At 45.0% G+C, this 268419-nt stretch overlaps 2 protein-coding genes across 2 annotated transcripts; both read left to right on the forward strand.

Annotated features, from left to right (window-relative positions):
- The first annotated feature begins 10362 nt into the window (after positions 1-10362).
- On the forward strand, positions 10363-161179 carry ABLIM3 (actin binding LIM protein family member 3). The gene is made up of 21 exons (XM_060093610.1): positions 10363-10517; positions 10907-11002; positions 53721-53858; positions 84771-84954; positions 86820-86932; positions 94536-94662; positions 98360-98453; positions 106030-106117; positions 118545-118603; positions 120822-120893; positions 128419-128548; positions 130660-130707; positions 133023-133157; positions 134902-134966; positions 148754-148901; positions 150042-150071; positions 150632-150690; positions 152661-152721; positions 153421-153428; positions 153967-154047; positions 159081-161179. Exons 2-21 carry the CDS (start codon positions 10990-10992, stop codon positions 159192-159194), a joined length of 1767 nt encoding a protein of 588 aa, XP_059949593.1. The 5' UTR covers positions 10363-10517; positions 10907-10989; the 3' UTR covers positions 159195-161179.
- A 32405-nt stretch (positions 161180-193584) lies between these two features.
- AFAP1L1 (actin filament associated protein 1 like 1) lies at positions 193585-265361 on the forward strand. The gene is made up of 19 exons (XM_060092046.1): positions 193585-193637; positions 220144-220272; positions 221307-221390; positions 222193-222290; positions 222944-223052; positions 226955-227053; positions 227731-227942; positions 229630-229809; positions 231750-231842; positions 234728-234809; positions 235055-235207; positions 236325-236536; positions 238393-238538; positions 239440-239512; positions 241078-241189; positions 258368-258532; positions 260928-261106; positions 263080-263208; positions 265193-265361. Exons 1-19 carry the CDS (start codon positions 193622-193624, stop codon positions 265214-265216), a joined length of 2295 nt encoding a protein of 764 aa, XP_059948029.1. The 5' UTR covers positions 193585-193621; the 3' UTR covers positions 265217-265361.
- The last annotated feature ends 3058 nt before the right edge of the window (positions 265362-268419 follow it).

The raw sequence follows: 268419 nt of genomic DNA on the forward strand, positions 1-268419 counted from the left end.
TTGTTATAAAGCAGAAACTAATACACCATTGTGAAGCAATTATACTCCAATAAAGTTGTAAAAAAAAAAAAAAAAAAAAGACAGCCAGCAAGGGAGCAGCACAGGCAGGGCATTTGAGCTGCAGAAAAAACAATCACACCTGAGCAAACTATGGTCGTACCACAACCCCAGGCTTCTAAGTCATTCCGAGAATTATTTTAGCTAAATGAGATTTGGGGTCCTAACCTCTGATATGATGTGCATCCCATATATGTAACACTACATTGGCGTGGAGCAACGGAGGGTTTTTTGGTGAGTGTTTTATTTTTCATTACCCAATTCCAGTGTTTCTCAACCAGGGGCAGTTTTGCCTTCAGGGGGACATTTGATAATATTGGGAGACATCTTTGGTTGTCACAGCTGGCCACTTCCTTCCAGTGGGTAGAGGCCAGAGATGCTGCTACACATCCTGCAATGCACAGGACAGCCCCCATAGAAAAGAATTATCCAGCCCAAAATATCAGTGGTGCCACTGTGAAGAAACCCTGCCCTGTTCCATCCACTCATACTGATCCATATCTTTGGCAACTTACCGAATAATTATTTGAATATTTCCACAGATCAGGGGAAAGAGATTATAGGCAGTTATTCAAATTGGACACCTTTGAGTTCTTGCTTTCCTTTGAGCAGGAAATTTAGTAGCTAAGGGGTCCCATGGTTGGGTTTGAATGCCAGTTCTGTCACTGACAAGCTGGATGAAAATGGACATGTTGTGCAAAATGTCTCAACTTTCATTTCCTCAGGTGTCAAATGACTATAAGCCCCATGAGGGCAGGGACTGTCTCTATTTGGGGCAGCAAAGTATACATATTCTCCTGGCACATAGCAAGTGCTTGTGTGTTTATAGAAGGAATGAATGGTATCTTTGTTATAAACATAATCATTTTTTGAAATCATTGCTACTTTTAAAATCTTAATTAGAAACTTGAATGTTAGGGATTATTTTTATTAACTGCACCTTGTCCTAGCAGAGCCAGACCTCACTGCACGATATGTATTAAATCCTGTACTACACATGTACAAGTATCGGTAGGGGGAAAGACTGTAGGTTCTAGCATCAGACAGCCTGGGTTTAAATCTGAGCTCCACTCCCACATGAGCTTAGACACTTGATTTACCCTAAGTCTCAATCTCTCCATCTGAAAAATGGGGTAATAACAATTCCTGCCTCATAGGGCGCTTGGAAAAATTTAAGTTGAGTGGGATAATTTCTGCAAAGCCCTTAGCCCAGTGCTTGGCACACAGCCAGCTCTCAGTAAAAGGAGGCTTTATAATGCGTTTGGCCTCCAGCCTCCAAATCAAGGGCACCTTGCTCAGTTACCTCTCCAATGAGAAGACAAGACACAGTATTGAAGTCAGAATCTGGCCCCAGAGACCAAGCTGACTCAGCTCCTTTCTGCTGCATAGGAATTCAGGGACTCACCCTTCTTACTCCCCACTCCATGTACCTGAACGAGGGGTTTTGGAACAAAAATTCCGTATTCTTCTGTATACCCACTTAGTCATATTCAAAATACGGCCCCAATGACTAGATACACAGAATTTTTATTCTGCTAAAAGGCCAAAGGACACTAATAAAGATGTCAACGCCGAAAATTGTTTGGAGAGCAAAGAAACAAATGAGGAGAGAAAACTGCAGCCTTTGATTCAATAATGAATTTTGCATAAAGAGCTCCATATTACAGTGCACTAGAGACCATGCTGCCACACACTCTGCATTCCATTTTTTATGAGAAAGAGGAAAATGGGAAAAAAAACAACACTAAATTGATATTAAGGGCATATTAAAGAAAGTGTATTCAAGCAGATATCTTGATTTGAGCAGGTGGACCCAAACCATTTATATTTTATAGCATAGTAAAAGCTTGGAGCTGAAAAGAAGCATCTAGTCCAATCCCTTTATCTTCCAGATGAGCAAATTAAAGCATCTGGGCATTAAGTCACAAGCCCCACACCTTCAGCCTTGTGGTGGCCAATTTGGGAAGAGGAGCCATGGGGCTTGTCCCTTTGTCCAATCCGGCCTGACTCAGGGATTCAACTCCAGACTGGAGGGCACTGGAAGGAAACTTGGGTCCTTCTTCTCCAAGTGCACTCTTCTCACTGGGCTTGTAAAGGTTGCACATTCCCATAATCTTTACTGAGCACTTACTATGTGCCAGACACCATTCTTGGTACATGAGCTCCGGAGGAGGACAGGACAGGTGCCCGCTCCTAATGCCCCTAGCTTCCAGTGGACGACACAGTGGGTAAAAGTGCACAAACAAATTGAACAACATAACTTCCAGTGGTGTCCATTCTCTGGGGAAAATAAAACAGCACACTGTGACAGAGAGGGACTGCCAGGGAAGGATGATCTGGAAAGCCTCTCAAGGAGGAAACTTTCACTAGAAATAAGTCCAGAACCACAAGAAGGAGCCAGTCACATAGACATTGGAGGGAAGAAGTTCAGATCAGAAGGAACAGCAGCGTGAACGCCCATGGCAAGGGTGGGAGGCAGGGTGCACAGAAAGGAAGCCTGTGTGGGTAGAACAGGGTGAGTGAGGGGGAGATGCCAGGAGAGAAGGTCAGAGCCTGGCAAGGCAGGCTGCTGGGACTGCAGGCACTGGCCCGACATACCCCTGCAATATGGAAGCAGGGCTGAGATTTGAACTGGAGCCTCCAGGCTCACAGTTTTTATAGTTCTGTGTCCACTGTGATGGGCAGACCTTCCCATCATGTCAAGTCACCAGGTCAGTTACAGGAGGACCCTGTGGCACTGGACTCTGGCCACGCTATGCTCACTCTCAGGACCTGGCGTGGAACAGGCCTCCGAAGGCCAAGGGAGCCCCCAGGAGCAGAGTGACCAGACAGCATGGCGATGGAAAGTGGACCCTCCCTTCCCATTAGTCACCATGACCCATACAAGGTCAGTCAATCATGAATCAGCCCTGCCAACCCAGAGGAAGGGCTCAATAGACCCTGAAGATAATTTTTTAATCATTATTATTAATTTTTAATCACACAGGAACTCGTGAATATGTTTCTTTAAGAAGAAAAAAAAAGAAAAAAAGAAAGAAATGACATAAAACATGGTCCCTAAGGCTCATGTCCCCTAAACTCCTCTCCTCCAATCCTGGTCATCTTGTCAGCCCTGCACCTCTGACCCACCTAGAGCTGATACTCTTATTATCAGTTAAGTGGGAAGCCTTCCAGACCATTTCTTATGCCTTAAAATGCATATGTGTTTACTCCTGGAAAAAGATAGTGGGATTTTTATGGGTTCATCTTAATAAATTGTAGCATACTCTATGTAGTGGCTCTGCAATTTGTTTTTGCCCCCCACCAGAAAATAGGTCTTGAATAGCTATTCAGGTTATATAAACACCCACCTCATTTTTGCTAATTCCTGTGTAATATTCCTTGGTATGATATGCCACAACCTCCCAATGGATTGTAATTTAAACTGTTTCCCGTTCTCTTTGTATTACAAATGAAATAATACTGCAATGGGATTTCCTCTCTGTCCCCTTTGTGGGTATTCCTCTATGACAGAAGGAGGACTTTACTCTTAGATCCAATTCCCAAATGGAAGAAAATCAGTCATGAGAATTTCTAGCAATCTAATGGTCATCTAGACCCCGGAGACCTTTCCTCGCCATTAGTTCACTGCATGATGTTAGCCAATTCCCACCGCCTTTGGGACTCCATAGGAGGAGGAACTTATTTTTGATGAATACTAAGAGCTCTCACAGTAATAGCGATCTAAAACTTGATGATCCCAGGTAGTGAACCTGTAGGATTCTCTCACAAGTAGAGGTTTGATTCCCTTTCAGAGGTTATAAGGTGTTGCAGGAGGCCCGTGGATTGCAATGTGTCACTCCAGGCAGTGGCATGCACTCTAATGGTGTTCCTGGGGAAACTACTAGTGCGCATATACTGCTGAGTTCTGCTTGCCCTTTTCCGTGGCCTTCCTGGATATCAGGAGATATGATGTCACCTTTTGCAAATTCTGAGTACATAACTGAGCTTGAATCGCTAAGTTATAATGAGATGAGGGGAAAATAATCACCACTTACTTTGCATAGACTTTAATTTACAAAGCACACAGTTTCTCATTTCATTCCTGGAACAACTTTGAGATACACACAGGAAAGGGAGAATTATAATACATATAATAATGTTTAATGGACGCTGTTATTCATTATAGCTGAGGAGGCTGAGACAACAAGAATTAATTAGTTGCCCAAGGTCACATAGCTAGGACGTGAGAGCAAACCTGGAACCCAGGTCTTCTGATTCCCAGTCCTTTTCTGGTGCACAGGGCAGCATTGTTCTTCCCAGCTGTGTAGCTGTGAAGACCCATTTGTAATCCTTAATTCTGGGAAAGGCATGCATCCTCAGCAGATTCTAAAGGATTTAGTGGAAGACCATATTCAGAGGTAGAATTTAGTTCTTTTTTAAATTATTTATTTTTTAAATTGAAGTATAGTTGATTTACTATGTAGTGCCAATCTCTGCTGTACAGCAAAGTGACTCAGTTATACACATATAGACATTCTTTTTTTTTTTTTAATAGAATTTAGTTCTTAAAGAGCCAAGTGAATAAAGAGAGAAGAGAACCAAATTTGGGGGAAGAGGACATGGGAGCTAATGTAACTGAACTCTAAGAAGAGGTGAATAAGTCCATGTTGTCTGAGAGGCTTTTACTGCACCCATTAATTAAAGGTACTTTCTGGGATACTTTAGCTAGCCAGTCACAGAAGGCCTCTCTAGGGAAGTGGCAATTAAGCTAAGACCTAGGGGATGAGGAGATTCTAGCTTTGCAAAGAAACAGGAGAAAAGCAAACCAGATATAGGGAACAAACAGCCTGTGTGCAGTTTCCAAGATGGACAAACTCACTGAAAGGCCAAGAAATCCCTCTGTGCTGGGAGCCAAAGGGAGGGAGGGTCTAAGATAAGGGGGCCTCCTTAATGACTGATCTGAGCCCAGAGGATGACTTCCAGGAGAAGATGAGACTTGAGGGAATCTTAAGGAAATGACTGACTTTATCTAAGGGAAGCACAGCAGAAGAGGGCACTACCAGCAGAACCGTAGGCAGAAGAGAAATGATTGGTGAATAATAATTGGGTAAGACAATCTCTTAACCCGTAAAGTGGAAGAGTAGGATAGGTTCACTGAGGTCCCTTTTAGGTTGTACCAACACGGAAACTGAGCCCAGAGAAGGCTGGCCAAGGGAACGGCAGGCCTGAGTCCAGCTCTCATGTCTCCCAGATTCCCATCCGGAGCTGGCTCCACCCCAGCTCCTTGCTTCTGCTGGCAGGGTGGCTATCAGGAAGGAGGTTCAAGCTGCGGTCGGATGTGAGCTTGAGGCCTCAGCAGAACCCTGCAGTGGGACCGTCTGCCCGGAGCCCCCCGCAGCCAGCGCTGCAGCCCCTGACACTCTGATCTCAAAGCCAGTTCCTTTGTTCCCCTCAGAAGCTTCCCAAAGACCTCAGGAACCCCTTTGATTTTTTTTTTTTAACGTTTCTCCACAAAACAATATGAGGAACAAGAGGAAAAGCATGGCCCCCATCACAAATCTGTCTCAACCAGAAAAAACAGGCCTGCGTCCTGCCAATTCCACTTAATTTTGGGAGCTCCCCCAGGAAGAAAAGAGGTGCAGACATGGGGTTAGGAATTACCACACATCTCCTGGGGGGAAGACCACTCTTCACTCAGACCTGGGTCTCATCACAAACCTGGAGGATCAAGGGTCCCTGCACCAGCCTAGAACATGGTCAGACCTTCTGCCAAACTCCAACCACAGGACACTCAAATGCTTAGAACCAATAGCATTAGAGTGAAAGGAACCTCAGAACTCATGTGGTCCAGTCTTCCATTTGTAAATGTAGAAACTCTGGCCCAGAGAGTGTCACCTTACAAGTCAGTCTGGTTGTTCCAAAGCAAATAAGAGCCAGGTGTATGAGCACGTACTGGATGCCTGACACGGTGCTAAGTCGTTATATCTGTCATTGCTGTTGACGCTCACAGGGGGAGGTATTGCTATAATCTCAGCTTTACATGCCAAGACGCTATGGCCTAGAGAGGTTAAGTCACTTCCCTAAGGTCACACAGCTGTGAAGAGCAGAGTCAGGACTCTAATTCAAACCATTTTATTCCACCGCCTCCAGGCTGATTCACATCCTGTTGCGTCAGGACTGTAAGCAGGACCTACAACCTCCCAGCCCAGTGGAGCCACTTCCATTCCAGGTCCATTAATCCTGAACGTGGTCTTGACTATTTGCATTCCACTCAGCTCTTCCACAAAGAAGCCTTGAGACCCATCACTTGTGTCCTGTCCTGCCTCCCCCACGGACCTGTGATTCTCTTCTGCCACTTAATTCTGCACCCTCTCCTTCCCCCAGCCCTACACCAAATCATGATGGTGGTTCCCTCCTCTTTAGCCTCAGCTCAAATGTCACCTGTTAGGGAGACACCCATCCCTTAGTGTCCATGATTGCCCCCTCTTCTCTTACTTTGCAGACTGCAATAATAAGTCTGTGTGTTTATGTATTGTGTCCTCCCCACTGTTCCTGGCCACAGAGTGCTTGGCATGGAATAAACACTCAATCAGAAGTTGTTGAATAAATGAACAAATGAATGAATGAACTAAAAAAAGAAGGCATACCTTAGTTCTTTACATAAATTACTGCCAAAATCTCTCATCTTACACGTGTCCAAATGATTCTGTTAAACCTACATAATCCAAAAGCTAACCTGATCCGAGGGCCTCTGGTAATTAGGAGTGTGCCCTTCCAGGTCTTTCTCTATGCATCATAGATCTATGTATATGTAGGATCCCATTTGTGGAAAAAAATGGTTTAACTATTTTACATGATATATTTTGTATATGCTGTATGTTCTCTATATTATATATGTATTATATCATATGTAATACAATATACCCACATATACACATTATCCTAAAGGACATACTGTATATATTTTTCTGCAATTTTCTTTTCTTACTTAATCACATACAGTGAAAATCTTCCCTCACTACTGCATGTAGATCTGTCTCATGTCATTAAAAACTACATATTATTTTTCAAATAAAAATAAGTATAGTACTCCCTCTTGGAGGGATATTCACATAGTCTAGGGATGGCAAGTAGAAACTATCAGATCACAAGTACCTATGTGTGCCCACTGTTCCCACCCCTCATAGGCCAGAAGGATTTTTGTATTCAAAATGAGGATGGATGAGAGTGTACTCATGAATGGCCCGGAGCAGCACAGGAGTAGGGTGAGGGGGGCAGGCCGATGTGGAGGACAGAAGTATAGGATGGAGCTGGATGGGAACAAGAGAAACGCAACTGGAAAGAAAAGCTGGGGCCTAGGGCCGTGTTAGGCAGTGATAGCCATGTGGGGGCAGAAAGTGGAGAGGAGAGCCAGGGACCATCCCAGTTAGGGACAGGAAGTCAGGAAAGAAGGGGACTCTTTGAGGAGAAGAGAAGCATAATGGGGGCAGCAGCCTGGGTGAAGCCCCCAAGTTTTCCTCTTTCCCAGTGAACAAGGTGGAAAATCTGTCTCCCAATGGTTTTGCCACCTGGCTTTCCAACACCAGGAGCATTTGCCTGAGTGAGACTTGTTTATCTCCGTTCTGGAGTCATAAAGTTCAAAACAAACTTCCAAACAAAGGGACCCTCTGCTCTGCGGTTCTCAGCTCCATTCTCTTGTGAGGGCAGAGCCAAGATTCTGCTTTCCTGATGATTTTCACAGCTGATTCCACCAAGGATCCCACCCCCAGCTTCCTCCTGCGTCCTTCCCGGCTGCCTCTATTGTTGTAGACATCCTCACGGGTACTGATTTTTTAGCCTCTTTTAACCCTTTTCTTCCTATCCTAATAACTGCGCAGGGAAGATAAGATTGTTTCCCCAACAGAAGCTAATTGGAGCTTTTAGACTGGACCGATGGTCTCTCCAAAGAGCTGAATTCATCAGCACCCAGGTGGATGTAGTATTAAAAGAACCCTAGACAAGAAGAACTGGTCAATTAAGCCCCCTGTAATTGGAAAATTCTGAGGCATATTTTCATGGCCACCACTCTATGGAAAAGCCCAAAAGTTCTACCTCAGTAGAAAATGACAGGACTGTCTCTGAGGGTAGGTATAAATGAGGGATGACATTAATAATTAGCATACATCGTCTTCATTTGCCAAGCATTGCACTGAATATTATCACACAACAATCCATGAGGTAGGTACCATATTATAACCATTTTATAGATGAAGAATTTGAGGTTTATAGAGGCTGAGCCTCTTGCTAGTGAACGATGGAGCTAAGACTGAAAATCAGCCAGACTGGAAACTGCTCCTGAGCTCTTAACCAAGCCACCATCTTGTTTACCTAATTCATACTTGGCTTAGTTAGTTACTGTCTATCCTCACTCCTCCCAAAAGATTTATGCTCCAGGAGGCCAAAGTCTTTGTCTGTCTTCTTGTATCCCCAGCTGCCAGCACAGGGCCTAGCACCAAGTAGACACACAATAAATGACTGCTGAATGAATGAAATGCTTTTATTTGACTATATAAACCTGAAATCTGAAAAGTTCTGAACATTGAGGTTTTGAGTGATAGCAAAATATGTTCACTGAAACGTCTTAATTTTACATATTAAATTTACCTGAACTTTCTCCCAGGACGAAAAAAAAAAATAGAACCTAGCAAGTTACATGTAACTTGGGAATTGAATAAAGAATCTCAATCTGGAAATGTAGGGGGTCTCTAAAGAGATCTTTGGGAATCATTTAAATATGTATTAAGCACTACCATGTTTTCAAAGTTATTCTAGGCCTTTTCAGTAGCAAAGAGTGGTCTGTGAATCACCTGGGATGCTTGTTTAAAATGCAGAGCAAGGGAACCGGGAGCCATTTTTGCAGATCTCTCAGGTGATTATTATACAAACAAAATTGTGAGGAGGTTCCCCCTCCACTGGCAACAACTCCTAATAAGCTATCAAAACGTGTTTCAACCACTGACCCTTCAATTTATCTAAAGATCCTTTAATGGCTGTCATATCTTGGGGTCCTGAGCCATAGCAAAGTTTTTCACCCTGTGTAAGACAGAAACATTGTATTTACCTTAAAGATGTTCTTTCCCCAGTTTTAAGAGGGTGGCGACCTACCCTTACCCTGGCATCTCAGTCTCTGATGCAGTGACTCACTCTCACAAGGGACCAACCTAGAAATGAGAAGCTCTAGTCCAGTTCTGCCACCACATGTTGTGTGTCTGAGGGCAGGTGGCTCAGCCTCTCTGACCCACTGTTTCCTTGTCTACAAATTGGGGGTGTGAGTGTTCACAGCTTTTTTATTCTACCTGTGCTCTAACCAGAGACCTGGTATAGACAGGGATTATGTGTCTTTTCAGTCTTGTTCTTCTACACTCCAAAATCATGGTTCTGTGACCATGAACTAGGTTCAGAAGGTGACAGGGCAAGTAGTCAGGGGAATGTAAAAAATCTCACCTCACTGAATTCACCATGGCCAAGAGAATCAGAATTTAGGTCTCTTTAATACACACCTACAAAAACTGATTCCAGGAAAAAGAAAACTTTTGGCCATACAAAACTGGGTGAACCAGTGAGGTTGAGTCGTGAGGGTACACACCTGCTGTTTGCGTCAGACAGGGAGGTGTCTCAAGGCAGGGGTTCCTGGAGCTTCTGCCCTTGAGGGCTGCACGATATTAGATCCAGGAGAGACCTGGGGCATTCTGTCAACAAATATTTATTGATACCCACTATGTGCCAGGTGCTCTTCTAGGTATTGAGGGCCTCGCAGTGATCCCAACTGACAAGACCCATACTTTGATGGAGCTAATATTCTTATGGCCAAGAGGGATGATTAAAAATATTGTAACAAATGAGTCAGTGATAAGGGGTATGAAGGGGGAGGTAAGGACAGAAGTTAGCAGACTGGAGGAACCCCTAATCTCTTACCCACGTGTCCAGTCGCCACCTTCTACACTTGGGGACGAAGAGGCAGAGACAGCAGTCACCTGCTCAAGACCAGACTACACCCAGCTGGTGAGAAGCAGAGTTGGAAGTGAACACTGTCTTCCTGCAAAGCCAATCCTTTCTTCACAGCCCCTCCCGATGAAGGGCCTATTTTCCTATCATGGTCTAGTCCTTAGACCCCAGAATCAAGGGAGGGAAACAGCGCTCAAGCACCTCCTTGTTGGCCGCAGGACACAGGGTCCCATCCGACCCCCTTCACAGCCCAGGACCCAGGGAGAAGCCCGGGCGGGGCGGGGCCTGGACACGCGCCGACGCGTCCAGCAGGTGGCAGCAGCGAGCGGCCGCGCCCCCTGCGCAGCCACCCCGAGAGCCCGCATCATGGATGTCGAGCTCTCCTATTTCGCTTTGCTCGCCTTGGAATTCGAGACCCCAGACGAGGACCAGGATTCATGAACCGGTCGCAGGGGCCCGGGCAGGGGCCTCTGGCTCCCGACGCTGGCCGAGAGGTGGGTCCTGGGGCGGGTTGCTGCTCGCGGCGCCCGGGTGGGGACGCCCTGCCCAGCGGAGCCCGGCGCCCCGCGCGCTGCCCCCGCCCTACCTCCCTGTGGTCCACACCCCCTTTGGGCTCCCGAGCCGCTGGGCTGCAATAGTCGGGGTGCGCGCGAGCAGGCGCTGCCAGCCCTGCTTCTGCCCGGCAGTCGGGTCCCAGGAGCGCGCGGACCCGGCGCCCGTGTCCTCTCTGCCTCCTCCTCCTTCCCGCTCTCACCTGCGCCTATTAGCCCCCTCGCCTTCAAGGCCAGGGGCTACAGCCCAGACTGAGAGGGGGACAGGAGAAAGAGAGAGAGCACCTGAGGAGGATACAGAGCTGACACTGGACTACCCTTCTCACCCCCAGGTGATGAGTGAGGTCGGAAGATCGCAAGATTTAAAAAGCATCTGGAGTCTCCGTATTGAAAGACCCAGTGCAAAGGCATCACCATGAACACGAGCAGTAAGTGGGTCCTCCTCTTCTCTGCCATGGGAACAGGGTGGGGGCGGGAGGTGCAGGAGCCGGCGCTGGGGCTGCCTGGAAGGAGGAAGGAAGCCTGGCACGGGGGGACACATGGCCCCCAGACTCCTCCTTGGTCCTTTCTGTGCTCCCTCCTGGGCACAGGGATATGGCTCCGGCTTTTCATGATGATGTGCTCATGTTTTACTGGCAGCGCCACTTGTCTCTGTGGGGAAGCCTGCTTGGCTCCTTCTAGCAATGCCTGGGAAGGCCTCGGAAGCAGTAGTGTGGCCATTGTCTGACTGGGGGGGCTCTGAGGAGACCCCTGGGCTCACAGCTGGAAAGCCAAGGAAGGCCCTGCTTGTCCTGGAGCCGGGAGGATCAGGGAGGCTGGCTTCGGGCTGGTGGGTGGGTGGGTGGATGTGGGCAGGCAGTGAGCAGTTTGATAAACAAATCATCAGGAAGCCACCTTTGGGTCTGGAGATTGTGAAATATCCTGCTCTTGTGTACAGGCAGCCCCAGGGGCACAGGGCTGATTTTTTCACACACCTGCAGGCTCTTTAGCCATCATGAGAATGAGAGAAAAGAGACAAGCCCTTTGGCCAAGGTCTCTAACATCCCAGAAGCAGCAACTGCTTTGCAGAGCCAGCACCAGACATTTTGCTGCTGGGCTGAGCCTCGGCTGCTGAGAAATGCAGTAAGAAATACGAGGCCCAATCCCTTTCTCCTCATAGTCCCTTTGACCATGGGCACCTGCTGGGGCGGGTGGCATGGGTGCCACCTGGAAGGAGGTTGGGGTTCAAGTCCCCCCTCCTGCCTCCCGGCCAGCTTTGCTTGTCTGGCTTATTTCGCAGCAGTTGGGGTTGTTAAACCAGAGAACCCCTAAGAACATTCACTTCCCTGGGTCTATGAGTTTGCCATCTCCTCTCTGGATTCCCAATTGCTCATCTGTGAAATGAGAAGGGTTGAATTAGAGGTCCTTCTAATCTAAGAATCTGCAAGTTTCTTCTAAAAAAGCTAGAGCTGAGAAGCAAGGCCGTACAAATCAGTACCTTCTGAGGCTGTGCCCAGACCAAACCCAGTTTCCTCACCCTCCCTCCATTTCAAGGCTTATGGCATGGAAGGGGGGAAAACAAAGCGAAAGCCAGGGAGATGGAAATGAAATATATTTATTTACTATGTGTTTGTATGACTCATCTCTCTGCTGTCTTCCTTTGTGTATTACATAGCTATGCTAAGCAAGCGAGTGTAGCCGGACTCCCTCTGCCTCTTACAGCCCAAGAATTTTGCCTCTTGATTTTGACAATTTGGAACAGGGCCGCAGCTTCACACCAGGCTCAGGAAAAGAGCAAAATTAGGTAGAACTGATCACCTAATGGGCCACATATTTGCATCTGTGTGCTCTCAGACAAGTAAGGATGTGAACTGCCTGTCCGCTTCTCACTGTCTCTAGGGGAAAAAATGTTTTTATGGGAGTCCTTTCTCACTAAACGACAGAAGAGAAAGATGGCTCATTTATTTTTCAAGGAACTAAGAAATAAGGTAACAAGCAACAGACCCTGCCCTTTTCTCTCTTTGGAATCATAAGGAACTCTCGTCCCCTTAGCAACACTGAGTATTCCTGAAAGAAGGAAACAGATTTTACTTGTTTTTAATTTTCAAATAACAACCAATAGAATTGAATACTGCAGAAGAGGACTAACAAAAATGCCATTCCAGCCTCATATACTTTTTCTAAGTGGGGAGAGTGTGTTTATTTTATGGGAGTAGTGGAAAATAAACAGTGACTTGGACACTCTTGGGGGCCCCTGAGGTTCCCTAAGAGGAAGTGCTTCTCTAAAGGGCTGCCTGGGGGCACACTGGAGAAACTCCCGCTCAGGCTTTGAGCTGGGCTTCATCATCATTGAGGTTCCTTCCCACCCTGGGAGTCTGCAAAAGGAGAGGGTAGAAATCAGACATTGCAGGAGTGAAGGAGTGACAGGGTCATAAGGTCACAGGGACAGAACTTTGGCATGAGCTCCTTGGGGTGACCTGATGTAAGCAAAAATGCTCTCCCCTTTAGGATGTGAAATTCTCAACTCAATCCTCATGCCTGAAATTGAACCTAAGAGAAACTGTTACTCAGCTTTTCTTTCACTTCCACTTATTGAGTCCTCACTCTTTACCAGCCACTGGGCTATGCATTTCACCTGCACCTTCCTCCCAGCCTCTCACATCCAACCAGTGAGATGAGCATTATTGCTCCAGTTTTACAGGTGAAACCTTTTAGCTAATGTTCAATAACTTCTTCAAGTCATGCAGCTAATTGTTGGATTTTGAAACGTACTTAGATGCATAACATTTTCGACAGTGTGTGCCATGCCTAACCAACAGTTCAGATGTCACCATTGAGGTGGGGGCAAAGCATGCGCTTATTATTATATTGCTAATCACTTCATCTGGAGAAGAGGCGTCTCGGCTACAGTCTTACAGCTCATAAGAGTTGATGTAGCTCGGGCCCTGCAATCAGGTGGGCCCAGGTTCTAGTTCCCTTATTTTCACTTATTAACTGTGTGTTCCTCAGCATGGTTGTCTCATCTGCAAAATGGGAATGATGGGACCTACCTCAGAGTGGAATGGAGATAATTGTTCATGTGTCGTGTGAAGTTCAGAGAGTGGTAACCGGGACATAGCTGGCATCATGTCAGCGATGGTGGCCAGGCTGTCATTGTCACTGCAGTAGTCATTGTGGTTCTTGTCATTGTTGACTTCATGAAATTAGCGAGCAGGTCACTCAACCTCTCGGATGTCACATCTGTGTCATAAATTGAAAGGAATGTGGAAGTGTGATCTTGAGGATTAAACAGGATTATGAGAGATTGCTTTGTAAGTATATGTAATTTTTTTTAAATTATTTATTATTATTATTTTTGGCTGCGCTGGGTCTTTGCTGCCGTGCGCGGGCTCTCTCTAGTTGCGGCGAGCGGGGGCCACTCCTCGTTGTGGTGCACGGGCTTCTCATTGCAGTGGCTTCTCTTGTTGCAGAGCATGGGCTCTAGGTGCGTGGGCTTTCAGTAGTTGTGGCTCGCGGGCTCTAGAGCACAGGCTCAGTAGTTGTGGCACACGGGCTTAGTTGCTCCGTGGCATGTGGGATCTTCCTGGACCAGGGCTCGAACCTGTGTCCCTCGCATTGGCAGGCGGATTCTTAACCACTGCGCCACCAGGGAAGCCCCTGTAAATTTTTTATTATTAATAAGAAACACGTCTCAGATGGCAAAAACAGGGGAGTGCCCAGTCAGTGACTCCTCAGAGTACGTTTTAGTTTCATCAGAATTCTTTCTTCTGAATTCTCGCTGAGCTTTAGCACACCACAAAGCAGGGCTGTGAGAGAAATGGGTAATTTTGGAGATGTAGAGTGGGATGGTGGTCCAGACCTGGCAGAATGCAACAGGTGGGCTCCAGCCCTCTGAGCCAGTAAGGAAAAGGGGAGGAGGGCTCCTTGCAGAGAGAACAACACACCAAAGGCATGAGCAGGACACCCAGGGCTAGTCCTGAGATGGTACCTCCCCTGGGCCAAGGGCTTCAGGGAAAACAGAGTCATCATTTGTACCTTGGCCTCTGTGGGGTGGGTCTACTGTCCAACCTTTCCTTCCCCCTGCACACCCACCCTAATTCCAGGGATCTGTTATTTGACTCCCAACCTGCTGAGGCAGCCTCCTAACTGGTCTCCCTTCACCTACTCCAGCCCCCTTCAGTCTTCTCATCCACCCTCCGCATCACACTTCGCTTAAAATGCAGATCCCATTGCTCTTAAGATGCGAGAGGAAACCCCTCAGCAAGGCCTGGAGGGTCCCCTGTGGCCCAGCCTGCTCACAGCCCAGCCTCATCCACAGGTGCCTCTACATTCTCCATGTTCCTGTCATGTTTGCCTCCTTCCATTCTCTCCTGGAAAGTTCCCTGCCACCAGCACCAGCCCCTCTGCCCACCACCCCTGTTCACCCAGGATGGCCCCTCCTTACCTTCCCAGCCCCAGTCCAGCTAACAGTCCCTGACGATGTTCTCCTCTGTGCACCTTGGCCCTGTTCCTTCAGAGCTTTGTCTGTGTCATCACACACTCACCCCTGGGTCTCATTTTCCTGAACCTACAGAGCAAGAAAAGAGCTGACCCCAGACCCCTCGTTCTCACATAGTCCCCAGAGCCATGAGGGCCTCACCACCCAGTGTGCATTTTCTTAGGCAACTGTAAGTCTTTGGTTATTCCCTGTCGGTGTCTCCCATTCCCTGTTGGCCCCAGGAGTTCCCAAGACCTGGGAATCAAAGCCAGGGGAGACTGAGCTGACCCCAGAGCGTCAGAGGCCCTGAGCACCAGAGTCAACTCTGTGTGTCGTAAAATGCTGTGCTTTGCTTGGGTTGGAACTCCCAGAGCTCCTGAAGGCTGTGGCTTTCCTAGGCACAGAGCCAGCGCTGGCCGATCCTTGAGGTTGGAGAGCATCCTGCATACCATGTACAGTGGTACCAAGAGCCATTCTCCCTCATGTCATTGGCTTCTTCTGATGGCCCCTTCCTCGGTTGTTATCGTGGATTGGCATGCCAACAAGTTACTTTTTTGGAGTAGACTTTGTTTTGTTGAAGAGAGCATTAAAGGGTCATATAACCCTCACAAAGATGTCATGGGATAGCAGACAGCACACTGGGGCAGTAAAAGCCCAAGCTTTGGGGTATGGATTCCTGAGTTCAAATTTAAGATCTGTCATGTAGTCTCTCTATAATCTTGGACAGGATCGATCATGTCTCAACCTGACTTCTTATCATTATAAAATGTTGACAGTAGTGCCAGTTGGGTTGTTGTGAGGATTAAGTGAAATAACATGAGAAGCTCAGTGGTGGTGGGTCTCAGGGAATGAAGTGGAATCTTAAGTTGAGTTGGCCCTTGAGTAGAACAAAGTTCTGAAATGATGATGTCATAAGAGCCAAACCCTCTAGTTGAAAATTAGCCTGTTTTGCTGGTATTGTGGCCAGCGCTGGGTTCTGTATATAAGAGAGCCATGGCTTTCAGGAAGCCTTCAGGAAGATGATTAACCTGGTATTGTATATGGCATGAGTCTAAAAGGGCAAGGCAGGAAGTTAGATCTCATCTAGATGAGAGACAATTAGCCTAGTTCAGAAAAGGTCTGATGGCCAGGATTTGGGTGGCTGTAAGAATAGAAATAAGGGGAAAGATGTTTTAGAAGATAAAGTCTGCATGGCCTTGTACCTGATCGAGTTATAGGGTGAAAGAGAAGAAGAGTCTGTCTTAGGGCCCTGGCAGGGAACAGATGTGCAATTTGAGGGGAGTTCAACAGGAGGAGTCTTTGCAAGTGTGTGAGAAGGGTGCAGAGAAACAGATAAGGAGAAGCCAGGATGGCCCAAGACTGGGAGGCTAGTAACAGCGACCCATTACCACTCTTACCAGACCTGCCCCCAGACCTAAAAAGGAAAAAAAAAAAAAAAAAAAGGAAGCCAGAGACCCAGTAAGCTGTAGGGGAGGGACTGCCTGGTAGGAGCTGTGGCCTCTGGCTCCCGGAAGGTAGCCAGCTCATGGCAACACCCCAAGGAAGGAACCAGGGGAATAAATATCCTGACCTCTCTCTCCTTCCTCCCTTGGATTTCCTACGGTACCCGATCCAACCAGGAGTCAGAGGGCAAGGAGGGCTCTGGCTTGAGGGGCCCAGCGTGGTCAGCCTCCCAGGGTAGAGAGGGAGCAGAGTGGGTCTGGGGAGGCAAGGGATTTCAGCATTGAAGACACCAGCACAAGGAGCACGATGACCTTCCTCTGCTAATGTCATTGCCCAGGTCAGGAACTCTAAGAATTCCTAGAGGAAAGGATCCATTGTAAACACAAACACAGGAGGATACTCTCTAAAGAAATTCTAAATTTGCAAAACGGATGAAATAGAGAGCTGATTGTATACTTCATAAGAATAGAGATTTTTTTTTAAACAGTGCTTCCCAAATGAATGGAGCACTTGTTGACAAATGACCACTTAAGGCTAAGGGATGGTTTTAGAGGCATAATATAAGGAACAATGTTAAAACAGTCCAAAATGAGTATAACACATCTCTGCAAATCACAATGTGATTTCAAGTGTACTTGCATTGCATAAAGGAAGTGATACCAGTTCTGAACGCCAACACTCCTATCTGGCAAAAGCTTTATCTGGAGGAGATAACATCTGGTGTCGTGAATGTCAACAACTGGCTCATACCTGGCATTAGCCAGATACCATTGTAAAGAACAGAAAACAACCAGAAGTGTGTGAGTACCTCTTACTTGTTGGGTGTTTCGCCAGTTAAATTGTTTTTAAAGGGTGCAGCTGGGTTCACCTTCCAGCCCTGCCCTTTCCTTGCTGTGTGTGCTTGGGCAAGTCACTTACCTTCTCTGTACCTCTGATCCTCATCTCGAATGATAATCACAGCGGGTGTAGTAATAGTGCCTCTCTCACAAAGTTCTTATAAATAATAAATAAGTTGAGTTGTGAATTGCTTAAAATGGTGCCTGGCATATAGCAAATGTTTACAAAATGAATAAAAACAGTGTATATTAGTTTGCTAGAGCCGCCGTAACACAAAAGTACTACAAACTGGGTGGCTTAAATGACAGAAATGTATTGTCTCACAGTTCTGGAGCTGAAAGTCCAAAATCAAAGTGTCAGCAGGGTTGGTTCCTTCTGAGGGCCATGAGGAAAGGATCTGCTCCAGGCCCCTCTCCTTGGTTGTGGGTGGCCATCTTCCGTCTGTTGTCTCTTCACACTCGTTTTCTGTCTGTGCATATCTCTGTGTCCAGATTTCCCCTTTCGATAAGGACACCAGTCTTACTGGATGAGGGCCCACCCTAATGACATCATTTTAACTTGATTACCTCTGTAAAGACCACATATCCAAATAAGGTCACATTCTGGAGTGCTAGGGCTTAGGACATCTCTATACAAATTTGAGGGGACACAATTAAATCCCTAACATAGTGTTTGTTAAGTAAATGACTCCTCAAGGAAAATATTTCCCTGTGGATCAGTTTTCCTGAATACCGGCCACTCCCCAGGGCTACTGTAGGATGCTGATAGTTGGTTATCTACCTAGTCTTGATGTTTAAACCCTCATTTTACCAGCTCTGACCAGCAGAGATGGAGCCTGCCCCTGAGAACTTGAAGGGGAGTGTTCACACATAGGAGGTGCCCAGAAAAGAGGACCGTGCTGACTCAGTATTCCACAGTCAGTCTGTCTGCAGAAAACACACTCCCCACCTTACCCCTATTCTGGTCCTTATGCACAACTGTAGCATTTCAACAGTGAAATGGAATTTACAGTCGTGGTAGTGTTTTTCAATCTACCTACTTCCTGGGAACGTCCAACATGGATAATAAGAATTGGATTGTTCATTTGTTCACTCAACAAATATTTACTGACCACCAGCTCTGTGCCAAGCATGTTGCTGGAGACACAGCAGTAAATATATCAGGCATGGTCCTTGCTTTCGTGGATCATACAGGTCCGGCACAATGGGCCAGCTGGTGGCCAGCATGATGAGACGTGTTTTATTTGCCCTACACTAGCTTTTCAGTGAATTATTTGCAAACACTCAGAAGTCAAAATTGGGATTTCTAGCTTCTCTTTAAAAACCGTTGAAAGACCTTGCATCCCTGCCTCTACGTTCCTACATGACAGACCACAGTAAGTAGAATTGCCTGCCTTCAGGGGGGCATGTACTGGTCTCTAGAGAGCCACGGTTGCCACCACTTCCTATTACATTGCACAAGGACAGCTTGATATTTTTCTGTTACCTTGCCACTGTAGGCATTTGAATTTATTTTGAATTGAAGTGTAATTGATTTACAATATTGTGTTAATTTCAGGTATACAGCAAAGTGATTCGTGTATATTTTTTTCTATTTTTTTTCCATTATAAGTTATTATAAGATATTGAGTATGGTTCCCTGTGCTATATAGTAAATCCTTATTGTTTATCTATTTTATATATGGGCATTTGAATTTTTTAACCCTAATCTAGTAGATGATCCATATAACATCAAACACAGATCTGAGGAAACCGCAGCATATCTGTTCATCATAGGAGACAGTCCTGTCTGGAGTTAGCAATTGATTAACAATGCCATGCCGTAAAGTACTCTTGAAGTGAGCAAAATCCTGCTTCGCGTCCTTATTTCCCCAGCTGACCCATTCCCAGAGGGTGAGATCATATCCTGTTGGATATAGTTGGGCAAACAATGTCCTACCCCCATCTCCTAGAGGTCAGTTTCACTTCCAAGGGAATCTGTTAGTAGGGGGTGGGACATAGACCAAAGGAAAGCAGTTCTGGATAACTGGTCCCAGCTCTGGGTACCTTTTCCAGAGCTGGTACCCTGGGAGGCTGGAGTGTTCCAGAGATTGTTGTGACATATGGGACATGCCTGCTCCAGTGGAGGACATCTAGTCAACAGCATGAGCTCTATATCAGTAAGGTCAATTTATACACCCACCCAGCTAAGGGATAATTACTGAAAGGTCACACATTGACCCTAAATGGCTACTCAAGACCTCTCCTCTGTTATGATGGGGGTCTCCTGCGTGAGAAAGAAAGGTGAGAAATTGGATAATGCTAACATAATTTCTTCACTTGAGAGAAGATTTTTCTTCATTTCTTTGGAAGAAATCAGCATAGCAAATCATTTATAGAAGGCAGAGCACAGTGCCTCATACATTGTCAGTGCTCAAAAGATACTTGATGAATCCATTCATTAAAAAAAACCCACTCTTTTTCTTTATGAAGATCTCTCTTAGTTTCATTTTTATGACCATTTGCTAAGTTGCCCACCTGGATATTCCAAGACACTTCAAATTTAAACTAAAATTTAATAAACTTATTCTTTTTAAAAGAAAAAAAAACCTTCTTCTACTCTGTGGTCCCAGTTGATTGCTAGAAACTCCATCTACCCAGGAACATAAGTTAGTCGTCAGAAGGTAGCCCTCATCTGCATTTCCCTTTCCTTCACCCTCCTGTGTGCAGTCTGTGTCCACACCTGGTCATTCCTTCCTCCCAAACATGACCTGAACTCTTCCTTCCTCAACTGCCATCACTTCCCAGTGTCTACGACACCAGCCATTGGAGTAAATGGTTGGGGGCGAGCTGAGTTGCTCTCAGGTTCAGTTGGAGGCATCAGAGCCATGTGGGCTGCCCAACAGTGTGATTCCATGCTGCAGGGGCAGGAGGCGGTCATAGCACTGCTCTGCAGAACCCTGATTAGGCTGTGTCTGAGCAGTGCGTTCAGGGCGGAGCATGCCTAGGAACTGTGGGAGGACTTGAAACACGCTGGGGAGAGGGCCCTGCAGGAGCAGTAGGGAGTTAGCCCCACACTCTGGTTTTGTGTCCCCAAGAGAGTATGGATGATCCTTTGACGATTTCACACAATGCTACTGGGTTGTGCCCTGCACCCCAGAAGTCGTAGCCTCTTTTCTGAGGGCACCGCCATCCAGACAGAAGGTCCAGACAGGCTCCGCTTTGCTGTCCTGTTGCCCCCTGTGCTGTGGTTACTGCTGTGTTGCTCATGCCACAGGCCCACCCCCTCTTTTGGCAGAATTCCACTCTCTACTGCATGTATCATTTCAAAAGCTTTTTCCTCGCATCTGCTTAATTTTGTGCAAAGCACAGGTCTTTCTCCATGGGCTGTTATCTCTTGTCCTCGCCAGCACCAGCAGGGCCAATGAAAGGACTGCTTTGCAATAGTCTAATGATACAGTTGATCTATTTTAAGCACCTGAAGCGCACTCTACCGAGTGCCAATCTTCCCACAGCAAGCTGCTCTCAGCGTGCAGGGGCAGGGCCAGCCCGAGGTCTGTTCCTGCTTTTTGAAATCTGGAGAAAGAGCCCAGGGATCCAGACCCTGCCCATCCAAGGATGATCTAAGGCAACAGTATAATTAGATATTTCCACAGTCAGCATGAGATGTTCTACAAGGAGAATTGCCTGTGATTATAGGGCGTAGGAACCTCAAGTGACCATAAATTCCTCTTTCAAAGGGCAGAGACAGAGCCTGGGTCCTTTACATGTAGGGAGAAGGGACCTGGGAGGCAGCATTTCAGAAACAAAGAGAAGCCCAAGCCCCATCAGAGATGCCTTAGCCTCACACCCATTTTTTTCTCCTCCTCCTAATCAAGAGACATTCTTTTCCAATTACAGCCTATTTGAGTGCAATTGTTTACAAATAGTATTTATTTAATCCTTACAACAATCCTGCATGGCCCTTCCCTGCTCTGTCTCTAAGGATGTTCCCCCTCTGTGTTGCTGGCTTTCACCATCCTTCACAGAACTCACCACAGTCGGTAACTGTTTTAGCCATTAGCTTATTTTCTTCATTTCTGTCTCTTTCCCCTTTTGGACTATAAGCCACATGATGGCTCTGTGACAGGCCTGCTTTGTTCACTGCTGAGTCCTCCAAACTCATTACAGCACTTGGCACAAAGTGATGACTGCCAATGACAGTTCATGTTTGTTGAGCATTAACTGTGTGCCAGGCGCAGTGCTAAGCTCTTCATAGACATGAATGCACTTAACCTTCATGGAAGTTCTGTGAGGTAGATGCTAATAACATCCTCATTTTACAGAGGTGCAAACCGAGGCTCAGAAAAGAGGTCGCTGGCCCTAAATCTCATATTTAATAAGTAAGGAAGCCTTGAATGAATATGTGAATGGATGGATTTCACATGGAATATTTAATACTCCCATTTTGCATAAAAGGGAAATGAGGTTCAAAGTACAGTCTCCTGGCCTTGGTCACACGAGCTGGGAGGTGGTGGGGCAGGTGTTTGAAACCATGTTGAGCTGACTCCGAGGATCTTTTCCCTCCTTCCTGCTTCCTCCTTTTCACCGTCTTTCCCCATTTTACTGTGACGAGAGTCACGGGGGGAATGTATGGGTTAGGGTGGCTGGTCTTGTTTCCTGTTGGATGTCCCAGCACTGCTCCCCTGTTCACTAGGGCAATGACACAAATCCCTGCTCTGTGCATGGCGATGTGCCAGGCGCTGTGGGATCGGAGATGCATAGGACAGAGAGTGTGACCTCAGGCGGCCTCCTTCCAGCATCACCCAGGGGCAGACACGAGCATGTGTGGCTAAAATATGGCGAAACCCTCTTGGGTGCTGAGAGGGAAGGACAGAGTGAAGAGGGACACAGGCCAAATTCCCCGGGAAGACCTGGGGAATACTTTGTGGTGAAGGTAGCACTCATTCTAGACCTTGAGAGGTAGCTTGGAAGCAGACGAAGGGCATTCCTTATGGGCTCATCCATCCGTTCTCCCAGGCAAGCTTTCACAATCGCTTGTTATACAACTTGTGCATCCCCGGCCCCTGGCTTGTTGGGGGGAGGGCGAAATAAAGATACAGAGAGTTTCGGGAAAGGTCAGGAAGTCCGGTTGTCTGTAATCTATGGCGTATGAGGAGGTGGCCAGTGAGGAAATAAGGCTGGGGAGCTGGGGAGGATCAGATCTCTGAGAGTTTTACACGCCAGGCCGGGGAGTATTTGTTACAGTCTGTGGCCAGTGAGGAGCCATGAGAGGTTTTGAGCTGAGCAGTGACACCCCCACCGCCGCCCCCCCTCCCACCGCCACCGAGCTGTGCATTATTTAGGAAGAGCTCCCTGGCAACACGCACCTGATGGATGGGAGAGCCCAGAGGCAGTAGAGGCAGGCTAAGCACGGTGGAGCAGGTGTGAGTGGATGAGAGGGGAAGGCGTGGGGGGCAGAGAGGATGAGCTGGCAGTGGTTCCCCCAGCCACACTCTGCATTGCTGTCAGCGTTACTGCTCTTGTACTCGCAAGTGGACCTGTTATCTGATTCTGATTGCTGGGACTGTGCGAACTGATACTTTGAAAACTGGGTTACTGACCAAATCGAGACGCCTTAGATCGTGTATTTGATAAGCATTTGAGCTGTGGAGTCAGACTGCCTGGGTTCAAATTCCAGCTCAGCCACCGACTAGCTGTGCAGCCTTCAGTGGCTTGCTTTACTCCCTACCCTCACACACAGCTTCAGCTTCCTCTCAAGAAGGGAGTAATAGGGGAGGGCTGAGTAAGGGAATGGGTGTTAGATGCTTAGCACACATGCAATAATGATTAACAGCAGTAAAGTAGTGAAATACATTTGAATGTGTTGGGAAAAAAACCCCTTTCTTCTTTCTTTTTTTTTTTTTTAAATGGTGGTATCTTTTTTTAATATATAAATTTATTTATTTATTTATTTATTTATTTATTTATGGTTGTGTTGGGTCTTCACTGCTGTGCACAGGCTTCTCATTGCGGTGCCTTCTCTTGTTGTGGAGCGCGGGCTCTAGGCGTGCGGGCTTCAGTAGTTGTGGCACGTCACCTCAGCAGTTGTAGTGCATGGGCTCTAGAGCGCAGGCTCAGCAGTTGTGGTGCACGGGCTTAGTTGCTCCTTGGCATGTGGGATCTTCCCAGACAGGGCTCGAACCCGTGTCCTCTGCATTGGCAGGCAGATTCTTAACCACTGCCCAACTAGGGAAGTCCCGGAAAACCCCTTTCAATATACAAATTAATCAACACATGGTATGGTTAGGACCAGTCACCTCTTGATCTTTCCATTGGAAAGGGGAGCAGAGGTATGTACTGATAACCCAGGACTTTTATTTAGCTAACATTTAAGGAGGGCTTTATTATATGTCAAACTATATTCTAAACTTTCCACGAATTGTCTCTTTTGATCCAGGCATGAGTCAGCAGTGAAATTAATGTTGTAGAGGACAGTCCTACTTGAATAGGGAGCATGTATTGGCAGACTTTTTCTGTAAAAGGCCAGGTTGTAAATATTTTGGGCTTTGTGGGCCATACGGTCTCTGAGGCATGAAAGCAGCCCATGACAATATGTGGTCAAATGGATGAGGTGACATCCGATCACAATTTATTTCCAAAAATAAAGGTGGAGGGGGATTTAACCTGTGGGCCAGTTTGCCGACCCTTATGCTAGATGACCTCTAAGACCTCTTCCAACATTAGAATTCCAATCTAAAATGATGAGACAGAAATGCCTAATCTCTTACTTAGTTCATCTTTGTAACTATAAAGGAAGTTTACTTCAAATATGGTAAAGATTACACTGGAAAGATAGACCCAGAAAGGACTGTAGAAGGCCTTCTCCATTCCCTGTGTGCCTTCATTTTCTGCCCAGCCCATAATTCACACTCTGGTATTACATGACTCATGTGACCACTAAATGCCAGTCTGCAGAGGCTGCCCTGAGGTCTGTTGAGTAGACAGCTCTTGATATTTAGGCCAGAGGCTCTCCACTTGGGAAAAGACATAAAAGGCAATATTCCATGCCAGTGCCTCAGTGTCCAAAGCAAAGTCTCCTCCTACTTTGCTCCCCATTCACATTTCCTATTCTAAGCCCACGTTCCCTTTTAATGAAGTATTGATACAATAGCCAAATTGTCTGTCCAACATGTTTTATCATCTCTCCATCTGATTCCTTGCAAGAACTTCCCCCCAACTCCATGTAACAGTGCAAATGAGCTGTCAGTTATGGTGTTCTGCCCCTACGCCAGGGGGCGGCACATGACCTAGATGAGCAAGTCAGAGTATCCCATCTACCTGTGCCTCAAGGATTTGTTCATCAATGGACATTAGACCCAAGAGAGGCCAACCATAGTATCCCCTGGAATTGGATAGGGAGATACTGGGAGGAAGTATTCATTCCATTGACATTGCCGAGCTGAGGAGATGAGGCTCTGGAGGTTCTGGTGGCCATTCCTGTCCAACATGTGGGAAGAAGCTGTCTGAAAAATAGAAGACGTCATAGCTCTGACCATATAGTAAAGCCTCAGAGTCCAACCAGGTCTGAAGGCAGAGGCTACCCACCCCACCCTACCCGTAGACCTCCTAGTTGCAAGAACCAACAGGTTCCCTGTTTTGCTTAACCTAGTTTCAGTGGGTTTCTGTAAATTACAATGGAAAGGATCCTAACTAAGGCACTTGCTGCTGTTGTTATTTTACCCTTTTTCCCATTGGCAATTACCTCGTATAATTACCCTCATTTATCAAAATCCTAGCCATTTTTAGGCCAGAAGCTTCCTCTCATCCACTCCTGAAGTGGTTTTATTCCCTCTTCTGAAGTCCATGGCCCTTGTTTTATTTATTTATTTTTTTAAAAAATAGGATTCTTGTCTGTGTCTCTCTTTTTTTTATTTTTATTTTTTGGCCATGCCATGTGGCATGTGGCATCTTAGTTCCCCGTCCAGGGATTGAACCCGCACCCTCTGCAGTGGAAGCATGGAGTCTTAACCACTGGACCTCCAGTCCTGTTTTAAAACATTCTTATGGTTATGGGTCATTTGCTGTAACTCAGCATGGTTTATTCACGTGCATTTCCTAGCACCCCTCGTAGATTATGAGCTCCTTGAGGACAGGAGCCATGTGTCCACAGGGAATAGTGCATTTGCTCCACAACTGCAAGCAATAGACCACTGGGGAATCAGAGCATTATTGCTGGAGCTTACAAATCCATGTGTGCACCAAGCCACAAATGCATAATATTCTGTCAAATGCACGCGTATAAGAAAAATCAATATGGCAAAATAACTATTACTTTAAAATAATGCTAATGTAGTGAGGCTAACTAATATATACATATATATATATATTTTTTGGCTGCGTCGGGTCTTTTAGTTGCGGCATGCAGGATCTTCCTCGCAACGTGGGGGCTCTTCACTGTGGCACGCAGGCTTCTCTCTAGTTGTGGCGCGTGGGTTTTCTCTCTCTAGTTTAGGTGCACGGGCTCAGTAGTTGCGGCGCGCAGACTTAGTTGCCCCACAGCAGGTGGGATCTTAGTTCCCCGACCAGGGATCGAACCTGCTTCCCCTGCATTGCAGGACGGACTCTTTACCACTGGACCACCAGGGAAGTCCCTAACTAATATTTTTGACAATAAAAAGTCCTCAAATGATCTGAATGTGATTACATGGAGGAAACAAATGTAAAATTCTTGAACTTTACACTTAAGATTTATACACTTTATGCAAGTTATGCCACAATAAAAAGTAAAAAATAGGAATGTCCTCGGCGGCCCAGTGGTTAAGACTTCACCTTCCAATGCAGGGGGTGTGGGTTCGATCCCTGGTCGGGGAGCTAAGATCCCACATGCCTCGCGGCCAAAAAACCAAAACATAAAACAGAAGCAATATTATAGCAAATTCAGTAAAGACTTTTTTAAAAAAGTAAAATATAAAATAAAAATAAAGCCATCCTTATACTTGACAAGCCTGTCCATCACTAGTCAATACACAAAACTTAATTTGAGATAGATCATAGACCTTCATAAACTAAAAGTTAAAACGATACAGCTTCTAGAAGAGAATATAGGAGAATATCTTATGACTTTGAGGTAGGCGGTGACTTCTTAGAACACTAAGAGCAGCAAAAATGGCGAGAAATTGTAGCAGATACTTACAAATGGATGCTCAGCATCACTAGTCATCAGAGAAAAGCAAATTAAAACCACCTCTTTCCACCCACCAAAAGGGCTTAAATTCCTCATACATTATTGGTAGGAATGTAAAATGGTACAACTTCGGAAAACTGTTAGGCAGTTTCAAAAAAACTCAGCACACACCTAATTAAGATCCAGCAACTCCATTCCAAGGTATTTATCCGTGAGAGATGAAAACATAAATCTGCAAAAAGATTTGTGCAGGAATGTTCCTGGAAGCTTAATTCATAATATCCCAAAGCTGGGAACAACCCAAATGTTCATTTATGGACAAATGGATAAGCATTCCACTCAGCAAAAAAAAAACACAAACCAACTATTGATACATGCCACAGCATGAATGAATCTCAAAAGCATGCTGAGTAAAAGAAGCCAGACAAAAAAGAGCACATACTGTATGATTGCATTATCAGAAGTTCAAGAACAGGCAAAACTAATCTATATGGGTGGAAATCATAACAGAGCTTGCCTCTGGTTGGGGGATGGAATGATTGATTGCAAAAGGTTATAGCAGATGATCTCCATATTATGGAAATGTGCCCTGTCTTGGCTGAGATGTTGTTTACATGGGTTTATATATTTGTCAAAACTTTTTGTATTTAAGAGTTATATATTTAATTATTTGTAAATTATACCCAATTATATATATATGAAACCTTTTTAAAGATTCCTAGGCTTAGGTACAGAAGAACTGACTCCTAATCTCAGCTCTCCTACTAGCTCTGTGACATCTGCTAATATCCTCATCAGTTCAGTGGGTCTATCCTATTATCTTTGCTTACCTCAAAGGACTATTTCAACTATTATCACACCTGGGAAAGTGCTTGGTGAACTTCCAGGCATTGTACATTTCAAGAGCTTCCTCTTCAACTGATTTTGTGCAGGTCTCTTCCTGGCCCTGATGTTCCAGCTACACTGGCCTCCTTGAACTCACCAGGTACTTTCCAGCCTTAGGACCCTTGTACATGCTATTTCTCCACCTGCATTGTTCTTGCCCCTGGTCTTCCATGGCTGGATTCCTTGCCTCCTTGCAGTCTCAGCTGAAATAGTTTACCTTCAGATTGTCTCTTCCCAAGCCTTATTCATTTCCTTCTTTCTTGTCACACTTTGGAATTATCTGTTTAGTTGCTTACTGTGTATCTTTCCTGTGGAATTGGAAAGCCCCAAAGGAGAAGAAACATGCCTTTTTTATTCACCAGCATGTCCCCAGTTGTTGGCACATAGAAGTTACCCAGTAAATATTGCCCAATAAATAACTACACCAATGAAGATGGTAGAAGCATTAGCAAATGAACTTTGTAATCTGTTAGTGCTGACTCAGGACTTTCTGCTTGGAGCAAGGTCTTCCTGGGCCTTGGTGGGTGTCAGGGAAGTGACACCAGGATAATGCTAGTATCACTGTAGCATGCTCACTAAGGAAAAGCTTTTTGCGTCAGGGGACTCAAGGAAATCTTAGGACATCTTGTCCTTAGGAAGGCTAGGACACTTTCTATTTATGGGTCTGCTTTGTGGTCCCTCTGCTGGATGGTGACCTGGGGGTTCTGCATTTATCTCCAGGTTGAGAAGAGTCTGAAGCACAAGCAGGCTAACTATCATGTAGCCATTGTCCTCCATCTCCAGGGCCCTACGCATCCCGTGCCCAGCACAGGGCCCAAGAGTAGGTGGAATGAATGCCTGTGTCCACATCCATCCTCCTCTTTGGCACTTTTCAGACCTCTGGCCCATCTTGTGGCCTTTTAGCCCTAATTGCTTTCCTCTCTCTCCTTCTAATAATCAAATCACCTTTTGGGGGTTTCTGGATGTGAAAGCCATTGCCCTCATTGAGGCTGTTTCTTTCCCGAGAGTCAGCCCCAAGTCCAGGGCACCTGGGCATCACCCTCAGCTGATCTGCCCATGAGAGCTCTCTGAAACCCTCTGTTTTACCACTGGAATGTTTGCTGACCTGGATTATTTTGGCTTCTGTGACATCATTCTGTGCTATGGAGAAATGCTTATTAGCCAGTAGCAAAGTCCACTTGAGGGTATGAACTTAGAGAATGCTCTGGTGAAAATCTAAGGGGCTTTGAAATAGGAGAGAAGTCTAACCCTTCCTCCCACCCACTTCCTCCACAGCCAAAATTCTGCCTTGCTGTCCCCCCTGCAATCTGTATTCTTTTCCACAGATAATATCCATAAGCCTTTTATGTGAGTGGGATTTGGGGCTTCTGTGTTTCTCATCTGAAAATCTATCCTGTGCCAGCGAGTTTGGGCCTCTGGCCCACATGTTAATTATTGTACCAGGGTTCCTAGAGTTGACTGGGGACAGAATGCCTCTTTGGCTAGAAGAGAGGTATTTTGGTAGATTTTTTTTTTTTTTGAGGCATTAATCTAGGTTAGAAAGGCTGTGAGAGTGAAAATGCATGTATTCTCCATTGATGTTTGTTCCTTCTTGTTTGAGCTCCACACTTAGCTGGGGTTTGGGAACCAAACGTTGGTGAACCTTTGGGGATTTCTTGAACTTACATTTGGCAATAGTCGTGTTTTTCTGCCATTAGTGTCAAGAAATTTAAAAAAAAAAACAGTATTTTGGGATGCAGAGTGGTGAAAAGGGAGTCCAGTGGTGTGTGTCTGTGCGTGCGTGTGTGCAAGTGTAGAAAAGAAAACTCGCTGAACGAGCTGTCCAAAGGCCTGGGTTGGAGTCTGGGACAGTCTCAATTCCCTGAGCCTCAGTTTGCTCATCTATAAAATAGGTGGAGTGATTTTGCCTCACCTGACTCATGTTTTGTGATAATCAAATAAGGCAGTGAACGAGAAAACCTTTGAATTATCTTCTGTTTTGCTAGTTATTAAATAGATGCCTTCTCCCTTGGCTGTTCTTTGAAAGAGAAGCCAGCCAATATTTGAATTGTTTTTTCTTATAACGTTTGATTGTTGGCTATGTTTGTTTTAGTCATTAAAATTGAATACAGTTGTGCACAGAAATTGAGCAGAAGGCAAATCCAGCTTTATTTGGGTTATAGGTCAATGGGGCAAGGTAAAAAGTGTCCGTTCCTTGTGAGTCTAATGTCCTTGCGTACAACTGTCCTCATTTCAAATATTCCATCCCGTCGTTAGGCCATGCATCCAACCATGCGTTTCCGTATCTCATTCAGAAAGTGTGGTCTCTATAATTAAATGATGATAAAAAGAGACACAGGACAGTGACCATAGGATAGAAGCTTTGCTCTTCTCTTTGTGTCTGGAAGGGCAGTGAGCAAGCCAGACCAGAAAGAAAGAACCCTTTCATCATGCCCATCAGAGCAGGTGACTCGTTTTGGCCGACAGGCCCAGAATGTCATCCTTCAGCTCCTTTTACAATTCCCAGATGAATGGTGCCCATCACAGGATTCGCCCATGCCTAGTTTGGGAAGGACACCCTCGTAAATCTCGGTATGCCTCACTGTTTACTACTCCCCTCACTCAACACTGAAAATCTTTTAACAGTTTTCAGCTGTTTTTTTAAATTGAATTATAGTTGATTTACAATATTGTGTTACTATCAGGTGTACACCCAAGGTATATATATATTTTTTCAGATTATTTTTTTTTTTTTTTTTTTTTTTTTTTTTTTTTTTTTTTTTTTGCGGTATGCGGGCCTCTCACTGTTGTGGCCTCCCCCGTTGCGGAGCACAGGCTCCGGACGCGCAGGCTCAGCGGCCATGGCTCACGGGCCCAGCCGCCCCGCGGCACATGGGATCCTCCCAGACCGGGGCACGAACCCGCATCCCCTGCATCGGCAGGCGGACTCTCAACCACTTGCGCCACCAGGGAGGCCCTCAGATTATTTTTAACTATAGGTTATTACAAGATATTGAATATAGTTCCCTGGGCTATACAGCAAATCCTTGTTGCTTCTGTATAGTCCAGGGAACAGTATTTTATGTACAGTATCTGTTTGTATCTGTTAATCCCATACTCCTAATTTATCCCTCCCACCCACCCCCCATCCCTCTCCCCTTTGGTAACCATAAATTTGTTTTCTATGTCTGTGAGTCTGTTTCTGTTTTGTATATAGATTCATTTGTATTATTTTTTAGATTCCTCCTGTAAGCGATATCATGTAATGTTTGTCTTTCTCTGTCTGACTTCACTTAGTATGATATTCTTTAGGTTCGTCCATGTTGTTGCAAATGGCAATATTTCATTCCTTTTTTGTGGATGAGTAACATTCCATTGTATATATATATACACACACCACATCTTCTTAAGCCAATTTCTGTTGATGGGCACTTGGGTTGTTTCCATGTCTTGGGTATTGTAAATAGTGCTTTTAGGCTGTTCTTTAGACAGTTTCTACCAGTGACCAGCCTGACAGAGGCAGTGGGGCAAGAGCAGTAAGAACTGAAAGCCGTCTGCCTCAAGATGCATCTTTCAGGACCTGTAACACATCTGCACGTGGAAGCACCTCTGTCATGTCTGTTTTGAGTGGGAGTCTCCCAGTGTTGAGAGGGAGCAGGGTGTATTAGAAGGAAAAGAAAGAAAACCAGGTGACTGTCATCTACTGCCGGAGGGGAGGAGGGTCTGAAAAGAGATGGGGGAGGCTGGCAGGGACCAGGCCATGCAGGCCCTTGTCGACCATGGCAAGGAGTCTGGCTTTATCCCAAGGGCAAAGTGAAGCCATTAAATGGTGTTAAATGCCACTGAAGTGGTGAGCACTTCAGCACTTCAGGGGTAAGCATCATCGGATTTGCATTTTGAAAGTATCACTCTGGGGACTGTGTGGAGAAATGAGTGGGGAAAAGAGGCCAGTTAGGACCTGAGGGGATTCTCCAGGCTGGAGATAATAGGGCCCAAACTAGGAGTAGATGGACAGGGTACCTTCTACTCCTGGGGCATTGCATGATCTTGATTCCCTGGCAGCTTTTATACCCTTTGTGCTATTTAAAATAATGATTTGGAGTCTATATTAGTTTTCTCAAGCTGCCATAACAATCTATCACACATGAGTGGCTTAAGCAACAGAAATTTATTTAATGATAGTTCTGGAGACTAGAAGTCTGAGATCTAGGTGTCAGTAGGGTTGGTTTCTTCTGAGACATCTCTCCTTGGCTTGTAGATGGCTGGCTTCTCCCTGTATCTTCACATGGTCTTCCCTCTGTGTGTGTCTGTATCATCTTCTCTTATTTTTTTTCTCTTTTAATGACAACTTTATTGAGATACAATTCACATAACGTAAAAGTCATCCTCTTAAAATACACAATTCAATGGTTTTTAGTATATTCACAGAGTTGTGCAACCTCATCTTCCTGTCTTATGAGGACACTAGTCACATTGGATTAGAGCTCACCCTAATGACCTCATTTTAATTTAATAACCTCTTTAGAGACCCTGCCTCCAAATACAGTCTGATTCCCAACATACATTTTATTCTTGGTTTTCCTATAAAGGGTATTTTAGAGAACCTTTAGCATTTCTGTTTTTTTCCTTTTTTAAAAAAATATTTATTTATTTATTTGGCCATGTTGGGTCTTAGTTGCAGCATGTGGGATCTTTGCTTTGGCGTGCAGGCTTTCTAGTTGTGCTGCGCAGCCTAGTTGTGGAGTGTGGGCTCAGTAGTTGTGGCGCGGGCTTAGTTGCCCCTTGGCATGTGGGATCTTAGTTCCCCAACCAGGGATCGAACCCACATCCCCTGCATTGGGAGGCGGATTCTTAACCTCTGGACCACCAGGGAAGTCCCATTTAGAATTTCTATTATTTGTCATTGTCCACCCCCACTTCACCCCCCCTTAGACACACACACGCCTAGAACTGCAATATGTATAGGAAAAGTTGCATAACCATTTAATGGATTTCATTTGGGTTTTGGTCTTACACCAGAATATTGAACTTGACAGTGTTGTGAATTCTATTACAGCGTGGTTTAGCCACAGGAATTTCCTTTACTGGTTACTGGTTATTTCTTGGGAACAAGTCTGCTGCATTTGTCTTCCTTGTGGGCTCCAGAAATTCCTGTTGTAGGAAACAGCTGTCAGGTTCATCCTAGCCAAAAACTTAACCCCTCAACTCATCCCATGGGTGTGTCTAAATGTTTGTGGCATGCCCACAGTATACTTCAGGGTTTATGAACATCAACAGCATCCCTCCTCAAGTACAATCTGCTAGAGAAATAAGGCAAGCACAAAAGTAACAATATTATAGGGTAGACTGTGCTTTAGGTGAATGGTTCTCAAAATGTCACCAAACCAGCAGCATGAGCATCACTTGGGAACTTGTTGGAGATGCAAATTCTCAGCCCCAACCCTGGCTCTCCTGAATCAGAAACTTTGGTGGTGGGGTCCAGCAATCTGTGTTTTGACAAGACATCCAGGGATTCTGATGCGTGCTCAAGTTTGAGAACCACTGCTTAGTCATAAGAAGTACATGCCATGAGGTTTTAAATAAGAGAGCTCATATTGGGAGGGAGGATGAGGGGAGAATCTGGAAATCTTCCTAAAAGTATGTTGCATATGAGATAGGCCTTGAGGAGTGGGCTGGATTTTGATATTTATATGCAGTTGAACGTATTTACTACAGTTGCCATCTGTGTGTTTATATATTTCTTTTACAAAAGTAATTAACAGCCTGGACTCTAACTTGAAAGATCTGCTAGCTGTCCCTTACGTGCATTTTAACTGGCTCACTATGAATTGAGGCTTCCACCAACATATGTTCAGTTATACAACTGGTAATTATGATTGGAGACATTTTGTTGGAGGAAACTTTCCATTCCAAACATAGCTTGACTTAGAGTCTACCTTTAAATCTTTAAGTCAAACTCAGGCCAAAGCATCCTTGAATCTCATGGTGAGTAGGGATGTTTAAGATCATCTAGTCTAATAACCCAGCCAAATAACCCGTGAGCTGGCCTTGAAATATGGGTGGCATCAGGACATTCAGCATAGACACACACTAATTCTACTAGCCCATTGAATGATCCTGTAGCAGGGGTCGGTAAACTATGGCTCAAAGGTCAATTCTGGCCCACTGCCTATCTTTGTAAATAAAGTTTCATTGGAACACAGCCATGCCCGTTCATTTACATATTGTCTAAGGCTGCTTTTACACTATTGTAGTGCAAAATTTTAATCCCTCCTTAAGACTTTGTATTTGTAAGAAGTCTTAAGATCACAAGTGACTAAAACCCGGGTCAAACTAGCTCCAGTGGCTCCTGGGCCTTTGCAATCAAGGGAAGGTCTGGGTGGAATAGCTGCTCTTGGGATCCAAGTGGACTGTCTTCTCTAGTCCACGCTGCCCTGGTCATGTCTACCGCACAGCTTGCTGCTGAGCTCTCTCCCTGCTCACTCGGCCTAGTTAGCTCTTTCGCCTTCACTGCCCATTTCCATTTCATTCTACCCACTCTGCTGAGTTCAGGTCTTTTTTCTGGTGCAGTGGATCCTGCAGCCATAGCATTGAGCACTAGACTTGGCAGCAGAAGTCCTGTGTTCTGGTCCTGACTGTGCTATTGAATACAAAAACGTGAAATAAGATGTCAAGACACACTGAAAATCAAAAAGCCCTCAATAAATTATACGGGACTTCTTTTATTCTCTTAGTATCAAAGCATTTTTAAGCTGGCAGAAGCACTAAAGTTTATCTTATCCCGGTGGCCTGGGTGACAAAATGATCCATACATGTGTTTTACTTGACTCACTTACTGTTCTTCTTTATTTTTTTTCCCAACATTTGAGCCAAGCTATAAAAACTGAGAGATTTTAGTTTAAAATCTAGATTTCTGGTTCCCCTGAGCTCATGTCCCCACATGGCAGGAGTCAGTCAAAAATGAGTAGGAACCATGCCTCTTTGGCCACCTCTCCCCCTCCCTTCATCTTACTCCGGTCCACTCACTCATTTATATGACCTCCTACCCACTCCCTAATTTAATATGGTTATTCATCTGATTCTCAAAGATCTGATTCCTCTCTGTAAAGCCACAGCCTCAGCCAGCTTCCACATGTAGGAGGCTCACTATCTAGAAAAGCAGCTCATTTCATCTCTGAGCAGCTCTGACTGTTGGGTAAGTTTTCCCTCCTCAGCATCCCAAAATAGGTTGGGATGACTTGCCCTAAGTCTCCCAGTGGAGATTAGAGGATTAGAAGCGAAGGTCTCAGGATGGCTCACTAAGCTAATGGTCTTTTTATCCCACCTCATGGAGGTATGTTCTTTCTCACCTTCCTTACCCACTCACTAACCCCCAGTCCATTTTAGGGGTGGAGTGGTACAAACAAAACTGTCATTCAACATCAAGTTAATTTTTGACTGAAACATTTACCTTTATAAATATTCTAAAGAACAGGAAGTGGCAAACTTTTCCTGGAAAGGGCCAGATAGTGAGTATCTTAGGCTTTGTAGGTCCTTCGGGCTCTATTGTAACTATCAATTCTGCCATCTTAGCGCGAAAGTAGCCATAGACAATACATACATGAATGGACATGGCTGTGTTCGAATAAAACTTTATTTACAAAGACAAGCAGTGGACCAGAATTGATTCTCTAGCCATAGTTTGTCCACTGTAGCTATAGACAGGGCCAGCAGAAGAGGTGTGTGCCTCTGCTGGTGTCCTGATACCTCCCATCTTGTAAGGGCCAATTCAGATGTGCCATTTCCAAGTAGCTTGCCCTGATTCCGCTGCAGGAAGTTATCTCTATAGCATTAGGATACCTACAGTACAGTAGTTTGCAAACATGTTTCAGGGACCCCTGAGAGTCCTGGGGGCCCTCTGAGTGGTCCACAGGATCAACATCATTTTTGTAACAATTCTAAGAAGTGTTTTGCTTTTTTCACTCTCAATCTCTCATGAGGGTACAGTTGAGTTTTCCAGAGGTGATGTATGATGAAGTCACCACTGACAGCTAATGGAATGTATACTTCTGCTTTTTTGTTTTAAAAAATTCTCAGATATGACTCTAATATGATAAATATCAATAGATGTAAATCACCTAAACAAAAGCTCTTTGAGGTTCACAATAATATTTTAGGTGTGTATGGGAGTCCTGACACCAAAAAGTTTCTGACCTGCTGCCATTGTGGTTTTCTTATACTACAAAACAGTTATCTTGAAATATGGATTATTCAGGTAGTCCTTACAAGAATGTAATTTTCTAGTAGGCAGGACCTATACTAACCATTGTGTTTCATGATTGCATATGAATTTGCACAAAGTTCATTTGTTTTAAAGGTGTTTATTGTACAGCTGCTATGTGCCAGATATTGTGCTTGGCATTAGGACTAGAGAAGTGGGCTCAATAAACACCACCCCTGCCTTCATCAAGCTTAGAGTCTAATGGAGGAAACAGAGATTAAGCAAATAATCACAACTAATTATATCAGTACATACTGAAAAAATGCAGTCAAGGGAGAGTACCCAGGACTGTGAGAACCAATAACAGTAGGGTTTGTACTATTAAGGCAATCAGTGAAGGGCTTTGACCTGAGATCTGTGGGATGTAGGGGATCCATCTAAAGCAGGATTTCTCAACCTTGACACTATCTTGAACCAGATAGTTCCTTGTTGGGATGGGGAGGAGCTATATTGTACATTATAAAATACTTAGCAGTATCCCTGGTCTCTACCAACTAGATGCCAGTAATACACACACACACACAAACACACACCCTCAGTTGTGACAAATAAAAATGTCTCCAGGCATTGTCAAATGACCCCTGGCAGGTGTGGATTAGGACTCACAGGGAGCAGGGAGGATTGGAGAATTGTCCCTGGTTGAGAACCGCTGATGTAGAAAAGATGTTTGGTAGGAAGGCCACTGTGGTACCCAGAGGAGAGATACTTGTGGCTGGGCCAGAGCTGGTGGAGATGGAAATGAGGCTGAATGGGAGAGCTACATGATGGGTTCGTCTGCATGGCTCAGTGATGGATAGACCATGAGAGTGGCTGTGTGAAGGCCAACGAAGAGTTTCAGGGCTCATCACACTGAAGGACTGACTTCGGTTTGGGCAAGTGACAGCATCACAAGCCGGCTCTGCGATGTCATGGTTACGGTTACAGTGCTCAGAATACGAGGGAGAGAGGGAGAGAGGGAGAGAGAGAGAGAGAGAGAGAGAGAGAGAGAGAAGGGGGAGAGAAGGGGGAGAGAAGGGGGAGAGAAGGGGGAGAGGGGGAGAGAGAGAAGGGGGAGAGGGGGAGAGGGAGAGAGGGGGAGAGGGGGAGGGGGGAGAGAGGGAGGGGGGAGAGGGGGAGAGGGAGAGAAGGGGGCGAGGGGGAGAGAGGGAGAGGGAGAGGGAGAGAGGGAGAGAAGGGGGAGAGGGGGAGAGGGAGAGAAGGGGGAGAGGGGGAGAGAAGGGGGAGAGGGGGAGAGAAGGGGAGAGGGGGAGGGAGAGAGGGAGAGAAGGAGAGAGGGAGAGAAGGGGAGAGGGGGAGAGAGAGGGAGAGAGGGGGAGGGAGAGAGGGAGAGAGGGAGAGAAGGGGGAGAGGGGGAGAGAAGGAGAGAGGGAGAGAGAGAGAGAGGGAGGGAGAGAAGGGGGAGAGAGGGAGAGAAGGGGGAGAGAGGGAGAGAGGGGGAGAGAGGGAGAGGGAGAGAGGGAGAGAAGGGGGAGGGGGAGAGGGGGAGAGAGAGAGAGGGAGAGAGGGAGAGGGAGAGAAGGGGGAGAGGGGGAGAGAGGGAGAGAGAGAGAGAGGGAGAGGGAGAGAGGGAGAGAAGGGGGAGGGGGGAGAGGGAGAGAGAGAGAGAGGGAGAGAGGGAGAGGGAGAGAGGGAGAGAAGGGGGAGAGAAGGGGGAGAGGGGGAGAGAGAGAGAAGGGGGAGAGGGGGACAGGGAGAGAGGGGGAGAGGGGGAGGGGGAGAGAGGGAGGGGGGAGAGGGAGAGAAGGGGAAGGGGGAGAGAAGGGGGAGAGGGGGAGAGGGAGAGAAGGGGAGAGGGGGAGAGAGGGAGAGAGGGGGAGAGGGGGAGGGAGAGAGGGAGAGAAAGGGGAGAGGGGGAGAGAAGGAGAGAGGGAGAGAGAGAGAGAGGGAGGGAGAGAAGGGGGAGAGAGGGAGAGAAGGGGGAGAGAGGGAGAGGGGAGAGAGAGAGAGGGAGAGGGAGAGAGGGGGAGAGGGGGAGAGAGAGAGAGGGAGAGAGGGAGAGGGAGAGAAGGGGGAGAGGGGGAGAGAGGGAGAGAGAGAGAGAGGGAGGGAGAGAAGGGGGAGAGAGGGAGAGAAGGGGGAGAGAGGGAGAGAGGGGGAGAGAGAGAGGGGGAGAGGGGGAGAGAGAGAGAGGGAGAGAGGGAGAGGGAGAGAAGGGGGAGAGGGGGAGAGAGGGAGAGAGAGAGAGAGGGAGAGGGAGAGAGGGAGAGAAGGGGGAGGGGGGAGAGGGAGAGAGAGAGAGAGGGAGAGAGGGAGAGGGAGAGAGGGAGAGAAGAGGGGGAGGGGGAGAGAGAGAGAGGGAGAGAGGGGGAGGGGGGAGAGAGAGAGGGAGAGAAGGGGGAGAGAGGGAGAGAGAGAGGGAGAGAGGGAGAGAAGGGGGAGAGGGAGAGAGGGAGAGAAGGGGGAGGGGGAGAGGGAGAGAGAGAGAAGGGGGAGGGGGGAGAGAGGGAGAGAGAGAGAGAAACACCTTTGCTCATCTCTCTGTCTGCATGGCCACCTGTGTTATTGATCTCTGCCTGAAGGAGGGTGACTCTAATAACAGACCAGAAACAACTCTTCCTAAAAGAAATGACCATCTGCCAGGGCTAAGTGAATTAAATGTGTGTTTAATCTAGCTGTATTAGGACATTATTTCAATGCCAATTAACTTTTTTAAACATTTGTGAAAGTTGGCAAACACATCAGAGAAAATATATTTTGTATTACTCAGAAGAATATTGGCACATTGTCTATGACAGCACTTTGATACAAGTTAATATATCGGGATTTCTAAAATTCTCATCTCAGTGCCAAAGATTGTGTGAGTCTTCTAGTCCCTGACCCAAGGGTTCTCAGCCTTTAAAGACTCTCCAGAGGAGCTTGTTTAAATTTTAAAGTCTGACTCAGTAGGTCTGTTGTTGGGCCTAGGAATCTGCATTTTGGCAGTCCATGCCCATCTCCCCCAACCCCGCAACCCCAGGGGATTCTGAAGCAGGTGGTTAGCTGGTCACTTTGAGAAACACTCATGCAGCAAAAAGCACCATGAAGGGGCTTCCCTGGTGACACAGTGGTTAAGAATCCGCCTGCCAATGCAGGGGACATGGGTTCTAGCCCTGGTTGGGGAAGATCCCACATGCCGCGGAGCAACTAAGCCCATGCACCACAGCTACTGAGCCCACGTGCCACAACTACTGAAGCCCACGCACCTAGAGCCCGTGCTCCACAACAAGAAAAGCCACTACAATGAGAAGCCCGCGTACCGCAACGAAGAGTAGCTCCTGCTCGCTGCAACTAGAGAAGGCCCGCATGCAGCAACGAAGACCCAACGCAGCCAAAAATAAATAAATAAATTTATTTTTTTTAAAAATGGCGCCATGAAGGAATTTGTCCCAGTTTCACTTCCACCACTGACTTCTGCCGTAAGACCGCTTCGTCTCACCCCATCTCTGCTTGGCTAACTTTGTTCATCTCCAGAGTGGCTCCAGGAGGCTTTCCCTGATGGCCCAGATGACCCCATAGCATAGCCTTGGTTCCATAGAGTGCCTGCAGCAACAAGAGGCAGCCCCCAACTAAAAGTGGCTGAAACAATCTAGACACATCTGTTTTACGGAACAGCACATCCAAAGAGGGGCAGATCCAAGGCAGGTTAATTCAGAGGTTCAACATCATCCTCAAACACCCAGATTCTTTCTATCTTGGGTGGCTCCCCTTAGAGTTCTTCATGGGCACCAGCGCTGCAGTTCCAGCATCCCAAGTAGACAACCTCCAGAGGCCAAGAAGAGTGAAGAAAACCTTCCCAGGACTCCACAACCCCACCTGATCTCTCCTCATGTCTCATTGGCCAGGAGTGTATCACATGCCTTTGCCTAAGTCAATCCATTGGCAAAGGAATGAGAATACTAGAATCAGTTGTCACCAATCAAGATTCCTTCTCTAAGTCCAGGAAAGGTCACAACCATTCCTGAAAGACATGGCTGCTCAGGGGAGGATAAACAAAAATGGGTTTCCCCCAGAAGAGAGAGGTTCTCTTAGCAGATGAAGAGAGGAATAGTTATTGAGAAGGCATCAATCATGTCTGCTACGATCCTCCTCCTCTCTTGAAGCACTTTTGCCACCATTTCACCTGCTGGAGAGTGAGTCATGTGAGGGCAGGGACCAGGTCCACCTGGTCCATCGTGTCCTCAGCAAGATGCTGTGGGCCATGTTTAGCTACATGAGGTCCAGCATGAAGTGGTCCTGGAATGTCTGTTTAATTTAAATTGATAGCAGATTGTGATTTAGATGGAAAACTGAGGACATAAAGTAATTTGTTGCAATTGATGAAACCCCAACTCAAACTGACTCATATTTTTTTAAAGGAACTGAGCTATATAGGTTTGTATAACTGGGAAGTTCAGAAGCACAGTGGCTTCAGGCCCATCTTGATCACAGACTCAACTGATCCATTCAGGGACCTGTTCATTCTCTCTCCATCTGAATGATGCTCTCTCTCGACCTGAGGGCAGGTTGGGGCCAGGTGTCTTAGACTGACTCCTCCTGACTTAGCAAGCCAGACGGCTTCTCCAAAAGCTCCTGTAGAAAAACTCCAGAGAGGACTAGGTCACGTGCCTGCCAATCACATGGAAAGAAGATTGGGGTTGCCTGGGTGGCCAGAGCCGTGCTCCTTTCTAATCTGTGTTGGAATAGGTTCAGCCCACCTAAAACCCACAGATTGGGTTCCCCATGGGAAAGAGAGGTTATATTGCCAGAAGAAGCAGAGAGCAGATGCTGAAGAGGCAAAACAACAGATGTCCACTATATTTATGGATGAAAAAAAGCAGTTTGCAGGGCATGATACATGGGCCAAACAATAATTGAGAACTACTTGCTGATACACACTGAACGTAAGCATTTTCCCCTCCTACCCTGGACTGTACAAATTCAGTTTGAAACTTTGAATGAAGCTTTGTCTCCTAAAGATAAAAAAGCAACTTTTGTTTGTTGATTTTTAGGGAGGATCTTTATTTTTATTAATTTTTTTTTAATCTCAAAGGAAAGTGTATTCTTTGTCTTTCCTCCTATTATCTTTTGGTCTTTTATTTCTCTCTTTTTCTTAGTTACTGTGTATCTTGACTTCTTTGACCCACATATCATATATCAAGAGCCTACTAAAAAATATAGAAATGACATCTTTCCATGGTGCTTTCTCCAAGTTTTTTCTTTCTCTCTCCCCCCCGCAGTCAGAAATAATTCATAAAAATCTTAGCATTTCATGTTTGTATCTCTCTGATTCTTTAACAACTTGTACCTTAGACTGTAGCATTTAGGGATATATTTTATTCATTCATTCATTTGGCAAGTATGAATTGAGTGCCTCCTAGTAGCAAGTGCTGGGTTTAGCATTAGAGATACAGTTTTTTAAAAATCTCCCCTACTCCATCCTGGAATTTCCTTTGGAATAGGAGATTTGTTTACTTTATCTTTACATTTTCACAATATTTAGCTTCATTTTTTAATTTTTACAACTATCATTATTATTATTATAGCAAACTTTGACTTAGCACATAACATACCAGACAATATGCTTGGAATCTTATGTATATTATTTCTCCTTTCAAAAATTCTGAAAGGTAAATACTATTATCCCCATTTTACAGATGGGGAAACTAAGGCCCAGTGACACAGCACCTTGCCCAATATCATACAACCAGGATTTGAACCCAGATCTGACAGGTTCTGGAGCCTCTTCTCTCTCCAGCTCACAGAAACTACTCCATAAATGCCCCATAGAGCAATGAAAATTTGCTTCTGTTTTTCTGCGGAAGTTAAGCTTTTGATACAGCACCTTGCAGGATGGACTCTGAGTTTTGAAGCCTATAATGAGGATAAATCTGAAGGGGGCCCACTCTTCATCCTAATTCTTCTTGTGATCACTGGCAGACATCTTTGAGACTCTGTCCATTTGTCCCCAACCCATATATCCACAATTTCAAATACATCTCTTTGAAGGGTCTTGGTTTCTTCATTGGCAAGACTGTAAGGCTTGTTGTAAATCAGGAATGTCTAATAGAACATTCTACAATGATGAAAACATTATTTTTTCTGTGTCATCCAAAACAGTTCCCACTAGCCACACGTAGCTATTGAGTACTTGAAATGTGGCAAGTGTGGCTAAGGAACTGAATTTTAACTTTCTAAAATTTTAATGAATTTTAATTTGAATAGTTATATATAACTAATGGCTACCATAGTGGACCATGCAAACCTAGAATAATCTTTATCATTCTTTTCACCTCTGATCATATACATATTATTGGGTTGCAAACAACGTTTTTTAATGAAATGGCATAAAGTATTGAAATGGAAGGGAATAGGAAAAGGAAAGAAAATATCAGTACATATTACGTGTACTAAGAATAAGTTTTGTTTGAGAAACATTTGTGTCACATATTTGTGTACTGGGTCATTTTGCTAAATTAATTGTTTCCAGTGGGTCATGGTTAAAAAAAGTTTGAAAACCTCTGTTTGTCCCTGAGTAATGTCACTGAGACCTTGAGAGTAACATGCTTATATGGTGCTCCCTTGTCCAGCCTGAGGCTCTGCAAGACCTCATTTCAGAAATAATTCTGTTCTTCCAGATCCTACAGGCATGTGACTTCTCTCGATGGTAATTGGAAATGACTTTGTGGTCATCTATCTGTCTGGATGCAGAGTTCCCAAACTTGTGGCCCACAGGCAGAATCCAGCTCCCACAGACAGGCCTCTTTGGGACCTTGATGTGTTTTTGCAAGACAATAATCCGCTGAGGCCGGGTAGCAATTTCCCCTTCCGGTGGCCCAGTTTCTCCAGTTTGGTCCCCTTGGGTGGATTTTTCACTGACTTTACCTGCCTGGCCCCTGAAGGTATTTTGTGTTGCAACTCTGTTAATAGGTATAGACTATTGGATCTGAAAGGAAACTCAGAGATCACAGAATGCAGTCCTTTCACTTTATAGTTGGGGAAAACAGTGACCCAGAATTGGGGAGTGCCCTGCCTGAGACCTCACCAAAAGTTAATGGCAGTGGTTCCCTCTGACAGGGAAGAACCAGATATTAAGAGAAATCTTAGGAGGAGAGAAAGAGAGGTGAAGAAAAACAAGAAGGAGAGGTAGGAGGAGAGAAGGGAGAAAAAGAGAGAGAGAGATGAAGAAAAAACAAGGAAGGAAGGTAGGAGGGAGCGAGGGAGGGAGGAAGATAAAGAAAGAAGGAAAAAGAAAGGGTGGGAGGGAGGAGGGTGGAGAGGAAGGAGATGGGATATAGTGGAATGATAGTAAGCCATCCTCTCAGCCCTGGGGAAGAGAGGGCCTGACCAGCAGGTCAGATTTCTGCAAGGGGAGCCCCTCTGGTGGTATCATCATGCTGGAGGGGCTTCTAGTGAGTGGATGACTGCAGAGGCCATGGGGGGGAGCCTGTAGAACTTTGAGCAATGGGTTAAGCACTTTAGACACCAAAATGGGAGCTGGGGGGGAGGTGTCTGGTCTCCAGGAGACCTGCACCTTCTCAGAATTGAGGCTGCGTGGGCTGGCTTTGAGAATTCCCTGACTTATGTCACCTACAGCTCATTTTGACCTGCCCTGCAAGCTGTCATTGATCTGAAACAAGGCATTTTCCTGCTAGTCCTGGTGGGGCCAGCATGATGGGGACCCTGAGCGAGTTTCTCCTTTCTCTGAGCCTCAGGGCTGTATCTGTGAAGGTGGGAATGTGGATGAGATGGGACAGGAGGTGCCCTGGGGACTATCTTGGGGAGAGAGGGGTCACAAGTAGGTGGCACACCAGGCCCTACCCCAGGGTAGTCACAGCACCTCTGGAGCCCTAGGCCCCTAGGTGGGAATCACAACACCATGCCTTCAAGGCCTGGCAGCGCAGGAGAGAAGCTGGCCAGAGGTGAGGCAAAAGGAAGAGTTAGGAACAACGGTGCTCTGGAAGGATTTAAAAACAAACACCAGGCCTCCCAAGTAAAGGTGTCTGGGAGCCACATCCAATGCCAGCAGCCCTGGTGTGAGGGATTTCCCTGAGTGACCACCAGGTCATCATGTGTTTGCATTCCAAGCATGCTTTGCAATGGAATCAGTATAACCTAGAGGCCATCTCATCATTTCAATAAAGGGTTCATAGCTTTGAAAAAAAGAGGAGGGAAACCTCTAGACATACAGATGTTTTCTACATGCTCTCGGCTCTGATACTAAAAATCTGTAAGTTAAGGGGAACCCGGGTGACAGCTGCTATTCCTTGGATTTCCCCACAGCATATCAGAGATTGATGGCCTGCCAGAGTCTCAGGAAGCAAACATTGTATAAGTATTAAAACCTCTGGCCCAGAGGCCAAGGGACTGAGTCACTCAAAGCACAAAGACAATTGCTGGCTTCCTGAAGTTCCTCTATTTCCAACATGGTTTCCAGGGCCCCAGACGAAACCCAAATAGTATTTTTCAGATAAGGAAAATGTGGAAAGGGTGCCACAAGGCCTCAGTGTGGGGCAGCGCTGTTCTCCCTGTTAGGGATGCCTGGCCAGGTCTCCTTTCCCTCAGGAGATGCTGAGCAAAGGATACCCTGCTGGGGATGCCCCGAGGAGAGGAGAGAAAACTGAGCCTCTCCTAGTCCTTCTGATGCCTGTTTAGGCATCTAACATGTACATGTGGTGTGACTTCAGGCAGATTAATTAACCCCTCTATGCCTCAGATTCCCCATATATAAAATACAAAATATATAAAATAGATCATATGGTGTCTGTCTCATGGAGTGTTTGTGAGAATTAAATGAGATGGTAGGTATGAAGCACAGGGTCTGGCACATAGTAATTGCCTAATTCATGTTAGCTGTTAGCTATTTTTACAGCTCTCAGAGTCTCTGACTGGGTGCTTGGTAAAGGTATCGAGGGACAGAGTCAGCAGTGACGAGAATTGGTGTTAATTGACAGAAGCCACTCCAAAGTGGGAAAAATGCCAAGGCTGGCAGACACCTTGGGATTTGTCCCTTTCTCCATCAAATCTCGTCTATTCCTCAGTCATTCTTACACAGCTCTGTATATTATATTCCTAAAGCCCCATGACCAAGTGTAGCAAGATGATAGTTTTGAAATATTAACTGGCATTTCCCTCTCTCAGGCTCCCTCCTGAGCCTTCCCTCTCTTCAGGGAGCGAGGCCTCAGGGCCTGGATGGGCAGCAGAAGGCAGAGACAAAAGGGGTCGCTTCCTGGCTTTTGGATTTCAGACGTCTGTGCGCTTAGAACAGGAAGGATTTATTTCAAAGTTAAATGTTCTAGAGAAACCATAAATTAGGGAGGGCGGAAAGGGCTCCTTTACTCACAGCTAACCAACTTGATTGCCTGGCTCACAGGTGGGGAGGAGAATCTCAAAGAAGTGAGAACACGGGTCTCACTGAGTCCTTAGAAAGAGGCCCTGTGCACCCGCCCTCTGAGCCAAGGCGGGGACGCAGCCCCAGTGAACAGGACGGGGTGCGGGAGCAGAGAGGCAAACTCACCAAAGCTCAGTTTCTGCTTGTCTTGAAATAGGAACCAAGTTGAGTTATAAGAAAGAAATCAGTTTGTTTTTGTTTTATCCTAAAGTGTTTGATTGAATTCAGTTGGAAGTATACAGTTTTGAGCTTTTTACAATGAGATTAATATAGAAAAAAAGTGAAAAGTTAATTCTATGACATTACACCTGGGTCGACTTTCTGAATTTGCAAAATGAGTAACGAGTATGCAGTTCTCATTTTATCAAGGGACTTCACTAACAAGTGAGAAATACATCAATCCCTTTGTGGACCTCAGCTCAGATTTCCTGGCCCATGATGCTCAGCCCGGGGAAGGCCGTCTGGGTCTAGCCCAGGTCCTCTCTGCTGTAGCTGTAGCGTGGCAGCTGGCTGTTAAGCAAGATCAGTCTGTCTGGCCAAGAGCATGCAGTTCTGACACATGTCCTGACAACACGCTGCTGAGGAAGACGGCACGAGCCGTGTTGCCAGCTGCACGCCATGACCATGGTACACGCTGTGGAACCTGGCAGAGGGAGGCTATGGAGGAGTTTCTGTTGCAGAAAGGTTTTACAACATCGTCTTGGGGTGACAGACTGTTTTACTGACCTGCTGACATGGGAAACTGTGGCCAGGCCGGGGCCATCTGTGAGGTTCCCAGAGAGCGCCTGCTTCTGCTCTGCTGCAGCTGCCAGCACCTGCAGAGCCTGCCTGTCTCAGGGCACCCAGATGCCCACCTGTCAGGCTGTCCCTGCCCATGCCAGGGAAGCCGCTCAAGGCTGATATCCCCTGGCCCCGGGGCAGCAATCACAGTTTCCTCATCGTCTGCCAGAGAGGCAGATTTACTGTTCCCAGTTTCCTGGTCTGTATGCTAGTACCCTCCATCATTATTCTTTTTTTTTTTTTACGGTACACGGGCCTCTCACTGTTGTGGCCTCTCCCATTGTGGAGCACAGGCTCTGGACGCGCAGGCTCAGCGGCCATGGCTCACGGGCCCAGCCGCTCTGTGGCACGTGGGATCCTCCCAGACCGGGGCACGAACCCATGTCCCCTGCATCGGCAGGCGGACTCTCAACCACTGCACCACCAGGGAAGCCCCATTATTATTCTTAAATCTTTGTAAAATTCGTGTGTGTGTGTGTGTGTGTGTGTGTGTGTTCAACTGGGCAATGGATGATTACTGTTGAGGGAAAAAAATTAGATACCCTTTTTGCCTCCCCCAGAGCCTACTTCCTCCCCAGAGGTAGCCACTGTTGGCTTTTCTGCATGGCAGGCAGTAGGGCTTAGCAGTGAGAGCACAGGTTCTAGAGTCAGACTTCCTGAGTCCAGATCCTGCCTCTGCCGTTTACTGACCGTGTAACCTTGGACAGATGACCTCAGTTTTCTGGGTCTCCATTTCCTCATCTGAAAAATAAAGATAATAATAATAGCTCCTCCTGAATTATGAAAACTCAGTAAGATGACATATGTAAATTGCTGAGCACAGTTCCTAATGGAATAACCACTCCCTGAATATTATCTGTTATTATCCTCCCAGACTTTCCCTTATGCATTTACCCCTCTAGTTTCTTCATGCATGTCTTCCATTCCAAACTCCCACCTATGCTTCTGCATCTTGGAACACGGACCCCCAGCCCACCTGTTGTAATGTTAAACCTCAGCTCTAAGAGTCTGGTTCCAGGTATTCACATGAGGAACATAGATGTAATGACACAATGAAATGACACATGTGTGACCCTTCGGGGTTACCAAAAGCAGCTCTCACCATCTCCCTATCAGAGTTTTCAGAAAACAAATGACTCACTTACTCAAAGTATGCACAGACAACAAGCACGCTAACACATCCCCCTGGAAACAGCAGATGTGCCCAAAATACACCACCCCAGGAAAACATAGATCATAGCCTCTCATTCCCACTACAGGAAACACCCAATTCACACATTCCTCTGCAGGATATATCAAAAGCATGTCAGCCACCCACCTCTGCAGCTCAAACCTATAAACAGAGAGAGTTTGGAGATGGGGGAGATAAAAGGAGGTTGCTTTTGGTGGAATGGGCTGCAGCCAAGGGCGTTTTTCTTGACAGCAGGGAGGGAAAACCAGAAAACCTTTGCCCAAGCTGGACTGGTCCAAAAACGGATTTGACAATGTTCAAACAAAGCTCAGTGACAAGCTGGTGGGGGTAGTAATTTAGGAAGAACTCTTGCATTGAGTAGGAGGTAGGGGTACATGGCTTTGAAGATTCTTTACTATTAACTATTGCTTATACTTATGGAGCCCAAGTGACATGCCAAGCAGTGTACTAAACACTTTTATGTTGCTTAGGTAATTTAATACTCACAAATGACCGGAGTTATTCCCACTCTAGAGATGAGCAAACTAAGACTGGTCTCACATAACTTGGCCAAGTGGCAGGGCTGGGACACAAATGCAGCCCTCCTGACTCTAGCATCTACACCCTTGACCTCTGTGCCATGAGCTTCTTCGCACCGCTTCCCACACAGGGATCCCACATCTCTGTGGTCTTACACAGGAAACAGGATCAGTGTCGTGTGTTCTGATTCAACTCCAAAATCAAATTGAAGGGCCTGTTTCTGAACTCCCAGATAACTCTTATAGCCAGACCCCACCCTAACCTTTCAGACGATAGCTTTCTACCTGTGAAATGCCTGGATCCTCACTTGAGTCTCCTCCTGGGTCTTTAGCGAATACCTGTGAACACGCTAAGGGTACTCTGGGAGCTGGCGGCATGTGACAGCTACTGTACCCGGTTGTTTTCCTGGGCCACAGGCTGTTGCGAGCTCATTACTGAACCAGTTGATTCTCTGCTTGATGTTTCACTGTTCAGACAGAAGCTCCACTGTTTTTATTACACTTCCAGCCAATTATTCACAGTTGTTATACTGTCTCCACATCAGTTTTGTCACTCTTTTAATTATACCCCAGCCTTGCATAGGTGCTTCTACCTTTTAAAGACTATTTTATAAAGACGACTCAATTAGAATGTGGGCACACTTTTATCTACAAGGTTAAGTGACCCTCAGAAGAGGGAAAAAAATGGTGCAGGCACTACATCAGTAAAGAGAACGTAACTTAGGTCACATTGTTTATGAGAGAGGAATCATGCCATTATCTGCTTTTAAGAGAGACTAATAAATCTGATAAGATACAGCACAGTCTAGTTTAAAAGCTGGAGAAAGTTAATGGAGAAAAGAAAGGGTGGAGGGAAAGAAAGATGTACAGCAAAGGACACACAGAGACAGGACCAGGTTTCAATTGGAGGAAATTTTATAAATCATTTTGTCCAGTCTCCTTGGTGACTAAGGACGGAATTGAGGCCAGAGAAGTTACAGGATTTTCCCAATCCTGTATAAAACTAGGTGACTGCAGAGAGGGAATTGGAACCCACGTTACCCCCAGCACTACCTATCAGAGAGAGAAACACAAGATGAGGAATGACAGAGGGAGAGAGGAACGGCCAGGTAGAGGAACTGGATGCTGAATTTGTTTCCTGCTATTCAACTCTCGTGCTCCTTTTAACTTCAGAGGGGCCAGTCACCCCTCCCCTTCCAATATGTTGTTTTGTTCCAGCAGTTTTAAATTATCTTGGTAACATTTGGGGAAGAGCTTTACTTGCAAATTTAGTTGTGGAATTAAGATGTATTTTCTCATCTTTAGAACACTAAAGATTTGGTAAGCATATAGAAGAATACTTAATGTTTCAGACCCTTAATTTTTAATCTCATAGTCACTGACCAGCTGATTTTCTTTCTTAAAAAATTGTACTGGGGGCTTCCCTGGTGCCGCAGTGGTTAAGAATCTGCCTGCCAATGCAGGGGACATGGGTTCAAGCCCTGGTCCAGGAAGATCCCACATGCCGCGGAGCAACTAAGCCCGTGCGCCACAATTACTGAGCCTGTGCTCTAGAGCCCACGAGCCGCAACTACGGAGCCCACATGCCACAACTACTGAAGCCTGCGTGCCTAGGGCCCACGCTCCACAACAAGAGAAGCCACCGCAATGAGCAGCCTGCGCACTGCAACGAAGAGTAGCCCCCGCTCTCAACAACTAGAGAAAGCCTGTGTGCAGCAGGGAAGACCCAGTGCAGCCAAAAATTAAATAAATGAATAAATAAATAAATTTATTTTAAAGAAGTATACTGATAGCCATTGTCAACTGATTATCTTGCTTTTATTCTCGGAAAGATTAAGATTGTTCAGTCTTACAGTGCCTGAAAAATTGTCCTTTTAAAAAACAATCAATATTTATTTCACTACGCAGAAGCTTTTGTCTCCAGATCAAATGCAGGATGGGTGAATGTGTGTGTAACTGGTGCTTATTGCAAATTATTTTTAAATACAATTTTAAAACTCTTCAGGGGGCTTCCCTGGTGGCGCAGTGGTTGAGAGTCCGCCTGCCGATACAGGGGACATTGGTTCGTGCCCTGGTCCGGGAAGATCCAACATGCCACGGAGCGGCTAGGCCCGTGAGCCATGGCCGCTGAGCCTGCGCGTCCAGAGCCTGTGCTCCGCAATGGTAGAGGCCACAACAGTAAGAGGCCTGCATACTGGAAAAAAAAAAAAAAAAAAAAACTCTTGAGGGATAAGAAGGAATAACTTAAGTCTGAGGTGGTATTCCCAAATTAATTCATACATGTTATTTTTGTATAAATAGGATTCAACCAAGTTTAATTTCTTCAATCTTTTTTTTTTTAGCATTTATAAGTTTTATTATACAGTCTTCCAGAGTTTTTTAAAAATAGAAAGTCCTTGGGAAAAACTTGTTTCTAATTGCCCAGTTGGCCTGGCCCTAAACACTGTGTCCGCCAGGGCCTGATACTGTCTCCCCTCACCCCACCCTGCACCTGGTGTGGGGTGTGCCGCTCGGGTGACAGGGATGCTTCTAAGCACCAGCACACAGGCTGGTTGGGCTTGGCGAGACCGGCCCAGAAGGGCAGATACCAATTTGTGAAACTATAAGGCTATCGTGTCCACTATGGCAACAACTAGTCACATGTGGCTATTGCAATGTAAATTTATGTTAATTAAAATTAAATTAAAAATTCAGTAGCTCAGTCACACTAGCCACATTTCACATGCCCAATAGCCACATTTCACGTGCCCAATAGCCACATTTCACGTGCCCAATAGCCACATATGGCTAGTGATTATTATATTGGCCAGAGTAGATATATATAGAACATTTTCATATCTCAGAAAATTCTATTGGACATCACTGCTTAAGGACTAGTAACTGGGAATGACTCTCCTGGGTACATTTTTTGGCCAACTAACGTGAAACAGAAGCCAGAGTTTCCTTGCATGCGTTTTAGAAATATAGCACATGACCCATATGTCTAAACTTGGTAACTTCATGGATTATTTCACAAGTGAGAAGAGCTAATGTCCTTTGAGGCTTTGAAGAACTAATGTCCTGCTTTCAAACATTGTTCTCAAGGATAGGCAGTTCCTAACACAAAGCAGTCTAAAACTTCATGTATAAGTCAATTTGGAATTCAAAAGACATTTGCCCATAGATAAATATTGTAAATCCACATGACTGAATTTTAGTACTTTGAGATAAAAATTAATGGAAATAATAACCAGCAGAAAATCAACAGTAAAATTTTAGAGTTTCAGAGGGTGTTATAGATTGGAGGGAAGAGAGATCACCGTGTGATGACACACACAATAAGGTTAGATTAAGTTGCTGACTTAACTGAGAATACAAAATCTTATTGAAAATGAGGTGGCTTCCAGGGCAAGAGCAGATGTGGCATATCTCAGTGGAGCTTCCCTTGATCCCCAGAGTTCCTATTGGCACGGTCTGGATAAGGAAAGGTCTTCACATGTCTGTAAGCTCAAATCATGCTACACCGCTGACCTTTTATAGTCACGGCTTGCATCAGCAATCTGGAAGAACTCACACCAATGATGCATGCATTTCTGTTTATGGGACTATTTATAAACATCAGACATTTGTGGACTCTGGTCACAGTCAGCATCACCATAACAGCACCCTCATCCTGAAGGGAGCAGTAGAGTTAGGGCTGGGAGCCCATGGGTACTCTGCCCCAGAAGATCTGTTTTCCCATTCCATCCCCTCACTCTGATTTTATGGCTTTTTATTTGAATGGTTCAAAGATTGAGTTTTGACTGAAAACCATGATCACTAATCTATCGCCCCAGAAAATCAAATTATGAAAAATTTAATTGATCTTGCTGGTTCTTGACCAATAAGGTGGGATCAATTAGAAGAGGTAGATGAAAGTTTGCGTAGTGATTCTGGAGGGACTTTGGATACTTTCAAGAGCTCTCATTATGGATGGTGATGATTATACTATTCCTATTTTATCTTCAGACTCACGGCTTTGTTTCCCTTAGCAGTAGTAGATCATTACACTGCTCATATAAATAGAATCTATATTTTTCTCCAAAATTGGGGGGAGGGGGGAGACAGGAGAGTGAAATATATTCCAGGGGACATTAAGCAGGAATCAGAAAAAGAAGCAAAGGAGACAGGACTAAGGAGAATGTTTGTGGACATTCTGGGGATGGAGAAAGATTGCTCTGAGCTCTGGGGAGGATGTGATGGTCATGATACCAGTGGAGCACTGGATACATTTGTGGAGCACTTCATGCATGTTTTGAAATGCTTTACATGTATTAACCCATTTACTGAGTTAATTAATATTTTAGTTAACTAGCTAACTCATTTAGCGTTTGTCTTAAATTTAAGACAGAAAAAAAAAGAGTTAAATAAGGGGCATGAACTCCTTGAGAGAAAGACTGTAAGAAAGGTATTATTCTCCCACCTCAGATAGCAAAGTTGTCAGCAATAGTAGTTTCAGGGCTAAGCAACCAGCTCTTCGCCCTACCGTGCACTTATGATTCAAGATGTGGGAGGTAGTTGAAAGTCCTGCTTTCCTGTTCCTTGACTTTAAAAGGAGGAGGGTGGATGAGACCAGTTATGGAGATCATCTTTGAGAATCTGAAAAAAGCTGTAGGATAATGTATATAACACCAAATTTTATATTTCATTAGAAATATTAGATATCAGGTGTATCAGTCAGGTATGCTACAGTAACAAAAAAATCTTAGAAGATATGCCATCAAATATTCCTCCTGGCTCATGATAGATGTTCATCCTGGGTTAGCTTAGAGCTCTGCTCCAGGACTTCTCAGCCAGGGATCCAAGCTGATGCATCCTGCACACCATCTGGGGGTATCACTGGCTGCTGGGCTATGGGAAGGCAATATGGCAGATACCATACTGGCTCCTAGGGCTTCCAGTTGGAAGTGACACACAATTTCCATTCACATTTCATTGCCAAGCAAGACACCACGTGCCAAGAATAAAAGATTGAAATTTCAGTGAACAGACCCAACAACTACCACACTAGGTCAAGAACCCTTGAACTAGGTGACCTCTAGGTTCCTTGGCAGTTCAAGGTTTCTGTGAGTCCAGGTTAACTTATATTATGCTTATTCAGAGTTTAGCCAGTAAGTCTACATGTCTAAATGCTAGACACCAATTCCCCTCCAATCAAGTGGTCATCCTTATAGTTAGGACAAAAGTGAGCCGTATCCTAATAGGGTATGAGCAGAAGTTTGTGGACTATTGCTACAGCCTTGAATAAAAATTGAGGAATTGAGTGGTTCTCTCCCTGGGGCCCTAGGGACTTCCTCCAAGAGAGAAGATTGGGTTCCTCACTGGCAAAGTTATCTCAACAGTTTATTTATAATGCGATTGGACCAGACAGCTATTAATATCCCTTCCAACCCTGAAATTTTGTGTTCTAGGCAGGTGCCTACTATTATTAAATGCTAGATGACCAGATTATAGAATGGTCAAGCAAAGTATATTTCAGGGAAAGGAAATCTAGAAAAGTAGCCATGAGAAAATCTAAGCAAGAGATCAGTAGCCTCAAAAGGCAAGTATAGGTCTACAGCATCATCAAATGCTGACCACAGCACTGCAATCCCAGTGACTTCAGCCCCTTCATAGTCTCCACCAGCTCTTTCTTCTTAACTATACACATGTGACATTTTCTCAATGTTATGGAAAGTGCTGTTCAAAGGCAGTTGTAAGGTGAGTCGCCTCATCAACTTCCTTCCAACTAGAGTGCCTCCCTTCATGCCTTTATAGAAAGTCAGCTACCACTGTCCATCCTCATTTTATAAATGTATAAACTGAGGTGCCGAGAGGGGCTGTATCTTGCTCAACAAAAAGGCCATTTGGAGGCAGAGTCAGCCACCCATTTCCTTGAGACCCAGGAGTCAATGGCAAGACCTAAATTCCCTTTGTTTGGGGCCTGGTATTGATCCAGAGATCTCCCAAGAAATAGTATTTCTGGATCATTTACCTTGAAATACTCAACTTCCTCTTTTATTTTTCTTCATTTGTGAATTTGGCCTCCATTATTGCAAGAAAAGGTTATGCTCACTCGTAAGTCTCTGCCTACTTAAGGAGATTTATGGACTCATGTCTTAATGCCACTCACCTTCTAAAGATGTCTTAGCTTGGCATACTCAGCCTGATGATGTATTGAAGGTATTTTGCTAATCATTTTCACCCTTTCTGCTTTTTCTGCCAGTTAAGATTATAATCATTTCTTATGGCAGACTTTTTAAAGAATAAGGACCTTCTGGATGGTGATCTCTTTGTTTCTCTTTACAGTTCCTTATCAGCAGAATCCTTACAATCCCCGGGGCAGCTCCAGTGTCATCCAGTGCTATCGATGTGGAGACACCTGCAAAGGGGAGGTGGTTCGCGTCCACAATAACCATTTCCACATCAGATGCTTCACCTGTCAAGGTAGGAGCCCCAATCTCCCAACACCCTTCTCAGATTCCTCGCCATGCTCTCACCCCAGGACATGCCATGGGGCAGGCGGAACAGACACAGGCAATTGAGATACCTGCAAAGGCCTAAAATGACCTTCCTTGAGCCAGTAATGAGAAGTCTCCCTTCAGCAGCATGGCGTGAAGAGGGAGAGTAGAGTGAGGGAAGCGGTGGGATACGGGGGGAGAAAGGGAGCCTGGTGACCCCAGAGTAGAAGCACTGACCCAGAAGGAAAAAGACAATCCTGCAAGTTTATCTTACACATCTGAGAAGACTACTGGCTTGTGCCTATAAATCAATTTGAAAGCCAATGAAAGAGCAAGCTGTCACGGCTAAAATTTGGCATGGCTCTGACATGAGTGTGACAGTCCTCAGAGGTTAGGTTTAACAAGGGAGAAGTCTTGACTTCAGTAAGGTTTGTAATTTGGGAGCAGATGGACGCTGCGTTACCTGTAATTGTGACAGCTTACCCATGGCTAATTTATAAAACCTTAGCTCAACCCAGATAAGCATTCCCAAAGGAAGAAGGCTCGCTAGCAGCAGGAAAAGAGGGACTCGGCTGAAGGAGCCTGGAGAGCCCTCTGGCCCAAACAGGACAGCACTCTCTCCCCAGTGTCTCTGTCTAATGCCACTCCAGCCTCCACTTCTTGAATCTTTTCTTCCAGGCTTCCTGTTCCACAGAGAATCCATTCTGATGTTGGATTGCTCTGTGAGTTTAGAAAATGTTTGACCTCAAACCTTTAACTTCCACTTGTTGGTTTTAGATTTGTCCTCATGGGGTTTGATGAGCTCTTTGTGGTTGCTTTTTCCGGTGGCTGCCCTTCACATACTTGTAGCCAGGTCTGCCCCACATACACAGTTATATTGCAGGTCCTTAAACTGGGCCTCATCTGAAATGATTCCAACTTGTATAATCATCCTGAAGTCTTCTTCCTTGATCCGTTCTGGTTTGTCACTATCATTCCTAAAGCCTACTGCCCGGGCTTCCCTGGTGGCGCAGTGGTTGAGAGTCCGCCTGCCGATGCAGGGGACACGGGTTCGTGCCCCGGTCCGGGAAGATCCCACATGCCGCGGAGCAGCTGGGCCCGCGGGCCATGGTGGCTGAGCCTGCGGGTCCAGAGCCCGTGCTCCAGAACGGGAGAGGCCACAACAGTGAGAGGCCCGCGTACTGCAAAAACAAAAAAACAAAAAACAAATACTAAAGCCTACTGCCCGAAACAGACCATACTTCTCAAGGTCTGCCAAATACAGCAAGGACTACATTTCTTTGATGTGACTGATATTGAATGAACTTCCCAAGAAGCCACTTCACAACACTGATGTATATTGAACTTAAGGTCAACTGAAACCCCCAGATCTGTTCATTTTAGTATCTGCTACTAAACCTCAGCCTCATGTATCTGAGATTGACTTCCTCTGCCATCATTAAAGTTGCAAATTTCCTTCCCCAGGATCTAACTGAACTCTTCACTGAGCAAATAAATCTCATATTCATATTCCCTAATTTATTTATAGAAGCTTATATGGGGTATATTTTAACTGTGGTTTTTATTTCATTTTATTTTTTTAATTTTTACTTTATATTGGAGTATAGTTGATTTACAATGTTGTGTTACAGCAAAGGTGGATAGCAAAGTGATTCAGTTCTACATATACGTATATCTATTCTTTTCCAAATTCTTTTCCCATTTAAGTTATTACAGAATATATTTTTAATACATCTTTATTGGAGTATAATTGCTTCATAGTACTGTGTTAGTTTCTGTTGTACAACAAAGTGAATCAGCCATATGCATACATATATCTCCATATCTCCGCCCTCTTGAGCCTCCCTCCCACCCTCCCTATCCCACCCCTCTAGGTCGTCGCAAAGCATGGAGCTGATCTCCCTGTGCTATGCAGCTGCTTCCCACTAGCTATCTATTTTACATTTGGTAGTGTATATATGTCCATGCCACTCTCTCACTTCGTCCCAGCTTACCCTTCCCCCTCCCCGTGTCCTCAAGTCCATTCTCTACATCTGCATCTTTATTCCTGTCCTGCCCCTAGGTTCTTCAGAACCATTTTTTTTTTAGATTCCATATATATGTGTTAGCATACGGTATTTGTTTTTCTCTTTCTGACTTACTTCACTCTATATGACAGATTCTAGGTCCATCCACCTCACTACAAATAACTCAATTTCGTTTCTTTTTATGGCTGAATAATATTCCATTGTATATATGTGCCACATCTTCTTTATCCATTCATCTGTCGATGGACATTTAGGTTGCTTCCATGTCTTGGCTATTGTAAATAGAGCTGCAATGAACATTGTGGTACATGTCTCTTTTTGAATTATGGTTTTCTCAGGGTGTATGCCCAATAGTGGGATTGCTGAGTCATGTGGTAGTTCTATTTTTAGTTTTTTAAGGAACCTCCATACTGTTCTCCATAGTGGCTGTATCAATTTATATTCCCACCAACAGTGCAAGAGGGTTCCCTTTTCTCCACACCCTTTCCAGCATTTATTGTTTCTAGATTTTTTGATAATGGCCATTCTGACTGGTGTCAGGTGATACCTCACTGTAGCTTTGATTTGCATTTCTCTAATAATTAGTGATGTTGAGCATCTTTTCCTGTGCCTCTTGGCCATCTGTATGTCTTCTTTGGAGAAATGTCTATTTAGGTCTTCTGCCCATTTTTGGATTGCGTTGTTTGTCTTCTTGCTATTGAGTTCCATGAGCTGTTTGTATATTTTGGAGATTAGTCATTTGTCAGTTGTTTCATGTGCAAATATATTCTCCCATTCTGAGGGTTGTCTTTTCATCTTGTTTATGGTTTCCTTTGCTGTGCAAAAGCTTTTAAGTTTAATTAGGTCCAATTTGTTTATTTTTGTTTTTTATTTTCATTATTCTAGGAGGTGGGTCAAAAAAGATCTTGCTGTGGTTTATGTCAAAGAGTGTTTTTCTTATGTTTTCCTCTAAGAGTTTTATAGTATCTGGTCTTACATTTAAGTCTTTAATCCATTTGGAGTTTATTTTTGTTTATGGTGTTAGATAGTGTTCTAATTTCATTCTTCTACATGTAGCTGTCCAGTTTTCCCAGCACCACTTACTGAAGAGGCTGTCTTTTCTCCATTGTATGTTCTTGCCTCCTTTTTTGTAAACTGGGTGACTATATGTGCGTGGGTTTATCTCTGGGCTTTCTATCCTGTTCCATTGATCTATGTTTCTATTTTTGTGGCAGTACCATACTCTCTTGATTACTATAGCTTTGTGGTATAGTTTGAAGTTGGGGAGCCTGATTCCTCCAGCTCCGTTTTTCTTTCTCAAGATTTCTTCAGCTATTCGGGGTCTTTTGTGTTTCCATATGAATTGTAACATTTTTTTGTTCTAATTCTGTGAAGAATGCCACTGGTAGTTTGATAGGGACTGCACTGAATCTGTAGATTGCTTTGGGCAATATAGTCATTTTCAGTGTTGATTCTTCCAATCCAAGAACATGGTATATTTCTGCATCTGTTTATGTCATCTTTGATTTCTTTCGTCAGTGTTTTATAGTTTTCTGAGTACAAATCTTTTGCCTCCTTAGGTAGGTTTATTCCTAGTTATTTTATTCCTTTTGTTGTGATGGTTAGTGGGATTGTTTCCTTAATTTCTCTTTCTGATTTTTCATTGTGAGTGTATAGGAATGCCAGAGATTTCTGCGCATTAATTTTGTGTCCTGCAACCTTACCAAGTTCACTGATTAGTTCTAGTAGTTTTCTGGTGGCATCTTTAGGATTTTCTATGTATAGTATCTGCAAACAGTGACAGTTTTACTTCTTCCTTTCCAATTTGTATTCCTTTTATTTCTTTTTCTTCTCTGATTGCTGTGGCTAGGGCTTCCAAAACTATGTTGAATAAGAGTGGTGAGAGTGGACATCCTTGCTTTGTTCCTGATCTTAGTGGAAATGCTTTCAGTTTTTCATCACTGAGTATGATGTTTGCTGTGGATTTGTCATATATGGTCTTTATTATGTTGCAGTAGGTTCGCTCTGTGCCTGTTTTCTAGAGAGTTTTTATCATAAATGGGTGTTGAATTTTGTCAAAAGCTTTTTCTGCATCTATTGAGATGATCATGTGGTTTTTATTCCTTAATTTGTTAATATGGTGTATCACATTGATTGATTTGCATATGTTGAAGAATCCTTCCATCTCTGGGATAAATCCCACTTGATCATAGTGTCTGATCCTTTTAATGTGTTGTTGGATTCTGTTTGCTAGTATTTTTTGAGGATTTTTGCATCGATGTTCATCAGTGATATTGGTCCATAATTTTCTTTTTTTGTGATATCTTTGTCTGGTTTTGGTTTCAGGGTGATGGTGGCTTTGTAGAATGAATTTGGTAGTGTTTCTCCCTCTGCAGTTTTTTGGAAGAATTTGAGAAGAATTGGTATCAGATCTTCCGTAAATGTTTGACAGAATTCGCCTGTGAAGCCATCTGGTCCTGGACTTCTGTTTGTTGGAAGATTTTTAATTACAGTTGCAATTTCATTACTTGGGATAGGTCTGTTTATATTTTCTAATTCTTCCAGGTTCAGTCTTGGAAAATCTTACCTTTCCAAGAATTTTTCCATTTCTTCATGGTTGTCCATTTTATTGGCATATAGTTGTTTGTAGTAGTCTCTTATAATCCTTTGTATTTCTGCAATGTCAGTTGTGCTTTCACCTTTTTCATTTCTAATTTTATTGATTTGCATCCTCTCCCTTTTTTTCTTGATGAAGCTGACTAACGGTTTATCAATTTTGTTTGTCTTCTCAAAGAACCAGCTTTTAGTTTTACTGATCTTTGCTGTTGTTTCCTTCGTTTCTATTTCATTTATTTCTGCTCTGATGTTTATGATTTCTTTCCTTCTACTGACTGGGTTTTCTTCGTTCTTCTTTCTCTAGTTGCTTTAGATGTAGGTGTAGATTGTTTATTTGAGATTTTCCTTGTTTCTTGAGGTGAGATTGAATTGCTACAAACTTCCCTCTTGGAACTCCTTTTGCTGCGTCCCATAGGTTTTGGGTCATCATGTTTTCGTCGTCATTTGTTTCTAGGTATTTTTTGATTTCTTCTTTGATTTCTTCAGTGATCTCTTGGTTATTTAGTAGTGCACTGTTTAGCCACCATGTATTTGTGTTTTTTACAGTCTTTTTCCTGTAATTAATTTCCAGTATCTTAGCATTGTGGTCAGAAAATATGCTTGATACCATTTCAATTTTCTTAAATTTTCCGAGGCTTGATTTGTAACCCAAGATGTCATCTATCCTGGAGAATGTTCTGTGTGCACCTAGGAAGAAAATGTATTCTGCCACTTTCGGGTGGAATGTTCTGTAAATATCAATTAAATCTATCTGGTCCATTGTGTCAATTAAAGCTTGTGTTTCCTTATTTATTTTCTGTTTGGATGATCTGTCCATTGGTGTAAGTGGGATGTTAAATCCCCTACTATTATTGTGTTACTGTCGATTTCTTCTTTCATGGTTGTTTGCATTTGCCTTATGTATTGAGGTGCTCCTATGTTGGGTGCATAAACATTTATAGTTGTTACATCTTCTTCTTGGATTGATCCCTTGATCATTATGTAGTGTCCCTCCTTATCTCTTGTAACAGTCTTTATTTTAAAGTCTGTTTTATCTTATATGAGTATTGCTACTCCAGCTTTCTTTTGATTTCCATTTGTATGGAGTATCTTTTTCCATCCCTTCAGTTTCAGTCTTTAGGTGTCCCTAGGTCTGAAGTGGGTCTCTTGTAGACAGCATATATATGGGTCTTGTTTTTGTATCCATTCAGCCAGTCTGTGTATTTTGGTTGGGGATTTAATCCATTTTCATTCAAGATTATTATCGATATGTATTTTCTTAATTGTTTTGGGTTTGTTTTTGTGGGTCTTTTTCTTCTCTTGTGTTTCCTGCCTAAAGAAGTTTCTTTAACATTTGTTGTAAAGCTGGTTTGGTGGTACTGAATTCTCTTAGCTTTTGCTTGCCTGAAAAGCTTTTGATTTCTCCGTCAAATCTGAATGAGATCCTTGCTGGGTAGAGTAATCTTGGTTGTAGCTTTTTCTCTTTCATCACTTTAAGTATATCCTGCCATTCCCTTCTGGCCTTCAGAGTTTCTACTGAAAAATCAGCTGATAACCTTATGGGGATTCCTTTGTATGTTATTTTTTGTTTTTCCCTTGCTGCTTTTAATATTTTTTCTTTGAATTTAATTTTTGTTAGTTTGATCAATATGTGACTTGGTTTGTTTCTCCTAGGGTTTATCCGTATGGGACTCTCTGTGCTTCCTGGACTTGTGTGACTATTTCCTTTCTCATGTTAGGGAAGTTTTCCACTATAATCTCTTCAAATATTTTCTCATACCCGTTCTTTTTCTCTTCTTTTTCTGGGACCCCTGTAATTGGAATGTTGGTGCATTTAGTATTGTCCCAGAGGTCTCTGAGATTGTCTTCAATTCTTTTCATTCTTTTTTTCTTTATTCTGCTCCTTGGCAGTTATTTCCACCATTTTGTCTTCCAGCTCGTTTATTCTTTCTTCTGCCTCAGTTATTTTATTGATTCCTTCTAGTGTATTTTTCGTTTCAGTTATTGTGTTGTTCATCTCTGTTTGTTTGTTCTTTAGTTCTTCTAGATCTTTGATAAACATTTCTTGTATTTTCTCATTCTGTGCCTCCATTCCATTTCTGAGATTCTGGATCATATTTACTATCATTACTGTGAGTTCTTTTTCAGGTACATTGCCTATTTCCTCTTCATTTATTTGGTCTTATAAGTTTTTACCTTGCTCCTTCATCTGTGACATATTTTTTTGCTGTCTCATTTTTTTTTTTTTTTTGAGTGGGATTGTATTCCTGTCTTACTGGTTATTTGGCCTGAGGCTTCCAACACTGGAGTTTGTAGGCTGTTTGGTAGAGGTGGGTCTTGGTGCTGAGATGAGGACCTCCATGAGACCTCACTCTGATGAATATTCCCTGGGGTCTGAGGTTGTCTGTTAGTCCAGTGGTTTGGACTTGGAGGTCCCACTGCAGGAGCTTCGGCCCGACCCCTTGCAAGTGAACCAAGATCCAGCAAGCCATGTGGGGTGGCAAAAAAAAAAGGACAATAACAAAGTAAAAAATAAAATTAAACTAGGAAACTAACAGGTATGTTAGAAAGAATATAAAAATAAAAATATAGATGAATCAATAACCAGAAGGTACAGCAGTATGACAGTAGTGAAAAAGAGGAGGAAGGAAAAGAAAAAGAAAAAAAAGTGGGGAAAAGGCCTTGGCTGTGGAGGGTGGGACCTAAGCAGGGGTGGGGTTTGGGCAGTGGGTGGGGCCTATGCTTAGGACCCACAGGACTGGAAAAGGCCTTGGGGGCTGTTGGGGTGTGGGGCTTAGGCTCAACGGAACAGAAGGGGCCCAGGCGTGCCTTGTGCCTCTGGTCTCAGAGGGCGGGGGACCCCACCTAGGAGCCCAGCAGGCTTCCTGGGCCTGAGTGGATGGGGCAAATGCCCTCTGCTCCTCTCCCACCCCTCCGGTCCTGGAAGGCCCCTCCTGCCTGCCTCTCCTGTTCTCCCCTGGCCTCTGTCCTACGCTCCCAGGACCAACGCGGCCCAGAGGGGGCCTCTGAGGGCAATGGACCAGGCCCAAGAGCTGGGCAGACTTCCCCTGCCCATTGGGCAGGGGAAACGCTGGGCATGTTCCCCCCTTATCCGAGCCCCTGTGGGTCCCTCCAGGCGTGGGAACCCCTCCCATATCTCAGCCACCCCTCAGGGGCACTGGTCCTGTCTGGCCTCCACTTCTCCTCTCCTTTCAGTCCCCCCATGTCCTACCAGTTCGCTTGGGAATTCCTCCCATCTCCTTGCGTACCGAGGTCCCCCACCAGCATCCGGCAGTCACCCTAGTTGTGGGGAGATGCGAACTCCCCATCTTCCCACACCATCATCTTGACTCTGCCCCCATTACAGAATACTGACTGAAGTTCCCTATGCTTTACAGTGGGTCCTTGTTGGTTATCTGTTTTAAATACAGTGGTGTGTATATATGCCAGTCACAAACTCCCAATTTATCACTCCCTCCCAGCCTTTCCCCTTTGGTAACCATAAGTTTGTTTTCTAAGGCTGTGGGTCTGTTTCTGTTTTGTAAATAATTTATTTGTATCATTTTTTAAGATTTCGCATGTAAGCTATATCATGTGATATTTGTCTTTCTCTGTCCATCTGTGTTGCTGCAAATTACATTATTTCATGCTTTTTTAATGGCAGAGTAATATTCGATTGTATATATGTACCACATCTTCTTTATCCATTTGTCTATTGATGGACATTTAGGTTGCTTCGTCTTGCCTGTTGTAAACAGCACTGCAGTGAACAATGGGGTGCATGTATCCTTTTGAACCATGCGTTTCTCCAAATATATGCCCAGAAGTGGGATTGCTGGATAATTTGGTAGCTCTATTAGTTTTTTAAGGAACCTCCATACTGTTCTCCATAGTGGTTGTACCAATTTACATTCCCACCAACATTGTACAAGGGTTTCCTTTTCTCCACACCCTCTCCAGCATTTATTGTTTGTAGACTTTTTGATGGCCATTCTGACTGGTGTGAGGTGACACCTCATTACAGTTTTGATTTGCATTTCTCTAATAATTAGCAATGTTGAGCATCTTTTCATGTTGACCATCTGTATGTCTTCTTTGGAGAAATGTCTATTTAGGTCTTCTGCCCTTTTTTTTTTTTTTTTTTTTTTTGCGGTACGCGGGCCTCTCACTGCTGTGGCCTCTCCCGTTGCGGAGCACAGGCTCCGGACACGCAGGCTCAGCGGCCATGGCTCACACGCCCAGCCGCTCCACGGCATGTGGGATCTTCCCGGACCGGGGCACGAACCCGTGTCCTCTGCATCGGCAGGTGGACTCTCAACCACTGCACCACCAGGGAAGCCTTCTGCCCATTTTTTGATTGGATTGTTTGGGGTTTTTTTGATATTGACCTGCATGAAACATTTGTATATTTTGGAGATTAATCCCTTGTTGGTCACATCGTTTGCAAATATTTTGTCCCATTCTGTGGGTTATCTTTTCATTTTGTTTATTGTTTCCTTTGCTGTGCAAAAGCTTTTGAGTTTAATTAGGTCCCATTTGTTTATATTTGTTTCTATTTCATTACTCTAGGAGATGGATCAAAAAAGATATTGCTGTGATGTGTCAAAGATTTCTGCCTATGTTTTCCTCTAAGAGTTTTATAGTATCTGGTCCCACATTTAGGTCTTTAATCCATTTTAAGTTTAATTTGTGTATGGTATTAAAGAATGTTCTAATTTAATTCTTTTTTTAAAGCTTTTCTTTGTATTTATTTATTTATTTGGCTGTGTTGGGTCTTAGTTGCAGCATGGGGGACCTTCATTGCAGCATGCGGGATCCTTAGTTGCAGCATGCAGGATCTTTTAGTTATGGCATGCAGGATCCTTCAGTTGCACCATGTAGAATCTTTAGTTGTGGCATGCGAACACTTAGTTGTGGCATGTGGGATCTAGTTCCCTGACCAGGGATTGAACCTGGGCCCTCTGCATTGGGAGTGCAGAGTCTTACCCACTGGACCATGAAGGAAGTTCCTAATTTCATTCTTATACATGTAGCTGCCCGGTTTTTCCAGCACCACTTATTGAAGAGACTGTCTTTTCCCCATTGTATATCTTGCTTCCTTTGCCATAGATTAATTGACCATAAGTGCATGGGTTTATTTCTGGGCTTTCTGTCCTGTTCCATTGTTTTTGTTTTTGTGCCAGTACCATACCACTTTGATGACTTTAGCTTTGCAGTATAGTCTGAAATCAGGGAGCCTGATTCCTCAAGTTCCGTTTTTCTTTCTCAGGATTGCTTAGGCTATTCTGGATCTTTTGTGTTTCCACACAAATTTTTTCAGTTTTTGTTCTAGTTCTGTGAAAAATTCCATTGGTAATTTGATAGGGATTGCATTGAATCTGTAGATTGCCTTGGGTAGTATAATCATTTTGACAGTATTGATTCTTTCAATTGAAGAACATGGTATATCTTTCTGTCTGTTTGTGTCATCTTCAATTTCTTCCATCAGCATCTTACAGTTTTCAGAGTACAGATCTTTTGCCTCCTAAGGTAGGTCTATTCCTGGGTATTTTATTCTCTTTGATGCTATGGTAAATGGGAGTGCTTCCTTAATTTCTCTTTCTGATCTTTCATTGTTAGTGTACAGAAATGCAAGAGATTTCTGTGTATTAATTTTGTATCCCACAACTTTACCAAATTCATTGATGAGCTTTAGTAGTTTTCTGGTATCATATTTAGGGTTTTCTAGGTATAGTATTGTGTCATCTGCAAACAGTGACAGTTTTACTTCTTCTTTTCCAGTTTGGATTCCTTTTATTTCTTTTTCTTTTCTGATTGCCATGGCTAGGACTTCCAAAACTATTTTGAATAAAAGTGGTGAGAGTGGACATCCTTGCCTTGTTCCTGATTTTACAGGGAATGCTTTCAGCTTTTCACCATTGAGAATGATGTTAGCTGTGGTTTTGTCATATATGGCCTTTATTATGTTGATGTAAGTTCCCTCTATGCCCACTTTCTGGAGAGTTTTATCATAAATTGGTGTTGAATTTTGTCATAAGCTTTTTCTGCATCTATTGAGATGATCATACGGTTTTTATCCTTCAGTTTCTTGATGTGGTTTATCACACTGATTGATTTGCGAATATTGAAGAATCCTTGCTTCCCTGAAATAAATTCCAGTTGATCTAGGTGTATGATCCTTTTTAATGGTGTATGATCCTTTTAGTGTATTGTTGATTCAGTTTGCTAGTATTTTGTTGAGGATTTTTGCATCTATGTTCATCCGTGATATTGGCCTGTAATTTTCTTTTTTTGTAATATCTTTCTCTGGTTTTGCTATCAGGGTGGCCTCATAGAATAAGCTTGGGAATGTTCCTTCCTCTGCAAATTTTTGGAAGAGTTTCGGGAGGATTGTTGTTAACTCTTCTCTAAATGTTTGATGGAATGCACCTGTGAAGTCATCTGGTCCTGGGCTTTTGTTTGTTGGAAGTTTTTTAATCACTGTTTCAGTTTCAATACTTGTGATTGGTCTGTTCATATTTTCTGTTTCTTCCTGGTTCAGTCTTGGAAGGTTGTACCTTTCTAAGAATTTGTCCACTTCTTCTAGGTTGTCCATTTTATTGGAATATGGTTGTTTCTAGTAGTCTCTTACAATCCTTTGTGATATCAGTTGTAATGTCTCCTTTTTCATTTGTAACTGTGAATTTGAGCCCTCTCCCTTTTTTCTTGATGAGTCTGGCTAAAGATTTATCAATTTAGTTTATCTTTTCAAAGAAACAAGTTTTAGCTTCATTGATCTTTGATTTTGTTTTCTTCATCTCTATTTCATTTATTTCTGCTCTGATCTTTATGACTTCTTTCCTTCTGCTAACTTTGGGTTTTGTTTGTTCTTTTTTCTGTAGTTGCTTTAGGTGTGAGGTTAGGTTGTTTCTTTGAGATTTTTCTTGTTTCCTTAGGTAAGATTGTATTGCTATAAACTTCCCTCTTAGAACTGCTTTTGCTGTGTTCTGTAGGCTTTGGACCATCGTGTTTTTGTTTTCATTTGTTCCTAGGTATTTTGTGATTTCCTCTTTGATTTCTTCAGTGATCCATTGAGTATTTAGTAACATATTGTTTAGCCTCCATGTGTTTGTGTTTTTTACAGGATTTTTTCCTGTAATTGATTTCTAGTCTCATAGTGTTGTAGTCAGAAGAGATGCTTGATATGATTTCAATTTTCTTAAATTTACTGAGGCTTGATTTGTGGCCCAGGATGTGATCTATCCTGGAGAATGTTCCATGTGCACTTGAGAAGAAAATGTATTCTGCTGCTTTTGGATGGAATGTTCTATAAATATCAAGTAAGTCCATCTGTTCTAATTTGTCATTTAAGGCCTATGTTTCCTTATTGATTTCTGTCTGGATGATCTGTCCATTGATGTAACTGGGTTGTTAAATTCTCCCACTATTATTGTGTTACTGTTGATTTCTCCTTTTACGGCTGCTAGCATTTGCCTTATATATTGAGGTGCTCCTATATTGGATACATATATATTTACAGTTGTTGTATCATCTTCTTGGATTGATCCCTTGATCATTATGTAGTGTCCTTCTTTGTCTAATGTAACAGTCTATTTTGTCTGATATGAGTATTGCTACTTCAGCTTTCTTTTGATTTCTATTTGCATGGCATGCCTTTTTCCATCCTCTCACTTTCAGTCTGTATGTGTCCCTAGATCTGAAGTGGGTCTCCTGTAGACAGCACATAAACGGATGTTGTTTTTGTATCCATTCAGCCAGTCTATGTCTTTTGGTTGGAACATTTAATCCATCTACATTTATGGTAATTATCAATATCTATGTTCTTATTGGCATTTTGTTAATCGTTTTGGATTTGTTTTTGCAGGTCTTTTTTCTCCCCTTCCTCTTTTGTTCTCTTCTCTTATGATTTGATGACTAATTTTAGTGCTGTGTTTGGATTCCTTTTCCTTTTTCTGTGTGTATCTACTGTAGATTTTCAGTTTGTAGTTACCATGAGGTTTTGATATAGCAGTGTATATACATACAAGATTGTTTTCAATTGGTGGTCTTTTAATTTCAAATGCATTTCCAATATCCTACATTTGTACTCTCCTCACAATTGCCGGTTTTGATATCATATTTGCATAGATGATTTCCTACCTTTACTATATGTTTGCCTTTACCAGTGAGCTTTTCCATTCATAATTTTCTTATTTCTATGTGTGGCCTTTTCTGTTCCACGTAGAGAAGTTCCTTTACCATTTGTTGTAAAGCTGGTTTGGTGGTGCTGAATTCTTTTAGCTTTTGCTTGTCTGTAAAGCTTTTGATTTCTCTGTTGAAGCTGAACAAGAGCCTTGCTGGGTAGAGTATTCTTGGTTATAGGTTTTTCCCTTTCATCATTTTAAGTATGTCATGCCACTCCCTCTGACCTGCAGAGTTTCTGCTGAAAAATCAGCTGATAACCTTATGGATATTCCCTTGTATGTTATTTGTTGCTTTTCTCTTGTGGCTTTTAATATTTTCTTTCTGTCTTTATTTTTTGTCAGTTTGATTACTATGTGTCTTGGTGTGTTCCTCCTTGAATTATCCTGCCTGGGAGTCTCTGCATTTCCTGGACTTGGGTGACTGTTTTCTTTCCCATGATAGGGAAGTTTTTGGCTGTTATCTCTTCAAATATTTTCTCAGGTCCTTTCTCTCTCTCTCTCTCCTCCTCCTTCTGGGACCTCTATAATGCAAATGTTGGTGTGTTTAATGTTGTCCCAGAGGTCCCTTAGACTGTCCTCATTTCTTTTCATTGTTTTTTCTTTGTTCTGTTCCATGACAGTGATTTCCACCATGCTGTCTTTCAGCTCACTTATTCATTCTTCTGCCTCATTTATTCTGCTATTGATTCCTTCTAGTGTATTTTTCATTTCAGTTATTGAATTGTTCATCTCTGTTTGTTCTTTAGATCTTCTAGCTCTTTGTTAAACATTTTTTGTATCTTCTCAGTCTGTGCCTCCATTCTTTTTCCAAGATCTTGGATCATCTTTACCATCATTACTCTGAATTCTTTTTCAGGTATATTGCCTATCTCCACTTCATTTAGTTGTTCTTCTGTGATTTCATCTTGTTCCTTCATCTGGGACATATTTCTGTGCCATCTCATTTTGTCTAGTTTTCTGTGATTGCGGTTTCTGTTCCGCAGGCTGCAGGGTTATAATTCTTCTTGCTTCTACTGTCTTCCCCCTGGTGGATGAGACTGGTCCAAGAGACTTGTGCAGGCTTCCTGGTGGGAGGGACTGGTGCCTGCCCACTGGTGGGTGGAGCTGTGTCTTGTTCTTCTGGTTGGCAGGGCCGTGTTAAGGCGTGTGATTAGTGGGAAGCTGTGGGCTCAGGAAGACTTTAGGCAGCCTGTCTGCTGATGGGTGGGGCTGTTTTCCAGCCCTGTTTGTTGTTTAGCCTGAGGTGTCCCAGCACTGGAGCCTACAGGCTGTTGGGTGGGGCCAGGTCTTAGTGAGAAAATGGTGGCCTCTGGGAGGGCTCACGCCAATGAGTACTCCCCAGAACTACCACCGCCAGTGTCTCTGTCCCTGCAGTGAGCCACAGCCACCCCCCTGCCTCCACAGGAGACCCTCCAATACTGGCAAGTAGTTTTGGCCCAGGATCCTATGAGGTCACTGCTTTTTCCCCTGGGTTCTGGTGTGCATGAGCCCTTGTGTGCACCCTCCAAGAGAGGAGTTTTCTGTTTCCCCCAGTCCTGTGGAATTCCTGTGATCAAACTCCACTGGTCTTCAAAGCCAGATGCTCTGAGGGCTCCTGCTCCCGATGCCAGACCCCCAGGCTGGGGAGCCTGATGTGGGGCTCAGAACTTTCTCTCCTGTGGGAGAACCTCTTTGATATAATTATATTCCAGCTTGTGGGTCACCCACCCAGCAGGTATGGAATTTGATTTTTTTTTTTTTTTTTTTTTTGCGGTACGCGGGCCTCTCACCGTTGTGGCCCCTGCCGTTGCAGAGCACAGGCTCCAGACGCGCAGGCTCAGCGGCCATGGCTTACGGGCCCAGCCGCTCCGTGGCATGTGGGATCTTCCCGGACCAGGGCACGAATCTGCGTCCCCTGCATCGGCAGGCGGACTCTCAACCACTGCGCCACCAGGGAAGCCCTGGAATTTGATTTTATTGCAGTTGCACCCCTCCTACCGTCTCAGAGTGGCTCCTTCTTTGTCTTTGGATGTACAATATATTTTTTGGTAGGTTCCAGTGTTTTTGTTGTTGTTATTGTTGATAGTTGTTCAGCAGTTAGTTATGATTTTGTTGTTTTTGTGAGAGAAGGTGAGTTCATATCCTTCTACTCTGCCATCTTGGCAAAACTTCATGTGGTTTGTATTTTATATTGAGGATTGGCATACCCCTTTAGTGCAAGTTGACCTGCAGGAGTATCTTGGCAGGAGACCATTTTTACATCCCCAGAAATTGAAACAGGGCAAAGAGTAATGAGAATAAAATTGTTATAAGGAGATTTGAGCCATGATTCTACAGTTATATTCTTAAGAGGTTGTATTTGTTATGTTTGCTTTAAACCAAAATTTAATAGTTTAAAACAAGCTTTTATTTAGCTCATGATTCTCTGGGTTGTCTGGGCACTCCTTCCAATCTGACCTGACTCTGCTTATCTCTCCTTGCCTCATCATGATGTTATGGTGGGTCAGCTGGCAGTGGTTGGCAGGCAGTTGACCTGAGTGCCTCCATTTGGCTTCTCATCCTCCAGCAGGCTGGCTTGAACTCGTTTCCATGGTGGTCTCAGAGTTCCAAATTCAACAAGAGGGCAGACTTCGGTAAACAAGATCTTTTCAAGCCTCAGCTTGTGTTTTGCTCGTTAATGGCCCACTGGCCAAAACAAGTCAAATGGCCAACCCAGATTCAAGATCATGGAGAAATAAACTTTGCCTTTTGTGTGAGGACCTGCAGAATCAGATTTCAATAGTGTGAATACAGAGAAGGGAAGAATTTGGCCATTTTGACAGTCTACCGTAGGGAGATCATAGAAATTCTTTTAATGGAGATTTTGGAAACAAAAGAGACTATTATTTTTCTGAATATTTTCAATGTCAACTTGCTTAGAGTGTATTTTTGTTTCCAGCAGTAGCCAGTATAGGGATTAGTTACCCTAAATAGCCTTCTCATTTGAAAAATCTAAAATCTCTATGAATTTCTTTTACAACCCTTTTAAAGTGGACTACTGTACTGACATGAAAGGAGGGAATCTGTAGAGGTAAAAAATAAAAATAAAAGCAGATATCCGGGTGTGACTGCCAATGCCAGATTTAATCTTCATGGTTGATGCTAAACCTGGAAGACCTTGAGCTTTTACCTTGATAGCTATATGGACCATGGAGAACAGGAGTCAAAGCCTAGAGCCTGATCAAAGTAGGATTCTGACAGTAGACCTCTGAGTAAAGTTGAGGTTTCCCCCTACAAAAACTTCCTCTCAGTGTATAGATGGATGAGAAGTAAACTGGAGAAGGAAACAGCACTGAAACTTGCCTGTACCAACTTGGGCACTGGATAGAAGAGAATAAAACTTGTATCAAAATGTCTACCCATAATCCACCCTGTATATGGATTCACATTCTATTTTCATGCTATATATTTGGCATTAAAAAAAAAGTGAAACAATTTAAAAGAAAGTGGTCCCACGCTTGTCAAATGCCAGAAGCAAAGGATAATCCTCTTTAGAGGAACTCAGCTTTATTCCTGACCTCAAAGAATTACTACAGATAAAATTATTAGCAAAATGATTAACTCACAGTCAAAAATGTACAAATCATAATGGGGGAGAGCCAGCAGAAATGATGGAAAGTAGACAGGGAACCTCAAAGACTATAGACTGGAATTTTCTGACATTATATAATAACTACATTCAATATGTTTAAACAAGTAAGACAAGCCAGAAGAAAATGAGCAAAAAAACACACATTTTAACAAATAACACAGCAGATGTGAAAAAGAAACAACATAAACATTTTTTAGTTTAATATTTTATTTTATATTGGAGTATAGTTGATTTACAATATTGTGTTAGTTTCAGGTGCACAGTAAAGTGATTCAGTTATACATATACATATATCCATTCTTTTTCAGATTCTTTTGCCATATAGGTTATTGCAGAATGTTGAGTAGAGTTCCCTGTGCTATACAGTAGGCCCTTGTTGGTTGTCTATTTTATATATAGTAGTGTGTGTATGTTAATCCCAAGCTCCTAATTTATCCCCGCCCCCATGTTTCCCCTTTGATAACCATAAATTTGTTTTTGAAGTCTGTGAGTCTGTTTCTGTTTTATAAATAAGTTCATTTGTATCTTTTTTTTTTTTTTTACTTTTTATAGTGTGTACAGCTTTTTTGGTTTTCTCTGCATTCTGTTACCCTATGAGATGGAAAGGGAGAAAGTGAATGAACACCACATCTATGCAGGATTTGACCACCCCATGAAGCAGGTAGCTCAGTGCACAGGTTGTTTGATATGAACCTGACCATAAAGAAAGGCAATAGAGAAATAACAAAGTTCTTTGTTATTTTGAAACAATGTACATTTTAGACATAAAAATGTATAATATTTGAAATTAAAAACTCAACGTATGAATTAAATAGCACATCAGACTTTGCTGAAGAGATAATTAATAAACTGTAAGATTTAGCAAAGAGAGAGGTATATACATATAGCTCAGAAATATAAGAAAGTGATAAAAATAAAAAAGGAGTTTATACATGCAGAATATAGTGAGAAGGTTTGACATATATCTAATCAGAGTTCTAGAGATGTATAATAGAGAACATGAGTAGGAAGACAATATTTGAAGAGATAACGTCTGTGAATTATGTAAAACTGTTGAGAGACACAAATCCTTGAATCTAGGAAACTTAATGAATCCCAGTAGAAAAATACAAAAGGAATCTAATTACACACATCATGGTGAAACTGCAGATAGCCAAAAACAACCAAAAAAAACCCATCTTAAAAGTAGCCAGAGATAAGAGACAGATCATCTGCATATGAGTGGTAAATAAGCTGACAGCTGAAGTTTTAGTCACAACAAGGAAATCTGAAAACAGTGGAATAATACCTTTATGTGCTGAAAGAAGTAACTGTAAATTTAGGATTATGTATTCAGCAAAACTATCTTTCAAGAACAAAGGCAAACCCACAGCTTAAATCATACTTAGTGCTGAAAGACTGATTCCCTGTGAGATCAAAAATAAGAAAAGAATGTCTGCTCTTACTGCTTCTATTTAACATTATACTGCAGGTTCATGCTAGGTCAATTAGGCAAGAAAATGAAATAGAAGTCACCCAGATTGAAAAAGAAGTAAGACTATCTCTATTTGCACATGACATGATCTTGTATATAACAAATCTTAAGGAATGTGCTAAAAAAGACTATTAGAACTAGCAGATAAGTTCATCAGATTTCAAGGTACAAGATCAATATACCAAAATCAATTGTATTTCTATACACTTGCAATGAACAATCTGAAAATAAAATTGAGAAAACAGTTCCATTTACAATAGCATCAAAAATAAAACGCATAAGAATGTAACGAGATTTTCAGCCCTGAACCAAGATGGCGGAGTAGAAGGATGTGCTCTCACTCCCTCTTGTGAGAACACCAGAATCACAACTAGCTGCTGGACAGTCATCAACAGGAGGACACTGGAACTCACCAAAAAAGATACCCCACATCCAAAGACAAAGGAGCAGCCACAATGAGACGGTAGGAGGGGCGCAATCACAGTAAAATCAAATCCCGTAACTGCTGGGTGGGTGACTCACAGACTGGAGAGCACTTATACCACAGAAGTCCACCCACTGGAGTGAAGGTTCTGAGTCCCACATCAGCCTTCCCAACCTGGGGGTCCAGCAGTGGGAGGAGGAATTCCTAGAGAATCAGACTTTGAAGTCTACTGGGATTTGATTGCAGGACTTTGACAGGACTGAGGGAAACAGAGACTCCACTTTTGGAGGGCACACACAAAGTAGTGTGTGCATCAGGACCCAGGGGAAGGAGCAGTGACCCCATAGGAGACTGAACCAGACCTATCTGCTAGTGTTGGAGGATCTCCTGCAGAGGCAGGGGGTGGCTGTGGCTCACCATGGGGACAAGGACACTGGCAGCAGAAGTTCTGGGAAGTACTCATTGATGTGAGCCCTCCCAGAGTCTGCCATTAGCCCCACCAAAGAGCCCAGGTAGGCTCCAGTGTTGGGTTCCCTCGGGCCAAACAACCAACAGGGAGGGAACCCAGACCCACCCATGAGCAGTCAAGCAGATTAAAGTTTTACTGAGCTCTGCCAACCAAGGCAACAGTCAGCTCTACCCACCACCAGTCCCTCCCATCAGGAAACTTGCACAAACCTCTTAGATAGTCACATCCACCAGAGGGCAGACAGCAGAAGCAAGACGAACTACAATCCTGCAGCCTGTGGAACAAAAACCACATTCACAGAAAGATAGACAAGATGAAAAGGCAGAGTGCTATGTACCAGATGAAAGAACAAGTTAAAACCCCAGAAAAACCACTAAATGAAGTGGAGATAGGCAACCTTCCAGAAAAAGAATTCAGAATAATGATAGTGAAGATGATCCAGGACCTCGGAAAAAGAATGGAGGCAAAGATCGAGAAGATGCAAAAAATGTTTAACAAAGACCTAGAAGAATTAAAGAACAAACAAACAGAGATAAACAATACAATAACTGAAATGAAAACTACACTAGAAGGAATCAATAGCAGAATAACTGAGGCAGAAGAACAGATAAGTGACCTGGAAGACAGAATGGTGGAATACACTGCTGTGGAACAGAATAAAGAAAAAAAGAATAAAAAGAAATGTAGACAGCCTAAGAGATCTCTGGGACAACATTAAATGCAATAACATTTGCATTATAGGGGTCCCAGAAGGAGAAGAGAGAGAGAAAGGACCCAAGAAAATATTTGAAGAGATTATGGTTGAAAACTTCCCTAGCATGGGAAAGGAAATAGCCACCCAAGTCCAGAAAGCACAGAGAGTCCCGTACAGAATAAACCCAAGGAGAAACGTGCCGAGATACATAGTAATCAAATTGGCAAAAATTAAAGACAAAGAAGAAATATTGAAAGTAGCAAGGGAAAAATGACAAATAACATACAAGGGAACTCCCAAAAGGTTAACAGCTTATTTCTCAGCAGAAACTCTACAAGCCAGGAGAGAGTGGCATGATATACTTAAAGTGCTGAAAGGGAAGAACCTACAACCAAGATTACTCTACTCGGCAAGGATCTCATTCAGATTCGATAGAGAAATCGAAAGCTTTTCAGTCAAACAAAAGCTAAGAGAATTCAGCACCACCAAACCAGCTCTACAACAAATGCTAAAGGAACTTCTCTAAGTGGGAAACACAAGAGAAGAAAAGGACCTACAAAAACAAACCCAAAACAATTAAGAAAATAGTCATAGGAACATACAGATTGATAATTACCTTAAACGTGAATGGATTAAATGCTCCAACTAAAAGACACAGGCTTGCTGAATGGATACAAAAACAAGACCCATCTATATGCTGTCTACAAGACACCCACTTCAGACCTAGGGACACATACAGACTGAAAGTGATAGGATGGAAAAAGATATTCCATGCAAATGGAAGTCAAAAGAAAGCTGGAGTAGCTATACTCATATCAGATAAAATAGACTTTCAAATAAAGAATGTTACAAGAGACAAGGAAGGACACTATATAATGATCAAGGGATCAATCCAAGAAGAAGATATAACAATTATAAATATATATACACCCAACATAGGAGCACCTCAATACATAAGGCAACTGCTAACAGCTATAAAAGAGGAAATCGACAGTAACACAATAATAGTGGGGGACTTTAACACCTCACATCAATGGACAGATTATCCAAAATGAAAATTAATAAGGAAACAGAAGCTTTAAATGACACAATAGACCAGATAGATTTAATTGATATTTATAGGACATTCCATCCAAAAACAGCAGATTACACTTTCTTCTCAAGTGCGCACAGAACATTCTCCAGGATAGATCACATCCTGGGTCACAAATCAAGCCTCAGTAAATTTAAGAAAATTTAAATCATATCAAGCATCTTTTCTGACTACAATGCTATGAGACTAGAAATGAATTACAGGGAAAAAAACGTAAAAAACACAAACACATGGAGGCTAAACAATACCTTAGTAAATACTCAATGGATCACTGAAGAAATCAAAGAGGAAATCAAAAAATACCTAGAGACAAATGACAATGAGAACACGATGATCCAACACCTATGGAATGCAGCAAAAGTAGTTCTAAGAGGGAAGTTGATAGCTATACAAGCCTACCTCAAGAAACAAGAAAAGTCTCAAATAAACAATCTAACCTTACACCTGAAGGAACTAGAGAAAGAAGAACAAACAAAACCCAAAGTTAGCAGAATGAAAGAAGTCATAAAGATCCGAGCAGAAATAAATGAAATAGAAACAAAGAAATCAATAGCAAAGATCAAAAAAACTAAAAGCTGGTTCTTTGAGAAGATAAAATTGATAAACCCTTAGCCAGACTCATCAAGAAAAAGAGGGAGAAGACTCAAATCAATAAAATTAGAAATGAAAAAGGAGAAGTTACAACAGACACTGCAGAAATACAAAGCATCCTAAGAGACTACTACAAGCAACTCTGTGCCAATAAAATGGACAACCTGGAAGGAATGGACAAATTCTTAGAAAGGTATAACCTTCCAAGACTGAACCAGGAAGAAATAGAAAATATGAAGAGACCAATCACAAGTAATGAAATTGAAACTGTGATTAAAAATCTTCCAACAAATAAAATTCCAGGACCAGATGGCTTCACAGGTGAATTCTATCAAACATTTAGAGAAGAGCTAACACCCATCCTCCTCAAACTCTTCCAAAAAATTGCAGAGGAAGGAACACTCCCAAACTCATTCTATGAGGCCACCATCACCCTGATACCAAAACCAGACAAAGATACTACAAAAAAAGAAAATTATAGACCACTATTACTGATGAATATAGATGCAAATATCCTCAACAAAATACTAGCAAACAGAATCCAACAACACATTAAAAGGATCATACACCATGATCAAGTGGGATTTATCCCAAGGATGCAAGGATTCTTCAATATTACGCAAATCAGTGTGATACACCATATTAACAAATTGAAGAATAAACACAATATGATCATCTCAATAGATGCAGAAAAAGCTTTTGACAAAATTCAACACCCATTTATGATAAAAACTCTCTCCAGAAAGTGGGCATAGAGGGAACCTACCTCAATATAATAAAGGCAATATACGACAGACCCACAGAAAACATCATTCTCAATGGTGAAAAACTGAAAGCATTTCCTCTAAGATCAGGAACAAGACGAGGATGTCCACTCTCACCACTCTTATTCAACATAGTTTTGGAAGCCCTAGCCACAGCAATCAGAGAAGAAAAAGAAATAAAAGGAATCCAAATCGGAAAAGAAGAAGTAAAACTGTGACTGTTTGCAGATGACGTGATACTATACATAGAGAATCCTAAAGGTGCTACCAGAAAACTACTAGAGCTAATCAATGAATTTGGTAAAGTTGCAGGATACAAAATTAATGCACAGAAATCTCTTGCATTCCTATACACTAATGATGAAAAATCTGAAAGAGAAATTTAGGAAACACTCCCCTTTACCATTGCAACAAAAAGAATAAAATACCTAGGAATAAACCTACCTAGGGAGACAAAAGACCTGTATGCAGAAAACTATAAGACACTGATGAAAGAAATTGAAGATGATACCAACAGATGGAGAGATATACCATGTTCTTGGATTGGAAGAATCAATATTGTGAAAATGACTCTACTACCCAAAGCAATCTACAGATTCAATGCAATCCCTATGAAATTACCAACGGCATTTTTTAAGGAACTAGAACACAAAATCTTTAAATTTGTACGGAGACACAAAAGACCCCAAATAGCCAAAGCAGTCTTGAGGGAAAAAAATGGAGCTGGAAGAATCAGACTCCCTGACTTCAGACTATACTACAAAGCTACAGTAATCAAGACAATATGGTACTGACACAAAAACAGAAACATAGATCAATGGAACAAGATAGAAAGCCCAGAGATAAACCCACACATCTATGGTCAACTAATCTATGACAAAGGAGACAAGGATATACAATGGAGAAAAGACAGTCTCTTCAATAAGTGGTGCTGGGAAAACTGGACAGCTACATGTAAAAGAATGAAATTAGAACACTCCCTAACACCATACACAAAAATAAACTCAAAATGGATTAGAGACCTAAATTTAAGAATGGATACTATAGAACTCTTAGAGGAAAACATAGGAAGAGCACTCTTTGACATAAATCACAGCAAGATCTGTTTTGATCCACCTCCCAGAGTAATGGAAATAAAAACAAAAATAAACAAGTTGGACCTAATGAAACTTAAAAGCTTATGCACAGCAAAAGTATTTATTGGAAAGGAAACCATAAACAAGACATAAGGACAAACCATAAACAAAGGAAAGGAAACCGTAAACAAGACAAAAAGACAACCCTCAGAATGGGAGAAAATATTTGCAAATAAATCAACGGACAAAGGATTAATCTCCAAAATATATAAACAGCTCATGCAGCTCAATATTGAAAAAACAAACATCCCAATGAAAAAATGGGCAGAAGACCTAAATAGACATTTCTCCAAAGAAGACATACAGATGGCCAAGAAGCACATGAAAAGCTGCTCGACATCACAGATTATTAGAGAAATGTAAATCAAAACTACAGTGAGGTACCACCTCACACCAGTTAGAATGGGCGTCATCAGAAAATCTACAAACAAATGCTGGAGAGGGTGTGGAGAAAAGGGAACCCTCCTGCATTGTTGGTGGGAATGTAAATTGATACAGCCACTATGGAGAACAGTATGGAGGTTCTTTTAAAAACTAAAAATAGAACTACCATATGATCCAGCAATCCCACTACTGGGCATATACCCAGAGAAAACCATAATTCAAAAGACACATACACCACAATGTTCATTGCAGCACTATTTACGATAGCCAGCTCATGGAAGCAACCTAAATGCCCATCAACAGACGAATGGATAAAGAAGATGTGGTACATATATATAATGGAATATTACTCAGCCACAAAAAGGAACGAAATTGGGACATTTGTTGAGACGTGGATGGATCTAGAGACTGTCATACAGAGTGAAATAAGTCAGAAAGAGAAAAATATCGTATATTAACACATATATGTGGAACCTAGAAAAATGGTACTGATGAACCAGTTTGCAGGGCAGAAATTGAGACACAGATTAGAGAAGAAATGTATGGACACCAATGGGGGAAAGCGGCAGGAGGGTGGGGGTGGTGGTGAGATGAATTGGGTGATTGGGATTGACATGTATACACTGATGTGTATAAAATTGATGACTAATAAGAACCTGCTGTATAAAAAAATAAATAAAATTAAATTAAAAAAATTTTAAACAAAAAACCAAAAGAAACAAACAAAAGACAACAACAACAACAAAAAAAGAAACAGCACGTCACCAGCACCCCAGAAACTTACTTTGCATGTCCCACCAGTCACTGCCCCCCATCAGAAGTATCCACTGTCTTGCTTCTAACATCATAAATAAGTTTTGCCTGTTGTAAACATAATATAAGTAGAATCAGTGTGGGTACTTTTTTACATCTGGCTTCCTGTGCTAATATTTTGTTTGTGAGAGTCAGTCTTGTTGTTTCATGTATTTATGGTTTGTTCATCCTCATTACTATACGTTCCACTGTGTGATTATACCACCATGAATTTATTCTTCTTACTGTTGATGAGCATTTGAGTTGTGTCCAGCATTACATATAATGTGGCTATAGACATTCTTTTATGTGTCTTCTGGTCAACATGTATATAGGAGGGGTGATATGTTCTCTTAAATAATAAAGATCTGGAAAAGCTTTGAGAGCTACACTGAAAAAAAGAAGAAGAATTTAACAAAAGTGTAAAATTTATACTTTGAAAACTAAAAAATATTAAAGACTATCTAAGTAAATGGAAAAATATTCCATGTTCATGGATCAGAAGCCTTAACATTGTTATGATGGCAGTGTTCTTTAGATCAATCTACAAACTTAGTGCTATCTTAGCTCAGGCTGCCATAACAAAATAACATAGATTGGATGGCTTAAACAACAGTAATGTATTTTCTCACAGTTCTGGAGGCTGGAAGTCCAAGATTAAGGTGCTTTCATAGTCAGGTTATAGAGAGCTCCCTTCCTGGCTTTCAGACATCTACCCTCTCACTGTGTCCTCACATATGACAGAGGGAGGGAGGGAGGAGCAGAGAGAGAAAGGGAGGGAGAATGAGAATGAGCAAGTTTTCTGGTGTCTCTTGTAATGAGGTCACTAATCCCATAATGAAGGTCCCATCCTTATCACCTCATCTAAACCTGATTATCTCCTAAAGGCCACCTATCTAAGTACCATCACATTAGGGCTTGGGGCTTCAACATATGCATTTGGGGGAGGGCACTATTCAGTTCATAACACATGTAATCACTATAAAATCCCCACTTGCTTCCCTGTAGAAATTGACAAACTGATTCTAAAATGCATATGGAATTGAAAGGAACATAAAATAGCCAAAGCAATCTTTTTTTTTTTTTTTTTTGCTGTACGCGGGCCTCTCACTGCTGTGGCCTCTCCCGTTGCGGAGCACAGGCTCCGGACACACAGGCTCCGCGGCCATGGCTCGCGGGCCCAGCCGCTCCGCGGCATGTGGGATCTTCCGGGATCGGGGCACGAACCCGTGTCCCCTGCATCGGCAGGCGGACTCTCAACCACTGCGCCACCAGGGAAGCCCGCCAAAGCAATCTTGAAAAAGAAGAACAAGGTTGGAAGACTCAAACTTCCCACTTTCAAAACTTAATACAAAGCTACAATAAACAAAACAATGTGGTACAAGGATAGACATATAGATCAATAGAGTCAAAATGAGAGTGCAAAAATAAACCCTTATATTTATGGTCAGTTGAATGTCATCGAGGCAGCCAAAATAATTCAATAGGAAAATAACAGTCTTCAACAAATGATGCTAGGAAAACTGAACATATATATGTAAAAAAAAAAAGTTGCATTCTTCTTCACATCATACAAAAAAATTAACTCAAAATAAGTCAAAAACCTAAACATAAGAGCTAAAACTATAAAATCTTTAAGAGAAAATATAGGAGTAAATCTTTGTGACCTTTAGTTAGGCAAAGCCTTCTTGGACATGACACCCAAAGCACAAACAACTAAGGAAAATAGATAATTTGAACATCATCAAAATTAAAAACTTTTTTGCTTCAAAACATACCATGAAGAATGTGAAAAGCAACACACAGAATGGGAGATAAAATTTGCAAATCATATATCTGGTAAAGGGCTTGTATCTGGACTATATAAAGAATACTTACAACTTAATAATAAAAAAGACAATCCAATTTAAAAATGGGCAAAGGATATGAATAGACATTTCTCTGAAGAAGTTACATAAATGTCCAATAAGCACATGAAGAAATGCTCAACATCATTAGCCATCAATGAAATGCAAATAAAACCACAATGAGATAAACTTCACACCCACTCAGTTGGCTATAATCAAAAAAGGCAGATAATACAAGTGTTGGCAAGAATGTGGAGGAATTGGAACCCTCATACCTTGCTGGTGGGAATGTAAAATGTGTAGGTGCTTTGGAAAACAATCTTGCAGTTCCTCTAGGGGTAAATGTAGAGTTACCATATAACTCCAACAATTCCAAATTCCACTGCTAGACTTACGCTCAAGTAACGTATGTTCACACAAAAACTTGTACACAAATGTTCATAGCAATATTATTCATAAAGTCAAAAGTTTGAAACAATTCATATATCTATCAGCCAGTGAATGGATAAGTACAATGTGGTATATCCATACAGTGGAATATTATTCAGCAGTAGAAAAGGGATACTGATACATGCTCCATGTGGATAAACCTTGAAAACACAAATGGCCCATAAACAGGTAATACCATTCTCAATTTCATTAATAATCAGGGAAATTAAATTTAAAATCACAATAGAACATCCTTTCACCTGTACCATGTTAACTAAATATAAGAAGTTAGGTGTTACCTGGTATCTGTGATAATATAGCTTAGTGAGAACTGCTGGTGGGAATGTAAATGGGAAAAACTTATTGGAAAACAGTGAGACATCACCTCACAGATACAAGAATGTTCAAGGCAGCATTTCCATAAAGGAAAAAAGAAAAACCACAAGCAGCTTGGATGTCCTTCAACAGTGGAATAGATCAATTGTGATATAGTCAGACAACGAAATACAGCACAGCAGTGAAAATGAATGACCCACAACTACATGCATCGACATGGATGAATCTCAAAAACATAATACTGAGAGAATGAAGCAGTAAATTACACAGAAGAGTAGATGCAGTATGATTCCATCCATATAAAGTTCAAAAACAGGCAAAACTAAACAATATATTGTTTGTAGATACCTCAAAGGTAGTAAAACTGTAAAGAAAAGCAAGAGAATGATAAACACAATTTGGGACGTGGTGTGGGAAGCAGGGTGCTCTTAGGGAGACGGAAACAGGCTTCTGAGCTGCTGGTGATGTTCTGTTTCATAAACTCGGTAGTGAGTAGCTGGGAGCATGTTTTATTATTCTTCTTTACACTGTACATATATATTTACTACATCTTCTGTATGTATAATATATTTCACAATTTAAATGTTTAAAATAATGAATGAGATCACCCTCAGGGGCCCTTCTAACACTTTGATTTTGAAATTCCATAAGACTGTCTCATTTGAAAAGTTGAAAATCAACAGAATTATTATGACAGAATCCTAGACTCTCAGATCTGGATGTGTCCTCAGTTACCACATAGCCCCCTCATTTTACAAATGAGGCAACTGAGCTCCAGAGGGGTGAGGTCACTTTTTCAAAGTCACACAGCACCTGAGTGCTAGAATGGGAATACGGAGGAAGGTCCAGTGACCCTCAAAACAGTACATTTTCCACTGAAACACAGTGTGGGCTGTGTGCATGTCCTGTTCTAGGCCTTATGTTTACAGTAAGCATTCTGTGTTTCCTGGAAGCAGTTCTGAGTTCCCATATTCTGTCCCATTGTCAGATTATATGATCTTTCTTTTAATTAATAGACTATATTTTTCTGATTCACAGAATAATGACTGCCCTGGATGTATTAATTCCACATCACTTCCATACTACAGACCCTCTCCATGGCCTTTCCTGTTATTTGAATGAAGAGCTCTGCTCAGCCTCAAATACATCTGTCGTGCTGGTCCAGCATTCCTCCCACCCCATGTTCCCCACTGTATTTTCAGGAACCCCTGGGATTCTTATCAACCTTTACATCCTTTCTACCTTCCTCCTTCAGCTCCTTGGGGGAAATGAAGGAACTGATTGTTCCAAGTTTTTCATATGGCCTCCTGGTTTTCTCCACTGGGAGAGGTGGCTCTGGAAGTGGAATTGGCAGGGGACACAAAGGAGAGAAAAGAAGGGAAAAAACAGGGCCTGTTTCCAATGAGGTTGTAGGCCATGACCTGACTAATTCCACAGCCATGAAGTCAATTGATCTGCCACCTGCACATCCCAGAACAGCCTGTTCTCTGGCCTTGCCTGCCTTCCAGACCAGGCATTGTTTGACGTGATGAGTTTTCATGAAGCCTGATGAAAGGTGGACCCTTCCCCACCTACCACCACCACCAGCACCACTTCCACTCATAAGCCCTGCCTCTCTGCAGGGGTGGTCTCCAGTGGCTGCCAGCTCGACCTCACATGCAATTTTAAATGTTTAGGCATATAGTCAGCCCTACCTGCTCCTAGACTCACAGGATGTCAGTGTCAGAAGAAAATCTCAGGTCATTTCTTGTCCAGTTTCTGCTCTTTACTCAGACGTGAACAGAGGCCCCAGACAACAGAGGACCAAGTTCAGAGTCACCCAGAGAGTTAGATGGCCCAGGTGGTCTGACTCCCAGAGCAGAGTCTCTCATGGTCCTAGACCGTTTCCCCTGGTGCTGTGACATTTGGAGCTGCCCTCCTCCCTCACCTTGGCCCTTGGAGCCTACCTCTGGCCTACGGAGTGAACAAACACTTGCAAAATACTTCTGACATTCACCTAGAGGTCCCTCCTGCTTTTAACCTGGCTGCTTTTGCAAAACAGTGTTCTCTATTAAAGATAAGAGAGTATTTACTGGGGTGATGTCACCCAGTCCAGGCCAGGTCCTCACACGTACAGGCTTGGAAACCATCTTGTTGTTTTCCCCACCGTGGATCACGCTTGGTAAAGCTGAGTCATGCTAACCACGTCTTTGGGAAACCGACGTATAAAACCCAAGTGCCTGTTTAGTAACATAAACAAGAGCTGTAACTCTCTGTTGTACTAGTTCATGTTGCCCTGATCAGCTGCTTCTCTCACAGAGGCAACCTATGTAGAAAGTCAAACTGTCAGACTCAGAACAAGGGGAGCTGGTCTCGGGATTTGAATGAGCTCTCCAGTGGCCTTCCTTTGATTGCTGACCAGCCCCTTCCTGGCTGACCCATCCTTGCTTTAGCTGGATCAATAAACTCAGCAGTTCTGGTGGCTCTGAGAGTCAGTTCAATCTCTTGGAAGAAACTTAGCCTCTTTCTGCTCTTCCCATTATGTGTTCATTTCATAACTTAACTCTCAGAGGGAAATCTCATTTCCCATGTTTCTAAGTCCTTTGGGGGAGGGGAGTCCCACATGATTCAGTTGTTCAGATACCTATAATTATATCCACCTGCTTTTCTATTATCTGCCCTATATTACTTCATATTGTCCACCTGCTCTTCTATTATCTGCCCTATATTACTTCATATTGTCCACAAGGATATCCCAAAAGACTTTATAAAGTACCTTATGAAATCATGTTGCCTCTCTGTTCAGAAGTCATCAGTGCAATTGATCATTTCTGCAGCTGGGTAATGGGGAATCATTATAATCTTCTCTCTACTGTTGTATATGTCTGAGATTTTTCAAAATAATTTAAGATTTTAAAAACTAGGGGAAAAACCATCCATGGCTTCCTAGTTTCTCACAAAGTCTAAACGTCTTAAACTGGACTTGTCCCCTCTTCCTCCAACTGGCCTGGCAATATTTTCCTGTAATATTGCCTTCCACTCTCTAAAAACACCACCCTTACCCTAGCCCCATCTCCACACAAATATCGCCTGCAGTTTCCTGCCTTTGTGCTTTAGCTCATTCCATTCCTTCACTTCAACTTAGATGCTCCCTCCTCCAGAAAGCCTTCATTGATTCCTCCCACTCACAGCACTTGCTCCCTGCACCAGCCCATGGCCTGTCCCCACTGATGTATGTTCTATGTGGTCTTCCCTCTGCATCCATTGTTAGCTCTTTGGAGTTCAAGGATTGTGTTTTATCATTCCTGCCTGGGAACAGATCTACCTTTTATGGCTATGGTGAAGCTGGATTATAATCTTCAAATCATACATCCCATTGCCATCCTAACTTGTCTTCACCTAGCACAGACTCATGCACATAGGAAATGCCCAGGGCATTTTTTTTTTTTTTTTTTTTTTTTTTGCTGTACGCGGGCCTCTCACTGTTGTGGCCTCTCCCATTGCGGAGCACAGGCTCCGGACGCACAGGCCCAGCGGCCATGGCTCACGGGCCCAGCCTCTCCGCGGCATGTGGGATCTTCCCAGACCGGGGCACGAACCCGTATCCCCTGCATCGGCAGGCGGACTCTCAACCACTGTGCCACCAGGGAAGCCCAGCCCAGGGCATTTTTAACTGAATGATTCTTTCATCAAACTCATGATACCACCAGCTGCGTTGCATTGCGTGAGCCACATGGCTTTAAACTTTTCCTCCATCTTTTGAGAGGATTGTATAGCATGGGTGGTCTCAGCATGCATCAGGATCAGCTGGGGAGGTGCTAAAATGCAGATGCCTGGGCTCCAACCCGAGGGAGTCTGATTCAGGTCCAGGCAGCTGCATCTCAAGAAGACCGCCAGGTGATTCTGATGCAAGTGGTCTTCAGGCCATCCTTTAAGGAGCACTGGCCCCAAAGGCCCATGAGGTCCCATGCGTCACCATTCTTTGGCCACTTACGACTGAGTCAGACAGTAGCCTTGTCCCCAGCGAGAACCTCATGCTTGCAGACCCTCCCTGGACTCACCTGCCTTTGTTTCCCGCCTTGTTTCCCCAAGTGTGTGGCTGTGGCCTGGCTCAGTCAGGCTTCTTCTTCAAGAACCAGGAGTACATCTGCACCCAGGACTACCAGCAACTCTACGGCACCCGCTGTGACAGCTGCCGGGACTTTATCACGGGCGAGGTCATCTCTGCGCTGGGCCGCACCTACCACCCCAAGTGCTTCGTGTGCAGCTTGTGCAGGTGAGCAAGAGGCCAGCGGGGGTGGGGACCCTCTGCCTGGGATCCTGCAGAAGGGAAGAAATGGCCTTTCCCAGGCAGATCTGGGGCTTACTCGGCTTTGTGCTGGACACTTGCATCCTCTAATCTCAGGGGTGGAAGGACCTGACAGGCCAGTGATTTTCAAACATTTAGCGGCTGAATCCTGTTTGTCAAACGTGATCTAGTATAAAACACTAGTTTGTTCCGAGATGAAGGCAGCGTAAGGATCTGAGCCCCAACACTCAGCCTCCCACTTCCCATCAAAAGGCCCTGAAGGAACCACTGAGGGCCCTGGCCTCTCAAAACTCAATTTGGAATCCATGAATCTGGCTCACGCTCTCACACCCTCAGCCACATGCGGTACTGGGATATCTGTTTATAGCCTTCCTCCATGACCCTGGCAGGTGACCCCACCTCTGTAAGCCTCAGCTTCATTGGTGAATCGACATCAAAGCCAGTCCAACTTCATTGGGTTTCCATGAAGATAAATGAGATGGTACATGCAGAGAGACCTTCTCTCAATGACTGGTACCAAATTGTGTCCACTTTTATTCTCTTCATTATCATAATGATCATTATCTAGCCTCTCAAGACCTCTGATAGGTGATAGAAAGCTCACTCCTTCCCTCCTCCCCACCCTCAGCATCCCTGTCACTTGTTAACTTAGCAAATGTACATTAAGGGCCCAGTGTATGCTAAGCACCATAATAAGGAGATGAAAAAATAAAGAAAACCTCAACCCTGCCCACAGATACGTTAAAATTTAATGGGCTGCTCTGATTAAGTCATAAGTAAAGCAGGATTGGAGTATATGTATGCATTTTTAAATTGGGAAAGTCATTTATAGATTAATTATTCTCCTCGTAAAATAACCACCTCTTTGTTACCAGTTAAGAGTAACTAACCGATTAGAGTTTCTGATTGAGACCAATGACACAGTGCACAGAAAATATTATCACCCAGTGGAATTCATTCATTCATCCATCCAACCCTTAAGACCTGGAATCCCAGAACCATTGGAAGTTTGCACAGTAGGGTCCATATGGTCTAAAGTGGAGGTTTTGTGAAGCCCCATGGAGAATAGGCACCTTCCCAAGGTCATGCCGGGTCCTTTTACCATGAGTCAGTGCCTGGGCTGTGATGAGAACACAGCCTCCCTCCCTGGCACTCCCTCCATTGTTCCTGTTGCTAATGTAAGTGCAGTGGAGCCACTGCAGGCTTACGGGGGCATAAACTCAGAGTCCATATTAACAGGCATCCCAAACCGCTCGAGCAAGAGCTGCTGTGTGATGGGATCAGCTGTGCTGAGGGTTCTATGCGCTTTATATTTAGTTAGGGAGGCAGGACATGACGAGCTTGAGCCCCTGAGCTGTGGAACTCAAACTGCGCAAATGCAGGCGAGCAGAGGAAGAGGTTCTTTGAGGATGTCTAAACTTCCTGTGGATGAAAGAAGGAAATTTTGGCAAGTTGGGGAGGTGAATGAGTTCTTCCTGACGTACAGGGGATAGGTCAAGTTGGGATGGAAGAAGTCCTTCCAGGAAGAGGAAGTACCTCTGAGACATTTTTAGCCTCTTCATTATAGAAGAGAAATGTAAGCCCAAATAAGTGTCATGATTTGCCCAGTGTTTAAAAATCATGTAAACGGCCCAACTGGGTCTCCAGTTCCGGTCCTGGCCCTAACTGAGTGGTTTAGCCTGACCCCTTGAACAGCACTTGAATGTACCTGGTGCTCTATGTGTGCTGTGTGTGCTACCAAAGGTCTTCAAGCACATGTGTTGTCAAGTCACCTATAGACACAGAACCCTCTAGAGAGGTGGTGTTGAATTTCTCCTTCATCCCTCTTGCAGGAAGCCTTTCCCCATTGGAGACAAGGTGACCTTCAGCGGGAAGGAATGTTTGTGTCAGACATGCTCCCAGTCCATGACGAGCAGTAAGCCCATCAAGATCCGTGGACCAAGCCGTGAGTCCTCCCCACGGGGCACGTCGCCGTCCACGGGTGCCATCTCCCAGGGCTCTCCTGTCCCAGCTTCGCTAACTGCTTCTGCAGCCTGGAGGGAAGTGGGGGAGGTTCCCACCCTGGAGGACTCCTGAAGCATGACCCAGTTGGCACACAGCCCAGACTCACAAACTTCCCAAAGCACAAACGCAGGGAAAACAGGCTGCCCAACTATAAACAGGGATGGCCTGTGCCACGTATTGGCCACTTGGGTGGTTCTCCTGGGATGAGCAGGGCTCCTTATCTCCCCTCTGGTCCACGCTCCCAAGGGCATCCCAACAGAGCTGATCAAGTGTTTTCCACCAGTGGCTGTCAATTTTTACAAATCCACTAAAGAAGAATATGCAGACATATCTTAACAAGAGAGGGAGTATGAGAGAAGGCCACAAGGGCTGTGCTAGTGTCCCTTAGGGTGTGTTCCATGGACCGTGACATCAGCTTCACTGCAGGACTTATAAAAATACAGATTTCTGGGCCCACTCTGGACTTCTAGGAATGGGACCTAGAAATCTACAATCTTAATAAGCTTCTTGGGTGATTCATTCGCTGCTCCTAAGACTGAGAACTACTGTCTAGGGATGAGGAGGACACTTGGCAGGCCATCGTAAAGGTCACGTTCTATCACCAAAACATAGATTGGGAGTTGGGGGGAACTGAGGATCAATAGTGCCTCGGAACAGTCATTCTGATTTGTGGAATGTCCATTCCATTCAAACGTGTCTAGCCGTAAGATATCCAAATCACTGTTCCAAGATGCCCTTATCAGGCCACTGACTGCATGTGCCCACACACACACACAGACACAGCCCCCTGGGTCTCGGTGAGCCAAGCTAAGCTCCGGCATTCTTTCATGTTACGTGACACTCTCACTGGCCTTGTCGGCAGAATCAATGAAAGCCCATTAGCGTCTTGTGCGGCGTCACTGTGTGGTATGGGGGCTGTTGGCCACGGCACCAGCAGAGTCAGCATGCTGAGGCTGGGTCCGGCTGAGGAGGGTGAGCACGGAATACCCCAAGTCAGCAGGGCTGAGCTCCCGGGGGCTCCATTAGCATGGGAGCCAGTGGGGAGGCTCCCTCCCTTGCCCTTCCTTTCTTTCAGTTGAATCAGATCTGCTCCACTTTCCGTCAGTATCTTCGGTGGGGCTCAAGAAAAATTTGCCGCTCTGATCAGGTTTCCATCTTGAGGTGGCTGAGTGCACACACTGTTATCCTTCATAACTCCTTGAAAGCATCATCCAGAATGACAGCAAGGCTGAGATGCAGGACCACAGCGCCATGGCTGATGCTGCCAAGGCGCCCAGACACCAGTGGGACCACGTGTGAGTTCATAGAGGGAAGCCGGCTGGAGTCAGGAGGCTGCCATCCTTTTGTGTGAATGCACAGCCATCACGTAGCCTCCCTGTGGCTCAGTTTACCCAACTTTGTGGAAAGCAAATGTATCAGTATTCGGGAATCAAACTAACATACGTCATAGTGTGTAAAATGCTCTCTAAATATAAAGTGAGGGATTTTGTTGGCTTGGAGGTTTAGTCTAGGAAACATACCAAAGGAGAACTGAGAATAAGATTCCTGAATCTGCTATTACTTCACTCAGCCTGTGTTGCCTGTACTGTGTGCCTTGGGGAATCTCAGACAGGTGGGAGATTTCCTCAGCTAAGTGCGGGAGTCCTGCATGGGAGCACGTCCACAAGAAGAGGCTGTGTCCACCATAATTCTGCAGATCGGGAGGTGAAGAAGGTGAAGAAGAGTGAGTACAGAAGAGCAAGTGAGCATGTGAGCAGTGCTCACATCCGGGGGGATGCCTAGGATCATGGCTCATCTTGTCACTCATGAAGTCTAGACATCAATGTGTGGATCTACAGGGCATATGTTTCACAGAAATGTTTTCTCCCCAAAGGTGGTCATGGTCCACGCTGTAAACGCAAGGCAGCCTCCTGACTTGAGGGTAAGTTGGAAGGTCGGCTTAGTTCCCCAAGGATGGAGGGAACTAAAACAAGATTCAAGAGAGTGCTAAGGTGAAGAACATATCATAGAGAAGGAAAATGAAAGCAGGAAAACTTGCTGTATTTTTGAGCTACAGGAGTGTGAAGTTTCATCCCTGGAATGTAAAGACATTCTGGAAAAGCAGGAGCAGTATCTCCTCAAAAGAGATCAAGAAGAATACTTAGGAACTGTCAAGAGAAAAGAATTGTATTACTTATCACAGGCAGAAGAAATGTTTCCTCACAAACCTCACCAAGAAGAATCAGGAGCAGCAGTAGCATCGCCACCATCACCACCATAAGTATCTTCACAATCACCACCACCATCATTACGAGCACCACTACCACCAACACCACCATCACCACTGCTAACATTGATTGACCGTGACTATTGCCAGGCACTGCACAGACCTCACTGAGAAGAATCAGCAGCAATAGCACCACCACCATCACCACCAAAACCACCACCGTCACTAATGCTAACATTGATTGGCCATTACTGTGGTCAGGCACTGCACTAAGTTTTCTATATATAACATCTCATTTAATCATTATAATAACTCTATGAGGGAGATAAGAGTAATGATTTTTAGATGAGAAAACTAAGACTCAAACAGCATAAATGACTTGCCCGAAGTCACTCAGATAATGGTAATGTAACTGGAATGTGAGCCCAGGCAGTCTGGCTTTGGAGCCTATTTCCTTAACACCCTATACCAGAGACATGACTTGCTAATAGGAAGGGTCCTGTCTCCCTGGATTAGTTGCCTAAAACAAGGTGGGGAGCTTGCTATGACTCACAAACCCACTTATTTTTGCTGATCTAAGTGGAATGAATGACACAGTCAAAAAAACTAAAAATAGTTGTCTGGGGTCTTTAGAGTCTCCAGTAAACTGAGGGATTTAGGAGGAACAAGTGGTGGCATCATACTTTCTGCCAGCTGAAGGTTGTAATTTTGGAATGAAGAGGAATGTATGAGGAATGGAGTGGACAGCTGGCTCTGCAGAATCCAACTTGGGACAGGGTGTGGCCTGCTTATTACACCAGACCCGGGCTCCCGGATGGGGTGTTTGAGGCTCCACTGGGTGGCCAAGAGTGAAAGTTGAGAGAAGAGGGAGGAAAAGGTCCTGATAAATATGAAGCCAGTACGGTGGAGGATGAGCAGTATAACATGAAAAGAAAAACCGTGTGGAGCAGGTATGCCAGAATTCTCAGGAGGCATCAGCAGGCCTTCCCTACATCAGAAATATTGCTTCTGACCTCATATCAGAGATTGGATAATGCACAGAGTATGAGTTAAAAACATGAGAATAGGGCTTCCCTGGTGGCGCAGTGGTTGAGAGTCCACCTGCTGACGCAGGGGACATGGGTTCGTGCCCCAGTCCGGGAGGATCCCACATGCCGCGGAGCAGCTGGGCCTGTGAGCCACGGCCGCTGAGCCTGCGCGTCCGGAGCCTGTGCTCCACAACGGGAGAGGACACAGCAGTGAGAGGCCCACGTACCGCAAAACAACAACAACAACAAAACATGAGAATATGGGATAATAACGATAGCAACCACTCTTTGCATATATACATGCCAAGCACTGTGCAAAGTCTTTCCAGGCCTGACTTCAGTTCATCTTCACACCAGTGTTGTAAGGAAGGTGTTCAGATGAGGAAGCTGAGGTCATACAACTAGTCAGCTGGGGAGCTGGGATTCTCCCCTCGGCCAGCCTCTCTCCACTCACTCTAACCTCTCAGCTCAACCTCTTAACTACTACACTGTACCATCTCCTAAATTTTAGCTCAAGGTGCTAATTCATCTCAGATGTGTCGCTGCAACTTAAAGAGATGAAACTCATCTCTTTTGTTGCCACAAAAGGATACAGCTCTTCAAATAAGGTTTATTGAAAAGATAGACAGTGGTGTTGTTGGCTAATAACATGTCTATCTCCATGGAATCCACAAGTGAATTTGCTCAGTGAATGAGCATGTCAAGCAAGGAAAAGTGAAGTGCAAGGGATAAAGGAGAAGAGAGAAACTAGAGTTATCATTAAATATTTGAAGAAACTGACATGGGGGAAGAGGTAGATTATTCTTGATTGCATAAAATAGGGGGTGTCACAAGGAGTCAGGAATCAGCTCCATATAAAAAAGGCAGTCACGGGACTTCCCTGGTGGTCCAGTGGTTAAGACTCTGTGCTCCCAATGCAGGGGACCTGGGTTCTATCCCTGGGAAGGGAACTAGATCCCACATGCATGCTGCAACTAAGAGCCCGCATGCTGCAATGAAGATCCCACATGCCGCAACTAAGACCTGGCGCAGGCAAAAAAAAAAAGAAGAAAAAAGGTAGTCATGACAATCTTACCTGTCCAAAGGCAAAGTGGACTTTCTCAAGAGGGGGTGAACTGCTCACCCCTGGAAGCGATGACACAGAGTAAGGTGCCCACCCCTGTTGAGAATGCTGTAGATTCCTGCACTGGGTGGGACTTTGGCCAAATGTTCTGTGAACTCTGAGCCCCTGTAGAATCATTTAACCCTATCATTGAGGCCCACAGAGACACAAGGTCAGAATTTGTGGCCTAGAAAGCTGGACCAGACGCCTGAGTGAGCCCTTGGGTTTTACGGTTCGGAGCATGGGCAAGTCACTTCAGAGGCCATCTGTCTATAAAAGAGGGGTGGGGGGGCTTCCCTGTTGGCGCAGTGGTTGAGAGTCTGCCTGCTAATGCAGGGGACACGGGTTCGAGCCCTGGTCTGGGAGGATCCCACATGCCACGGAGCAACTGGGCCCGTGAGCCACAACTACTGAGCCTGCGCGTCTGGAGCCTGTGCTCTGCAACGAGAGAGGCCGCGATAGTGAGAGGCCCGCGCACCGCGATGAAGAGTGGCCCCCGCTTGCCACAACTAGAGAAAGCTCTCGCACAGAAATGAAGACCCAACGCAGCCATAAATAAATAAATAAATAAAGCAAACTGTCAACAAGTAAAACTAAATAAACACTATTAAAAATAATGATAGTTAACATTAAAAAAAAAAAAAAGAGGAGGGGGTACCTGACCTCTCTAAACTATGACATTCTGAAGACTGTGATGATCAGGATGGGGTGGGGGTAGACTTATCCCAGGAGAGAAGAAATCCTAAAACAATTCTCCCAGCCCCCATTTGAAGGCCTGGGACTTGAAGCATTTTGCAACGGGAGACCTTCCTGCCCGCAGCTTGTGCTAAGAGACGTTAGAAAGGCGCTGTGTGGCCAGGAGGGGCGGGCTGTGGGAGCTGCCTCGTACACACACTTCATCAGGGCCCAGACCCTCCCCACAGCCAGCTGGGCACACCCACTTCCTAGACACATGGACTCCTCATCTCCTCTCCCAGGACAGGCTCCCAGCTGGATGTAAGAACTTCAGCCAGCCTCTCCCAACTTGATACGCCGTCCCTTTTCTTGCCACTGCTCCCAAGTATGCATTTGCTTTGGTGCCAGGAGGCAGGCTTGTCCTTTGGTAAACTTTGCACAATGACCCTTTCCTCCTCCAGAGTGGGACATCCGGTCGGCTAGGCCTGAATTCCCCGCATCTCCCAAGTATCTTGGACGCTGCCTCTATTTCCTGCCCCTCCGCAGACACTGATTGAGCAACAGGCAGACTCTGGGGCCCCCTACATTCAATATTGGCCCCAGTGCACAGTCCAGGGTGAGGGGAACGGAGAGCAAGGGCACCTTTCTGCTCTGGAATGATCTCATCAGACTCTTTAATCCTTGCTACTTGGGGAGGCAAATGTTTGGTATATAATCAAGTTGGGGAGGAGGTGTGTGTGGTAAGTTCTGTCCTTTGCCTGAGTGCTATGAGGCCTGCTCATTCACGCTCATTCAGCAAATCTTCTTTGATTTCTTAACTCTGTGCTGAGCATGGTGCTAGGCAAGAAAATACATTTAACCACAAAACACACAAATCACAAACAGGGCCCTTGCCATTGAGCAAAACTCTACTGTGCTTGGAGATCTTGATAAAATTCAGTTGGTCTGCGACAAGGGCTTAATTTCCAAAATATATAAACAGCTCATACAGCTCAACATCAAAAAAATAAACAGTCCGATTGAAAAATGGTCAGAAGACCTAAATAGATGTTTCTCCAAAGAACACATACAGAAGGACAACAGGCACATGAAAAGATGCTTAAAATCACTAGTCATTAGAGAAATGCAAATCAAAACTGTAATGAGGTGTCACCTCACACCAGTCAGAATGGCCATCATCAAAAAGTCTACAAACAATAAATGCTGGAGAGGGTGTGGAGAGAAGGGAACCTCTTGCACTGTTGGTGGAAATGTATATAGGTGCAGCCACTATGGAGAACAGTATGGAGGTTCCTCAAAAAACTAAAAATAGAGCTACCATATGATCCAGTAATCCCAGTCCTGAGCATATATCTGGAGAAAACTCTAATTCAAAAAGATACATGCACCCCAATGCTCATTGCAGCAGTATTAACAATAGCCAAGGTATGGAAACAACCTAAATGTCCATCAGTAGATGAATGGATAAAGAAGATGTGGTGTGTAAATACACACACACACACACACACACACACACACACACACACACACACACACACACACACACACACACACACACACACACACACACACACACACTGGAATATTACTCAGCCATTAAAACAGAATGAAATGATGCTATTTGCAGCAACATGGATGGACGTGGAGATTATCATAGTAAGTGAAGTAAATCAGGCAGAGAAAGAAAAATATCATATGATATCACTTATATGTGGAACCTAGAAAAATGATACAAATGAACTTATTTACAAAACAGAAACAGACTCACAGACATAGAAAAACTTATGGTTAACAAAGGGGAAAGAGGGGGATAAATTAGGAGTTTGGGATTAACAGGTACACACTACTATACATAAAATAGATAAGCAACAAGGACCTACTGTATAGCATCAGGGAACTATATTTAGTATCTTGTAACAACCTATAATGGAGAAGAACCTGAAAAAGATATATATATATATATATTATATATATATATATATAATATATACATAATATATATACATATATATGTAACTGAATCGCTTTGCTGTACACATGAAACTAACACAACATTGTAAATCAAGTATACTTCAATAAAAATAAAATAAAATAATTAAAAATAAATAAAAATTCAGTCGATCTGGGTGGGGCCCACATTGCTGCACATTTCTGAGCTCCCAGGTGACACTGATACTGCAGGTCTCTGGGTCACAGAGACTTGCATGAGCTTAGTTAGCAACTCGAGAGCAGAAGCCGTGCTGGGTCCATTCTGGATGAACAGTTGTCAGGATGACCAGCAGGGAACTTTCTGGAGGAACCCTGGGAGGTCTTTCTTTCTTTCTCCCTCACACCAAGACCACTTGTCAAGAGGCCAGGGCTCCACTAGCCTTCCCTTCACCTGGCAGAGTCTCGACAGGTGCCAGTGCCAGGGTGGGAGCAGTTGTGGAAAAGCTGGCGTTCCAGGAGGGGTTTCCTTGACTCAGGTGTGTGATGATGGCAGGGCTCTAGGGGCCCAGGATGCTTTGCTCAGCACATCCTCTTGTCTTTGCAGACTGCGCTGGGTGCAAGGAGGAGATCAAGCACGGCCAGTCACTCCTGGCTCTGGACAAGCAGTGGCACGTCAGCTGCTTCAAATGCCAGACCTGCAGCATCATCCTCACCGGGGAGTACATCAGCAAGTGGGTTTCTCCCCCTCCCCGCCCCGCCCGCCTGGCCTCTGCATGCTCCCAGACCTGGCTGCACATGACCCTTGCCTGAGTCCCCAGCAGCATCTCCCTCCATTTCCATCCAGCTACCACACTCTGGCCGCAAACAGCACCCCACCCACCTTGGACCCTCATGCGGTGCTTTCTCTGCCTCAGATGCTCTTCTCTGCTCTGCACATGCTTGCTCCTCCCTTCTGGTCTCAGGTCCCACACCCTCTCCTCAGAGGTGACCTCATTCTGCCCTATTCTTTTCCTTCGTACAGGCCAACACCATTTGCAATTGTATATTTATCCATGTTAACTTTTTAGTAAGGTTAATAATACTAGCTACCATTTACTGAGCTTTTATTGTGGACAAAGAATGTACTAACTGCTGTGCACGAATTATCACATTAAGTCCCATGACTACCCCCATGAGATATTTATCCCCATTTGAAAAGCTGTAGAAACTGAGTCTCAGGCAGTAAGTAATTTGCTCCAATGATTATATTTAGTGTCTGTCCTCACCAGGGCGGGACTTGTTTAATTCTCTGCTGGTGTAGCACAATGCCCAACCCATAGTCAACAATACAGTTGTTGAATGAATTGAGATAAGAGATGATGGACACACAGTTGTCAGGAAAGATGGCCCAGCCTGCACACTGAGCACTAGACAAGCCCCCTTGTGCTAGGCCCTTGTGACCACGTTTGCATACTCAAGTACCTAAAAAAAATTAGGACCACAGACCCTCACAGCTTTGACACTTCTCAGGTATCTCTGGCCCGATGCTAGGACACAGTGAGCATGTAAATTTGTAGCATGCATGGTTTCTGCTATCAAAAAATAAGAGAGATAAGCTATATACATAAGAAACTGTGCCTCCAGGGGATATGTGATTGAGAGCTCAAGAGAAGTTCTGTTCTTTAAGACCTTTCTAATCATAAGTGACAGAAAACCCAACTCAAACTCCCTTAAAAAGCAAAAATGGGAGTTTACTGACTCATAGAAATGGGAAGGCCAGCGGCATTCTGGCTTCTGGCATGGATGAATCCAAGGGCTTAAAGATGTCATTAGTACTTCAGAAGTGTCTCTCTCTCCCTCTCAGCTTTACCTTCCTCTGCATTTGTTTCATTCTCAAGCAGGCCCTCCCCAAATGGTAGCAAAGATGATCACCAGCAGCTCCAGGCTTTCATTCTAGCAGCTTCGCAAACCTGGCAGAGAGAGGGAGGCTTCTTTCCCAAGAACTCCAGCAAAAGTCCCACAGCTGCCTCTGATTTGGCCACCGCTGGGTCACATGCCCATTCTTGACCAATCACTGGCCAGGAGGATCTCAGCCCTCAAGCCAGAGAGCAGCTGTGTGTGAGTTCTTTGTAACTGCGAGTGCGAAGGGGTGGTTCCCAGGAAAACCCAGGCGAGGTACTGCTGCTGGCAGAAAGGGAGATAGATGCTAGCTAGGCGACCCTTGTCTGTGTCAGAGGTCTAAGCGAAGGGCTGTGACTATTCACTTCTAACTAGCAGAAGTAGAATCTGGAATATATGAGAGCTTTATGGAAGATGGTGATATTTGGGCCAGACCTTGAAAAGGGGTATAAGATTTGAAAATGTAAAGAAGGAAAGCTTGTAGGCAGAATGCCCAGCCTGGGCAAGAGCAGGGAGGTGCTGGACACATCCATCCTGTTTGTGGGAACTCGGGTGTGTGCACAGGTGAAGTCCAATGCTGCAGAGGTTGAGCTGAGGTCACAGCCCCGAGAGCTTTGAAGGCCATGTTAGTGGAGTTTGGCATGCACCTCTGTGCCTGCCAAGTAAGGAGTGCCCTTGGTGAGTTGCCAGCCAGGAGTCCTTGAGTTTGTGAGCCTAAGTCCAAATTCTCTGGGGGAGTAAGGGTTTGCTCAGAGCACCTCGCAAGCAGGTCCAGACCAGATTGCCCACCACGCCTTGGGCCTCTGCAGCCGGACCCTGGGCTCTTCATTCATCTGCCAGCAGAGTGTCAGATGCTTAGAGGCTCTGGCTGTGGCGTTGATGCCCAGGTTAGAAGCCCAGCCCACCTGACCTCAGCAAGAGACTCAACTTCTCTTGAGTCTCAGTTTCCTCATTTATAAAAACAGGGCTCAGAAGACGACCTGCCTCATAGGGTCGTGTCAGGGCTCAGAGATCTGTGCTTTGTACCTAATCAGTACCCGGTAAATGTTAATTTTTACCATCTGCGTCTTTTTAGAATCATGTATATTTCAAATTCCCGAAGGCCTCACAACCTCATGGGTCCAAATTAGGAGGTGTTGGCATTTATACCCAAATTTTGCTAGCTCATTGTCCCCACCTCCTGACAAATGACTATCCCCCTGCAGGGTCACCCTCCCATCCCCACACAGTGTGGAAGGGTTGGGGGAGGGGGAAGCTTGTCTCGTGGACCCACAAACAACAGTGTCACCTGGTGACTTTGCTGAGCACGGGTCCTCATTGCCAACTCTCCTTCAGGAAACACTGACAGCTCTGCTGCCCAGGGCGGGCTCCGAGCAGTGCCCGCGGGGCAGCAGCTTGGACATGCCTGTTCTTTAGGCCTCTGTGTGTGTGCGTGAGTTCTGTTACGTACGAAAGATGGCATCAGCACTTCAGAGAGATGTCATCAGATCTGGTCCTTAGAGCTAGGCAGGGCTGGAGCAGGGCTGAGCTCTTTGATGCTCCAACCATCTCCACATGGGCCCTTGAAAGCTGAGCCCCAAACATCCTCCTTGAAGACCCCTCTCAGCAATCATGGGGACTCCCCTAGCTGTCATTTGCCAAGTACTCACTCTAGTCCAGGCGCTGTGCTAAGCCCTGGGACACGCTGGAACCATGTCCTTTAATTCTCATGACAACCTGGGAGAAACCAGACCGTCTGGGTTTGAACCAGCTCTAGGTCATCTGAATTGGGTTTTCTCATCCATACAGTGGGGAGACTGGTAATTCCAACCTCATAGGGCTGCTGCAAGGATTAGATGAAATAACCTATGTAAAACGCCCTCAGAGGGCCTGGCACACACCAAGCAATAAATATCAATGGCTATTAGTAGTAGAGGGTCGTATAAGAATAACTAACAGTAATCTTATTACTGCCCAATAAGTTATCAGCACTGGGCAAGAATGGAGCACTTAGGAGGTGGTCGGGGAGAGAGGGTTCCTGTTTTCTACTGATCAAGGGGCACAATCAGATGACTGATCATACTGACCTCCTGGAAGGGAAACTGGGAGAGGCTGAGAGGGAGTAAAGACTTTCCCCTTTGTGCCTCTAGAATGTGCCAAATGCAAATATTACCTATTCTAAATAAAATAAAATTTTATTTTTTAAATAATTTTTAAATGAATTTTTTTTAAAAGAGCCATTTGGGGTAAAGGAAAAAGTAGGTCTGGAGAATTTGTGGGGAGGGAGAGGAAGAAGAGTGGAAAAGGGACACTCACAGCCAGCAGCAGAGTGGTGGTTCCCAGGCATGCTCAGGGAGTTTGTCAAGATGCAGATTCCCTGGCATCCCCCCATCCCAGGAATTGTCTGATTTTGTGTATCTGAAGGGTGTCTGGGGAATTTGCATTTTTAACAGCCCCCTGAGTGCTTCTAATCTTGGCCCAGTCACAGTTGCCTGCAGGTCTGGGAAGCTCCACGTGACACCCCCGTAAACCCCCCTAACTTCCTCTTCCTGTGTGGATTTCCTCTTGCAGGGATGGCGTTCCATACTGTGAGTCTGACTACCACTCCCAGTTTGGCATTAAGTGCGAGACTTGTGACCGATACATCAGCGGCAGGGTCTTGGAGGTGAGTGGGTACAAGTAACTCTGAAGATGTTTGGGCAGGATGGCCTGTGACTCCAAAAAGTCATCCCTGAGGAAGGGGAGAGTCACCCCACACCCCTTTTTCCATAGCCTCTACGTCCCCCGCTTTCTCTACCCCAGCTTAGCTTGCTACATAACCTTGAGCAGATAACCTTCTCTGGGTACCCCCAAAATGAGGAGCTGGACAAAATTATTCCTTGTTCCAAAAATGCTGTGTTGGAAATATCAGTTGCTTCTCTAGATTCAGACCCAGCTCGATTACTGGGGAGTGACAATTATGATTTTCTTCCCAACCCTGCTTTTTGTTTGTTTGTTTGTTTTGTTTTGTGGTACACGGGCCTCTCACTGCTGTGGCCTCTCCTGTTGCGGAGCACAGGCTCCAGACGCACAGGCTCAGTGGCCGTGGCTCACGGACCCAGCCGCTCCGCAGCATGTGCGATCCTCCCGGACCGGGGCACAAACCCGTGTCCCCTGCATCAGCAGGTGGACTCTCAACCACTGCGCCACCAGGGAAGCCCCCTGCTTTATTTTTTAAGCATTTTGTAATGTGCTGATTTAAGAACCAGCTTGTCTAGCAGCCTATTCCCTAAGCCCTTCTTTGGCTGGTCCATCACCATGGCAACAGCTCTTCTCCGCCTCTGATACACAGCTCACTCTGCCGTGACAGACAACCTGCAGCACCATTGCTGAGCTGAGCCCTTGCCTGAGCCCTCGCCTGAGCCCTTGTTCGCTGGCCTTCCTGGCCTTCCCTCCCACACCCTGTGGGCCCAGGAAGCTGTCTTCCTATGCTTTGGGACCACCCACCTTGAGGAACCAGAAACAGGAAAGAGTTTGGTGCCAATGAAAAACAGTAGCCTAAGAGTAGAAACAGTTGGGTGCTAACTTATGCTCAGATTTTGGGTGAGTATCTTTGCCTTTCTAGGCCTCAGTTTTCTCATGTGACAGTGGCTGAGGGACGACAGACTGGGTCAGGCCTTGCGAACAGAATCATTAATTCTGACAAATCTGGCCAGTCGGTTGTGGTTACCTGGAGTCAGCAGTGTGTTGAGAAGGATTCTGCAGCCGCATCTCGGCTCAGCAGGAGAAAGTGCAGCAACCAGGAATGGACTCTCTGAGGAGATGCATTGAAGCTGAGCCCTGAGGATGAGCAGGAAGCTGCCGTGTGAAGAGCTGGAGGAAGAGTGAGCTTGACCCTTTCAGGGAACAGAGAAAAAGGCCAGTGTGGCTGAGTTCTGTAAATCAGGGCTAGAGGGGGATGGAGTATATCATAAAGGGCATGTCACATAAAGCTCTGTAGACCTGTTTAGGAGTTTCTGTTTTCTAGCAAGTGCGGTGGAAAGCCATTGGAGAATTTTAAACCAAAGAGCAATGTAGTAAGATTGCTTTTACAAGATTGTAGGGAATCAGAGAGAATAAGATAAACAAATGCACAGAGTGGATAAACCATCAAGCATTTCCAAGGAGCTGTAGGAGTGAGATGTGGAGGAAAAGGCATGAAACAGAAGCATAGGGAGGGCTTGGGCCCAGGTTTCTGAGGGCCTGATACCAGGGTGAGGAGTTTGTCATTTATGGGGCAACAGGGGCAGGGGTGTTGTAGAAAGGCCAAGCAGAAGTGACCTGCTTCCAGCTGCATCTTAGGGAGGATAATGTGATGTACGTGGGCTAAATTTAGAGGAAAGAAACTGGAAGTGGGAGACCAGCGAGGAGCCCTTGACCCCTCAGGAAGGACTCAGGAGGTACAGTGGCAGTGGAAGGGGCAACCACCCTGTCTACAGCACTGTGGAAGTAGAATTCTAGTAGCTTTGCAACCATGGGGCAACTTGTAGACGTAACCATCAAAGGAGAAGAGGCCAAAACTTGAACCAAAGTGTCAAGCCCAGGTGAGAGGAAGTCTGGTGTTGCCATCCGCAGAACTGGGGGTGTCAGGGAAAGAAGCTGATCCGGGCAGAAACATATCACGTTCTCTTCGGGGTGGGGTGTGGCCGAAATTCCAGGAAGGTTTCAAGAGGGCAGTGAGAATGTGGATCAGAGCTCAGGGGCAAAGCTCATGCCTGGAGGGACCAGTCTCAAAAATGCTAGGATTTGGGCCTCCCTGGTGGTGCAGTGGTTGAGAGTCCGCCTGCTGATGCAGGGGATACGGGTTCGTGCCCCGGTCTGGGAGGATCCCATATGCCGCGGAGCGGCTGGGCCTGTGAGCCGTGGCCGCTGGGCCTGCGCATCCGGAGCCTGCGCATCCGGAGCCTGTGCTCCGCAACGGGGGAGGCCACAACAGTGAGAGGCCCGCATACCACAAAAAAAAAAAAAAAAAAAATGCTAGGATTTGAATAACAGCCGGCACCATTGGAGTCATCAGGATTTCTGAGAGGAAGAGAAGTGGGCTGAAGGCAGCCTTGAGGAGCGGCTGCTTACAGGGGGCAGAAGGGGCTGAGAAGTTGTCAGGGAACGAGGAGCAGCAGTCGGGACGTGGGGGGAGATTGGGAAGGGGTGATGAGAGGACAGAGCTCTGGAAAAGATGGGGAGTCAGTCAGGGTGTTGGGCGGATTCTACAGAGCAGGTAGGGATACGCAGGCTGAGAAAAAGCTGTGAGGTGTGGGGCAAGGTTACCTTCAGGAGAACCATTTGTTGGGTCTGCAGGATTGTGGGCAGGGGGGCGTCCACATTGTAGTGGGGTAAAGGGTCAGTGGCACGAGAGATCATAAAAGCAGACTTTTCTTTCGAGAAGGAGGAGAGTTCGATTACACACAGGGCCAGGGTGGTAGATGGGAATTTGTCCCACCATTTCCAAGCTGCTCTGAAATCGTGTCGATGGCTGTCTTTTCCCCGGCATGTTGCTGTCATTTAGCATGGTGAGAGCCTTCTCTTCTTGGGCAGCTCTTGTGACTGGGTTTCAATTGATTACATTTGTACGAGGCTCCGTTAGCATCTTGGGCGTGTTGATTTTTTTTTTTTTTTCCTTAGAGCAGGAAGAGACTTTTAGCAATCAACTAGTTTACCCTCCTCATTTTACCATATAAGAAAAGTGAGCCCCAAGACATGTGGTGCTTTTCCCAGTAATTCCCAGGTCACATGCAGAATTTCTAGTAAAGACAGAGCTGAAATCTAGGACTCCAGGCTCCCGTATCCCACACCGATGCCAACAGCTCTCAGCTACCCAGGGCCTTTGAGGCAATGTGATGTATGCAAATACACAATTGGAGTGAAACAGACTTAGATTCCAGTTTTATCACTTCTAGCCATGAAACCTTAACCAAGTCACTTCCTCTGAGTCTTATTAGGATCTTTATCTATCAATGGAGAATACTACTGTTATTAACTTCTGGTAGATGTGTCAATGTGAAATCATAGAAAATATATATATTGGTCTCTGCCCCTGGTTCCTGGCACAGAGCTCCTAAAATCCTTCTAATTTCCTAAGTGATAAGAGCACTAGGGGCATATTTTGTTCTAGCATTTGCTCTTTGACCTCAGTTCCTACACACAGAGCTCCTAAATGGCTTGGAATTTTCTGAGGGACAGGAGCATATTTTGTTCTAATGAGGTGACCCTTGGTGGGCTCCTGGATGGGGGCTGGTCACCAGAAAACTATCAAGCCATGATTAGAAGTTTAAACTTTCAGCCCCAATTCCCATCCTCCAGGAAGGGGAGAGGGCCTAGAAATGGAGTTAATGATGGATCCTACCTATGCAAGGAAGCCTCCGTAAATACCCCACAAGTACAGGATTCAGAGAGCTTCCAGGTTGGTGAACAGGTGGAGGTCCTGGGAGAGTGGTGCACAGTGAGAGGGCGTGGATGCTCCATGCCTCTGCCCACATACCTTGTGCCTCTTCTACCTGAATGCTCATCTCTATTCTTTATCATATCCTTTTGTAATAAACCAGTAAATGTAGCTGTTTCCCTGAGTTCTGTAAGCCATTCTAGCAAATTATTAAACCCAAGATGGGGGTCATGGGAACCCTGATTTATAGCTGGTCAGTCAGAAATACAGGTGACAACCTGGGACTTATGATTGGTATCTAAATTGGGGTTGCGGGGAGACAGTCTTGTGGGTCTGAGCCCTTAACCTGTGGGGTCTGATGTTCTCTCTGAGTAGAGTGTCAGAATAAATTAAATTATAGGACACCCAGCTGGTGTCATAGAGAATTGCTTGGTGTGGGAGAAAAAAAAAACACCCACATAGCTGGTGTCAGAAGTGCTGAGTATGGTAGTAGTCTGAGAGTAAGGGACCAACACAGGAGTGTGTTTTTCCTTTATAGCTAGTCAGGACTCTTTTGCTTGCAAGTACAGAAACTATACTCAGCTGGCTCAGACCAAAAAGGAAATTTATCAGCTCCCATAATAAAAACCCAGGAGGAGTTCTTACTTCAGGCGCAGCTGGACCCAGCACTCAAACAAATGCGTTTGGAATATCTTGCCCTCTTGGTGCCACTTTCTTCTGTGTTGGCTTTATTCTCAGGAAGGCTCTCCTATATGATGGGGAAATCGGACACCATTGCTCTAGGCTTACATTGTATCAGCCAGCATTTCCGATGGAAGGCGAGCTTTCTCTTTCCTAATAGCTCAGCAAGCGTCCTGGGGCTGGCCCTCATTGGAGAATCTCAGGCCCATCTCCAAACCAGTAGCTGTGACCATAGAGCTGGAATAACCACATGGATTGACATGGGGAATGGGTAGTCAATCCCCCCAAGGAAAAGCCTGATGCTAGTTCTGGAGGAAGGAGGAAGGATATTTGCCAGGCCAAGGCAACAGCTGCCCACTGCGAGGCCCAGTGCATTTCTGGGTACACAATAGGCACTTAATTAAATTCCATTTCCCCTTCCCATTCCCTCCCCAGGCCACCCCACAATCCCTGCCTCAGTGACAGACCTCAACATGCTGAGCGCCAGTCACACTCCTTCCTTGCTGGTCTGTGTCCTCTCCAAGGAGAACCACAGCCCTGTGTCCCTGTGCTGCCTTGCCTAACCTTGCTTGTGGTTCTCAGACCTCTCCAATAGGGCCCCATTTTCCAGGTCCTGAATCTTTGCCATCTTTTGTCACGATGTTCTAGACTTTGGCTTGTTAACAGACAGAATGTCTCATCTTATCCCACTGACTTGGTTTCCCTTTTGCTGGCACCTGCTGCTCTGCAGCCTCCCTTCCCCACTCCCTCAGGCGGTTTTTAGTGCCATTCATGGCAGGATTGCTAGATGGGCACAAAGCCTCTTGCGGCTGGAGCGGGGTGCTGGGGCGTGACATTTAGGAAGACACCAGCTTCAGTTTTGCCATCGTGCTGTTGCCATCCTAGAAACAGGTCTATAATTGAAATGATAAAGAGATACAAAGTAGGAAGCGACTACTAATTAAAACGATTATCCTTGTCATGGTATGGGAGAATCAGTCCCACGACATCTCAGCTTGGGAAAATTAGCAGGCTCCTTCCAGAGTTTGAACACAGTTTGCTTTGGTGATGATAAGAACATTCTATCATTGGTGGGAGCCCTGCAAACAGCCAAGACTGAAAAAAGGGGATTTTGGATTTTTTTTTTTCCTTTTTAAAAAATCTGCCCTTTCCACATTCTTGCTAAATTTTTAGAAGAAATCAAATCTCTCCAGAATAGATAAGTCCATGCCCAACCAACCCTCCCCCACCCCAAAAGATTCAGGGAGAAGCCGTCAGCATTATACAGTTATACTTTTTGAATTGGAAGGAACCCATTAACATCAGACCAAGTGATGTCTGGGGGACCTTTAACAACATCACAGTATCCACCAATTTCCCCCAGGTTATATCCCCCCCCAATAAAACCCTGCCTTAACATGCAACATATACCTTCAAAATGAGCCCCACCTTCCAACCCAATCGCTGCACCAAGCCCCTCCCATATAGCAGTTCTAGAGCCGCCGGTGAGGGGCCCTCGTGTGCCAGGTCCTCTTGGCTGGGACCGCAGCGTCAGAACTGTCAGCCTGGAAGTGAGCACGGGTCTGGTGACCGGCCCTCCAGGGAGCAGCTCCAACACTGCTCCTGGCTTCCAGTGGGACCTTGAGTCACAGCTTTCTCCGAGGGTTGTTTCTTCCCCCAAGAGAGGAATTCTCAGCTGCAAATCATTTCCATTTTTACTTGAAATAATGGGTAGGGAAGGAAAGTGCGAATAGGAAAGGGGTCTCACCAAAGTCAGCCTGGGGTGAACTGGGGATGGGGTGGAGATTCCCAGGTACAGCAGTCATGGGATTGGCCTGAGGGTCAGAGACTCCCCAACAGGTCCTGGCTTTGTGGGTGCCCTTGTTTGCCCACTGAGCCCTAAAAGTGTGCCACTCTCACAATATTTTCCATGCCTATGAGCCTCGTGTGCTCATTCTTAATGCTATAACTTATCTTCAAGTTGGTCCCTTGACACACAAGACTTATGTAATATAATAGGAAAACCAGGATCACTTGCCATATTGCCAGTGACTGAGAAAATATAGCCCTAATGGAGGCTCCAAGCCTCACATCTGTTCTTATTCTTAAAAAGGTAGAAGATGTGGCACATATATACAATGGAATATTACTCAGCCATAAAAAGAAACAAAATTAGGCTACTTGTAATGAGGTGGATGGACCTAGAGTCTGTCATACAGAGTGAAGTAAGTCCGAAGGAGAAAAACAAATACCGTATGCTAACACATATATATGGAATTTAAGAAAAAAAAATGTCATGAAGAGCCTAGGGGTAAGACAGGAATAAAGACACAGACCTACTAGAGAATGGACTTGAGGATATGGGGAGGGGGAAGGGTAAGCTGTGACAAAGCGAGAGAGTGGCATGGACATATATACACTACCAAGCGTAAGGTAGATAGCTAGTGGGAAGCAGCCGCATAGCACAGGGAGATCAGCTCTGTGCTTTGTGACCACCTGGAGGGGTGGGATAGGGAGGGTGGGAGGGAGGGAGACGCAAGAAGGAAGAGATATGGGAACATATGTATATGTATAACTGATTCACTTTGTTATAAAGCGGAAACTAGCACACCATTGAAAAGCAATTATACTCCAATAAAGATATTAAAAAAAAAGGTAGATTAGTAAGTTTTGGATAGATGTTAAAGACATACTCACCAAACTGGTACTTTCTCCTTGAAAAAAAATCAGGAGAATTGATAGAGGATTAAAAAGGACATCTTTTTTTCACGGATCCAATGTTATTAAACCGAAGGTCTCTGTGCCCCTTAAAACCATGTCAGGTACCTCTGGTGGTAAGGGCCCATTCTTGGGGACATGCTGGGATGTCCTCAAAGTAAGGCTGTTTTCTCATTTGGAAATAAGGAGGTAGGACCGGTGGCCTTCAAATGGCCCTTTCACTGCTGGAATAGAAGTACAGGTGTCCAGGGAAGTCCCCTGAATGCCATCAGACACCCATGGTATGGAATCACCAAGCTTCTGGTGAACTTTTAGACTGTTCTGGACTCCCCTGCATAGACTCCCAACCAGCTTCAGGGCCATGAAGATGCCATCGACACTAATGAGTTAGGAAATGTTCAAACCCAACCTGCCCCACTGGATGGCAGCCCCAGCTCTGACCTCTTTTATCTTTTTATTTCCATAGGCAGGAGGGAAGCACTACCACCCAACCTGTGCCAGATGTGTACGCTGCCACCAGATGTTCACCGAAGGAGAGGAGATGTACCTCACAGGTAAGCAAACCTGACCCTCTGTAAGGCATTCCTATTCACTCGTGAGTAGAAAGGAGATACAGTCTCCTTCCATCTCAGTGTTGTCTGTGCTTTTGGCTTGTCCTCAAAATTGTGATTCATTTGCCCCTCTCTGGGTGGTTCGGGGAATTGGCCGGTGTGGCTAATGTGAAGTGACGTGTAATCTGCCTTCTGTCCCTGTGTGCCTCCACCAGCTGCTCGGCTGGCCTGCTTCCCTGGCAGTTCTCTGAGCAGACTGCCTGGCTCTGCCAGTGGGTGGGAGGTTGAGCTGCTTGGGGCCAAGGGGTCAGAGAACAGGAGGATGTCTGAGTTGCAGAGTGTCTGCACCATCACAGCCCCTACACCCCCACCTCCCTCTCCCATCCCTTCCCCCCACATCTCAGAGCATCACACCAGGCTGCTGCTTAGTGTTCCCACGGACTCTCAGGATGCACCAAAAGGAATAGGAGGGAACCAAGAGTCTCCAAGAAGCAAATCAGAGCTGCTTTCCCTCTGCCACTTCCCGGGGTCCAGCCCTCTGGCCCCAGGATTCTTGCACCAGTCTCCTAATTAGTCTCCAGGTGCTGCTCAATCCTCCATCCTCTGCCCAGTCCATCATTCCCAGGCCTTACAGTGTTCTCGGCAGAGCCCTTTCGAGAGGTCTCCAGGGCCCATCCCTGCTCACCCGTGAGATACACACACTTCAGCCTAGGATTTAACACCCTCTCACCGAGGGCTCAAACTGCCTTGAACAAACTCCACACTTCAGCTGCCCAAGCCAACTTTCAATCATTCCTTCGTCCATTCAAATACTCTTTCTCGAGGCCCTACCAGGTGCAGGCTCTGCACCAAGGTCCACAGTGTATTCCAACCTCAACCCTACCTCCATTGCCCTGTAGTCCAGGGGGGAGGTGGACCATGGTCAGTAGTCACACAAATACCTGTCAACTGTGAGAAGCTGTACAAAGGGGAGGAGTGTGGGACTGTGAAAGCACAGGACGGGGTGGGGAGGGCAGCAGGGAAGGTTCCCTGACAGTGGGCCGGGAGCTGGGGTTCAAAGGACGAGTGGGTGTTGACTGGGCAAAGAGGGGAGGGATGGGATTCGCCAACCTGAGGGGACTGAATCTGCCAGCCTCTGGGGGGTGAGGAAATGGCAAGTGTGGGAGACCGAGAGGAGCCAGTGTGTCCGGGGTGCAGCCAGAAGGTGAGAGCTGAGGTGGGAGGTAGGCAGGGCTGGCCAGGCTGGACCTTGTGGCAGGGATGGTGTTCAGCCCCTCGGATGATCTCATGGCCCTGGTGCCTCCAAGTAGACGCTCTTCACCTGCGTGCCTCCTGAGCACTGTGTCCTGTGTGCCTTGCTTTGGAGCGCCTACCATTGTAGGCCCAGTTTAGGCACTGCCCACTTCAGAAACTCCCCAGATGGCCCCAGCCCCACCCACAACTCACTAGTCCCTCCTCCTGGAACCCCCTCAGCCCTTTGTTTGCAGCTGGTCCCCTCCAGCTTGCATTGAGCCGTTGGCCGTCTCCCTGAGAACCTTGCTTCTGACGTTGGCCCCTCAGCCCTGGCACTGACCCACATGCGCTCACTCTATAGGTGATCGCTGTTGGCTGAATTGCCGTACTAGCCACCCACAGATGTTTGAACAGCCGTCTTGGGGAGGGCATTTCTTGGGGAGAAACCTTCCTCCCAGTTTCCCCACAAGGCAGATGGAAGGTCAGGGGGGCCATTACAAGGAGCATATCTTCCTATCAGGCTTGTCCTAGCCACACATGCCCACGCCAGGAGTTCCCTCAACATGTAATGAATCCCCTTTGCCTAGAGCCAGTTTCTCAACCTCAGCACTGTTGACATATGGGGCCAGATAATCTTTCCATGTGGAGACTGCCCTGTGTACTACAGGGTGTTTGGTAGCATCCCTGGCCTCTGCCCACTAGATGCCAATAACGTACCCCTTCTCATTGTGGCAACCAAAAATATCTCAGACGTTGCCACATGTCTGTCCCCCAGGAGGCATAATCAACCTGGGTTGAGAACCACCAGCCTAGAGCTATTCAGCAGAATCTCACGCCACCTCCTAGGAATGCTAGAGCAGGGTTCCTTTGTTGGACTGAGCGAGGTGACCATTTCTAAGATGCTGTGACTCTACAACTACTTACTTGTATGTACAGTCATGCAGGTATTAGAGGTGAATGGATCCCAGGCGTCACTCTAGGCTGTAAAGTAACAACCCTCATTGTATAGATGGGGAAAGTGAGCCCCAGAGACACGAAGAGATTTGCGTGAGAGCTCAAGGGTACAGGGGGCAAAGGGGGACATAGCCTTATGACTCCCACTCCAGGGCTCTCCCCATCTTGCCTCCTGAGACCCGAGCCCTGCCTGCTACTCAGGTCTCTGAAGGACTAGGCCTCCCCCTTTCCATGAGCACTGATCCCTCAGTGCCTGGGTCCCTGAGTGGTTCCTGCTGCAGGACCCTGTGTTATATGTTGGGAAGCCCACATGAGTCTCAGCAAACTGCATGGTATCTTCATGGACCCTGAGAATCTGGACTTTGCGCTTGGTCTGAAAGTTTGTTGCATGAATTCCTCTCCCCCTTCTCTGATGAAGATATTTCCTAGTGTTGAAACTGCTCTCATGTTCATATCACGAGAAATCAAGGTCTTTCCCTTACTGCCTGAATTCCCAATCCTAATCGCCCATTTAGTGCTTTGAATCCTGGCTCCACTGTTTAGTAAGTTTTTGACCTTGAGTAAATCTCTTAACTCTCTAAACCCCTATTGCCTAGGCTGTAAAATGGGCTAGTAACAGTCCCTATAATATAGCAATATAGTAAGTTCCTGACACACAGAAAGCTTTTTAGTTCCTTCATGTAGCAGATACCTGTTGAGCACCGCCTGTGTGCCCAGTGCTGTCCTAACAACCGGAGACGTAGCCATGAGCAAGTCCCACAAGTTCCCTGCTGTCCTGGGGCTCATGTCCTCATGTATCAGTATCTTCTAAGCCCTGCTTTGGACCAGAACTTTACAGAATGCTGAAAGAGTTAAGTGATGAAGTGAGTAGCTTTGTCATCATGAGAGAGAATGCACAATCAAACCTTCAGCAGAAATGCCTCCAGGATGTGGAGACATTCTTGGTGATAAAGAAGGGCCTGTCACCCTCCTCCTTCATTATCCCCATCCCTGCCCCCAACCCCAACCCGGGCTTCTGGGAGAGTGGGAGTAATTGCAGGGCATTCAAGGACCTGCCTCGAAGGATGCTGAGTGAACCTGGAATGAGAGGGTCCAGGCCATCCACTGCTAGAGTCACACTGACTCGGGCTGTGGGCGTCTCAGGAGTGGCAGCCACCAGGGGTTTCTGCTACCGCTGAGAGCTGGCCTTGTGTTTGCCTTGGACACCCTCTCCGGGCAGGAGTACCAAGACTCAAAATTATATTCCCCAGAAATGGCAAGAAAACTATCCTTCCAGGCAGCATAGGAGTGGTGAGAACCAGCCAGGAGGACTCCTGGATCCAAGCACCAGCACTTCTGCTAATGGGCTGTGACCTTGAGAAGTAACTTCCTTCTCTGAGGTCTCTTCCTTCACCTGTAAAATGAGGATAATTACACTGTCTTTCATTCATCCACTCAAACTGAGGGCATGCTTGTGCCAGGCACCCAGAGGTGAATGAGGCAGGGATGCTTGCTTCCGTGGTGGAGTTTACTCTCAGGAATGGGAGACCGACTTTCATCAAACAGAAGTGCAAACATGCAGTGACAAGCTGCGATGAACGCTGTGAAGGGGAGGTTTGGGAGTAACTGGAGTATGTTAGAAGGCTCCTCATCTAGTCTGGGAGGCCCGGAGAGGCTTTGCCGAGGAAGGGAAATTGCAAGCCAAGACCTTGACATTGAGTAGGAGGTGGGAGGATGAGGAGGGGAGGGAAAAGTGTGGAGGCAGAGAGAACAGCAGGTGCGAAGGCCCACAGGGCAGGAAGCATTAACGTGGTGGAGAAACCGAGGCAGGCGCACATACCCGCTGCCCAGAGAGCAAGCGTTCTCCACAGGGGCCTCAAGAATATTAGAGGGGAGGACGAACGTGAAGATGCCAAGTGCCCCACAAAGCGACGTGCACACAAGAGAGCGTGTTAGGCAGCCTGCAAATCTTATAAAATCAGTCTTGTCATTCCCGTGGCCGGACATACTATGTTACTGGCAACCAGCCTCAGGAGGTTCTTTTGGTCAGTTTGTTTGTGTTTTAATTGCTATGTAATGGCTTTCTGATGGGCTCTAATTGGGAGAAGTCTGACATCTGTCTGGATAAGAATTTCTGGGGCCCCAGGAGACAGGAGCAAGTTTTCTTTTATTTGTTTCAAGTTCTGTTGTGCAGTCTTTTAACTGTTTTTGTAAAGATGCCAGATTTATAATCTGTTTGTTGTCCAAACCCTTCATTTGGGCTTCACCAGGAAATTAGGTCACTGATTTTATGCAGCAAAATATTAACCAAAATGCTGCAGGTTAAGGGCAAAACTTATTCAAATATCACAAAGGTTACAGTTGCTGGATCTGTGGGAGTTTTTCTAAACCCAAAATGTGGTTTGTGAGATAGATTTTGCTCTTGTTCTAAATATGCCTGTACCTGGGAAAAAGGAAAGGCAGGCTTTTTTCTCTCCTTCTGTCTACACTAAATGCACTCCTATTCTGCAGACCTGAGACAGAGAATAACACTGGAAACATAGGATTTAAGCTGTATGTTTTCAAATAAGTCTCTGCTCTCATTTGTATATTCAATTAAAACCACCAGGCAGGAAATTATTTATGAGATCCTAGGACAAATCTTGCTGCTAAGGAAAAGTATTATAACAAATTGTAGGTTCTAATAATAATAATAATAAATGCCATCAGCTGATATTTGCTGAGCATTTACTATGTGCCAAGCACTTTACTTTTAAATGCAGTATCTCATTTTATCCTCACAACCCTGTGAACTAAAAGCCATTCATAGACAGGTTATATCCCTGAGCCAAGGTTAGCTAGCCTGTCTTGCTTGGTGTGTTAAAGGCAATTTTTTCCATTTATTATCAGGATTCTTAGCCTGTGGTTCATAATTGCTCTTCTGAATTTGATGAATCCCCTGGCATTGCTTGCCAGATTTTGCATATGGTGTGTTTCTCTAAGGACAGGGTCTGTAGCTTTTATCAACTTTTCAGAGCTGTCCATGGCCCAAAATAAAGTGAAAAGTTTTAGTTCTGGGTTAATGCAAAATCCAGAACAGAGCCCTGAAAGCTTCTTTGATAATTACACCAAACCCTTCTCTTGTATAACTGACTCTATTTCAGATCATATATTTTTTTTTCTTCAGTTTAGATGATTTAAGGTCCTTGTACCAGGAGGTGTGTCTTTCTGGCTCAGCTGGAGAAGCCATTGGTATTTAGCTGAGGCCTCATTTCCCTCTGACAAGTACCTCATAAGCTGAGCTGATAGATGTTCAAGAGAGGTGCCGCCCATCATTATGGACTGTGGACCAGCCCTCAGTCATCATCTCCACATCTCATCAAACCACACTTTAAGAGGCACTAACGTAATATTGGTTGCTATAATTTAGTAGCTTAACGTTGTTATTTTAAATTGGATCTCTCTACTGACAGCTTAGGTTGTAGGAGTTATGCTTAAAAACTTTAAATCTTATGTTTCCCCAATCCTGCTACATAATTTTAGACTCTTCAAACATAGCCTGTTAACTGAACTAAACTGACATTTCCTCAAGTCTGAGTCTTCGAAGCATATTTCATTTTAAACAGAGTGCATTTTAATTCTCAATGAGCTGCAAATTTGTTTTAGATTTTTAGGGTTACCAAACATCTTGAATCATACAGAAAATATTACAGCACAGTGGCTTAAGGTTTGTATGTAGATAGTCTGTTTCCAACTTGCTCCTCATGCCACAAACTCAAGACAGCGTGGCGATTTTCTCACCGGTTACATGTCACATCTACTTCACCAGCCAATTTGTCCATGTTGGTCAGAATTAGGTCCAGAGTAGCAGTTTCCCTGGTTGCTTCCTCTGTTTTCTGGGAAACAAAATTGCCTGCCGGGCAAGTCAGGAACGTGTCAGATGCTCAGGTGTTAGCTCAATGAGATGTTTTATTGGTCTGGACTTTAGGTGGCAGGAACTCAACTTGAGCAACGTTAGGTAAAAGGGGACTGATGAGCTCGCAGAACTTAGGAGAGTCCAGGAGCAGCACAGCTGGGTTGAGGGGCCCGCGGGGACAGCAAGTGGGTCTTCTCCTTGTTGCTTTTTGTACGTGGCCTCATGCTCTCCTGGTCCAGACTGACTGCCTCCCTGTAAGGGGAAGGAGGGCACGGCCAGCCCCCGGGCACCGTGGGCACAGTGAAGTCCCAAAGAGACTCCAAGGAGCCTGACTTTGGCTGCATGCCCACACCCAGGCCAGGGCAGGGAGACAGCGATGGGCAAGCAAGCAAAACGTCTAAGCTCCCCGAACCCCAATTTCCCTCTCTGAAAACAGTGATAACCATAGGCCCTATGTCAGCGGGCTCTTGTGAGGACTGAATGAGTAAATGGCATGGGAAGGGTTTAGCATAGAGCCTGGCACCACCAGCTTCACCAGCGCAAGCTCATGATAAACACCTAGTCGTGTAGAAATGGCCATTCCCCCTGAGCCATGGCTAATAAATGCTGGTTACTGTCGATATTACCATCATTATTAATAACACTTAGCACAGGGCTCAGCATATGTTATTGATCATTATTATTTTTTACTCAATTACCATTGTTATAAAGTACATATCATAAGGCCTGGCACAGACACTCTCTAAATATTAGTTATAATCATAACAATAAGAATAATATGATTACTCAGTGCCTGACACAGATGAAGCACTCAGTACATTTGAATTACGGTCCTAACTGTTATTAGTAGTATCCTGTGAATTACTGGGCATCTCGGGACTGCCATTCTCTTTTGCTTGTCCTGCCTGATATCCTCCATGGTAACCAGCATCACAGTAGCCAAGCACTTTTCTCCCTTAAGCTCTTTATTAAGCTTCAAGCCCACTTGATCACGTCAGGTCCAGGCAAACCGGTCTTTTCCACTTCTCCCATGGTACCTCATCCCTGGGCACCAGCCCAACCTTCCAGGAGGGTGCGCTGGCAGCTAAGCCCAGCTTCTGCTCAGTGACTCCACCTGCCCAGCCAGCCCTCTGCTTGCTGCATGCCCCTCGCTCAGCCAGCCGCCAGCTCTGGGAGTAGGAGAGTAAACGCCACCCACCGCCTTCAAGTCTCTCCATTACTCCTTTCCCCTCACCCAAACTAGATCCTGGCAAACAGGGAGTTTTGGTAGGGGACAGGAGATAATAACAACAGCTACACTTACATAGTGCCTGTTCTTGGCAGACACTATTCTCAGTGCTCTATGTATATTAACTCATGAATCCACACAACAAATGTACAAGGCAGGTACTGTAATCATCCCATCTTCTAGATGGGAAAATTGAGGCACAGAGAGGTAACTGACTTGCTCTAGACAATGCCGCTAGTAAACGATGTAACCAGGATTGGAACTTCTTAAGAATATTACATTAAATAATGCATAAATTACCTCATATATGGTGAAGATTTCCCAGTGGCCAAGATTACAGCAATGATATTGTTGTTATTACATGTCAGATTCAACAAAAGGGCTCACTCTTCTCCTCCTGCTGAGATTGGAACACTTAGTAACAAGTGAAGAGAAGAGTGCCCCATGGTTTACAGAAGTGGTCCCCCTAATGATGGGGGTGGGGAGGAATTTTTTTAATTGAGGTAATATTCACATAAAATCAACCATTTTAGAGTAGTGAACACTTCAGTAGCTTTTAGTACATTCACAATGCTCTGCAACCACCACCTCTATCTATCTAGTTCTGAAATATTTTGATCACCCCAAAAGGAAACCCATAGCCATTAAGCAGTTGCTCCCCATTCCCCTCCCCTGAGCCCCTGGCGGCCACAAATCTGCTTTCTGTCTCAAGACAGAATATTTTGGGTATTTCATAAAGATGTGGCCTTCTGTGTCTATCTTCTTTCACTTAGCGTAATGTTTTCCAGATTCATCCACATTGTACCATGTGTCAGTGTTTCCTTCCTTTTTACAGCTGAATAATATTCCATTATACGGCTATACCACACTTGTTTATTCGAGTGCGGATTTTAAAGGAGCCTTTCCAAGGTCCTAGCAAGGCTGTGTCACAAAGATAGTGCTTCTAACATAAAGGCAGAACTCAGAAACCTCACCCTGTTATGATCAAGAGAAATCCAGAGAAGAAACCTAACAATCTGGCTGGGATCAGAAGCTGAAAACTCAATGCCTACTTAAACGAGCGAGAAAGGCCAGGAGGCAGACAGCAGGGAGGGTCCCTGGCCACCTTCAGGGTCTGAAAACATTCATCTTCAAAAATACTTCAAAACAAAACAAAAAAACACTGCGTTGGCCAAACAGAACCTTCGGGTGGGCCGGTTTCAGTCCCTGCTGTGTCTGTAAGCCTGGCTGGGCTTCTGGAAGACTGTGGCACCAGCTCCAGCTTTGGTATTATAATCTCCACTAATGCAAAAAGAAAAAAAAAAGGTGTTAGCAAATTGAATTTACAGGCCTGGCAGAGAGGTGGGTGGGTTCCCAAACCTTAAATAATCCACAGTGTTACAGGTATGGGGTATGCTGTAACCAGTCAGAGAGAGAAGGCTGAATGCTGACTCCGCTAAGGATTAAAAACAGCCTTAATGCCTGGCTGAGGGACATTTTTGGAGATCTAGGTTTCTATCTCTGAGTCAGCTGATACAGAAATAGCTAATCCTTCACTTCCATCACATTTACAGGAGGTTTTAACTGCAGAATCTGGAATTGTGGGTGATAGTCTCAGAGGATGAGCGTGTAACTCGTGGAATCAGGAGTCTAACAAGCAAAAAGTGTTGAATTCTTCCAAGTTAAAGAGTTCTGTCTTGTAACATTGGTTTCTTTATCCCATGACATTCCAGGGGAACAGATTCAGAGTATTAACTGGAATTTAGCCCTGTGATTCTCCAATTTAGAGTCATAAATCACCTGGGGAGTTTGTTAAACCTGCAGATTCCCAGGCCCCACCTCTAGGAGACTGACTTCAGGGGCTCTTGGGGGATGAGGCTGGAGGCAGGAATCTGCATTTTACCAGGCTGCTGGACAGGTGGTCCACAGGTCTCATTGTAACAAACCCCAATCCAGTAACTATTCTTATAAGCACTCAATCTGGAATTGTAGCTGTCCAATCAGAATCTAGATTATACTCGTTGTCCAAATCTCTGAGTCCAGCTTAGAGAGTGCAATTGGCCTAAAATAGGATATCTCGTTTCTTTAGTTTATTCATTAACTCAATGAGTATTTATTTAGAATCTGCAGTCCCTGCAGGTATATCTGTAGATAAAACAAGTGTGAACCCTGCCCCTTATTATTGAACCTAGATTCTGGTCAAGATTGTTGGATAGGGGCTAAAAAATTATTCTTTTCTACATAGAAGAGCCTGTTAAGTTGGAAACAGAATCTAAGGGTTTGGAGGGTTAGTAAATGTCCGTTAGTGTAATACCACATGATGTGTCTCCTCAACAATATCCCAGCTGAGCATTTATCTACCCAATGTGTGCTTAAATACTTCCAGGGGCAGGTAGCTCACTTTCAGAATGAACCCATTCAGTCTTCAGATGTTAAAGTTTCCTTCTCTGAAACTTCTGCCCTTAATTCCTTTTCTTCTCAATTTTTAAAAATCTTTTAATTCATTTTTATACAGTTTTGAAAAGTTACTTTCCATTTACAGTTATTACAAAATATTGGCTATACTCCCCATGTTGTACAATACATCCTTGATCCTATCTTACACCCAAAACTTTGTACTTCCCACTCCCCTGCCCTTAATCTTTGTTCTACTTTATAAGACATGATGAGCAAGTTAATCTCTCTTCCCACAGAGGGGCATTAAAATATTCAAAACCCCTTTTCCCCATTCTGTTATGTCTTCTCTTCTCCATGGAGAAGACCCTGCCTTAGGGCCTAATTTTGAGTCGCCTCTCCATCCTGATTACCATTGTCCTGTGGGTGCATATCAGTCTGTCTCTTTTTCTAAAATACAAAGATGGGATCCAACCAGTCACTCATTCATTTCTGAATCAGGTAGTGCTTTCGGATGAGAGCTATTGACTGATGACATATGCAGACCCTAATCTTACAGGGGTCTTCATGAACAAATCGTCTTTTCTTACCTTCATTTATCTAAGTTTATTGCTAACCTCCAACAAATCCTTTCCCTCTTTAATTTAAATGATATACTGCCAAAACCCAAACTTCTGATTTTTTTAAATTTCTAATTAATTATAGTTTCTTTCTCCCTTTTGATCCCTCCCCCGCCCATCCACCCCCCACACACACTTATAAAAACCTGCTTTCCAGTATGCAGAATGCTGAAGCCATCTGTGGTTTCAGCCTTATTTCAGAACAGATACGTCAATGGCATGGAGAGACCATCTAATCTGATGCCCTCGCTTTACACACCGCTTCCCCCTCTGAGAACCTCTGTCTGACCTTTGATCTTCCCTGTGCCTCTTTCACTTAATCTCACAACCTTCTGAGGCATCTGTGTCCACCCCATCCATTCCCTACAGTGACCTGTAACATGTGCTTCCTGCCAGAGCCACTGCAATAAACAGCTTCTGGTGGATTCAGCAGCAACTCGGAGAGGACCAGAAATGCTCTCCCTAATAATTCCCGAAGCTAGGATCCCAACCCTACCACTTGGTAGTGGACACACCCTAAGATTGCCGGATCAAGCTGCAGACCCAGAGTCCCTCTACTGGGCTGTGAGAGCCATTGCACTTTACATTAGAAGGAAGTAATCTCATACAGAACCAATTAGGAACACCCAAGAACATCAGCAAACAAGAATCAGAGAGCCCCATCCCACAAGTGACAAAACTGGCCCTAGAATTAGAATTTTTTTTTTTTTCATTACATGGGCTTCTCACTGTTGTGGCCTCTCCCGTTGCGGAGCACAGGCTCCGGACGCGCAGGCTCAGCAGCCATGGCTCACGGGCCCAGCCGCTCCGCGGCATGTGGGATCTTCCCGGACCGGGGCACAAACCCGTGTCCCCTGCATCGGCAGGCGGACTCTCAACCACTGTGCCACCAGGGAAGCCCAGAATTTTTAAGGTATAATCTCCCAGACCATCCAAAGCCCACCTCATTGTTATTCAGATGAAGAAACTGGGCCAGAGCAGAGCCCCAGCAGGGCTCCTTACTTTGGGCCCCTCCTCTCAGCACCATGTTTTGAGGCCTCATTGTTCAACCTTACACCACCCCCCTGTCACTTAGCCAGTATCCAGTCCTAGGGGTTCCAGGCAACAAACCATAATGGAAAAGATATTCTAAAAACGAAGTCAGACAAACAAATGCCATCTGGGTGCTCAGGAATCTAGCCATTTGCTGGCTCCTTTCCTTTTAGGGTTGATTACAAGAGCAGTGGCACCAGAGGGATAATATGTTCCTATTTTTCCCTCTAATCCAGGACACCTGTCCTTTCTTTGGGGAATGTGTAATATTTGGGGCTTCTCCTCAGCACGTGACCAGCCACCTGTTGCTCATGCCTTTCCAAATTGGCCTCTCCGATTTGGGGCTGGCCAACTGGACCCCCATCCACAATAGAATGTGGGCAGCCGAATATGCTAAGTTTGAAGAGTCTGGAGTCTCTTGGAAATTAGCAGGTCAGGATAGTGCTCTCTAGCAGAATATACATCATGACACCCCCTCCCCTTAAATGTGATAGCTCTGGTAGACTGTCGTAAGTCTTTGAAGAGAAAGGAAGGCTGGAGTTCACCGCAGTCTGTCACTTTATTTCACCTCCACTGCCATTCATTCATTCATTCATTCATTGACCACCTGCTCTGTGTCACTCACTGCCAATCGTCCACTCATGGAATCATCCCACAAACATGTACGGGGCCTCTGCTGAGAGCAAAGCCCCATGCTGGATGCCATGGGAGACCCAGCAATGAAGAAAGCTCGGCTCCCACCCAGAAGGAGCTCTTAATTTAGTGGGAGTGATAAATCCACAAGCTACTATGTTTTAAGGCCGTATGTACTGGGAATGATACGAAGAACGATGGATCATAGAGGAGAGAGAAGTCACTCCCAGCTGGCAGGTAAGAAGGGTCACAGTGTGTCATGTGAAAGGTGGACCTCGAGGAAGGGCAGGGTTTGGACAGGCAGAGTGCACGGGTGGTTGAATCGATGTGGCGGCAGAGATCTGAAAACCAGGGGGTCCTCCTGGCTGCTGTGCAGGGCACATGCACTGCCAGAGGAGTAAGCGGAGGTGGAGGATGGAGAGAGACCCCAAATTCTAGTAGGCGTGAAAGGTCTGAGGCTTTGTTATTTTCCTGGCCCCTTAGGCTCTGAGGTTTGGCACCCCATCTGCAAACAGGCAGCCCGGGCAGAGAAGAAGTTAAAGGTAAGCAAGCTGGTGGCGATACCAAACCAGCTACTTCCAGCTGCAGGCTGGGGGCACTGTGCTTTACTAGAGAGTCATTCCTTAGTGTGTACACTTTCAAATGTGTGCCTGTATCCTTGGATTTCCTTAATAGTAACATCCACCTCATGGGGTTTTTGAAGGGATTAAGACATTGGATGTGAGAGCGCTTTGAAAACAGTAAAGCACTATATGAATGTGAGTTTTTAGTGTTTCTGGGGTGAGGCTATACCCTTCCCATTACTTACCAAGATGGTGACCTCTCTGAGGCACGTAGGCCATGGTTTTTTCCCAGCCGAAGGTCATTAATAACGGTGGTTAAAATTGTCACAGAAGTTGACAGTTTGCAAGGCATCTTCACAGCCACCGTCTGATTTGATTTAACACCATTGGGCAGGTGGGTTAGGAATTGTGTCTTTGCTTTGCTTGTGAGAAAACCAAGGCCTTAAAGAGGGCGGTGACTTGCCCACAGTAATGCAGCCAGGCAGAAGCACAGCCAGCGTCCCCAGGCACACGCTAGAGCAGCTGAGGTCCTGTGTCCCTCTGAATGACTGTGCTCTGACAAGTACTAGGAAGTCCTGTGAATCTGAGTTCTTGATCCAAGGACTGCAGGAGGGGTGGGGCACAGCTCCTGAGTCTTTGATGGTATGGAGGGGAGACCTGGGTTGTGTGTTGGGGTGTCTCTACACTCTGGCCCCCAGATATCAACTTGGCCCTTGGGACGCTATTAAAGTTACCTGCTAGAATCTCAACTAAAAACACGTGTACAGTTTCTGACCAGCTGGTTAAACATTATCCCCTTTGCCATCTCATCTGTTTCATTTGTGAAAGAGCTGGTCTATTGATGCATATTTTTCTTTGAGCTGTGAGTTTTTTCCCCTGTTTCTTCCAAGGCCTCTCCCTTTTAAGGTATAAGAAAACCTTATTGTCCTTTTCTTCCACAGTTTCCTTCTCTTTGTTGGCATTTCTCAAATTTCAGTTGTCCCTCTACAACCCCGATGCTTTTTGCTGTATCTGTGTATCACCCGTATTATTATATGCTTCATTTTTTTCTTTACATCAACTCACTACTTTTTACTTAATCAAACTTATTTTAAAATAAAACTTTATATCACCCAGTGGAAAACCAGTATTATTTTTTATAAATAGAAGGTTAACCCTAAAGTAAATTCATTGAAAATGAAATATTTCTTAACAGTAACTCTTAGAAATTCTAGCTAAATCATGTTACCTGAACTTTCTTTATTTAAAGAAAAGGAGGGAGGGGGTGAGGTGTGGAAGGTGGAATTAGCAATTGTTATTGAAATGTATTAGGACCAAATTAAGACTTCCTCCTTGATCTAACCAAGAGGACTGAAATAGAATTTTACATTTTATTCTCTCACTCTGTGACTCAATATTATCAAATTTTCTGCCAAAATTCATCTCCCCAGAGCCACACTAGTTCGCAATCTACAGTTTGGGAGACAGTGCTCTATAGTCCAACTTAGAATGCTTTAAATTGCAGGATGAGAGGTCTGGAAGGGAATGTAGCAGTCCTTGAGACCAGCCCCTGCATTTCACAGATCAGGAATTCAGGATCCCTAAAATCGCATAGTTTACCAGTGGTCCTTGATTTCCAATCTGTTTATTTTTTTAACCACATCACGCTCTTAGATGCAGCAAGATAAACTTTGTGCTGTTCTGTTAAAGGAGCCATTAGTCCATCATTGCCATTGTCCAGAGAAAGATTTTGTAAGTTTCTCACTGAGGTTGATGTCATTTTGCAATGGATACACTATAAAAAGAATCAGTATGTTGTGCAATTACATGACGTTTAACCTACCTTTATGTTTTGTATAAACAAACTGCTAAGGAATGATGATAACCAGTTTTATTCATTTAAAGTAAATACATTATTGACTGGGATAAGCCAAAATGAAGAGTTTTATGAGTAGCTTCCTATCTAAGAGGCCAATTAAAATATGTTTAAAAAAATCCTGTTCAACAGCATAAAGTCCTGTGCATTTCCAATTTCATTCACAAGCAGATATTGATTAAAAAGGCAGAAAATAAAGAGACACTACAGAAACAGCCAGAGAGTGCTTCTAGCAGTATTGCTAATGTTCCCCGAAGAACTGCGTTCTTATAGCCCCATCTCCCCCCTCCCCACAAGGCTGGAGATGCCGTCTCTCACCCTCTGTCTTCATCTCTCCCACAGCATAGGCGGACGTCTGAAACTTCCATCTCACCCCCTGGATCTAGCATCGGGTCACCCAACCGAGTCATCTGCGTATGTATCACTTTTCAGCCACCGAACAGCCTTGCTCATCCCCAGGCCTGTTAATTAAAGAGTCTCTAAGGACAGCCAAAGACAGCAGTCAGGTTTCCATCCAGCCAATATCTAGTGTGTGCCTGTCATGTGCTAGACTCCGTGCTAGGTCCTGAGGATGCAGTCGGGGACAGGTTAAGACACAGACCCTCACAGAACCCACAGCCTTGTAAATAGTTACAGGGATAACATCAAGTTCAGTAGAAGCTCTGAAACCAATATGATGTGCCTCTTCCCCCTGAGTCCTTGAGACCAGGGCAAAGTGAAATTTGGGTCAGGGTGGTGTTTGGAGTGGGTCTTGGGTGGGACGTTGATGTGGAGATAGTGGCGTGTGATAAAGAGGCAGACAGGAGGAAGAAGCCATATGAATGTGGAAACATGACTATAAAGGGTTTGCAAACATAAAGAAGAGCTTTCTAGTCATGTGAGAAGTCCAGGGATGGAGCAAACTACGCGCATGTATCTGAGTTCCCAGCCCCAGAAGCATTCAAACACAGAGACACTCCTCATTTGCAGGGATGTGGCAGAACGGACAGGAGTTGAGTCAGATGACCTCACAGGTCCCTTGGATATGTAACTTATTCATCCATTCATTAAGCAAATGCATGCTGAACGTCTCCTCTGGGCTAAGTGCTGGGCTCTGGCGAGCTGCACCCGCCTGATGCCTGTCCTCGCGACATTGACCCCATAAGGCCATGGATAATCAGATGCCATTCTAATAAGTGCTAGGGAGAAAAAGTGCAGGGTGCTCTGATGATGCTGCAGATGGACAGAGGGACCTGACAGTCTAGGACCAGTTGGGAGAAGAGTCCTGAGGAAGAAACAGTTAAGCCCACGCCTGAGAGATAGACAGAAATTAGGTAACGGAGGTGAGGAAGGCAGAGCCGGAGAGGACTGCAGTGAGCAGGGGAGGGGCCTGGCAGTCAGCAAACCTTGGCAGCCTTTCTCATGTCAAAGGGCCATGAAGACCAGAAAGGAGGGAAGTGGTCCAGAGCAGGAAACCCACTCCTCATGAGAAGCTCTAGAGACAGTCCCCAAACAAGCCAGCCCTGAGTAGGCCCTGCCCACCATTACTTCATCATTTTTTTCACTCCAGATCCACATTCAGTTTCATCCTTGATCCCTGGATAATGCCCATTGATGAGACTATTTCCTTTCCTTTCTTCCTCTGTTCAAATGAAAAAAAGACCTAAGAGTTATCATTGACTGCAGCTTCAATATGGGTCAGCACGGCCATGTGGCTCCCACAAAAGATAAGAGACTTTGATCACAGGCTGTCCTCCTTGAAGATTCCAGTCCAGAACAAGAGAGATGATAGCTCCCCTGGTGCTGTGAATGGGGCCAGACCACAGTAGGATTAATGAGCTTAGTTTCAGGGCCTACAGGGTGAGAAGGTTACTGACAAAAGTGAGCATGTCTCCAGAAGAGCGTTACCTGACACACACAGCTGCATAGAATGCCACTACCCGCTAGCTGGCCTCCCTGTGCTTCCGGGAAGCCGCCTTGAATTTTGTGAAATAAGTTAGGCCCAGATGACATTCACCCTGGCATTCTGGAGGAAGCTCGTAGAGTTGCCCCTGTGAGAAGCAGCCCCGCTACAGATGAACAGCAGCAGCTGGAGACACCTGCCATTGTGCCCTTCAAATGGGGGCTTATCCACTGAGACCAGTTACCCCTGGCATATCCCAGCATTGGCCTGTGTCTCCCCTCCTGTATTCTCCTGCTCCCACCTCCAGCTGCTCTGGGGAATGACTGCCCTTGTCATGTGAGCCATGTTTTAAGTTAGACCATTCCACACATGGTTTCCAAATTCAGGGAAGAATCCATCCAACCACTTTTGGGACATTTAGTAACAGGCAGAGAGATCCAGTATTGGTTCAGTGTTCATAAATATGGAGGTTTGGTATTAAAATAGAATGATCAGTGAACCTGGAGGGGGCAAGTTCTTTCAAACTTTGCTCCACTCCCCACTGACTGCTGGAATCATCTCCAGCCCAATGTGTCCTCTTCCTTCCTTCCTGGCTAGTTATGTTAGGATGCCTCTGTTCCATCCCTATGCCTCCAGACCTAAGGCTCATTTATAACCCAGTAAACAAGGAAGTATAGGAAGAAATATAAATTTAGTATTTCTGAGGTTTGGAGTAAAGTGCCCAGATAAATACTGACAAGTTTGTAAGATGCCAAGAGCTCTCAAGGTCAAAATCTAACATCCCATGATAAAAGGCAGCAGTTAATTCAGCAAGTGGACTCTCCTAATAAGGTTCCCTCTACCCACACCCCGCCAAATTGGTACAGTTGTGGGTGTCTGGCCTGGGCAGTCTCTGGCAGAAATGAGATGGCACACCTCAAAGGGTTTAAGTGTGGAGGGAGTGTGTACAGAACTGTGGGCAGGGGCAGGGGATCCATAAGACCTAGTGTGGCATCCAGAGTCAGCAACAGCAGGAGGCTGTCACCACCCTAAGCCTAAAGGGAAGGGCTGGCCAGAGCTGCATCTCTGGCAGAGCAGCCGGGACAGGAGCCGAGTCCATCACGGCCGGGCAGGGTGGGTGCAAGGGAGACATGTACACAGCCCCTCTCTCCACTCAGCCTCAGCCTGCAGGTGCCTCTCATTAGCCAAACCCAGCTGAAAGCCAGGGAGCCTGTGACACAGTCCGTGGGACCGCAAGCTCGGACCAGGGCCAGGAGGAGTGGGCAGTGGGTCTCGGGTGAGCAGACAACGAACAGCACGGTGCCCAGACAGCAGTGGGATGGGATGGGTATGAAGGAGTGGAAGGGCCTTGCGAAGTGTTTAAAACATCAACAGTCCCCAGGTCTTTATGAAAGTTGCTCTCTCCATGGCAGTCTTGGCCCTGAGATTTACCTGGCCCCCCAGACACTGGGAGAATGTTATAGGATAATACAGTCTCCTTGGATTCTCTCTTAATCTACCTCATCTCAGGACCTTGTAAGCCACAGTGTTTTGGGGGGACAGATCCTGACTGACCATAGCAGAAACAGGGTGACCAGAAACAGAGGGAATGGCTGGAAGACGCAGATGTGGAAAGGACGTGGCTTCAGGAGCCACGAGATGGAAGCTGTCCTGAGCGGGGGAAGCTGTCTAAGTCCTTGTGGTTCTAGAGGGTTGAACTCAGGCCAAGGCAGGTGGTAGGCAGAGGCTCGCTTCAGTTTGATGCGAGGAGCAGCTCTCTGAGAGTGCAGCCCTCTGCCAGTTGTTAAAAGACAGTGAACTCGCCATCCTGGGAAGCCAGGAGAGGCCAGTGGAGGGGGCATGCTCCCAGGCTAGACTGCCTGGGTTTGAATTCTGGTACAGCTACTTATTAGCTGTGACCTTGGGCGAGTTCACTGATTTCTCTGTGCCTGTTTCCTTATGCAAAAACGAGGATAATATTAGTATGTACTATTAGAGTTGGTGGTTGTATGGATTAATGGAGTTAAACCATAAAAGGGACTTAGGATGGAGTCTGGCTCACAATAAGTGGTCATCAAGTGTTAGCTAGTGTTTTACTGCCATGATTAATTCTGTCTTTACAATCTTCATCATCTTCTTCAAGGATGCTGTGAATGAAGATGCCCTCACTGTGTGGGGTTTGGAAGGCTGGATTCAGCCCTACTGGCTAAGTGGTACAAGTTGCAGAATCTTTTGAGCCTCAGTTTCCTCATCTGGAAAATAGGAATCATATTTTTTTAATTTACTTTTTATTTTATGTTGGAGGATAGTTGATTTACAACGTTGTGTCAACTTCAGGTGTACAGGTGTACCATAGCTGAGTCAGCTAAAGTGACTTAGCTATACATACAGATATATCCATCCTTTTCAGATTCTTTTCCCATATAGGTTATTACAGAATATTGAGTAGAGTTCCCTGTGCTATACAGCAGGTCCCTGTTGACTGTCCATTCCTTGTATAGTAGTGTGTATATGTCAATCCCAAACTCCCAGTCTATTCCTCCCCGCTCCCACCTTTCCCCCTTGGCAACCATCGAAGTCTGTGAGTCTGTTTCTATTCTGCAAATAAATTCATCTGTATCATCCTTCTAGATTACACATATAAGTGATATCATATGATATTTGTCTTTCTCTGTCTGACTTACTTCACCCAGCATGACAATCTCCAGGTCTATCCACGTTGCTGCAAATAGCATTATTTCACTCTTTTTTATGGCTGAGTAATAATTCCATTGTATATATGTACCATGTCTTCTTTATCCGTTCCTCTGTCAATGGACATTTAGGTTGCTTCCTTGTCTTGACTATTGTAAATAGTGCTGCTATGAACATTGGGGTGCATGTATCTTTTCGAATTATGGTTTTCTCCAGATATATGCTCAGGAGTAGGATTGCTGGATCATATGGTAGTTCTATTTTTAGTTTTCTGAGGAAGCTCCATACTGTTCTCCATAGTGGCTGTACCAATTTACATTCCCACCAACAGTGTAGGAGGGTTCCCTTTTCTCCACACCTTTTCCATCATTTATTGTTTGTAGACTTTTTGATGATGGCCATTCTGACTGGTATAAGGTGATACCTCATTATAGTTTTGATTTATGTTTCTTTAATAATTAGTGATGTTGAGCACCTTTTCATGTGCTTTTTGGCCACCTGTATGTCTTCTTTGGAGAAATGTATATTTAGATTCTTTTGAATTTCATTCTTTTACATGTCGGTGTCCAGTTTTCACAGCACCACTCATTGAAGAGACTGTCTTTTCTCCACTGTATATTCTTGCCTCCTTTGTCAATAGATTAATTGACCATAGGTGTGTGGGTTTATTTCTGGCATTTCTCTCCTGTCCCATTGATCTATATTTCTGTCTTTGTGCCAGTACCATACTGTTTTGATGACTATAGCTTTGTAGTATAGTCTGAAGTCAGGGAGCCTGATTCCTCCAGCTCCATTTTTCTTTCTCATAATTGTTTTGGCTATTTGGGGTCTTTTGTGTTTCCATACAAACTTAAAAATTTTTTTGTCCTAAAAAATAAGAATAATACTGACACTCACTTCACAGAGGCATCCTGACATTTGGAGGAGATCATTCCTATATAGCACAGGACCTCACACATATGTTCTGTCAATATGGTGTCAATGTGAGCCCAGGTGGAATGAATGACCTGTCTTATTCTCACATTCTGTGAGTCTTCCATCCTAGCTGGAGAAGCTCATCCCCCTCTATGCCTGGCTTTTGTTTCCTCTCCCCTTTCCCACTTATCTTTCTGCTTCTTTCCTGTCCATTTCCCTCTTCCTCAGGCTAAAGTGGATAATGAGATCCTTAATTACAAAGACCTGGCAGCTCTCCCCAAGGTTAAGTCCATCTACGAGGTACAACGCCCCGACCTCATTTCCTACGAGCCTCATTCCAGATACACGTCCGACGAGATGCTGGAGAGGTGTGGCTATGGAGAGGTACGGCATCTCGCCCTCTCTCTGGGGCTGCTGGAGGAGAGGAGGGCCCTCAGGGTCCCCAGGCCCCTCCATCACAGAGACTTCAGCCTCCATAGTGTTGGCCCCCAGACTCTTTTAAACTGGTATTTATAGTTCAACACTTAAAAATCAAGTGATTTCATCCAAAATCTGGCTTCTCTCGAAAAATCGGAGCTGGCAACACTACACCAGTGTTTCCACCACCTAGAGATGGGGAGCAGCTCCCTCTATAGGCAGGACATGGGCTCCCCAGTTCTCCCCAATCCCCACTACTCTCTGAGAACCCCAACATAAAAGCCAAGAACCTGTGACCACTTATCACCTGAGCTGTTGTTTCTCTTACAGTGGAGAGATTTTATACACAGCCTACGGCTCTCATCCCCAGCTGTGCTCAGTGGCCATTTAGGTTTATAATTCCCAGTTAGGTAGGTTCTCTGGGTGCTGCCCCTGGCCTTAAGCCCCTGTGCTCAGAGCAAGAGACACTCTTATAAAAAGTACACATCGGAAGGCTTTTGAAATAATTAAATGGTTGCTGGACAAGAGAAAGTGTTTCCTGGAGAAGGCAGGGTGGCTGTTACCCTGGAGGTCCTGACAGTTTACATCCCAGGAGGTTTCTCACCCCACCCCAGGCCCCTGAGCTGAGATCATTTGGAGCTTCAGAAGGAGCCCCGGCCTCATCCGTACTTCACCACTATCCCCTTCCTCTCTAAGGAGAATGGGGTTCCATTTGGTTTAAGACCCCAATGCTGAGATTCTCTACGTTCTGGCGTCTGAAATGGACCAGGAAAAAGGGACCAAGCGTTTGGTAGAAGCTGATTCCCTGAAGCCAGAGATGGCAAACTGGGGCCCATAGGCCACAGCCAGCCCTCAGATTTGTTTTGTTTCACTCACAGAGTGTCTTTTTTAAATGTAAATTAGTTGTCAACATTTAAACATTAGGAGATTTCACATAAGAGTCTGCACTTCTGCCTTGTCTTGGAAATTTAAGAAGCTGTGTTAGCATGGGATGGACGGTCCAGCCTGGCCTGGGTGCCCTGGAGCTGAGCGCCATCCCCTCGGCAGGCGCTGCCTTCCATCCCCAGCTTGCCCCCCCCGCCCCAACTCCTGCATCGATGGCATCAGCCTGGCCCTTGCTTGGCCCTGCATTTGGGAGCCTTGCCCTGGGTCCTGTCCTTATGAGCCACAGAAGGGCGTGAACTGGTAGAGGCACAGGGAAGGGACATGAACTGGCTCTGAGCTTGCGGTGGGGAAGCCTGGGCCCAGGTGAAGACCCTACTGCTTCTTCCCTGAGGGGCCCCGAGCCATCTCATCCCCTCTTTGGGCTGTAGTTTTTTCCATTTGTAAAAAGAGCATAGTCTCAAGGTTTCCTCCCACCCGTGAGCACTGCTGATATTCTGGGGAGCTGAGGCCGTTCTCTGGGGTGGGGGACAAGGGGCAGCTGCAGGCTTCTCTCTGCTCCCTGTAACCACTCTCTGTCCCTCCCTCTTGCCCTCCTCTCTCCTTTCCCTCCTTCCATGGCTGCCTTCAAACTTCGCTTCCAAGTCGCTGGGGACCTTATCTCCCTACTCCCAGGTAATTAAACTGGTTCCAGAAGACCTTTTCTATAATTGTGTCCTTTATGCTGACCAAGCAGACCCCCAATTTCCCCCCAACCCACTGAAGCCCCTGAAGGTGCTCCCCCAATGCAAACAGAGACAGGGAGACTTAGGAGCATGACCTGGAGGAAGCGGCAGTGGCTTAAAGGGTAGAGATGGCTGGGAGCGAACCTTTCTACCCAGAGATGGCCTCCCTGATGCTTCTGTGATCCTTGGCCAGGATTCCAGGGTCCTGACCCACGGGTTCCATTCAAGGGCATGTGAGTGACGGGTGAAGGCCCTGGAAAGTCTCTGCAGCCTTCCTTGGGCTGTGCATGTAACCCAGGGAGGGGGTCTCTATTCAGAAGGGCAAAACCGTGCTTCAGCCCCTGGGATCCCAGGTTCCATGTCACTTCCCCACCTGACTGCTGGACCCCTGGGCTATAGGCCCCCTAATTGCAGATCTTGCTTACGGCCCTGCTTCCTCCCCCAGGACATCTATGAGAACCTGGACCTCCGGCAGAGACGGGCCTCCAGCCCGGGATACATCGACTCCCCCACCTACGGCCGGCAGGGCATGTCCCCCACCTTCTCCCGCTCTCCTCATCACTATTACCGCTCCGGTAAGGACGGGGGAAGCTCCCGAAGGGACAGGAAGGGCCAGGGGTGACAACACAGTGCCTAGATGTCCCCAGCTGCTGAGACAGCATGGGGCTTCCCTGGGTTATCTCCATTACAACATGGTCCTCTGGAGGCTCGTGGCCACCCAGGCCTCACTGAGTCCCTGCAGATGCCACTGGCAGGGGAAGAAGAGGGGTACGTGGTACTGAGATGCAGCAGGAAGGTGGGTGGCGTGCTGCTGCGGGGAGGGGAGTGGCAGGAAGCCCAGCCGTCCTGGCTGGAAGAAAACGTCTCCATCCTCATCCTTTGTCCTGTCCCATCCAGAGGGCAGAACCAGAGGATCAGAAATGGGGCAGTGTCCTGGCCTTCACCTGAGGGCCACCCTGAGGTTAGGGATGAAGCAGGCAGAGCAATTTAGGGAGGGGCCCAGGTGGGGAGCTAAGAGGAGCAAAGACGCCTTCCTGAAGCTCAGTGCTGTTGACTCTTAGAACCCACAAAATCTGACTTTGGGGTGAAGCAGGACAACAGGGTCAAGCCTGTTTCTGCAGACCCGGTGCATGAGAGCACAGCCCCCATCCCTGCTGTCATCACCTCACTGCTGCCGTAACCACCGCCACTGCATTAATGCCTGTTTTCTCTGTGCCTCTGCTCTCTCTGGGGACCACTGCCTGCGTGCTCCAGGGCCCGAGAGTGGCCGGAGCTCTCCATACCATAGCCAGTTAGATGTGAGGTCCTCCACTCCAACCTCTTACCAGGCTCCCAAGCACTTTCACATCCCAGGTAGGCTGCCAGCCCGGAATTCCTGGCATGGATGCTGCATGCTCTGTGGGGTCGCCGGGCGCCCTGCACCGGCACCGAGGAGAAACTGGGTGCTGGGGACCCTCCCTAACCAGTCACCCGCACTAACTGGCCTCCAGCTCCGACACGCCCACTGGCCTTAGCCCACTCCCTAGACAGAACCAGCCTTGATTAGGACCACCAGGAAGCAGCCCAGGGAAGTGCCTCGAATGTCCAAGGGCTGTGATGGGACATGGCAGTAACTGTGCTGAAGGTCACGGGCTTTTGGGATTGAATCCTTGATTCTGCTGCTTATAAGCTTGTGACCTCAGACCAGCTACTTAGCTTCCTTGAGCTGTGTTGTTCCTTCTGGACAGCCAGGCACTGTTCTGGGTCCTGAAAGTGCAACTGTGCTCAAACCAGCCCAGATCCTTCAGGGTGTTTAAGTTCTAATGTGGGGAGAGAGCTAATAAATGAGTAAACAAATAAGTAAAAGGATAATTTCAAGAGATATAGGTGCTAAACATAATAAAACAGGGCACTGTGATAGAGTGACGGCGTGGGGGAGGCTGGGCTATGTGAGGTGGTCAGGGAGGGCTTCTTGGAGGAGGTGACAATGAAGCCAAAAGAGAGCCCAGGGAAAAACATCCTGGGCAGAGGGAACAGCAAGTCCAAAGGCCCTGAAACACTGAGCCTGCAGCTGGCCAGCATGGCTGGAGGTGGTGAGCATGAGGGAAAGTGATGGGAGGTAAGAGGAAGGCAGGGGCTGGGTGACCTGGGACAAAGTCTCACCCTGAGCTACAGCAGAGCCGAGCCTAGACCCCCGTCTCCCAACTCTGAGCTCAGGTTTTCACTCCCCACTCACTTTTCCCCAAGAGTTGGTCTTGCCATTTCATCTACACCTTTCTCAGTTGCCCCAGAAAGATCCCATCCAGCCTACTGGGGAGGAGGGGGTGAGAGTGCTAACTGTGGCTGTGGGGTTCTGGGGACGCCCACGTGGAATGAGGCATGGCTGCCGGGTGGGCACCTTCCCGCATGGGGTCTTGCTGAGCACGCGCCTGCCTTATGCCTTCATGCCCACCATCCAAGCCCCAAGCCCCTGCCTCAGCCCCATTTGAATCCATCCATTCCTTTCCCCTCACCTTTCTTGCAACCTGATGGGATGAGGTTGGAAGCTCACCTTTGGAAGAGGAAGTCCACTGGGGGAAAGATGGGGGAGCCTTGGGAGAAGTTGCTAACCACCTCTCTCTTCTGGGACCCACTGACCAACTGGCCGTCTCCTTTTCTCCTGTCTTTCTCTCTCCTCCCCACTGTCCCTTCCCGGTCTGACTGGCAGCTGGAGAAAGTAACATCTACCGGAAACCCCCGATCTACAAACGGCATGGTATGGTCAGGGGCAGAGAGGGCTTGGCCAGGCAAGGGGAGGGGCAGTTCATCGTCTGTGCAGATGGCTCTGTAGGGCCACCAGAGGGACACATACAAGGCTGCAACTCGGTCCTTCTTGTCGGCTGCCCCCCAGTCACTCAAGGTGGCCTTGGGGAGGGGGGTTGGTGTCATTTCAAAATGGCAAGGAAGGCCTTGTATCCCCTACATCCTTTCCCACCATCTCCTCACTACCCCCCTTGCCCTGCTATCTGCTATCCTAAAGCCCATGGTCAGAGAAACCCTTGTCAAATGCATGTAGCCCTGGGAGAGTGACACTCCAAGGCGCTGGTACTCAAACTTGGACGTTCATTAGAATCATGTGGAATGCATACAGATTCCTGGGCCCACCCCAGACTTAATGAATCCAAATTTTGTATTTGTTAACAGTTTCTCCAGGTGATTCTAATGTCCAGCCCAGCTTGGGAACCACTGCTCTAAACTGTTCTCAGTCACCATGTCCTGAGAGTAGATGGAGGCCTGGAGAGGGGAGACAGATGAGAAAGGAGCTGAGGGTGCCTTCATTCATTCATCCATATAGCGTTTCTTACAGAACTGTCTGTGGGCCAACTGCACCCAAGAGATTTATTTAAAAAACAGATACCTTGGCCCCCTCCCCTGCCCTAGACTTCCTTAATTAGAAATACTGAGAGTTTGCCCCACGAATCTGCCCTGCAATCAGTTCCATTCACAATTCCTACCTGTGCTCCCTGTGGGAGCCACCACTGAGACCCGTTCGTTCTTGCAAAAGCACTCAGCTGAACGAGCACACCCCTTCCTCTGAGGATGCAGAAGCACAGCTGCCACCCTGTATCACCCTTAGGTACCTATGGGTGCCTGTGGGATCACAGGGGGAACACAGAATTGGACGAGCATGGAGACAGGCAGAAGCAGCCCTGTACTGGGATCTAAACTCACTGGGCTGATGGAGGAGGTGGTACAAGTATAAACAGTGGCTCTGGGTGCTTACGACCTGACAATTTAGACAAACATCCTCGACTTCGGAGCGGACTGGGCTGGGGTCCAGGTGCGTCCTGAGCAGTGCACACCTACCTGTGGCTGTGGAGGACACGCCATGTACCCGCAGTGGCCACAGAAAGGCACCAACCCTGACAAAGGTAGTTTAACTTTACGTCCAGAAAAGGCCCCCAGGTCCCAAGCCCCTCAGGACTGTGTGGGATTTTGTAGGTGGGCCTGAGGGGCAGCACCAAAGCGGGCTCAGGAGGAGTCCGGGCTGGAGGTGGATTGTGCAGATGAGAGGGTGGGTGAGAGGGCTGAATGAGAGTGGCTGGAGTGGGAGGGGCTGCACAGGACCCACATCAAAGAGGATCTGCAAGCTTTGGGAGCAAGTGCTGCTGGCTGGCTGAGAGCCATCCCAGGACCCTCTGCTGCTCTGGCTCCACGGAGCCTAGGGCTTGTCCCTATAGCTTCTCCCTCCTGAGAAATGATCAGGGGCCCCATCTCCTTTCCCCAGCCCGCCCTCTGCCCTAGTCAGCTTCTCACCAGTCTTGGGCGTGATAGTCATTGCCCTGGAAGGTTTTGTGCCTACAGTGGGTTTGATGGTCACCCCCATGTTGCGGACTTCAGGGGGAAGCTTAGAGCTGGATGACACCTCAGCCAGCAGACCAGTTCTGATACAGACAAGGAAACTGAGGTGGAGAGGGGCACGATTTGCCCAGTGCTACAGCTGAGTTAAGTGGCAGAACTGGAACCAGAACCCAGCGTTGCTGACTCCCTGGCCAGTGCTCCTTCCCTCAGGCCATCTAGTCTCCCCCAAGAAGGATTTGTCATTTCAGTATGAGGAGAAAGGTGACCTGACTCAACATGCAGCAGGCCCTGCTTGGCGATCCCACCCAAGATGTGGCTCGAATCCACAACAAGGCTGGCTTCTCGAGGGTGAGGAACGTAGTAAGGGCAAGGACTCACCTGGGACCTGTCTAATCTTACTTAAAGGAGCCATGGCCTTAGTGTTCACTTAGGAGAGTCTGTGGAATTGGTAGAAGGAGCCCTGAGCTGGGGTCTGATCCAGTTCTGGTCTAACTTGCTGTGTGGTCTGAGCAAGACCCTTCCCCTCTCAGGTGTTCAGATTCCCAACCATAAAACGAGAGGCTTGGCCTCAGTGCTTTTCCAGCTCCAATGCTCCGTGTCCCAGACCCTGGCCTGGACGTGGCCTCTCTCCCCAGGGCTGGAGCCTGGCTGAGACAAGGGAGAGTATGTCCAGGACACTCTTCTAGGACATTCTGCCTCCCTGAAGCTCTCTTTTTGGGTCCTTTGCAGGTGATTTGTCGACAGCAACCAAGAGCAAAACAAGTGAAGACATCAGTCAGGCCTCCAAGTACAGTCCAGCCTTCTCGCCAGACCCCTACTATGCTGCAGAGTCTGAGTACTGGACCTACCACGGGTCCCCCAAAGGTATCGCCCCTCACAGGGGAGCCAGGACCAGAGCCCCGTCACCTACGCCAGGGACACAGGGCCAGCACAGACAGTTGCCCACTCCTTCACACGATAGTTCATTTATTCATTCAGCAAACAGGTACTAAGGGCAGCCATGGGCCCCAGGGAGATACTAGGAAGCAAACCAGATCAGGTCCTTGCCCTTGTGTATGAGATGTCGGCCCCAACTGAAGAGGGAGGTGATGTACAGCAGGTGAGGTACAGGAGGTAGAAGCGCTGGTGGTAGGGGCACGCCGTCCAGTCTGGAAGATGACAAAAGCTGCTCAGATGCAGAGCCTCAGCTACCACAGGAAGGGTGAGGAGCAGGTAAGCCAGCAGAGTGTGGAAATGCACCTGCAACGACCCAAGACGGGAGGGTTGGCTCCGCTGGAGCAAAGGAACGGCTGTCAGCTCAACCTTGAGCTCAGAGAGGGAGGGGAGCGGGTGGGGGACGAGAGGCCAGATCCCACAGGGCCTTGTGGGTCGAGGTCAGGATTTGGGTCTTTATCCAAAATAGGAGGTTGTTAAAAGTGGTGACATGAACAGATTTGTGTTTTTAAGAGACCACTTTGGCTGTAGGTAGAAAATGGTTTGGAGAACAGAAAAGAGAGGATGTTGGGAGATGGAAGTCTCTCACAGGCACCCTGGCAAGGGGTCCTAATGGTCCTCAAGGTGCCATCCCACCTAATCAGACATCCCAGTCTGTTTCTTTTAAGTATGTGGAGGAGTTGTCAGTAAGTGCCACTTAGATTCAACACATACACCTTTAGTAATGAATGTCCATTTTGAACAAAGCTTCATGGGAGCTCAGATATGACCCTGTGCCACCCTCAAAGAATTCTCCACTTAGAAAAGGGATAAGACACAAGCACAACTATAACCCAAAGTGGACAGTGATCAGTGCCCATGGGAGCTAGTGTTCAGAGGCTGCACAGGCGAGAGAGACCAGACCCAACAGGCATGAGGGGGGAGAGGGGGAATCTTAGATGAGACTATTTCAGTCTCTCTCTCTCTCTCTCCCTCTCTCTCTCCCTCTCACTCTCCCTCTCTCTCTCCCTCTCTCTCTCTCTCTCACACACACACACACACACACACACACACACACACACACACACACACACACACACACACACACACACACACACACACACACACACACACACTCTCTCTCTCTCTCTCTCTCTCTCTCTCTCTCTCTCTCTCTCTCTCCAAAAGCCTTAAGCCAAAACAGGGATTTTCTGGGTCATGTGACTGAAAGTTTTTGAGGCATAGCTGGATCTAGAGGTAGATGAGCATCATCAGGACTTGACCTGTCCTGTGGGTTGGGTGGCTCCAGTCTCAGGCTGATTCTGCCCTTATCATGGGAAGACGAGTTCTGGCAGGTCCAGGTTACCTCCCTTCCTTGGCAGAAAGAGGGCTTTTTCTCCTACCAGCGGCAGGAAAAGTCCCAACGTTGAGGTTTATTAGATCTGTCTGGGCAGTCAGCTTCACCTGCACTTTGCAGCCCAAGAATGGGAAGGGATGCTGGCCATCTCAGTATAGGGAGACCCATAGTGGAGGCAGTTCACCAAAGTGCACTTGTGCGGGGTCACTCAGCTAGAAAGTGGTGGAGCCAAGAGGAAACCCCCACCTGTCAAGGCTGTACTGCCCCCCTATGCCCTCTCGCCTGAATAGGCTGAGTGGGGAGCATGGGCGAGAGCTGATCCTAGCTGTCTTTTGGCAGTGCCCCGAGCCAGAAGGTTCTCATCTGGAGGAGAGGAGGACGATTTTGACCGCAGCATGCACAAGGTAAGCAGGCCACACCACTGAATGAGATGCTTAGACGGTATGTTACTGAGGAGTTTTTCATTTGTGAGGGACAGAAACCAAATTCAAGCTCACTCATGATAGAAAAGAGAAAGGCAAAACTTGGCAAAACTGAAAAGTCAACTGGTAGGATTAGCTGCAGGTACAACTTGATCCAGCTGCTAAACAAATTGCCATAGGGGAAATTCTCTCTCTCTGCTCTTACGCTGGATTGCCTCTGCATTGGCCTCAGGCTCAAGCAGGTTCTTCTCATGTTGTGGTCAATGGATGCCAGTGACTTGTGCATCACTGGTGGGGATGGAAGGTGGTGCAGCTGCTGAGAAAGAGTTTGTGGTCCCTCAAAAAGTTACCACATAGAACTACCATAGAAACTGTCGACTGAAAAAAAAAAAAAAAAAAGCACAACCTGAAAGTTGAGAACTATGTTTTATTCAGCAGACATACCGAGGACCTAAGCCCAGGAGACAGCCTCTCAGGTAGCTCTGAGAGAGTGTTCCAAAGAGGTAAAGGGAGGAGCCAGGAATATGTAGGAGTTTTTGCAAAAATAAAATCAGGAAGTCGAACATCACAAGATTGCTGCTAATTAATGAAAAAACAGACATCTACAGTTAATGAATTTAGTGCTTTTCTATGTATGGGAAGATGCAAGGCCCTTGGCTCATTGAAATCATTCCTTTAATATACACCTTAACTATCTAGGGCCAGTAACCTGTTTTTCTCCATCCTGAATCCCCTCAGGCTGCACCACTGGTAGTGGCTGCAGAGGTTGATGGCTTCATGGCTTGTTTACTGATACGGCAGGTGACATTCTTTGCTCACAGTGCTTCCTCTTGGCCATAAATTCAACCAATATTTGGGAGGCATTTCATGACCAATTTTGTCCCTCAGGGCTAGGAAGCCTCATCCCTTGATCAGGCGAAGATTCTGTTGATAGGCCACTCAATGTGCTGATTTGTTTTGGATTAGACCCTGTTGATAATCTAAAATTCTCTGGATCACCTGTCTTATTAGTCTGTTGTGATCCAGGAAATGTTTTCCCTTGTTGCTTCTTCCCAGATCTAGAATTGCGCTATTACAATTATTCTGTGTAGAGTTATGTACATAATCAACTAACTCGAGATGTCATTAATTTTGCTGGAGGCTTGGTTACACTTTGGTAATGTAAGAGATAACAATTTCGTAAAACAGACAGGAGGGCCTCCCTGGTGGCGCAGTGGTTGAGAGTCCGCCTGCCGATGCAGGGGATACAGGTTCGTGCCCCGGTCTGGGAGGATCCCATATGCCGCGGAGCGGCTGGGCCCATGGGCCATGGCCGCTGAGCCTGCGCGTCCGGAGCCTGTGCTCCGCAACGGGAGAGGCCACAACAGTGAGAGGCCCACGTACCGCAAAAAAAAAAAAAAAAAAAACAGACAGGATATAAGTAGTACAGCTAGTAACATTAATAAACTGATAGTGCAGCAGAGAGAGGCACAAGGCATAAATAATTTGAAAATGCCAAGAGAGAACAAACTAAAACAGTGATTAGTATAACTAGTTGTAATCTGGTCAAGTCCACAGGGGAGCCAACTGGAGAAGCCAAATTCTGGAGGGATCAGGTAGAGAGAAAAAGATAAATGCTTCATCTTCGTTTACAAAGGTATACTTTATCAACTTGTTGAAGGTCATAGTTAGCGTAAGAGGAAAGGTTTTCTGGAAAACAGAGATTAAAAACCAGTATATTTCAGAAAAAAGTCATAAAATTATAAGTCATGTACATCAATTCATTCAGTCCATGTAATTAATTCCTGTTCCTCTAGATGAAGTTGTCAGGTTTTCCATTAGTCTTTTTTAATTTCTTAACCCAATTCAGGAGTAAGATCTAAAAGTTATCAAAAACTTGTATTTATCAAAAGTGCTTTTTATGAATCTTCACTAAGATCTTCATATATAAAAGCATCAGAGTAAAACAATGATTGTGTATAAACAACAAGACTTAAAATGGCATGGTTAAAGATCTGATTGATTATAATGTAACTGACAAGAAACTTGGATATTTCTGTGACATACAACATCCTAAGGTAACACCTAGAATTATGACTGATAACCTTATACCAGGACATACCAGAGTTTTAGGAATTCCGTGTAAATTTTGGAATATCTGTATTAATGACATTTACCCATACCATATAACCTAAGAAGGTTTTATCTCCAATCACTTGACAGTGCTTCTCAAGTAATTTAACACACCAAATTAGCCTAATTAGTTTAACATTTCTCTCTGAGATGTTGCAGGGTTTCTTTGAAGCATCCCAGAGTTAGCTGGAAGTCAAAAGAACTTCAGTTAGAATTTGTTATTTGGGAAGTTTTGTCAAAAATATCAAAAAGGTTTCAAAACACTTGGTCAAATAGGATCATAGGTCACTGTGAAACAATACTTATTCACTTAAAGTGACAAAAGATTTCAGAAACAAATAAAGATGACTTACAGAAAAAGAATCTCACATAATCTGTTTTCAAAAACAGTATGTCAAGATAACTTTGTTCTCTTAACAGAGAGAGGAACCAAATCCAGTCTTGTACCAGCTTACTTTTAATAGTAATATCCACTTACCTAATTAAATTTAATCCAAGCCCAGCCTGACCATGTACAAAACTCCTTTTCAGGGCTCCCTTTTTACGAACCTTCCACAACTTTCTCTATTCCTGTTTGTCTGTCCCTTATTTTTCCATCCAGAAATAACCAGCTCTAGGACAAAATCATTCTTTCCACTTAACAAAATGCACTTCCATTCTTCATACCTTCTTTTGCTGAAAAAAACACACCCTACTTTCCTTGCATACTGAAATGTTTCCCTTATTATCTTTAGTAGCTTTAATTACATATTATAATTTTAACCCTTAAAAACATTAATCTCTAGTGAAAACTGACAAGTAGCAAGTAATTGTGAACTGTTTGTCATACCAGCATTCCTGATTGGCGTATCACTTAACCTCTAGAAACATACATCTTCTCATAGCATAATTTCTTTGCTCATGTGGTACAAGAGTTGTGTCTAGTAAACCCAAACATCTTTAGTTTCCTTCTTGTAAGGAGACAAAAGTAGGTAAATTTAGACCTGTTTAGCAAATAATGTTTGAGTATTTTATCTTATTTGAAGTGACCTGGATAGTCAGTGGATTCCCATTACTTAAATTAATTTTAGCAAGGGCTGAGGAATCAGGATGGCAGAGGAACAGGACATGGAGCTCACCTCTTCCCACAGATACATCAAAAATATATCTACAAGTGGAACAATTTGCACAGAAAATCTAAACACTGGCCTCAGACTTCTGAAAGGGCAAGAAAACCTCCATATAACCAGATAAGACAGAAGAAAAAGAAAGACAGAAAGGAATCAGGACAGGACCTGCGCCCCAGGGAGGGAGCTGTGAAAGAAGAAAGGTTCCCACACCCTGGGAGGTTCCCTCACCCATGGGGAGATCAGCCTGGACAGAGGGGGAGCTTCAGAGCCTCAGGAGAGTGCAGCAACCAGTCTGTGGAAGGCAAAATGGACAGTGACGGTCAGTACTGCCACCCTGTGCTCCCCAGCCTGAGACCCTCGTCCACCCGCATGGGCAGGGGCCGGGTGCTGAAGCCTGGGCTTTGGAGGTCAGACCCAGGGAGAGGACCAGGATTGGCTATGCGGAGAGAGCCTGAAGAGGGTGGAGTGTGGCAACTGAGGGTGCACTCAGAAGAAGCCTGGGCCTGCCATGGAGGCAAGGTACCATTGTTGGGGGGCATGCAAGGAGAGGGGTGGGACCACCCTAAGAGCTTCTTGCCCTGTGCGCACATTCTCAGGCAACAGGACACCACCTACGTGAGCTCCAGGGGCAGGCATGAGCCACCACTGCCATCGTGGGCTCCAGAGGCAGGTACGGGCAGCCGCCATCAATAAGAGAACCATGAGCAGGCACCAAGTGCTGTCCCCGCTGTCGCAGGAGTGCGCGGGCCACCACCGCAAATATGAGACCCGCGAGCAGCCACCAAGCACTGTCCCTGCTATCTTGGGAGTGTGTGGGCCACCGCCACCATTAAGAGATCCACGAGCAGGTACCAATCACTGCACCCAATGTCCAGGGAGCATGCACAGGCCATGAACAAGCTCCAGTCACTGTCCCTGCTGTCCTGGGAGTGTGCGGGCCACCACTGCTACTAAGAGATCCGGGAGCGGGCACCAGTCCCACCCTCACCATCCAGAGAGTACGCACAGGAAGCGAGCAGGCACCAATCATGGTCCCTGCTGTCCCGGGAGTGCATGGGCCATCACTGCTGCTAAGAGACACAGGAGCAGACAACAATCTCTGCCCCTACTGGCCTGGGGGCACACGGGCCACTGCCACTGCTGGGAGACCCGCGAGTAGGCGCCGATTGCTGCTCCTGCCATACCAGGAGTGTGCACAGGCTGCCACACATCCACACACCATTTGAAAGGAATAATGGCCAGCACACACTAAGGAAAGAGGCAGAAAGCATCCAAACTAAAAGCATCTCAATTCCGGACAAGATGGTGGAGTAGAAGGACTTGAGCTCACCTCATCTCACAAAAACACCAAAATCACAACTAACTGCTGAACAACCATTGACAAAAAAGATGGGAACCTACCAAAAAAGGTATTTTACACCCAAAGAGAAAGAAGAGGCCACAATGAGATGGTAGGAAGGGCGCTTTTTGTGATATAATCAAATCCCATGCCTGCCGGGTGGGTGACCCACAGACTGGAAAATAATTGTATTGCAGAGGTTCTCCCACAGGAGTGAGAGTTCTGAGCCCAACATCAGGGTCCCCACCCTGAGGGTCTGGCATTGGGAGGAGGGGCCCCCAGAGCATTTGGCTTTGAAGGCCAGCAGTTCTTGAGTGCAGGAGCTCCACAAACAAGGGGAAACAGATTCGACTCTTGGAGGGACCCAGCACAAAGCAGTGACTCCACAGGAGCCTGGACTAGACCTACTTGCGGATCTTGGAGGGTCTCCAGGGAAGGTGGAGGTCAGTGTGGCTCACTGTGGGGGCAAGGACACTGGCGGCAAAGGCCCCAGGGAATACTGATTGGCATTAGTTCTCAGGGAGGGTGCAATTTTGGCACCGAGACCTGGCCCCACCCAACAGCCTGTAGGCTCCAGTGCTGGAACACCTCAGGCTAAACAACAACAAGCAGGGTGGGGGACACAGCCCCACCAATCAACAGACAGGCTGCCTAAAGCTGTACTGAGCTCACAGCCACCTCTAAACATACGCCTTGACATGGCCCTGCCCACCAGAGAGACGAGACCCAGATCCACCCACCAGTGGGCAGGCACCAGTTCCTCCCACTAGCAAGCCTGCTCAAGCCCCTGGACCAACCTCACCCGCCAGGGGGCAGACACCAGAAGCAAGAGGAAATACAGTCCTGCAGCGTGTGGAAAGGAGACCACAAACACAGAAATTTAGAAAAAAATGAGATGGCAGAGAAATATGTTCCAGACGAAGGAACAAGATAAAAACCCAGAAGAACTAAGTGAAGTGAAGATAGGCAATCTACCTGAAAAAGAATTCAGAGTAATGATAGTAAAGATGATCCAATATCTCGGGAAAAGAATGGAGGCACAGACTGAGAATACAAGAACTGTTTAAAAATGAGCTAGAAGATCTAAACAAAGAAACAGAGATGAACAATACAATAACTGAAATGAAAAACACATGAGAAGGAATCAGTAGCAGAATAAACAAGGCAGAAGAATAAGTGGAAGAGAGAGTGGTGGAAATCATTGCTGTGGAACAGAATAAAGAAAAAAGAATGAAAGGAAATGAGGATAGTCTCAGAGACCTCTGGGACAACATTAAATGCACAAACATTCACATTATAGGGGTCCCAGAAGGGGAAGAGAGAGAGAAAGTGCCTGAGAAAATATTGGAAGAGATTATCACTGAAAACTTCCCTAACGTGGGGAAGGAAACACTCAATGAAGTCCAGGAAACGCAGAGAGTCCCATACAGGATAAACTCAAGGAGGAACATGCCGAGACACATACTAATCAAACTGACAAAAGTTAAAGACAAAGAGAAAATAGAAAAAAACAACAAGGGAAGAGCAACAAATAACATACAAGGGAATCCCCATAAGGTTAACAGCTGATTTTTCAGCAGAAACTCTGCAGGCCAGAAGGGAGTGGCATGATATATTTAAAGTGATGAAAGGGGAAAACCTATAACCAAGATTACTCTACCCAACAAGGCTCCCATTCAGATTCGATGGAGAAATCAAAAGCTTTACAGAGGGCTTCCCTGGTGGCGCAGTGGTTGAGAGTCCGCCTGCCAATGCAGGGGACACGGGTTCGTGCCCCAGTCCGGGAAGATCCCACATGCCGCGGAGCGGCTGGGCCCATGAGCCATGGCCGCTGAGCCTGCACATCCGGAGCCTGTGCTCCGCAACGGGAGAGACCACAACAGTGAGAGGCCCGCGTCCCGCAAAAAAAAAAAAAGAAAGAAAGCAAAAGCTAAGAGAATTCAGCACCATGAAACCAGCTTTACAACAAATGCTAAAGGAACTTCTCTAGGCAGAAAAGAAGAGGCCACAACTAGAAACAAGCAACTTATGAATGGGAAAACTCACCAATAAAGGCAAACATACACTAAAGGTAGGAAATCAGCCACACACAAATATGATATCAAAACCAGCAATCTTGAGGAGAGTACAATTGCAGGATATTGGAAATTCATTTCAAATTAGGAGACCAGCCACTTAAAAAATCTTGTATATGTATATAGACTGCTATATCAAAACCTCATGGGAACCGCAAACCAAAAATCTACAATAGATATACAAATAAAAATTGAAAAGGAATCCAAACACAACACTAAAGAGAGTCATCAAATCACAAAAGAGAACAAAAGAGGAAGGGAAGAAAAAAGACCTACAAAACAAACCCAAAAGCAGCCACATAGCACAGACAGATCAGCTCGGTGCTTTGTGACCACCTAGAGGGGTGGGATAGGGAGGGTGGGAGGGAGACACAAGAGGGAGGAGATATGGGGATATATGTATATGTATAGCTGATTCACTTTGGTATAAAGCAGAAAACTAACACACCATTGTAAAGAAACTATACTCCAATAAAGATGTTAAAAAAAAATACCCAAAACAATTAACAAAATGGCAGTAAGAGCATACATATCGGTAGTTACCTTAAATGTAAATGGGTTAAATGCTCCAGCCAAAAGACATAGGCTGGCTGAACTGATACAAAAACAAGACCCATATATATATGTCTACAAGAGACCCGCTTCAGACCTCAGGACACATACAGACTGAAAGTGAGGGGATGGAAAAAGGTATTCCATGCAAATAGAAATCAAAAGAAAGCTGAAGTCGTGATACCCAGACGAAATAGACTTTAAAATAAAGACTGTTGCAAGAGACAAAGAAGTATGCTACATAATGATCAATGAATCAATCCAAGAGGAAGGTATAATAACTGAAAATATATATGCACCCAACATAGGAGCACTTCAATATATAAGACAAATGCTAACAGTCATAAAAGGAGAAATTGACAGTAACAAAATAATAGTGAGGGATTTTAACACTCCACTTACATCAATGGACAGCTCATCCAGACAGAAAATCAGTAAGGAAACACAGCCTTAAATGACACACTAGACCAGATGGACTTAACTAATGTTCTTTATAGAACATTTCATCCGAAAGCAGCAGAGTATACATTCTTCTCAAGTGCACATGGAACATTCTCCAGGATAGATCATATCCTGGGCCAGAAATCAAGCCTCAGTAACTTTAAGAAAATTGAAATCATATCAAGCATCTTTTCTGACTACAACACTATGAGACTAGAAATCAATTACAGGAAAAAATCCTGTAAAAAAAAAACACGTGGAGTAATGAACATGAAAACAAAAATAAACAAGTGGAACCTAATTAAACTTAAAAGCTTTTGCACAGCAAAGGAAACCATAAACAAAATGAAAAGACAACCCACACAATGGAAGAAAATATTTGCAAACCAAGTGGCTGACAAGGGATTAATCTCCAAAATATACAAACAGCTCATGCAGCTCTATATCAAAAAAAACAATGAATCAAAATATGGGCAGAAGATCTAAATACACATTTCTCCAAAGAAGACATACAGATGGCCAAAAAGCACATGAAAAGATGCTCAACATCACTAATTATCAGAGAAATGCAAATCAAAGCCACCATGAGGTATCACCTCACACCAGTCAGAATGGCTATCATCAAAAAGTCTACAAACAATAAATGCTGGAGAGGATGTGGAGAAAAGGGAACCCTCGTACACTGTTGCGGGGAATGTAAATTGGTACAGCTGTTATGGAGAACAGTACGGAGGTTCCTTAAAAAACTAAAAATAGAACTACCATATGATCCAGCAATCCCACTCCTGGGTATATATACAGAGAAAACCATAATTCGAAAAGATACATGCACCCCAATCTTCATTGCAGCTCTATTTACAATACCCAAGACATGGAAGCAACCTAAATGTCCATCTACAGAGGAATGGATAAAGAAGATGTGGTATATATCTACAATGGAATATTAGCCATAAAAAATGTAATAATGCCATTTGCAGCAACATGGATGGACCTAGAGATTATCATACTAAGTGAAGTAAGTCAGAGAAATACAAATATCATATGATATCACTTATATGTGGAGCCTCAAAAAATAATACAAATGAACTTATTTACCAAAGAGAAACAGACTCACAGCCTTTGAAAATAAACTTAGGTTACCAAACGGGAAACGTGGGGGGTGGGGGGAACAGATGAATGAGGAGTTTGGGATTAACATATATACAGTATTATATATAAAACAGATAATCAACAACGACCTACTGTATAGCACAGGGAATCTTCTCAATATTCTATAATAACCTCTCAGGAAAAGAATCTGAAAAAGAACAGATATATGTATAGGTATAACTGAATCATTTAGCTGTATACTTGAAAATAACACAACATTGTAAATCACCTATACTCCAATATAAAATAAAAATTAAATTAAAAATAAATAGGAAAAACTCTAAAGTTTTAAGTTACCAAAAATCTGGAGAAACTGTTTTAAATCAATATACCCAAAGCATAATTATTCCTAAAGGGTTCACCTGAAAACTCTTATTTTCCTTTATAATTTATGAAAATATCATCATACCAAGTTAATTTTTTTGCTGACAAACTCTACAACAGAAATAACATGAACTTATTAACCTTCAGTGAACCTTGGTACACTGAAGGTGTACCAAGTAAGATATGTCTGTATTGACTGATTAAACCAGCAAGCTGAAGCTAGCTTTAATACCAGATATTAATTTAATATTGAATATTTCCTAGATACATGAACCTGAAATTCATTCTGGCCAGTTTCTTTTATGTTTAGAAGTTTTTAATTTGTAAGCACTTACTTTTAAGTCAATTAAATGGAACTCTTTTATAAATTTAATTTTAACAGTATTTTCCGGAGGTAGAGACACCTCATATGTATAATGTGTACACAGACATATAAACAGACCTAACTAGAGATCTCATAGCTTCACCTTAAAAACTTAGTTATGAATCAGGTATTACAGTATAAACTTACTAGTTTATAAATAACAGTTGGAATAAGTTAAATTTGCTTGCTCAGATGACTAAGGCTTTGCTATTTGTGGAAAAGACTTTTAAGATTTGTATTTATCCTTGATAAACCCTTAAGGAGGCTATGAATTAGATTTGGGGTCAGGGAACCTTTCCAGCAGTTTGAGTTTAAAAGGACTTTTTTGCTTTTTTTTTTCCTCCTTGGTTTCAGGTTTTACCTGATTGAGCTAATTAGGCTCAGTCTCAGATCAATGTGGGCTGTATTTACATTTCTTATTTGTAGAGATTTGCAAAACAAAGACAGTTGCTTTTAATTCTCAAAAAAACTGGTCTGCTGCCTAAATGATATTAAAAGACTGACTTGCTCAACTGTACTTTGTTTAATTTGCTTTTTTATATCAGTGAGAAGATTTCTGACTAAGCCAAAATTCAAGAGTTCTGTGTTCTAGAATTTTAGGGTTTAATTTATCATGCTTTCAAAAGCTTGCATAAGGCATTCAACAAAGGTCCTTTTTCTGAGTGCACAGGTGAGACCCAGAGCAAAATCTCTATTATTATTTTTATTAGCCCCTGAATATTGCTCCCAGTTTTTACATTATATTATACAGGCTCAGGTAACCCTACTGGTTTCCTTTTGTATGTTTAGTAATATTTCCTAAGGGGCAGATTCATACGCCCTGTCTTATGAAGCATTCCCCAGTGAAACATGTATATCACACAATATAATTAAACAAAAGAGAAATAACCATCTTATATAAAGCCCGTTTAGGTATACCAATTTTTATAAACTTTCATCTCAATTCTATCAACTTTTATACCTTTACCTTTATCTTCCATTAGGACCCAATCATCAAGCTTTGGTCTTTCAAGGAGTCCTAGAAGCTTTCCTTTCTTTTTATCCTCTGACTCTTTTATCTATTTTTAATAAAAGGCTCTGGGGTCCCCAGTGAGGGGTTGAGCCAAGGGACTCAGGCCCTTTTGTCAATCTTTTACTTGATTAATCGGCCTAACTGTTGCCCCAAGTAATTGTTGGCCAGGTATCTCAGTGTAATTTACTTCCAGCCATTTAAATATATATGTATATTTTTAAATATTTATTTATTTATTTTGCCTGCGCTGGGTTTTAGTTGTGGCATGTGGGCTTCTTAGTTGCAGCATACGGACTCTTAGTTGTGGCATGCATGTGGGATCTAGTTCCCCAACCAGGGATCGAACCTGGGCCCCCTGCATTGGGAACACGGAGTCTTACCCACTGGACCACCAGGGAAGTCCCTAAATATATATATATATTTTAAGTGGGGTAAATAGAGTGGACTTGTTTGGGGCCCTTTAATGTTGGGGACCTATAGGGGGCCCCTTTGTTCCATCCAGTCTTACGTGATGTTGTATCAAACCTTTGTTTTAATCCCATTATCATCCGTTTTATTTATCCCATTTTTAAATAATCATCTAAAGATTTCTTTATCCTTTTGGGATAAGTCCCTTTAAAATTTCCACCTTTTTTGGGAAGAAGTCTCTAAACTTTCTCTTCAGTTTACTTCCCTGTTAATCAACCTAATTAACGTTAATTATCCTAATGTTTTTATTAGCATCTGTAAGACTCACTGAGGGGAAGCAGAGACCACAAATAAGGCTTCCCAAACCAGTTTTTTGTTGTTGTTGTTTTCAATTAAGGGAGTTCTTAGGTTAACCATATATATGTTTTCCACCTTCTAAGTCTTTTTCTTATAAGTACCAGTAACACAGCTCTTTTAAAATTTACCAATTTAAAGTTTCTCCAATATAAAGGATCCATCATCTGGCCATTAACAAGATGTATCTTATTGATGCAAACCAATAAGACACCAGAGAAGTCCCCACAACAGAGTGTGAAGATGTAGCCTTCACAAAATCTAGAAAGTTTACTCCCCAAAATAGCCTAAGAAAGTAAAGGCCTTCACTGCACAGGCCGATGCAAGGAAGGTTAAGAGGGCAAAAGCTCCTGAGAGTTGGCACAGTCAGACAAAAGACTGCTCAGAATCCCAGTCTATTCGGTTGGCTGCCGAATTGCATACCATATGTGTACCTTCCAGATGGCAAAGACCAAGTACTGAAAACACAGAAACAGACATATACACATACATACACACAAAATGCCTAAGAAAATCAGGTAGAACATTTACATCTCAAAGACACAGGGAGAGAAATGCAAGTTCCCCCTAGAAGGGCTTTTGTTTCTTTAAGGTCAGAATTCTGAAAAGATGTTTTATCAAGCAGGCTTTCTCTAACTTAACTGTGTATGCAATAGAAGAGCCCTATCTTAGTCATTTTCAGGGCGAGATTTCCTTTAATTCCCAATTAAGTAAGTACTTGTAAGTGTATGTGTTGTACATATATCTGGCTGGGGTATTAGTTAGAAGCTGGTAATCTGTCGTTCCTTTTTCTTTTTGTTTTGAAAGCTTTGTTCCCAATTCCAGAGTGAGTTTGTGGAGATAAAATCACTAGTGATGATCGTGTGGTGAGCCAATGTGCTGTTGTGAGCTTAACTCCTCTAGATTTTACCCTAGATTCATTTTAGCCCTTTTATGAGTCTTGGTTTCTCCCTTCAGTAGCCTACAACCACCGTGGGTACTTGGATTATGGAGTGGCCAGCTCTTATGCATGTCCCTGGCAGGCAAGTGTTTAATTAAAAAAGTGGGTTTCCCTTTAGGGACAGCTGCACAGTATAAGGACTTGCCTCTACCACTCCCACCACTTTCTCAGTTGCCTGAGGAAGCTGTTGCCAGCCAGGAGGTGATGTTCCTTCTGAGCTGAAAGCTCTCATGAGATATCTTCACTTTTATTTTGACAAACCCTATTAAAGTAGCCAATTCAAGGAAAAACGACAGGCCAGTCTTCCACCTAATTACCCAGTCCAACCTTACTCAGTGTGTTTCAACTGAGCATAACCCAGGTACCTCTTCTTGAAACTAAGTTTCAAGGATAACCTACTACTCTTCCAGTGAGGAGTTTAACATCACTGAATAAAACTTAGGATCATCAGCCAATAACAGGAGATCTGAGAATCAGGAGAGACTCACCCAAATTCATCTGGACTCTCTGAGGTGGCAGATGGGCCCAAGAATCCTCTGCTGGTACCTAGGCTCTGGATCCTTGGAGAGTTCAGGCAAAGGAGAAAAGTCTGCTCTGGGTCCCTTTGTAGCTGTCAAAACTGTTGACTGCATAACCTAAAAGTTGAGAATTATGTTTTATTCAGCAGACATACTAAGGACCTAAGCCCGGGAGACAGCCTCTCAGATAGCTCTGAGGGACAGTTCTGAAGAGGTAAGGGAGGAACCAGGATATAAAGGAATTTTTGCAAAAACAAACAAAACAAAACAAAGCAGATAGTCAAACGTCAAAAGATTCTAATTAAAGAAAAAAACAGACATCTCATGTTAATGAATTTAGCCCTTTTCTGTGTATGGGAAGATGCACTGAAATCATTCCTTTGATATGCACCTTAACTATCTAGGCCCAGTATCCTGTTTTACTCCATTCTGAATCCTCTCAGGGTATACTGTTGGTGGTGGCTGCAGAGGTTGTTGGCTGGATGGCTGCAACATCCTTTGTTTACTGACCCATGTTAGGTGACATTCTTTGTTCACAGACCCATCAGCAGTTCCACTCCTAGGTATATACCCAGAAGAACTGAAAACTGGTACTCAAATGAATACGTGTACACGCAGGTTCCTAGCAGTACTACTCACAAGAGCCGAAAGACGGAAGCAGCCCAAATGTCCATCAACTCACAAATGAATAAACAAAATGTGGCATATCCATATGACAGACTATTATTCAGCTATAAAAAGGAATGAAGCGCTAATACATGCTACAATGTGTATGAACCTTGAAAACATTATGCTTAGTGAAAGAAGCCACACACACTAAAGCCCACATATTGTATATGGGCTCTGGTACGTACCACCAGAGCCCCACCCTGACCACGGGACTACTTGTGGAAGAGACGTGAAGTCCCACAAAGGAAAATATGGGTGCTGCAAGGAAAGAGGGACACTGAAAAGGCAAAAAGTGCCAGAGGTTCACTATAGAGAATCTGGTCCCTCAGCCTTTCCTAAGCCTGTTCCATCCCAGTGTTCTTTGCTTCCTTCTAACTTCATCTTGTTCCTCCCCCACCCCCAGCTCCAGAGTGGAATTGGCCGACTAATTCTGAAGGAAGAGATGAAAGCCCGGTCCAGTTCCTACGCGGATCCCTGGACCCCACCCCGGAGCTCCACCAGCAGCCGAGAGGCCCTGCACACAGCTGGCTATGATATGTCCCTAAATGGCTGTAAGCACTGCCCTGTAACCTGCCGGGGTGGGGGCACTCTCTTCCCCATCAGTTCTTCCATTAGTGAATCTAACCTTCTATGGCCTCACCAGGGTCTAGAATACAGACTAAATAAGACCATGCTCTGTCCTGAGCAGTCACTTCTGCTTCTTTGGGTCATCTGAAGCCATGACTTCCAATCAGTTTCCATGTAAAGAAAAAACTCTTCTAACAGTCTGAAGATAAAAGGGGATGCCTCTTGAGGCATACTCCTCCTCCTCCATCCTGCCTCCTCTCTTACTTACCCCTGCGGGATTTCCTGCCAGGAAATCCTATCTCAGGTCAATACGTGATGGATAATAAAAGGTACCATTTATTACAATCCTGTGTGCTGGGCATTTATAGATACATTATCACCCTTGGTCCTCACAAAGACCCACAATGTAGAGGGATTATTATCACCCACTTTATAGATGAGAGACCTGAGGTTAACCCTCTTGCCCAAGGTCAGAAAGCCAGTAAGTGACTGAGCCAGGATCAGGCCCAGCATAGACTGACTTCAAGGCCATAAGCTTTTCCCTCTTTGCTGTACTGCACCTTGATTCTAGGTGAGCTCAAAGATGACAGTGGTGATGGTCGTGATGATGATAAAGCCAGTTTTATTGAGGGTTTGTATCTGTCAGGCACTGTGCTAAGCACCTTATTATACCGTGTCCTGTATTCTTCACAATAACCCTATAAAGGAGACACTATCCCTCCCATTTTACAGATAAAACGAAGCATGATTTACTTATCTGAAATTGGGCATCTATTAATGGCCAAGCCAGGATGAACTGATGGGCTGTTTCCCTGTTTCACCACTGAGAGGCACTGTTTTCAACCCCTGGCTCTGTACACTGCACCAGTGCTGCTCAAAATTCAGCTCCATTCAATGGCATTTGTGCAACAAATATCACAGAGCACCTGCACTGTGCCAGGTGTTGGGCTACAAGCTGGGTGGGGGAGGAAGAATCGGGTGCAGGTGCAACAGTTACAAACTGACCAGTGGGAAAGGAGGTACTGAAGGAGGGCCATCCTCCCCGCTGGCCAGGGTGGCCCAGGTATGGGAGCCATTTCTGTCTGTCTCCTTGAACGCTGATCTCTGGCTTCCCTCTCTTGCAGCCCCTCGGTCCCACTACCTGGCTGACAGCGGTATGTTCTGCCTGCCCTTCCTTCAGCCCGTCATGTTCTGTGAGGGCCAGAGCTGAGTCAGCGGCAGGTCCCCCTTAGTTGTGATGACCATACAACGTGGATGTCCCAGCACAGTCCCCATCTGTGTCTGTGACAGACCCCATGTGTCTGTCAGGTAGTGGGTCTTAATCTTTGGTCCTGGAACCAGTGTTGCCAAGCCCAACAGCTCCCAGAGAGAAAGAAAGAGCACACACCTCTTCCACCCACGTGGGAGCCTGCCTGTCTGAGTTCCAGCTCGACTCCAATTCCAGGACACATGGGTCCATCATAGGAGGATAGATGTGTGCAGGTTAACACCAGAAGACTCTGTGAGTGGGTACTTGGGGTGGGCCTAGAATTCTGCCAGGGTGAGGCACCCCTAAGACTGTTAGTTGTAAGCCTGGAGAGCAGTGGAAGGAGCTGGTGGTCCCTGTCTGTCCCCCTTCCCACGAGTAACATTGGCCATTTGCAGCCAGATGACCTCAGGGGGAGGAAACCCTGGCTTGGGGCTCCTGGTAATTGTCTTGGCTCCTTCTTTTCAGACCCCCTCATCTCCAAATCTGCCTCCCTGCCTGCCTACAGAAGAAACGGGCTACACAGGGTAAGAGAGGCTGCTCCAGGGACATTATCCCCAAGAGGTTCACAATTCCTGTGTTAGCTCAGGAGTGATGACTTACAGGTGAAACCTGGACAGAGGCCTTGGGCCTAGAGGTGCATTAACAAAAGAGCCCCCTGTGAGAGGGGCTGGGAGCACCTAGTATTTATGGCACAATTACTCCATGCTGAGCACTTTACAAGCACTCACTCATTATAACCCAGCAAGGTAGTTACTATTTTTAATAACTCTATTTTTTGGATGAAAATGGAGGCACAGAGGGGCTCAGTGACCTGCTTGAGCTCTCATTCCTAGTAAGTGCTGAGCCAGGATTTGAGCCTGGGCCAGCTGCCCCTGACAGCCCACACCTGACTGCTGGGTTCCACTCACCCATTGTGGCTTGGAGCCTTCTGAGCTCTTAGATGTCCTGCGGCGTAAAACCTTCATGGAAGCTGTGAGGTGGTTTAAGGACTAAAAAGGGGATGAAAAATATGTCTTGTTGGCAAAAGGAGAGGCTCTGTGACTAGACAAGTGATGGGGGAAAGGGCAAGGACACTGAGATAGACATTTATTTACTGAGCACCTACTAAGTGTCAGGCACTGTTCTGGGTGCTGGAGGTCCTGCAGTGAATAAATTCGCTGCTCCTGTGGAGATCACATTCTAGGTGGGGAGACAGACAACCAATAAGTGCATATGTGACTTGAAGTCAGCAGTCATAAGTGCTCAGATGGAAGACAAAGCAAGGAGGCAAAGAGAGAGAAGGTCAGAGAGTGAATTTAAACAAAGGCCTGAGTGCAGGGAGGGACCTCAACTCTCCAAGACCAGCAAGAGCCACCCTAATAAAGGGAAGCACAGTGTCAGAGTCCCTGGGTGGGGAGGATGCATGGCTGGGATGGAGTGAGCATGGAGATGAAGCCAGACAGAGGTGTCATTAGGGCCCTATGTGCTGGTAAGGACTCAGAAGGGTTCCGGTAGGTGTGCTGCACCATCCAACTCAGATTTTTTTTTTTTTTTTTTTTTTGCGGGACGCGGGCCTCTTACTGCTGTGGCCTCTCCCGTTGCGGAGCACAGGCTCCGGACGCGCAGGCTCAGTGGCCATGGCTCACGGGCCCAGCCACTCCGCGGCATGTGGGATCTTCCCGGACCGGGGCACAAACCCGTGTCCCCTGCAACGGCAGGCAGACTCTCAACCACTGCGCCACCAGGGAAGCCCCCAACTCAGATTTTTAATGGGATCCCTCTTGTGTAGAGAAGTGCAGAGGGACAGAAGTGGTAGACTTGTTAAGAGACAATTTTAGGGTTAAGCACACAAAAGGGAAGAGGTCCATAGTAGAGCCACGGCTGGTGTTGGGGCCCCACCCCCTCCAAGCAGGGAAGAGACAGACCCTGCCCTCAACACGCCCGAAGCCTAGACATTTGTTCATGAGCAGATAGATGTTTATTGAAAGCCTTTTACGTATGCCAGGCACTGCTCTGAGTGCTTAGAATACCTCAGTGACCGAACAAAACAAAGACCCCTGCCCTTGGAGCTTATATTCTTATAGGGAGAAATAGAAAGCAAGCAGTAAATAGTACACAAGTCACCTTATACACAGTGTAGAAGGTAGTAAGTGCTATGGAAAAAAAGGGAGAAATTGAGCAGGATGAGGGAGGTTGGGAGTTGGGGAAGGGGCGATTTGCAATTTTAGATAGAGTTGTCAGGGCAGATCTCATAGAAAAAATGATATTTGAGTAATGAAAGAAAGCATGAGCTGTAATTCACTAATAAATGAATATTTACTGAGTGCCTACAATGTGCCAGGCCTAGGCACTAGGCATATGGCAGTGAAGTAAATCACTCCACCTTGAGACCAAGGCTTCTGAGAGGGCCCCGTGTCCCACCAGCCCCAGTGCATTTTCTGGAGATGGGTGAGTTACTTCAGGGAGGCAGAGGTGAGCGTGCCTCAGGCCAGCCCTGGTTCTGTCTCCCCTGCAGACACCCAGCGCAGACCTATTCCATTACGACAGCATGAACGCTGTCAACTGGGGCATGCGAGGTGAGTGCCGGCCTCTCCTGGGACTTCACAGGGACCTCATTATAATGTACTGCTCATAATAGCCCGTTTGACAAACGATTCTGGCCCCACACTGGGCTCTGTGCAAACCCCGAGTTCCCTTTCACTTCCCATTCCCTCCCTTTTCCCCTGCTCTTCTCTCATCCTCTCAAGTCCCTGGCCTTGGGTGATCTCCAGGCCATCTGTCCCATCTGGATTCCCAGAGCCATCACAGAGTGCTTGCTGTTCTCCCAGTACTGCTGAGCTACAGTTGCCTGCCAGCCCCGGGTGGAGGGAAATACTCAGAGCCAAATGCACATTGTTCCCAGAAAAAATTCCATGAGCCTCATGCTCTCTTCCAGTGATGCTCTCCCACCAGCCTCTTCTAGCTCCTACAAGCAGGCTCAGGCAGGAAGGCAGGCCCACATCAAACCCTGGAGGATTCCCCCCCAGAAGATGAAGGATCTCACCCATGTGCTTCATGGTCCCAGACTCTTCTTATTTCTATTCTAAATATCTCAAATGTCATTTCCCCCCTAAAAACCTATCTCTGGATTAGCCCAACCCCTTTCTCCATTGTGTTCAAACCATCCTTGATTTGGGATGAATTCAATCAGGACAGTGTCTCTATGACAGAGGCCAGTGTAGTGATGCAAAGCAAAGACTGATGGTTTCTACTTTGTGTCTCTTTTCTCTCTACAGAGTACAAGGTAAAGATACACAGACCCTGGGGGTCTCCGGGATCCTGCATGTTGCTACACTGGGGACCAGCAGGAAGATGACAGCACTGTCTATGCAGGGAAGGGAACATCGATAAATAACCCCAAGGGTCCTCTCAAGACTAGCATTTCCAGTCCCTCCTTGGCCCAGTTTCCCTGAATCCTGCCCTACATCTCTTGCCTCCTGAAACCAGACAGTTCCCCCGGGCCTCAGAGACTCTCTAGAGGCTTGCCAATCACAGATATGAGACATTTACACTCAGGAGCCCTTGTGCTCACATTAAGGCCAAATGCAACCAAGCTCATCCCTGGCAGTATTCAAGGACTCCAGGGCCTTGCCTTTTGGGAGAAGGTGCCTTGAGGCTGCCAGGAAACCTGAAAGAGGACATACTCAGCCCTTCCTCCAGACTTTAATTTCTGGCTCTTTCTGGACAGAGGAGGGAGCCCCAGCCAGACACAAAATATGTCTGAAGGGACAAGCCCACCACCCTCACCCAACCTACAAATATCCCCCCTCCTCTCTTCTTAGATCTACCCTTATGAACTGCTCCTGGTGACCACAAGAGGGAGAAACCGACTGCCCAAGGATGTGGATCGGACGCGTTTAGAGGTATGTATAGAAAACTGAGCAGGAGCCTTTGGGTTTGAAATGATTCCAGAAATTGCCTGGTCTAACCCAGCTTGGGAGGAGCAGGCAGAATGAATGGCGTAAAGGTCACACAGCTGGTTAAAAAAGCAGAGACTCCAACCTGGTTTCCTTAGCCCAAGACTGTTCCTTGCTGTTCTATGCAGCCTCCTCAAGTCAGTTAGCATCTGTGGTGCACAGCTACAGCATGTCTCCAAGTGGGGCTGATGCTTCTGCAGACATAAGAGAAGAACTAGATTTGGTTCCTGCCCTCCAAGAGCCTGCAGTCTGTTCGATAAGAAGAAACACAGCACTGGTGTTATGCAGGATTGTATAGGAAACCAGTGCCTGTGACGGGGAAGGATGGGGGACAGCTCTGTGCAGAGGGTAAACATATAAGCAAGTCTCAAGCAAGACTCTCTAGGTTCCAACCCTGATGCTGCCATGCCGAACTGGACAGCTTGGCCACATGACCACCTCTCCAAACCATAGTTTTCTCCTCTGTGAAATGGGGTGACTGTCATGCTTCCCTCAGGTTGCCAAATGGCATACATGAGACAATACACATAGAGCCCTTCACACAGAATCTGGCAGTGTACTGAGCAGAAAATTCTTCATAAGTGTTTCATTGCTGTTACTCAGAGAAGACCACTAAGGCTGGGTGGGGTGACACAGGCTTCCAGGAAGAGGAAGGATTTGGATGGACTTTTGGAGGTGGACAGGTTTAGATGGATGGAGAGGCAGGAGAGCAACATGAGCAGTGGGAACAGCATAAATAAGGCGCAGACATGGCCTGACCATGGCACTGGGCTCTCAAGCCATCCAGTCCACTTGGCATGGAGTCCCGGTCCCTGGTTACATTAGTTCCAGGAGCACACGCTGCCCTTTTCACCCCAGTGCCTCTCCCTGGAACACCCTTTCCATCTTGCCAGCCTCCTCACTCATCAGGGCCCCATTCTAGTGATGCCTGTGCCCCAAAGCCTCCCCTAAGCCTTCTTCAGGATGTGTCGCTAACCTTTTCCTCCAGCCTCCCCAGCCCTGCGTCAAGAGCACAGATCCAATACCTCTCTTTCTCCTTTGCATCAGATCATCAAGCCACCCATTTCCTCTGCCTGACACATTGTCTGTCATCTACCACAGGGCCTGGACTAGGGGAGATGTCAGGAGATGTCTGTGGAATTGAATGCAGGCTTGTAAGAGAGGAGGCTCAGCACTTCTTGGGACCACCCCTGACCTGACGGCTGATGAATTTGCCCAGAGTAGAGGGTTGGAGCCGTAAGAGGGAGATGTGAGTGGGCCAGGAAGCTCTATGAGTCCTTTCAGCTCTGGCATGCTGGGGTAGCGGGGAAGGAAGCAGATGATTCTCCCCACATTTATAACAAGGGCTTCGTTTCACAGTCTAGCAGTGAGTGTCTGCCGGTGCTGAAGGGGACAGCTCCCACGGCGGCTCACTGGAGCCAGCCAGCACTTAGGGATGGAAATGTTCACGAACCTGGTTCGTAATGGAGGACCAACTGCTCTCCTACATCCTCCAGGACACCCAGAAGCTCAGACCAGGAAAACGCAACCTTCTCTAAGCATCAGAATCACTTAGGGAGCTTTTATAAAATACCAATACAGGCCCCCATCTGAGTCCAATTAAATCACAATCTGGGGAAGGAGCTCAGGCATCAGTATTTTTCAGAGGCTCCCAGGGATGTCTAATATATAGCCTGAGCTGAGACCACTGGGCTAGAGACACTGCCCTAGCCGTCTGCAGCAGTTCAGGAAGGGCATGGAAGAAGGAAACCCCTGACTCTCTCCTCAAGGAGCTCAGAGTATAGATACTTGTTCACTCAATAAATATTTATTGAAACCTATTATATACACCAGGTACTGTTCTAGGTGCCTACAACATATCAGTGAACAAAACAAGGACCCCTGCTCTCTTGGGGCTGGCGTTCTCATGTGAGGAAACAGTAAATGACACAAGTAATAAATAAAGGATATAGTATGTTGGGCGGTAACCGGGCTGAGGGAAAGGGTAAGAGGAGAACAGAGTGAGGGGGGGTTGGGAGTTGGAGGGGTGAGTTGCAGTTTTCAATAGGGTGGTCAGAGTAGATCTCATTGAAAACATGACATCTGAGCAAAGACTTCAAGTAGGTGAGGGAGTTAGCCATGCTTATATAGGAAGGAAGAGCATTCTGGGCCAAGGGAACAGCCGCTGCCAAGGCCCTGACGCAGGAGTGAGTCTGGTGTGTTGGAGGACGGCAGGAGGTGAGTGTGGCTGGGGCCACGTGAGCCCAGAAGAGAGGATGAGGAGGAGATGAAATCAAAGGAAACAAAGACCAGGCCATGCTATGTGACAGACACATGAAGAGATCACTGCACTAATGAGAGTGCCGGTGATTGAGTGCCAGCCACTGTGTCAAGCACGTGACCCGCATCATCTCAGTCACCCTCACAATATCCGTGAGGTAGGGAGGTACTGGGATGCTGCCACTCTCAGAAGAGGACATTGAGGCTCAGTGAGGTTACCATGTCCAAGGTCACACACTCATATCTGCCTGGCTGTAAAGCCCCTGCACTTAACCTTTATGCTTTAAAATCTGCGGTGAATGTCAAATGGACAGGGCTGCCACTGTGTGCTCTGAGAACTCAGAGGAGAAAGGAGGCTCCACGTGGCCCTTAACAGGAGGAGAGAAGAAAAGCCTCAGACTCCTTCAGTGTGTCCTACAGTGTTTACTTGAGTAGTTTAGTCTGCCATTCCTTTATATTGAGTCTTATTTAAAAAAAAAAAAAGATTTTTAAACACAGTGGAGAAAGCCAGCTGGAGAATCAATAGTAACCATCACTCCAACAACAACAAAAAGAACAAATGAGACAGTTTCCCTCCATCTTTACTATGGACGGAGCAGAGAATGCTCTCATATCCACATATTTTTCAGCACTCGAGTGAAAGTAAAACAGATTTGGGCAAGTCAATAGCATGAAAAAAAGAAGAGGGGCACTGTCTAGACTGGTGGAGTCTAACAACCAAATGTGTGGATGCTGTTTGAATCCTTATTCAAACAAACCAACTATAAAAAAACACTTTGAGACAATTAGGGCAATTTTATTGTAGACAGGTATTAGGTAACTCTGTGGAATTGTCATTTTTCCTTGCCCATGCTGTTGTGGTTATGTAAGAAAATACCCAGTATGTTTTGAGATGCAAACTGCTGTATGTAGGAGTGAACAGACAGTGTCTAAGGTTTGCTTTACGACACTTCAGCAAAGGAAACAGATGAAGCAAATGTGGTAAAACTCTTTGAATCTGGATGATGGGCATGGGTGTGCATTGTGCTATTTTCTCTTTTTTGTGTATTTTTGAAATTTTTCATAAAAGATGTATTTATGAAATTCTTAATGGGATTGACCAAGAGGGGCAGTGAGAGTACACTGCATTTGGAATCAGAAGCCCTGGACTTTGGTCTCAGCTCTGCTATTTACCTAGTCTCCTCCCCTCCCTCCCTCTTGGGCAAGTCAATTTCTCTGACTTGCTTTTCTCATCTTTCAGTTGGGTAGAAATAATTCCTGGTTTTCAGAAGAAAATCAGGTCAGAAGAATTAAAGGAGAAAAATGAGGGTGAATGTACATTTATGAACTACTGAGCATAATACAAACACAATACAAGGAATTGGTGGTAGTGTTAAATATTAAGTACTAAAAAATCAACTCAGAGTCATCAGCAGCCAATGATATCTAACAAAAGTATCAAAGTTACTTTTACCTAAAGTTCTGGAAATGTGGCGAAAACATTAATTCACAGGGACAATAGGCCAGAGAATTTTCTAATTGTTACGTGGCTGTATACATGATTCTCATTCAATCTCCTTCAATACTCAATTAGCTAATATAATTGCTACCAACAGCAAGTGAATGCAGGAAGTCTACAGGCAGGATATATGCCATCTATTTCTATCTTTAAACATAATTGTAAATTTTATTTTGAAAAATAAAATTTCAGACCTCCAGAAAAGTTGCAAGAATTGTAAAATGAGTATCCATCTACCCTCCACCTAAATGTACCAATTTTTCACATTTTGCCACATTTTAAGTGCCATATATTTCTTTTTTTTTTTTTTTTTTTCTTTTTTGCGGTACGTGGGCCTCTCACTGTTGTGGCCTCTCCTGTTGCGGAGCACAGGCTCCGGACGCACAGGCTCAGCGGCCATGGCTCATGGGCCTAGCTGCTCCTTGGCATGTGGGATCTTCCTGGACCGGGGTATGAACCCATGGTCCCCTGCATCGGCAGGCGGACTCTCAACCACTGCGCCACCAGGGAAGCCCAGTGCCATATATTTCTAACTAGTGCCACATACTTCTAACTCTAAAAGCTTAGGATAATGTATCAACTTTCAAGGCTGATGAGAAGGGGCAGGAGAGAGGGCAGGCAGAAAGGGGTTAAAAAACCTGCCAAGGCATGCAGAACAATGTTTCATTATATGGCATACTTGTTTTCAAATAAGAAAGAGATGAAAGGACATTTCGGGGAGGGGGGGCGGGTTGGAGAAATCTGGACAGTAACTTTTTTTCATTGACTGGCCTAAGGAACAACCTCCCAGATCATTTGTAAACTAATTAGTAAGAGGAAATACGCCCTAAAATCTTGGGCATGCCTCCTTTTTCTTCCAAAGCAAAGAGTGATAACAATCCATACACACTCCTGGACACAATGCATGGAGCAGGAATTGCAGAAAGGAGAGGTCAACTGGGATGCATCGAGAGGCACTTAGGTGAAGCAGAAGTACCACCTGAGTCCTGGGAGGGGGACGCCTCTCCAGCCAGACCAGCTACAGAGGTCCCTCCCAGGAAACACCCACTCACACACTGATCCATTCAACAGATATTCATCATACACCTTCCATGGGTCAGACACTGCCAGGCACAGTGTACCCAGAGGAAACATACAGGAACCACTCCTGCCTCCACCTGCCCCCCAGCCTGCACCTCACATCCTCAAGCTGTTCCCTCTGTCTCCTCCCACCTCTTTGCAGCGCCACCTGTCCCAGGAAGAGTTCTACCAAGTCTTCGGCATGACCATCTCCGAGTTTGACCGGCTGGCCCTCTGGAAGAGGAATGAACTGAAGAAGCAAGCCCGGCTGTTCTAGGCAGAAGCTCTATAAATATATATGCATTTATATAAAGATATATGTAAAATCTCTATACTGAAGCTCGGTATAATCCTCTCTTGTGTAATGGGACACACTGCCTGCCATGAGACTTGCTTTTCTGTATCGTCAGGCAAGCCCACATCTTCAAGATATTTTTATGCTCCTTCCTTTCTCTTTTCTAAGTGCAATGGGATTTGGGAAGGGATTCGTGGGGACTCCCATCCTTTTACTGGGAAGCCTTTTTATACTGAAACATCTCTCCTGACTTGAGTCCCCTAAGGTCCAACTCTCTTTGCTAAAGGAGGTGCCTGAAGGAGTCTCTCTTCTCTCTTCTCTCGGCTCTTTTCCCCAGTCTCCAGGGAGGATGCTGCAGTTTTCACACCTTATTGGCCCCAGAGGGGCCCTCTCGTGGGAGGATCCACAGCATTCTCCCCAAGTCACTGAGCACCTTTGAGAGCCCTGAAGAATTTTCTCATCACCCCCACTAGGACCTCAATGCTGTCTAGGGGTGATGCAGCTAGAAATGTGGGTTTAATGCCTACTCGTTACAGAAGTAAACAAGTGGATAGGGCCCTGGTCTCTCCTCTCCTCTTCAATCCTCCTCCTATCCTTGATCCTCACCTCTCACTAGTCCAAATCTACGCCTCATGGTAGGAAAAGAAAAAGCACTTCCCTTCCCTGCACTATTACTTCCAATGGCCCCCTGCCTGGCCCCTATGTGGAGAACCAGAGGGAGGGAGTGGGAGCTGGAAGCAGGAGACAGAGCAGGGCACCCGTTAGCACTGGAGCTGCAGGACCTCTTGGGACCCTCCCTCATTGCTCCCAGAACCTCCTGACCCTTTCCCCTTTGGAGGAGAGGCCCATTATTGAAGCCTGTATTTTTCAGCCTTACTACAATCTATGTGCCTGACAACTCACCACAGGGCTAATGTTCCCACCACAGCTCCAACCGAACAACTAGACAGACAACCTCTAACACTCCCCCCACCAAAGGTAATATAGGCCATGTCCTATAGAAAGTTTCCTGGCCCATGTCTCCTGGTCCCTGAGCTGGCAGAGCAACCCAACCAGACCCCCACCAGTCCTCGGCTTGCATTGCAAAGTTGGCCATGGTTCAAGGGGTAAACTTTTGAAGAATGACTACTTACGAGATTCCAAAATGGAGCATTGGCCAACACCACTCATGGTCATACTGATTTCCCCAGTGGCTGCCTTTCCTGCCTCCTTGGCTTCTGGAACAGGGGTGAAAGCTTAACCTTCTCCCCATACCAAACCTGCAACCACAAGTTGGTGATTTCTGGTGGGGTCTGTTCCTTCCTGGAGATGGCTGGAGTCAGACCACTGAGGTCGTGGAGGAAGGATGAAGAAGTGGAGATGGCAGTTATATCACTCTCAAGAGGTTATGTGTGGTGGCAAATGTAGAACTGACTTCAACTCAACAAACCCTCACTGAGCACCTGCTGTATACTGAGCACTGAATGGGGGAGGGAGATGGAAATACTGGGATGAGCAACATGGGGCCCGACTTCAGGGGCATGCCTACTAACGATGGGTACCGTAAGGCAGGTACTCAAACATGATGGATGTGAGGCAGAAAGTGATAGGAGACAGCACGAGAAAATGTGACATTACTAAGAAGGCATATGCAGCTGGTGCAGACCAAGGAAAGCTTTCTGGAAGAGACTGCATTTGAGCGAAGTTCAGGAAGGATCTTTGTCAACTGGGAGGAGACTGTAACTTGAAAGGGTGAATGGATGAGGGGCCATAAGGGAGGCCTAATATGCTCTCATTTAAAATGTCAGCCCTCTCTGCATCTTTTCTTTTTGGCCAATGTCTTTCAACTGTCCTGACTCCTTTGGAAATGTCCCCAGCCAGACACAATCATTGAAACTGCCTCATTATCACTGGTTGAGAACTTGGCGAGATCGAAGGGCTTTTGTTATTGTTGGATTTTTTTTTCCCATAAATGCACATAATTTCAACCCAGACTCGTGTCCTTCTGTTGTTTCTAGTGTGAGTGGAGATGAGTGACGTGGGGAGAGACTGAACCATGCACATTTTTCTAAATAAAAGTGTCAGAGAGCAGCCCTCCCTTGGCCTCAGTTTCTCCTTCTGTAATAAAGTTTGACCAGGTAAGCATTACCCAAATTGTTTCCTACAGAACACAGGGTCCTGCAGGATGGAAGAGGATGTTCCAATAACAAATAAGGTTTTATGGTCAGAAAATAAGACCCAGGTGAGCTGGCGACTTCCAAGAGGTAGTGAACCTGGAGGTGGGGAAGCATAGTGAGTGTCAGAGTACTCATGGTCAGTAAACCACCCAGCCTCTGCATTTGACCTCATCTGATTCAGTGTTGCAGTTATTTGACAAACACAAGAGGAGGGAGATCAAGAGTAGAAGGACATGGAACTCACCTCCCCACACACGCACATCAAAAATACATCTAAATGTGGAACAATTCTCACAGAAAACCGATTGAAAACTAGCAGAAGATTTCTTATACAACCAAAGCTGCAAGTAAGATCCCCATGTAACCAGGTAGGACAAAAAAGAAAAATAAGGCATCAGGAAGGGACCAGCACCCCTGGGAGGGAGTTATGAAAGAAGAGAGGTCCGCTTACCCTGGGAACCCCCGTTGCCAGCTGGGAGGTCCGCCGGGACAGATAGGGAGCTGAAAGGGCCTGGTCTCTGCTCATGAGGAGTGTGTGTGCGCTGGCTTGCTAACAATCAGGGCAGAGAGAGACCAGCACTTGAGGGCTGCCACGTCATCACACTTCTCAACCCAAAATGTGATCGAGGCGGGCCTGCTAATAGGCACAACAGCTAGGCACTGAAACTCGGCCTTCAGGAGAGGGACCCTGGGAAAAGACTCAATCTAGCTGTGCAGAGGTAACCAGAAGGGCCTGGAGTGTGGTCTGGGCCACCACTGTTACCGCACGCCACAGGGGCACAGTCCACCATAGGAGCCCCAGTATCAGCATGCGCAGGGCAGGGCATGGGTCTACCGTAAGAGCCCCACTGTCAGCGTGCTCACGGAGGGATGCAGCTCCAGTGGTGGTGGACTTTGTGAGTCCACACATGACAGGAGTGGGGCTGACATCAGAGCCAATTATCAGGGTTCCCACAGCGGGGGCGGGTCCAAGAACGGGTCCAGCAACAATGGACCATGTTGGTGCGCACACCAGGTGGCACAGCCATTACAGAATCACACATCCCCTGCGACAGCCCCTGGGGAGGAGTATGCAGTGGTTCCTTTCCCAGCAGGAAAACTCCAGTCCTGTCTACTTCACACCACAACTTGGAGTCATATCTGGGGCAGACAAGCCCTGGGACAGCCCTATCATAGAGGCACCCCAGGTGCCAAGTGGCAGCACAACCACCTTGGTTCCTGCAGCCACAATGCCCCGGCCCCCAGTGCCTGCCTGACACTAGGTCTCGGACAAACTCTCCGGAGAAAGGGACATAACCTTGGGCTGCTTCTGGGCAAAACCAGGGATGCCTGCACAGGTGGCGCAGAGGTTCTCTGTCACCACACGGGCCTCACTTGCTTCAGCACGCACCTCCCTGGGGACAAAGCACACACTTAAGGGCAATGCAACCTTACTAAACCCAACCCTTCAACAACTGGGGAGCATACCCCACCCCTGACAGGGCTGTGACAGCCACAGGGGAAGGAGGAGGTCCCACCCAACTTCCAGTGCAGACTCTGGTTACCACAACACCAACTGCACCCCCATCAAGGGGATAATTTCCACTCTGAGGAAAGACATGGCCGTCATCCATACCAAAAATACTGGATTCACACAGTCTACACAGGGACACTCATACATTAAAAACTGCCCTTCAACGGGACTTCCCTGGCAGTCCAGTGGTTAAGACTCTGCCCTTCCGCTGCAGGGGGTGTGGGTTCGATCCCTGGTTGGGGAACTAGGATCCCACATGCCACAGAGTGTGGCCAAAAAAAAACAAAAACAAAAAACAGCCCTTCAAGACCACAGTAGGTAAGTATTTCTCCTAAATTCATAGAAACAGAGAAATTTAAGTAAAATGAAAAAGCAGAGGAGCTACTCCAACTGAAAGAACAACAGAAATCCCCTGAAAGAACAAACAGTAAGACAGACCTCTCTAGTCTGCTAGGCACCAGGTTCAAAACGGAGGTAATAAAAATGCTAAAGGAATTAATAAAGATTATCAACAGAAATGCAGATCACTGTAACAAGGAACTAGAAACTATGAAGAAGAACCAATCAAAACTAGACAACTGGGGCTTCCCTGGTGGCGCAGTGGTTGAGAGTCCGCCTGCCAATGCAGGGGACACAGGTTCGTGCCCTGGTCCGGGAAGATCCCATGTGCTGCGGAGCAGCTGGGCCCATGAGCCATGGCCGCTGAGCCTGCGCGTCTGGAGCCTGTGCTCCGTAATGGGAGAGGCCACAACAGTGAGAGGCCCGCGTACCGCAAAACAAACAAACAAACAAAAAAACTAGACAACTGAATTGCCAAGATTAAAAACCAAGCTAAAATCAATGAATAAGACAAAGATACAACAAAAAAAGAAAATCACAGGCCAATATCACTGATGAACATAGACGCAAAATTCATTAATACAATACTAGCAAACCGAATCCAACAACACATTAAAAGGATCATACACCATGATCAACTGGGATATGTCCCAGGCATGCAAAGATTATTCAATATACGCAAATCAATCGGTGTGATCACCACATTAACAAACTGAAGAATTTAAAACCATATGATCAGGACTTCCCTGGTGGTCCAGTGGTTAAGAATCCGCCTCCCAATGCAGGGGACACGGGTTCGATCCCTGGTTGGGGAACTAAGGTCCCACATGCTTCAGGGCAACTAAGCCTGCACACTCTAGAGCCCAAGCGCCACAACTAGAGAGCCCATGTACTGCAACTACTGAGCCCACGCACTCTAGAGCCCACGTGCCACAACTGGACAGAAGCCCGCACACCGCAACGAAAGATCCCACATGCCACAATGAAGATCCTGTGTGCCACAACTAAGACCTGACGCAGCCCCCAATAAATAAATAAATAAATAAATAAATAAATATTTTTTAAAAATACCATATGGGGGACTTCCCTGGTGGGCCAGTAGTAAAGAATCCACCTTACGATGCAGGGGACATGGGTTCGATCCCTGGGTGGGGAACTAGGATCCCACATGCCTCAGGGCAACTAAGCCTGTGCACCACAACTACTGAGCTTGTGCACCTCAACTAGAGAGCCTACATGCCTCAACTAGAGAGCCTGCATGCCACAAACTGCAGAGCCACATGCTCTGGAACCCGTGCGCCACAACTAGAGAACAGAAAACTCACACACCACAACTAGAGAGAAGCCAAAGCGCCTCAGTGAAGAGCCCGTGCATCGCAACGAAAGATCTCACATGATGCAACGAAGATCCCGCGTGCCGCAACTAAGACCAAAAATGAATAAAATAAATAAATATTTTAAAAAATATATGATCACCTCAAAAGATGCAGAAAAAGCTTTTGACAAAATTCAACACCGATTTATGATTAAAAACTCTCCAGAAAGTGGTCACAGAGGGAACCTACCTCACCATAATAAAGGCCATATATGATAAACCCACAGCAAACATCACCCTCAACAGTGAAAAACCGAAAGCATTTCCTCTAAGATCAGGAACAAGACAAGGATATCCACTCTCGCCACTTTTATTCAACATGGTTTTGGAAGTCCTAGTCACAGCAATCAGAGAAGAAAAAGAAATAAAATGAATCCAAATTGGAAAACAAGTAGACCTATCACTGTTTCCAGATGACATGATACTATACCTAGAAAACCCTAAAGATGCTACCAGAAAACTACTAGAGTAGCTCATCAATGAATTCAGTCAAGTTGCAGGATACAAAATTAATATCCAGAAATCTCTTGCACTCCTATATACACTAACAACAAAAGATCAGAAAGTAGTTGTGGCATGGAGGCTCAGTAGTTGTGGCTTGTGGGCTCTAGCACACAGCTCTGTAGTTGTGGCGCACGGGCTTAGTTGCTCCACAGCATGTGGGATCTTCCCAGACCAGGGATCAAACCCGTCCCCTGCATTGGCAGGCGGATTCTTAACCACTGTGCCACCAGGGAAGTCTGAGGTAGAACTTTTAGAATGTGTTTGAACTTATATGACTATTAGCCTAAAGCAAGTAGATACAGGAATGAGGTAACATACTTGAAAACCAGAGTAACCACAAGTCCAAAACATACAATAGATTCAAAAAAACCAAAACAAAAGGAACTCAAGCATAATAAAAAAGTAAATCATCAAACCACAAAAGGAAAAACAAAAAAGGAGAAAGGAACAAAGAATTACCAAATCAACTGGAAAACAAGGTTTAAAATGGCAGTAAACACAAACTTATCAATAATTACTTTAAATTCTCATATCAGACAAAATAGACTTTAAAATAAAGACTATTACAAGAGACGAAGAAGAACACTACATAATGATCAAGGGATCAATCCAAGAAGAAGATATAACAATTGTAAATATTTATGCACCCAACATAGGAGCACCTCAACACATAAGGCAAATGCTAACAGCCATAAAAGGGGTAATCAACAGTAACACAATCATAGCAGGGGACTTCACACCCCACTTTCACCAATGGACAGATCATCCAAAATGAAAAAAACAAGGAAACACAAGCTTTAAATGATACATTAAAGAAGATGGACTTAATTGATATTTATAGGACATTCCATCCAAAAAAACAGAATACACTTTCTTCTCAAGTGCTCATGGAACATTCTCCAGGATAGATCATATCTTGGGTCACAAAGCAATTCTTGGTAAATTTAAGAATATTCAAATCGTATCAAGTATCTTTTCCGACCACAATGCTATCAGACTAGATATCAATTACAGGAAAAAATCTGTAAAAAATACAAACACATGGAGGCTAAACAACACACTACTTAATAACCAAGAGATCACTGAAGAAATCAAAGAGTAAATCAAAAAATACCTAGAGACAAATGACAATGAAAATACGACGACCCAAAACCTATGGGATGCAGCAAAAGAAGTTCTAAGAGGGAAGTTTATACGACTACAATCCTACCTCAAGAAATAAGAAATATATCAAATAAACAACCTAACCTTACACCTAAAGCAATTAGAGAAACAAGAACAAAAAATCCCGAAAGTTAGCAGAAGGAAAGAAATGATAAAGATCAGATCAGAAATAAATGAAAAAGAAATGAAGGAAACAATAGCAAAGATCAATAAAAACTAAAAGCTGGTTCTTTGAGAAGATAAACAAAATTGATAAGCCATTAGCCAGACGCATCAAGAAAAACAGGGAGAAGATTCAAATCAACAGAATTAGAAACGAAAAAGGAGAAGTAACAACTGACACTGCAGAAATACAAAGCATCATGAGAGATTATTACAAGCAACTCTATGCCAATAAAATGGACAACCTGGAAGAAATGGACACATTCTTAGAAAAGCACAACCCTCCGAGACTGAACCAGGAAGAAACGGAAAATATAAACAGACCAATCACAAGTAATGAAATTGAGACTCTGATTAAAAGTCTTCCAACAAACAAAAGCCCAGGACCAGATGGCTTCACAGGCGAATTCTATCAAACATTTAGAGAAGAGCCAACACCTATCCTTCTCAAACTCTTCCAAAATATAGCAGAGGGAGGAACACTCCCAAACTCATTCTACGAGGCCACCATCACCCTGATACCAACACCAGACAAAGATGTCACCAAGAAAGAAAACTACAGGCCAATATCGCTGATGAACATAGAGGCAAAAATCCTCAACAAAATACTAGCGAGCAGAATCCAACAGCACATTAAAAGGATCATACACCATGATCAAGTGGGCCTTTCCCAGGAATGCAAGGATTCTTCAATATGCAAATCAATCAGTGTGATACACCATATTAACAAATTGAAGGAGAGAAACCATACGATCATCTCAATAGATGCAGAAAAAGCTTTTGACAAAATTCAACACCCATTTATGATAAAAACCCTCCAGAAAGTAGGGATAGAGCGAACATACCTCAACATAATAAAGGCCATATATGACAAACCCACAGCCAACACTGTTCTCAATGGTGAAAAACTGAAACTGTTTCCACTAAGATCAGGAACAAGACAAGGTTGCCCACTCTCACCACTAATATTCAACATAGTTTTGGAAGTTTTAGCCACAGCAATCAGAGAACAAAAAGAAATAAAAGGAATCCAAGTCGGAAAAGAAGAAGTAAAGCTGTCACTATTTGCAGATGACATGATACTATACATAGAGAATCCTAAAGATGCTACCAGAAAACTACTAGAGCTAATCAATGAATTTGGTAAAGTTGCAGGATACAAAATTAATGCACAGAAATCTCTTGCATTCCTATACACTAATGATAAAAAATCTGAAAGAGAAATTAAGGAAACACTCCCATTTACCATTGCAATAAAAAGAATAAAATACTTAAGAATAAACCTACCTAAGGAGACCAAAGACCTGTATGCAGAAAACTATAACACACTGATGAAAGAAATTAAAGATGATACAAAGAGATGGAGAGATATACCATGTTCTTGGATTGGAAAAATCAACACTGTGAAAAGGACTATACTACCCAAAGCAATCTACAGATTCAGTGCAATCCCTATCAAATTACCAATGGCATTTTTCACAGAACTAGAACAAAAAATTTCACAATTTGTATGGAAACACTAAAGACCCCAAATAGCCAAAGCAATCTTGAAAAAGAAAAACACAGCTGGAGGAATCAGGCTCCCTGACTTCAGACTATACTACAAAGCTACAGTAATCAAGACGTATGGTACTGGCACAAAAACAGAAACATAGATCAAGGGAACAGGATAGAAAGCCCAGAGATAAACCCACACACATATGGTCACCTTATTTTTGATAAAGGAGGAAAGAATATACAATGGAGAAAAGACAGCCCCTTCAATAAGTGGTGCTGGGAAAACTGGACAGCTACATGTAAAAGAATGAAATTGGAACACTTCCTAACACCATACACAAAAATAAAATGGATTAATGACCTAAATGTAAGGCCAGACACTATAAAACTCTTAGAGGAAAACATAGGCAGAACACTCTATGACATAAATCACAGCAAGATCCTTTTTGACCCACCTCCTAGAGAAATGGAAATAAAAACAAAAATAAACAAATGGGACCTAATGAAACTTAAAAGCTTTTGCCCAGCAAAGGAAACCATAAGCAAGACAAAAAGACAACCCCCAGAATGGGAGAAAATATTTTCAAATGAAGCAACTGTCAAAGGATTGATCTCCAAAATTTACAAGCAGTTCATGCAGCTCAATATCAAAAAAACAAACAACCCAATCCAAAAATGGGCAGAAGACCTAAATAGACATTTCTCCAAAGAAGACATACAGATTGCCAACAAACACATGAAAGAATGCTCAACATCACTAGTCATTAGAGAAATGCAAATCAAAACTACAATGAGGTATCACCTCACACCAGTCAGAATGGCCATCATCAAAAAATCTACACACTGGACTTCCCTGGTGGTGCAGTGGTTGAGAGTCCGCCTGCTGGTGCAGGAGACACGGGTTCGTGCCCGGTCTGGGAAGATCCCACATGCCGCGGAGCAGCTGGGCCCGTGAGCCATGGCCACTGAGCCTGCGCGTCCGGAGCCTGTGCTCCGCAACGGGAGAGGCCACAACAGTGAGAGGCCCGCGTACCGCAAAAACAAACAAACAAACAAACAAAATCTACAAACTATATATGTTGGAGAGGATGTGGAGAAAAGGGAACCTTCTTGCACTGTTGGTGGGAATGTAAATTGATACAGCCACTATGAAGAACAGTATGGAGGTTCCTTAAAAAAATAAAAATAGAACTACCATACGACCCAGCAATCCCACTACTGGGCATATACCCTGAGAAAACCATAATTCAAAAAGAGTCATGTACCTCAATGTTCAATGCAGCACTATTTACAATAGCCAGGACATGGAAGCAACCTAAGTGTCCATCGACAGATGAATGGATAAAGAAGATGTAGCACATATATACAATGGAATATTACTCAGCCATAAAAAGAAACAAAATTGAGTTATTTGTAGTGAGGTGGATGGACCTAGAGTCTGTCATACAGAGTGAAGTAAGTCAGAAAGAGAAAAAGAAATACCATATGCTAACACATATATATGGAATCTTAAAAATAAAAAAGGTTATGAAGAACCTAGGGGCAGGACAGGAATAAAGATGCAGACGTAGAGATTGGACTTGAGAACACAGGGAGGGGGAAGGGTAAGCTGTGACGAAGTGAGAGAGTGGCATGGATATATATACACTACCAAATGTAAAATAGATAGCTAGTGGGAAGCAGCCGCATAGCACAGGGAGATCAGCTCAATGCTTTGTGACCACCTAGAGGGGTGGGACAGGGAGGGTGGGAGGGAGACTCAAGAGGGAGGAGATATGGGGATATATATATATGTACAGCTGATTCACTTTGTTATAAAGCAGAAACTAACACACCATTGTAAAGCAAGTATACTCCAATAAAGATGTTAAAAAATAAATAAATGAAACAATTATATTAAATGTCAATGGACTAAATGCTCCAATCAAAAAACACAGAGTGTTAAAGCAGAAACTAATAAAAAAAAACACAGAGTGGCAGATTGGATAAAAAAACAATAACCTACAATGTGCTGCCCACAAGAGACTCACTTTAGGGCAGAAGACATACACAGATTGATGAAAGTGAGGGGACACAAAAGATATTTCACAAACAGAAATGAGAAGAAAGCAGGGGTAGTAATACCCATATCAGACAAAATAAACTTGAAAACAAAGTCCATAAAGAAAGATAAAGAAGGACATTATATAATGATAAAGGGATCAATACAGGAAGAGGACATTACACTCATTAAAATATATGCACCTAATATAGGAGTACCTAAATATACAAAACAAATACTAAGAGATATAAAGGGAGAAGCTGACAGGAATACAATAATAGTAGGAGACTTCAACAAGATCAATGGACACAACTTCCAGGCAGAAAATCAATAAGGCAACAGAGATACTAAATGACACAACACCAGCTGGATTTAATTGATATCTATAGGACACTACATCCAAAAAAAAAAAAAAAAAAAAACAGAATGCACATTCTTCTGAAGCGTGCATGGAACAGTCTCTAGGATAGACCACATACTAAGACACAAAACAAACCACAAGAACTTAATAGGATAGAAATTATTTCAAGCATCTTTTCTGACCACAGTATGAAATTAGAAATCAACCACAGAAAGGAAAATGGAAAAAAAACTATCACATGGAGACTAAACAATATGCTACTAAAAAAACCAATGAGTCAATGATGAAATCAAAGAGGAAACCAGAAAATACCTCACGAGAAATGATAATGAAAAAACAATCATACACAATCTATGGGATGTAGCAAAAGCAGTTCTAAGAACAAAGTTCATAGCAATACAGGTCTGCCCTAAGAAACAAGAAAAACCTCAAATAAACAACCTAACCTACCACCTAAAAGAATTAGAAAAAGAAGAACAAACAAAATCCAAAGTCAGCAGAAGAAATGAAATAAAAAATATCAGAATAAAATAAATAAATAAATAAATAAATAAAAACAATAAAATGTATACTATTATTGTAAAAAATATATATATATCAGAAAGGAAATAAATAAAATAGAGATAAAAAAACAATAGAAAAGATCAATAAACCAAGAGCTGGTTTTTTGAAAGGATAAACAAAATTGACAAATCTCTAGCCAGGCTCACCAAGAAGAAGATAAAGAGGACCCAAATAAGCAAAATAAGAAATGAAAGAGGAGAAATAACAACCCATACTACAGGAAAAAATTTTAAGAAAATGCTATGAACAGTTATATGCCAACAAATTGGACAACCTAGAAGAAATGGACAAGTTTCCAGAAACATACAGCCTTCCAAAACTGAGTGAAGAAGAAACAGATAATTTGAAGAGACTGATCACTAAAAGTGGAATAGAACCTATAATTTAAAAATTCCCTACAAACAAAAGTCCAGGGCTGGATGGCTTCACTGGGGGATTCTACAATCAACTACAAACATCAAAGAAGTTATACCTAGCCTTCTCAAAATATTTCAGAAGACTGAAGAGGAGGGAACACTCCCCAAGTAATTCTATGAAGCCACCATCATCCTGATACCAAAACCAAGGACACTACAGAAAAATTACAGACCAATACTTTTGATGAATATAGATGCAGAAATCCTCAACAAAGCATTAGCAAACTTAATCCAACGATATATGAAAAGGATCATACACCATGATCAAGTTCAATTCATTCAGGGTCACAAGGATGGTTCAACATATGCAAATCAATCAGTGTGATACACCACATTAACAAAAGAAAAGACAAAAACCACAGGATCATCTCAAAAGATGCAGAAAAAGTATTTGACAAAATTCAGCATCCATTCATGATTAAAAAAATAAATAAAAAACTCACCAGAGTGGGTACAGAGGGAACTTATCTCAACATAATAAAAGCTATTTATGACAAACCCACAGCCAACATAATACTCAATGGTGAAAAGCTGAAAGCCTTCCTGCTAAATTCTGGATCAAGAGAGGATGCCCACTCTCACCACTTCTATTCAACATAGTATTGGAATTCCTAGCAACAGCAATCAGACAAGAAAAAGAAATAAAAGGTATACAAATTGGAAGGGAAAAGGTAGAACTGTTATTATATCCAAATGATATGATAATCTCTCTATATAGAAAACCCTCCACACAAAAAGTATTAGAATAAATGAATTCAGCAAAGTAGCAGGATACAAGATTAACATACAGAAATCTGTTGCATTTCTTTTCACTAACAATAAAATAGAAAAAGAGAGTAAAAAAACAATCCTGTTTAAAATTGCTTCAAAAAAAATACCTAGGAAAAAACCTAGCCAAAGAGATGAAAGACCTAGACCCTAAGAACTATAAAACTTTGTTAGGAGATCGGATCAAGATCTAAGGCGTAGGACATGGAGCTCCTCTCCTCCCATAAATACATAAAAAATAAATGTGGAACAATTCTCACAGAACATCTACTGAATGCTGTCAGAAGACCTCAGACTTCCAAAAGGGCAAAAAAATAGCCATGTAACTGGATAGGACAAAAAAAAAAGAGAGAGAGAGAGAGAAAGGAATACGGATGGGACCTGTGCCACTGGGAGGGAGCTGTGAAAGAGTAAAGGTCTTGACACGCTGGTAAGTCCCTCTGCTGGTGGGGAGATCAGCAGGGAGAGGGTGGAGCTTCAGAGCCTCGGAGGAGAGTGCAGCAACCAGTATACAGAAGGCAAAGCAGAGAGAGACATGCACAGACAGTCAGTGCCACTGCCCTGCACTCCCCAGCTTGAGATGCTGGTCTGCTGGTGCAGGAGGGGTTTGGGTGCTGAGGCTTGGGCTTCGGACATCAGACCTGGGGAGAAGACTGGAACTGGCTGCAAGGAGGAGCCCCCTGAAAGGGCTAGGATGTTGTACACCATAACAGAGGGTGTACAGGAAAGAGCCTGGGCCTGCCAGAAAGGCAAGTTACCATTGTTGGGGGGCAGGCAAGGAGAGGGGCAGTACCACCATAGGAGCTTTCTTCTCTGCACACACGCTCTCAGGCAACAGGACACCACCTACACGAGCTCTGGGGGCAGGCAGGAGGCACCACTGCCATCTCAGGCTCCAAAGGTGGGCGTGGGCCACTGCTGCCACCAAGAGTCCTATGAGCAGGTGCCAATCGCTGCACCCAACTTCCTGGGAGCACATATAGACCACGCACCTACACACCCCCTATCAAGGGGATAACGGCCAGCACACACTGAGGAAAGAGATGGCAAGCATCCAAATGAAAGCAGCCCTCATGCCAAAAAATTATTAAACCCACACAAGCTACACAGGGATGCTCCCACATATAAATAGCCCTCTAAGACTACAATAGATAACTGTTTCTCCTAAACTCACAGAGTAAGAGAAATAGAAGTAAAATGAAGAAGCAGAGAAACCACTCCCAGTTAAAAGACCAAGAGATTTCCCCTGAAGGAAGAAACAATGAAACAGACCTCTTCAAGCTAATAGACACCAAACTCAAAAAGGAAGTAATGGCACTTCCCTGGTGGTGCAATGGTTAAGAATCCGCCTGCCAATGCAGGGGACACGGGTTCGAGCCCTGGTCTGGGAAGATCCCACATGCCGCGGAGCAACTAAGCCCATGTGCCACAACTACTGAGCCCGCACGCCTAGAACCCATGCTCTGCGACAAGAGAAACCACTGCAATGAGAAGCCTGCACACCACAACAAAGAGTAGCCCCCACTTGCCACAACTAGAGAGGGCCCAGGTGCAGCAACAAAGACCCAGTGCAGCCAAAACTAAATTAATTAATTAATTAATTTAAAAAAATTTTGTTTAAAAAGAAAGGAGGTAATGAAAATACTGCAGGAATTAAGAAAGGCAATTGACAGAAATGCAGATTACTGTAAAAAGGAACTAGAAACTATGAGGAGCAGCCAAGAAAACTTAGAAAACTCATTTGCCAAGACGAAAGCTGAAAAGGTAATGTACAGCAGAATGAATAATGGAGAAGAAAGAAAAAGTGATCTGGAAGAGAGAATAACAGAAATTACCCAATCAGAACAGCAGACAGAAAGCCAAATGAAATAAAAAAGAAAGCAATATAAGAGACCTATGGGTCTAGCATAGTAGTGTAGACCACACTACCGTAGCGTAGACATATGGGTCTACACTACCAAAGTGTGCCAATCCACACATAATAGGGATTCCAGAAGGAGATGAAAGAGAAAAGGGGATTGAAAATGTATGTGAAGAAATTATGGCTGAAAACTTCCCAAACCTAAAGAAGGAAATAGATATCCAGATACAAGAAGCACAGAGGGTCCCAAACAAGATGAACAAGCAGACCTACACCAAGAAATACTATAATAAAAATGGCAAAAGTTAAAGAGAGGATTCTAAAGGCAGCAAGAATAAAACAAAGAGTTAATTACAAGGAACCCCCATAAGGCTGATTTCTCTACAGAAACGGTACAGGCCAGAAGGGAGTGGCAAAATATTATTCAAAGTCTTGAAAGGGAAAAATCTGCTACCAACAATATTCTACCCAGCAAGATTATCATTTAAAATAGGAGGAGGGACTTCCCTGGTGGCACAGTGGTTAAGAATCCACCTGCCAATGCAGGGGACACACGTTTGAGCCCTGGTCTGGGAAGATCCCACATGCTGTGGAGCAACTAAGCCCATGTGCCACAACTACTGAGCCTGTGTGCCACAGCTATTGAAGCCCACGTGCCTAGAGCCCATGCTCTGCAGCAAGAGAAGCCACCGTGGTGAGAAGCCTGCACACTGCAACGAAGAGTAGCCCCCACTCGCCGCAACTAGAGAAAGCCCACGCGCAGCAACGAAGACCCAACATAGCCAAAATTAATTAATTAATTAATTAATTTTAAAAAAATAATAGGAGAGGGACTTCCCTAGGGGTTCAGTGGTTAAGACTTCGCCTTCCAATGCAGGGGGTGCAGGTTCGATGCCTGGTCAGGGAGCTAAGATCCCATATGCCTTGTAGCCAAAAAAACAAAACAAAAAACAGTAGCGATACTCTAACAAATTCAATAAAGACTTTAAAAATGGCCCACATCAAAAAAAATCTTTAAAAAATAAAAATTAAATAGGAGGAGAGATAAATAATTTCTCAGACAAGCAAAAACTAAAAGAATACAGCAATACTAAACCTATCCTAAAAGAAATATTGAAAGGTCTTCTCTAAATAGAAAAGAAGCAAGAAGACATAGGAAAGAGAAAATTACAGTTGGAAAATAAATCACTTAAATAAGCCAGTATACAGATCAAAAAGAAAAAAAAACCTATTTGGAAAGTGATGATAAACACAGAAACAGCAAAAGGATAAACATGAAGATGTAAAAGAGGACATCTTTCTTTTTGGAATGTGTTTGAGCCTATATGACTATCAGTCTAAAGCAAGCAGATATAGGAAAGGGTTAACATACTTGAAAAACAGAGTAGTCACAAATCAAACACATACAGTAGATCCATAAAAACCAAAAAGAACACAAGCATAAGATAAAAGAAATCATCAAACCACAAAAAGAAAAAGAAAGGAACAAGAAGAAACATAGAATCAACTGGAAAACAAGGTTTAAAATGGCAATAAATACATATTTATCAATAATTACCTTCAATGTCAATGGACTAAATGCTCCAATCAAAAGACACAGAGTGGCAAACTGGATTAAAAAACAAGAGCCTAGGGCTTCCCTGGTGGTGCAGTGGTTGAGAATCTGCCTGCCAATGCAGGGGACACGGGTTCGAGCCCTGGTCTGGGAAGATCCCACATGCCACGGAGCAACTAGCCCCATGAGCCACAATTACTGAGCCTGCGCATCTGGAGCCTGTGCTCTGCAACAAGAGAGGCTGCGATAGTGAGAGGCCCGTGCACCGCGATGAGGAGTGGCCCCCACTTGCCACAACTAGAGAAAGCCCTCGCACAGAAACGAAGACCCAACACAGCCATAAATAAATAAATTTTAAAAATATTAAAAAAAAAAAACAAGAGCCTACAATACGCTGCCTACAAGAGACTCACTTTACAGCAAAGGATACACAAAGATTGAAAGTGAGGGAATGGAAAAATATATTTCAGGCAAGTGGAAATGACAAGAAAGCAGGAGTCACAATACTCATACCAGACAAAATAAACTTTAAAACAAAGGCCATAAAGGAAGACAAAGAAGGACACTATATAATGATAAAATGCTCAATAAAAGAAGAGGATTTTACACTCATCAACATATATGCACCCAATATAGGAGCACCCAAATACATAAAACAAATACTAACAGACATAAAGGGAGAAATTGATGGGAATACAATAATAGTAGGAGACTTTATCACCTCACTCACATCAATGGACAGATCTTCCAGACAGAAAACAAGGCAACAGAGGTCCTAAATGATACAATAGAACAGTTAGACTTAATTTATATTTCCAGGATATTACATCCAAAAAAACCCAGAATACACATTCTTTTCAAGTGCACATGGAAGATTCTCTAGGAATGACCACATACTAGGGCACAAAACAAACCTCAACAAATTCAAGAGTACAGAAATTATTTCAAGCATATTCTCTGACCACAATGGCATGAAACTAGAAATCAGCCACAGGAAAAGAAATGAGAAAAAAAAAAAAAAAAAACGATTACATGGAGACTAAACAACATGCTACTAAAAAACCAATGGGTCAAGACAAGGAAATCACAAAGGAAAATAAAAAATACCTTGAGACAAATTACAATGAAAACACAGCTATACAAAATCTATGGGATTCAGCAAGAGCAGATCTTAGAGGGAAGTTCATAGTGATACAGGCCTTCCTCAAAAAACAAGAAAAGTCTCGGGCTTCCCTGGTGGCGCAGTGGTTGGGAGTCCGCCTGCCGATGCAGGGGACACGGGTTCGTGCCCCGGTCCGGGAGGATCCCACGTGCCGCGGAGCGGCTGGGCCCGTGAGCCATGGCTGCTGAGCCTGCACGTCTGGAGCCTGTGCTCCGCAGCGGGAGAGGCCACAACAGTGAGAGGCCCGCGTACTGCAAAAGAAAGAAAAAAAAAAAAACAAGAAAAGTCTCAAATAAACAACCTAACCTACCTCCTAAAAGAATTAGAAAAAGAAGGACAAACAAAACCTAAAGTCAGCAGAAGGAAGGACATAATAAAGCTCAGAGAGGAAATAAATAAAAGAGATTTAAAAGATAGAAAAAAGTCAATAAAACCAAGAGCTGGTTCTTTGAAAGGGTAAACATAATTGACAAACCTTTGGTCAGGCTCACCAAGAAGAAAAGAGAACCCAAATAAACAAAATAAGAAATGAAAAAGGAGAAATCTCAATACCACATAAGTGCAAAAAACCATAAAAGAATACTATAATATGAACAATTATATGCCAACAAATTTGACAGCCTAGAAGAAATGGACAACATTCTAGAAACACACGATCCACCAAAACTGAATCAAGAAGTAGATAATTTGAACAAACCAATCACTAGAAGTGAAATAGAATCTGTAATTAAAAAAAAAACTCCCTACAAACAAAAGTCTAGGAACAGACGGCTTCACAGGCAAATTCTACCAAACACAAAGAACTTATACCAATCCTTCTGAAAGACTGAAGAGGAGGGAAAACACCCAAAGACATCCTATGAAGTCACCATCACCCTGATATCAAAACCAGACAAAGATATCACCAAAAAAGAAAATTACAGGCCAATATCTTTGATGAATATATAGATGCAAAAATTCTCAACAAAATATTAGCAAACCGACTCCAACAACACATAAAAAAGATCATACACCACAACCAAGTGGGTTTCATCCCAAGTTCACAAGGATGGTTCAACCACTGTGATACACCACATTAACAGAAGAAAAAACAAAAACCACATGATCACCTCAATAGATGCAGAGAAAGCATTTGATAAAATTCAGCATCCATTCATGATAAAAACTCTTAGCAAAGTGGGTATAGAAGGAACATATCTCAACATAATAAAAGCCATTTATGACAAACCCACAGCCAACATAATACTCAATGGTGAAAAGCTAAATTCTGGATCAAGATAAGGATGCCGACTCTCACCACTTCTATTCAACAAAGTATTGGAAGTCCTAGCAACAGCAATCAGACAAGAAAAAGAAATAAAATGTATCCAAATTGGAAGGAAAAAGGTAAAATTGTCACTATATGCAGATATTATGATACTATATATAGAAAACCCTAAAGACTCCACACAAAAACTACTAGAACTGATAAATGAATTCAGCAAAGTATCAGGATACAAGATTAACACTCAGAAATGAACTGCATTTCTTTACACTAACAATGAAATATCAGAAAGGGAATGTAAAAAAAACAAACAAAAACCTGTATCTTTTAAAATCACACCAAAGAAAGTACCTAGGAATAAACCTGACCAAGGAGGTGAAAGACTTATACACTGAGAACTATAAAACGTTAATAAAGGAAATTAAAGATGACTCAAAGAAATGGAAAGACATTCCATGCTCTTGGATTAGAAGAATTAGTATTGTTAAAATGGCAATACTGTCCAAAGCAATCTACAGATTTAATGTGATCTGTATCAAATTACTCATGACATTTTTCACAGAACTATAACAACCCTAAAATTTACATGGAACCATATAAGACCCATAATTGTGAAAGCAATCCTGAGGGAAGAAAAAAAGCAGGAGGCATAAGCTTCCCAGACTTTAGACAATACTACAAAGTTCCTGTAATTGAAACAGTGTGGTACTGGTACAAAAACAGACATATGGATCAATGGAACAGACTAGAGAGCCCAGAAATAAACCCACACACCTGTGGTCAATTAATCTTCAACAAAGGAGGCAAGAATATAAAATGGGAAAAAGTCTCTTCAGCAAGTGGTGCTAGGAAAGTTGGACAGCTGCACGTAAATCAATGAAGTCAGAACACAGCCTCACACCATGCAAAAAAATAAACTCAAAATGGCTTAAAGACTTAAAACATAAGACATGACACCATAAAATTCCTAGAAGAGAGCACAGGCAAAACATTCTCTGACATAAATCATACCAATGTTTTCTTAGGTCTGTCTCCCAAGGCAATAAAAACAGAAACAAAAATAAACAAATGGGACCTAATCAAACTTACAAGCTTTTGCACAGCAAAGGAAACCAGAAACAAAACAAAAAGACAAGCTATGGAATGGGAGAAAATATTAGCAAATGATGTGGCTGACAAGGGCTTAATCTCCAACATACAAACAGCTCATACAACTCAACAGAAACAAAAACAAAATGACCCAATCAAAAACTGGGCAGAAAAGGCTTCCCTGGTGGAGCAGTGGTTAAGAATCTGCCTGCCAATGCAGGGGACACGGGTTCGAGCCCTGGTCCGGGAAGATCCCACATGCCATGAAGCAACTAAGCCCATGTGCCGCAACTACTGAGCCTGCACTCTAGAGCCGGCATGCCACAACTACTGAAGCCTGCGTGCCTAGAGCCTGTACTAGGCAACAAGAGAAGCCACCGCAGTGAGAAGCCTGCACACCACAACGAAGAGTAGCCCCCAGTCGCTGCAACTAGAGAAAGCCCATGCGCAGCAATGAAGAGTCAACCCAGCCAAAAATTAATTAATTAATTAATTTTTTTTAAGTGAGCAGAAGCCCTAAGTAGACATTTTTCCAAAGAAGACATACAGATGGTCAATAGGCACATGAAAAGATGCTCAACATCACTATTAGAGAAATGAAAGTCAAAACTACAATGAGGTACCACCTCACACCAATCAGAATGGCCATCATTAAAAAGTCTACAAATAACAAATGCTGAAGAGGATGTGGAGAAAAGGGAAACCTCCTACACTGTTGGTGGGAATGTAAATTGGTACAGCCACTATGGAAAACAGTATGGAGATTCCTCAGAAAACTAAAAATAGAATTACCATATGATCCAGCAATCCCACTCCTGGGAATATACCCAGACAAAAATATAATTTTAAAAGATACATGCACCCCTATGTTCATAGCAGCACTGTTCACAACAGCCAAAACATGGAAACAACCTAAATGTCCATTGACAGATGAATGGATAAAGAAGATGTGGTACATATATACAATGGAATACTACTCAGCCATAAAAAAGAATGAATAATACCATTTACAGCAACATGGATGCAACCAGAGATTATCATACTAAGTGAAATAAGAAAGACAAATACAACATGATATCACTTACATATGGAATCTAAAATATGGCACAAATGAACATATGTACAAAACAGAAGCAGACTCACAGACATAGAAAACAGATTTGTGGTTGCCAACGGGGAGGAAGGTAGGGGAGGGATGGACTGGGAGTTTGGGGTTAGTAGATGCAAACTATTACATACAGAATGGATTAACAACAAGGTCCTACTGTATAGCACAGGGAATTATATCCAATATCCTGGGATAAACCATAAAACTGAGTCACTTTGCTGTGTAGCAGAAATTAACACAACACTGTAAACCAACTATGCTTCAATTTATAAAAAAGCAGATCAGGATTGCTTGGGGATGGGAGTGGGGAATAGAGAGGATTACTTTACAAAGGGGGAGGAGGAACTTTGGGGGTTGATGGTTTCATGGGTGTATTCATATATCAAAATTCATCAAATAGTACATTTTAAATATGTGCTGCTTATTATATGTTAATTATACTTCAATAAAGTTGTAAAATATATTTTAAAAGATAAAACACTGTTAAAGGAAATTGAAGATTCAAAGAGATGGAAAGATATCCCATGCTCTTGGATGGGAAGAACTAATATTGTTAAAATGGCAATACTACCTAAAGCAAACTACAGGTTTAACATGATCCCTATCAAATTACCCATGACATTTTTCACGGAACCATAACAAATAATCCCAAAATTTATATGGAAACATAAAAGACCCAGAATTGCCAAAGCAATCCTGAGGGAAAAAAACAAACAAGTAGGAGGCATAACCCTCCCAGACTTCAGACAATACTAGAAAGCTCCCGTAATCAAAACAGTATGGTATTGGTACAAAAACAGACATACAGATCAACGGAACAGACTAGAGAGCCCAGAAATAAACCTACACACCTACAGTCAATTCATCTTTGACAAAGAAGGCAAGAATATAAAATGGGAAAAAGTCTCTTCATCAAATGGTGTTGGGAAAGCTGGACAGCCTCATGTAAATCAATGAAATTAGAACACTTCCTCAAGCCATATACAAAAATAAACTCAAAATGGTTTAAAGACTTAAATATAAGACATGACCTCATAAAATTCCTAAAAGAGAACACAGGCAATACATTCTCTGACATAAATCGTAGAATATTTTCTTAGATCAATCACCCAAAGGAAAAGAAATAAAAGCAAAAATAAATAAATGGGACCTAATCAAGCTTAAAAGATTTTCCACAAGACAAAAAGACAACCTTATGGAATGGGAGAAAATATTTGCAAATGATGCAACCAACAAGGGGTTAATTTCCAAAATATACAAACAGCTCATACAATTCAATATCAAAAAAACAAACAACTCAATCAAAAGACAGGCAGAAGACCTAAATAGACATTTCTCCAAAGAAGACATAAAGACGGCCAACAGGCACATGAAAGGATGCTCAACATTGCTAATTATTAGAAAAATGCAAATAAAAACCACAATGAGGTATCACCTTACACAGGTCAGGATGGCTATCATCAGAAAGTCTGCAAATAGGACTTCCCTGGCAGTTCAGTGGTTGGGACTCTGAACTTCCACTGCAGGGGGCGTAGGTTCAATCCCTGGTTGGGGAGCTAGGATCCTGCATGTCACATGGTGTGGCCAAAATAAATGAATAAATTTTAAAAAAAAATTTTAATGTCTGTAAATAATAAATGTTGGACAGGATGTGGAAAAAAGGGAACCCTCCTTTGCTGTTGGTGGGAATATAAATTGGTGCAGTCACTATGGAGAACAGTATGAAGGTTCCTTAAGAAACTAAAAATACAAAAAAAAAATAAAAATAGAGCTACCATATGATCCAGCAATCCCACTTCTGGGCATACATGTGAAAAACACAAAACCCTAACTCCTAATTCGAAAAGATACATGCACCCCAATGTTCACTGCAGCACTATTAACAATAGTCAAGACATGGAAGCAACTTAAATGTCCATCAACAGATGAATGGATAAAGAAGATGTGGTATATATATACAATGGAATATTACTCAGTTACAAAAAAGAATGAAATATTGCCCATTTGCAGCAACATGGATGGACCTAGAGAATATCACAGTAAGTGAAGTCAGACAGAGAAAGCAAATATTATATGATATCACTTATATATGGAATATAGAAAATAATATAGGGCTTCCCTGGTGACGCAGTGGTTGAGAGTCCGCCTGCCGACGCAGAGGACACGGGTTCGTGCCCCGGTCCGGGAAGATCCCACATGCCGCAGAGCAGCTGGGCCCGTGAGCCATGGCCGCCGAGCCTGCACGTCCGGAGCCTGTGCTCCGCAACGGGAGAGGCCACAACAGTGAGAGGCCCGCGTACGGCAAAAAAAAAAATAATAATAATAACAATAATACAAATGAATCTGTTTACAAATCAGAAACAGATTCACAGACATAAAAAACAAGCTTATGGTTACCAAAACGGAAAGGGAGTCGGCGGGGAAGGATAAATTAGGAGTTTGGGATTAACAGACACACACTATTCTATACAAAATAGATAAGCAACAAAGGTTTACTGTATGACACAGGGAACAATATTCAATACCTTGTAATAACCTATAATGAAAAATAATCTGAATAAAAAATAATACATATATATGTAACTGAATCACTTTGCTGTATACCCGAAACTAACTCAAAATTGTAAACCAACTATACTTCAGTTTTAAAATAATAATAACAGTTCCTCATTATTAAGTACCGACAATGTGCCAAGTTCTGTGCTGAGGACTTTCCACCCATCATCTCGTTTAAGCCTCTGTAACAACCCAAGAGGTAGCCATTCTTCTTACCTGTGTCTCACAGAAGAGGAAGCAGCTTTGAAGAGGACATATAATTCCTGTGCTGGAGCCAGGAGCCAATTCCCTCCTCACTGACTGAAGCAACCAGTTTAACCACTCTTATCAGTCAGGACGCTTTTGGCTGCCAAGTAAAGAGTGCCTCTTAAAAGTGGCTTAGGGCTTCCCTGGTGGCGCAGTGGTTGAGAGTCCGCCTGCCAATGCAGGGGACACGGGTTCGTGCCCCGGTCCGGTAAGATCCCACATGCCGCGGCGCGGCTGGGCCCGTGAGCCATGGCCGCTGAGCCTGCGCGTCTGGAGCCTGTGCTCCCCAACGGGAGAGGCCACAACGGTGAGAGGCTCGCGTATCGCAAAAAAAAAAAAAAAAAAAGTGTCTTAGGGCTTCCCTGGTGGCGCAGTGGTTGAGAGTCCGCCTGCCGATGCAGGGGACGAGGGTTCATGCCCCGGTCCAGGAGGATCCCACATGCCACGGAGCGGCTGGTCCCGTGAGCCATGGCCGCTGAGCCTGCGCGTCCGGAGCCTGTGCTCTGCAACGGGAGGGGCCACAGCAGTGAGAGTCCCGCGTACCGCAAAAAAAAAAAAAAAAAAAATGGCTTAAACAAGGAGAACACATATCATCTTCCACAACCAGAGAGAGGTCCAAGGTGCAGGGCTAGTCGATTCAGCAGCTCAGTGATGCCGTCGGGAGCCCAGATTCTTGGCAGCTCTTCATTCCATCCTTGCCCAGGTTCTTTGCATTACTCCACTCCACCATTCTCAGGTGTGACTCGTCAGGTTTACAAGAGCCTGCTGTGGCTCCAGGCATCATGTCCTCACACAATCACATCGAAAAACAGGAAAGAAATTTCCCTTTGAGTGTCTCTTTTAAGCAGAAAAACCTTCCCAGAAGTCCTCAGTAGGCTTCTCTGCAGATTCTGCTGGCAGAACTGCGTAAGAGGCTCATGCTCTTGCTGCAAAAACAGATGGGAAATTGAGTAATTGGCATTTTCAGCCTCGATAGTTGGAGGCAGGTGTCCCACTGGCAAAGAAGAGAAACGGGGCAGACAGGGAATGGCCACTGGGTAAGTGAATCACAGGGTCTCGGCCACAGCCACTGTCTCTCCCCTCAGAGAATCACAAGCACATTGCCAAAAGTCCTATGAAGTTCTTTGTTTAATTTAATGTTGCAAAAACTAATTTGACATAACTGTTTAAGAAACGTTACACTTACTTTATTTCATCCCTTCTAAGATATATACTTTTTTCACTTTGACATCTCTGATGATGAGATGTGGCTTAAAAGGAGCTCCTTTCCTGACCTTTCATTCTATGATTCTTCTAAGTATCATCCCCACCACAGCCCCTTAAGACAGGTGGCTCAAATGTGCAAAAGTAAACTCAAGAATGTTCCCTTGCTCCCTGGCTACACACAGGCCCAGCAAATATTTACGTATTGAGCATCTGCTGTGAAGCAGGAGCACTGAGGATACAACTGTGTGTGCAAGGCAGGTGTGAGCTCTCATGTAGCTCTGGTCTAAAAGAGGAAACAGATTGTAAATAAGTAAACAGAAAAAGAGATGGCGCACAAAGTTAACTGCCACAGAGACACAAATAGGGCACCAGAAAAGAGGAGCAGAAAGAAACTCACTTCATGCCCTTACTGAAGGATGACAACAAAGTACCAAGGGAAAAGTGGGGATGGGAGCATTCTGGGCACAGAGAACAGCGTATGCAAAGGGACTGAGATGAGTAAAAGCTTGATGCACCTGAGGAACTAAAATACATTGGGGCAAAGCAAAGCAAGGGGAGAGTGACATCACAAGAGGTGGGAAGGCAGGCAGAGACCAGAACATGCAGAGGGAATGGGAGGACACCTCTCATTCATGCAGGCTTCGTGGAGACTGTCTGGCTTGCACTATGGTTGTTAACCTACCAGAAGCAGGGAGAATTGCTCTAAGTCTAGCCACTCAAAGTGTGGTCCCTAACCAGCGCACTGGAGTCACCAGGGAGCTTGTGAGGAATGTAGAATCTCAGGCCCCCTCTCAACCTACTCAATCCGAACCCATTTTTTTTTTTTTTTTTGCGGGCCTCTCACTGTTGTGGCCTCTCCCATTGCGGAGCACAGGCTCCGGACGCGCAGGCTCAGCGGCCATGGCTCACAGGCCCAGCCGCTCCGTGGTATGTGGGATCTTCCCAGACCGGGGCACGAACCCGTGTCCCCTGCATCGGCAGGCGGACTCTCAACCACTGCGCCACCAGGGAAGCCCCAAACCCATATTTTAATAAGACTCCCAGGTGATTCACACACACAGTGAAGTTTGAGAATTGCTGCTATAAACCATCTTTCTTTTTCTGGACAGACATAACAACATTTTGTGTCTGACTTTCTGAAGTTCTAGAAGGGATCCCTTTACCTGTGCACATGACCTCTCTGAACACTGGAGGGCAACTTTATGTTAATAAAGCAGAACACAACCTGGGGGGCCACAGAAATCACAGAAGGTTAGAGCTGAAAGCCAATACAATGGTTGCATTTTGCAGCCACAGAACAGGCCCACTGAGCATTTGAGCAGATCAGGACAAGCAGCCAGCTCTCCTGCATCCAGAGCTGCTCGTCCTCACAAGGCACCTGGTGTGGAAACATGGGGTCTGGCTGTGGATGGTGTCAGCAGCTGCAGCTGGCCACTGAACAGAGCCAAATGTAGAGTAGAAGGGCTTGGAATTTAAGGGTAACAAAGAACGGCTAAAATTCACAGAGATTATGAATTGAGTTTGCAGAGTTATGCCAATTCTGTTAATGCCCCATGTGTAATTAAATTTTAAATACTTCATTCCACATCAGACTTCAAGTTGCCAAAACTCTTGATCTCACAGTGATAAATACCTGCCTTTACACACAGAGCTGTGGGCCACTGCCAAGCTATTCAAAAGCCCTAGAGCAAGACTCTAAATAAATAAAACCCAGAAGCCATGACGACAAGGGCTGGCATCTCACTATCACCCAAGCGTCCACTTGCCTCTTCACCTGGCCTCCAATGTGATTGGCACAGGGGCACAGACAGAGACAGCAAAGGCCTGCAGTCACCCCCATGGTTAGTCCTCAGGGCAAATGAGGGCCAAGTGTATAGGTAAATCAGGTCAAAAAAGTAAGGTGGACATCTATGCCCATGACCAAAAGGGTTTCCTCCTCGGGGGGAAATTATCCTAGTGTTTCCCAAATTTCAGTCACTCAAACACCACCTCCACAAGTTTCATCAGATTATTTATTTACTTAATGCTATTTATGTGATATTTTTCTTTCAATTGACTCATTCCTGACTCTTCTGTTTATCAATATCAAATAAGGACCGATTTTATGCTTTTAATGCAAATTCAAATAAATTCATAACTCTTCAAATATGTTGGCCTGAGTCACATCTACACTTACCTTACATATTCAGCACTAGTCTGAATTCCACACTTTGGGAAATATTGTTCCCTCTGACAGAAGTGGGAGGGAAGTAAGGATGAGTATTCCCTCGCTTTCTTCATGAGGACTGGTCTTCAGGAAGCTAAAGGGAAACAAACTGAAGATGCTTCAGGGAAAAGAAAACACAAGTACTTGGACAATCAGGCAGGGCCTGGTTAGCCCCAGCCACCCCAGGGAGCCAAAACTCTCATATTCCACCAGGGACTTCCTGTTTGCTAAGGTTTTCATTAGATACCATCCCTCCCGCTGCTGGTCTAGGTTGTAAAGACTTTGCCTATGTGGGCACTACCCTGAGCTGTGGCAGAAACATGACAGCACCATGGCTAGACTCAGTCTCTCTGAGTACAAATCTCAGCCTCACCATTTACTAGGGAGGGTTATGGGCTAAACTGGGTCCCCCCCAAATTCATATGTTGAAGCTCTAACCCCCATTTCCTCAGAATGTGGCTGTATTTGAGACAGGGCCTTTAAAGAGGTGATAAGTTAAAATGAGGCTGTGAGGATGAGCCCTATTCCAATTTGACTGATATCCTTATAAGAAGAGGAGAGTAGGACACAGGGAGAGACGCCAGGGATGTAGGTGCACAGAGGAAAGACCAGGTGATGAGGCAGCAGGAAGGCTACCATCTGCAAAGCCAAAGGCAGAAGCCTCAGAGGAAACCAACTCTGCTAACACCTGGCTTGTGGACTTCCAGTCTCTAGAACTAGGAGAACATAAATTTCCATTGTTTAAGCCACCCAGTCTGTGGTACTAACATGTTTTGGGGGGTTTTTTTTGTTTGTTTTATTTTTGTCTGCGTTGGGTCTTCGTTGCTGTGCGCAGGCTTTCTCTAGTTGCGGCGAGCGGGGGCTACCCTTCATTGTGGTGCACAGGCTTCTCATTGCAGTGGCTTCTCTTGTTGCAGAGCATGGGCTCTAGGCACGCGGGCTTCAGTAGTTGTGGCTTGCGGGCTGTAGAGCGCAGGCTCAGCAGTTGTTGCACACAGGGTCTAGAGCACAGGCTCAGTAGTTGTGGCACACGGGCTTAGTTGCTCCGCAGCATGTGGGATCTTCCCGGACCAGGAATCGAACCCATGGCCCCTGCATTGGCAGGCAGATTCTTAACCACTGCACCACCAGGGAAGTCCAGCCTGTGGTATTTTGTTACAACAACTCTAGCAAACTAATACACCACATGAAATTAGACTTGCAAAACAGGAATAACAGCACTTATTTCATTAGCTGGTAAGGACTGAATGATGTGCTTCAGGCACAGCACCTGGCTGCAGGGGAGGTGTGTTTGCTCAGCATCTCCCCCATTCTTAGATCAGGTGCTTCACCCAATCAGTGCCCCCTCTGGGCCGGTGCTGGAACTACAGGATGAGAGGCAAGCCTTTCTCACCTTAATTTCCACCAGTAAAGGTGTGCAGGCCTGGAGTCTTGTGGCCTTCTTTGTTACAGACTGAGACACCACCTGAAGACTAAACAGAGGAGGGTGGAGTCAGGAGATGGAAAGAAAGTAGCAACCACTCTGTTTGTTTTCCTGGATCTAAGCTTACCTTAAATACAACTTCACCCTTCAAATCCCCAGTTACCTTCCGAGCTAGTAAACTGCCGTTTTGGTTTTAGCTGGTTTGAGTTGTGATTATGTCACTTGCCACTAACAGAGCTGTGACAAACACAGTGGCCCCCAGGGTGAATTAATTTTGTCGGCTTTGCTCTCTGTGTGAGGGAGATCACGCAATCCCAGTTTAAGTAGTACAGGCATCTGCCCTCGCCAGAGCGACCGATGGGCCATGGGACTCACTAGGGAAGCCTAATGAGCACATGTGAAGGGGTCAAAATGTGCCTCAGTCAGTCATGGAAAGTGCTTGTAGGGCCTGGACCAAAAGCCTTTTTTACTCCCAAAGCTCTCTTGTGGATAAAGAATTCATTGTCATACAAAAGAAATGGGACTGCCTAGCACACAGGGTCTTGCCCACCTAGTTCAGGAGAAACTGTCAATTTGTCCTTCTGACAAAATAACAGCACTATTTAATTTTTTAAAATATACCTACAAGATGCCACCCCTTCTTAGACTCTGTGGGTAACAGGAGCTAGAAGCTCCATAGTCCTCGTATCTAAGGGTATCAGATGTGCCTACAGGGAAGGAGGAAGCTGGCAGAATCTATCACATTTCCAATGGTCTGGTTTACACAAAACTCCCTGCAGGGGGCAGCCTGGATGTGTGGCTGAGATTTCAGTGTTCCTTATATTTCCATAAGCATCTGACAATGTCTCCAGAGGAAACCCACTTGATTACAATAACTTGCACTTTTACACTAAGCACTTTACAGTTCTCACTTAATCTCTGGGTATGACTTTCATCCTCATTTTACAGATGAGGAAATTGAGCCCTTGATAAGTAATTCATTCAAGGTTGAGCCTTTGGTAAGTAATTCATTCAAGGTTTCACAGCTGTATGTGGCAGAACCTGACATCAAGTCTAGCGCCCTGGGCACCACTCCTGGTTCTGTCTCTAAGATCTTGTGTGATTTCAGGCAAGCTTTCTTCCCCTCTCTTGGCCTCAGTTTCCTCATCGGACAAACGAAGCAACCAGAGTGGCTAATCTCTAAAGTTCTAACGAGACCGGCTAAGCTCTAAAGTTTTTCTAGTTCCAGGTTTAAGAAATTTGCTTTGGACTCTGCACCCTGGCGTCAGCCTGCAGCCTAGGGATGAACGGGGAGCATGCAGCACAGCCTTTCAAAAGAGAGTTAGTCCCTGCTGCAGTGTTAAGGGTTGGGTATCACCTTGGCCCCCATGTAGAGGCACCCAGCTGGACAGACCCTCTAGAAGTCTTCATGGACCCACAGTTTTTCTCAGGGTTCCAAAGGTGTAGCCTGTATGCCAGCTTAAGCCCACAGGGGTATTTTAGTTGGCCCTTGCAATGTTTTAAAACAGTTGAACTTAGTTACCAACATTTTAAAATCAAAAGCTGAAATCTGGATTCCCGGGTTCTCCTGAAGAGGCGGAAGCTCTGGCCGCTGAGGGCCCATGCTCCCCCGGCCACACTTCCCTGAGCTGCTGGCTCCTGGCCTTTCAGCTGGAACAACAGTGCTCTGCTTTGCCAGGTGGTCGGCTCCCACACAGACCTCCCCTGACTGGTCCTGTGGGCACTTCGGCCTGTGAGCCTCACTTAAGGAGCCAAGAGTGCTCTTTTCTTGAGGAAGGACCTGAGGGGAAGGGATGTGCAGCATTGGGGCACAAGAATAAAAGCTCCTTTTCCTCCAGACACAACAGTGCTCTGGGCTCTGTGACAGTTGAAGGTGAACCTGTGGCCTGGGTGCAGGTAGGAGCCAGGTGCCTTGGAACCAAAACCTGAAGGTACAACAAAAGGAGAGGTTTTCATCCAGCCATGAAACTCTCCTTCTCCCAGCAGCCGCCACTCAGATCTCTATCTGCTTTCCGGGGCCCAGGGTGGACCAGCAGGCATGTGTCATTTCCCTGGATAGGGGCTATAATGGGGACATTGTGCTGAGTGGAAAAAGAGAGGTTTTCATCCAGCGACCAGCATTGGGCAGACACTCGAGCAAGGGGCTCTGGGGCTCACCCTGCACAAAGGAGTTTGGGAGCAGGGCCCTGAGCCAAGAAGAAGCCCCATGGGTTGGGCTGCATGTCCACAGTGGCAGGCAGTGGGGCTGGGAAACACAGAGGCATTGCTCCCAGAACACATCATTGCAATCTCATTTTCCTCTGCAAATAGATAAGCAAATGAACAATCCCAGAGGATAAAGGAGACCACCCCAAAAATACCTGCATTAATAGAAACCTCGTTGAGTCCTTGAGCATTTATTCACTGACTCACCCCACAATACTTGCTACCACTTACTAGGTTTCGGGCACTGTGCTAGGCCCTAGGGACCTTGCAACAAGTAAGACACAGCACCCACCGTCATAGTACTTGCAATCTGGGGGGCCATGGAGAGGTAAGGAGAGACCTAAGTAGGAAATTATACATTGATGACCCAATGGAAGAACTGAGAGTGACACAGTAACAGAGTCAGTTCAAGAACCCAGATCTGAGTCCCCAATCGGTACTTTTTCTTACTCTTCCCAGGGCCTCCTGAGATCACAGCTTGTCTGCTCTGAGGAATGGCGGGTTGGAGCTTAGTGAGGAAGGCACCCCAAATACTATAGTAAGGAATTTTAACTCTACACTGAGGGCAAAGGAGAGCCATCAAGTATTTTTAAGGGGGGTCTGATTCAAACCATGGAATGGTCACTGTAGCAGCCACGATGGAAGCAGACCCGGAGGCAAAGTGACAGGTTAGAAGGCTAAAGTATGCTTCTCTCACTGGGACAAAGAACATTTAGCCTCCAAAATTTTCTTTCCCAGGGCTTCCCAGTTCCACCTGATAAGCTAAGAATGAGACTGGGGAGTATCATTTGTTTTCACAAGACTAGGAGCATGTGGGAGCTGAAAGCTTTTTTCCTGGAATTGTTCACTGGGACCAAATTTGGTATCTTTTTACAGAGCTGGAGCTCTCTGCACAGACTTCTTTAGACAAGTACCAGGCAAACCTAGAAAACTTAGTACAACAATAAGGAAAGGGAAGATACGAGGCAGATCCTAAAAATCCTTTACAGAGAATTGCATTCATACAGGGAAGTGGAAAAGGGAGGAGAAACCAGGCATTGGCATCCACAACTTCCATCCCCATTCTCATTCCAGCACTTCCCACCTGATACCCTACAATCTAGCCAGACCAAACTTCTTTACAGACACATCCTGCCTGTTTTCTATCTCTATGTCTTTGCTCTCACTGTTTTCGCTGCCTGTAACGTTATCTTCTCATTGCAGGCTCACCCAAGTGTCTGTCATCCATTACTGTCTCCATGATCAGTAAGATATTCTTGCTTTGTCTGAATGAATTCCAAGAACACTTTATCTCTCCTCTGGCACTTTTCACATAATAATTTTTAATTAAATTATTTTGTACATATTTATCTCCTCTACTAGATTGTAGGTTCCTTAAGGATGGAGATCATTTCTACTTAGCATTAGTTCTCCCAATAGAAATTGGCACAGAATGCAACAAACATTCCTAAGTGGACTGATGAAAAGTGGGGATAGTTTTTATGGTGACTATAGGCCTAAGTAAAGGAAAAGTACAGAAAAAATATATAGCTATTCCTTGTCCCAAACCCACAGCCTCCTCATCCACCTCACCCAGTTTCCTAACAGCAACCAAGCTGTAGTCAATTTAGTCAACAGTGCCACCTAGTGGGAATTATGGGTAATTATTAAACCAGAACCACTACACCTTCAGAGCGACTTCTTTTTGTTAATCCTTAGGAAAACTGTGCACAGACTGTGTTCTCCCATTTTTACATCTTTCCTAGACCACAGCTCAGTTAATTCCACTCCACAAATTCTTCCATAGGTACATATAAATTCCCTTTCGCTTTTTTTATTTTTCTGTTCCAATTCTCTTCTAAACATCCAGAGTCTGAAAGTTTCTTAAAGTTTCTAAAAGTTCTAAGCCTCCATCTGTTCTTGCAACAGTTACGTTTTACATATTTTTAAAATTTACTTCAAGTGAAATATCATGCTTTTTAAAGTATAAATGGGCTAGCCTGGAAACTTGACTACAATTTATAGCCTTGTTTCCAAGTGTTTCAGAATTCAAACAGTGAACTTTTAGAAGTTAACCCACTTGTAAATCGTTGGTTGTCTGCTTTAGAATTTAAACTGACCTTTTCAAATTGGAAAAGTGGGCAGGAACAAAGAGGAATTGGCAAACAATAACGGCTCACAGCTATTTAAGGATTACAAAGTGGGTTTGTACCATCATTTCATTTGCCCTCCTAACAGCCTTGTGAGGTCAGTATGAGGTTTCCCACAGCACAGATGAGCAAGCAAACCTCAAAGGCTTAAAGTGGTACACTTAGTAATTAGAAGAGCAAGAGCTCACACACAAGTTTTCAGACTCCAATCCCGTTGTTTTTTCACTACACCATATTTCCTCTGTGCTCATACACAGATATACTAAACAAACTACTGATGCAATCTGGCGAAGCCAGGGCTAATTTCAACTTGCCCATCAAAGCAATGGAGGAAATAGTCCCAGGCCAGGAAAACGCAGGATGCTTTTTCCCAAGTCCTCCCTTGTGCCTTTGCATAAGATGGTCCCAATGCCAGAATGTTCTAAGTAAAGGAGTGGCCTAGCCAAAACTTCAAACTGTGACCTGGCCTATCTTGGGGAGGAGGAGTGTCTAGAAGGCGAACTAGGCCTGGACTTCACTTTATGAAGGGTCTTAAATTTAGACATTTCATATTGTCTATAAACGGTTTGGACCTACTTTCACAGAGACACACTAATAGGATGAAAGATGTTGACATTCTTCAGACAGCTTTAAACTTAAATCCCATTCCTGACCACACTGGCCATAGCAATATTTTTTCTACATCCTGTAATCATTTTGGGAAGAGCACACTTAACATTGCACTGCATTTGTATGCTAAAAAAGTGTTCATTTCCACAATTTTTATCACTCCGTGTTGGCATTCTTCACGTTTTAGTGCACAGGGAACCTCGAAAGTTGGATGTGTCCCAAGCCATTGCCCACCTTTTAGCAATCCTTTCTCTCCTTTTCCTAGGTGGTTTTATTTTTTAAAGATCTTTATTACTTCACTCCTCTTTTACACCATTATTGACACTGTACCAGCATAGAGTTTGGTCCACTGTCTTGCACTGGAAGGTGCCCAGGAAAGACCTGTTTAATGGAGAAGATGAACCGAAAGCCAGGAAATGGGTGGCAGCGGCAGGCAAAGAGATTTTGATTCCTCTGTTGAAAAACAGGCTCTAACAGTCTGTACAATCTGAAAATGGACCGGGCTGGGAAGTGCAGTAGTAAGCCCCTCGTCACTAGCGGAATGCAAGCAGAGCTGAACAACGCCTTGGTCTGGGCTGGGGTGGGAAGCGCGGGCGTGGGTACGAAAGAAAGCGTGTGAACTGGGATGTGGGTCCTCTAGCCCCTCACGGAGGGGCATGAGGACTTGCGAAAGGCAGGGCGTGACGCGGAGCGTGTGTGCGGGACAAGGGACACCGGCGGCCCAGGGGGTGAGGCGGGCTCCGGGTCTATTCCGGGAGCGGCGTGCAGGGGCAGGCGAGGGCGGGCGGGGGCGCTGGGCGAGCATCCTGTCGGGGGAGGGGACGCGCGGAGGGCGCTCCAGCGGGCGGGACTGGAGAGCGCAGCTCGCCCGCAGCCGCCCGCCCCGCCGGAGGCACCGCGCCCTGCTCCGCGCAATCGATCGCCAGCGCCATGGACCGAGGCCGCGGTAAGAAGAAAAGTGGTGCCCACACTTGTTGCTTGGTGGGGAGGGGAGAACCGAGAGATCTAGAGGCCAGAGAGGACGAGGGAGAGACGGGCGGTGGGGCCGGGGTGAGGAGTGTGGGCGCGTGGGCGCGTGGAGCGGGTAGGGGGGGGTCGAAGGCCGGGCGCTGTGGGTACAGGTGCCTCCTGGGCCAGGGCTGCTAGGGGTCTGTTAGGAACTCATGTGTTAGGGACTCGTCCCGGAGCTGAGTCGCCTCCTGTTTGTGAAACCAGCGTTTTCATACACTTGGAGTCTTAACTTCATAAAAGAATGCCCCACAGGATTCCTGAGGACGGCGAGCTCCTCTGACCCCATCCCACCTCCCCACCACCCCCACCGAAAGTAAAATAGGGCTAACGAGTCACGCTCCTGAAAACCACCGGACATGCGAAGCCCCTACTGTTCGCTCGCTGAGAAGCCCCAGGAGACGAAGTGTGCAGCTACCCAGGGTATCGGGAGGAGGAGCTGCAGGAGTGCATGTGGGTGGCACATGGGTGTCGGAGCCCTGGCTCTGTTCCTGACAAGCTGCGTGACCTTAACCTACCCTTTTTCTCTCTGGGCTAGTGACGAGGTTAGACCACATGGTCTCTGAGACCCTTTCTTGCTTGGACTCTTTTTCAGGAGACGAGAGTATTTGATAAAGTTTCACAGACATGGTGGGGGCTTGTTGAAACTGCAATCGACAGGAGCAAAGAGAGGGCATTTATGGGGGGCATTCATTGGGGCCTGTGCTTAAGTAAAGGCCTGGACACCTCAATGGGCTCATGTCTGTAAAGAAGGTGGCCTGCTTGGACATGGGGGCGGTGTCAAAGGCGGACAGCCAGAACACCAGTGTCCTAACTTCCCACCTCTGGAACCCAAGGGGATCACAGGTGTGAATGCACTTGGTAAACTGGCGAGCGCTGTGCCAACACGAGAAGCATTATCATTCTTGTTATAGTTATTATTATTAATGGAAAATGCCTCCCCTTCCCTACAATAATCTTACACCCTTCCTCCATCTGCCTGTTTGCTGTGCTAAGGCCTCCAAGGGGAAAAAAAGGAGTGGCCAGGGGTGTGGAAGCAATTAGGAAGGGCAGTGGGGGCAGGGATGAGAAGAAGAGCAGGTGTCAGGGTAACCTCTCTGCACCCCTGTTACACGGGTAAAGCCAGAGTTCAGACTTCCAGGTCAAGGTGCTGAGGACAACTTCCCCACCCACACCATCTCCAACACACAAAATGCTGCATCCACCCCCTATTAGGAGCTGGAAGGGCAGGAAAAAAATGGAGGGGGCTTCCGTTTGGCTCTTTGGGGACCGAGGCTGTGATGTGTAAAGCAGTTCTCACCTGTTAACTGACTCCTGGACAAGTCTGCAAAGAGCAGACGCACTCGCCAGGGAGGAAAAAGAAAAGAGAGAAGAGGCACCTCTAATATCCCTCAGTCCCCCATCCCCACTTCCCACATTGTACATTTAAAGCAAAGAGCACTGCCCTTCACCCCATCACACCCCAAAAGCTGCCAAATACCACCCTGTCCCCAGTACAAAATCCCCATAACTAGCCTACCTGGAGCTGTGGAAAACAGACCACCCAGAGCTTTGACAGACCATGAGTGATAATAATTCACTCAGTTTAAAATGCTTAATAACTGATGCCTCACTCAAGAAGGCTGCTTCCAGACCACTCTTCCTAGGAAGCCAGACTTCCCGGGAATCTATTAGTACTCAGAATGCTCTAGGGCTCTGACCTTCTCCCCTGCTACGGGCTTTCCTAGCCTACTTTCCTTCTCCTTCATAGCCCTTGTCATGATGTGCCATTACTCTAAGAGCTAGTTATCTGACTATGTGTTTAGTATCGACCTTCCCTGCCAGAATGTAAGCTTCCGGAAGGTTGAGAGTGGATCTGAGTGGTCACCGTGCTGACACCAATGCCTGGCACACAGTGGGAGCTCACTAACAGTGGTTCAAGTAGTTCATTAGTAATATGACACACACTTTATAGTGTATCCCAAGTTGATTAATTGTAATGCTGATTTTTAAAAATACATACCACAAAATCCTCACATCAGAACCATTCTTTGTGACTTGCAAAGGCCTTCTCAAATGCGAGTGAAGTGGATGAGGCACAACAGGACCAGGTCATCTGTCTAGATCCTAAGCTGTCTACCCTGAGAAACCACTGCAAACACTGTACGAATTAAAACTATATATGAACTAGAATGCAAAATCTGTGTGGGTTTTTAAGATAAAATGTGAGAGACTTCACAAATCATTCCAGTGGAAATTCCTTCTTGTGCCCATATCCCCAGGAGGGTGTGAACACTCTCTTCTTTTGCCAGGGAAATTTTAAGAAGCACAGGTCTCATTTCAGCCCCATACCGACCACGTGGGGAGTGAGACTGTCATGCCCAGGGAAGGAAACCACACTTCACTATTTTTTTTTTTTTTTTGTGGTATGCGGGCCTCTCACTGTTGTGGCCTCCCCCGTCGCGGAGCACAGGCTCCGGACGCGCAGGCTCCGGACGCGCAGGCTCAGCGGCCATGGCTCACGGGCCCAGCCGCTCCGCGGCATATGGGATCCTCCCAGACCGGGGCACGAACCCGGATCCCCTGCATCGGCAGGCGGACTCTCAACCACTTGCGCCACCAGGGAGGCCCCACACTTCACTATTAATAACAGTAACAACTGAAATCATCAAGGTCTTATCATGTGCCAGGCAACATGCTCAGCTTTTTACATGGCTTCTCTTGGAAAAAGCGATGAGATGGGGCCATGACTAGGTTCTATCATTAATCCCTACCTCACAGGAAAGCAGGCTTGGCAGTGTATTAGTCAGCTAGGGCTGCCATAACAAAATACCACAGACTGGGTGGCTCAAACAACAAATTATATCCTTACAGTTCAGGAAGCTAGAAGTCCAAGATCAAGGTGCCATCCGGGTTGATTTCTGGTGAAGCCTCTCTTCCAGGCTTGTATATGGCTGCCTTCTCACTGTGTCCTCACATGACCTCTTCCCTGTGCACAGAGAGAGAAAAAGAGAGAGATCTCTGGTGTCTCTTCCTCTTCCTGGAAGGGCATCAGTCCTATTAGATTAGGGACCACCTTTATGACCTCATTTAACCTTAATTACCTCCTTTAAGGCCCTATCTCCAAATGCAGTCACACTGGGGGTTAGGGCTTCAATGTATGGACTGGGGGGGTGGGGGACACAATTCAGTCCGTAACAGCAGGATTAGATCACTGACATTAACTTATACAGTCACTTGCCATGTGAGAGACAGAGCTGGGTTTGAACCAAAGTCCTGATCTTAAGCTTGCTGCTGGCTGCCTCTATAGTGGCAGGTGACCTGCCCAAGCCCTAGAGTAGGGCTTGGACGCCAAATCTTCCTGCTGCAGGTCCAGGCACCTCCATTATGCCACAACTATACTGTTCAGATCTTCAGTAGCAATTACAGCATAGAAGCTCGTCATCGAAGTCAACTGACTTGAGAATGAAAACAAACCTGGGAAGTAGGATTTCTAGTCTAACAGGATATGTGTCTTCCCATGAGTAAGGCAGGATTCATATAACATAGTAACAGACGCAGAAACCACTTACATTATAATGAAATTCCTTCCAGCAGGAAGGAATTCATGAATATCATTCAAAGAGAATCAGCCATTGGTGAAGGTAACACCTTCACTATAGACTAATGATTATGGCCACCACCTTCTACAGGACCAGTAACTTAACTCTTTATCCTCTAATGAGGATAAAATATGGATACTGATGATGCCTACTTCTTGAGGTTGTTATAAATATTAAGTATATGGAAAATACTTCAAATAATGCCTAGCATATGAGAACCAATCAATAAATGCTGGCTATTGTAATAATTACAGTCTTTCGTTAATCAGATTCAACATAATAAAATTCTATTGGCCCCAAGCTGGTCTGACTCTGAGGACACTTTTTGAGTCCCTACTCCGTTTTAAGAACTGGGCTAGACAACTTTGTATACAACTCAAAGACAGGGACCATGTCATAATTTCTGTATCCTTGGAGCTCCTTCATGGTGCTTGTCTCTCGGAAATCCATCTCTGACGTGCAATAACTGAACCATCTGATGGGCGTTTCTGAGTGACTGATAAAATATTAATACATAAGGCCAATGTGTCTATTTTCTCTTATTTATTCTATTTATTCCTGCCTACTGACTATGGTTATGTCTTCACAATTTTGCTTTTGCGAACTTTCTAGTCTTCTCGAGTTATCTTTGCTTTAAAGCCTTTGGTCTAAATTTTCTCTAATTTTTAATACACCTTCTTAATGTCCAAGGTTGTATCTGATATGCCTGGCTCATATGAAACAATCACTTTCCCCAAAGTTCCTTTCCTTTCTACTTGACAACTAGTTCTTTTTCAACTAGTTGCATTCAACCCAAGATGGGAGTTTCTTTTGCTGAATTATATTCTCTGGGAGACCATATTGTCTCCTGGGCAACTCAAGACATAATCTGAAGCTCTGCTTTTCATTAAGTGATATTTTTATTATTTAAGAGATGCTAGAAGAACCTACTCGTGTCTTGCCTTTGTTGGACCAGCTTTGAGATCTATACTAGGAAAGCCACATCTTCCCTATCTGCGGCTTCCATTGGCCAAGTAGCCCATAGCCATTCCTATGATGAGCTCCCATCCATAACTCATTGCCCAACTTCTGTCCCCAAGGCTGTAAATTCCCATACCTCTTTCCTGACATCTGAGTTCATGCTCTCCTCCTATCAATTACTGTTCTTCCAAAAGGAACATGCACCCATATTCATGTTTTCCCTCCAAACATGTTCCATAAGGTCATCTTTGTCGGCCTGGAGACTCAGTAGAGCTGAGTCATTCAGAGAATGGACAAATTTAGGCTTTGACCACAACTTCCTAGCTGTATGATCTTGTATGAATTGGATAAATTACTTAATTTCTCTGAATGTCAGTTTCATTTCATTTGGAGTGTCATGGGAAAAGGTAATGCAGGTAAGGTAGCACTTAGGAAACATTCAGTAGATGACAGATGTTACATTTATCCAATATAATTACTTGGATTTTAGCCACACTCTGCAATGGGTGTATGTATAGGATTTAACCTTACTCTCTTCCCTGAAGAGGCTTCTGCTGGCACTAGACATCACTTCCACTGCCTTGTCCCACACAGGGTTTATTCTGCCTCTCCCTCAACTATCAGTTTCAAACCCCACTTCTCACATGGGTGAGTACCCTGCGAGTAAGTTCTTCCCTCCCCACTCTCTGCCAAGAGCCTATCATTATTTCATTCTGATCTTTGGTTCGGAAAAACAACCCTGTTTTTGGATACCATTAGCTTCTCATACCCTTCTTACCCTTCTACAAAAACCTTGCAATTGAACAGAAAAATAAAACCCCACCACCATACACACAAACGGCAGCTTCCCGTTTCTTCCTACACACTTCTCTCCCTCCCTGCAGTCTCACTTCCGGTCACACCTTCTGCTGAAAGCCCACATCTAAGGGTCACAAACGGCTTCCATTTTGTCTAATTTTTCACCCTTCCCAGTCCCATCTTCTGGGCTTCTCTGTAGCTCTGACCTTCTACTCTTTTCTAAATGGATTCTCCTATTTGCAAAGATGGAGAAAGCATGGATTTTGCAATCCAATAAACCTAGGTTAACCAGTGCTCCATCCCTCTGCCAGAAGCCTTTTCTGCCTCTCCTTCTCCCACCTCCAATCCCACTGTTATAGGTGCTCATAGCCTCTGGGCTTCTCTTGCTCTAAGGCAAGTGACCCAACTAAGTCTTATTCTGCTAGTCTGCAAAGCAGGAATAATGACACCCAAAATTGGGAGACTGCAATTTGGTAATATTTGCCCAGCACCCAGCGCCTGGCCCATGATAAGTGCTTACTAACTGTTATTTCCCATCTTTTCTCTAGCTCACTTTTTCTTCTTTGATGGCTCTTGCCCCTTTCTCCCCACCACCTCAGCCCTCTCTCTAAACTCACACCTGTGGACAACGAAGCCCCGTTATGACGTCTACTCTTTTTTGGCCTCTCACTGTTGCGGCCTCTCCCGTTGCGGAGCACAGGCTCTAGACGCGCAGGCTCAGCGGCCATGGCTCACGGGCCCAGCCGCTCCGCGGCATGTGGGATCTTCCCGGACCGGGGCACGAACCCGTGTCCCCTGCGTCGGCAGGCGGACTCTCAACCACTGCGCCACCAGGGAAGCCCATGACGTCTACTCTTAATGTCCATTTTCAGCCATGAGTTGAGCTCCACTCTCCTGCACTGGCTCCTGCCTGTGGAAGTTTCCATTTGGAAGTCAACTCAACCTCCAAGTGACCCAATTTTGAACTCATCTTATTCACCACCAAATCAGATCACCCTTCCTGTTTCTCTTTTTCTGTTAACAACACAATCACGTGAGGAGCTATTGAAGGAAATGGGGCTGTTTTTGAATGAGACTAAATTTGAAGGGGGTACATGAGATCAGTTCTCAAACTAGCTGTCCTATAGAAGAGGTGATAGAAAGACTCTCCAGAAGGCTATACAAGAGGTTAAACACAGACCAACTGGGGCACAATCTGGGAGAAGCATACAAATGAAAAGAGCTATTCAGTGACAGAGTAGGAGGTGCCCAGGAACATAACGAAGCAGAGGCTGAGTGGCCACAGATCAGGGAGCCCCAGAGTGGCTCCTATCATAGTAATAGGGATCACAGTAATATATAAGTTAAAACAACTGTCACTCAATTCAAGAGGTTTCCATAGGCATGACCCTTTTGCAAACTATAGAGAACAGGACTTGTAGGAGTATATACTTCAACCTGAAGCATTCATCTTTTTTTTGGCGGGGGGGGGGGTGGTACGCGGGCCTCTCACTGCTGTGGCCTCTCCCATTGCAGAGCACAGGCTCTGGACGCACAGGCTCAGCGGCCATGGCTCACGGGCCCAGCCGCTCCGCGGCATGTGGAACCTTCCCTGACCGGGGCACGAACCCGTGTCCCCTGCATCGGCAGGCGGACTGTCAACCACTGCGCCACCAGGGAAGCCCTGAAGCATTCATCTTTTATTCAAATGTGCAATATATCATAGATTTTAATGGGACTTATGAATTATCTATGCTTGTGGATAGAATTTGGGAAGAAGAGGATGCAATTAAAGATAGTTACTTAAAGCTGTAGATCTGATCGTACTTAAACTCTTTAATGGTTTCTCATTGTTCTTAAGATATAGACTACAGTCCTGGTGGTGGCCCTCAAGGACCCACCCTGCCTGTCACCAACTCACTTTGGGCCCCTGCCCATCTCTTACTATGGGCTCTCCTCACACTGGCCTTTGTACCTTCACCAGGTTAACTCCTTCCTGCTCATCCTTAGCGATCTGCTCAAACATTACTTCCTCAAGACAATCTTTCCCTGTCTCCCAAGCTACATCCCCCATTACAGGTAACCCTAGCACTCTGTACGTCTCATTGGTTACCATCTTTGCAGTTATGATTAATTATGGGAATGAATTAGCTGTTAATGTGAGCTCTGTGAGGGCAGGGTCCTTCTTACCTTGTTCATAGTTCTTTTCCTAGCACCTAGTGTAGTGCTTTGCATGTAGTATATTCGCAAAAAATGTTGAGGTGATGAATAAATGAAAGAAAAAATACAAAATTCACAGAGTAGAGTTGGATACGGCCACTTTCAGCTCCAGGATTTTCCATGTCAATGATTCCTATTTTGGGGACAGAAACACAGACTTCGTCATTATTCATCGTTTCCTTTGCTTTCATCCTTTCTGCAATCACACCCCTAATTCTGTTGACTGTTATTGAAAAACGTATCCTGGATGGCTTCTTCTCCTATATCCCGTCATCTCCTATAGGAGTTTCCTGTTTCTACTCTTGCATGTCCAGCCTCCCTTAAGGACCACCCTCTATTGTCTAAAGCAGTGGTTCTCGAATCCAGCTGGGCCCAGAATCATCTCCTAGGGAGCCTACTGAAACTATACCCCCAGAGGTCTGATCAGTGGGTCTGGAGTGAGGTTTGGGAATGTGTACTTCTTGCAAAGCTTCACGTGAGTCTGATATGCTCACTGTTCTAGTGCACTGGTTTATCATAACCCTTGACCTTGCTCAAACACCTTGCTTGATTCCATTACTTGCTCTAGCACTGCCTTTCACACTTTTCAACCAAGTGAAACTCTAGGGTTTGGGTCTGTTACCCAAAGTGTTTTCCAAAAGCTTGAAATGTCTCATTTTATCTAAAGTCAAACAAATTTCTATTATCGTCCATAACATAACTGAACAAACACCCCCAAAAAATCTTTGTGCGGTGGACTTCCAGAGACACACTGTCTTTTTCTCGGGGTTTCTTCCCTAACCCCACCCTGCCCTCTGCCATGGACTCCCAGAGTCTGTGAACTCTAGCCTGAGAAGACAAACCTCCAATAAATGTGCCAGCACACAGGGCCAGCTGGGAAATGGATCTGGACACAGAAGCAGAAATCCCATGTCCTAGCACTGGCTCAGCCACTCACTTCTGCAATATAAGTACATATATTTTTATAAAGCTTTTAAATTCTAGAAACCTTTTCACATTCATCAGTCGTGTCCATTCCCACGTAGTGTCAGGGTTGTTGATCATGGAGTGCTTCCTTTGGCGCTTGGGCAACCTCTGGTAATCATGCATGCTCTCACTCGTCAGTCATCCACAGGGGGGTCACTCTGGGCCAGAAGGAACCTGTGTAATAGCAGGGATATTCAAACAGAGAATTGACCACTAAAATCCTTTCTCTGGAACCCTTTCAGCCTTATGTTTCTCTTCTTTTCTTAACTCTGGCAAAAGCCTTGTGAAGGGATCAGCTGAGACATTCTCCCCATTGGACAGATGTAAAAACTGAGGTTCAAAAAGATGACTCTGCTAGTCCCTCTCCCTGAAAGAGACCACTCAGCATCACCTCCATGAAAACTACCTGCCACATCCTCCCTCGACCTTCCCACTGACTTTGGGTCAGCACCACCCTCCTCAGTCTCAGCTTTTAGAAGATTTTATTGTACTAACTTAAATGCCTCCTGTGTGTGTATATGAACCTGTGCTCTGAGACTGTCTCTACATCTCATTTCCAGTGTCTAGCACATAGAAGATGTTTAATAATAGCCAACTGAGCGCTCACCATGAGTCAGGCAGTTTACATATGTACATTGAGCCATTTAATTCTCTCAACAATCATGAAGTTGATGCAGTTTGACTTTCATGTACATAAAATATGCCATTAATTTTACTGGGGGAGAAATTCCATCCAAAAATGTTGCCAGCAGTTGTGAGTGGACAGTGTCTGTACAGAGTACAGCTTTTATTTTCTAAAATCACGGCTAGGGCATGTATATCAATTATAAACATATAAATACAACTTTGTATTAAAAATTTTGTAGTTTATGGCAAAATCTGGTTCTGCGGTAGACTAATAAGTACAGTTCTTGTGAAGGCATGTTTGTGGCCCATGTCAGTGTGTGAATGCATAGGTAATTTGAAGTTTTGGATACATTTGTGATATTTATCTTCCCTGAGCCCTGCAGTCTCACCACCACCACCTCCCAACAGAATTCGATGGGAATGTTCATCATGACTTTGTCATCTGATGCACTTTAAGTTTATTTACTGTAATTTATTTTCGGCACCTACTTTAAAATGTGTTGTATATGTATTTTTTAAAATATCCCCATTTTACAGATGAAGAAACTGAGGCTCAGAAAGGTCGATTTATTCACCCAGCCCTGCCCACCTCCAAACATAAATTCTTTACCATTGCTCTCCACTGCTTCTCCAGTGGAGAGGGGCATTCCCAGGTCAATTATGTGAAGGACTTGCCAGATAAGCCACAAGGACTTACTAGGTAAAGATTTCAAGGTGAGAAGCATGCGAGGGAAAGGGGATCTAAACAATTCCGGGATAGACGCCCTCCATCAATGAACGGTATGGCCAGGCAGCTGGTGTGAGATTTTTGTTTCTTACCCTTTACACTCTTCCCACTGTGGCCCTTGGAGTTTTGGTGTTTAGAATTCAAGAAACTCATCCTCCTGGAACTGGCAAAGAGCCTGCCCCAGGAGGGCCCAGGCAGGGTTTGTCCTCCATCTAAAATTCCACTTGGGGAATCCCAGCCACACCCCAAGTGGGGGTGGAGAGGCAGAGCCTGCCAGGCCTGATTCTTCTCCCTGCACAGCTGTCAGGCTGCAGAGGGGGCAGAATGTGGCACCACATTGCAGTCATTCCAGCTCTGGGGAATTTACCGACAGCACGTCCCACAGGAGGCAAGCTCAGGGGCTTTTTATAGCCCTGTAAGAACCTAGGAGAAAACTGATATCCTGAGAGGGAGAAGTGGGCACGTGTCTTTTCCAGGCACCATTCCCTCAACCATGTAATCTCAGATGCCCGCAATCCAAATCAGGGTAAGGGTCATGGCTAAGTGAGCAGTGTGGAATGATGGAAGCATGCTCGCTGTCCGGGGGACAGGGGTTCCAACCAAATCCAGTTCCTTGAATCCCCTCCTTGGGCTTCAATTTCTTCACCTGTCAGACAGAAGTATTTATTATAGCACAGGTATCAGCACACCTCAGCTGGTAGACCAAATCCAGTCCACCATGTCTTTTTTTAAATAAAGTTTTATTGGCACACAGCCATGGGCATTCATTATGTATTGTCTATGGCTGCTTTCTTGCTATTGAGTATTTGCAACAGAGGTCCCGCCCACACATGGCCTGAAAAGCCTAAAATAGCTACTATCTGGTCCTTTACACAAAAAGCTTGCCAACCCCTGGATTAAACTGCAGTGATTCTGGGAGTGTCTGCCTGGAGCACTGTGATGAGAAGGATTCTGAGGGTGTGTCCAGGCTGAGGAATGAAGCACTGCCCTTAGATCATACAAGAGTATATATTCAAGACTAATGTTGGAAAGATGCCAGAATGCCATTTACCAGTGTTTTTCAAACTACTTTTTGCAAACAAAATCTTAAGCAAAGACTTGCTCTGGGGGAAGTGGGAATGAAAATACTGAGTACAGTCCATTCCATCTTCCTACTCCCAAAGGCAGCCCCTAAAGAAGCCTCCCAGATCCCAAAGCTCCATCTGAAGAACATTTGGAAACCGCCTATCTAATCTTATGCCTCTCACTTTACAACTGGGAAAACTGAGGCTCAAGCAGTGGTGTCTTGCCTAAGATCACATGATGGACTCCTAGTCAGCTTTCCCCAGAACCGCTAACATGGTCATGAGGTGTCAGCAGAGCATGGACATAGTTCTGCTGGGGAGAAAACCTGTCCACTGGCCTTGGGGGCCTCAGGGCTGCCATTGGTATATGATTGGTCTGCCATGCCCTTGTTGACCCAGCAACCCCCAGGGGTTCAGGGCTGGGACTTGGCTGACACCTGCCCATGCTTCACAGTGATTTAGTCAAGGCTTGGAGCCTTCTTTCTGAGACCACCAGAATCAAAAGAAAAAAATCAATATCGAATTGGACCATATTTTAAAAAACATTTCATTGATACCAAGACATATTTTTAAAATCAGAACGTATCCTAAATTTGATATATTAATTTGTTCATTTTTCTGATTTTTTTTTTCAAATAGCTATTATTTAGTAGATAAGATATCTTTAAATCAGTGAAATCTTAGAACGGAGAAATTATGATAATTTATACTAAGGCTTTCTTTTGAAGATGGAATCAGATTTATTCATTTGTAGAATAAATATTTATTCTTCCTGCCCATTCTTGCTGAAGGGTTTGCAAAGAGCAGATCCAGCTGATATGAAACCAAGGGGGATTTTATTTTAGCTTTACTTGAACCAAGAAGAAAACTGATCTAGGAGTGCGCTGGGAAGCTGGAGGGACAAATCGCATTTCCTCACCTCCAGCCAGCAATCAGCTGTAGCTCTAAGGAGTAACAGAGGGGAAGCATAGGGTCCCTGCACCTCCAAATCTCCTAGTGAGGCAGAGAAACTAAGACTCTGTCACCAATTCCTGTGACATGAGGTCATATCTGGCAAGTGTCCATCAAAGAGAATAAATAAAGGCCCAGGAGACTCAAGGGACACTTTCTAGCCAGGAACCTCAGAAACACTGGGGGAACGGCATTCCAGGTGGAGAAAATGTCAGAGTAGAAAGAAGAGAGGCACAGAAGCCATGCTCAGGGCACAAAATGGTCAGCATGCTTACAGCCCAGAGAAGCAGGTAGAGGTAAAATAGAGCCTCAAGTAGGGCCTTATCATCCAGGTCCATAACTGAGAGTGTGACTGGTAACTAATAATAGAGGCAGCATAATGTGGGAGCCGAGTGCATTGGCTGCAGTGTCAGGTTGCCAGGGTTTGAATCCCAGCTCTACTCCTTCCACTTAGTCCCAAGTCTCAGTTTCTTCAACTAAAGATGGAGATAACAATCTCCTGTCTACTATGGGGGATAATTGGATTTGTGCAAGGAAAGCATTCAGCATGCAGGAAGCATACAATTAAAAAAAAAAGTTAATGCTTAAACTACAGGTCTACAAATGATCGCCTTTCTTAAAAAATCAGAATGGATTCCAAGTTCTCTGATGCTTTCCCTGGCACTTCTTGCCTGCCCATCCTGGGAAGGGATGGAATTACAGAGGGAATGATGATAAACCACAGGGAATACAGGGAGCATGTGAAGATCTTTCATCATCTGAGTCACAAAGGAAACTGGTACCTGGGCCCTGGGGAGCTATTGACAAGGTACAAGCAGGAGGGGGTTATGCTCTGTGTTGCCATTTGGGGGCAATGAAAGCTCACATCAGAGTAGAAAGGGAGAGATTGAAGAGAGGAGACCAGTTAGGAACTACAGCAAATACTGCAGGTGAGCAGCAAATTGTGTAAGATTAACTCACCTTCATGTTTAAGTTAAGAACAGGGAAACATAAAACTTCACATTCTGTCCATTTTCAAATAGAGTTGAGTGTATAGAATTGTTGATCTAATGGGAGAGCAAAGGAGACATCTGTCTGGGGTTCTTTAAGACTCAAGACATTCTTTCCCAGGACCTTCAGCCATCATTTTCTTGATCCCACCCCCAGCCCTGGAGGCAGGAATCACCCTAGGCATCTCCGAAAGCCTGCCCGGGGTGGCTGGGCTCTCTGTGGGCTGCATTCGCAGGGACCTGGCCCAGAACATAATCCAAGGTTACCACTGGAACGCTTTTGCAGGCAAGGCGAAGGAAGGAAGAGAGGGAAGAGGGTGGACCTTCCACCTGGGCAGCAGTCAGGGTGGCCATTCTGAGCCTAACATTTAGCCTCCCATCTAGAATGTCTAGACTAACCTCTGGGTAATGCCTGAATCCCCTGTGATTACTAGCAACAGCAACAACATTAATAGTAATAACCAACCTTTGCAGAAGGTTTCATATGTGCTTGGCACAGAGCTTCACACTTTTCATACATTATCTCCCTTTCTGCTCACCACAACCTTCTGATATGACTGCTCTCCTTACCTCTGCTTCACAGATGAGAAAACTGACGTCACCTGCCTCGGGTCGCTGGGCTAGGGAGGACAAATCCCAGGTGTGATTCTGCATGTTTCTCAACCCAGTCACCCAGTGTCACAGTTACCCACCGACTCACACCCCCCCCCACATTCCTGCCAAGGCACTGTCCACCTGGGCTCAGCCCACCTGGCTCTCTTCTTAGTTCAGACTTCTGGAGAGTTCCTATATACAGTGAACCTAATAATATGGTCTTAAGCGGCCACCACTCTTCCAGGACTGCCCTCCAGAGCCCCAGAGAACAAGTCTGCCCCACCTTCCTTCTTCCCCCATCCCCATGAGCCCTTCTGCTCTTGGAGATGGTTGTCATAGACAGGATTAATAGCCCCCTCCTTCGTCTGTGGTTGTTCCTCTGAATTCGGGCTGTTAGTTAATCCCTCTGCAGTGCACCTGCTGTGTGCCCACTACGGTACTGGGCACTGGGCAGCAGTGGCAGGTATTAAATCAGGCATCATCCCTACTCTCACTGTTCACGCTTTAAGGGAGGACGCTGAACAAACTGTCTGCTCTGGAGGCTATAACAGGGTGGCCTTACCTGTGCAGGAAGGCAGGACGGGCCTCCTGGAGGAAGTGGCCTCTAAACCAATTGTCAAAAAATAAGTGGGCACTCTCGGGGGAGTAGGGGAGATTTTAAATAATAACAATAGTCAATTCTGTATGTGTCAGGAACTGTTCTAAACAGTCCATATAACACCTCACTGGATCCTCATGGCAGCCCTGTAAGGTGTAGGTATGGTTATTATCCCCACTATTCAGATGAGGTGACACAGAGAAGTGAAGTAACTTGCCCAGGGTCATACAGCTAATAGGGGATAGTGGTTGGAGAACAAGCCATGCAGAGGAAACACCACAAGCAAAGAGTAATGGGGTAGGGCCTCAGATATTGAAAATAGGTAAGAAATAGTTAAAAAAAAAAAAAGTAATATTTTTTTAAACTCCATTGAACAGAACAAAGATAAATACATACTCTGTTCCCATTAGTGCAGCCTGAGGCCTCTACTGATGATTTTCTGATTCTTTAATCACACTAAGACTTCTGTGGGCTGATTGTCAACCTAATCCTTGCCTTTCTGAATAGGGATGCTATTCAGTCTCATCTCTTGAATCCTACACAGGTTACTTTTGTTTGACTGGTGGGGAGGGGAGCAGACGGCACATAGATCACTAATCACAATGTACCGATTTACACAACTTCAGTTTACAGAGTGCTGTCACTTTTCACAGACATTGTAAAATTTGAGTCTCACAACAGGCCTGAGAGGCAGATAGGGCAGTTACCATCACCCCACTTCAATGTTGAGGAAATTGAGGCTCAGAGGCATGAGGCAACTTGCCCAAGGCCACACAGCCAGTAAGTGTGGAGCTGGACCTTGAGCCCGGGGCTTTTGGCTCTAGTTCCTATGCTTTCTCCTCTACACCAAAACACAGCATACAGCGGGGGCCAGAAAGATGCAAACCTGGCACCTATGACCTCCAGCAAGTTCCTTAGCCTCTCTAGGGCTCAGAGTTTCTTGTCAGTAAAACTGTGATAAGAAGAGCTCCTACCACATGGGGTTGTTGCAAAGATTAAATAACGTAATAGGCACAGAGTGTTAGGCATGGAGAATCTTCCCACAGTGGAATATCATACAGCACAATGAATGAACACAATGACAGGCAATGATATGGATAAACCTTAGCAGTATCATGGTAAAGGAAAAAGTCACAAAAGATTACCTATAGCATTATGCCATTTTAATAAAGTTTAAAACAATTAAAATTTTGTATGGGTATATCTAGTTGCAATCTACAAGGGAAAGCAAGGATGTGTTGAATACAGCATTCAGGATGGCAGTTAGGTTGGAGGGGGAAGCAGAAGCATGGGATCATAGTTAGATGATGATATCATCTGGATTCAGGCTTTTGCTTTGAATGGTAGATTTGTGGGTACTTACTACATTAGCAAAAATAACTGATTACATAAATAAATAACTAAATAAAAGTGGAGCATGCATGGACCAATGATGAGTGTCTCATGAAGCAAGGATTAGGATTAACCGAAGTTTTGTCCACATGAAGTCCTAATTTATAAAAAGAAATAAAAGTGTTAGGCCCAGAGCCCAGATTGTAAGAAGTGTTCAATAAATGTTCACTGCCATCCTTGGATATCTTTATTATTATGTGCATTATTCACAAACCCCTAGCCAGACATCTTCAATGTCTGTCCCAGGCTATTGGTGAGATGGGTCCTCAAACTCAAACTTCTCAGAAGCAGAAAGCCCAGCCCCATCTAGGCTTCAGACCATGCACCCATCCTATGAATGGGCACCAGTGGGGAATGGTCGTGAGGGACTTACTCACTGCTGGTTCCATCAAGCTTTGGAGGTAGGGAACCTCTGTTAGAAGAAGGCGGCAAGAAGGAATTATGATGAAGCAACTGGAAGTTTAGGCCTTAGACTTAGGTCTAGGTTTGAATCTTGGTTCTGCTTGCCATGTGCCTTTTGACAAACAACTGTGCCTCTCTGAGCCTCATTTGGTTCATGTGTAAAACAGAGGGTGAAGAACAGCAACTACCTCACAGGGCCATTATGAGAATTAAATGAGGCAGTCCATGCAAAATGCTTAGCATAACATCTTGAACATCACTTAAGAGCTCAAAAATACGACCTGCCTTTATCGTTGGGTATCCCAGGCCACTCCTTTTAGTGAAGGAGATGATAGGGACTGCCGCAAATGGAAACAGCTGCCATCTTGTGTGTGAGGCGTGAGCATGTGTGTGTCACAGTTTTCCACTTCCTCCTGGAACCATTTCCTTTGTGAGCTAAACAGGGAGGAATCTGCACACAAAGGAACAATTCTGGGAGAGCCCAGTCCCACAGCCAAAACTTATTTCCTCGGAAGTCAGTGGCTTGCCCCACCCCCTCCTGTCTGGAAATGTCTTGATGAGAGGGAGCTACCGCTTCCCTGGCCGCCCAGGGCTGAGAAACAAGGTGTCCAGAACGAGGGCTGTCCTGGTGGATGACAAGACCTGGGCAGAGCTCCTGCTCAAAAGGCCATTAAGATGCAGGGTGTTTCCCTGAGCCTGTCACCCTGGCCTGACGACTCCCAGGAAGTGAGTCACCCCAAAACATCCCCACAACCTGCTTCCCCACTGACCTGCAACCCCCCTGACCTCTTGCCTCCCTGTCTTCCTGAAACGAGTACATCAGAGAATTGTGCTACAGAGGAACGTGTCCATCCCCAGTAAAAATCCCTACAGTTTACAAACTCTTACCCCACCATTCCCCGTTTCCCCTCCCACAAACCTGCACGTGGGGATTCTAAATCCCTTCTTAACAGAAGAGGAAAATGATGCTCAGAGGGGCTGACTGACTTACCCCAGATTCCACACTAGCAAGTAGGAGGAGTCAGAACCCAAACCAGATACTCTCCTACCAAATCCCAAATCTTCCACTCTTCTTTACCACTTCCCTAAGGATTCTGGGTTTCTCTCCCAGGGAGTCAAACTGTACTATTTTCTTCAGCATGAGGGATATTCAGTTTCCTGCATAAGCTGTAATTAACACACACAAAAGCCTTTCAAGGTGACCTCACCACCCCCTTTGCCTCCCTCACACAGGAGCTATATTTAACTCCTGGAAAGCAGTCAGCACAAGGCAGTGGCTTTGCAGCTGGGTTTCTTTGCTGCTCCTTTTTCATTCTTTTCCAGCCCACATGAACCATGGTCTTCCCTGTATGCTCTGGGACAACAGGAAGTGTTTGTTTTAGTGATCAACAATGCTAGTCCAACCAGTGAGGTCCCGTCCAACGTCCTGCCCACTGTTTGGCCTTCATTTGGACTCAGAGAAGTGCTTGTAAATTCAGAGGAAGGAAGTGAAACATCTCCATGGCCCCAGATGGGTAGATCTGCAGTAACTTGGAAGAGACTGTGGGCAGGGGAAGGAGAGATTTCTGTACCCACGAAGTGAAGGGGCAATTCCACCAGCCTCACCTGTGTGACTGGGGGCCTCTCTGCAGAGTTAACCCAGGGCTTAACATAGATGGAAGCAGCATCCTGAAGGAGCACTGGGAGAGGCATCTCTAAGTAGCCTCAGTAGTCTTCCCATTCTGCATTCCTCAGTTCCCACACCTGTAAGAATTAAATTATAGATTTCATTAATAATTATGTAAATAACACATGTAAATCTCTTAAAGCAAGGTATGACATATAATAGTAAAGGAAGAGTAATGCAAATAGCTAATATTTATTCAGTACTTACTATGTGCCAGACACTGTTTAAGGCACATTTTCATGTACTAGGGCCCATTCCCACTGCTGAGGTAGATATGCTCATAGGTCACCAATGATGTGCACTGGGAGGTTATATAAGTGTCCCAAAGGTGCACAGCTAGAAAATGGGGAACAAGACTTGAACTCAAGTAGTTCATATATTAATGTTAATTATTATCATTTATTTGTTAGGGTTAAAATCCACCAATTACAAAATACCCATCAGTAAACCAACTGGCAGCCATATTCACACAAGGGTTACAAGTTCAACCAAATAGGGTTTGAGGAGCTTAGCCACATGAGAAATTGGGCTTCTGCTCCCTTTTGTGCCCTGGGGCTTTTTGTTACCTGTGGGGTTTTTTTTTTTTTTTTGAGCATCTTCTTACTATCCTGAGTCACCATGAGGACAGACATGGTTTTAAAATCACATTGACTAGCTGTTAGACTTTATCAAGTCTTAGGAAAACTTTGCTTCAAGAATTCACTCATTCCACAAATACTTAAGCACTTATTCTGTGTCAGGCACCAGAAGACGCTGGCACTATTCCTACCCTCAAGGAGTTAAGGCTCAGGTGGGGGAAACTGACATTAATCAGAGAAATACATACTTAAATACAGCCATCCTTTGGTATCTGCAGGGAACTGATTCCAGGACCCTCGCAGCTCCCAAAATCCTCGGATGCTCAAGTCCCTCACAGTCAGTCCCATGGGTCCTGCATCCATGGGTTTTGCATCCAGGGATCCAGAAGACCAGTGAAAAGTATAACATTTCACCATGATAAGTACCACAGGGAGAGTGATGCTATGTCAGCATAAAATAGAGGGAATGTATGTGGTCCAGAGGACAGGGAAGGTTTCCGTGAGGAAGTCATGAGTGAGTAGAGGATTGAAGGGGGCCATTACTGGTTAGCAGAAGGGAATTCTGACAGGAAGAGGGAACAGCATATGCAAAGACCTGGGGTTAAGAGGCTGAGGAACATAGCATAAAGCAGCCTGGAGGGAGGTCTGTCTGGAAGGGCCTGCAGGGTTGGAAGCCACAGAAAAGGCTCCTCTTTCCTTCCTTCCTCCTACCCAACTATTGAGACCACACCTGCTAAGCATACTGCTTTCCTTTCCAAGGTCAGTTACCGCCCCAGTGCTATAATAGGTCATACCTCATTAATGTGCTAGCTTGTTTAAACAGTATACTAAAAGTCATCTCTAAAATCATGATCAAAAAATTTTTAAGTAATGCACTGGTTCTTTCTCCAGGTAAGGAGCCCTTATGAGATGGAAACTGGGTTATTTTGTGGTTGGGAAATGAGAAAGGAAATTTGAGTGAACCAAAAGAAAAATTGCATATCCTTCATAAAACCACATTCTGACAACTCTTCCTATTTCCATTTTTAAATCATGCTGGTTGCATTTTCTCTGACTTTGATAACAAAGAAGGATGAGTTATCTTTGTCCTAAAGAGGCTTGTCAAGTAGTGAAATGGGGAAAAGAGAAATTGGTTTCGTCCTACTGCTTTGCATTTAATGAAATTGTAACTTGCAAGCTGTTTCCAAGAATTTTTATGAACTCCAGAGACTAAAAGGTGCCCAGGAATGAGATCACAAGTCAAAGTGCCCACCGGCTAGCTTGGTAGGAGCCCAAACAGGGTTTATTATTCCTGTGGTTTGCTGAAGATGAATTATTCACTTGACTTTTGTCATGGAAATTAGAGTTATTACCTTTGAGATCTCTAAATAAATCTGACCTTCCTTTCACTAGAGCCCAATACTGGCTGTGATGAAGGCCTTTTGCTTAAAGGTTTCACTTAGGCTGCACCAGGGATGCGATCCTGAAAACAAGTGGCAGTGCTTTTTGTCTGTGGCTTAAATTTCTGCTCTCTACCACCTCATGTTGATTTCACTTAGGTGGGGAGGGTGGAGGAGCAGAGAGAAAACTGATCTTAGTCTTAGCTGGGTATTCACCAGGAACAATACGCAGAGAGTGGTCTAATCTTAGATATATTTCTAAGTAGGTTTCTAATTTTATTTGGCAAACTTTTTTGCATCCCAGAGAACAACTATCACCCCTCTCGGGTTTCTGTGCCTGTCTATCCCACTTGGTAAAAGAGTGAAGACTTATAAACAATGATTAGACCATTTCTTCCTGGTTTTTCCTCACTGGAATTCACTGTACCTCCCTAAGGCTCAACTAAACCAAACAAGATCCGTGAAATGTATTCATGGTTCTAAATAAAATCTAGTCATAACAGGCAACCCTGTCCTGATGCCCTTAGCTGCCCACAGAGAGCAGAGATGACCTGGACCAGGAGCAAAGGTGGGAGGGGGGTGGGGTAGGAATTGGTGAAGGAGATTTTTCCTGACTGGGGACGGCAGGGACAGGATTCTGGGTTGCATTACTGCCCCTCCAACTGAAAGATGCTGTCCCTCCACGTGGCATGGAGGGGGTCCCTGGGATGGGAGCACTCTGAGGAAGAGGGCCCTACCACCTCCGACCGCCATAACCACCTGTGCCCAGTGTCAGGCCCAGGGCTGTGAACAGTCCACGTGGTGGGGCCTACAGAGTCCCACAATGTCCTCTTGCCCCAGGAACCCCCCTCCCTTGTGCCTAGCACCACACCTGAATCTGCTGGGAGATTACATACAAATGAAGGGAACACCGTTGAGTGCACTGAGCACCATATGTATCTTTTAATTTCATCTCTCCAGTGACCATGTGCAGCAGCTACTGTTTTACCCCCACTGTTTACAGATGAAGAACTGGACGCTAAGGAAAGTTAGGATATTTCCCCACAGCGGAAAATGGCAGAGCTGGGAGGGGGACCCGGATTGTGCACAGCCTGTGCTCTCAGCCACTCTTCTGTGACTTATCTAAGCATCAAGCCTAGGGTAAATTTAACACTAGATACTCATTTTCAATTAGTTGTGTGACCGTTGCTAAGTCAAATAAGTTAAGCTAAGTCTTGAATCCTCACTTTCCACATCTTTAAAATTAGAGGGTTGGACTAGGTCATCAAAATATTGTGTTCAACGAATAGATGCTTGTTGGGCATCTACTATGATTGAAACACAGATTAAGATGTGCCCTCATAAAGCCTGTTACAACAACTATAGCAAATCTGTTGCTAAATACTATCTGGTCAATACTCGGGAGTTTGCATAGTTCTGGGGAATATTAGGAAGCAGCAACAACAACGATAATATGGCCTCATTGATGAGTGCTGGCTCCAGGCACAGCACCAAACAAAGTGCTTTGCAAGCATGACCTTACCTAGTTCTCCCAGCCTAGGAGATTGGGATCCTATTCTCACTTTACAGATGAGAAAACCATGGCTCAGAGTTCTCTAATGTGCCCATCTTTGTAGAGCTCCGAAGTGGCAGCACAAGAATTCCAATTCACAGAGGTCTCACCCCAAAGCCCTAATCACTGTGCTCTTCTAAGCAAGACTCCACGTTCCAGCTAGTTGCAATCTTCTGTAGGGGCTCTTATTCCCACCTTGACTCTCAGTTATTTCAGAAGGGGATAGCTAATGATAATTTTTTAAGGAATGAGGGAGGTCTTCCCACATTCTTTATATTCACAGACATGCCCTCTAGTATGTTTTCTGGTGGAGTATTTTTCAGAGGTTGAAACTTGGAATCACCTGGAGGTGCAGATTCCTGGGTCCCAGTACAAGGCCTACTGAATCAGACTCTCAGATAGGAGGTCCAGGAATCTGCACTTCCAGCAAACCCCCTGGGAGAGGGTATGACCATTTGTCATAAGCATTATATCATTATATGCATATGATTTCTCTCCAAATTAAATTCTTTGATGGTTTAAGTCCCTGTGGTTTGAATTCTCTGGTGTTAAAGATGAAGGTGCCATCAAAGGCACATCTGTATTCACCACACCTGAAAGCTAGCTGGAGAGTTCTGTATTGTCTTTAAAGAGTGGAGGGCTGGCTGGAAGCTTTCTTGTAACCATGATGTATAAGTTTCTCCCTGGGATGACATTCCACTGGTAAGTCAGGTATCAGCTTTGAGTCACTTGTTTTTCTTCTCTGAGATCTACACACTTAGGGCTCTAAAGTTCAATGGGCCCAGTGGAGAAAGGCCCACTGAGCAGGATTTCAGCCCCACAATAAGGGTCTCTAATCCATCCAGTGAGAGGACCTCCAGGTCAGGAGCCCCAGTGAAGTCATGACCCAGCTCAGCAGGCAGGCTTTGAGGGACCACCCGCCTCCTCCCTGCTCCACCTGGCCTCCCCTTCTCTGAGCCCAAGTCCTCTGGTGGAGGATTCAGGCACAGGGGTGCAAGCTTTGAAGTCAGAGAGCCTGGCCTTACAGCTTACTGGCTGGGTGACCTCACTTCTCTAAGCCTCCGTTTCCTCCCGCTTAGAACATAGATAGAGAGACTTGTGTGGTTTGTGAGGATTAAATGAGATAATGTGCATTAACTGCCCAGCACAATGGTAACTGCTCAGCTCAAGGAAGGATTCTTGCCCATTAATGCTACAAGCTGAGCCTTCTCCCAGGGCTCACACTCCCTCTGCCAACTGTACTTTAGGATTGCTATGTAACTCTCCTGCCGCCACCTGCTGCCTGCCAGTTCCCAGGCTGCAGAAACCAGTGCCACTAGGGCCAGGCAGCTCCTGACTCCCCATGTGCTTCTCCCAGATTACTCAGCTCCCTCCTTTGCTCTGTTTGGACTTTTGTGATCACAACTCGGTTAAACGAAAAACACTTAGAAGTCAAGGGCCCATGTCAGGAATCCCACCAAGGACCAGGAAAAACAAAAACAAAAAAAGGTGTTACAAAGCTTGGGTACTAAGACTCATGTTTTTGTTTTTGTTTTTTGTTTTTTGCTGTACGTGGGCCTCTCACTGTTGTGGCCTCTCCCATTGCGGAGCACAGGCTCCGGACGCGCAGGCTCAGCGGCCATGGCTCACGAGCCCAGCCGCTCCGCGGCATGTGGGATTCTCCCGGACCGGGGCACGAACCCGTGTCCCCTGCATCGGCAGGCGGATTCTCAACCACTGCGCCACCAGGGAAGCCCAAGACTCATGTTTTTGTTTTTTGTTTTTTTTTTTTTTGCGGTATGCGGGCCTCTCACTGTTGTGGCCTCCCCCGTCGCGGAGCACAGGCTCCGGACGCGCAGGCTCCGGACGCGCAGGCTCAGCGGCCATGGCTCACGGGCCCAGCCGCTCTGCGGCATATGGGATCCTCCCAGACCGGGGCACGAACCCGTATCCCCTGCATCGGCAGGCGGACTCTCAACCACTTGCGCCACCAGGGAGGCCCCCAAGACTCATGTTTTTAAATGCAGAGAACTCACTCAGAAACTAGTTGTTCTTACTTTAGAAGCAGGAGAGCTTTTAGAAGCCAGAATGTTGCCCACAAGGCACTTGCTGATAGCAGCAAGAAATCCTTGGAACCTCACAGCCAAAAAAAGAAATAAAGGAAGGGCAGCAGGGAGGGACGGAGGGAAAGACAGACAGACAGACTGACTGACTGATGTAAGGAATACAAAAAGCTTAGCAGTCTGAGGTCATTTATTGAAGGATAGCAATTCTCAGAAAGGTGTGGGTGGGGATAGGGATGCTTTGGGGGGTCCCCAGGGTCAAACCTACTTTTATATGGTACTAAGACCTTATATGCCCTCTTCACTCTCATTGTCTTATGGGTACACAGTAGAGTTTTCCAAAGGTTACATAATGTGTGATGATGTGGTAACTCTGAAGGTTAATGGAATGTGTGACTATATACTTTTGTGTTTTAAGTTTTTCTCAGTTTTAAGTGTTAATAAACTCAATACTGATAGATATAACCCCCACAAAACAAAAGCTCTTTGGGGGTCTTCAATAATTGTTAAAAGTGTAGAGGAATCCTGAGTCCAGAAAGTTTCAGAACCACTGGTTAGAGAGATAAACGGCCACTGCATTCTATAGCCTTGACACTCCTAAATAATAGCAGGGTAGCGTCATGGATTTTCAAACATGAACCATGGCTGCAGGCCACAAGAAAGCTCTCATGGTTACCCTCTGGTGCCTTCCTTAATAGCATTTTCCACAGCCTCCCTGGTGAGTAATGAGAGAGAGAGAGAGAGAGAGGGAGGGAGAGAGAGAGACAGAGTGCCACTGGAACAATATCTTACTCATTTTCTAATTCCCCCAAGTGGCCAGACTGGCACATAATTAGAGTAAATCAGGACATATTTTGGAATACAGTTAACTGACTTTTGGTGTGTCTGTTGGTGCCAGAGAGGTTTGTGTTTCCATTTGAAAAGATTTCCTCCAAAACAGATAAAACTTGGCTAAAATGATTTTAAATGATTTCCTACTTCAAAGAGACAGCTGTCCCTCCAGAACCCTCGCCCAGTGGTACTGCAGGGGCTCCGGCCCTGGAGGGAGCAGGGCCTCGAGGCCCCTCACGTGGGCTCTGGAGTGAGGCCTGGAGGTGTACAACACAGCAGCTCCAGGAATCACGCAAACTTGGGATCAGCCTGGATCCTCCTCTTTCAAGCTGTGCAACTGTCCCACGGCTTCCTTCAGCCTCAAAGTCATCTCCTAGAAAACAGGTGTCCCAGTAGGACCTACTCACAGGCGTGTTGGGGGGACGAGATGAAACATGGTGTGGAAAGCCCCTACCTCAGGGCCCAGAGGTAGAGAGCGCCCACGAGGTGGTAGCTGTCAGTATCAGCCTTGAGCTCATTTCCAGCAAATCTGAGGTGACGTTGGAATGGCACAGAGAGATTACGACATCACATTTTTCCAACAAGTGCCACTCTCTGTACATAAAATTTCTACTTTTTAAAGAAGTGGTCATCCTCCACCCCTCTCTCATCTAACATACACAGAGCACCCCCTCTGAGCAGGCCCCATAACAGATGCTAAGAAGGCTGAGATGCATAGTACCGTTCACACTTGCCAGAGCGTCACGGCCTCTCCCTCTTCCTGAGGGAGACAGATATTCACACCTCACAGCACAGGTCAGCATGGCAGATACTATAATGACAGTAATCGTAGCTGACCTGTGGTAAGATTTACTATGTTCAGGGCAAGGCAGCTTCCACACGTGGCAATATGAATCCTCACAGCAACCCTATGAGGCGGTGCTGTTATTTCACCCCCTTACAGAGAGGGAAACTGAGTCATAGGTTAAGTAACTTGCCAAAGGTCCACAGCTGATGAATAATCGAGCCTGAACGTGAACCCAGGAAATCTGGCTCCAGGAGTGATTCTCTTATGCACCATGTTACAGCCCCTCTTACACATCCAGACCTGTAGCTGCAAGTCAGAGTCTCACCATTTCCTCAGGAGGGCTCTGGTGGGGAGAAGCAAGTGGAGTTGGGAGTCAAGAGATTGGGGCTTAAATCTTGGCTCTTCTGCTTGTCTGTGTAACTTCAAGCAAGTTACTTATCTTCTCTGAACCTCAGTTGCTTCACCTAAAAAATGGGCATGATCATTGGACCAATCTTAAAACTTGGCAGGATCCTATAAAATACTGCAAAGCCATCTAGTGCAAGTTACTTATCTTCTCTGAACCTCAGTTGCTTCACCTAAAAAATGGGCATGATCATTGGACCAATCTTAAAACTTGGCAGGATCCTATAAAATACTGCAAAGCCATCTAGTGCCATGGTTTAAAGTATAGAGTGAGGGAACCAGATTCAGTTGAAGCTTTGCTGGCTGTGTGGCACTGGAGAAGTTGTTTAAACTCTGAGCCGTAGCTGTATCCTCCATATAATGGAGATAATAAAATGTATGCTATGAGATTTAAATAAGACAGTAAGTATGAAAGGACTTAGCACAGCTCGGAATACTTATTCAACACACGTCAGCTCATACTATTAGGCACAAGTGACTGGCAAGTTGCAAAGGAGGACAATACTACTACTGTAAAGAAGCTGGTCTTCAGCTCTAAGGCAAACCAAGTCCCAAGATACTGCTTTGGGACAGGGAGACATTGATGACATCATGGTCTTGGCATGCTCCAGTCTTTTTAAAGGACTCTGTGCTCTAGGATTTTGCAGCTCCGTGTGGTCTCAGACCAGCACCATCAGTTTTAGCTGGGAGCTTGTCAGCAATGCAGAATCTCAGGCCCCACACCAGACCTCCTGAGTCAGAATCTGCATTTTGACAAGATCCCCTGGTAATTCCTATATACACTTAAGTTTGAGAAACACTGGTGTAGCATGGAAAAAAGAAGAGCAACAAGAGTTTTGGGCCAGGGGTGGGAAGGGTTAATGTTTAGTTTGGCTCCTGTCAAGCCACCGGAAACAGAAGGTTCCAGAGATTGAAGGGTATGGACTGATGGGACAGGAAGGCTTCCTTCCTGCCTTGTGTCCTGGACAGCCAGGGCTCCTGCCTGGGACCTGCACTGACCCTCGAGCTGCAGTGAGGAAGGACCCCTAGACCTGCAAAGCAGAGGGCAGGCTGGGACAAAGAGAGGGCTAAGTGCCTCGGCTCAGGCTACCTGGGAAGTTCAGTCCTCAGGCCAAGCCCAGAATGAGGTCTGAGGCAGAGTGAGGAGGCCGGAAAAACGTCACAGTTAACTGAGCAGAGCTCTCCCCAGGGAGGCTGGTGGCCAGCGCTGGGACAGCTGTGTGAGGGCCTCCGAGGTCTCCCTGTTGCCCTGGGCCCCGTCCTCTGGCCCCTGCTTCCCTGGGTCCTGGAGGGTGGGGGCGGGCCCCGATCCTGGACATAGAGCCATGACCATGCCCCATGGGCCTTCCTCCTCAGTGCTGGAGCAGCTGCTCCCCGAGCTCACAGGGCTGCTCAGCCTCCTGGACCATGAGTACCTCAGCGACACCACCCTGGAGAAGAAGATGGCTGTGGCCTCCATCCTGCAGAGCCTGCAGCCCCTCCCAGGTCAGCCATCAGCACTCCGCCCAGAACTCCTCGAGAGCCCTCAGGAACTCCCCAGGGCCTGCTGGCAGGAGGAAGCCTAAACCGCACAGCATGGCATTCACCTCTCTTCATGGTTTAGCCAGCGTCCCCATCCACTCCAGCCCTTCTCCACCACAGCCCTGACTGTGCTCTTTGTCCTCCTCCATCCCCAGCCCTCTACAAACTCACACAACACACATGCCACGCACACTCGTGTACACACTGCTACCGCACTCACACGCACAAAACATGCTCTCACGTAGACCTCACATAGTAACACACACATCGCCCACAACACACCCCACATGCTCTCTCACATGCAACACACTCACATACTCATCACATACACATCACACACTCCTACACTCAGATGCACACTCACACACTCCCTCACCTTTATAAACTGCATACCTGCCCCCCATCTCTACTCACGCCTCTCCCTCTATTCCCCACAGCCTCTCTGCCTCGCTGTGTGCTCAGCAGCAAAGCCTCCTCATCTGTTCCAGCCTTTTCCCCAACCTCAAGTGAGCCCAAGAGATGATATGTGTACATCAAGAGCTCAGGAAACTCTAATGAGCTGTATCATGTCCCGCAGGGTTGAAGGGGTCTGAGCGACATGGGGGGAAGTCACCACTGGGTGACACTGAGCCTCACTTCCCAGCGACAAAAGGGGTCAATGTCATCGGCCACCCTCACAGGACTGTTGGAGGATGAAAGGGGCAGCAAAGCAGTTTGACGACTGTCCCCAAAGCAGCCCCTCTACTCTGTTCTCTATACTGGGCTCTGGGCATCCTTTCACTCGGAGAAGGAGATCCTCAATAACAATGTAAAAAGGGAAGCAAAGTTTGAAAGCAGGGAAATGATTTAGGCTATGCACATGCTTTGCAACCTGAGTGCTGTGTCCTGTGTGGGATAGAAGTCCAAGTGGGCAGGGTGAGCTGGCCGTCCTCAGCATCAGCAGCGGCCCTGGGCCCCCTCCCTCCTCACTGAGGGCCTGCTCTCCTCCTTCCTCACAGCCAAAGAAGTCTCCTACCTGTATGTGAACACAGCGGACCTCCATTCGGGGCCCAGCTTTGTGGAGTCCCTCTTTGAAGAATTTGGTAAGCAGCCCTCTCCTGACCTCTGCTGGAAGCCGTCCTTTCCCCCACATGCGTGTCCACTGCCCCAGTCTCTGGAACGGTCCCTGGATTGGGCGGGAAAATACCTGCATCTGGGCCTGGCTCTAACATTACAACATTGAGTCACTTTGGGAAAGTCCCTTTGCCTTTCTGGGCCCTGCCAGGTCTGAAAATCTAGACAAATCCGTACAGTCATGGGAAATCATCCCTGAGATTTGAGGAAAGGTAGGGATAAATGCGCAGTCCAAAGAAGGCTGGCCCATAGGGCGTCATCTCGTCTGCTGCTACCATCCATCTTAGTAGCTACCTGGTCTGTGAGTTGAGTGGTTCCACAGCTCAGCAGTAAATGGAGCTGTGAGGACTAGCAGAGGCGCCAAGGGTGTGGAAGCAGCTGAGCAGTGCTGCGTGCAGGGTGTGTGTGATCCCGGATCTGTCCTGAGGGAAGACAGCACTATTCAACACAGGGAGAAAGCTATGGGTCAGATGAGAGGACTTAGGGACTGACAGACTTTGGGAAAACACTATGCCTTCATTACATAACCCTTGAAAGTTTCCAAAGCACTGTACCAAACAGTATTATCCCATTTGATCCTCTCGACAACACTGGGGGCTAGACAAGGCAGGGATCATTGTGACCACTTTACAGATCAGAGGGATGAAGTCGCTTGACCAGGGTCACTAATGGAGGAGGTGGTGGAGCTTCCTGACCCCAAATCTAGCCCTCTTCTCACTCTGCCATGTTCATCCTCCACTTTCTCTGTCCCAATGGCCTGACCCTGCATAGACTGTGACCTGAGCGACCTTCGAGACATGACAGAGGATGACGGGGAGTCCTGCAAAGAAGCCACCCCTGAGCCAGCCAAGAGCCCATCTCTGAGACACGTGAGTTCTTACACTCTCAGGCCCTCTGTTCCTCTGGAGGAGGTAAGGAAAGTTCTCCCTGCTAATGCTGGGGACCCTCCTGGGGGTCTCTCTCTTCAGTGTGGTGGTCAAGGGCAGAAAAAGCACTGTGAGAACATTTCAATGACTCATGACATGCTCACTGTGCCCGTGCCAAGCAGGGATAATGCGGTAAACTGACCTGTCCCTTCAGGCCCAAAGGACGTCCCCACCCCAACCTCCGATTTCAGTACCACAGGAAGAGTGATGGGGGAAGCTCTGGGTCACAAGATGGGTGGCCTCTGCCCTCCTCCCTTCTGCTGTGTGGCATATCACTTCCTGTCTCTGAGCCTGAGTTTTCCAGCTACAAAAATGAAGGTCTGGATCATATCTAGGGTTCCTACCCTTTGGTGCCATGGAATTAGGACAAGGGGCCCAAATCACATCAAACATTGTCTGTTAACTGCATAATTCACTATCATCATCACCATAAATGGTACCAATTGTTGACCACTCATGACGTCCTTTCATATTCAGAGACTGCATCCTGCCTTCTAGGAGCTCCCTGTCCCCCAGCCTCCTCCCTGTCACTCTGCCTGCTCCCCTCTGCTCTCCTGACCTTCTGGGTTTCACACACCTCCTCTGTCCTCCTTCAGGCAGCCGACTTGCCTCCACCGCTCCCCAAAAGGCCTCCACCTGAGGACTACTATGAGGAGGCCCTTCCCCTGGGGCCTGGCAAGTCCCCCGAGTATATCAGCTCCCACAGTAAGTTCTTGTCCCTGAGGGCTGGGGCGTGCAGAGGAGAAGGCTCATCTCCTGAAGCTCCTGTGTGTCCTGCTGGGGCTGGAGCTCCAAGCCTGGCACCATTCAGCCATGCCCCACCTACTGAGGAGGAGCTACCAGAGCACCTGGCTTCTCCAGTGACAGCCTGGGTGGGCCGGTAGGCATGACCTGGGGGTTAGGGGCTTGGGTTCTAGTCCCAGTTCTATGTGACCGTGGACAACCCCCTTCCCCTCTCTGGGCCTCTGTTCCCCTACCCTTAAAATAAGAAAGGGGCTAGATACACACATATAAATGCACTAGGATGGAAGGTCACAGATGAGTGCTACTGGCTTGAGTATAGGGACTTAACATTACATACAAGAAACTCTATTATGGTTTTTGGATGACGGAGCATGTGTAGTTGAACCTGTATAAGATGTTTGTGTGTTGTTATCCTATCATTCAGCAGCACAGTGGAATATTCTCCAACCACCAAAAAATACATAAGATAGGTCTGTCTGTGCTGATCAGAAATGAATCCCAAGATATATATTGGAAAAAAATCAAAGAGAATACTGCATATAACAAGATCATGTTTGTTTTTAAATAGGGTACTCACACGCACATGCATTTAACAGTTTTTCTAGGATATGCAAGAAACCCTTAACAGTATTTTCCTATAGGAAATGAATAGAAATCTGGGTGAAAGGGAACATATTTTCCCATTCATACTCTCTGTACTGATTGTGCTTTTCACCATGTTGTAGTAAATAAACGACATAAAATTGACCACTCCAACCATTTTAAAGTGTCCAGTCAGTGGCGTTTAGTGTATTCACAGTGTTGTGCAGCCATCACAGCTACCTAGTTCCCAAACATTTTCATCACTCCAGAAGGAAACCCCATACCCAATAAGCAGTCACTTTCTGTTCCTCTCTCAACCAATCTGTTTTCTCTCTCTATGGATTTGCCTAATCTGAATATTTCATTTAAATAGAATCACACAATATGTGGCCTTTTATGTCTGGATTATTTTATTTAGCATAGTGTTTTCAAGGTTCATCCATGTCATTGCATGTATCAGTACTTCCTTTTTATGGACAAATAATATTCCATAGTATGGATATACCACATTTTGTTTATCATCTGTCAGTTGATGGACATTTGGGTGTTTCCACCTTTGGGCTATTATGGTATATTATTTTTATGATTAATAAACTAGTTCAAACAAAACTACTGAAATGGTGGGGTTGCACCAGGTGATCAATGCCCCTCCTTCAGCCTTGATAGTCTTGGGGTCTCTGTCACTGCCAGCAGCTGTTTATGTGGAGCAGGTGACTTTATTTTATCCACTTGAGGACGGGGAAGAAGGAGGGGATGAAGTGCTGCTGGGCCCTGAATCCCAGGACCAGCCCCTCAGCTGGGCGAGGCTCCTGCCCCTCCCCAGAGAGCTCGGATGGGGCAGAAAAGCTGCCTCCTGGAGCAGCAGGGATCCTGGAGCGGGAGGGTAGGGAGTGCCTCAGGAAAGGCCAGGGACCTTATCCAGGGAGAGGGCACCAAGCCCGACAGGAAATATCCTTCCTCTGGCACAGGGTCCAGCCTACCAGGTGTCCAAGTGCTATGACCCTGGGGCTCCCTCCCTCTTCCCCCTCGCACCTCCTCCTTCCTCACCCCCACCTCTGGCCTGAGCACCCCCAGGCCACCTCACAGGGATGTCACCAGCATCTGAGACCTCAGAATGCCTCCTGGGAAAAGCAGGCTCTGAGCCTCACTTGGGAGATACACTTGGGTGTCCCAGTCACTGGGAATTTGAGTGCTGCCGTCCTCAAGAAACAGATGGACAGCATGGGCTGAGGGCCCAGAGCAGTGGTCTGAGGAACAGGTGGTGTGAGAGCAAGGTGGTCTGAAAGGAGGAAGGCTTCCTGGAGGAGAGGATGTGCACCTGTCCCCCAAGCTGGCAACCTCAGTTCTGATCCAGGCTCTATCACTAGCAAAATGTGTGGCCTCAGTTTCTTCATCTCTGAAGTGGGTCTGATACCCACCTCCCTGCATTGTGGGAATCAGAAGAGATGATAAATATAATGATATCTAGTATTTGCCTAGGATGTTCTGTGTGCCAGGCATTGTGCTGAGAGTTCATATGCATCATATCACTAATCCAAGGTCGGAACTGTTCATGTCGATTTATAGGTAAAGAATCTGAAACGCAGAGAAACTGTTTTCTTTCCAAGGTCACTCAGTAAATGATGGAGATAGATTTGAACTCAAATCTGATTAACCCCAAAGCACATGCCCTTAATCCACTGAGCTTCAAAGTATGCTCCAGAGACCATCTGTATGAAAATAGTCTTGTTTTAAAAAAGTCTGATTCCTTGGAGTTCCATATATTTTCTCTTTTTACATATGTTTAGAACTATGCTATTAAATAGTTTTTTTTCTTAGTGCAGATTCCTCAGCTCAGCCCACATCAGTGAATCCGAATCTCTGGGGATACAGTCCAGGGATCTGCATTTTAAAAAGACCCCCAGTGAATGTAAATTGGTGCAGCCACTATGGAAAAAATATGGAGGTTCCTCAAAAAACTAAAAATAGAGTTACCATATGATCTAGCAATCCCACTCCTGGGCATATATCTGGAGAAAACTCTGATTCGAAAAGATACATGTACCCCCAATGTTCATAGCAGCACTATTTACAATAGCCAAGACATGGAAGCAACCTAAACGTCCATCAACGGATGAATGGGTAATGAAGATGTGAGACAGATAGATAGATAGATCTGTATATATACACACAATGGAATATTAGCCATAAAAAGAATGAAATAATGCCATTTGCAGCAACGTGGATGGACCTAGAGATTATCATACTAAGTGAAGTCAGAGAAAGACAAATACCATATGATTTCACTTATATGTGGAATCTAAAATATGATACAAATGAACTTATTTACAAAACAGATACAGACTCAGACATAGAAAACAAACCTATGGTTACCAAAGGGGAAAGGTGGGGGGGGATAAATTAGGAGTTTGGGATTAACAGATACAAGCTACTATATACAAAATAGACAACCAGCAAGGCCCTACTGTATAGCATAGGGAACTATAATCAATATCTTGTAATAAACTATACTGGAAAAGAAAAATAAATAAATAAAAAGACCCCTGGTAATTGTGATACAGAATACAATTTGGGATAACCTCACTCCTATACTGTACTGATTCCCATGAATGGGAAAGTGAAAGTTCAGCATCAGCAGCTGTTGTGTTATTGTATGTATTCACCATTTTATGTGTTATTATTATCTCCTCTAGCCCAGTTCCTCCTCTGTAGTCACAGAAATTTAGAAGGAGAGGAGGGGGTGGATGTATTAAGAAGTGAGCGGAGGGGCTGAAGTGGAAGAAGATGAGACAAAGGCAGAATAGAAAGGGGGTCTGGGCCCAGGTGCTGGGACACCACTCCCTGCAGTGCAGGGACCAGAACTGTGACTGAGACACACACCCACACACACCAATGCTCTGGGGTCAGAGGAGAGGGGCTGACCACTCTCTGCCTGGGAAGGTCAAAGGAAAGATCTTCGAGCTGGGTTTTAGAGGGTGAGGAATGCTCTAGCAGTTGCTAAGAGGGCACAGAGAATAGCATGAACATAAGCCTGGAAGTGTGACAGGGCCCAGCAAGGCAGTTCCTGGTGACAGGAGCACAGGGGGCAGGTGTGGAGCTAGAGCAGGTGAGATGCAGAGACGAGGCCCCACACCCTGGCCGGGGAGTGACAACAAGAAGCTCCACTCCCTCTTCCCTCCCTCTTCCCTGAGTAGGGCATGGTGTCCACGATCTTCCCCAGTCCTGGCGCCTGGAGTCTGCCTGCATTTCTCCAAGTACTGCTCTTTCTGCCAACCCCACAGACGACTGCAGCCCAGCCCACTCAATTGTGGACAGCTACTACGAGGATGCAGACAGCAGCTACCCCGCAACCAGGATGAATGGGGAGCTGAAGAACTCTTGTAAGTACCAGGTGGATGTTCAGTCTAATTCCATCCTCACGAAGAGCAGGCCTTGACCTGACCTTGGCGTGCCCTTGCCTACCACCCCATCACCTCCCTAGGGTCGCCACGGAGGCCTCAAAGCCCTTGTTCTCAGAGACACTGGGATTCAGTGGGAAGACTGCTGGCATGGGAGTCAGGAGCCCCAGACCAAGCCCTTGCCCTGACTCTTGGTGACTGACCTTAGGTGCGTGATTTATTCTCTCTGAGCCTCCAGATTCCTCTGTATAAAATGGGGACTTGCTGGGTGTCATGAAAATGACCTGAGACAATGGATGCAAAGATGATGGGTAAAGACAAAAGCTGATGTTTACTGAGCCCTCACTGAGTGCCAGACACTCGGCTAAACACTCTGTATTTGTTGCTGTTCACAATAGCCCAGTGAGGTAGGTATTATTCATTATTATTGACGAGGAAACTGAAGCTCTGAGAGATGAAGTCACTGAGATCACAAAGCAAGTAGTAAATCTGTAAGACACAGTGCCCATGTGGGGGCTTAGTCATTACCAACATCACACCTCACACCTACCCCTTCACAGCCCTGGGGCCCCAGAGCAGGGATGCCTGCAGAGGGGTAAGAAGGTGCCCCCCCACCCGGTGACGGCACAGGGACGGGTCCTTTCCCGTGGCTCCTGCAGACAATGACTCTGACGCCATGAGCAGCTCCTACGAGTCCTATGATGAGGAGGAGGAGGAAGGGAAAGGGCCGCAGCCCACACACCAGTGGCCTTCAGAGGAGGCCTCCATGCACCTGGTGAGGGACTGCAGGATATGTGCTTTCCTGCTGCGGAAAAAGCGCTTCGGGCAGTGGGCCAAGCAGCTGACCGTCATCAAGGAGGACCAGCTCCTGGTGAGTGGCCACAGAAGAGTGCCTCTCGGCCTCACGTGGACTTGCATGTGCCTGCGCATGTGTCTGTGTATCTGTGTGCATTCAGGCATGTCTGCCTCGGTTCCTCTAGGTTTGCTTTGTGCACAGAGGCTCAAAGCCCGGTGCTTGAGGTCAGGGCTCTCCTGCCTGAGAAGAATTAAAAAACAAAACAAAACCTGAAGACCTGATAAAGACTTTATCAAGTTTTGTTTTGCCAGACATGAATTTTTTATCACTTTAAAACAATGTTTATCATTTTTCATTATGCAAGTAAATGTATTTATTTATAAAGCCAGAAGAAAATAAAATGAAAAACGATTTTTTTAAAAAACCCCACCTAACCCCGTTGACCAAGAGCTAACCACAGTTAGATTTTGATGTATAAACTTCCACCCTCATTTCCATACATCTGTCTTTTCTAAAACTGAGCCCATGTAATACTTGTTATTATATAACTCACTTTTTAAAACTTTTTTTTAATTCACCATCTCTCATCACTAGCATTTCATAAAAGAAATGTACCTTTAATTCCAAAGTATAAGGATGGACATAATTTCAGGGAAAAAAAATGAGATAGGTTGTTTACCTATTGACAAGTCTTACCCAACGTACACACATTTGAAACATGACCTTTTCTCACGCTGCAGCAGTGAAAAGCTCATCCCAGGCCAGAACCAGGCCAAGACTCATGACTTACTTCTTTCCACACCTTATGCCTTCTATCTTTTTCTTGACTTAGTGTACTGCTTAGGACCTCCAGTACAATGTAAATAGAAGTGGTGAGAGCAGGCATTCTTGTCTCAATCCAGATCTTGAAGGAAAGTTCAATAATTCACCATCAAAGCTGATGTGCGCCATGGGTTTTTTATAGGTGTTCCTTATTATCACATTAAGCAAGTTCTCCTCTAAGAGCCTGCTAAGAGTTTATTTTACAAATGGGTGCAGAATTTTAGCAAATACTTTTTCTGCTTCTATTAGGATATATGGTTTTTCTCCTTTTTTCTGTTAATATGATGAATTATACAGTTAGTTTTTGAATGATAACCCACTCTTGCACTCCTAGAATAAACCCCACTTGGTCTCTATGCAATACATTTTTATGTGTGTCTGGATTCTATATGCTAATATTTTGTTTTAGTTTTTACAACTATGTTACAAGAGATTAGCCTATGATTTCCTTTTTTGTAATGTCATTGTCAGGTGCTGGTATCAAGGTAATGTTAGCCTCATAATAAGAATTGGGAACTGAGAATCATTATTGATAAACTATTGACTTCCCAAGCCCAACCCTCCATCTCTGCTAGAATTCTCTCCCCCACATTTCTGTCATGTAGCCCATTAATATCAGGGAGCTGGCTTCCTCCCAAGACAGCCTGTTTCTTCTATGGTTCTTTAGACTAAAACAGTCTTCCTAGTATTGTGCTAAAATCTGCCTCTTCCTAAATAGGTAGTTGTGACCCTTGGGACCGCTCAGTGGCCCTTGAGATCTGGAGATTGCCCAAAGATGCCCCTCCCAGGCTTCTCCTCTCTGTGGTGAACAGCCCCTGTCTTCATGCAGTGCCCACAGCTGGACTGGGTGGGGAGGTCTCTGTGGGGTAGGTTGAGTTTCCCTGTCTTCTCCCTCTACTCTCCACTCCAGGAGGCCCTAACCCCTTCTATTCCTGTCCAGTGTTACAAAAGCTCCAAGGACCGGCAGCCACATCTGAGGCTAGCGCTGGATGTCTGCAACGTCATCTACGTGCCCAAGGACAGCCGGCACAAGAGGCACGAGCTGCGCTTCTCCCAGGGGGCTACCGAAGTCCTGGTGCTGGCACTGCAGAGCCGGGAGCAGGCCGAGGAGTGGCTGAAGGTACAGGGGGGCTGTGCCTTCGCCCACCCCCCCTCCCTCCTTCCTTCCTCTCTTCCACACACCCAGCCCTCAATGGAGTGGGCTGCTGTCACTGGAAGAACAGGCCTTGCTCAGGGGAGAGGGGGTCAGTGCCCTTCACATAAAGCTAGGGCTTTATGTGGAAATGGGCTTCGGACATCACCAGGAGACAGACCTCAGGCTGGAGACCTGTGTTCCTTCTAGTTATTTGAATCCCCTTTCTAACATGCCTACTGTGGGTTTATCCTACCTGCAATGTACCTCTCCAGGAATGGGGAGCTTAATACCTACAAAGGAAGTTGATTTTATCATTAGACAAGCTAATCCTTTTTCTTCTTTTAATAAAGGAGAAATTCTTTCTTACCTTAGGTGAAACGTGCATACTTATCACATCCACCTATGACCCAGCCTCTGCATCTTGCAGTTACACAACAATTAGAGTTACCATGTACTGAGCACTTACTTTGTGCCATGCATTGTGCTAAGAGCTTTATACACATGACTTCATTTACTATTCACAGTGGGACTAATTGTTCCCATTTTACAGATGAGGAAACTGAGGCACAGAGAGCTTCTGTGACTCACCCAAGGTCAACCACCAAGTGGTTCGGGCAAGGATTAGAAGCAAATAAGGAAACCTACTCCAAAGGCGACAGGCAGGGTGGCATACTGATGACAAGGGAGGACTTGGGTGCCACACAGACTTGAGTTCAAGTCCCAGACCTAAGTGGCATTTATTGGCTGCGTGATCTTCTGCAAAGGACTTTGCTTCCCTGTGCCTCAGTTTCTTCCTCTATAAAATGGTTCCTGTAAGGATTCTAGAGAGTACTTGATACAGGGCCTGCCAGGCAGTAAGTCCTGAGTAACTGTCAGTGACTACTCTGCAGTGATGGTGAAGCCCTCACCCCCAGGCCCTTACAGCAGCTCTCCCCTCCTCTGATCTTCCTGCTGGAACAAAGAAACCAAACCCCTCCTTCCCTCCCTCCCCATCCTCCCTTCCTTCCTGTGATAACCAGCTCTCCCACTGGGATGTTTACTGTTTCTCATTACTGCCTTTGTCTCAGGAGGGGAAGGAAGAGAGAGAACCTGCATGCTGGGGTGGGGGTGGGGGAGAGTGCTCCGTCCTCAAGGCGCTGGTTGGTTCAGAACAAGAAGCCCTAGACCTAGAGTTAAGAGGCCTGCCTTGGCACGCCAGTTAGCCCAGAGGATAGGGCAGGCAGCCATGGCTTCGCCTCTCAGAGCCTCATCATCCTAATTTGTAATTTGGGGATCAAGGTGCCCCTGCCCCACAAGGCTGCTGTGGGGATACAATGGGATAATCCACGCAAAGCCACCTGACAGATAAGCAGCAAGTGGTCCGTTATCATTTCATGGTCTGGATGCTTGTGCTGCATGGCCTCAGGTGAATGCCTTGGAGTCTCAGTTTCCACATCTTTGAAATGGAGAGAATAACCCTGGCCGCCCTGCAAGTTGTTGTAAAGTTCCAACATGTCACAGAAGCGAATCCTCATGCCTGTGCAGGGCATCCTGGTTCACATGGCCCTTCACACCCATCATCTTACTGGTCCTCACACACCCAAGGACGTAATAAGCAGAGGACCACTGATATTTCCATGTTACAGATGGGGAAACTAAGGCCCAGAGCGGGGAAATGGCTTTCCCAAGGCCACGCAACTAATTAGTAATGGCACCAGGTCTAGAAGCCAAGCCTCTGGACCCAATTCAAGGGACAGACACAGGAGAAAGCCTGTTCAGATCCTGATGTGCCCCACAAATGGGGCAGGAGGCCACATCAACCCATCTCTTCCACCCAGTGATCCCAGCTGCTCTGTCTGATGGCCCTGACCACACAGACCCCATTCTTGCTTTTGCCTCCACAGAGTCCCTGCCCACCTGCTCACAGATGTGTGTCCTCTCCACAGGTCATCCGAGAGGTCAGCAAGTCCGTTGGGGGTGCTGAGGGGGCAGATGTGCCCAGATCCCCAGTCCTCCTGTGCAAGGTGGACCTGGACAAGGTACCTCTGTCTTCTCAAGGTTCCCTCTGGGCCAGGCAGTGGGGATTCTGCACGGGCTCTGCCCCAGGGGACCCGCAGGCTGGTGGTAAAGCCAGGTATTGACAGTAGGCGCTCAATCAATGTCTACTGAATTCATGAATGAATGAATGCCTGTGTCCAAGGTGCAGTACAAGCCTGAGGAGGGAGTGACTACCCTGCCAGGACAGGAAGAGGTCACATTGGAACTGAGCCATGCAAACTAAATTGGAATTAGTCAGAGAAGGAGTGTGCCCCACTGGCACATAAGTGAAATGGTCGTTTCATAGTCTGTCAGGCAAAAGGCAAATATATGCTAATGCCTGTGCTTCACCAGGTGCTGTGGATGATCAAGGGACTCCACCCCAAATCCTAAGGGGAGAGTTAAGACTCCCATACATGGGTCCCACATGACATAATAAATGCTAGCATTATAGAAAATATGACTGTGTGGCCAGGACTGTCCTAAATGCTTTATGTGCACTACCTAATTTAATTTCTACAGCAACTCTGATAAACTACATTTTCAGAAGAGGAAGCCAAGGCACAGAGAGGTTTAGCCCCAAGTCACATATAGTTAATAAGGAACAGAGCTAACTGATTTACACCCCACAAGCCTGCCTCTCAAGGGGAGCTTCCTGAGCTCCACTGGACGAGTAGTTAGCATCTGCCGTGCACTGGATACTGTGCTAGGCACTGGGTGCAGTCCTAACAGTAACAGACACAACTCCTGCCCTCCCAGCACGGGGTTCAGACATGAATCCAATCACATAGATTTAGAAATGCCAAGCTGTGTTAAGCGCCGGGAAGGAAAAGTACCAGGTACCCTGGGAGCACGTGACAGGGGCTGCTCTTGTCTCAGGGTCAAGAAAGGCTTTCCTGAGGGAGCACAATTCAGAGAAGGGTGAAAAATTAGTGAGGAGGGGGAGGGAAAAGGCATTCCAAGCAGGGAGAACAGGCCCTGGAGCAGGAAGAAGCATGGATGGAAAGAGGCCAGGGTGGATGGGTTCGGAGAGAAGGGGAACGTGTCAACTCTATTCGAGTGTCCTGGAAAGCCGTAGTGAGGGGACAAGGGCTCATGCTGGCTGGAGGGGCAAGGGGGGTTAGGGAGGTTGGGCACCTATGTTGAGCCTTAAAGAATGGGCAAAACTCTGCCCCACTGGGGCATAGGTGGATCAAGGGACAGGGGCTGCAAGGGAAGGGAGCAGCAGAAGCAAAGGTGGGGTCAGCAGATTCATTAGCAGAGGAAGGGTGGAGGGCTCACTCGGCCTTTGCCATTCGTAGAGGCTGAAGGAAAGCAGTGTTGAGGGCGCGCGTGTGTGTGTATGAGTGTGAAAGAGTGTGTGTGTGAGTGTGAGAGAGAGTGTGTGTGTACACACACCTGCAGCTGCATGCTGTGGTGCAGTTCAGAGGGTGGGTAGAGGGGAGGAAGAGGCAAGCCTGTAGAGATGGGCCCTCCTGTGGCTGAGTGTCCAGGGGGAGGGTAGCTCAAATGTTTAGCGTGGTATTTTTGGAGAAGAGTGGGAGTGAGGACGTGGTACAGGTGGCTCTGTCTCTCCATGGACTCCTGTGATTGACGTGTCATCATCACTAAGTCAATTCCAAAGTGCTCACAGTGTTTCTTTGTATTTGTTCTCTATCTTGATGAAAAACTTACCATCTGTACACCATCACAGAATAGAACCATAACTTCTGTCTCACAATTTACAGGGGTGCTTCTTTATACTTGACAGTTCTAACCAATTTCTGACAGTTGCCATTTTTCCAGCCTTTGGAAATTGGGGGGGAGTACATGGCCTCTCTTATCTCCCCCGGCTTTCTAGTACTATGCTTACAGCAAAGCATCCCTGAGCCTGGTCTGGGGTATCCTTGGCAGGAAAGGTTTAGGGGCCTCAGAGCTCTGTAAGTCCACCTTTTTAAGTGGATGGGTGTCATTTTAGTCTTGTCCTGAGTCTGGCTGGCATAATTTAGCTTCTTAAAGTGAGATGGCTGCATACCACACAGGTGTTAGAAATGATACAGTCTGTTGGCCTCATAGTTTCACTTGGGCCAGTTTCCTGGTACCTCACGGCAGCCCACGGAAAGGGGTGTAATTCAAGTGAGAAGCCTTGGGGAGATGAAAGGATTTTCCCACATTCCCACAGCTAAGTAGAGACTTCATTTCTTCCAAAGGCCATCTGACTACTCTGTACCACTCCCTAATAGGAATAAATGAATGACTGGTCCAGAGTTGGCATAATGAGTAAAAATTAATGTTGGCTGACAATGAAGTTGTTACCATGGTGTGTATGTGCGTCTTTACCATCCTCTCATCCAAGCTAGAATTGTAATGGACTCCTCTCTCATCACCACTCACATTTACTGGTCACCAAGTCCTGTCATGACTATTTTGAAAATGCCAACTCATCTCTTTTTCTCCATCCTCACTGTCGCTTGGTTCATCCCCCATCAAGTCTCAGCTTGCCCAGGATGACACTCTAAGTGCCTCTTTTGCTTCCAGTCTTGACCCCCTCTTATCCATCCCCATGATGCCGCTGGGGGCAGCTTCCCAAACCAACTCCATTAGTGTCCCACTTAAATACCTTCTCCGCTCCCCATCTACCAAATGTAGTCCAGACTCCTAGGACATTAATCTCAGTCTGTTATACTGAATTCCTCACTCCCCAAATAGACTGTGAGTAACTGGAAGACGCAACCATCCTAAGTCATCGTTCTCCTCCTCGTACCAGTACAGTATCAGGCACATGACAGTTGCTGACAAATATTTGTTAGCTAATCCTCATGTACAGGGGTCAGGGGGAGACTGAACCAACAAAGGAGAACTTTCTAAGTGTGCCCTCTGATAGGGGGCTGTCTGTGTCCCTCTCCAGAGGCTGTCCCAAGAGAAGCAGACCTCGGATTCCGACAGCATGGGCCTGGGCGACAACTGTTCCACCCTTGGCCGCGAACACGGTAGGAGCCTCTGGGGGCTCAGGCGGGAAAATGCTAGAGCTGGGAGAGGCCTTGCCACAAGCACACAGTGCAGAGCAGGTCCTGACCACTCTGGAGACCTAGGTGATGTGACCTGGCCTATCCATACCTGGAGCTGTAGGCCAAGCCCTGTGTGCAGGTTGAAAGGTTGGGGGGAAGGGCTAGGGGCGGGTGGATCTGGGACTTGGGGCTCCCTCCCCTCCCCTAACCCATCTCCATGGCAACAGGCAAAGGGAAGAAGAGCAGCCTGTCAGAGCTGAAGGGTTCAATGAGCAGGGTTGCGGGCCGCAAGATCACCCGTATCATCAGCTTCTCTAAGAAGAAGGCACTGGCCGATGACCTGCAGACATCCTCTACCGAGGAGGAGGTTCCATGCTGTGGTGGGTACCGGGCATGTGGAGGTGAATTCAGACCCTGTCGATGAGGGCTCCTGGGGCCAAGCCAGGAGACCCTCCAGGCCTAATCTACCCCACTCCCAAGGCAGAGGACAGAATCCTCCTGCTGGAAGGCTAACCCCCACTCCATCAATAATCCATGCCCTTCCATCACTTCTCCTCCATGAAGCCCTGACGCCTAACAGAAGGAAAAGCCAATTGACTCTATTTCTATTCTCCCTGTGACCTTAGTGCCAATCACTGCCCACCTCTGGGCCTCAGCTTCCTCTACTATGACAAGAGGAGAGTATCTTACTTCTGAGCATATAATATGCCAGGTGTTTAAGTTACGGCCCAGTCTTACAAGGATATTTCTTGGATAAAATTTTTTAAGTACTTTTCATTATAAATGCATTCAATGTGAGTTAAAAGGAGTTTGGAAGGAAAAAAAACATATTGTCTATCTAAATGCAGTTTTCCATGTACCGGAATCCAATAGAAAATCATGTATTTTAGATAAACAGTAATATTCTGCTAACCTGGAAAGAATATTATAAACGCACATGGCTATAAAGAAATATTTTGTAAGTGGATCAGGACATGTTATGGTAAAAAATAAGTTAAAATCTAAAACGTTGAGGGAATTCTAAACTCATCAGCCATCAGCCTGTCCCTTACTTGTTTTATAGTTCTTTATCTTGCCTAGATGTTTTTGTTCCCACATGCTGCCACCAGGTGTCAGCATCACCCATTATTTTCTGTCTTCAGTAATAGTTTTGACATTTTAGGAGGAAAGGCAAGAGGAAGAGTTGTGTCTTTTATTCATTCTGTATGGTAGTTCTGCCCTTTTCATCAAGCTTGGTATAGTCTAAAGGCTGTGCATGTATGTACAAATATGATTATCAGTCCCCATTTCATATATAACAAATTGAAACTCAGAGACAGAAGAGGATGCCTGAGGTCATAGGCCACGAGTGAGCTGATCCGGGACCCAGAGGGCCTTCTTTCCAGCTAGAGGACAAGGGTTATCCAAGTGCTCTGTCCCTGGGGTGTAGACCCACGCACCCTGACTTGTATCCCCCAGGGCTGTTAGGAGGTCACACCACTGGTCTCCCCCTTCCAGGTTATCTGAATGTGCTGGTGAACCATGGCTGGAAGGAACGCTGGTGCCGCCTGAAGTGCAACACCTTGTATTTCCATAAGGACCGCACGGACCTGCGGACCCACGTGAATGCTATCACCCTCCACGGTTGTGAGGTGGCCCCAAGCTTTGGGCCCAGACACCCATTTGCCTTCAGGATCCTGCGCAACCGGCAGGAGGTCGCCATCTTGGAGGTGAGAGGAGAAAATGCAGGTGGGCCTTGGTGGTAGGATGTGAGAGGAGCTCTGGCCTGGACTTTGGCTTTTGTCCACAGTACCTTGCTACTGACATTATAGGGACTAAAGAAGAGGGAAAGTAAGCCAACTGTTGCCAAGTAACCAACAGAGTTGCTGGTTAAACTATAGAACACCCACTTAAATTTGAATTTCAGATAAACAACAAATAATTCTTTTTAATAGAAGTACATACCATATTTGGGACATACCTATACTAAAAAATGATTCACTGTTTATCTGAAACTCGAATGTAACAGATTTCTGCATTTTTATTTGTTAAATCTGGCAACCCTAGACCCAAGGTTTGTTTATTCTGCCTTAGAAATATAATCCCAAACCTGAAAGGCATCTAGTCTGATCTAATTTCAATCTGATTCTGGAATCCTCTCTAAAATTTACTTCCCACCAGTGACTGTCCACCTCAGATAAACCACTGCCCTTCAAAGTAGCTTGCTCCTCCCACCAAGAAACTAAATTTTTACGAAGATTTTCTCCATATTGAGTTGCAATCCTAAGCTCTGTGAAGGTAGTGACCACACCTCTTCTGCATACTTTTGTTTTTCCAGAACCCACCATGATGTCCAGCACATACTAAGGGCTCAATTAAGATCTGCTGAACAAATGGCTGAATGACAATGTGATTTCATTTCACGCATTCATTTTTCATACCTACCCACCAGCACCAGCCCTCCTCTCAGGGGTCACCCAGAATATGCTGACTCTCTCTTTACATGTCAATCCTTCACCTATTTAGAATTTAAAATATTAACTGGGAGGAAACCTTAAACAACTACCCCCTCACATTATGGATAAGAAAAGTGAGGCCAGGGCAGGCATGTGCCTCATCCAAAGCTCCACAGAGGATCAATGGCCTCTAGTCTTTTCCTAGAATTAAGACCCAGCCTCTTGGTCTTGTTTTCTTTGCCCAGTACCCACGGCCTGTGTCAGTTCTTAAATTTCAGGAAATATTGACTCTGTAAGTCACTTTTACTTTTGATAGTTTGAGATGGGTCTCTTATTTCTCTTCAATTAAACAAAGAGCTTTCTGGCAAAAAGTGTGCTTTTTAAATTCAAGTTCAGTATTTGTGTGCTAACTTGATTTTATAATAATGCTCTTTAAATAAGAACATAAGTATATGTTTAGTTGACCAGCAACTTCTTGGAGATTTTCCTGTATACAGTACTATATATAATTGGCATTTATAATACAAGAAAAAATTTTGATTGGGTTATGTGATAAATAGCCTCCTCATTTAATAAAAAGCAAATATTTAAAAATAATTCAGGGCTTCCCTGGTGGCGCAGTGGTTGAGAGTCCGCCTGCCGATGCAGGGAACACGGGTTCGTGCCCCGGTCCGGGAAGATCCCACATGCCGCGGAGCGGCTGGGCCCATGAGCCATGGCCGCTGAGCCTGCGCGGCCGGAGCCTGTGCTCCGCAACGGGAGAGGCCACAACAGTGAGAGGCCCGCGTACCACAAAAAAAAAAAAAAAAAAATTCAGAGAACACCTGAATTTTGTTTTCATATCCAAATGGTCAGGAAGGCTCTGAGGATAGTGAGTGAGGTTATGTGTCTTAGAGAGGTAGTCAGGGAGGGCTTCTCTGAGGAGGTAGCCTTAGAGCAAAGACCTGAATAGAGGGAAGGTGGGAGCCACTTGGGTTTCTGGATGTGTGTTCTAGTCTTGCTCCTCTTGGATCCCTAAGTATTGGATACATAACAGATACTATATGAAAATGGGTTTGGCTGAAGTGAGCAGGTAGCCAGAGGCTCTGATGGTGCCAAAGTGAACCCAGATTGTGCCTCCTCTCCCTCAGGCAAGCTGCTCCGAGGACATGGGCCGCTGGCTCGGGCTGCTGCTGGTGGAGATGGGCTCCAAAGTCACTCCCGAAGCGCTGCATTATGACTACGTGGACGTGGAGACCTTAACCAGTATCGTCAGTGCAGGGCGCAACTCCTTCCTGTGAGGGCCAGCATCCCATGGCCCACGGCCACCCGCAACCTTTCCTATCTCAGCTCCCTCTCAGAGGCGGAGTCCAGCCTTGGGAATGGGAGGGGAGGGAGGAAGGGCTGAGAAAGGCTGCTTCCTTGGGAAGTCAGAGTGGGTACCTTCCTCTTCTAGCAGGCAGGAGTAAGCTGGTTAGAGGAGGTAGCCCAGGGTCACAGGACACCGTGGACGGAATGAGCCAGAAAGGAGAAGCTTTTTTGTACAGTGGCCTGCACTCTGCTCTCATGCCATGGAAACTTAGAGTCCCAATACCCTTGAGCTTCTGGGCGGGCACAGGGGTGGTGTGCAGAGCTTGGCATTATAAATACCATATTCAAGTCACGGCTCTATCACGACCAACAGCTTGGGCTGGTTGCTTGCCAGCCTGGATCCTCTGTTTTCTCGCTTATAAAATGGAGGTGATGAATCACCTGCTTCCTGAGTTGTTATGAGAATCCCATGGGCCTCTGCCTATAAAGCTCTTAACACATCAATGTCCTAGTGCTACCTGGCATGGTTGCTATCACTAACTTTCTGACCTCCATTAAAAGGTGCTGCCAGGGGCTTCCCTGGTGGCGCAGTGGTTGAGAGTCCGCCTGCCGATGCAGGGGACACGGGTTCGTGCCCCAGACCGGGAAGATCCCACATGCCGTGGAGCAGCTGGGCCCGTGAGCCATGGCCGCTGACCTGTGCATCCGGAGCCTGTGCTCCACAACGGCGAGAGGCCACAACAGTGAGAGGCCTGCGTACCGCAAAAAAAAAAAAAAAAAAAAAAAAAAGGTGCTGCCAGAATCAAATGAGAGAATGGACAGGAAAGCACTGTAAGCTGCAAAGTATCATTGTCACCATCATCATCATCGGCCCTTGTATTTTCTAGATATGCAAGATCCTGCCAGGATCAGTGGCCTGAGCCCCGAGTCTATGATGATGTTCCTTATGAAAAGATGCAGGTACGGTCCCTCGGGACTTCAGGGAACATGGCAAAAGCCACTTATTAGCTCTCCCTCACTACTCCTTTTTTCCTTTGCCTCAGAGGGATCATTTTCGTTTAACCAGCAGCTAGAAGGCGGGGGAGAGGGGACCTTCTTACGACAGACCATGGCTCAGGGGAAAGAATCTCTGGAACAGGAGACTGAGCAGTGCAGTGGAAAGATCCCCTGACCAGGAAGAAGAAAGCGCTCTGCATCTATAAAGCACTGCTCCGGTCTGAGCAAGGTGTTGGACTGTCCACCCGTTTACTGCTCTGTGAATTGACTGATTCAGTAGTGTCTCAGGGGGATGATAACTGGGTGGCTGCCCCCAGAGGCCTTTACCTGGTGGCAACCACAGTCCAGGCTTCAACTCCCAGGACATTCTCCCTGTCTTGCTCACTAAACCAAGGAGATGCCAGCTTATTAATTTACAGTGAGGCCTCTGTAGCCATCACTTGACCCATACTGCCCTGCAGCATGCCCTGTGCCTTCTCCTGCCACAGGAGAGCGAGAGGATGACATTCTGATCAGACAGTGGTTGGTGGGTCAGGCCTCACAGCTAGAGGAGAGAGAGAGGGAATCAAGCTGCCAAGGAAAGTAGATGTGTTTGCAGGCCAGGACCCCTGCCTTGGACAGTGCTGGATGACACTCTGAGCTCTCACCTCTAGGACTCCCTTTGCTACTAGAAACTTCTCCAGCCATCCTTCTGTTTACATGGTCTTTCTTCAGACTCATATGAACCAGTAGATGCAGCTTGAGACTGTTCTCAGCTGCAGAGTTTAGTAGCAAGACAGCTTAGTGCTTAAGGACATGAACCTTGCACTCAGGGCTGAGTCCAAGTTACCTTGGGCTTCATTTCTCTGGTCCTCACTTCCTGGCTCCACATAAATATGATAAAAGCTACCTGATAGGACTATTGCAAAAACTAAATGAAATACTTTATGGAAAAAACTTAGCACAGTACCTGGACATTGGAAGGTCTTATACAGAGGAGTAAATAGTACTGTTATCAATAGCAGTATTATATGACATTATTATCATATTCCACTCATGGTTTCCTGAGCTTTGACAAGATTTTGAGTGTTCTCACAACTCTTCATGCAAAAATGTATAGCCAGTCTATTAAGTTATGTCACTTCTACCATTGGCTGATCTCATCTATGACTTTTTTTTTAACTTAAGACTTTATATTAGCAATTTGGAAAACTTGAAGGATACGTCCAAATGATGTGAGGACAAAAATATCTATGATAAATCAAATATGGTCACCTACGGTCTTTTGAGACTTCCTAATTTTCCTCTCAGCAGAAATTCCAGTTTAGGGTTGCCTTCTGCTGCCCCCCACAGGAAGGTATGAGGATCAAGTAATACACTGCTAGTGCAAGTGGTTTATAAACTGTTGAGGGCTGCACACATCTAAAAATTTAAGGCCAAGATCTCAGAGGTCATGTAGTACTCAGCCACTGAGCACGCACCAGAAAGCACCTACACTGAGGATTCTAAGCCCACCCACACTTTACCTTCTCCTTCCATCTCTCACCCAGGATGAGGAGCCTGAGCGTCCCTCTGGAGCCCAGATCAAGCGCCATGCCTCCACCTGCAGTGAGAAGTCCCATCGGGCAGACCCACAGGTCAAAGTCAAGCGCCATGCCTCCAGTGAGTTCTGTGTGTAAGGGAAGAAGGGAGGGAAAAAGTCCGGGACAGGAGCGGGGTTGGGGGGATGTCTCAAAATCAGATCCTTGCTGGGGTCACGTGGGTAAATAAGTGAAGAAAGGTATAAGAAAATACTCTAAGAAAAATAACAGCACAAGCAGAGTGATAAAGGGCAGCTAGCAGGTGGCCTCAGAGGGGAAACAACAGGGAATAGGTTGGGGGAGACTGAAGGAAACTGCAGTGCTCAGGCCCCAGCTCTAGGGGCAGCTACTACTTAGCTCCAGCCAAGGCCCCCATGCAGCAATGCCAGCCCAGATTTGCCAATTATTCAAAAGAGACCAGAAATCTACTTATTTTTTAATATAAGCAACTATTTAAAACTTTTAACACTACATAAAGCCATATATATATGGCTTACCTCTGTGTCCCAGCCCAAGCTCTGCCTAGCACCCCATAGGAGCTTGCTGAATTGCCTGATCGCCACACTGCACAATAAATAATGACTAACTATGCCAGACAACTCTATGTAAGTTCTCTTTGATTCCCAACATTTATCTCTACTCCTGTATGATTTATCTTTATGAGCAAGCCAGCTTCCTGTAGGACAGCATGTCCTAAGAGTCTTTTATTTGTTGTTTTTACTTTCTTCCCCTGTACTTGAACAAAGTCAAGTTCTAGTCTTTGCTTTTTGAAGATTTATTTTTTAAAATACTTTTCTTTATGATAGCTCCATTTCATTAGCATAGATAATCTCTTCTGGGAGTCAGGAGACCTATATTCCATTCCTCACTTGGTCACTAAATTACTGTGTAACTTTGGAAAAGTCCCCTCCTCTCTCCAGAGAGTTTCCCCTCTGAGCAATTAGAGGTTTGTTGTGTGGCATTCCTTACACTCTGTGATCAGAGACGCTAGAAATACAGGGCCTTATGAAATGCCCATTTCAAGATGAGAAACTAAATTGAAATAAGCATGTAAGATTGAAGAAATCATAAAACATAAAAAGAAACCCAAAAGCAAAGATAACAAAAAACAGACTCTTTCTTCAAATTAAATCTTACATTGAAGCCCAGTTTATAAGAGAGAGAGAAAAGTGGAGCTGCTTTGCCTGGAGTCTGGAGGCCCATTTGGCCTCCCCTTTGCCCCACATGGTAGCCTGTTACCCATCACTACAAAATCATAGGGCTCCTTGCAGACAGTTGGAAACTATGGATCTAGTCCAAAAATGTTTTTCAGATGAAGGAACTGAAGAACGTAAGAGAAGGGTCTCACCCAAGATCATGTATTAACTACCTGCTGCTACATAACAAATTACCCAAAATTTCATAGCTCAAAACCTAAGTGTGTGTTATGTCACTGTTCTGTGGGTCAGGAATCCCAGGGCAGCTTAGTTAGGTAGTACTGGATTGGGGTCTTTTGTGAGGTCACAGTCAAGACTTCAACTGGTCATTTGAAGTCATCTGAAGGCTTGACACGCTGGAGGATCTGCTCCCAAGATGGTTGATTTGTATGCCTGGCAAGTTTGGGCTGGCTTTTGGAAGGAGGCCTCAGTTTCTTGCCAGGAGGACCTCACCATTGGGCTGCTTGTCCTCATGACAAGACAGCTGGCTTCCCCCAGAGCAAGTGACCCAGGAAGGAGGAATAGAGCAGAAGCTGCAATGTTTTTGTGAACTAGCTTTTGTGATAATTTCTGCCATATCCTAATGGTTACACAGGTCAGCCTATCTAGTGTGGGAAGGGACTGCAAAAGGACACAAATATGAGAAAACAAAAATCGTGGGAACTGAGGGCATTACTGAGAAAAATGGTGGCATGAGAAGCTCCACAGACCCATTCCCCAGAAAACAACCAAAACTGGTAAAGATTGCTAAATCAGGGCTTCCCTGGTGATGCAGTGGTTAAGAATCCGCCTGCCAATGCAGGGAACACCGGTTCAAGCCCTGGTCTGGGAAGATCCCACATGCCGCGGAGCAACTAAGCCCGTGCACCACAGCTACTGAGCCTGCATTCTAGAGCCCGAGAGCCACAACTACTGAGCCCACATGCCACAACTACTGAAGCCCATGTGCCTAGAGCCCGTGCTCTGCAACAAGAGAAGCCACCAAAATAAGAAGCCCACGCACTGCCACGAAGAGTAGCCCCCGCTCACCGCAACTAGAGAAAGCCTGCGTGCAGCAACGAAGACCCAACACAGCCATAAAAAATAAATTAATTAATTTAAAAAAAAGATTGCTAAATCAATCATCTGAAGTCTCTAGAAATTGTCCTAAGGGCATATGACAAATGAAGATTTATTCTAGAAAATTTACTAAATCTCAGTAAAAACAGTGAGAGTTTGTGGCATCTGAGCCACCACCTTCTCCTTTACCCTTTTCCCAGCTCAGTGTAACAAAATCTCCAGATTGGACAAGAAAACGAGGCTCTCTCTCCTCTAGCTCCCAGTCAAGAGGTGCAGTATCTCCCCAATAAGAGCAGGTAACCAGCATTTCTCATCACCCCTAGCTATGTGCTACAGACACTAAATCCCAAGTGAGTGCAGCCCAGAAGTAGGGTGCTCCCTTTCTCTACCCAGACCCCACTCATACAGCAGAGGCTCTACTGCAGGCTGGGCAGGCCAAAGATGTGGGGGCCCTGACTGCCCTCACCCCAGCTCACTCATAATGCAGGGGTTCCACCCTAGGAGAGGAAAGCTAAGAAGACCAGAGGTTACAGTCCCCACCCAGCACCCTGCTCACAAAACAGAGATGTCACTCCAAGAGAAGCAGGCCACTGTTCCCACCCCTAGATTCAGAACAGTGACTCAGAGATTTTGCCCAAGGTGAAAGGCAGGTCATAAAAACAGTGAACTCCAAAGCTCCCCTTCAAAAGAACTGACTTTAGTGGAAACAGAGTGTGGAGCAAATGATGATACAGAGCACTGTCAAAAACAATAAAGCAGGGACTTCCCTGGTGGTCCAGTGGTAAAGAATCCTCCTTCCAATGCAGGGGATGCCGGTTCGATCCCTGGTCGGAGAACTAAGTTTCCACATGCCGCAGGGCAACTAAGCCCGTGCACCACAACTATTGAGCTTGCATGCCTCAACAAGAGAGCCCACATGCCGCGAACTACAGAGCCCACGCACTCTGGAGCCCTCGCGCCATAACTAGAGAGAAAAAACCCACACACCACAACTAGAGAGAAGCCCGAGCACCACAACAAAGAGACCGCTCACTATAACAAAAAGATCCCACATGCCTCAACGAAGACCCCATGTGCTGCAACTAAGACCTGATGCAGCAAAAAAAAAAAAAAAAAAAGGAAAATAAAATAAATAAATAAATAAATATTTTTAAAAAAATAGAGCGATCAGCTGACAATTAGTGGAGCCTAACAGCTGGAGCCTAAGGCTGTACCCATTCAGGATCAACATCAGAGGCTTCATGCTGCAGGGAGAAATGTACTTCACTAAGAAAGCCAACTAAGTCACTAAACAAACAATCTGGTAGAGGGTAGGGGTCAGTATACCTAGAGATGCTACAATATATTATATAAAATGTCCAATTTTCAAAAAAAAATTATGAAACATGCAAAGAAACAGGAAAGTGTGACCCATACAGAGGGAAAAAGGCAGGCAACAGAAACTGTCTATGAGAGGACCCACATGTGGAATTTAACAAAGATTTCAAAGCATCCTTTGTAAATATGTTCAAAGAACTAAGGGAAACCATGCTTAAAGAAGTAAAGGGGGCTTCCCTGGTGGCACAGTGGTTAAGAATCTGCCTGCCAATGCAGGGGACACAGGTTCGAGCTCTGGTCCAGGAAGATCCCACATGCCGCGGAGCAACTAAGCCTGTGTGCCACAACTACTGAGCCTGTGCTCTAGAGCCTGCAAGCCACAACTACTGAGCCCGCGTGCTACAGCTACTGAAGCCCACACTCCTAGAGCCTGTGCTCCACAACACGAGAAGCCACCACAATGAGAAGCCCACGGACCGCAATGAAGAGTAGTCCCCTCTTGCCACAACTAGAGAAAGCCCGTGCACAGCAACAAAGACCCAACGCAGCCAAAAATAAATAAAAAATATAAATAAATAATTTTATTTAAAAAATAAGAAGTAAAGGAAGAACTGGAGAGTACAAAGTAAAACTGTTACTGTTTGCAGACAAGACACCACCAAAAAACTTCTAGAGCACATCAGTGAATTTGGTAAAGTTGCAAGATACAAAATTAATATAGAGGAATCTGTTGCACTTCTATATGCTAACATAGAACTATCAGAGACAGAAATTAAGAATAAAAATCCCATTTACAATCACATTTAAAAAGAATAAAATACCTAGGAATAAATCTCTTTTTTTAAACTTAGATAGGTTTTTTTTTTTTTTTTGGCCATACCATGTGGTTTGTGGGATCTCAGTTCCCCAACCAGGGATTAAACCCAGGCTGTAGCAGTGAAAGCCAAGAATCCTAACCACTAGACCACCAGGGATCTCCCAGAATAAATCTAATTAAGGAGATAAAGACCTATACTCAGAAAACTATAAGACACTGTTGAAAGAAACTGAAGACAACACAAAGAAATGAAAAGATATACCAGGCTCATGATTAGAAGAATTAATATTGTTAAAATGACCATATTACCCAAGACAATCTACAGATTCAATGCAATCCCTATTAAAATACCAATGGCATTTTTCACAGAACTAGAAAAAATAATTTTAAAATTTATATGAAAACACAAAGATGCCAAAGAGCCAAAACAATCTTGGGGAAGAAGAACAAAGCTGGAGATATCATGCTATCTGATTTCAAACTATACTATAAAGCTACAGCAATCAAAACAGCATGGGAATGGCACAAAAACAGACATAGAGATCAATGAAACAGAACAGAGAGCCTAGAAATGAACCCACACTTATATGGGCAATTAATCCACGGCAAAGGAGAGAAGGAAATACAATGGGGAAAAGACAGTGTCTTCAATAAACAGTGTTGGGAAAACTTGACAATCACATGTGAAAGAATCAAACTGGACTACTTTCTCAAACCATATACAAAAATAAACTCAAAATGGATTAAAGACTTAAATGTAAGACCTAAAACCATAAAACTTCTAGATGAAAACATAAGCACTCACTCTTTGACATTGGTCTTAGCAATATTTTTGGATATGTCTCCTTAGGTGAGGGAAACAAAAGCAAAAATAAACAAACAGGACTACATCAAACTAAAAAGCTTTTGCACATTGAAGGAAACTATCAACAAAACAAAAAGGCCACTGACTGAATAAGATAAAATATTTGCAAATAGTATATCCAATAACAGATTAATATACAAAATATACAAAGAACTCATACAATTCAACATCAAAAAAATAAACAATCTAGTTAAAAAATAGGTATAGGATTATAGACATTTTTCCAAAGAAGACATACAGATGGCCAAAAGGCACATGAAAAGATGCTCAACATCACTAATCATCAGGGAAATACAACTCAAAACACAATGAGATATCACCTCACACTTGTCAGAATTGCTATTATCAAAAAGACAACAAATAACAAGTGTTGGTGAGGATATGGAGAAAAGGGAACTCTTGTGCACTGTTGATGGGAATGCAAATTGGTGCAGCCCCTATGGAAAACAGTATGGAGGTTCCTCAAAAAATTAAAAATAGAACTGACATATGATCCAGCAATTCCACTTCCGAGTATGTATCCAAAGAAAATGAAAACACCAATTAGAAAAGATATATGCACTCCTATGTTTATTGCAGCATTATTTACAACAACCAAGATATGGAAGGAACTTAAATGCCCATCAAAAATGAATGGATAAGGCTTCCCTGGTGGCGCAGTGGTTGAGAGTCCACCTGCCGATGCAGGGGACACGGGTTCGTGCCCCGGTCCGGGAAGGTCCCACATGCCGCGGAGCGGCTGGGCCCGTGAGCTATGGCTGCTGAGCCTGCGCGTCCGGAGCCTGTGCTCCGCAACGGGAGAGGCCACAACAGTGAGGGGCCTGCGTACCGCAAAAAAAAAAATGAATGGATAGAAGCCCTGCCCTCATTGTCCCAGGAATGCATGGATAGCAGCCACGCCTAGGAGACCCATAAGCAGGCGCCAACAGCTGCCCCCACTGTCCCTGGAGCACACAGATAACAGCCGCCCCTAGGAGACCTATGAGCAGGTGCCAAGCCCTGCCCCCACTGTCCTGGGAATGCATGGACAGCAGCCTCTAAGAGACCATGAGCAGGTGCCAAGCCTTGCCCCCGCTATCCCAGGAGAGTGTGAAGGTACACGCCATATCAAAGTGATAACTGCCAGCACATGCTGAGGAAAGAGGCAGCAAGCATACAAACTAAAAGCAGCCCCTCGATTCCAGAAAATAATGCGGAGTAGAGGGACTTGAGCTCACCTCCTCTCACTAAAACACCAAAATCACAACTAACTGCTGAGCAACCATCAACAAAAAAGATTGGAACCTACCAAAAAAGATATTTTACATCCAAAGACAAAGAAGAAGGCACAATGAGATGGTAAGAGTGGCGCTTTCATGACATAATCAAATCCCACACCCACCAGGTGGGCGACCCACAAACTGGACAATATTTATATTGCAGAGGTTCTCCCACAAGAGTGAGAGTCGTGAGCCCCATGTCTGGCTCCCCAGCCTGAGGGTCTGGCATCGGGAGGAGGAATCCCCTGAGCATTTGGCTTTGAAGGCCAGAGGGTCTTAAGTGCCGGAGTGCCACAGGACTGGGAGAAACAGAGACTCCACTCTTGGAGAGCACACACAAGGTTTCCCATACACTGGGACACAGAACAAAGCAGTAACTCCATAAGAGCTGGGGCTGGACCTACCTACGAGTCTTGGAGGGTCTCCCGGGGAGGCAGGGGTCAGCTGTAGGTCAATGAGGGGGCAAGGACACTGGTGGCGGAGGACCCAGAGAATATTTTGGCTTGAGCTCTCCCAGAGGTCGCCATTTTAGCATCAAGACCTGGCCCTACCTAACAGCCTACAGGCTCCAGTGCTGGAATGCCTCAGCCCAAACAATCAGCAGGATAGGAACACAGCACACAGCAGGATAGGAACACCCATCAGCACACAGGCTGCCTAAAGCCATACTGAGCTCACAGCCACCTCTAAACACATCCCTTGACATGGCCATGCCCACCAGAGGGACAAGACCCATCTCCACCAACAAGTGGGCAGGAACCAGTCCCTCCCACCAGGAAGCCTGTACAAGCCTCAGGACCAACCTCACCGGCCAGGGGCAGACACCAGAAGCAAGAGGATCTATGCTCCTGCAGCTGGTGGAAAGGAGACCACAAACCCAGAAAGTTAGAAAAAATGAGACGGCAAAGAAATATGTTCCAGACAAAGGAACAAGATAAAAACCCAAAAGAGGGACTTCCCTGGGGGTCCAGTGGTTAAGAATCCATCTTGCAACACAGGGGATGCCGGTTTGATCCCTGGTTGGGGAACTAAGATCCTACATGCCGCAGGGCAACTAAGCCCTCATGCCACAACAAGAGAGCCCATGTGCCGCAACTACAGAGCCCACGCACTCTGGAGCCTGTGCACCACAACTAGAGAGAAGCCTGTGTGCCACAACTAGAAAGAAGCCTGTGAGCTGCAACAAAAGATCCTGTGTGCCACAACTAAGACCCAACACAGCCAATAAATGAATAAATAAATAAATATTTAAAAAAAGAACTAAGTGAAGTAGAGATAGGCAACCTATCTGAAAAAGAATTTAAAGTAATGATAGTAACGATAATCCAAGATCTCAGAAAAAGAATGGAGGCACAGATTGAGAAGATACAAGAGATATTTAACAAAGAGCTAGAAATTTAAAGAACAAACAGGGACTTCCCTGGTGGCACAGTGGATAAGACTCCGTGCTCCCAATGCAGGGGGCCCGGGTTCAATCCCTGGTCAGGGAACTAGATCCCACATGCATGCAGCAACTAAGAGTTCACATGCCACAACTAAGGAGCCCACCTGCTGCAACTAAGACCCTGTGCAACCAAATAAATAAATAAATATTTAAAAAAATAAAAAATAATGAACAATACAATAACTGGAATGAAAAATACAGTAGAAGGAACAATAGCAGAATAATTGAGGCAGAAGAATGAATAAGTGAGCTGGAAGACAGAATGGTGGAAACCACTGCTGTAGAACAAAATAAAGAAAAAAGAATGAAAAGAAGTGAGGACAGGCTCAGAGATCTCTGGGACAACATTAAATGCATGAACATTCACATTACAGGGTCCCAGAAAGAGAAGAGAGAGAGAAAGGGCCTGAGGAAATAATTGAAGAGATTATAGCTGAAAACTTACCTAAAGTGAGAAAGGAACAACCCACTAAGTCCAAGAAGCACAGAGACACCCATACAAGATAAACTCAAGGAGGAGCATGCCAAAACACATATTAATCAACCTGATGAAAATTAAAGACAAAGAAAAAATATTGGGAACTCCCTGGAGGTCCAGTGGTTAGCACTCAGAGCTTTCACTGCCGTGGCCTGACTTCAATCCCTGATTGGGAAAATAAGGTCCCACAAGCTGCGTGGTGCAGCCAAAATAAAGATAAACAAAATTGATAAAGCTTTAGCCAGACTCATCAAGAAAAAAGCAGAGAAGACTCATATCAATAAAATTAGAAATGAAAAAGAAGTTATCACTGACACAACAGAAATACAAAGGATCATAAAAGACTACCAAAAACAACTACATGCCAATAAAATGGACAACCTAGAAGAAATGGACAAATTCTTAGAAAGATATAACCTTCCAAGACTGAACCAGGAAGAAGTAGAAAATATTAACAGACCAATCACAAGTATTGAAATCAAACTTGTGAATTAAAAACATCCAACAAACAAAAGCCCAGGACCAGACTTTACAGGTGAATTCTATCAAACATTTAGAGAATAGTTACCACCTATCCTTCTAAAACTATTCCCAAAAATTACAGAGGAAGGAACACTCCCAAGCTCGTTCTATGAGGCCACCATCACCCTGATACCCAAACCACACAAAGATACCACAAAAAAAGAAAATTACAGGCTAATACCACTGATGAACCAAGATGCAAAAATACTCAACAAAACTGGCAAACCGAATCCAACAATAGATTAAAAGGATCATACACCATGATCTGGACTTTCCTGGTGGCACAGTGGTTAAGAATCCACCTGCCAATGCAGGGGACATGGGTTTGAGCCTTGGTCTTGGAAGATCCCACATGCTGTGCAGCAACTAAGCCCATGTGCCACAACTACTGAGCCTGCACTCTAGAGCCCGCAAGCGACAACTACTGAGCCCACATGCCACAACTAATGAAGCCTGCGCACCTGGAGGCTGTGCTCCTCAACAAGAGAGGCCACTGCAACAAAGAGGAGCCCCTGCTTGCCGCAACTGGAGAGGGCCCGTGTGCAGCAATGAAGACCCAACACGGCCAAAAATAAAAAGATAAATAAATTTATTTTTTTTAAAAAAAGGATCATACACCATGATCAAGTGGAATTTATCCCAGGCATGCAAGGGTTCTTCAATATCCACAAATCAATCAATGTGATACACCACATTAACAAACTGAAGAGTAAAAACCATATGATCATCTCAATAGATGCAGAAAAAGCTTTTGACAAAAAACCAACACCCATTTATGATAAACACCCTCCAGAAAGTAGGCGTAGAGGGAACTTACCTCAACATGATAAAGGCCATATATGACAAGCCCACAGCTAACATCATCCTCAACGGGGAAAAGCTGAAAGCATTCCCTCTAACATCAGGAACAAGGCAAGGATGTCCACTCTCGCCACTTTTCTTCAACATAGTTTTGGAAGTCCTAGACACAGCAATCAGAGAAGAAAAAGAAATAAAAAGAATCCAAGTTGGAAAAGAAGAATTAAAGCTGTCACTGTTTGCAGATGACATGATACTATACACAGAGAATCCTAAAGACTCTACCAGAAAACTACTAGAGCTCATCAATGAATTTGGTAAAGTTGCAGGATACAAAATTAATACACAGAAATCTCTTGTGTTTCTATACACTAACAATGAAAGATCAGAAAGAGAAATTAAGGAAACGATCCCATTTACCATCACATCAAAAAGAATAAAATACCTAGGAATAAACCTACCTAAGGAGACAAAAGACCTGTACTCTGAAAACTATAAGATGCTGATGAAATAAATCAAAGATGACACAAACAGCTGGAATGATATACCATGTTCTTGGATTGGAAGAATCAATAATGTCAAAATGACTATACTACCCAAGGCAATCTACAGACTCAATGCAATCCCTATCAAATTACCAATGGCATTTTTCACAGAAGTAGAAAAAAAATTTTTTTAATTAGTATGGAAACACAAAAGACCCCGAATAGCCAAAACAGAGCTAGAAAAACAGAGCTGGAGGACTCACGCTCCCTGACTTCAGACTATGCTGCAAAGCTACAGTCATCAAAACAGTATGGTACTGGCACAAAAACAGAAATATAGATTAATGGAACAGGGTAGAAAGCCCAGAAATAATCCCACGCATCTATGGCCAACTAATCTATGACAAAGGAAGCAAGACTATAAAATGGAGGAAAGACAGTCTCTTCAATAAATGGTGCTGGGAAAACTGCACAGCTACATATAAAAAAATGAAATTAGAACATTCTTTAACACCATACACAAAATTAAACTCAAAATGGATTAAAGACCTAAATATAAGACTAGATACTATAAAACTCTTAGAGGAAAACATAGGCAGAACACTCTATGACATAAATTGCAGCAATATCTTTTTGGATCCACCTCCTAGAGTACTGGAAATAAAAACAAAAATAAACAAATGGGACTTAAATAAACTTAAAAGCTTTTGCACAGCAAAGGAAACCATAAACAAAACAAAAAGACAGCCCACAGAGTGGGAGAAAATATTTGCAAACAATGTGACCAACAAGGGATTAGTCTCCAAAATTTACAAACAGCTCATGGGGCTCAATATCAAAAAAACAAACAACCCAATCCAAAAATGGGCAGAAGGCCTAAATAGACATTTCTCCAAAGAAGATATATAGATTGCCAACAAACACATGAAAGGATGCTCAACATCACTAATCATTAGAGAAATGCAAATCAAAACCACAATGAGGGCTTCCCTGGTGGCGCAGTGGTTGAGAATCTGCCTGCCAATGCAGGGGACACGGGTTCGAGCCCTGGTCTGGGAGGATCCCACATGCCGCGGAGCGGCTAGGCCCGTGAGCCACAACTACTGAGCCTGTGTGTCTGGAGCCCGTGCTCCGCAACAAGAGAGGCCACAATAGTGAGAGGCCCGCGCACCGTGATGAAGAGTGGCCCCCGCTTGCCACAACTAGAGAAAGCCCTCGCACAGAAACGAAGACTCAACACAGCCAAAAAATAAAGAAATAAATTAATAAACTCCTACCCCCAACATCTAAAAAAAAAAAACTACAATGAGTTATCACCTCACACCAGTCAGAATGGCCATAATCAAAAAATCTACAAACAATAAATGCTGGAGAGGGTGTGGAGAAAAGGGAACCCTCTTGCACTGTTGGTGGGAATGTAAATTGATACAGCCACTATGGAGAACAGTATGGAGGTTCCTTAAAAAACTAAAAATGGAATTACCATATGATCCAGCTATCGACCATGACTCCCAAAAAGAGTCATGTACCACAATGTTCATTGCAGCACTATTTACAATAGCCAGGACATGGAGGCAACCTAAGTGTCCATCGACAGATGAATGGATAAAGAAGATGTGGCACATATACACAATGGAATATTACTCAGCCATAAAAAGAAATGAAATTAAGTTATTTATAGTGAGGTGGATGGACCTAGAGTCTGTCATACAGAGCGAAGTAAGTCAGAAAGAGAAAAATACCGTATGCTAACACATATATATATAGAATCTTAAAAAAAAAAAAAAGGCTCTGAAGAACCTAGGGGCAGGACATGAATAAAGATGCAGACATAGAAAATGGACTTGAGGACATGGGGAGGGAGAAGGGTAAGCTGAGATGAAGTGAGAGAGTGGCATTGACATATATACACTACCAAATGTAAAACAGACAGCTAGTGGGAAGCAGCCGCATGGCACAGGGAGATCAGCTCGGTGCTCTGTGACCACCTAGAGGGGTGGGATAGGGAGGGTGGGAGGGAGACGCAAGAGGGAGGAGATTTGGGGATATATGTATATGTACAGCTGATTCACTTTGTTATAGAGCATCAACTAACACAACAATGTAAATCAATTATACTCCAATAAAAATGTTTTTTAAAAAATGGGCAAAATGACCTAAAGAGACATTTCTCCAAAGAAGACATACAGATGGCCAAGAGGCACATGAAATGATGCTCAACATTGCTAATTATTAGGGAAATGCAAACCAAAACTACAATGAGGTATCACCTCACACCGGTCAGAATGGCCATCATCAAAAAGTCTACAAACAATAAATGCTGGAGAGGGTGTGGAGAAAAGGGAACCCTCGTACACTGTTGGATGGAATGTAAATTGGTACAGCCACTATGAAGAACAGTATGGAGTTTCCTTAAAGAATGACATATAGAACTACCATGTAATCCAGCAATCCCACTCCTGGGTATATATATGGAGAAAATCATAATTCAAAAAGATACATGTACCCCAATGTTCAGTGCAGCACTATTTACCATCGCCAAGACATGGAAGCAACCTAAATGTCCATTGACAGAGGAATGGATACAAAAGATGCAGTACATATACGCAATGTAATATTACTCAGCCATAAAAAAGAATGAAATAATGCCATTTGCAGCAACATGGATGGATCTAGAGATTATCATACTGGGTGAATTAAGTCAGACAGAGAAAGACAAATATCATATGATATCACTCATATGTGGAATCTAATTTTTAAAAAATGATACAAATGAACTTATCTACAAAACAGAAAGAGACTTACAGATAACAAAAAAACAAACTTATGGTTACCAACGGGGAAATGTGGCGGGTGAGGTGGGGGGGAATCAGGAGCTTGGGATTAACATAGTCACACTACTATATATAAGATAGATAACCAACAAGGACCTACTGTACAGCACAGGGAACTCTACTCAATATTCTGTGATAACCTATATGAGAAAAGAATCTGAAAAAGAATTAATATATGTATAACTGAATGACTTTGCCATACACCTGAAACTAATACAACATTGTAAATCAAATATACCCCAATAAAATTTAAAAACAAACAAACAAAAATGAATGGATAAAGAAGATGTGACATATATATATACTATGGAATATTACTCAGCCATTAAAAAGAATGAAATCTGCCATTTGCAACAACATGGATGGCCTCAGAGGGTATTATGCTAAGTGAAATAAGAGAAAGACAAATACATATGATTTCACTTGTATGTGGAATCTAAAAAACAAAACAAACAAACATAACAGAAACAGAGTCAGAGATACAGAGAACAAACAGGTGGTTGTCAAAGGGGAGGAAAATGGGGGGAGAAAAATGAGGGAGATTAAGAGGCACAAACTTCCTGCTATAAAATAAATGAGTCATGGGTAAGACATGTACAGTGCAGGGAATATAGTCAATAATTATATAATATCTTTGTATGGTGACAGATAGTAACTATACTTATCATGGCAATCATTTTTAAATGTATAGAAATATCAAATCACTATGAGGTATACCAGGAACTAACATATAATATGGTAGGTCAAATACAGTTCAAAAACAAACTTATAGGAAGAGAGATCAGATTTGTGGTTACCAGAGGCAGGGGGTACAGAGAGGGAAACTGGATGAAGGTAGTCAAAGGGTACAAACTTCCAGTTACAGGATAAATACCAGGGATACAATACACAACGTGACAAATATAATTAACACTGTTGTACATAATATATGAAAGTGAAAAGAGTAAATTCTAAGAGTTCTCATCACAAGGAAAAAATTTTTTCTATTTCTTTAATTTTGTATCTATACAAGATAATGGATGTTCACTAAACTTACTGTGGTAATCATTTTATGATGTATGTAGGTCAAATCATTATGCAGTATACCTTAAACTTACACAGTGCTATATGTCAATTATGATTTCAATAAAACTGGGAGAAAAAAAAATCTGAGAAATGTCACCGCCAAGAGGAGCCTAAGGAGATACAATGACTAAATGTAATGTAGTAGCTCTGCAACAGAAAAAGGACATTAGGTAAAATCTAAGTAAATCTAATGAACTTTAGTTAAAAAAAAAAAGGAAAGGAAGATGACAATGTCCTACCAAATGGCTCAAGGGTACATTTGAACTGGAAAAAGAATCAGTAAACCTGAAGATAGATCGACAGAGATTATGCATTCCAAATAACAGAGAGAAAAAAGAACAAAGAAAAATGAACAGAGCCTCAGAGAAATATGAGGCACCATTAAGTGCACTAACATACGCATAAAGGGAGCATGAGAAGGAGAAAAGAAAGAGAAAGGAGCATAAAAAATATTAAAAGAAATAATGGCTGAAAAGTTGCCAAATTTATTGAAATCATTAATTTATATATCCAGGGAGCTCAGTGAAGTTCCAGTAGGATAAAGGCAAAGAGATCCAAGAAAGACACATAATGCTCAAAATGCTAAAGCCAAAGACAAGAAGAAAATCTTGAAAGCAGAAGAGAAAATCAACTGATCACTTACAAAGGATCCCAATAACATTAATAGCTGACTTCTCATCAGACACAATGGAAGGTTTCCCCCTAAGATCACCTGGACTATTATTCACCAATAAAAAGGAATGAAGTACTGATACATACTACAACATTTATGTATTAGTTACATTACTAACTTGGACACTAAATATTCCTTTTTTCCTTCATTATGGAGGCCCAGATTTTTCTGGAAGGTGCTTGGGCAATTCTGTTTTATCACGAATACTATAAGACCCACAGAATTGTGGCTCCTTAAAACTTACCGATTAGAAACAATCTAGTTTGCCTCTTTACCACCATTTGAGTGACTCAAGCATTACAGGGTTGGGTATGAAGTAAGCTGCTCTCTGTGGTGCTGACACATCAAGGTGGACCAGGGTGATGGCTCCCAAAGCTGAGTCTACTTGCTGGTTTGGTCCCTAAGGAAGTTTTTACTCATCTGCAATGAAATGAGAAAAATAAGCACAGTGCATAAAGTTTTTCATAAAGTTAATGCTATTCAGTATAAACAACTACTTTATTGTACATTTGTGTCCAACTCAGGATGTTAAAATGCTATTTTAACACAGAAAATAAATAGAAAATAGTGGGAATAATAATATTGGTAGTTTAAGGTCCTTATCTGATACAACATAATGGTGACAACCCTTTGTTGGTATCCCTATTTATTTTTATTTTACCAGTCTATAAAATCCAAAAGTCTGAGAGCCAACTCCCTTGGGATGCCATTGTGTAACTGGGAAGTACGGGGAGCCATGCGTCCCCTTCTCTGTCCTCCATGCTTTATTTATAATGAGGCTTGAATTGCAGGGTAGATGTAGCAGGAACTGATTTTTGCATAGGTCATGGGTGACCACTGCAATCCCTACAGAGCTGGAGAGACAAGACCCCCAATTATCAGCAAACCATGGGAATCGCTCCACACCCCACCTACAAAGGACTATGTGTGGCTGTCTGTAGCATAAAAATATAAATAAAACTTTCACTGAGAGGTTGGACTATGACCTTGCCCAAGCTAAGGTAGTATTGCATACCATGGACCCTGGAGTTAGACAGACATGAGTTCAAACCTGGGCTCTTCCATAATTAGCAGTGAGACCTAACCTCTTTGTGCCTCAGTTTCCCAACAATAAAGAAGAGCTAATAATTGTGAGTTTTGTGAGGATTAAATACAAATGCATATAAATAGCACAGTATATAGTAAATGGTCAATAAATTTTTGCCATAATAATTTGTAGCTATTGTCCACCATAGTGTAGAGCCTACAGTAGACTATGAGGTCCCTCTCTCCCCTCACCCATTTCTCAGTAATAAAATGGGCAATGCCTGACTTTAGCCACAGTTCTCAATTCTCTGTAGATGAGTTACATGTACCTGTCTCTTTATCTTATGTGTACCAAGAGTTAACTATAAAAATGCCCTTTTAAAACCAAAGTGTGGGACTTCCCTGGTGGTGCAGTGGTTAAGAATCCACCTGCCAATGCAGGGGACATGGTTCGAGCCCTGGTCCGGGAAGATCCCACATGCCGTGGAGCAACTAAGCCCGTGCGCCACAACTACTGAGCCTGCGCTCTAGAGTCCACGAGCCACAACTACTGAAGCCCGCACACCTAGAGCCCATGCTCTGCAACAAGAGAAGCCACCGCAATGAGAAGCCAGAGCACTGCAACAAAGAGTAGCCCCTGGGCTTCCCTGGTGGCGCAGTGGTTGGGAGTCTGCCTGCCAATGCAGGGGACGCGGGTTCATGCCCTGGTCCGGGAGGATCCCACGTGCCGCAGAGCGGCTGGGCCCATGAGCCATGGCTGCTGGGCCTGCGCGTCCGGAGCCTGTGCTCCACAACGGGAGGGGCCCCAGCAGTGAGAGGCCCGCGTACTGCAAACAAAACAACAACAAAAAAAAGAGTAGCCCCTGTTCACCACAAATAAAGCCCACGCACAGCAACGAAGACCCAATGCAGCCAAAAATAAATAAATTTATTTATTTTAAAAAATTCTAAAACCGAAGTGAAAATTTGTTTTACATTATTATTATTATCTAACATTTACTAAGCACTATTTGCCAGGTATACTAAGTACTTTTCATGAATTATCTCTTTTAAACCTTATCACAATGCCAAGAGGTAAATTTGATTGATACCCACATGTACAAGTGAGGAAAGTAAAGCCTAGGGGGAAGGCACAAAAACACCACATTCACTTTGCCTGATGTCACACAACCAGTAAAGGGCAAAAGAAAACACAGACCTTGATTTGTCTGGTTCTAAAGCCCTTACTCCTCATCCCTGTGCACTACTGCCTCCCTTTGGCGCCTTGTTTCCTCTCCTTCACACTAAATATATCCAGGGGTATAGACCTAAATATTCCCATTTTATAGACAGACAGATTGAGGCTGAGAGAGAAGCTAACACCACCCAAGTACTCTCACCAGAGCTCAGAATTGAGGGCCTTTTCCTGCCTCATCTCTGCAGGTGCCCATCAATATAAGTACGGTAAGAACCGAGCTGAGGAGGATGCCAGGAGGTACCTGGTAGAAAAAGAAAAGCTGGAGAAAGAGAAAGAGACAATCCGGACAGAGCTGATGACACTGCGGCAGGAAAAGAGGGAACTAAAGGAAGCCGTTCGGAACAGCCCAGGTACCTATGTGGGTGTGGTCCTGAGCACAAGGGGGTCTCATCCTTGACACCTCCCCTGGCATCTGCCACCTGGGTTCTTACCAGGAACAGGTGGGCTTCTCCTCCCCCCCCTCCTCCTCCCCCTCCTCCTCCTCCCTCCTCCCCCTCCTCCTCCTCCTCCTCCTCATCATCATCTCTCCTGACTAATGGAAGTGCCACTGATTTAATAACTGCTTTAAGAGTGAGAAGGTGAAAAAGCATACAAATATGTACACTTAATGTGGTAAAATGCATCTGATTTTAGAAATGCTAAAATGTGAAAAACAGAGTGTGCCTTAGTATCATGGAAGACATATTTTGAACCTCACATTAACTCATTCATTCACAGATATGCACTGAGCACCCAAATGTGTGATACATTGGTTCACATACTGGGAATAATGGATGGTGACACTTTACCAGGATCTTCTTCTGAAATCCAGGACCGTGGCCTCTGCAGGCTCTGCATGCCCTGGGCTCCTCTGCACCCCACTTTCTGCTGTGTTTCTGTTGAATTCTCTCTATAGCTGCAGTTCAGCACACTTTCAGACTGAGGTTTCTGAACATGCTGGAGGGAACAGAGGTCCTGTCCTTATAAAGAATACATCCAAGGTCACGTAGCCCCATGAGAATCTGATGGAACCTATGGACCCTTTCCTAACGGAGAAAACCCCCACAAATCACAATGTTGCAAACCATATCAGGAGCTCCTGTGCCCCCAGAGTCATAGATTGCCTAGGAGTCCATGAGCCTCAGGTTGAGAAGTTCTGGCTTCAAGACTTGTTCTGTGTGGCTAGGAACCAGAATCAATGGGAAGAAGGCACATAAAGGCAGTTTGGTTTCTGGGCTTCCCTGGTGGCTCAGTGGTTAAGAATCCACCTGCCAATGCAGGGGACATGGGTTCGAGCCCTGGTCTGGGAAGATCCCGCATGCCGCGGAGCAACTAAGCCCATGTGCCACAATTACTGAGCCTGTGCACCATAACTACTGAGCCCGCGTGCCACAACTACTGAAGCCTGCGCACCTAGAGCCCATGCTCCACAACAAGAGAAGTCATCGCAATGAGAAGACCGCACACCACAATGAAGAGTAGCCCCCGCTCATCACAACTAGAGAAAGTCTGTGCGCAGCAACGAAGACCCAACGCAGCCAAAAATAGATAAAATAAAATAAAAATTTAAAAAATTATTTTAAAAAAAAGGCAGTTTGGTTTCAATATAAAGAACTTTCTAAGAGTCAGAATAGGGTTTGGAGCAGGTCAACTTGACTGTCCAAACTTGTCCTGCTCAGTTTTTTTCTATAGCATATCAGTTTTTGACATCTTAGATTATTTATTATATTGTTTTCTCTCCCTCCCTCCCTCCCTCTCTCCCTCTCTCTCTCTCACACACACACACATACAATTGTAAGTTCGATAAGGGCAAAGATCTTTGCCTGTTTTGTTCACTGATATATCCCAAGGGCACAGAACTGTGCCCAGTACCTAGCAAGCACTCAATAACTATTTACTGAATGAATGAATGAACGAATGAACAAATGAATGAAAAGAACAACCATTACTAGAAAACCCTCCAGTGCAGCCTCCTCAGGACAAACAATGGAACTAATCTTTAAATGTGGTAAGATCCAAAACAGCTCTTGGCACAAAGAAGGTCCTAATATAGGTTTGTTGGCTTAAACTGAATAAGCAGCAAAATCCTAGCAGGAACTTGTGATCAATGTAAAGCCTGTGTTATGATTATTGGTTACAAGTAAGAGAAACCAAAGTGAAACTGGCTTAGAAATAAAAAGAAAAATGTAATTGGAAACTTAAGTGATCAGATATAGCAAGGTCCAGGGACTTAAATGATGTCACCAGGAAACATATTTCTCTAATTCTTGCTTCTGCCTTCCCCTACATTGGTTTCATTCTCTGCCCCTCATGGTGGTATAAAGGCTACATAGCTCTAGCCGTCACCGAATCCGTGCAGCCACTCCAGCAGAGAGGCTTCTCTTCCCAATAGCCCCCATAAACACCTCGGAATTCACTTTGATTGAACCAGCTTTGATCCCTCAACCAACCACTGTGACCAAAAAATGAGATATAATTATGGGCCAGGTCTAAGTTATGTGCCAATCCCCTGAACTAGGAGTGAAGTCTGCCCCAGCCAAACTACAGGGAATGAGAAGAGAATGGGGAAATGGATATTGGGCAGATAAAAACCACACACCCCTGCATGGAGCTGGAACCCCAGGTCCAAAGTCCATCCCTTAACAAGGAGTGAGGCCTGGAAAGGCCCTCTGGGAAGGCAGACCAGGGCCTGAGGCCCTGCCAAACTCCCTGATGCTTCTGGCCAAACCAGGTTCAGCTATTTCTCACAGATGTCTTTGCACACAGGGGCAAAGTTAAAAGCTCTGGAAGAGGCCTTGGCCACCCTGGAAGCTCAGTGTCGGGCGAAGGAAGAGGGCCGTATCGACCTGGAGCTGCGGCTGGTGGCTGTGAAGGAGCGCTTGCAGCAGTCCCTGGCAGGGGGCCCAGCCCTGGGACTCTGCGTGAACAGCAAGAGCAAGAGCGGCGTGAGTCTACTCCCTTTTGCCCCAGGGGGAGCTGCTCCTCAATACCCTCATATGCTACAGATCTTCGTGATCATTCTTCGGGGGTGGGAGTTATGCTTATTTACAAATGAGAAAGCTGAGGCCCTAAGAGGAGAGGAAACATGCTGTAAGTGGCACAGCTACCAAAGAGACTCTTGGATCAAGTTCTCTGGCCTGTGTTCTCTCCACTGAAGCACTACTATTTGACTTCTTACACTGAATGTGATCTTAGAAGTGGCCTTGGGGTTACTGATAATAATAATATACTATACTGAATAACAAACTTGTATTGCTCAAGTTTGTTATTCTTATTCAAGTACAGGTTAAGATGCTGTACTGGCCTATTGTACCAGAGGCCAGTACAGCATCTTAACCTGTATGATTTCACACAACCTTGGCAGCAGTCCTATGAGGTAGTACTATGTGTATTCACCCTATACGACAGACAAGGAAACTAAGGTTCAGATGCTGCATTATGTGCTCAAGGTCACTCAGTTAAGTGGGAGGCAGGATCCCAAACCCAGGAAGTCTGACTCCAGAGCCTTGCTTTAGCCACCAGGCACACGCCCTCTCCTAGGATCCCCAGTGTACCAGTCCCTGTCCTCAGGGCTTTGAATCCATTCTCTCTAATGCTCCCAGCAACCATCACCTTGAATGGGACGTCCTCAGGGAGAACTTCATGGACCTCAGTCTGTATCCGTGTCTCAACCTCAGCACTACTGCCAGTAATGTTTCTTAGGACTGTCATGTGCATTGTAAGATGTTTAGTAGCTTCCCTAGCCTCTACCCACTTGATGCCAGTAGCTCCATGCCCAGTTATGACGACCAAAAATGTCTCCAGAAATTGCCAAATGTCCCCTGGGAGGACAAAATTGTCCCCATTTGGGAACCACTGGTCTAAACTAACAGTCCCATCTGTTATTCTGCCTCACAGCACTTAACCACAATTTGTGTGTGAATATATGTATATATAGTATATTCATGTCCTTACATTCTGTCTCCCCGACTAGATTGTATTTTTATTAAGAACTGGACTATGTCTGTTTTGTTTATCATTATAGCTCTAGTCCTTCAGAATCTGAAAAATAGTAGAAGTGCAATAAATGTTGTACCTGCTTTTACACAAGGAAATGGAGGCTCAGAGAGATGAAATAACTGGTCTGATAAGTGTGAGTTGTCATTGGGAACAGTATTCCTATTGCTGTCCTAGGACAGGCACACCTCATGACTCTATAAAGCCAGAGCAGTTTCTTCTACTCCCAGGGGCATTTCCAACCTCATTTACAGAAGAAGGGCTTAGGGGCTAGGGACAAAACAACTTCCCAGAGTCACAGAGGGCTGGTGGAGGAGTAGAAGTGGTTCCCTCATCCCAGCTGCTTCCTCCCACCACGCCCTGATGTTCACATTCCACAGGGCTTTTCTCTCCACTTTTGATCCTTGTGATGGCCTTTGGAGACAGAGAGTCTTCTCTAAATTCCCTACAGGCTTAGCCATTAGTATGTATGTCACACTCAAGGAACTACATCCAGCAAGGTACTAAGCAATCACCTGGAAAATATGAGTAAAGGCAGTGTAGAAAATGTGAAGGAATACAGGAGAGAGGTTAAGAGACAGGACTGTGGGATTTGAATCCCACCTGTCTCACTCACCAGCCTTATGGCCTTGAGCAGTGACTTGACCTTCTCATCTTCCTTATTTGTAAAATGGGACAACATAATAATAGTACCCGCTTTATAGGATTGAAAAGGCTAGATGAGCTAACCTGGTCCATAGGGAGGGTTCAGTAATTTTAATTTTAGTAATTTTAGTCATTACCTTTATTCCAAGGCCCTCAAGTATCTTTTACCCCTCACCCTGTTTGATGCTGACATGTTTGCACAGTGCCTTCTTGGCAGGCTGGGTGTAAGTAGCGAGCACTAGACCTCTCCTATATAACTATTTCTTGTTATCAACAGGAAACTGCAAATAAACCCCAGAACAATGCCCCAGAGCAACCCCTCCCTGTCAATTGTGTTTCTGAGCTGCGGAAGAGGAGCCCATCCATTGTAACCTCCAACCAGGGAAGAGTGCTACAAAAAGCCAAGGTACGGCCATAGATCAGCTAATCAAAATTCAGAGATCTGGAAGCTTCCTTTCTATGGAACCTCACCAAGAACCAAAAAGTCAGCTAGTGAGAAAGGCAGAGAACTGCCAATATATCCATGCAGTAAAACTCATGAACTTTGCTCAGAGGGCAAGACCTTCAAATCTCCTTCAGAACCTACTTATTCTTTCTTAACACATAGTTCTAACAAGCTTTGGTTTCTGAGCCTACAATATATTTTGAGACATGAAAGGCCCCATTTCATAGGTGAGGAAACTAAGTGAAGGGACTTGCCCAAGGTTATGCAGGGCATCAATGAGAGAGCTGGGATGCAAATCCATCTCTTCCAAGTCCATAGCTCACTCCATGATACTGGTCCACAGTACCATCTCTGAAACTTGTGTTTCAGAAGTTCTTGAATTTTAGAAAGGTAATATGGTGCATATACTATATATGATGAAAAACCCCAAGTTCTCAGGAGGTACTCTGTAAGCAAACACGTTGATAATTCTATAGCAAGACACATGAATATTCACATCACATTGAATAAATACGTTACAAACAGCCTCATATCAGTTCAGGTCAGGTTTTGCCACTAAATGAGTTTGTGCCAAAACACTTAAAAAATATTTTCGTTTCAGAGCTCTCTGGATTTCAGAATTGCAGATAAGAAAGTGTAGACCTGAGAAACAAATACCTGAGCATTAGGACATGAGATTAGAGAAGTAACCAGCCGAAGGCCAGATCATCTAGATCAGATGTCAGCAAACTTTTTTTTCTGGAAAGGGCCAGACAGTAAATATTTGCAGCTTTGTGGACACATGATCTCTTTCACAAGTCACCTCTGCCATCATAGCAGGAAAGTAGCCACAGACAGTATGTAAACAAATGATTAACATGGCTGTGTCCCAATAAAACTTTGTTCATGGACACTGAGATTTGAATTTCATGAATTTCAGGTGTCATAAAAAACTATTTAAAAAAAAAACATTTAAAATCTGAAAAGTCATAGCTGGTGGGTCATACAGAAACATGTAGTGAGCCAGATTTGGCCCATGAGCCATAGTTTGCTTCTCCTTGATCCTTGTAGGCCATTGGAAGAATTTTGGATTTTGTTCTAACATAATGGAAAGTCACTGGCAAATTCTGACCAAGGAATTTTTAGATATGAATTACATTTGTAAAAGATCATTCTGACTACTATGTTGAGAATGGATGAGGGGATAAGAAAGATTGGTTAGAAGAAGTAACCTTGATGAGAGATTAGAAAGGTTTGGTGGAGGTGATAGTAACTAGCTGGCTTTGGAGGTAGAACAGAAGGATTTGCTGATGAGGATGTGGAGAATGAGGAAAAGAAAGAAATCAAGGATGACTCCTTAGGTCACTGCCCTGAGCAACTGCAGTCAAGGTGGTGAAGATGTGAGAGGGACAGGTTGGGAATGGAGAATCCTCCCACCAAGAATTTTCTAACCATCATCTTCTGCCCTGGTTCACCCCATCCCCTCCAGGGCTGGCTGGAAATGCCATGGATTTTTTATAGGTAAAAAGCCATTCACTGCTGGCCCTGACTTCAGTATTCATCTCAGGTGAACTCCTAGACAGCCCTGGGAGAATGAACAGAGCCCTGTGGGTTGCCTGCCCTCACCCTTCCTTACCAAGCTGCTTTGGCCTCTCTCCCATCAGCCTCCTACCCCAACCAAGGTGCTGTGGAAAAGCACTGATGCAGTTCCCACTCCCCAACTTCTTCTGGGCCCCAGTTTCCTTGTCTGAGAAAGACAAACTGTGGTGTTTGAACCCCCTTAGAGATGAGACCCAGCATGGAGAAATGACTTACCCAAGAAAGAAAGAGGGTGGGACTAGGACCCATGACTCTCTGATCTGGCCATGGAGATCTTTATATAATTAGGTACAGTGGTATGTTTTTATCCTGCAGGTTACACTAGAATATTTAACAAACTGATACTTCCTGTCTTTCTGTACTTCAGGAATGGGAAATGAAGAAGACCTAGAAAGAGGATGAGGATTTCATCCAAAGGAGATAACACCTTGTCCATCCAAGGCAGAAATGCTTTTTTCACAAGGAGACATCAGAAGACTGGAAGTAGCCCACACTCTCTGGGGCACCCAAAAGACCAGCCTTTATTGTCTGCATGATTATAGGGGACATGGGGAGGGAAGAAGGAGGAGAGAAGAGGGAAATGGAGGGCATCCTTATAACTTTACAGAGGGTGGAAACGGGGGTGGAGGGAGACAGAAATCTGCAATGGTAAAGGTTTTGTTAAATGTCTTTGCCTTCCCTTCTAAAGAAGAAATGAAAGCACATGTGAATAAGCCATTCCATCCCATTCTCAGCATCCCATTCCCAGTCCTTAGGAAAAAGGAAGGCAGTGCTGAGGCATCGGTGGTACAGTATAAAGAGACAGGACTTCATCATCTGATCCTGCTTGTGCCAAATGGATTCATATTGGGCATTACTGACCACCTCTGGGCAAGATAAATAGGCTGAAAAATCAATACAATTATCCCTAACTTGCATGAAGTGAACAAAAACTACAGAGGTCACATAAATTCTACAATCATTCCTCATGATTATAGAATCCTCATGATGCAGAATCCAGAATCCCTGATTTGAGTGTTTACAAATCAGAGATCTGGCAAAGAGGGGTTCAGCAGGCAAAGAGGGGTTCAGCAGTTGACATACTTTAAGCTCACAGTGCTACTCAGCGACAGAAGCATGGATTTCTAATGTCCACAGGATGTTGCAGGCATTGTAGGATGGGGTCATTTGCTGTCAATCAAGTCCCCTACCTAATTTATATGGCACTCAGGCTCTGGGAGCTATGGCTAGGAATCCAGGTGACACTCCTTGTCTTTAACCTTACCTTGCACTTGGAGGCCCACCAGTCTGCCCTTTCATACCTGCTATCAAGTAAAACTATCATGGAGAACCAAGAGGATGGTGGCTCATTTCTGCCACAGGGGTGCTAAACTTTTTACAGACACTTGATATTTTTATAGGGGAGCAAGGACCTCAAGTCCCAGGCAGTCTCCTAACTGCGACACTCACTGCTTTCTCAACACTGTAGGCACTTTATAGGTCTTTACCACCTTTCCCTCCAATAAAGATAAAACCATTTAACTGTATAAGCTCAGAGGTTAGCTCAAGGGGAAAGAAGAGAAATCCCAGAATAACCTCTGGACACTTTGCTAGAGGCTACACACACTTTTCTTACTTAAGACTTTACATACTTGAGCCTCACCCAAACTTTATCACCCTCTGAGGCAGCTAGAGACCAAAGCAAGTAAAATAACCTGACCAAAAGCACCTGGTTGCCAGTGGCAGAACATAAGACTTAGGGCTAATGAGCCTGGATCCAGACAAGGCTGCTTGAGCCCTGCCTCTGCCACTTACCAGCTGTGACTCTGACTTCTCTGATTGTTTTCCTTACCTGTGAAAACCATGTTAACAATTGTACTCTTCTCCCGAGACTACTGGGGGAATTCAATGAGTTAATACACAGGAAACATCTTGTACAGCATCCAAGAAAGAGGAAATGTTCAGCCATAGTGGTTCTTCTTATTAGCTAGGTAAGAAACGCCTGACTCAAAATCCTGTGTCCTTTCCACTGAAGAAGAAATGACTTTCATGTGGTTATTACGACCACCAAAAGCTAAAAGGCAACCAATCTATAACTAACAGCTTTCATCCAGATTCCACCTGAGTGGAGGAGGAGTTCACATTATCTGAATTGTCAATGTTCTTTTTTAAAATGTGGGTCCTGGAATGGCACCCAACAATCCAACTGTCTGCAGTGTGTGTCACATTCTTTCTTATGCAGTTATTTTGAGGTAAAGTGCCTTTTGCCATCAATAGATCTTGGCTCTTTGAGACGGGGTACCCTAGGAAATTAATAATTAACATTTATTGAGCACTCACCACACATCAGACACTGTTAGCCATGACTGGCTACACAGGCATACAACCTGTGCAGTCAGCCCCACACCTAGCAGGGCCCTGTGCTTGGTTTATTGCTCTGCTGTTACTCTCTCAGTAATTTCGAACAACGGGCTCCACACTTTCCTTTTGCCTTTTATGTAGCCGATCCTGGTGCTAACTAATTACTTTTCTAGGTATTATCCCTTTCATCTTTACTAAAACCCTGTGAGATACGTTCTATTAACCCAGTTTTCATAGTTCAGGAAATGGAAGCCCAGAGAGGTTAGGTAACTTGCTAAAGCCCACAGTTAGGAAGTGGGAGAGCCGGCACCTGAATACATAAGTCTGACCCTAGAACTCCCCTCCTCTTAATCCCAAGGCTCTATTTCACTCATGTCTCCCCCTCCTCTTGCACTGCAGTATTCAGAAGCACACAAACACTTAATAGATGAATAAGTGGATGCAGCACATTTGGTGTAACTTAGCTAAGAGAAGTGTTAACAAAATGGCTAACACATGGATACCAGTTCTGGTTTGGTTGTTTTTTCAAAGTGTAGGGTCATGGTTCTAAAGTGGACTTGAAGTTTCATCCTCCCCAACACTGCGAAGTGTTTGGACTGTCAGATTTCTAGTATCACTGGATCCTCAGTGGGGGTCTTTGAGCAGGTTCACCAACCTCTCTGAGCCTTAGTTTTCTCATTTGTAAAAGAGGATCATAATCCCTCCTTAAACCATGCTGTTCTTTTCCTAGGGCCAAAAGGAAACATAGGGTTGCTGGTTACAACACATTTGAGCTAGGCCCTGGATAGAATATAAGGATGCAGAAGACTCTAGCTTTGTCCTTATGGAACTCACAGACAGGCAGAGAAAAAATATGACCCAAATAGCTATTGTACAAGTAAGCCATCCTGTGGTGAAGATTCAGAATGTTGAAGGCACACTTCCCATTCCTTAAAAAAAGTTGTTTTTTGACATTAGGGACTATCCAGTGACTAGTCTGGCAACTCCAAGTGCCCTCAACCCCAATCACCAGTCCGTTCTCATAACCTGTCAGTTTTCCATACTAAATCTCTCTAAAATTCATCCACTTCTTCCTATCTTCACTGGCACCATCCAACTTCATTAATTCATTCAACAAATGCTGGAACATCTACTATGTGCACCTACTGTACTCGATGTTAGAAATCACTGCTGTGAACAACACAGAAACTCTCATGAAGCTCATACCCTAGTTGAGAAAACGAACAAAATCCAGCAAAAGTGCTGGACATAACT

This window comes from Mesoplodon densirostris, chromosome 3 (genome assembly GCF_025265405.1).
Source record: "Mesoplodon densirostris isolate mMesDen1 chromosome 3, mMesDen1 primary haplotype, whole genome shotgun sequence".
NCBI lineage: Eukaryota > Metazoa > Chordata > Mammalia > Artiodactyla > Ziphiidae > Mesoplodon > Mesoplodon densirostris.

Coding starts and splice junctions, on each gene's coding strand:
- ABLIM3 (XM_060093610.1), top strand. Junction 130,708..133,022: donor CCCGATCTACAAACGGCATG/GTATGGTCAGGG, acceptor GGTCCTTTGCAG/GTGATTTGTCGACAGCAACC. Junction 150,691..152,660: donor GAAGAAACGGGCTACACAGG/GTAAGAGAGGCT, acceptor TCTCCCCTGCAG/ACACCCAGCGCAGACCTATT.
- AFAP1L1 (XM_060092046.1), top strand. Junction 222,291..222,943: donor AGAGCCCATCTCTGAGACAC/GTGAGTTCTTAC, acceptor GTCCTCCTTCAG/GCAGCCGACTTGCCTCCACC. Junction 263,209..265,192: donor GAGTGCTACAAAAAGCCAAG/GTACGGCCATAG, acceptor TCTGTACTTCAG/GAATGGGAAATGAAGAAGAC.